The sequence below is a fragment of the Pinus tabuliformis genome, chromosome 5_2, assembly GCF_031772625.1.
Source record: "Pinus tabuliformis cultivar Carrire ecotype Pingquan chromosome 5_2, CPIR1, whole genome shotgun sequence".
NCBI classification, from domain to species: domain Eukaryota; kingdom Viridiplantae; phylum Streptophyta; class Pinopsida; order Pinales; family Pinaceae; genus Pinus; species Pinus tabuliformis.
This window is the reverse complement of record NC_142306.1, coordinates 526429888-526718245: the sequence shown is the minus strand read 5'-3', so window position 1 is coordinate 526718245 and position 288358 is coordinate 526429888. Positions and strand designations below refer to the sequence as shown.

Below are 288358 nucleotides of genomic sequence, written 5' to 3'. Positions count from 1 at the left end.
GGTATGGTAGAAGTAGTTTCTTTCATAGTGTACATGTAACCTAAAGGAACTAAGGAGGACGTCATAGACCATGGTGACAACTAATGACTCGCATGAGAGGAGAACAAATGTTTTGGTGCATGCCTCCTAATATATATGCCCGACAACCTGCCCCAATACCAATGGCGTAGAGTGTAGGGATGGGAGTAAAGAGGATCAAATCTCATGCCTTCCCCTCTGGTTCAGACCTCAAGGGCCCAATTTTTGGTTTTCTTTAATCATGGCATTTGATCGATGACTTAAAGGGAGAAGATTGGCTTTCTTCTTCACCCTGACAACACTCAATTTACTTGAAGATAATAGTTCATGGTTTATGAGTGGAGAGAGTGAGATCCGAAAATCAAATAAGGATCTAGTAGTGCTTCCTTCATTCAAGGTTCGGACAATGGAACAAGGTGAAAATAAACTATTTTCTTTCCCATGCTTACAATTGATTAAAGTAATATATAAAAGCCCGTGTAAATATTTGATATGCACTGAGATATTTCTAGGGTTGAGTAGTTTAGGGATCAATTGATATTTTGGTGGGTATAATTTTTAGATTCCCCTTTTTCTCATCTTTTTCCTCTACCTTTTCAAACAATTTTATCTAACTGGATCCCTCATGAAAACTCGTTTTCTTCGAGATCTTCTACCTTTTTTTTCTTATGGAACAAAGTATCTCCCTACCTTATGTCATTTGGAAGGTGGATCTTTTACATTCACATTAGCATTGAAAATGGACCATATTTGAAAAATTCCTTTCTCAGCTACAGGTAAACCAAGTTTGTGATATGAACAGTTGGGTTGATGTGCTCCAACTACAAGGTACTCACAACGAATTTGGTTTCCAGCACCTTGATTTCCTTTAGGGCACCAATCCAATGCCCAGAGAGATCCACCCACATTTAGCACAAATTCATTCTGAGCTATGTGAATTGTTTCCTTGGTTTCCCACTCCTAGACTCTTGTAAACAAATATAACCTGAAAAACTCCAATTTTGTTTGAAGTGTGAGAAAATATATTTTGAATGCAAGATGATTTTGTGTTTTATTTGTATTATTTTCCTTATCGTGGCTAGGTTATCCTAGTGATGATATTCTTTGTGTAACATTAGCATATCATCTTAATGAGAAAGGTTTATTTGGGAGAGAGCTTGGTTGAGTTGAATCTCGTATATGTTATTCAATGAAAGTTGAAGGTTAGGTTGTCTTGTTATCTAGAAAGTACGATGTCAAGCCATTAATTGGAAGCATATCTCTAAGAGCGAGTATGTGTTTTCTTTCGTGTGGGAGTATGGATATTAGGAACAAATTGAATACTTTCAAATAGTTCCTACTCACATCGCTTTTGAGCGTTTACAAAGGTCATATGGATCGCTAAAGAAAGGACATGAGAGATCTCATCGAATTTTAGAGTAGATGAAACTTGGCCATAAGTATAGACAATTACCTTTAATGTATTAGAGGTTATAAACTAGTATACTTAGTGAATAGTTATAGCAATAAGATTTAGTTCTAGAGTCAACAATGAAAATCTTCTAACTAATTGAAATTTCTACTTGGCATTCCAATAGCTAGTCCTTAGACTGACCACTCAAATTGTAGGTTGAGTTGCAAGCACTGATTCACTTTTACAGAAAATGGCCAAATACATGCTTCTTGCGTGGGCTTCTCTCTTAATTGAATGACATGGCACATTAAAGTACAAGAAGGTGTTTCTCCTACAAATGTTTTCCAATTCATTAGTTTGCAATTGTTGCTTCAGGGAGGCCCTTCTTATGTTTGGTTAGAAACAATATCAATGGAACCATGTCTGACTTTACTTCTTCTACAACTTCTAACGCTGGAATTTCCAATAGAAAAGTACTCTTTCCTCAAATTTCCTGGAATTATCCCTGGATATTGTTTTGACTAATATGCATTGTAGCTTCTCCAACTTCCAAAAACCTCATTCCATGAGCTATGCGAAGATGTTCTCAATGCAACATTGTCATTTAGCATATCAGCACAAACAACTTTGTAGGGATTTTCAAGAGATTTCAGGACATGGTGCATAGCTGGCCTCTTAAATGGTTAAGAACTGAGACAAACATTGGTTATTACATCCACACCCCATACTTTCTTTAGCAGGACCTCATCTACAATGAGATAAAGATCAATGATTTGGGGAAGATTATCCTTTTCATAAATGTCGAAGAGTGGCAAGGCATGGTCTAGCTATAAAGACTCACCCACCCACATGTTATTACATTCAATGGTGGTAATTTTCCCTAAAATGATCTGCAGTGGGACTTTTCCAAAATAGTAAACATCATGTGCACATGCAGTGGGTGATGAACCTAAGTCTCCTTGGTCCCATGAATTGAATTTGTGCACCTCAAAAACATTATATAATTATTAAAACCCCAATTCCTATATCTACAACACAATGAAATTTGTGTATTCTCTAATTAGAAACCAATATTATAGAAATATCAAAGCTTATATACCTTGAATTCTTCATAGATATAAAGTAAATTCAACCAAACATTGCAAAACAAATAAAGAAATCATTGGACATGGATAAAATATGATGCTAGAGTTTGTGCTACAAGGGATATGAAGCCATAACTAACATTTTTTGAATGGATTTGACAAAGAAAAAAATTCACATGAAAATTCTGAATATATTATACCAGAGGCCATGGGATACATACTGGGAAATGGCTAAGAGCCATGCAACCAAACCAAGTTGACAATCTCCATCTTCACTACCTACAAAACTTAAAATACTAAGCCTTACTTCAAATTTATCATCCAGTAAAATGTTTCTTGACTTAATGTCCCTAATAAACAACAACATAATGCACTTATTTTCTCTCAAATTCAAAAAATGAATTTCTTTTAAGATTATTACTTTTAACTAAATGTTTTAGCTTCAATATATTCTCTACACTGTCTGGCTTGACATTGTTTTTAGCCTTCATACACTCATGGGATATCAAGGCAAGGACTCAATACCATTGATTACACTCCAGGATCATCAAGAAAAAAAATAACTTGATCTACTTACATCTACCTACATAAACATATTTATGAGAGAATGTTCATCAATATTTTATGATTTCATTTCTCACTTATTTCAACAAAAAAGTACAAGCCATCAATCAATAAAAGGAACAATATTGAAATTCACTTATGGAGCACATGGAATTAGAATTACAAAATAGTTTCCATGCAATCAATTTTCATAGGTGTGTGTGTTTGTTTATTCTTTGTTCCAGGCACATGCACGAATAGATATGCATCAATATGTCTACAAGCTAAGCTCCATGCATAAAAGAGACATAATCTATCAATTGAGGCTCAACTCTTCTCATCTAATAGTGAAAACAGGGAAAATAAAAAACATAAATCAAGATAGGCATCTATTCTTTCTTTGCAAGCAAGGATAAGTCCAGGATGAAATGCATGTGATGTATTCTATAACAACAAGGTATAAACAATTCATAAAACATTAAGATTTCATACTTCACATAGTTTATTGATTATGCACTCTTAAAAAGTAGTCAATGAATGATGTTTTACAAGTTCAAAACATGTGTATTGATATCTAAGTTGCATAAATTTTCTGCACAAACTCTATGATAACTTTCTACTCAGTGCCATAGATTCTACTAGGTCTTCCTACTCCTTAAAGATACTTTAATTATATTCTATAATTTTTATTTTTTTTGAAACTAGGAAGACATGAATGTTAAATGTAAGATAGCTACATACCTGTTATTAGATTTCATCAGAGGATTATAAGTCAAATTTAACTTAAGAAAACATAGGAGAAAGGATAAGTACCAGTGTATGATTGGAGGAGAACACTCATGATGCACATAAGCCAGAGCTTTGGCAATTCCTATAGCAATCTTGAGCCTGGCTATCCAATCTAGAGGATTGAAAAGAAAATCCTTAGCATTATTTGGACCAATTTTCTTGAGCATAACAGATTCAAGATCGCCATTAGGCATATACTTATACACAAGAAACTTCTCATCTTTCATTTCTAAGCATTTCCCTAGCAGAGGAACCAGTCCTGTATGTGATGCCTTGCCGAAGACCTCAAGCTCCGGAACATAGATCCTTCTTCACTCTATTAAAGTCAATTCTCTTCACCACCACTTGTGCTACACCACTCTACATGAGCACCCCATTGTAAAAATCTCTCAAGTGACCAACCTTGATCATGGAAGAAGGATCCAATTTGTTGGTTGCTTCAAGCAACTGGGAATATGAAAAATTTTCTCCAAGCCTACTCATGTTGGAAAATCCTCCTCCAATCTTCTATGTCCTTTGTCCTAACTCATTTCTCTTTTAATTTCTTGTTTCACATATTTGAATACAAAGTACTACTTATCCCAATACAAGAACAAGGAGTACTCCTCCCACTAAACCACCAATAATGGCTGCAAAATTATTTACCCATTTCTTCTCATTCATTTTTCTTACTATATTATTATTATGAACAGAGGGACTCCATAAAATATCAGTATCTCTATATAATATTACACAAGATCTTTCCATGTGTTATTCCTGAACAAATTTAAACAATGCCTTGAGATTTTCACTTTGGGCATCATCATTCTAGATATAGAACCATTCAAGAAATTTCTTATAACATCGAAGAGTAGCAAGGACTTCATATTCTTATTGATTTCTTTTAGTTATTTTCTTTGGTCTCCATAGTGACATAATTCTTTATTATTCTCTTTTGTCTGTATAACGACATAACACTTTTCTTTTCTTACCACTGAAATGCAATTTTATTCCAGGGCATTTCATTTCCCATTCCTTTCCTTACTTTTTTGTTAGTGATAAAATGAAATATAGTTTGGTGCCAAGATGGGGTTTCCATTTCCCATTCCATGGGCTCCTAAAATTCCCCCAATGGGTACGCAACCAAGGCATTTCCATAGTTTCCTCGAGTGCCACCAATGGATGGACAGTTGGGGCATTTCCCATTCCATAATTTCCTCCAGTGCCATCAATGGGTGCATGTCTGAGGCATTTACCATGCACAATTTCTATGTCCCTATGAAGCATGGGTGGTGTCATATTTTATCATTTAGAGTTTTTTTCTATGATCCAAATTTGTTGGTGCCATGTAACGCAATAGATGGATTTGTTTTTGTGATCATGCTTTCCTCCCATACTCAAAAAGTAAGGCCACAACTAATGGCTTGCATGAGAGGAGAAGAAATTTGTTGGCACACCTCCTAATATATTTGCTAGACATTGAGAAACTAGATCATAGTCAAAGTTTCAAAGAGAAAACATTGGCACTTCCATTACCACATAATTTGAAATTAAGGTTGGCAAGGGTCAAATACATATGTTGAAACAGTGACCATTGCAAAATTTGAATTCATGGATGACATCCTTTCTTAATTTATGAGTTGATCTTGGGAAATGACTTTGTATTTCCTCTTAGAGGAATTTCTACACTCTGATTGCCCATGATGGCAATGATGAGGGCTTGATGTAGTGAATGGAAGAAAAATACTTTACTAACTACCTATAATAGAAATAAAATTTGGTTACTCTACCTGTAGTATGTTTTAAGTGAATGAGATCAAGCATTTAAGCTGTTTTCTTTTGTGTCTCAACTAGGAATAGCATGCCTTGGTCAAAAAGTTATTATTGCAGCTTTTATTCTAGAAATCGAAAGGAGTAAAATAACCTAGGTGGAAGGGTACCTTAGTGTTACTGGGAAGAGTGTCTATTTAGAACTGCTCTATCCCACTAAGGTGTGACAGCTGCCTTAGAAACAAACAGAGAAAAACTACTTTTGTATTTCCTTTATGAACTATAGATAGAGAGGAACAGAAAGAACCAACCTGTGTCTTGTGCTAATCCTTTGATCCAATCCCTCTCTTCTTTGATAGCTTCCAGCTACCTGCTCCCTTACTTGCCTAGCTTCACCAAGTACCTGTAAGATCACAGAAGAAGAACACTATACAAAGACATGGATCTATATTCATAAACAACTTAGGATCATATTTAAGTTAACCATACAAATGTAACAAGCATCAATGATACAAAAGCATGGAGGAAAAACTCAAATAGTTTTTATTGATAAACAAGAAAATATCCAGGAGGAGTTACAACCGATGGTTCTTGACCCAGCATCAACCTCCCAGCAAAGAAGCCCCTCTTCACCTCCAACAAAGCATAGATCACCCAATACTCTGATGTTTGTCTCAAAACCAATAGCAATTCCTTACAATGTGCAAAATTCCAGCCTCTGGATCTCTGGGATCACGGATCCATATATAGATATGTGTAAGGAGGATGAGTCAGCTTGTGATTTGATTAGTGTCTTCTCTCTATCAGTTCTTGCTTCCACTTGGAGACTGAAGGCCTCTTACTCATCCTTGGTCAAATTCAGTGAGGCAAGTGTCATAGGAGAAGATTCTGGAAGCTTCCATTTTCTCTCCACCTCACGGAATGACATTGCCATTTGTCATTTCTCGCCCAACGCACCCTCATAGTGCATTTAGGTGTGTTGCAATGCACCTAGCCAGTGTATTTAGGTGCAATGCAACGCACCTAGCTAGTGGAGCAACTGAAATGATCCTGTTTTGACTTACTCTTAGCAGTTTATGGTGGAGAACTTCTGGGAGAAGCTGTAATTTGTTGACCTTGTTCCTTTAGGGGTTAGAACAACAGTTTTAGGGACTTAGGAGCCCTTGGTTTATGGAAATTCCATGCTTGGAGTTGTAAGGCACAAAAATGTCTATAACAGTTGCCCCCTAAAGTATGAGGCCGTTAACCTTTTGGTGTCGAGTGAAATGCTTTATTATGAGGATCCGAAGTTCTTTCAATGCTAGGAGGAGACCTGTAATAAGATACAATACAATACATTATCTTCATACTGTTTTTCATGATCTAGCTGAGGCGGGCATTCCCATGCTCAGCTTTATAAATTCATTTTCATGTACATAGGACAGACAATCGTCTGATTGTAGACTGATGATTCTGATAGAGCCACCATCCTTTTGGTAGGATGATTATCTGTGCTGCAATGCTGTACATTTAATGTCTTTATTTCCCTGAATATATATCACAGCCCGGATGGATGAAACTAGATCCGGGGTCTTCAATCTCATCCGATCTTCACTCGAAGTACAAGTCGATCCATGTGAGAAATGTTCTGAAGTCGAACATGGAAAGACATCGCTTGATTACCAGTCAATGATGTAAACTGTTAACAAGCGCGAGAGGAATCACCGATAATGATAATGATCCTCAAGGTACTGCAGTACAATTCACGTGGTGTGAATAAAGGACTTGGCATCGAACACCACACAAAATATTTCGGTCGAAGGTCATTGATGTAAATCTGTCGCCGGAAGTGAGAAACTTGCCATTGAGGCATGCAAGCTTCAAAGTACTGAATGGGGTGTTCCTAGACCAACTTCTTGGATAATGAGCTGATGTCGACAAGAAGTGATCCGTCACAGGAGGGCCTTAATGAATCCCACATCAATGACACGGAACGGAGCAAATGATTTTGATGGAGGTGAAAACGATCTGATGATATACGGTTCAGGGTGGGGGTCATGAAAAAATGGAGTATAATGTATTGTAGTGGTTGGGACACAGGTGGCTTCTCTGGATGACTTCTCTTGAACATGTCGGCGACACTGATGTGATGGATTGGTAGCTTTAACCCCAAATGTGGATGGTATGGTGTGACCATGGCGATGTGACCGGTGAATGAAACAACCCAACCCGACTCGGGCACGGAGTGGAAGTGTCATGTTCAAGAGCGACTTGCTACCAATAAAGATTCTTTGAGTTTTCTTCCCAATTTTTCCCCAGTCATTGCTGACCAGTACCTCTTTATTTTTCTCAAGCTTGAGGACGATAACATGTGCTTGTTCTATAATTTTCCCTTCGGGCAAACCCATCGCTATGTTTTAACGAGCCTAGCGATAGTGAAACTCGTTCTCGTCTAAAGACAAGTTTGTCGCTATTAATCTTTTTAACAAGTTTAACGACAAGGATAACTCGGTCCTTTTCAATTTTAGAGAGTCTGAAAAGGTACGTAAAGGTAACTCCAAAATTCCTTTTTCGTCATCTACTCCCTTAAGTCCAAAAAAGTATAAAACATTACAGAAGGGATGAATTTTCGATAGTTTTAACGAGCCGAAGAAAACAAGCGCTCAATCTTTTTGTGCAATAATCCCTCAGGTCCAAAAAGATTAAAATCTAGATGAGGGATAGCACTTCCTGTCCCTTTAACGAGCTGGAAGGCCAAGGACTCGGAAATCTTTTCATATTTTACAAGTCAGTTGAAAAGAGCTTAAAGAAGACTTGTCTTTTGAGGAACGAGTGATAAAATGGGTAGCAGCTGATTCCAGGTAAGGTTTGGAATTTTCCAATCACGGCAGTGTCACAAGGATGGCTAGTGAAATCACTCTTCGCAGCTGTTCCTCAAAATGGGTAAACAATCAAGTGGAGGTGAATGATCGGCCAATGAGAAAGTGGAGGTGACAGTGCAAACACGACGAAGGCTTTAATGGCTGAAGTACTACATTCACGGTGGTTATTTACCGGGGAATAGTTCATTTTTTAACGAGCTTAAATGCGGGTGGAAACATTTGCTCATGTCTTATGTTTATTTTTTAACGAGCTTGAACTATCTGCTAAAACTGCTCGATTAATCCAGTCGTATGATAAGAATGTCTCATATAAAACGGCAACTTTTAGAGTTTTTCCCCACATCCTTTCTTTATGCAAGTTAGGAAACGACTAATCCAAAAAACAGATAAATAATCTCTCTTTGCTTGCACTCCAAAAGGTTTGCATGCCCCCAGGTATAAAATAGAGTTTCAAGGTTACCTCTACTTCTCTCCGCCAAAACATTTGTTTTACCGAGAGAGGCCTACCTCTTACAGGTTACCCAAAGATTGTTCTATTCACAACGCAAACAAAACACTTCTTTGGCAATGTCTACCAAAATAAACAAAGGTGAACGGATGGTATAGTGTGACCATCCCTGACATAACTTTGACAAGAGGATCTTGTTCCAGTCCAACTCCCTCTTCCAATCACGGACGAGAGTACGGAGGTCATATTCTCTCGTTGAAACCTACCTTATACCCGAAGTTTTCCTGCCGAAGCAGACCAGGATGCATGCCCCCTGGGTTTCAGTCATATCCTTCCGAATTACTCACGCTCATCGGGAGGACGGACTGGAGATTGAGAGATTTCTTGCGTGAAAAGACCATTCAGGGATGGTATATGACTATTTGCTATGCGTGATCTGGGAAATGAAAGTTGGTCTACGAGCTTAACCACTCTTCCTTCGTGTGGAAAACACATTACTCTAAAGAGTGAGGAGACAATGGCTCCCATGCAATAAATGTAGTCTCGTCCAAGGAGTAGATTGTAATCCAGGGGTCCTTGAACTAGCATTACGTTCATGCGAACTGTTTTCCTTCTCAATGTTATGGGCACATCGGGAAGGATCCCTAAAGGTCGACTGGTTCCTTTATCAAAACCTGTCAGATTTCTCATCTCAGGCAAAAGCGATGGTGAACCAAGCGCTTTCCAAGCAGTTGAGGAAAGGATACTCACAGAAGCCCCCTCATCTATGATGGTACCAACCATAACCATTCTATATATTTGAATGATAATTCGGAATGGTACGCTTGCTGGTAAACAGGGTATGCCTAGTTGATTCCAGTCGAAGGAGACAACTAGTTTGCTTGGAGGTGGGACCGAATAGACGGCCGGGTACGGCTCTGACGAACTTCCTTCCTGCGGTAAAGGAACGGGTAAATTGCCTCCTTGTTCGTCGGAGTCTGTGTTTATGAAGAGAATTTGGACAGTGTCATCCTTGTTCTCTTCAGTGACTGTATCATCTGAAGATGAAACCTCTGAAGGCAAGACCGGGTCAATTGCCGCCTCGACCTTTTGACTTTCGTCTGGTATGGATCCAGATGGTTTATCTTCAATGATAGGTGCTTTAGCCGACCACCTGAGTGGGCCAGCCAGATTCTCAACTAGTGACAGACTCAGCAAGAGTTTTTTATATCCAGGAGGAAGTCGTAACGGTGAAACCAGACGATCATCCAAAACTCTTTTAGCTTCGTCTAAGAAGGGACAATGGTGGATGGCATGATCACCTTCACACAGTTTACAAGGAAATCTATATTTCCCTTTTTGTCCTGGGGCTTCACTTTCACTAGTTGATGGTGTGCTTTCAACATGATCATCAGAGATTGACGACACCGGGTTGTGCAAATGAGGAGACCAGTCCCTTAATATTCGAGGGATGCAAGGACAATCTCTGTGAAAGTGGTCTCCTTTGCAAATGACAGATGGCGATTTAGGCCTGGTCAGTGCAGTGTGTGGATTTTCATTAGATGACACTCGTTTTCCCCCATTCGCCTTTGGCTCCTTCTTCTTCTTCTCTTTCTTCTTCTTTTCCTTCTCCTTAGGAACTTGACTTTTGGCTTTACCAGCCCCATCAAGCGAAGAGGAAGGAGGAGATGAAGAATTAGAGGAAGTAGAAGGCTGGTGGGCAACTCTAGACTCGTCTAATTTCTGATTCGATTGTTCAAGAATAGTGGTGTTCTGAAGGACATAGGTTGAGAAGAGCCATACAGGCCAACCAATTGTCAGCCTTGGAAGCGACAATGTGGCCATATGGGGCGCACCAACATCTCCCCAAGAGGAGAAGCAACTAGGATTTCCTCCAAGGGGAATTCCTTGGTTGGTAGACTCCATTTTCTCAACCCAAGATCAACGTAGGAAAGGGTAATGAATATTCCGCTTAAAATAAATTTTATATGCTTTGACACAAATTGTTTTTTCAGTTTTTAAGAGTCGAGAAAAAACAAAAGATGACTCTAGTCTCCTTCGATTTTTAATGAGCCTAAAGTGACAAGTGCTCAGATGGACCTTTTCTGTTAAGGAGTCTGAAAAGGAATGAAAGGGACTTCTCTAGAGGTCTAGGTAGAGGGAGTACCAAACCAATCACAAAACTGCAGAATACTTTCTACGGTACGACAGTCAATCTTCCCGAATGTTGTGTTCAGTGCATTGCGATCGATAGGGCGGCAGACACGGCTTCCTAAGGATAAAGGATTTAAGCCTATAGGGGTCTCCCAAAATATACTCGATGGTACGTGGGAGCACAAGTCTGTACTGGCACTTATCGTCTCAAAGTGGAGGAATCACCCAACCATCAGTGAGGACAACAGTTAGCAGGTTTTACGATGCCGGAATACGTCTCTAGCCTAGACCTCTAAGTGTTGTGCGTTAAGTTCCAAAGCGTTGTTAGATTCATTGAATTTATTTTAAGTTGATCTTGCTTATGAAGTTTTCCTTTTGGGTTCACCTCGAGATGTAGAGGTAATTCCTAAAATGCAATCTAAAGATGATAAACAAACTTTTATCTCTTTTGTGCAATGAAAATCCTAGCTCCTAGAGGAAAAGAAAGACACAATCTTTTCACAAAGAGCAAAGAGCACACTGTAAATGCACTTTCCTAAATCAAGCCAAATAGACTGTCTATATGCAAATGCACATGCATGTATTTGTTTTTGACTTTCTTAGTATTGATGCTAAAAAGAAAGTTGATGTACAAATCTGAATTTCTTTTCAAGCGACAAATATAAACAAGCTCTTTTTCGAAATAAAAAACAGAGATGATTACGACACCTTGCGATTTTGCAATGAACGCTTGTACTTGACACTAGAAAACCACAAACTCATACCAAAGGCAATAGTAAAAGTATAATTGACCATCAACAGCAATCAAAATTTCTCCTATGATCGAAATCGACACTTGCGACAGATCTAAATCAAAGGACGACAGTACGACTATTCTACTTTTGCAATGGAAAACTGTAAATGACTCAACAAACACACAAAAACATCTACAGTTCTTTTGTACAAAGGAGGCAGAATAAAAGCAAGGAAAAGGGGTTTTAAATAGACATATACTGATCACAGGCAGCAAAATTCAGAGATAGAACTGGAGAGAATGAAGCACAAGAACCTCAATTGCACAAGGCTAGTCTGATTAGCGCACCTGTAACACAGAGAAACTGCATTGCAGCACAGGTTGCCCTTTCGGGAAGTGTGCTGAAATTCAGGATCTCTTAACAGTACCTGCGCTGGGCCAGAAACGAGAATCTGTCCGGGTTCTGGGTCACAGTTTGCAGTTCAGTCTTTGGTTTTTGGCCGAGTAAAAGCAATCAATAATGCACAATCAGGCGTAGATCTAAGGAGGGTTTAAGAGCTATCACAAGGGCAATCATATAGTTTATGAATAAACTGTTCAAATCATAAACAGATCCAGTGAACGGATTGAAGCAACAGATGTCTACTTTGCATTTGTTATGGCAAATGCAGTTCGAATGCTACTTATAAGTTTATGAAATAAACACCAAGAGATACACAAACAAACTAATTAGATGTTCTCCCCAGCGGAGTCGCCATTTTGTTACTGGAAAAGTGTCTATTTAGAACTGCTCTATCCCACTAAGGTGTGACAGCTGCCTTAGAAACAAACAGAGAAAAACTACTTTTGTATTTCCTTTATGAAGTATAGATAGAGAGGAACAGAAAGAACCAACCTGTGTCTTGCGCTAATCCTTTGATCCAATCCCTCTCTTCTTTAACAGCTTCCCGCTACCGGCTCCCTTACTTGCCCATTTTCACCAAGTACCTGTAAGATCACAGAAGAAGAACACTATACAAAGACATGGATCTATATTCATAAACAACTTAGGATCAGATTTAAGTTGACCATACAAATGTAACAAGCATCAATGATACAAAAGCATGGAGGAAAAACTCAAATAGCTTTTATTGATAAACAAGAAAAGATCCAAGAGGAGTTACAACCGATGGTTCTTGACCCAGCATCAATCTCCCAGCAAAGAAGCCCCTCTTCACCTCCAATAAAGCATAGATCACCCAATGCTCTGATGTTTGTCTCAAAACCAAAAGCAATTCCTTACAATGTGCAAAATTCCTACCTCTGGAACTCTGGGATGAGGGATCCATATATAGATATGTTTAAGGAGGATGAGTCAGCTTATGGTTTGATTAGTGTCTTCTCTCTGTCAGTTCTTTCTTCCACTTGGAGACTGAAGGCCTCTTACTCATCCTTGGTCGAATTCAGTGAGGCAAGTGTCATAGGAGAAGATTCTGGAAGCTTCCATTGTCTCTCCACCTCGCAGAATGACACTGCCATTTGTCATTTCTCGCCCAACACACCCTCATAGTGCATTTAGGTGCGTTGCAACGCACCTAGCTAGTGTATTTAGGTGCAATGCAACGCACCTAGCCAATGGAGCAGCTGAAATGATCCTGTTTTGACTTATTCTTAGCAGTTTCTGGTGGAGAACTTCTGGGAGAAGCTGTAATTTGTTGACCTTGTCCCTTTAGGGGTTAGAACAACACTTTTAGGGACTTAGGAGCCCTTGGTTTATGGACATTTGATGCTTGGATTTGTAAGGCACAAAAATGTCTATAACACTTAAGTTGAGTGCACCGTTCCTAGAGATAAGGAGCTTTAACCTCATATGTAGGTTTTAGGGTGCCACATTAAAATTATCAAGGATCGATGAAGGGAAGAATAAGCTACCATCTAGAGGTTATTTTATGATAACTATGTATGGTAACTACTTAGTGCACATTCCTAAAGAAATGAAACCTTAGCCTTATATGTAGGTTTTAGGGTGTGGTTACGACTAAAGACTGGCATAACTGCATGTGATATATTTTATGTCTCTCTTACTGGGGAAAATACATCTATGTTTGATTTAATTTATGTTATCACTACAAGAAAAAGGGACATTGGTGAGGGTCAAAAACTATCACCATAAGCTCATTGGTGATAGTTAGAAGAGCCTTTGTCACCAAATACTTAATTTCATGAAAGGTGGTGTCGTAAAACATATAGGTGTTTTGGTGATATTCAAGGTCCATCACCAATAATGATTTATAATGATGGATAGTGACTGTCACCATTTCATATGAGAAATGGTGACACATCTTAGCCTCTATCACCAAAAAATTAAATGTCACCAAAGGTGGGGTCACCAAAAGTATAGGTATTGTGGTGAAATTCAAGGCTCATTACGAATAACGATTATAATGGCATATAGTGATCGTCACCATTTCATATGAACAACAATGATTTTTGGTGATGGACCTCTCATGGTCACCACTATTGATGTATATATATGGTGGTGTTCGTTGTCCATCACCATTTCATATTTTTGTGAGGGTCGAAAAATTTCACTATAAGCTCATTAGTGATGGTTAAAAAACCTCTATCACCAAAAATAATTGTCGCCATTCCATTTGAATGTTAGGGCGCATGGAATCGGACCACCAACCTCCTACTTGTAAAGAAAGCATTCTTACATTGATCTAGCACCTGTTAAAGAATTAGAATTTAAAAAACTAGACCTTCAAAAAAAATAAATTTTAAATTCTACAACCTTTAACAAATTATATAACATTGTAATGTCTTGGCAAATATTCTACTCAAAAAGAAAAATAGCATCTAAGTTACAGGTCCCTACCTAATGATTATGAAAGTTACGAAAAGTGCGTCGAGGGAAAAATAGTTACGTATAAGATACTCAATATGTTCAATTGAATAGAAGTGAAAATTTAAAGACACTTATAACCTATAAATGACCTACAATTATCAAAAACAAAATATACAATCACACCAAATATTAATTTCTCACCCTGTGAATCGTGTAAATATGTTGTGACAACATACAAATATGTCTCTAAAGACAAATTTGCATCACAAAGAGCAAAAGGTATATATTATGAAATTATGAATAATGAGCTACATGATTGAATCCTACTAGCTATGGGGTCTAGAAACAAGGTCCCAAGAAAGCGATGCCAAAATTGATCTTTAGTTTCAAGTTTTAATGCATGCATGCACTAGCTTTCTCATCTTCAGATGGGCACATTATCCTTGGTAGCAGTTTCAATGCATGAAGGGGCACTACCATACGAGTTTAGGGTTAGTGTTTTCATGTTATTTTCAGGGCACATAAATGGTTGTCTAGATTCATTGTAATTCCTTGTCTTCCTCATTCTATGAAGGAAAACTAGGTTGCACCATTGTGTCAGTTACCAAATTTTTTTTTAGACCTTATGCATTATTGTTTTCTCCTTTATAGCTCACAGATAGAATATAGATGAAATTTCGAGTAGTTTTTTTCATTTTCTTTTAGTTTTAATAAAATCCAACAATATGACTTTGAAGTTTGTAAATTAACATAGCTCAAATTTGTTGTCATAATTGGAAATTTGTTTTCAGCCACCTGGGCTTAGGATATATTATGTCTAAGTCCAGAATTTTCTTCACATGGTCAGAAATTTAACACTTAACAACTTAACCAGCCTTAATAGTAATTATTATCAACTTTAATGTCATGTTATATTACTCATATGTTACATTCTCACCTTAATACATAATGCATTACTATTGTCAGTAAATTGAAGCTTCTTGTTTGCACCTCTAATGTCCCTCATCATGTGAGATTTAATAAAGAATTTAAACTATTAATCACATTAAATTTCCAACGTAGGTTTTTGAATCATATTGCCCCAAATCAATTATGATGGGTTTTAGACTATATTACCCTTAACTGCCAACCATGGGTTCCAATTTACTTTCCACATAGATTCCTACAACTTAGTCTACAATATGACATATAAGCAAAAAACGATTGAACAAACAAGAGTGTGTATTCATTTCCTAATGCTAAGGCCATCATTATCACCACCAAAACTTGGAGCCACTATTAAGCTCAATTTCATAGTAAATACTTAATGAACATTGTCACCAAAATCAACACATTCTTAAGATTTTCCAAAATTCATGTGCACCAAAAATTTAATGCGTACCTCTCTTTTCCCACCTGGTAAATATTCTTAATGAAAATAACTCTGTAGTAATACTTGCTCTGCCTTGATGTTCCATGTGATTTCTATGTTCTTTCTTTTTTCCACAATTTTTTTTATCCATCAATGTGCCTACTTTTCGCCACAATTTTGCATCTACATCACTTTTCTTGTATTTACCTCAATCATGCCATGCCACAACCTTTTTAACGCTTTCTCTTATCACAATTTATGTGTTCCCATTGTGTGCCAACCCTAGCCTTTGTCATGCAATGTCATAGCCTTATAGAAACTTACCTGTATGACCAATGTCTTCATGTTTTCAAAAACATAAATGCTACTCCCTTCCAAACAGTCACATATCTGCTCTCATGTTGATCTGCAAAAAGACTCAAAATGTCTGTGGCTGATCCAAATTCTATTAAGAATAACAAATGATAAGGAATGAAATTTTCTTAACAATTTAATTGAGAGAAAAGACAGAAATAGATAAAAATATTCAACTATAATTTATTAAACTTGGAAGAGAGACGACATCTTGAAGATACAAATGCCATAAATTCTAGTCTTGTGAAACAACACAATATTTAACTAAAGAAAAATAATGATTCCATTCTAAATTTTAATCAAATTTCCTTCAAATTCATTAGAATATATAGATTTGGAATCATTGACGTTGAAAAAATTTGAAAAGAGGTAGGGCTCAGAATAATATCACCACTTCGTTCAGTAGTTTCCAACCTATAAATTACAGTAATTTTTTAGTAAAATGCTATTTAAATCTATAAATCAAAACTTTTATGACTATATCAAAACAAAAAATATAATTATCTTTCTTATAAATCCATTTCTAGGCTGACCACAGGTTGATAAATATTTACATCATATAGCCCTAGTTTTTCTTAGTTCAATGACATAAGCCATGCGACATAATAAGACACAATTTTTAATCACTATAGATTTGGAATATCAGTAGTTATTTCTATCTGAACTCATGAATTATTTACTAGAGAACTTTCATAGACGTTGTTAAAAAATTTCAAACTTTGCTCCTTCATCTTCATGAATGGAATACATTCAATAAAGTGCATGTCATTCCCAAGGAATTATTTTGATCTGTGTGATCTCTACACTCTTCTTTTCTAATTCAAAAGTAATGTGCCTCTATTTATCACCATGAAACAAAAGTAACAAAGTTTTGAAGTTTCTTTTCATGTATAATACAAAGTTCCCTAATAACACTGTCAAGCATCCTAATGTTCCATGAGATTTATATGTTCTAAGTTCTAACAAAAGCTAAATGAGATTTTTATTTTTGGCAAAGCCCTGACAATCTACCTTGAAAAATAATCAATTATCCACACATTTAAAAAACTAAAAAGAAATGTCTATCTGCAATCTATGGTTACCTGTTTTATTTAGCTATCATGGAAATATAATTATATTTAAATAGTATAATCAAGTGTAGAGATGAAAAGAACCATAATTTAGTCAAGATGAGGTGAAGTATCACAGTTACGAAAAACATTTCCACTGAAATGATTGGTCGCAACTGGGTATAAGAATGTCTCAATGGGAAGCAAGGTCTCATTAGAAATCTTGCCAAAATAGCTGGGTTAAAGACTTGACAAACATTAAGTTACCTTGGAGTAGTGTCAAATAGGGCATCAAACATCAATACCTCGTGTGCTACAAAATACTGCTATAAGAATCCTATTTGTGTTTAGTACACAAATTCAAATTGTACTGTAAAATACCTAAGGATTATATTTTTGATCTATCTCACACCCATCCAGTAAGAAACCATAAATGTACTTCCAGCCAAAATCATCATAGTCCAGATCAACATTCAACAGTGTGTCCCAGAAATACTTCATGCCCCATCTCTAAGGAAGTTGGGGAACCTTAACAAAGAAACTACACTATATATCACCTCCCAGATTCGATCATCCAACCATCCTATTACCCAAAGTTCCCACATCCTAGCATCAACTAAAGGATAGCCAGTCCTAACTTACCTCCAAGATTTAAGCTTTAAATAAATACTTTTCAACCCTCCATGGGAAATAATTAAGATATGAAATAAGTGGCCTCTCATAGTTGCAAGGGAAATTGAAACTCAAATAACTTGAATATTCTCGGAGACCATTTGACTTCAGAAAGATATTCCCACTATGTTCTGAAGTATTTCCCTCACTAGCCCACAAATCTTGTCTAATGTGAACAAGGTGGAACACCTTTATAACAGTCAACTCCCAAAAGTGTAGATGAGGTGACGAAAAATAAGTTATTGCACTATCTTCTTTCTGATAGTTTACATCATAGTCAAGCAAAGGTCGATTGATAAATGTAGGTAGAGCCCTTTTAGAACTTCTCCAACTAGGTGACCATGCCCTTGAAAAATGTACATTTTTGGCCTTTTCAAATTCATCCTCGAGGTTTAGATCATCTGATGGGTCGTTAGACACTTAACCTGAATATATATGACCATGCATTTAATAAGCGTATCAATAAGCAACTAACACATGTAGAGCTAGAAACACAAAAAAGTAGGAAACTATGTAGCCCAATATTTAGTGTTTCGAGCCTTTGGAATGTGTTAGTGTTGAGCTCTAGTGAGGTGTTTTACCCTTTATCTTAGTACAATTTGATAGTGATCAACCATCACTGTCTACAGTTATGTTATGCCACACTAATTTTTCACTATTTATAACTTAAATCTAAGTAAAAAAGGGTAGTCTGCACACGAAAATACTACAAAACGCCATGCAATAAGATAATAATTGGTGTAATGGCCTTCCATATTTTCGAATGGATGTGAATAATATAGTATTAAATGGATAGGATGAAAACACAGTAAGTCGATATTAGCTTACTGCATGGTGCTTAGAATTTTCCATCTGCAAGTCATCAATTTCTTACAATAGTACTTTCTACGTCATTGTTCCAATTCTTGTTAGACCATGAATGTCAAATTGTAGGATACATATTTGGACCAAGGCTTGTGATGCAAATGTTTGTTGATCCCCAAAAAGATATTTAATTGAAATTTTGATTTGCGTATGTTTCAAAAATAAGTTAATGCATGAATTATTAGAACACCACTTAATCACATAAATTGTAAAGCATGGAGAACTAAATAATAATGTTGCATCAAAATAATAGAACAACAAACATGAGCGAAATAAAATGACACATGAAATTAATAAAGGAGTTCAGCTATCTCAAAGCCTACATCTTCGGACTCAGTCTTCAACAAGGAGGTCTTTATATTAAAATGTCAAAGACAAAAGACTACATCAAGGTTACATCAAAAAGATCACTGGTTAGTCCAGTTGTGTTATGCTCGACCTCAGAATTCTGACACAACTTATGGCTCAGAAAAATACCTCTTACAACTCTTGTAATAAGCCTACAAAGTTTCGCCTCCAAATCTCCAAAACTGCTCTACAACTCTTATGTTGCATAGAAAGTTACAATTCCTCTCAAGGAACCAAGCTCAACTATTCTCCTATATCTCTCTACTCCTTTCATAGCATAACATTACATGTATATATAGTGTTTGTGGCTAACCAAAATATAGAAAATGAATTAAATTACATATTGCATTGCTATAACCATATAAAAATATGGTTGTATGGTTACAAACCCACTCTAAAATTAACATATTCGAAATGTTTGTTTTAACTACATATACCATATATAAATTATATGGTTGCTAACCATATCCACAATGCATACAAATCTGATAACCATATCGGCGCCTAACAAATATCATATGTAATAGGTGGTCAATAGAGCCATATACCCATGGCATGTGAACACAGTCGAGCGGTGGAACTCATGGCTTGGAGCAGCGGTGTTGTTAAGAGAGAAACTATAGCATGTTTTGTAACCAAAAATCTGATGGTTTCAGATTGTTCACTCTGCACCATGTTATAACTTAAACTATGTTTATTACATAGTGTTAACATTATCCATTTTCGTGCTTAAACTTAGGTTGATGACCCATATCTATTTGTGCCATTCCATAACATAGGTTTTTGGTTAATAAATGAAATGTGCACTATACATGTTTAATACATGTTATGTGACTTAAATCATTTTTTTGCATCACATATATTTTAATATATGGTGTTTGTAAACTATGAAATTTATATGCCATCATATATAATAATAAAATCACCTTTTAATCCATTCAACCCATTATTTCACCTTGCAACCAAACTGAAGATGTTGCACCTACAACTGAAACTGGGCTTTGGCTATGCTGACTGTGAATGCCATGTGTCGAGTAGTAAAAATGCAGTGTGCATTGATTCGTCACAAACTTCAACAAGAAATTTTTCATTCATCTGGAGGCCAAATGTGCCCATTCAAGTTTCGTTGGAGTCATTTTTGTGAGCTCTACACAATGGTGCTACTTCCACTTGAATCTAGTGACTTTGAATTTTAGGCTTTTTCTAGATCCTTGATCATACATTGATTAATTTTGGATCATTTCCTCCCCGCTTATACCTTTTGGACCACCAAAAGGATTAAGTTCCATAAGAAAAATGTGGGTTCCATTTTCCCACTTGACCAGTATCTGTCCACTCTATTTTGAACCTGTACACTTTACTCATCCATGAAATCATCAACAATACACACAATCTACAAAATATATCAAGTACTTTACCACCCACATATACATTCATATTTTCCGCTAATATCCAGGCATCACTAAACAATAATAAACCTATTAACAACATTGAAAGTATTGACATCACTGAAACCATATCCTCCTTTCCTTTCATAGCTGAAACAAAACTCCACTTATCATGCTGCAACTCTTGTTGATGTACAATTTTAGGTTCCTTAAGCATATCTATCTACTTGTGATTAACTTTACTGATCTCTTGCTTAGGTTCTTTAGATTGTACCACAACATCTTTACTAGCATAAGCTACTTGTTTTAACTGTTCAACTATAAAAAGAGATTTATATGCTTTTATGTGATGAGAATGAACAACATATTCAATTTCTTTTTTGGACAAGTGATATTGATTATGTTCCCTATAAAAGATTGCTTTTCTATCATATAAATACAGGCTACCCCAGACCATTCCACATTTATCTAGTTTTACCACATCACACATCACATTATCCTCAAATTGAGAAGTTATTGAAAAAGATAACATGCATTGCTCAGTTACTCATAATTTATGATTTCTTCTCTTTATGATGCTTTATGGTTTTCAATCCCAAGTGCTTAACCACTTTTTCTAAAATTAGGTTAGCTCGAGATCCATTATCTAACAATGTGTTGATATTTGTATGTTTCATAACAACCCTTATATGAGATAACTTGCCTCTAGAACTATTAGAATAATTACCTTCATCGGATTTACCAGTCATAATCAATGATGTGATCTGCGTCTCATCACCTGAATTTGACCCTAGGTCCATCAGTTTCGTTGTTGCTGTAACCTTTTCCTTCCCTTTTCTGATCCATTTCAGTTTCATTTCGGGATGTAATTGCCAACAATGGTCCTTGTCATGGCCCTCTTTCTTTCAATGCTTACAAGAGAGATTTTAAACCTCCTTCTTGGTGATGTTTACTCTCTTTTCTTTCCCTTTTCCCTTGATCTCCATTCTCATTGTCGATTTTGATGATACCCCAACTCCCAACTTACCTTCTTCAATGTAACTTGCTTGTACTTCCACTTCATCTAGGTTAGTAGGACTAACCATAAATACAATATTTCAGACATACTTAGGTAATCCTCCTATGTATTTCATTAGACTTTCTTGAGTATACAAATGAATATCTAGCATCAATGCCTTTTTATGAAACTCATCTGTATATTCCTACACAGAATGACCTTTCCTAACTTTTAGTCCTTTCCATTCTATTAATTATTTTTCCTTATATCCCAATAGATAGAATTTCTTTCTAAGTGTAGTAATAAAATAAAACCATGATGGATAAATCTTAACGATATACTGATTACCCTTCTGTAACTTACTCTACCACTAGATCAATGATGTGCCTGCTATATGAAGTGATGCTAGTGTGATTTTGACTTCATCTTCAGTTATCTGTTGCATGCTATAATAAACCTCCATTTTCCTGACCCAATTGTCTATCTTCTCAGCATCAACTTCTCCATTGTACATGCGTAACACGAACTTAACATCGAGCTTCAATGGAAGTTTCGAAGTTTCCGATGGATTGAAGAGAGAAGTGATAGGGTCTTTTTTACCGATTTCATCTTCTTTTCCAGCTTTTGATGGTTGTCCTTCTTCGCCTTTAGATTTTTTTGTCTTAAAATCTCAATACATTTCTTCAACCATGGCTCACAAGGTCATGAAAGAATCCACGAATTCTACATAAGCTCCAAATAGATGATCACCACTTCCTTCTTGAGCCATCTCTTCTCCTCAAGTTTTCCTTCTTCTCAAGCCAAATTTTGGATCTCCTTCAAAAATTTCTCCTTCTCCAAGATTTGATTTGGTCCTAGTGATCATGCACACTTCAAATCATAATTCTCAACAACTCGCTCTGATACTAAATTATCCCCACAAAGATCTTTAATTGAAATTGTGATTTTCTTATGTTTTAAAAACAAGTTAATACATGAATTATTAGAATGCCACTTAATCACATAAACTGTAAATCATGGAGAACTGAATAATAATGTTACAGCAAAATAATAGAACAACAAACATGTGTGAAAGAAAATGACACAAGAAATTGATAAAAAAGTTCATTTATCTCAAAGCCTACATCTTCGGGCCCTATCCTCAATGGGGGGGGCTTTATATTAGAACTTTAAAGCCCAAAAACTACGTGAAAGTTACATCAACAAGATATTTGGTTGATCCAGCTATGTTCTGCTTGACCTCATAGTTCCGATGCAACTGATGGCTAAGAAATAGACCTCTTACAAATCCTAGAATAAGCCTACAAAGTTTCACCTCCAAATCTCCAAAGCTGCTCTACAACTCTTTTGTTGTATAGAAGGTTACAATTCCTCTCAAGAAACCAAGCTCACCTCATCTCCTATATCTCTCTGCTCCCGTCATGGCATAACATTACATGTATATACAGTGTTTTTGGCTAACCCAAATATAGAAAATGAATTAAATTACATGTCATATTATTATAACCATATAATAATATGGTTCTATGGTTACAAACCCACCTTAAAATTAACATATTCGAAAGGTTTTTTTTTAACTACATATACCATGTATACATTATATGGTTTCTAAACATATCCACAATGCATACAAATATCATAACCATATCGGCGCATAACAAATCTCATATGTAAAAGGCGGTCAATAGAGCCACAGACCCGTGGCATGTGAACATGGTGGAGTGGTGGATCCCGTTCCTTGGAGTGGAAATTTTGTCAAGACCGAAACTGTATCATGCTTTGTAACCACAAATCCAACAATTTCGGATTGTTAACTCCGCAGCATGTTATACCTTAAACTATGTTTATTACATAGTGTTAACGTTATCCATTGCCATGTTTATACTTAGGTTGATGACCCATATCCATTTGCGCCATTCCATAAAATTGGTTTTTGGTTAATAAATCAAATGTGCACTATACAGGTTTAATAATGTTATGTGACTTAAATCATTTTTATGCATCACATATATTTTAATATATGATTTTTGTAAACTATGAAATTTATATGCCATCATGTATAACAAGAAAATCACCTTTTAATCCATTCAACCCATTATTTCACCTTGCAACCAAACTAAAGATGTTTCACCTGCAACTGAAACTAGGCTTTGGCCCTGCTGACTATGAATGCCATGTTTCGAGCAGTAAAAATGTGACATGCACTGATTCGTCACAAACTTCAACAAGAAATTTATCATTCATCTGGAGGCCAAATGCGCCCGTTCAAGTTGCGTTGGAGTTGTTTCTACGAGCTCTACACAATGGCATTGCTTCCACTTGAATCTAGTGAATTTGAGTTTTAGGCTTTTTCTAGATCCTTGATCATCCATTGATCAATTTCAAGTCATTGAGTTTTATGGCATTGATTTGGATAAGACTGGTGTGATTCCACCAACTGTGAAAAACACTATATAATTTTAGCATATCAGAGAGTACAACTAGATGACCATAAGGGTGCGCCTGAACTTATCTCAAGGCTCATAGGTAGGATTCTATACTAATCATGAATCTAGTATGTGCTTTAGCGTGCTTAATCCTTACTAGTTGTTCACAAGAAGTTTCATTACATTTTCCATATTACAAGCTACTAGTTATATTGTTTGATGGATGTGGGACAAATAGTGATACACCTTTTGATAGAGATCATTGCTGAAGTCCTCACCGGTTATAATTGAACATGACTAGCAACTTATTAGCATTTACTAAAAGGCACCTTAAGTAGTTTGATCACCGGAGAAAATGGAAAGGTAATACTTCCTATCTTAATTTTTAACAAAATTATAGATATATTTTAAAGAAAAACTTATCTATTAGAGAAATGCTTTATAATCAACATTGACACATTTGAATTCAATGGACATACCACTTATTGACCGAAACTTCAAAATATGGAACTTATCGCAACAAAGTTCATTATAACAATACTTTTATAATCGTCTGAAATATAGAAGTCCTATTCTTCAGAGACATTACAGGAACGTTGAAATGTTTCTCATAGATTGTTGTTAGCTATCAACAACTATCAATAAAAGGTCAATTCATACCATTTCTTCCATGCTATTCCATGGCACTTGTATCATTTTCAAATTTTCATACATCCAAAAACTATGTTCTTGGAAAAATGTGAATTCTTGTATATCTTTCTCAATTTTCTCGATTCAGATTGATTCAAAATGGAAAAAAATAAAGAAACACATTGTAGTCAAATGTATGGTATTACACACGAACATCTCAACCCAAGGATGAAGGAAGGCATTAGATTGACTGGTGGACTCCTGGTAGATTTTGTTAACTCCCTCCTATTCAATTGATTAATTGTGTCCAAGAAGAAATCTAGTTATCTAACCTTAATATTGTATATTGGTATTGTCTCATAAGAGGATTCACAATTTTAGCTTGTATAGAATAAAACAAAGGAACGATCCCGAATGGTTCATTGGATTGTTGGTGATGTCAATGGAGTATTAATTTGTCCAAAAGAGTTCCATTATCACTGCGGTCTTTGCAACCCAAATGGCATGTCTCAAAAAAGGACGAAGCTCAGGGCATGTCCCAGGAAATTTTGGCAGAATCATCACCCCTTAGACTTACCATCAAAGCCAAAATAGTCCATGCTATGAAATGTATTCCTTAAAATTTGAAGGAACATCATAAGAGACAAAAGGGAGGGAATCATTTGAGAGAACTAAGTGAAAGAAACTGCTAAAAAACAAAGGTATAATCAAAGTACATTTACAACAAGAGAAGGAATACTAACTGATGAGAAAAAAGGGAAAAACAAGTTACAAACTATCAAAGGTAATAGGAATTGAGCATGCAATCAAATAAGCATGACCACGAATTTTTTTAAATCATTAAAATTATTTGCATTCGCTAGATTTTTCTTATCTCTACAAATTGGATTCCTCATTGAAAAAAAAGAATACCCATCCATTATGGTTGATATCCAAGGTACATCCTTGACATTATAGGTAGGTCAACAATTAAAAAGTATTGATGATATAGTGTGGAATATCTAGTAGTATGATCAGTAAACACACTAAAATTACTTATCAATGCAATTGAGCTCCTAGATCCCTATTGTGGGTACTCAACGAGTGGAAATTAATGTATATTAACCTTGGAAATTATGTGATTCCTTAAGGTTCAATTTTGCACTAGATGTTTTAGCAAGAGTGCAAATCTAATATGTCCAAAATAATATAAGTTAATTAAAGGCTTCTCTTTCTTGACACTTTATGACAATTGACATTAACATTGAAAATCACTATATGGAAAAGACATGATAGCGCCATTTAAGAAGAGTCTAAAGCAGAGTGTGAACATGCAACAATCCTTTTGGGAGGTAGAAGGGGAGCCGATGGATCATATGACATGTTAAGGCACTTATTCCAATAAGCTTGAAAGATAGAAAATGCACATCCTTCCTCATCATTGACCTCCCAGGGATCATAGAGTAAATATGAATTGAATAATCGCATCTGTGTACTTCGATAAGGGAGATCATGATTCAGCTTATGATTACAAACAAGTGACAAAGGATCTAGCTCACCAAAAATGGATAATGTAAAATTAGTTTTTATATCCTGAGCAAGTTAATTACTCACACTAGAAGAAGTTGGGGTTTTAAAACATTATAGAACCTCTATAATTATTTGTAGATCTAATATGCTCTAAAACTGAAGTAATAAGATGAAACAAAACTTGTTCTTGTATTATGGCTCTAACTTTTGAAGAATAAAAACACTTAGAAAGCGGTATTTATAATTTCCATTGTTCCAATGATGAAATTGGCCAGTTGCAACACTCTAAATGTAAGAAATTTATGAGTGGCTATGTTACAAAACTTGCACTAAGTGCAACATATAGTTAGAATTAAACTATGCAATTGATGATGCTCTGAAATAGAATACATTTTATGATAGGGAAATGTTTGTAAAAAAATAAATAATGATAAATGGTGTTCGAAGCTTTCACTTTTATGATGGCTTGAACTGGGTCTTCTTAGGCCCCCAATAGAATAAAATACGAGTAAGGGAACATAGAACCAGGACCCTATATCAAAGAGACCTAATATACTTTATACATGTGAACATTATTACATTTAGGTACAATAAGAAAACATGGAGAGAATATTACCTATTAGTTTATATCACATTATCCACCTCCAACTTGGATTTCTTATCTAGGAATAGAATCCATGGTGTGCCTCCCATAGAAATTACCTTATAGGATCTTAGAAACATTATGGGATCACAATATCCGGTCCTTCTATTCAAGTGACCTAGTATATATTATATAGAGAAACATTATTACATTCACTTCCATCTACAAAACCAAAACACAAAGAGACACAATACTACCAATTAGCTTGTATGACATTACCAACCTCTAGACGATGGAATTTATTAATTAGGAATAGAATCCATTATATAAATCCATGAAAAAGAACTAATAGGATATTGTAAGCATTACAGAATAAAAATTAAAATATTAAAAAAATAAATTAAAAAATAAATAAAAAATAAAAAAATATAAACGAAAATACCTTACATATTTTTTATAGATAAAGTTATGAATAGTATGAGAAACTTCCAAATACTATTTTATAGAAGCTTCTTCTAGTTTGTTTCCAAGCATATCTCTATCTTGATCAATGCAAGACCTCTGCACATGCAATTATTGAATATTATTTCTTCTTTCTTGCCCTCAAGTAATTTAAGGTCTTCCTTTTGCAACATGTTGATTTTTCTCCCTGAAATTGCAAGTGAAGATCTGACATCATCTATCTATTGTTGCAGAATTTCTTTCCTCGATTTCAACTTTCAATTTTTAATTGAAATGTATTCACGTGACCAATTGGTCCCACCCCTAAATTTGCATGGTTTTTTAACAACTCCATCCAACTATCCTTTGCTACACCTTTTTTTCTTTCATCTCCTCATTTCCAGCCTGTCCAATGTGGACTTTCTCCTTCATATTCACCAAGACTGCATGTAAAGCATCTTTCTCATTCTAAAAAAAATAATGCACCATATTTCAAACTCAATTGCTTCTCGAAATATGTGATCTCATTTTCTTTATAAGACAGTTCAACCTATTCCAAGAGTTGTGATCTCATATCTTACCTCTCCATTTTCTTTATAAGACATTTCGACGAGTTTATTTTCTCTAGCAAACGTTGTTTCAATCCCCCCCTCTCTAGTTCTATCATCCATAACCCTCCCACACTCTAGAAAATATTGAATTAATGTCTCAATATTATCATTCAATTAGCTTTGCATCGCCTTGATCTGACTTGATCCTCTAATCCTTGATTTTTTCAATGCTAGAGAAAGTGGGTGTGTTGATTTGAGACATAAACTTGTTTAATATCTCTATGGATAAATTCTATTCTGAAGTTTTCATTAGCTATGCCATGATTTCGAGTTAGAGAAAAGGATTTCTTATTAGTTATGGGTTAATATATTCAATATTAATGTTACTACTCTTAGCAATTTCAGGCTTAAATTATGTGATTTAAATGAGAAATATAAGCGATGGACATTACCAAACCAAAAATGCATTGATAATTGAAAGTGAAATTTGCACCAAGACAGTTTTGGACAACTGCAATCATATATATATATATATATATAGATATAGTTGAAGTACATACTACCAAATTTATATACATTGATTCAACCCTCTAAGCTCTCCAAAACAGTACCCAATGAATAACATGGAAATCCTAGATCCAACATGTATATTTCACAAGCTAGTATCAACATAAAAAAATACCCTTGGGTCCAAATAATATGTATTCTCTTTATTCTTCTTCTCAAACAAGTACAACTCTAGGGTTTATCGTTAAACCCCAACTCCTTCATTAGGAGAATTTTGAGGTCTAAAATGGGCCTCCAAACAAAAATGTACAACCAAAATAAGCTTTATATGAAATAATATGATTCAATATGATGATGTCAACCATGGGGGATGATTCACCATTTTTGCAGTGAAAAAGTAAAAACGTAGAAAAAGGAATAAAATAATAAAACTACTTTTTCAACTAGTATTTTCAACTTATCTTCCTAAGATTTTACTCAAATTTCGAGTGGTAATACTCATTGGATGAAAAATTTAATTCGTCATCCATGGAGTACCCATGTTGCATACTTTTGATGGACCCCGATACATGAAAATGAGAAATACATGAAAAAACGTGATTGCAATTACATTTTTCATGTATTTCTCATTTTTCATGTAGTAGGGTCCACTAAAAGTATGAAACATGGGTACTCCTTGGATGAGGAATCAAATTATATATCCAATGAGTGTTTTTGCTCGAAACTTGAGTTAACCCATAGGGAGATAAGTTGAAAGTACTAGTTGAAAATAGTTTTTTCTTTTTTCCCTCTAAAATTTGATGATGTAATCTAATCTTATTTTATTGTTTCCAATATTATTTTATTATTTCCTTAGGATACCCATTTTAGACCTCAAAATTCCCCTAATTTCATCCTTAACGTATAAACCCTACCTAGACTTCAAGAATGCCCAAGAAACCCTAGCATTCCAAGACAAAAGAGATAATTACAATAAAGAATGAACAAGAGAGATACTAAATCACCCTTCTCCTCACATCTCTAAACACACAATAATGATTATATAAATGAAAGGACTCTCTAATTCCTCCATATACACAAGGGGTGGGGGGGGACAATATGAAAATGGGCCTAACCCTTTACAAGTAAACTACTACAAACAAGTATGCCCACACATGTGAATTGACACATATCAAGCTCCAAGGTGTTGATGATCACCAAGAAAGGTTCGAAGGAGAGAAAACTCCTCATCTAAAAGTCCAATTCTCCTCCACTGACTCTAATAATTCAATGCCCTTCCATGTCAATGTGTTATATCTATTTCCACACATCTACATGCCCACACCTTCAAATCAAGCTAGCATAAGTCAGGTAAAAAGCTCCAGGTAAGAGATATCACTAACCCCATATTATCTAAGGCTCAATTCCCTTCTCTAGAATGCAAGAGGGTACTCCTCCATTGTGTCTAAGATTTTAACTTCGTAGAGGTTTTATAAAAAAATTGTTTGAATTATCATTGTCTAGATGTCAAAAATATATATCTAGATGTATATTTGTTTTCATTTTCTTATAAACTTACAATTTCTCTAGATTTGTAGATTTAAGGATTGTATGTGCCTTCTGGTGTAGATGCCTTTTTTACTTCTTTTGAGACACTAGTTGTGTTGAATATTCTTCCTTTTTGATGGACTTGCTAAATTTCTCTGTTGGTTGTATATGTAATGCCTGTGATTATAGTGCCATTTAATTATGTGTAATATTGTGTTTGTATCCTTTTAAATATTTTTCCAATCCCTAAGAAACCAAACCTAATATATTTTATTTCTTTTTTTTGTGTCTTTTTTATTAATGGCTTATAAGCAGATAACACCTGAAATTGTTTTTTTCTTATCTCCTTGTAACTTTTTTCTTTGGGAATGTACTAATTGGTTTATAATATTTGTAATTTCATTTTTCAGGTGTTAGGGACATATGTAGTGGTGGAAGACAATGAATTCCATACTACACTAAATTAAGGTATAATATTAGGGATAACAGAGAAAAGGAAGTCACTAGGTTTCATAAATGAAGTGTTTGGACAAGTAAAGATGTCATACTACCTTGTTTGTATAATATTGTTGTCGATGTGCTTGATTATGTGAGGGAAAGGGCACATGTTTCATATGTTCCTGAATTTGCAAGGTTTATACTAAAAAAAGACCCAAGTTTGTATAGAAAAGCATATGATTCTTCTAGCAAACATGATTAGGAGCTTTCTGATGAAGTGGAGTTCTTGGATTACAAGAAAGAGGTAGAGTATAAAAAGAAATATCACTGGTGAATAGGGTAGCAAATTTAAGAGAAAATATCCAGGAAATGAATTATGGAAGATGTGAGAGAAAATCAAATTTTATGGATAGAAGGAAGAGAGAAGATCCTCGTAGTTTCTTGCAGTGTAATTTGAACAGTGCAAATGGATTGAGGCATAAATATGAGGTATGTAGAAATATTTCTTCTTGTTTAATAGATTTATAAATTGATCATAGCCACATCCTTTGATTTTTGCTTGTACGTTCTATGAAAATGTGATTTTATTTGAAGAAACCACTTCATTATAGCTCTTTTGGCTGACCACCATCTGAAGTTGTAACCAAACATAAAATTGCAATAGAATTAGAGCCCCAAATCCATCCAAAACCCCACCTGTCCAATCTCAATGCATGCATTAGGGTACTGGAAACAACGTTATACAACAACCTCCTCAACTTTCAAGCTCCACAAGTGGTCCCTCAATACCATCTGCAACTCTATTGGCATACTCTCAAGAACAAATTCAAGGCTTGATTACATTTGCAAGTGAGCCTCATCCTTGGGGAGCATTCCTTACAAAGGTAAATCAAGATGCTATTGAAGGGATGTGTCTTGCCCAACCTCCTATTGTTGGTGAACATGCTCATGATAGTAAATTTATGGCAAACTTAGTAACTATTTTTCATTCTGGACCACTATATGATCGTGTCAAAAGGATCTACTCTGGGAAATAACCTCCTGCTAAGCATTTTCATGATCCATTGGGATAAACTCTGCAACCACAAACTTATTTGAGGCCTCAACATGATCATGTTGGAGGGATTCAACCAGGGAAACCTGATTTTAGGCCACCTTTCTTGGACTCTATTGAAGGTTTTCACCAAGTCCAACCCTTTATTCTTGGCGCACCTATTATTAGTGGGATCTAGATGAATTCCAACCTCAATAATTTTTTTTTATGCCAATGCACCCTTATCTTATGGGAGAGATGACACAATATAATAACATTCATCCTAAATTACCCAATGAATAATGGACTAGTAGTCATTCTGGACAAGTAGCTAGAGGGCCTCAAGTACCATCATTAGACGCAAATCAGGGGGCTATCAACCCTTACTTTTTTACACAAGTGTAAACTTCAAGGAAAATTTTAAGGATGGAAAATTTTCTTGAAGTTTCAAACATTGGCGAATCTCACTAATCCCTAATATGAAAATTATAAATGTTTATTGATATATTTGTAAAATTAATCAAATTTATAATTATTTTATATATAGTCTCTCTATAATGTTGGCGATTTTTAAGGTAAAATAATTTTATATTCTAAAATTTGGGCGAATCGTCTTTTATAAAATTGGAAATTGGCGAATCTTTTTTTTGGAAAAATCATGGAAAATTAGCCCATTGGGCGAACATTAGCCCCTAAAATTTTCCATGGTAAACTTGCATTAGAGTTCTAGTTACATAAAATCTAGGATTGTATGCCAGTCTGAGAATTAATATTTGCGACATTGGAGATCTTCCTCGCCAAAATATTATTCCATGTCTCATGCCATGGTGACAGTTTGCACCAATGTTTCAGGGCAATCCAAATCAACAATATCAGAGTAGAATTGAGGTAGACAATGGGGGTGTTTCTTTCTCTCATCCAAATAATATTTTTGGAAATAATTCCAATGAGAATGTTCCTTTCTCGTAGCCAAATAATATGTCTAGCAATTATTTCAATGGGAATGTTCCTTTTTGCACACAAATAATATGTCTTGAAATATTTCCAGATCAATCCTTCAAAGTGGACACCCACCCTATGCAGCCAATTGTGGACATTCAAGACCAAGTAAAATGGTTCTCAACAAACATTATTTACCTGCTAGTAGCTTGGATTGAATGTAGACTTCCATAGGAACTTTTCATAAGCCAATTTATGCGCAAAACAATGGCTCATCTTGTATCATGATATTTAAGCCAAGTGGATATTTATCTTGTAGCAGAGATCATTTAAAGTTATACTTCTTATTTAAAAAAGAGAATTTGGTGTATCAAAGCATTGTTTTTATGGAATTTATATTTTTGTATTATCTACAAAATGATGCTCCAAACATGATTCACTTTTTTTTGCCTCATGAGGCACCATGTATTGGAACAATATGTTGGCATTATGATATAGATTTGGCACTATGAAACAGGTGTTGTCCTTGATGGAAACTCGCACATATGATAGATCACAATTCAGGCTCACAGAATGAAGAAAGAGAGGTATACGCAGGTTTCCCATTAACCAAGTCGTGTGTACACGCGGGTTCATAGACCAAAAGGCGCGTATAGTGTACACATGCACTTTCATGGAAGGAAAGGCGCATACATGTTGGAAGACTTAGTTTTGGTCCATGGTATTTTGATCCATGGAATTGGTCCAAGGTATCTTGTCCGAAGAGTTGATCCTAGGTATTTGTCCAAGGTATTGATTCTAAGTGGTTTTGGACCATGGTACTGAGTAAGGCCTAAGACTATAAAAGGAGGAGAAGATCATTAGGCAAATGCACTCATGAATTGAATATCTAATGAAGAGAAAGATATAGAATACAGGTTATTGGGTTATGGTGCACAGCTGGATCTAAATCAAGGATGAACCTGAGCGCTTGATGAAGGATAAGCTCTATTGATGGGTCAATATCTTAAGGCTTGAAGAGAATTATGTTTGTGTGGTTTTGATCTTTTATCTGAATAACTGGTGCATGTTGTAATCTAGAAAAATGATGATCTAGGTATAACTGATGTCTGGAATTGTTGTAAAGTTTAAATCATCATTTACAAATCTGTACGCAGGTTCACTTTAGCAGAGGCACATATACACGCTGGTTCTGAATATCAGAACAACATATACGCAGGTTCGCCTTAAGAAAATATCATATGTATGTGGGTTCGACACATTGAAGTAGTGTATACTTAATAAAGTATGCTTTAGCTACTTCTGTTTGTTGTTGCAATGTTCTGGGTTCTTGCTTGGGTTTTGGTTACTGTTACTATATTTTGATTACAGCATTTTGAGAAGTGATTGATTGATTCAGTTTTGGTTGGTGCAAATAAGATTGATTGATGCAGATATATTTGATGTTTGATTGATGTTATTGATAAATCTAGTCTGAAAACTTATGAAACGTGGTCCCTGGAAGAAAATGGAAGGTTGTAGCCTTCTGTAGGGCAGCACCTAGGTAGTAGTAAACACATCAGCTAGTACAAGAGCTATGGGGTTGTATCTCCCTTCCAGGAGAATATAGAGAACGAGAGAAGGTTGTAGCCTTTTGCAGCTAGAAGCTTGTGTACTGGTATAACATTGCACCAGTACAAAAATTGTAAAAAGAAGTTTCTTATTAAAATAAGATAGAGACGACTACAGCAGGTGGTTTTCACCCACATTCGGTTTCCACCTTATATCTTGTGTTCATGTGTGTGATTGTCTGTTCTATTTTTACTACACCTGGTTACTATTTATATGGTTATGATGCAATGGTTAAAGATCAACATATGATGAATTAACTATGTTATAAGTTTGAAGGGTATATGCTAGTTGGCTTAAATATAGTTGTGTATACACGCAAGTTTGATTAACTAAAGTAGTGTATATAAATCTGAAATGAAATATTGTTGACTTGCTAATACTGAATCACCCCCCCACCCCCCATTCCCCCCACTCTCAATATTATTTCCAACAATTGGTATCAAAGCAGGTCCTTCAAAAGAAGCTTGATCGCTTGAAGAAGATCTATCATCATGAGTAACTATGAAAGAGAGGGATACATTAGACCACCAATGTTTGATGGGAGCAACTTCATTTATTGGAAGGTAAGAGCCACAACCTATCTTCAATCTCTTGGAACGGATGTATGGGAAATCATGGAAGGAGGATATACATTTCCATCAGCAATTACTACAGATATGGCAGGTAAAAAGCAATATGAAACCAATGCTAAGGTTGTCAATACATTATTGGGGAGTCTATCACAATCAGAATTTGTCAAAGTTATGCAGCTCAAAACCGCTAAAGAAATATGGGACGAGATCGTTCTAAGCTATGAAGGAGACAATTAGGTAAACACATGAAAAACTGCAATCTCTTAGAATTCAATATGAAACTCTAAAAATGCACAATGATGAAAGTATAGCTAATTACTTCTTATGTATAGATGAGATTGTTAATTCCTTAAAGAAGCTGGGTGAAGAGATAAAATAAGTTACTTTAGTTGAAAAGGTTTTAAGATCCTTGTCTAATAAGTCTGAATCAAAAGTTTTTGCCATAGAAGAAAAGCAGGATCTTCATAGTATCACTATGAAACAGCTGGATGGAATCTTTACTGCTTTCAAATGAGAAAAGGATGTCCATCAGACATGAGAGAAGTCGCATTCAAAGCTTCAGGAAGAGAAGAACTCAGTGAATCAGGACATATTTCAGAAGAAGAGGAAGAAGAAAACTTTGTCAAGAACCTTCAATGGGGTTCTGAAAGATTCAGAGGTAAACTACCTTTCAAATGTTTTGCTTGTGGAAGAGTCGGTCACTATGCTACCAAATTTCCTCATAAAGATAAGCTTGATAAAGGTAAGGAATCAACAAAATGGAATAGAAAACAAAGTGTAAGTAAGAAGAGCTACTATACGCATGAAGATAGCAATGGTTTATCAAATAGTCATGAAGATAATAATGACTATAGACTTCTGATGGCTTTTGAAGATGATGATTTCTTGGATGCTTTAGATGAAGATAATCTTTATGAAGAAATCTCTAAACTCAAAATCTATTTAGAAGAAAAGAATATGATTATAGATACTCTAACATTCCAACTTGCTAAAAGAGAAAATCACAATGAAAAACTAGAATGTGAAATTGTGGGTCTAAGGAAAGATATTGAGAAAACAAAAGCTCTCAATCCCAGATTTACTAAAGGATTAGAAACTTTAGATGAAATTATCAAAGTGTAGCATTCTCCTCTGATAAATATGGGTCTTGGATATACTGAAGAAGCATCTCAAGCATAGAATCCGTCAACCTCCACTAAAAGCTACCTTGATGTACCAAAGAGCAGTGAACAGTTTGACAATCGTCAACAAAGGAATAAAGTTGTTCACCAAGTAAATCGGGTTCAATCTACTTCAAGGATGAATAGAAGTTACAACCAACCTCAGGTAAATCATACTCAATTTGCTTCAAGAATGAATGTCAATTGTAACTACAATCACCAGGTTAGTAGATTCGATAATCGCTGGAACTTCTTCAATGGCCAATGTTTTTCATGTCATAAATTTGGACAAAAAGTTGCTCAATGTGTTGCCTACAAGACCATCATGACTAGAGAAGCACGAAATGAAGGAATATGACAGGGATCATGAAAAGGACCTACAATAACTTTTTTCTTCTTGAAAATTAAATAGAATGCTCTATCTATAACAACTTCGGTCATGAAGATTATGAGTGCGGGAGTAAATTTCGGGAAACATCTTAGAAGGAGCAAACTTCATTGAGTCCCAAAATATGGAGAAAGAAAGAATCACAAACATAAAGATGTGGTATAGCCTTGTATGCAAAAGGACAAGAAAATCAATGGTACATTGATAGTGGATGCTCGAAACACACGATGGGTGATAAAGAAAAACTTCAGGCATACAATGCCTTAGAAAAGGAAAAGAAGGTCTCATTTGAAGGTGACACTCCTGCTGTTGTAATAGGTAAAGGTTTTGTTCTCTTAAAAGAAAAGGTTAAAGCTGGGAATGTTATGTATGTTGATGGTATAAAGATAACCTATTGAGTGTCAGTCAAATGTGTGATCAAGGAAATGAAGTAGTATTTCGATCAAATGGATGTGTTGTTCGTGAGCTTGATATAGGAGAAACCGTGATTAAAGGCATAAGAACTCCAAACAACCTCCAGGGGCTTGTTATTATTGTCTTGACAAATACCTCCATCAACAAGGTTTCTCAAAAGGATCAGCTGATAGCAATCTATAAACAAATATTGATAATGATAAATTGCTAATACTTGTAGTGTATGTTGATGATATCATTTTTGTTAGCAATGAAGAAGCCATGAGTCAAAACTTTTCTTTGGTATTGCAGCAAGAATTTGAAAAGTCCCTGCTTGGTGAGCTCACATATTTTCTTGGCCTACAAGTTCAACAAAATAAAGATGGTATTTTTCTATCACAAACCAAGTATCTCAATCAGATCTTGAAAAAATATGGCATGGAAGATTCTAAACTAGTATGTACCCCCATGGTAACAAGATCCAGTCTTAGCTCAAATGATGAATCAACAACAGTACATCAACCAACCTACAGATCCATGATTGGCAGTTTGCTTTATCTAACAGGTACCCCACCAGACATCATGCATATAGTGGGAATAGTTGGAAGATTCCAAGCAAATCCAAAGGAATCACACCTTCAAGCAGTCAAAAGGATCTTCAAATATCTTCAAGGAACTCAGAATTTTGGTTTATGGTATCCTAGGGATACAGATCTTAGACTTCATGAATATAGAGATGTAGATTGGGCAGGAAGCGTGGATGACAGAAAAAGCACTAATGGTGGTGCATTCTATATGGGTTCGAGATTAGTGTCTTGGTTCAGCAAGAAACAAAGTTCAATTTCATTATCTATAGCTGAAGCAGAACATGTGGCTGTTGCATCTTGCTACACACAACTCCTTTGGATGACGCAAACATTGCAAGACATTCAGATCACATGTACTCCACCCATCTCCATTCTATGTGATAATACAAGTGCAATTAGTATTTCAAAGAATCCAATCATGCATTCCAAAACCAAGAACATACCCATCAAATATCATTTTCTACGTGAACACGTGCTTGAACAAAAGGTCAAATTGGACTATGTTCCCTCAAAAGAATAGGTTGCTGATATATTCACCAAACCATTGCCCAAAGAGACATTTGAATATCTCAGACAGAAGCTTGGAGTAGTTGATGCATCATCTTGTTGTTAAAACTTATCTATTTTAGAGAAAACTAGTTGTACATGAGTTTCATGAAGTTTATCGGGTACATACGCCGGCTGTTGTTGATACAATAGCGTATATGTTGGTTTGAAGAAAAACAGGGGATGAAAGGTGTCTGATATGGGTCTGACAGTGATCATCTGGCACAGGTTCAGGGGGAGCATGTACTTATAGTAATGCATTTTTGGCATTATCTTAGAAGATCTTGGTACAAATTCACAGTTTTTTTTATTCAGGTGGAAAATGTTCAAGGGGAGATCATGGTTGCTGGTCTGGATGGTGATTGATAGATGCTGCTGATAACTATAATCGTCTTGTTTTAGATATTTGGTCTCTATGTCATGTATATCTTTTATTGTCAACGTCATGAAACTAGCTATTTTGTTTCCCCACTATGCATGGGATGGATGATGTAATGTTCTTGTTCTAACATGTATAAAAATTTGGTATATACCCACTTGGTTGGGTGGATGAGTCAAACTTGGTATATCCCCACTTGGTTGAGAGATGGATGTATGTATGAGTCATTAGTGATAGGAAGGTCATTTATGATGTATTCATAGAGTCATATTTTTGCAGACCTTGCTTATATTATGAAGGAGCATGGATAGCACACTTTAGCATATCAGAGAATTTAGCATGTACTCAGGGGGAGCACAACCCTTTGCCCTTGATGACAAAGGGGGAGAGTGACTTGGGGTCGCCATCAAGTCCAAAGGGGGAGATTGTTGGCATTATGATAAAGATTTTACACTATGATACAGGTGTTGTCCTTGATGGCAACTCACACAGATGACAAATCACAGTTCAGGCTCATAGAATGAAGAAAGAGAGGTATACACAGGTTCCCCATTGACCAAGTCATGTACAGTGTACACATGCACTTTCACAGAAGGAAAGGTGTGTACATGTTGCAAAACATAGTTTTGGTCTATGGTATTTGGTCCATGGTATTTTGATCCATGGTATTGGTCCAAGGTATCTTGTCCGAAGTGTTGACCCAAGGTATTTGGTCCAAGGTATTGATTCTAAATAGTTTTGGACCATGGTATTGAGTAAGGCCTAAGATTATAAAAGGAGGAGAAGATCATTAGGAAAATGCACTCATGAATTGAATATCTAATGAAGAGCAGGATCTAGAATATAGGTTATTGGGTTATGGTGCACAACTGGATCTGAATGAAGGATGAACCTGAGTGCTTGATGAATGATAAGTTCTATTGATGGGTCAAGATATTAATGCTTGAAGAGAAGTATGTTTGTGTGGTTTTGATCTTTTAGCTGAATAATTGGCACATGTTGTAATATGTAAATATGATGATCTGGGTATAACTGATGTCTGGAATTGTTGTACAGTTTAAATCATCATTTACAGATCTGTACACAGGTTCGCTTTAGCAGAGGCACATATACACGCCGGTTCTACATATCAAAACAATGTATACGCAAGTTCACCTTGAGAAAACGGCGTATGAACACAAGTTCGACACATTCAAGTAACGTATACCTAATAAAATATGCTTTAGCTACTTCTGTTTGTTGTTGCAGTGCTCTGGGTTCTAGCTTGGGTTGTAGTTACTGTTACTGTATTCTGGTTACAGCATTATGAGAAGTGATTGATTGATTCGGTTTTGGTTGGTGCAAAGGAGATTGATTGATGCATATATATTTGATGTTTGATTGATGTTATTGATGGATCCCGTCTAAAAATTTATGAAACATGGTGCTTGGAAGAAAAGAGAAGGTTGTAGCCTTCTGTAGGCTAGCGCCTACGTACTAGTACACACATTAGCTAGTACAAGAGCTAGGGGGTTGTAGCTCCCTTCCAGGATAAGATGGAGAATGAGAGAAGGTTGTAGCCTTCCGCAGGTAGAACCCTGCATACTGGTATAAGGCTACACCAGTACAAAATTTGTAAAAATAAGATTCTTATTAAAAGAAGATAGAGATGATTGCAGCAGGTGGTTTTCACCCACATTGGGTTTCCACCTTATATCTTGCGTTCATGTGTGTGATTGTATGTTCTATTTTTACTGCACCTGGTTACATTTTATATGGTTCTGATGCACAGATTAAAGATCAACATATGATGAAATAACTAAGTTATAAATTTGAAGGGTATACACTAGTTTCCTTAAATACAGTTGCGTATACACACAAGTTTGATTAACTGAAGTAGCGTATATAAATCTCAAATGAAATATTGTTGACTTGCTAATACTGATCCCTCCCCCCCACCTCTCAGTATTATTTCCAACACAATATAACTACAACACATTTCGGGAGAGTGAGGTATTACCAATTAAGTCTACTAATAATGAAGATAATATATATCAGAGCACAAAAAATGTGTGATGTATGCATTATGTGCTTTAGGACCTTTAATATATCTTATTTTAATATTTTCTTACGTATGCGACTAGTGGAAAGGTTTGGCATGGATTTTGATATGATTACTCTACATGGAATATCAATACAACAAAAAATAGTTTTCTTAAAATTATACCTAATTTTTCTCGTAAGTGTTAAGTACCCTAAACAATATTAAATTCCAACTAATACCTTCCCACTTCAGTAGCAATTATTGAACTATTAACCTCTGACATGCATTGTGCAACATAAAATGAAAAATGGCAAAAGGATGTTCAAAATATCATATTAAGCCTAACAATCACGGTTTCAAATGACTCCCACATGAAAGTAGAATCCATTTCTCTATTTTTTTTATAATTTAGATGAAATGGAGCTTTAAAAAGTACCATTGTGCACTTCTATCTTTCATCTTTCCAATGAGATTTTGAGCTTGATATCCCTCACATATCTCTGATTTTTTCACTTCTCAGTATCATTTCTACAATCTGGTATTGGTTCACTCAAGCAGTTGGAGGAGCTTGATTTATCCTTTAATAAACTAAATACTTTACCATATAATATTTCCAATTTAATGGATTTCAAAATTTTCAAGGTGGCTAGCAACAAACTAGTGAACTTGTGACTTGGGCTATCACGTCTACCAAACCCACAAACTATTAATGTTTTGAATAATAGATTGACATATTTTGAATCTATGAAGTGTTTTCCATGATGAAAATAATGTAAATTAATGTAGAGGAAGAAATATTATTTTCTAAATTAATGGCTTAATGTGCATTGTATATTGCCAATTGTTTTTAGGAGCATAATAAACTCTACGAAAACTGGAAAATTATTGTTTGGATAATCTACAATTTGGAAGGAAATGATGCATCAAAACATCAGGGTGTTCAGTGTGAGCCAATAAACTCTTCTTTTGAGGAATAGGTATATGAGTCCAATTTACGTAAGGAAAAAATAAAAAATCCATATGAAGGCAATTGTAAAATGTCTTTTTCAAGTCTTTCTTCTAAGAAGATGCCAACTATTCGATAATTTCTCACATTCATACCATTCTTCTAAGAACATGTCAGCTATAAGATATTCTATTACATTCAAACAAAGAAAAGTTTGGAAGTGAAAGAACCATGATAATCAACAATACAAGGCTTGTTAATAACGATTGAACAATAGTATGGAGCTTTGTGTTGAAGGTCATAAAGAAAGAGAGAACACGAGAACCATAATGGAGTCACTTCCTGTGTCAAATGGGAAATTATATCATGGAAAGGAGAGTGATGAGGCACAAATAAGACAAATTATTGCATTGAAAAATTATTGTATCCTAATATATAGGATGTGGTAACAAGAGGCAAAGATATAGATAACGATAGATAAATTAATGCAAAAGAAATTGATTCCATATCTCTAGTGGAAAAATCAACATTAAAAGGAATATTTTGTTTGGATGATCTTAATTATAATTTTTTATATTGTACCGATTCCATTAGTAGTAATTTTGGAAAAGTCATTTGCAATGCCATGTTGATTATAGATTAGAGTGTAAGAAACCTTTCTCTTGTGAAGGAAGTGGACAATTAGATGGTTTCTTTGAGGCCAGTAATGATGAATTTCCCATACCAAGTAAGAGCCATGGTATTTTTATAAAAAAAATATAAGCCGAACAAAAATAGAAGATCCATGGAAGAATTCTCCTGGGCATCTAGAAAATATGGCATTCAGTCTTTTTGTGGCATCAATGATTAATTACCTAATGGATTTTATGATGTTGGGTGAGATCACCAATTTAAGGCATTGTTAAACTTTGAAAAGGAGAACATTTTATTATATTCTCAGGATATTATTTTGGTTTATAGAAGAAAATATGGGGAGTTGGATGTAATAGCTTTTTCCACTTAAAAAAAACTTCCTTCTTTGAAGTAATATATAAAATGGAATGAAGAGGAAATCAAGTTTATAATTTGTGAACTTCATATAATGTTACTACTTGATCTCTTCGTGTCAAAATTCTTTGGTGGAAGTGATAAATATTTGAATATATCATCCATGCAAAGAGTTGTTATCCAAGATTTTGATCACAATACATCCAATACTAACCTATAGTGGTGCAGGAATAAATTCAAAATTTTAATTACAATATATCCAATTCTAACCTCTCCAATTCTCAATATGACTTTTTGTTAGATGTGGTTTGATCTCTCTGGCCATTGGATTGGTGCCCTAAAGAAAATCAAGGTGCTAGAACCTATATTAACTGTAAGTGCCTTGCAGTTGGAGCACTTCCACCTACCTGTTCATATCAAAAACTTGGTTTACCTACAGCTAAGAAAGGTATTCTTCAAATTTGGTCCATTTTCAATGTATTATTCATATTATAGACTTGGTTTACATATAGATGAGAAAGGGCTTATTCAAATTCGTTCCTTTTTCAACGTTGTGTTTAAAGGATTCACTTTCCAAATGACAGAAGCTAAGACAAGATAAAAAGAAAATGGATAAAAGTGAACCTTATTATGAAGAAGACAAAGTATCTATAGTTCTTGTCCTATTTATGGAGCTTATGGTAAGGAAATGCTATGTCCGAGAACTAGTAGATGTTCCAAAAAAAAAGATCATGAGGGATCTAGTCGCATAAAACTAGTTGAAAGGACAAAGTAAAAAGATGACCATAATATAAAATATATACCCACCACTCTATTAATTATTCCATAAAACGCTCAACCCTAGCAATCTCTCAATGCATATCAACTCCAACTTCACATGGGCTTGTTTCTCATCTGAAGCACTTATTTTTAACAAAGTATTGAAAATGCAATGAATCACAACATGATTTCAGACCATTCTTGAAACAATAGGAATTCAAATAAGAATTCAAATAACTTACGTTCTATGCCTAATTGTTGTGGTTTTTACAAGAATTACCCCTGATCATCGATAAATAGTATGTCCATACCCAATATAAGTCATGATGTTCATGAATATTGATCTCGTTTGTGCATGCATTGTAGTCATTATATGTATAGAATTTTTGAAAAAAATGTTCAAACTTTGATGAATCTAAATGGAGTAACTGACTTAGAAGGTTCAATTGAGTATGTTGTCTAGATTAGTATATACCAACTTTTATCTCTTCAATAATCCTTACAAATACTTAGCAAGGCAGTTGCGAGGAAGTTGTGAGGTATTAATCTGAATAGAGGAAGGGAAATGGAGGATTTAAAGAACTACCATCCAACAAGTTCTAAATAACAAGGAGACCAACTAATATCCACTAGAAAGAGTAATATGAAATAAAAAAGGAAATCAAGAATTTCAACCTTAACTATAACTTTCAAAAATGACAAATAAAGTACTTTAAGCTTATGATATCACTGCAATTCTTACCTGAAATAGCTTGCAAAGCATGCACAGAACAATCTAAGAGCCCATGGACTTGTAGTTGAGCATTTGTGAAACATTATTTCAGGTTGACAATAACAATATTTCTTGAAAAGTTTTTCTCACTAAATTCATATTTTTATTCAGTTCATGCATCTTCTGTTTGTGTTCCAAGAGTTGAAGGTTTTCCAAGAAATTACTTCAATCAATTATAAATACGAGAAACTTACTAATAATTAAAATGGCTTGATTCAAGAAAATTGGGCACTTAAGGTGTAAACTAGAGGGGAAGGCCTGAGATTTGATGATCCTCAACACTCCCAGGGAAAATTCATCTATTTTTTCCCTCTGCAGCAAGAGGAAACACAAAATTAAAACATAAGCAAGAAATCAATAGAAAGTAGGCTGACATCTAGATTCCAAACTACAATATATAAACCTAAAAGTTGATAACTTATTACCATACCTCTAACACTTTCCACCATACCTATAACCCTTGCAACCCTATGGATGATGGATGTCGATGATGGTGATGTCGAAATTGTTTACTTTGGGAAGGTCAGTGATGACATCTCCTATCTATATTTAGATCATTTAATTGGCCACTTGACCTAGTCCTAATTTAGCACAGACATCTCACTTATAGAAATATAGATGCCTCAAGAGCTAGGAATGCAGACACCATCAAACCCTTTAAGAGAGTTGGAGCTAGATAGTTTTAAAACAATAGTCGAGTCAGCTAAACCTACAAAACCTACCAATATGCACATGAATTTTAATATCAACACTTACAAACAAACTGTGATGGAGGACTAACCCTACCATCAAGTCCACAATGATAGCCAATGATTGTGGATGAAAAAAAATTACCTTCTTAACTAATCCAAAACTCAAATCTGATCCTCAAACCCTTGGTTCTAGATTAATACAATGGTCAATTTCTCTCCTAGATGCATGGTGAAACTACACATGAGTTACATACTTCATTAGTCTCCATGGTTGTCATGGTTTTTTATCTTTAGACCTGTTTTTCCTCATCCATCATAATGGGATTCAATGGAGCCCTTTTGGAATTTAGGACTTGGTCATTTTCCTTTTTTGTATTGTTTTATTTTTTTGTGTCATTTTTCATTGTAATCTTGGTTTTGAAATATTCTCGAAAAATGTCAAATGGTTTCTCCATCACACTCAATTTATGAAAAACAACTTGACACTAGGTACCTTTCTCCAACACCACCTAGGTAGTGGATATTTTACAAATCATACAAGTTAAATATCTTTTTTCATGAGTTATCAAGTGCCTCATGTCATATATGAAAAATTTAAACTCTTCTTCCTAATATTCTTTGGAAAAATTTTCCTTCTTCTATGGATAGCTTTCTCCATGCTTGCCATCTCTTTTCTTTTCTAATAAGTGACTATGAAAGTCCTTTATTTCCCTCATAGCATTTGTTTGGGTTCTTCTTGTGCATTGAGGTGTTTGAAATGGTAGAGGATGTTTGCTAGTAGTTTTTGGTGCCTTTAGCAAGCCCTTGATTTATTACATTCAGGCATTGAAGTATTTCCTCTATGTTTCATGTTTTTTTTTACACCAAAAATGATAAATTCAGGGTCATATGAGGTAGGAGGGACATTCAAATTGGGGTTGGTGTTTTCCAAACGAAATAGTGAGTGTGATTTTAATCAAGGAGTGGGATTTACCACAAACAAAGAGGGAGTGCAAAACCTAGAAGAATATTATGGTTATAAGAGTAATATCTCTATCCAAAATGGTTTTGATAAATTATAAGACTATCACCAACATTTACAAAGAAAAATTTCACCATGAACTAGAATCACAAGAAACCCAAGTGAGAAAACCAGAATTCCCTTTTGAGAGGATTGGTTAAGGAATGTTCACAAAGCAAGTGTAGCCAAAATGAATAGGGTAATGGGATCCATCGCTACCTATCCTGTCTTAAAGCTCAACTCAAATTTGAGTTTACCTCATTCCTTCTATACCACCTAATTCTAATAGTGGTATCATAGAGAAAACTAATAGTAGATTTCCAAGAGGAAAGATAACTCAAAATACTAACAAGCTATGTTTGAGATAGACCAAGCATATTGTGCCTACACCCAAATCCAATGTCATTTCATTGTCCCTAGTATCTTTCCAAAGACATGAGGTTCCCAGCTTAAAGAATGAACCTAGATTTAAATGGCTGCAACCTCATGTTTTCCGTAATTATGGATACCCTTATTAGACTACCCAAATAATGTTTTAAACTCATATCAAAAGGAGGTATCCTAATATGAATTCCTTTCATCCATTCACCATAAACTTTCATAACTTGATCCCTTGATATTTTTTTGCACTACGTCCAAACATATGGGAGATGTCCTAAAACTATGAACAAAAAAATCAAAAAACTTATATCATTATATCTATTAAATTACATCATCAAATAGGTAAACAACGGATTCAATTTTAAATGTTTAAAAAAACACTTAAACATTTTATGTTTAAAAATGGATGATGAGGTTTCTCCTTGGCCTAGCCTAGTGAGGTGCTAGGTGTCTATGTGAATTGACAATTTCATAATAGTGTATACATTACCAATTCACTATTTCATGGTAATTTATGCTCATGATTCAACGATCAAGGTGATCATTTAACTACTACAAGTTTAAGCTCTACACACAAAAAAATTTCCATCACCAACTTCTAATCTCAACACTTTAATATTAGCTATTCAAGATCACTATATTTCCACTAGAGACCTCTAAACACTATGAGGTATAAATAATATTGGCTGCCACATTATATGCGTCATTCCTAGATTTTGATATGTACTTCATTTGTTATTGGGTATTTCTTGTTAAATATTTAGTGTGATTCATTTTGAAAAAAATCTTATTTATTTGCCAAGGTGGAAGTAGTTACTTATGAGGATGGAAGACACCCTCGCATTTTGGATATATTCTCCCATATTCCAGGTTAACTTGAAAGAATATTAATTCCAATGCCGATGCATTTTTAAATGTCAATTTTTTATTTCCTTCTCACCTTTCTTTACTAGTTAATTATTGTGCATTTTTTTTGTAATTATAGCCTCCATTGAATATTAATTATTAGGGATTTTTACTATTTATATCCTTTCAGTAGTAACTGAACATGACCTGTGAACCATTATATTTTGGAAATATTGAGATGAAAAATGAAGTTTTGACAATGGCCTTCTAACTATACTTTGAAATCTTTATTGAATGAAACCAAATTCACAAGTGCCTTATGGACGTGGAATATTTCCAATAGTTTCTTGAGTGAAAAATACATTTATGTCCAACAAACTTGCAAGATTAAGTCATGGAAGATAAACCAACAACTAACAATGAAAGAAGCAGATCGCAACAACTTTGAAATGGAATTTGAATACCTTATTTTTAAGTTGGAAATTACACAACATCAAGTTCTATGCTTCTTCATTTTCATGATTTTCGCATCCCACAACAATTAATAGCCCTAACCTTTTCGATTGAATTTAATCCAAAACCAGTGTTTTCCACTGCACACATGGAAAGAAACAAAATAATTTTGTCAATTTTCACAAGTGACCAAAACAGATCAATCAGAATGCTATCAAAAAATCTAGTACCTTAGTGCAAAGCCTTCATAAGGTGATAAGGCTAGTGGAATAGGGAAATGTTACCATTATCGTCAAGGAAAAATATTTCATCATTTTAGTCATGGATGGCTCCTACACAAGGTGGTGTTCCTTAGTAGACTCTATGGTCCCTCAAAGAAATAAAATGAAGTCTGAGGGAACCTATGCAGTTACCAAACTTACCACTAATAGAATATAATAATCAAGGTATGATCAAGGTTATTATTGAATGTCATTTCTAGGTTTGGATGGATGATTATATGGGGAAATTTGGAAGGCTTGGTAAGTCATGCGTTAGTAGAAGAGGATCCCAAAACAATACAAAAGCAGAAAAATATATTGGTTTTTTAAAACTCGCATAAAAGGTGATAAATCGTAGTAGTAGAACACATTAGATTCAGCCCTTGAAACAAATAATCATCAAGAAAAAATAGGGATAAACAGTGAGTTAAACTAGGATTTATTGACCTACAAGTATTTGAATATTAAGATGCATATATCATTCCTATGTATTAGGATGTCTATCCCTAATAGGGTTGTAAACAAAATTAGCAAGACAAACTATGGGGACAAGAGTAATTTTATGTCAAATAGATGCACATTCACCAAGACATATAGCTTATCTATGGCTGAGAACTTACCTAAATTTGTTGTAAACCCTAACCTAACCCCAAAACATAAAATAAGAAATAAATTTTAGGTTTTAGGAAGAAATTAGTGCCTACTATATTTTTTTGGGCATATTAAGTCAACTAAAGACTCCCTTGAGAGGATGTAAGTATATCTAGGTTGATTTATATCGTTTTCTACTACAAACTCTATAAAATCCATCTAGTAAGTTACAAGATTTCAAGACAATTCAAGGGAAGATTCTCCACTATAAGTATTCCAAAGAAAAGAAAAAATAAAAACAAAGGTGGAATTTTACCCCTTTCTCATAACTACGCCTTCAGTCTTAGGTTAGCATAGTAACTACCTTTATTTAGGTAAGGGGGTTTGTTATGGGTTACGAGTCTATGGATTAATGGATTATTGCTTGTGATTAAAGGGATAGGGAATTTAGTGGTCACCGGTTAAGTGCTTATGGGTTGTGATAATGGGGCGGCTAATCCCCTTATCACTGCTATTGAGGTTCCCTTTTCAATTTCTTTTGTTGACTTCCCTCTAGGACCCTTAGCCCATTTGACATTAGGTCCTAAGTTGCCTTATCATTCTCTAATGATAATATTATAGATCTTACTATAACATGATTGGACCTCCCATTGCCCCATTCAATACACAACAACATACCCCTCCCGCCATTTTGGTCATACCATTAAACTTCTCTTAATGTTATCAACCCAAAAATTTGGTCCCAATGCCCCTTGAACTACACCCTTGGGCCCCCTTGGCTATGAGATTAAACTCATTAAGGTCTATGAGTTGTGATAAGGGAGCCACTAATGCCCTTATCACAACTATTGGGGGTTCCCCAATCAACCTCAATTGCATGATACAAAAGAGAAATTGAGAGTAAAAGACAACGAACTTGAAAAATTGAAATAAATTGTTGAATAATTAATTTAATGAAAATATACAATGGAGGCGGGGAAATAAAATGGTGGAGTTAATCCAAAACCATCCAAAAATGTAAGAATTACATGTGTAGACTATTTAATTTTTTATATATGTTTGAACTGTGTTTGACAATAAGCTTGAGTTTGACCTATGTGTTTCTCCTCTTAATGTATCTTCTATCCCAACATATGTTGAGAGTATTAGTTGTTGGGTCGTGTTATGTTCTATCCATGACTACCCCATGTGCGAGGGGCTAGCTCCCCTGTACGTTGCGTCGGGCACTATCGGTGGATCACAGGGGGGCGGACCTACCTATGGTTTTGAGCATGGACTTTACACATGGTTTTGGGCGTGATGGTTTTTTGTCCATGGTATTTTGTTGATCGGTCAAGGGAACTATGGTTATGTTATAACCTAGGATTAATGGATTGGGGTTGATGGATGCTTCAACATGTATATATATGTATAATAACAATGAAAGGAACATAATGAAAAATCAATCTGGTAGTCCCAGTTTTGGGATAAAAGGGAAAATATCTATGTATATTTTTTTTATGTTTTATTCTCTCACCATTGTTTATTTTATGTTCTTAAAATTTGTATGCAGGTAATTTTTGTATGGGTTTAAAACCTACATTAGTGTAGTTCTATTTAGAAGCAATCCAATTATAAAGAATGAGGCGATATTCTCACGAGATGAAAAAGGGAGATCCAGTTGTAAGATGACCTTGGTCATCTTTGTATTGAAGCCACAAAAAAGGGGGTCAAAAGGGGATGAACCTAGATATGGATAGCTTGAATATTGCACCATTCATGTAGTTAAGGACTGCATGTTTCAATTTTGAATAGACTTGGAGAAAACTAAGGGAATTTCAATGTAATTTTAAGCATGTCATGGAAAAAACCTTTGAGAATATTGTAGACTTGTATGGGATTGTTACCCATACATGTGGTGAGATAATGTACAAGTGTCAAAGGATGATGAAAGTTAAAGGGAAACACTTATATCCCCCTTTTTCTTTTGAGTGGACATGAGTTGCGTTTGGGTCATGCATGGAGATCAACCTTAATTTATTCCTATGAAGTAGGATGCATTTGTGGACATTAGAAGACCATATTGTTTCCATTTTAAAGCAAATACATGGAGGATATTTGGGGAAATGTGATTGTCCATAAAATGTAGATCATATTTTGGGACATTGTGGCTCTTTTTCTTGGACCCCAGTAGTGTTTGGAGGTTTTATTTAGAGGGGTTAGTAGACAAAAACCTGAGAAGATCAGTGTTGGAGCACCCATGGTTTGGGAGAAAGGATTAGGGGTTCTAGGAGTTAAGGGGTCTCGAGTTAGGGGTTAAGGGTAAATGGTAAAAATATTACCAAGAAGATTAGTGTTGGAGTACCCATGGTTTGAGAGAAATGCTTAGGGTTTCTAGGAGTTAAGGGTTTTAGGAGTCAGGGGTTAAGGGTAAAGGATTAGGGATTAGGGGTTTTACGGGTTATGGGGTTGAGGGCCAAGGGGTTGAGGTCTAAGGTGTTTAGGGGTTAGAGGTTAATGTCTTAGTGGTTAAGGAATTTAGGGTTTATGGTTGGCACCAAGGGGTTAGGGGTCATGGGATTTATGGGTTAAGTTCTTAAGGGTTATGGAATTTAGGTGTTATTGGGTTAAGGGGTTAGGGGTCAGGGGTTAAGGGTCAGGGTTTAAAACGATGAGGGTTTAGTGCTTAGGTGGTTCAAAAATTCTATGGTAGGGGTTATGGGTTAAGGGGTTAGTGGCTTAGGGTTTAATGGATCAAGGGGTTAATGGGTTATGAGTTATGAGTGTAGCTTTTAAGGAGTTAAGGTATTATGTCTTTGGCGATAAAGGGATATGAAATTTAATGGTTATGGGTTAAGGGCTTATTATTTATGATAATGGGGCCCCTAATCTCGTTATGAAAACCATTTGGGGTTCCCCTATATGTTAATCTTATTTCCTTCCCTATAGCCCCCCTACCCCCTATGCCATGAGTTCCTAAGGCCCCTTCTCATTATCTAATGATACAATAATAAATTTGAATAAACTAGGCTAAAACTTCTCACTTCTACCCATTCATGCTATGCTTATGTCTCCTTGTGCCTTTCAATACACCAAAATATCCCCCTCCCCAAAAATTTATGAGAACTAAAGATTTGGAGGCAATCATTTAACAACCGCCTCTAGAAGTTTAATTCTAATGACTATTTTTGTGTGGGGGTGAGGGGGTTGTCGAAAACTACCTCCCAAAGTTACATTATTGTGAATTTTAAGGGTGGTTAACATTATAAGATATAGGTTAGGGTTTAAATAGTTAGTGGCTTAGGTTTTAAGGGATTAAGGGGTTAATGGGTTATGAGTTACGAGTGTAGGGGTTAAGGGATTATGGCTTGGAGCTTAAGGGGATAGGGAATTTAGTGGTTATGGGTTCTGATAATGGGTCCCCTAATCACCTTATCACAACTATTGGGGGTTCCCTCATCAATTTCTCTTATTTCCTTCCCTCTAGTCCCCCTAGCCCCTATGTCACGATGTCCTAAGGCCCCTTCTCATTGTCTAATGGTAGGATTATAAATCTCAATAAACCATGCTTGAACCTCTCACTTCTATCCAGCCATTCTATGATTATGTCTCCTGATGCCTTTAAATACACCAAAATGTCCCCTCCCCCAAAACTCATGAGAACTGAACATTCGGAGGCAATCATTTAACAACCGTCTCTAAAAGTTTAATTCTAATGACTTTTCTTTTTGGCGGGGGGAGGGGAGTTGTCTAAAACCACATCCAAAATTACATTATTGTGACTTTAAAGGGTGGTTAAAATATTCTAAGATGGGGCTTAGGGGTTAACAGGTTAGTGTCTTAGGTTTTAAGGGATCGAAGGGGTCAATGGGTTATTAATTACGAGTGTACGGGTTAAGGGATTATGACTTGGGGCTTAAGGGGATAAGCAATTTAGTCATTATGGGTTCTGATAATGGGGACGCTAATCACCTTATCACAACTATTTGGGCTTCCCTTATCAATTTCTCTCTTTTACTTCCCTATAGCCCCCCTAGCCTTATGTCATGAGGTCCTACGGCCCTTATGTCATGAGGATTATAGATCTCAGTAAACGATGCTCCAACCTCTCGCTTCTACTGATCCATGATACCCTTATGTCACCATGCCCCATTCAATGTACCAAAAAATCCCCCTCCATGAAAATGCATGAGAATTGAACATTTCAAGGTGGTTGTTTAACAACCACCTCTAAAATTTTAATTCTAATGACTTTTTTTTGGGGGGGAGGGGCAGGGGTAGGGGGAGATTGTCCAAAACTGCCTCCAAAAGTTACATTGTCATGAATTTTAAGGGGGGTTTTTTTGAAACCCCTCTTAAAACTCACAAGAATTGAACTTTGGATCTGGTTTTGGAAACTCCCACCCCAAAAAACATGGGAATTGAAATTTTAGAGGCAGTTGTTAAATGATTACCTCCTAATGTTCAATTCTCATGAATTTTTTTTTATTTTTGGGGAGGGGAGGGTGGCATGGTGTTTGAAAATCAACTTACAAAAGTTTAATTCTCATGAATTTTAGGGGGGCTTTCAAAAAACTACCATGAAAATTGTATTTTGGAGCAATCATTTAAACCCACCACCCCCCCCTACGCTCCACAAAAGTCACGAGAAAACACCTTTAGAGGCATTTGCTGAATTTTCATGAACCTTATGGGGGTAAAAACTACCATGAAAAATATATTTAGGGGAATTCATTTAAACCCCACCCCCCATCCCCCCAAAACAAAAAAATAGCCATGAGAAAACACTTTTATAGGAGGTCGTTGGAACCCACCCACCTTCCCCCCCCCCCGCCCCCAAAGTTCAATTTTCATGACTTTTAGGGGGGTTTCAAAAAATCACCATGAAAAATATATTTAGGAGAAATAATTTTAAAACCCCCTCCAAAAGTCACGAGAAAACACTTTTAGAGGCTACTTTTAGAAACCCTGGAAAAAGTTCAAATTTTCATGACTTTCAATGGAATTTTCAAAAACATCCCATAAATACCTAAAAGCACTTTTAGAGATGGTTTTCAAAAAACCACCATAAGCCAAATCACCCCTAAAATCATTTTTGTAGTAGTGTAGGTACCAATACGTGCCAAGTGTTAGTGCATTTTAAGTTTCAAATCTTCCTCTATTACTTATATCTTTCTTTCCAATAATTGACCACAAATAAATTTAATATTAAACCATGCCAAACCATTTTGACACATGCTAAAGCATACCAAGGCATCTCAATTCATGTCAGGCATGCTAAGGATTTATCAACTGCCAACACGTACTAAGTGTCAATGTGTTTCAAGGAGTTTTACGAGTGATATGAAGTGGCAGGGCATGTTCAAGACTACTAAGGTGTGCCAGAGAATGCCAGTGCATACCAAGGAGTGTTAGCAGGTACTAGGGAGACACAAGGGAACACTAGGTAAAAATGCATGCAAATGAATGAATATGGGGTGTGCTAGGAAGTGTAAATGAGTGCTAGGTGTGCCAAGGAGGGAGTGACAAGGTATGCTAAGTAGTGGTAAGGCATGCCAAGGAATACAATAGCATGTCAAGAAGTGCCAAAGAGTGCTAGGGAGTTATGAGGTGTGCTAACATGTGTCAAATAGTTTTGAGGCATTCCATGATGTGTAGGGTTCTAAGGTGTGCCAACATGTGTCAAGGAAACAAAAGGGACAACCAAGCTAAAATGAAAATAAATTAACACTTAAGACGATTAATAATTCAACACTTTACCTTTTTCAAAAGGGTCATACTAGGCACACTAATAATATGTTCCAATACATGCCAAGTGCCAATGTATGCCAAGTTCTAATGTATGTCAATCCATTCCAAGGTGTTCCAAAGCATGTTAGGGACTATAGGGCATGCCAACACATGCTAGTGGAGTGCTATGTTGTTCTAGGGCATGGCAACATGTGCTTGGGACAACTAGTCATGACAATATGTTCTAGGTATAAATATGTTCCAAGACATGTGAGGTGCCAAGGGATGTTAGTGTGTGACAAAGCATATCAATGTGTGCCAAGAGTGTTGAGGAGGGATAGGTCTTTCTCATTAATAGAATTCAATGAGCTTGATTATGTATTAAATAATATGGTTCCTACACACACCAATGGAACTTCATATAAAGGGAATTTGCTAGATAAAAAACCTAACAAACATGAAACATGTGTTGATTCATAGGGAAAGTATATTCTCATAACTTGAGGGAAATGATACAAACTAGCTACTTCTTAACAAATTTATTGACTCTAATCACTATGGGCTTGGGCACATAATGAAAAAGATTCCATAACAATGGTCTTAAATCATTACCTTTTGACAAAAAATATAGCAACAGTCACATAATGTCATCAAAAACGCATCGTAATGATCAATGGTGACAAGAATTCTTTTACCGTCACTAAAAGTGACCAAAAAGGGACATGGTGAGGGCCAATAAAAGATCTTCAGTAGAAGTGTCACCAAAGAGAGAAATAGTGATGATCCTTTAACAACCATCACCAAAAGTGTCATTGAAAATGGGTTTGATGGGAAACCGTAAAGGATCATTAATATATGCACTTACAACAATGTTCTTTTAAGGAAAGACACCATATGCAACATTGGTGACGAACCTTAAAGGTCCTTCATAGGCATGACCCTAATCAATGACCTTTTTCCTTGTAGTGTATATATCTCTCTTGTTTGATGTTTTGGGAACAAATATGACTCTGATTTGAAATTGCTACAACATAAACCTTATAGTTTTATGGTACTTCTCTTGATTTTAAATGTGGCTTTCTCCTTGTTTAACTCATTAATTTATTATTGAACAATATGGAAAGTATAAAGTAAAATAGATATTTTGAGGAGAAATATCAGAGGTGAAATCTCTCCTGTCATTCGCAATCCGAAAAGTCCAGAATCAATGTATGTGAATCCATAGGTCTAATGTCTATATGTTTTTAACTATTTGGGTTGTCATTTAAGTTGATTATTGCAATGCCAATTATATGGAGCAATTCTTCATAAGCTTATGTTGTTATTATTTTATTTATTATGTTCTGTATGAAGTGACCTCAAAATAAATGGTCGCTATGGCAAAATTCTCGACGATATTGGCTATTACTCTTCTTGGAAAATCCTAGGAGTTTTTCTTTCTGATCTTGCGATGGTATGCTGGGTTTGTCTTCTTTCTTAATGAAGTGGATTGATTCTTCTAGGAAGGCCTTATTTCAAACGTTTATAAATCCAAGCAAAACTAATACTCAACTGCAACTTAGTTTAAGTAGATTTGATCATATCGCAACACTCAGGATTTGGTTTAAGGTTAATATATTCTTATTTATATAAATAAATGGGTCGCAATCAAGTATTATTCTAAAAAAAGAATGTAATTTCATGAGGTAGAATATGACCGACTAATCTATTATGTTCCACTGAACATCTATCTAGTGAAATTAAATAGTCATTAATCTAATAGTTTCATAAAATGCCTTGAGTTTATTTCCTCTTAAATGTTCTTCTAGAGATGTCTTTTATAATTATTTATATGAAGACATTCCTTTTTCAATATCGAAGTTGAAACAACTTGAAAAACTGTAAGTATTGTAACATCTTGTGATTATTAGATCTTGTAGAGTGTTTTGTTCAATTTGTAATTGTTTATTTATTTTGACTTGTATTAGAAAATAATGGTAGTTTCCATAACACATGGACCAAATTTACAGGATTTTTAATAATAGCAAGTTAATGACACCTATTGCTTAGACATTGTCTCAAGTTCTAAACTTGAAGATCATGTATGTTGGGAGTGCTACTTTGGGTTCTACTCTCTTTTCAGTTCTTTACTTAATGAAAAAGTTTATAGGATATGGAAAATATGGAGTCTGGAGATCCCATGATTAAATTATATGATTTTGCATTTTTCTAGGGACTTGGCACATAATCAATTAGTGCAATGATGAATTAGTATCTTTGTTCCATGGATTTAAGTGATAATCATCCTACTAGAACAATTCCTCCTATGTTAGGAAACTTGAATTACACTAGAATGTTGTACGTCAGTTGCATACTTAAATACCTGAATTATATCATCCAGTTCCTTTCATTTTGACTATTACTTTCATTATTTTTCAAATTTATTTTGTTACTCTTTCCTTTATAATTCTCAAGTATTTTCACAGTAATAATCTCACGAGATCTATTCCACCAAAATTGGGGAACATGACAAAGTTGAGCTATTGGTAAGAGCTCTAAATCACGCCTATCATCATCTCTAAAATGCAAAAATTACAGATTGGATTTGAATTATAAGAGAATCCCCATTGGTAGTGACCAGTACATGAATATGCAAGCAGGTAAATGAAAATCGACTTACAGGGAAAATTCTTCCTATGCTGGGAATGTTGGAACAATTGTTTGAATTGTAACTTTATGTTTGCATGTAGAATAATATTCAAATCTAATTATACAATACACATCAATCATTAACTTTTGTGGATTTTTTCTACAAGTATTTAACAATACTAGGTTGTATTTTGTTGGGATAGGAACCTTACTAGAAATCATCTTGAAGGTTTAATTTTAGCAAAAATTAGTTCATGCATTGCTCTTAATTACTTGTAAGTGTTGTAATATTCAGGTTTACTAGATAAATTGTGGGATAATATTTCTATTTATCTAACAATATTGAGGCCATGTCTTTTCTTGACTTTTGTTGTGTAGTAATGTACATGGAAATCATTTGAATGGAATAGTTCCTTTGGAATTTCATAAAATTGACAACCTCACATATTTGTAAATGTCTCTAACAATGTGATCAATTTATATAACATAATGAACCATTGAATTTAATAGAAGTACATTCAAAGTTATTAACATTTTTTGTTGTGGGTTTTACAAAAAATTATCCTCCAACAACATCAAGGGAGAAATTCTGTGGAGCTCAAACATATTATAAATGTAGACACATTGTGAATTATTTTTATTTGATTGTCTTGATTAAGTTTCCTAGGCTCCCCATTAAAATATTATCTAGAAACGTAATTACTCTAAGGGGCCAAAGGTAGAATATTCTTTTTGATTGATCTCTTATCCGATGTGAATAGGGCCTCTCTAAAAATGATATTTCTAGACCTATTCAGGGATTTGTTGGGCATTTGGAACATATTTTATAATTTTAAGCTTCACATGTACTGTTTTTTTTTTTTTAAATAGTTTCTATGGGTAGATATTATATTAATCCTTGTGATCTCTATTGGATTGTGAATTCAAGGAATTTGAGTGGAAATAAACTCATTGGTTTTCTCCCAGCATAATTTTGAAATGTGAGAGGCATTAGGGATATGTAAGACTTCTATACTTGATTTTTCTAGCCTACAAAAGTGTTCTATAGTTGTGTTTCTTCCACATCCCTAATTATTGTACCTATTACCACTTTAATGGCACAGTAACATGGTGTGATATATCTTCAATGCAAAAACCTTTTTGCTAATCGATTATCAGGTCACATTCCTCAAGAACTTGAATACCTACATAATTTGGTCTCACTACAAGTTCCTCATAATGAATTATACAATATAATTTATTTAATAGGTTCACAATTATTCTAAAAATAACTCTGTAGTTGGATCATTTCACGATCTTGAATACAAACAGTTTATTAGGGGAGGTGTTGTACCAATTGACCATTTTTTTCATCTTTTCTACACTATAAGAATTCATCTAAATCCCATCACCTATTCTAAGTTCATTTTGTTGTGAAATTACAAAGGAAATAATATTCACATTTATAGTATGTGTACTAATTTATACCACAAATGATTTCAACCATTTCACATAAATCTCTCCTACAACAATTTATCTAGAAATATTCCTGTAATAAATAATTTTATAAGATTTACCTCAGAAATGTGTAGATACAATGTAAACATTTTTTCTGGATTAAATTTGGTATTCTTTCTGGTTATTAATGGGTTTGTGCATCTTATCTGATAGGATTGATTATTGCAACACAATTTTATGGAATCCATGTCTCTTTGGTGATTGGATTAGATCAGCTTGTGGGATATACTCTATATAGTAAAAGGGTGAAAAATTAACTAAATTTTAGATTTCATTGATTAGTTACATTTTGTGATACAAGTTTCTATTAAATTATATTTTTAACAGAATTAAGTTGATTTTGAAAATGAATGGCTTGAATCTCAACAACATCTCTTGTTTACATATCATTTGGTTTAGTTTTATTAGTATGGTTGATTATTATAGCTCTCCACCATTAAAATCATCCAAAACAATTTACCAAAGGGTTAGCAAACAAAATGGTACAAGGTATTATTTCTCTGGATTATATCATGGACGTAAGAATTATATCAACATCAATATGTGTCCCTTATTTAAAAAATTATTTGATTTTTTGAACAGGTTCTCCAAGGCTAGTAATATTTCACATGGACATGGCCCTCCACATGTATGATGACATAATGCAAATCAAAGAAAATTTGAATGAGAGATATGTAATTGGTTATTGTGCTAGAAGATTAGTTTATAAATGTGTTCTAAATAGTTTGAATCCAATTTCTCTTAAAATATTATAGACGCCATATCCACAAAGTTTGCACCAATTTGAAACTAAGTTTAAGAGTATTGGAAACATCAAGAATTAGAATCTTCTAAGTTTGTATGATTATTCTCTTTCTCCACATGGCAATTTGTTGTTCTACAACTAGATGGTGAATGGAAATATATGGAACATCTTACATGGTGAGTGAAATGGATGGAAAAACCTCTCTAGAAATTTACATGCATAATAGTCATATAGGCTTTAGCAGAAGATTCTAACCAACCTTTCATATATAGTGAATGTTTGCTATTGTCCTACTTGGAAAATCCAAGCAATGCATCTTGTATGTAGGATCTTCAAAGAAGATTAAGATAGACTAGAACACATGTCTAAGGATTGCTTTGCCAGTTGAATAACATCTAACATATCTCCATGATGATTGTAACCCATGTATTATTTACAGAGATGTTAAAACTTTCACAATTGTCTTAGATAACAACTTGAAGCACATTTTCGGACTTCGGCAATCCCAAGTGTATCCCTTCAGCAAAAACCCACACCTCTACCTATGTTATGGGTACTATTAGTTATATTGACCATGAATATGGAAGGACATCTAGGCTTAACGAGAAATATGATGTGTACAACTATGACATTGTTCTTTTAGAGTTACTCATAGGGAGGAAAGTTGTGGATAAGGACTCTAATTTGCTTCAGTTGGTAAGATGATAATGACTCTAAATTTTCTTTAGTTGGGATTGTATTTTTGTCAATTGTGAAGCTTGTTTGTCTTGGGATGTTGCATGGATGAAGAAAATAAAGAAATAACATTGGTTTCTTTGACATGGGAATTTGAATGCAAATTCTATCAAAAGAATACAATGATATAGTAATGGAAATTGTAGATGAAGAAGTAGCAACAACATACACAGATCTTGGGGTTGTAAGAAAGATCTTATAGATTTCACAGGGTTTTCACAATGAGACAACCTTTTGACCCGCCCACAATGCATGAGGTTCCCATAGTTTTTTAGTCATTAGTACCAACTTCTAAATAATCTCCAATTATCTCTGTAAACCAACCATGCCCCAACAATAATTACAATAGATATTTGGATATTATGTGGAAGGCAATCATAAAGATGTTATAAGAAGCATGAATAGCACTTTTGATGGACATTTATTTATGAGATTTGGCAAGGTTATTTCACAAAACACTATTTGACTATTATGAATACTTGAAAAAGCTTTAGATGGAGCTCACAATCGAAAATGTATCAAATCGTCCATTCTACCATATTACTATTAGTGGAAAACAAATCAAGCCTCTTGCATCCAAAGTTCCTATTTTGAAATTTTGTTAATGGAATAGAGTGTAATAGAAAATTCAAAGCTTGGTAGCTAGAACAAATGAGAGTTCCCAATGTTATGGGCAAATGATTTGTGCATGGTTTTATAGAGAGGCCAATTATAATCTTTGTAACATTTTTGTTGCTCGAGCGCTTTTCTAATTAAATTTTAGCAACCTATAAATGGCATGCAATAGTATATTGTGTAGTACCCAAACATGAACCTGAATATTGTTTCTTTAAGGTGGGAAGCATTGTTGAAAGAAGATATAAATCATGTTACAAGACAATACTAAGTAGATGTTTTCTTCCCTCTTCGCTCAGATACAACGTCCTAATATGGTTTACATTAGGGGAATTGTGAGGTCTAACATGGGCCTTCTAAGAAAATTATAAAATAATAGTAGAAATAATAAAATAATATTAGATTACATCATCAAATTTTAGAGGGAAAAAATAAAAAACTATTTTTTCAACTCATATTTTCAACTTATCTCCCTATGGGTTTACTCAAATTTCGAACAAAAACACTTGTTGGATGAAAAAATTGAATCCTGATCCAAGGAGTACCTATGTTGCATGCATTCAATGGACACTACTACACAAAAACTGAGAAATGGATGAAAAATGTAATTGCAATTAGGTTTTTTCATGTATTTCTCATTTTTCATGTAGAAGGGTCCATCGAAAGTATGCAACATGGGTAATCCTTGGGTGATGAATGAAATTTTTCATCCAACGAGTACTCCAGCTTGAAATTTGAGTAAAACCTTAGGGAGATAAGTTGAAAATACGAGTTGATTTATTATATTATTAGTTTTTACACTTTTTACCCTTTTACTAAAAAAATGGTGAATCATACGCCATGGTTGAAATCATCATCTTGAATGTATTGTTTCTTATAAATTTTATTTTGGCTGTACATTTTTCTTATGAGGCCCATTTTAGACGTCAAATTTCTCATAATGAAATGAAGTCCTCTTTCCTTCATAGCATGACAACAATATATACACTTAATATTGTTAATGGTGGATATATGTTTACAAGATTAATATTATATGTTTATTTATTAAATAGCAGCCCTTCAATGTAGTTTTTCTTGCAAGAAGTGAGTATTTTTTTCATCTTTCTTATTTGATGATTTTTCCCCTACCAAGATTTGGGGTTCAAATAATCTCCATAGGCAAAACCATGTTCTCAAATCGAGTCTCAATGGTCATTAGACAACTATGCTCTTTAGGTGGGTCTTCACATACTATTTAGAAGAGAAACTATTGATATTCTTCTTTGTTAGATTAAATTACCAACATGATAGAATGGAGAATCCTCTCGATTATTTTTCTTTTTTAATTTTGAGGTGAATTGTCTACTAGGTGAAATTTAATAATGGAAATAATGTGCATCATGTGTGTGCTTAGGTTATCCTCTTCAACTATTTGTGTGTGAGGGATGGGGTGTATTGGATTGACATTGAGAGTAGATGGCAGGATGTCAGATGTTATTTTTTCATCAAAATAGGCATTGTCCTATGAAAAATGAATAGGTTATCCACCTGATATGATGCAAATACTCTTTTAGTTTTGTTTACAAACACATGGTTTTTGATTTTCTGAGGAAAATGGCACTTATTTATGAAAAGCACTTAATTATACGATGAATAAATACTTGGGTTTTGCAGACATTACAAATAATAATACCAAAAAAGGGATTTTGTAAAACATTCATGGTAGATGGTGCAATAATGTTGTCAAACTTATTATAGAATGACCAGAGATACTTGTGGTCTTAGTGTTACGTGACAAACCCAATACTCATTCAAGTTTTTTGTGTTCATTTTAGGAGTTAGTACATAATTTTATGCAGGTAATTGAAGTGAACATGTACTCTGGGTCATGGACTAATTGTATTGTTTTCTTCTTGTGCTAAGAACCTTCAATGGGCTTAAGACAGGGTGAAAATTAGATACCATAAGTGCTCACATAATTCTTTAAAAGGTGTTATCTCAATGGAGCACCTGACTTGTAAGCAAAAGGTTGTTGGTTCGATTCCATTGTGCCTTAATTTGAATTAAGTTATGATATTGTAGTTTATTTTTAATTAAATACTTTTTATGTTGATTTATTTAAATGGTGAAATATTTTTCCAGATTCGTTGTTTTATATTGTCTAAAGAGACAAAAGTGATGTTGTATTATCCTTAAATATATTTTTAATTGTCTCTAGGGAGACAATAGCTAGGATGAAGAACATATTGTCTCTATAAATACAATGTCTTTAATCCCAACTATTGTCTCTAAAGAGACAAAAATGAAATTATCTTCTAATAAACAATAATGCTTGTCTTATATATTGTCTTTATAGAGACAATTTTTTAGGACAATAATTTGAGACATTCGCCTCAAGGCAATATCTAAGACAACACAGAGGGTTTTTTCCGTCTAAACTTAAGACAATTTACCTGAAATTTGTCTCAAATATTGTCCTAAAACCCCCTTGTGTGTATTAGTGGTATCATCCTCTCAACCATCATATGACAAATCATATCCTCATGTCACTCGTATTCCCACTTCTGCATCAATTAAACAAATCAAAATAAATTATTTCATCCAAAGAGAATATCTACATGGAACAAAATGCAAGAACTTGTTTCATCCAAAGAGAATATCTGCAAGAATAGTAGTAGACCTCACTTGCAACATTTTTATTTTTTTACATGCAACCCTTCAACTATTGAAATTTCATTTTTTTTATTGTGCAAATATTTATGCATGATCAAATTCTCAAATTATAGGTTATCTTTATCTTTCCAACTCTTTCATATTTCTTTTGTAGGGTTTATCAAAAGTTCGACGAGGATGTAAGGGAGGCCCATGTTTTTTTGGTTGCAAATATTCATGCTTCATGCATCAACAACAAGCTTTTACAAGGGCTTTACCATTTCTTTTTTATGTTTACACTTCCCCATTTTCTCCTAGATTATGTGTCTATAGTAGTCGAACTAAAGTATTGAAGACATGGATTTAACACATAGTTAACAAGTCTAGACTGCATTGCAACATAAACACAAGAACACACAAATAAAATCAAAGAGATAAATATTTTGGAAGGTTAACCAACCATATCTTTATTTATTCTTCATAATTACTTTTAAAGATGATATATGATTGGATTGGTTGTACTTCCAACTAAATATTCATTACATTTACTTCATATATGTATCCTTTATTAAACAAATTTACTCAATGTATAATATGCTATGTAGAGAATTACATTAGTCTATGAGGCCCCTGAACACCATCCTTCTTCTTCTTATTTTTTGGGTTCCTCTCTTGATGCAGCTTCCAACACCTTTCCACAATGTGACCATCAATGTTGTATTTTTTGCAATAATTGTTATAATAATTGCACTAAAGTGTAGTGGTAGTTATATTCTTATAATTCCTTCAATTTTACTTCTTCTTCCCCTCCTTGGAAGCTTCTTGATGTTCTTCCTATCTCAAAACACTTGACTATGGTTTCTTCTAGCATATGTTTTCTAGATATTGTGCCTGTATAGAAGCCTCATGCAACGTTTTTGGTTTAAATATTTCCAACCACAATCATAGATGGTTAAGTAGGCCTTCTACATCAGGGCTCTTCAAAGGGATGATCAACATGATGGTCCTCTTCCTAATTTCAGTGGTGTACTCCTATACACACTACCACTACCTCTTTTTGATGTAGTTCCATTATATCCATTAGTCCTCTACATACGAATGGGGTAGAATTTAGACTTTACTAGGGTTATAAACTCCTCCAGCTTTATTACTAGTTGATCATCCTCCAGCCTAAGAGTCTTTGTATGGATTTCTAAATAGGCCGTGAAATATCCCTCTAACCTCAATATAGAAAATGATATTTTCTACTCATCATATATATGGTAAATGATAAAATGTAGTTCTAGTTACTGCAATGAATGATTCAATTTTAAGGCATCATCATGTTAGTATAACTTTGTGTCAAAATTCACTTCTATATTGAAAAAAGAATGTGAATGGATAATAAGGCTCAAACTCAACTGCTCTTTTTTGGGTTCTTTACCTGACTCCTTTTTTGGGTTTTCATTATCCCATAATTTTTCCTTTTATCTGACCTTTGAGTTAGAACCTCCATATTTTTCAATTCTAATATTGTTTTCTAGAGCTACCATAAGGAAGTTCATGATGTAGCTAATATGAGTGACTTGTACTTCCACCCATATGAATATCTATTTTTCCATATTAGGGTTACTATGAAGAGATGCGTTGACATGCCTATGATTCTACAACATTCTACTTAAATTTCTTCCTAACTCCTTGTGTAACATCTCATAGGTATTCTTAATTAAACCATTTATGATACCAATATGATTTATAAACTATCTATTGTAGTGGCTACAACCACCCTCCAAAATTTTGGCCTACAAATAATTTCGGAGCCTTCCTTTAGAGTTTCACTTGATCACTGCACACACTCAGGTTCACACCATGAACTCGTGTGAGTCTTAGCATTTCCCTTGCCTGTTCATTTCACCAAGTCTTGCATGTTGATGTCAAAGTCATTCTTGCAACCATGTTCTAGTTATTCCCAAAGTCCTCGCTTCGTGTTTACTTGTTGTGTTCGCTATGAAAGCATATGTCGTACTCACACACAGAGTCACATCAACTGTCGCACAAGCGTTGTCATGGTTGATCGACGGTCAATAAAGAGTGTCACGCTTGTCGCTTGTACCTTCGGTCAATCATGTTGAACATGTGTGTCGGGTTGGTTTGAGTCGTCTCATCATGAAGTTGTGTTGGTGTGTGTTTGTAAGATCACATTTGCATCTTTCACTCGTTCACACACTTAGTGATTTTGCTAAAGTTCTGACAACCAGACTTCCCTCTAATAGCAAGACCATCACCTCATCATCGACTCGATCGACTGTCACCCAGAACAGTGCATAAGCACCAAGAAAGTCTTTTCAATTTGTGCTTCCTGCAAGAAATTCAATCAACCTACATGCTGGCCACCCGGAGAATTGGACACACCAGCCACCCGGGGACTAACTCCCCTCAAAAATTCCGTAGAGGCTGCTAACCTTACCCACTCTGCTGACTAAGGAAAATGTACAAATAGGCCAAATAGACACCTAGTGCCTTTCCATGTCTCCCTTAGAAAATTTCACAGTTTTCCTAGTCAGTCCTCCTTACAATCAACTAGTTGCTCATCCATAAAATTGTGCAGTTTTCATGAGCATGCCTTCTGCTACCCAGTAGTCGGCTCAACTAAAAAATTCCACAGAGATGATTAACAAGATGACCTCTTGACCTTAGTGTAGTTTCTCTCGCCAGCAGCTCCCAGCAACAAGTTGACAGTTCCCTCCAGGAATTGCGCACTTTCTGTTACCAAGCTCCCACTAGCCAACTGCTAGTTCCCCTTGGAAACTGTGCAGTTTCTGCTGCCATTAACCTGAAAACCAACTTCTAGTTCCCTTCAGGAATTGTGTAATTTTGGCTGCCAGGCTCCCGACCAATTCCTTAAAAGACTGCACAATTTCTACCTACTAATCCTCCATGCAGCTCAGCCTGTTCCTCCATAAACTTGTGCAAATTTTGTTGTCAAGCCCTTGCTACCCGCTTGTTCCAACAAATGTGCAGATTATGTCTACCTTTCCTTCTTGTAGCTTGGACAGTCCCTCCCAAAATTTGCAGTTTTTTTCCTTCCAGCCAAGACAGACCTCGTGGATAGTCACTGTCGATTTGGAATTCCCATCTCCATCACCCAGTGACTATTGCACAGTTTTCATCAGTAGTGACCAGAGCCATCATCCTTCCTCACAACCTTACTACATCTCCTATTCACCTGCATCCAAAATGATCATGTGTCATGGTAGACTAGGAGGTTTTTTGATTTGATGTCGTCTCGTCACAGATGAATGCAGGTATAGACACACTAACAAACATGGCATGATGACGAATGGGATGAATGAAGAGAGCACATGCAGAAGGACAGATTCACCAACACACGAACAAACGATGCATGCGAAGATATGTGCTCGCGAACAGATGATCATGCAAACATGTGTTCATGGATGGACGAATGAGAAAACATGCAAGGTGTGCTCAGAGATGGACGAATAAGCGAACATGGACCTTTCGCAAACAGATGATCATATCAAGCCCTCCAACATACAAGCAAGGAGCAACATGTGAAAGCAATGTCAAGTGAACAAATGACCATCGAAGACTACACACACCTTGCCATGCGGAGGTGAAGCTGTGACACACCATGAAGACATCCATCACCCAGCAGCACTGCAGCTCGACCTGCACTCCAGCAGCAGTACAAATGTACCAGCATTGTCATGTCAAGTCATGTCATGAGTCATGTCATCCACATCTCTATTGTGGGCCATGTTGTCAATCAATGGAATGTAACGTGGAAGTCCAAGAGACCCACTTGTTGTACAAAGAGTCATTTAAAGTTGAAAATTCATGGAAGTCAAAAAGTCGTGAGGGTAGTCGAACACCCACAAGGGTTCACTTCACCCTTGGCTATAAATACCCCCTCATTTGTACATGCAAAGGAATTTTCACCTTAGCTCCTCCCACATAGCCAAGAGAGTCTGTAATATTTCCTTTGAGGAGTAAGTAGTGGCTCCAACGCCCCTCACACGGGGTTAGTGATGTATGGTGTAACGATGTGTCTTGGAACTTTCGCTTAATTTAGAAGCCTGCTAACAGGCCAACACATTTTCACACATGTATTGTAACTGTTGTAAGACTAATATTTAACACTTGTGATGCATGTTGCTTTAACTTGTGTTCTACATTTGAACTATTTTAATTGTTGTAATACATAATCTATTAATGGGAATGTGTTGTATATGTTGTTAAAATTGTCTCGCCTATGTAGACTACTCTCCGGGACATCAGATAGACCCTTCACATAAAACTTGATGTAAACAACCATTGCACTCATGTGGAGTAATTCGCTGAGTGTTATATGTTATCTTCGCTTGTGTGTTGTGACTATTGCATCCATGTGGACTACTCCGCCAGAAGTTGTGTATGTCCTATTGTGTTGTGTGTTCCTAGCAGCATTGGGACTACTTCCAATTGACTTGGAAGTCACTCTCACCCTCTCCCTTGATAGTGAAAGAACCATCGACACAAGTGACACTTACACTCACCAGTCACGCGAACCTCACTTCTCGAAGACAAAGAAGACCACTATCCTGTGATGACAAGCAAGAGTTGAGGCAAATCCTTAAGCTAATGGTAACTGGGTCATCGTACTGGATGGGACTCCCACACCAAACATTGTGAGGTCTATTTGGTACTTCATACCTAGGTGATCCCTTGAATGTTGTCAAATCCAACACCACCAAAACTTCTGGCGCTAGGAGGTCTAGATGACAAGCTCTGTCCTCTCATCATGTTTCAAACCTTTGCATATCTATCATGGATTCTTTCACTCTTCTCCCTCCGTGATGTTTTTTGAATCATGAAGATGTCACCATCATGAGGGAGTTTTTCGATCACTTGCCCACTTACACATATGATGATGAAGTCATAGTGGTTTGGCCTCAGTTCTTATATGACTTTGCTTCCATGCTTCATGAGGAAGATGGATGTTCTGACGAACAAGCCAGCTTGATGCTTGCATACACACTTCATGAATTTCCACATTGATGACTGTGCAGCGTACCAACTGACAACATGCACTCACTTGAGCACTTATGTGATCTCATTGAAGAAACTTTCTATAATTCTGATCCAGAACATCTTGATCAAATACTATAGCAACAACGGAAGGCTCCGCATAATTCACCTATGGATTTTTGGCAGTGCTTCTGTGATTTGTATTTTCAAGCTCTGAAGAGCCAGAAGAAATTTTTCTATCTTTGGGACTGATTCGAGTACTGTCCTAAGAAATTTTCTCATCCCAAGAAGAAGTTCAAGCTCAAACCTCGCTCAACATTCTTCAGTGATGGAGTTGTGTAATCATAGATGGATTCGGTCCCTGTGACAAGTGAATGTCTGCCATCCTCCCATCAAACAGCTCCACCATTGCAGAATGATTTTGGAGAGCATGAACACACATTTGTTGAACCGTCACGTCCTCTTGACATCGCTCCTTCCAATTTTCACGTAGACTTGGTTGTGAGTCCCATACCTCGTCACATGTATTTTGTACCTCAACCTCCATCTTCATATTCTGATCATCCTCCGGATGACACTGCCTTGTGTTCTTCCATTCCAGACTCTACACTTATTTTGAATGAGGATCGATCTATCGACAGAGTTGGTGTTGCACAACCAACATGCGCTAGAATTCATGAAGAGCATGACGGGGAGCTTGAACATCCACCAAAAGCAGGGGACCATCCATGTTTATCCATACCTCCTCCTTTTCTTCCTGGCATCCTTGTTGATCCTGCCATCCCTGATTTTTCATGTGTATCTCCATCCACGAATGCACCCATTGTTAATATTTTGTAGGACACACTGTATGTCATCCCACCATCCAAGAATGGAGAGGAACAATCATTCATTGAAAATCCACTTGATCTTTCATCTGTTCTTTCTGAAAACATAGAGGGTGAACATCCTTCTTTCTCATCTACCCCTCTGTGTGATTCATCAAACCATGAGGACGCCGACCAACATCCTAAATTTTATGATCTTGGTTGTCATGATCTCTTCACCTCATCATTTGATCACAATGTTTATTCACTCATTGTTAATCCACCTAAGTCATAGGTCTACGAAGATCCATCTGTCAACAAAGTTGAAACCGCACAGACTGTCGAGGCACTTCAGCCCAAGCTGATGGTTATGTCAAGCCCTCGCTGTCTTGAGATTGGTTTCGCTTCTGATTAGGAAATTGTTCAAACACTCAAGGCTCCTCATCACTCATTTGTATGCACTCAATATCAATCTAACACTCAGATTTTACTTCCTCCACTCGAACTACACGATTCCATCACTCATGCATTGGATGAATCTTACACAGCAAGCACACTTGTGCAACGTAAGTGGTCTACCTTTCTCAAATTTGTTTTCATATCATGGTTAATGGAATTCTTACAGTCAACATCTGCATGTAGTGTAGTAAAGAACCATGGCAAGTCTACATAGTACATGTCATGTTCTTTCAATCGTTTTTGTTCCGTGGATGTTTGTAAGCTTGGAGTGTGTCTATTTTCATTGTTGTATCTTTCACATTTGCTGGTTCACACAATTAGGTTTCTCACAGACAAAGCCTTCACCAACATGGGTCAACTAATGCACTGGTGGCTGCATTGGAAATATCACTTCACGTGATCAGGCCCATGCACTGTTAGCTTAGGATTAGGAGTAGTGTTTGATTTTGAGTTTGCTTGCTTGCATGCTTGTTTGCTTTCTTGCTTTGCATGTTTATTTGTTTGCTTGCTTGTGTGTTTGCTTACTCACTTTTCTTTCGCTTTTATTTCTGCTTCTATTTTTTATTTGGTTGCTTCACTTAGTATTTTTATTTTCATTTGATTGATTTTCTTAATACCTTACTATTTTTATTTCCAGAAATAAGTGTTGCCAACTACTGCATTCTAGTTTCTCAATAGAGTATGTGGTTGAGATTCGAAGAAAATCATGACATCACAACACTTGGCTAGTCTTGTATCTGTCATCGCTATTCTTGGTTATAACCTTCGGCCGATGAAGTCTCAATGGAAAGCATGAATCATGTGCGAGGAATTTTTGGTTGAACCATGATCCTGTGTTCACACTGGGAAGCCCCATGCTTGAACTCAGCCTTCTTCTCTATGTGTTTAAGCTCATCCAACTACTAGAAAAGGAGAAGGGGGAAATCTAAATGAGGAAACCTATGTCAAAGGTCTTACATGCTTCTATGTAGGAACAACCTCTTATGCTCTCAATAAGCCGGGATCCCACTTCCACCCCAAGAATAAATAAGTTTCGATGCACGGTCCTCTTTAAAAAATAAAAAGGCGAAAGAAGAGAAAGGCTTCTTGCGCAGAGAGGTGAAGCATGCAACTCCACTCGGGTACTAACTAGGCTCACTGGAAGTGGAGAAATGTGCGTGTCCCTATGTGACTCCGTTGAGGTACTGTCCAGGCCTGTTGGTAGCGGAGGAACACCAAAGATGAAAACTTATACTCTAAAAATATTCAACTCGCGAGATAAACTACCCTTCCCAGATTAGAAACACTCTGACCAAGCTAAAATTTTGATTGTGTTTGACTGAGCTGGAAAAAGGTGAACTATGTATTTCCATGGGGTAAGTGGAGAATATAAAGTACATCCCACACAATGATTCAATACTCCATGAAAGGCCAAGGCCCTATGCTAGCAATGAACCAAAACAGAGAAGCTAGAGTTATACCAATGTGTCACCAGGTGTTGTAGCGGGTACAACCACCATCCATAATTTTGACCTGCACCCAATTTCAGAGCCTCCCTTGAGAGTTTTGCTTCATGAATGCACACACATGGGTTGAATCCATGAACTCATGTGAGTCTTAGCATTCACCTTGCTTGTTCATTTCACCAAGTCTTACATGTTGATGTCAAAGTCATGCTTGCGACCATGTTCTAGTTATGCCCAAAGTCCTCACTTCATGTGTACTTGTTGTGTTCACTATCAAAGAATCTATTGCAATCACACATAGAGTCAAATCCACTGTTGCACAAGCATCTTCATGGTCGATCAACAATCAATCACGAGTGTCATGCTTGTCACTTGCGTCTTCGGTCAGTCATGTTGAACATGTGTGTCGGGTTGGTTGGAGTCGTCTCGTCGTCAAGTCATGTTGTTGTGTGTTTGTAAGATCACATTTGCATCTTTCACTCATTCACACACATAGTCATTTTGCTGAAGTTCTGATGACCAAAATTTCCTCTGACTTCCAGACCATCACCCTGCCATCAACTCAATTGACTGTCACCCAAAACGGTGCAAAAGCACCAAGCAAGTCTTTTCAAGTTGTGCTGCCTACAAGAAATTCCATTAACCTTCATGCTAGCCACCCAGAGAGTTGGACCTGAAAGCCCGAGGACTGACTCCCCTCAAAAATTGCATAGAGGCTGTTGACCTATCCCACTCTGATGACTGAGGAAATTGCGCATACAGGCCGGATAGACACCCAGTGCCTGTCCCTATCTCCCTCAGAAAATTACGCAGCTTCCCCAATCAGTCCTCTCGACAGTCAACCAACTGCTCATCCAAAAAAAATTGTAGTTGTCATGAGCATGCCATTTGCTATCCACCAATCTGCTCCGCTCATAAATTTCCTAGAGATGATCAGCAGGTAGACCTCCCAGCCTCAGTGACATTTCTCTCGCCAACAGCTCCCAGCAACAGATTGATAGTTCCTTCCAGGAATTACGCAATTTCTGCTTCTAAGCTCCCGACAGCTGACTAATAGTTCCCCTTGGAAATTATGCAGTTTATGCTGCAATAACCCAACATGCAGTTGTTAGTTCCCTCCAGGAATTGTGCAGTTTTGGCTACCAGACTCTCGGTCAGATCCTCTAAAAAGTTGTGCAATTTCTTCCTGCTAATTCTCCATGTAGCCTGACATATTCCTCTAGAAATTATGCAAATTTTTCTTTCAAGCCCTTACTACCTGCTCATTCTAGAAAATGCATAGATTCTATCTGCCTTGCCTTCCTATAGCCCAGACAGTCCCTCCCAAAATTTGTGCATTTTTTCCTTCCAGCCGAGCCAGACCTTCCGGACAGTCACTGTCACCTCAAATTTCCCATCTCCATCACCTAGTGACTAGTGTGCAGTTTTCATCAGCAGTGCCCACAGCCATCATCTTGCCTCACAATCTTGTTACCCCTCTCGGTCACCCGCATCCAAAATGATCATGTGTCATGGTAGACTAGGAGGTTTTTGGATTTGATGTCATCTCATCATGAATGAATGTAGGTATAGGTACACTAATAAACATGGCATGATGATGAATGGCATGAACGAAGGGAGCACATGCAGAAGGACAGGTTTACCAACGGATGAACAAATGATGCATGTGAAGAGATGTGCTCGCAAATGGGTGATCATGCAAATATGTGTTCGCAGATGGAAAAACAAGAAAACATGCAAGATGTGCTCATAGACAAAAGAATGAATGAACATGAAACTTTGGCAAACAGATGATCCTATCAAGCCTTCCAGCATACAAGAAAGGAGCAACGTGCCAAAGAAACATCAAGCAAACCAACGTCCATCAAAGACTCTATGCACCTTGCCATGCAGAGGTGAAGCTGTGACACACCATGAAGACATCCATCACCCAGCAGCCCTGCAGCTCGACATGCACTCCAACAATAGCTCGAATGTACTAGCACTGTCATGTTGAGTCATGTCATCCACATCTCTATTGTGGGCCATGTTGTGAATCAATGGAATGTAATGTGGAAGTACAAGAGATGCACTTTTTGTACAAAGAGTCATGTAAAGTCGAAAATTCATGGAAGTTAAAAAGTTATGAGGGTAGTTGAACAACCACAAGGGTCAGTTTCACCCTTGGCTATAAATACCCCCTCATTTGCACATGCAAAGGACTTTTCACCTCAGCTCTTCCCACATAGCCAAGAAAGTCTGTAATCTTTCCTTTAAGGAGTAAGTAGTGGCTCCAATGACCCTCACCGGGGTTAATGATGTATCTTGGAACTTTCACTTGGTTCAAAAGCCTGCTAACATGCCAACACGTTTTCACACATGTACTGTAACAGTTGTAAAGCTAATATTTAACGCTTGTGATGCATGTTACATTAACCTATGTTCTACATTTGAACTATTTCACTTGTTGTAATACATAATCTATTAATGGAACTGTGTTGTATATACTGTTAATGATGTCTCACCATGCATACTACTCTTTGGGACGTCAGACACACCTTTGACATGAAACTTGTTGTAAACAACCATTGCACTCATGTGGACTAGTCCACTGAGTGTTATACATGTTATCTTCCCTTGTGCATTGTCACTGTCGCATCCGTGTGGACTACTCCACCAGAAGCTGCGTACGCGTTGTTGTGTGTATGTGTTCCTAGCAGCATTGGGGCTACTTCCAATTGACCTGGAACTCACTCTCACCCTCTCCCTCAACAGCGAAAGAACCATTAACACAAATCGCACTTACACTCACGAGGCATGCAAACCTCACTTCTCGAAGACAAAGCATACCACTCTCTTGTGTTGACAAGCAAGAGTTGAGGAAAATCCTCAAGATAATGGAAACCGGGCCATAATATCGGATGGGACTTCCACACCAAATGGTCTGAGGCCTAGTTGGGACTTCAATAGTACCATTGAATTTTCAATAAATAGTTTATCACAATAGACTTGATAAAATAAACTGAAATTTATAGTATGAGTGTTAAATTCCTTTAGATTTCGTAGTTGTTAATTACTATTTTTTTGTTTACGCATGAAATAAGTAAAAATGCATAAAAGAGATAAAAAGAATAGAATCACACACCAACCGTAATGAACACAAAGATATCATCTTGGAAACCATTACATGTAAAAACCCAGCTAGAAGGTGAGATGTTGTACTCCCTTTTGTTTGATATGGAAATACTGTGAGTACAAAGGAGAAGTAACTCTCCATGGAGTTACCTAATACTTGTGGCCTATTAGGATACTACAAAAAACTTTTGAATTTTATTATGCTCAATAACTCCCACTCCCGATTACTCTACTCAATTTTGGAATCAGATACAACAGAATGAAGTGGAAACTTGTATTCCTCCTAGTGGTTTAGTTATAACATATCTTTCTAGAAAAGTAGGGATAATGTTTGACTCCTTTAACTCTCAAATAAAGCTATAAATTTGACCCTTCTATATTCTTCTTCATACTCCAAATTTGGCTAGCCCATTTTCATGAGTAATAAAAGATAGCATGGAATACTCATGAATCATGATGGTTCAATTCACGGGATGAATTACTTTTTCTTATGAAATTTGATTGACATTATTCTTATATTATTGAAAATCTATATCGGTCTTGGATAGAATCATAAGGTTTGGAATTTAATTGGATATTTTTGGCCCCAATAAATGTCATTTAATTGCTCAAAAGGATCCCAAAAGGTTTCACACCCTAATTCTACAAATTACGATGCACCGATAAAAATGAACCCATAAGCTAATTCTTCCAATATTCCACTCTACTATAATTAAGATGGATGACAAATAATGTAAATATCTAAATAGTGGGATATGATAATTATCCTGCAATAAACCTTTTTTAAATCCTTATAATCATCAAAGACCCTAATGGTTCCTTGTTTCATGGCGATTAGAAATAGATTATATATCGACCCAATCAAGGGATAATATTTAGATGAAGTCATCATGATGAATCTTTTCAACCTCCATCTTCATTGCAATTAATCTGTTACCGTTAAAAAGCTAGATCTTTCACTAAATATAGTTGGATCTGTCATGCACTTTTATCTCATACATGACAATTAAGGGATTAAAATTAGGCATCCCCTGATAAATCTAAGAAAAACCACAGTGAAATAACTTGAATAACATAATGTGCCTTATAAAATATCTCAAAGCAGAAAGTATGAGCCTATTAAAGTGTTTTATATTACACCTAATTTAATTGAAATGTTCATGCATATGATCCTTGGAATGTTTTCCAAGTTCTCTTTCGACATACTTTCATGTGTTACAAATAGTAATTTGTGCCACTTAAAATTGTGGGGAGGAATAATTTTGTCAACATCAATGTCTATTGTTTCTCGAGGCATATCAACTAGATCCATGGCATCCATGACAGAATCATATGAAGACAACTCACTAGGTAAGACATCATGTGAAGTGAGTTGAGTAATTTACTATGTGGGAAGAGGATACTAACAATGTTCCACATTATGCTATAGGGATTTAATCACCTGGTGTAAATTGATTACTTTTTAATCTTACAATCCTTCCCAAGGAGAGGACCTATAGCTTCCAAATCCAACATGTTCATGGCCTTTCAGGTTTCTAGGATGAAGTTTCTCAGAGTTCAACAGTCTACCATTATATAAACTATGTTTACACATTGTTCTCCGATCACCTCAGGTTACTATGGCACATGTTAATTGGTAAATTAAATATCCTCTCTATGTATTTGGAATATCTTCATACTACTTGTTTTTGTAGACGGGTAGCTTTGCAAGAGGAATTGAAACTAGGGCCCCAAATGGCCAACTCAAAAGATATAGAAATTTAACTTTTCTAGGAACGTGTAAACCAACTTCATGAGGAAATTTACTCTTTGAAATTCAACCACAACAAATCCACCCCAAAGATTAAAAAAAAAAAAAAATGCATATCTTAGTAGAACCAAATAATAGTATCCAAAGGAATGAGAGGATGGATTGGTTTTTCTATGTCAATTAGTACAAAATATCTAGTTTCCAATGGATATAGGTCCATGCGAACCAACATATTCTAGAATTGAGTAATGCACAATTACTCAATAGGTTGGAGACTTCAATGCCATAAAATCATCTTACTAGGAAGCAATCAGGGAAGGAGGTGGCCCTTCTATTTAGATCTCATGCATGTATCTTTGTAAATATTGTTTAATTCTAAAAAATATTGACATTATATATTCTTATAGGCATACTAAAATATATGGGAAAAACTTCCAGATTTTTTGGATAAGGGTCCTCTAAATTTGATGGCCTCAATGATTCTATCTAGCTAATAACTCATTTTTTTCCTAATTCTCCTTATATAACAACTACACTTCTTATGAATATTTGAACTAATAAAAATGTTATTCATGTTCTTATTAAGAAAAATATGAAACTTAAGTAATAATTGATATTCATCACCCTTGGTAAGGGGTGTAAAAACATACCTAATTTGTGATTTTTAATGAATCATCCAATTCAAAATTATAATTATTAATAATCATCTCTCCTCATACCATATTTATGAATGTATATTATTTTTAACAACCTTAAACTTCTATGCAATGAAGAATGACTCTAAATTATATTTAACTACCATAGAATTATGTAGATTTGAATATGTAGATTTTATTAATAATGATACTTATCAACGTAGATTACTCTTAACCATCGATACCATGAAGAATCACTCTAAATTATATTATATTTAGATTAGAGTATTTAAATTATGTTAATAATAATTTCCCCTCATTATCATAGAAATAAACTATTTTCTAGTTTACTACCTATGTTTTTGTAAATTCCAAATATAAAACTCAACCAAAGCTATAAATGAACATGACTCTAAATTATATTTGACTACCACATAATTATGTAGATTAGAATATGTAGAGTTTATTAGTTATGATATCTATCAATGTAAATTATTTTTAACCATGTATACCATGAAGAATCACTCTAAATTATATCCTATGTAGATTAAAGTATCTAAATTCTGTTAATAACAATTTCCCCTCGTTATCATAGACTATTTTCTAGTTTACTACCTATGTTTTTGTAAGTTCCAAATATAAAATGTAACCAAAGCTATAAATGAACATCACTATATCTGTCCTTCAAAGATAGTGAAAATGTGCCAGTCGATATTCCCAACCAAAGCAATATATGGCCCTCAACAATTAGCCACGATTTTTATGGACTACATGACATGTCTATCGTGGTCTCCTCTAAGTGTGAAATATTTTATGGTGATGTTCTCTCCTTATCACCATAAATATTCAATCGCATGATTCTCCATACAAAACTCTGGATGGTTTGAATGCAATAGTGTCTTTTGTTGGCCATTACCGAAACCACCACACTTCCTGGGAATGATCCATGTGTTATGACAGAAACTATTTTAACACATGACAAATACCATTTAATTGATTACCACAAAAACAACATGTTAAGCTTCAATGTTTTGGTTGGAATTAAGTCAATATTCTATCTAATCTTTTTTTGTACTGTTTAAAATGGGTTTTTTATTTTATATATAAATTTAATATATTGAAATTTTTTTGGAACACTAGACTTATGGAGAGTTTACAACTCAAATTTGTAATTTCAAAAAATCCCTAATAAATTAATCAATTTAAACCAAAAAAAATTAAAACTCCTCTAAAACATAAAACATTTACATAAATTCCTCCTCTGTCCCGCACTTCATACCTCTTATTTAGTGCAATCGCAATAATTCAGCAATGAATATTCTTCCTAAACAAAGTTAATCTTGAAAAGTTCAATTTCAATTAAAAATGAATATTTAGTGAAGTTGCAATAATCTAATAATGAATATTCTTCAAATTCCACGTTAATCATGAAAAAATCAATCTCATTTAAAAGTAGATAAATTGCTAATGCAAAAATAATTTTTAAAAGGATCAAGAAGTAATAGAAAACATGTTACAAGTAGGTCAATAGAAGGCAAACAATGCTACTAGTCCTTAAGATTGGATTGCCCCGATTTACTACAAAAAGGTGACAGGGTTCTTCTATTTCCATATGATACACGATTCATACCAAAGTTTTCACCTTAAACAATAAGCACGCGTACTTTACTTTTAAATGTTTTGGATATGAACTTAAATAATGCATATCTGAATGGCTCATTTTACGTGTTTTACACATTAATGTTGATAGTCACACTATAAGATGCCCAATTTTATATTCAAAGAGTTAGTTGGAATCTTATATCTAAAAATATTAATATATTATTATTTTTTCCCATCTTCTTATCTAAGTTTTATAATTTCTCATGTGACAGTCACAATATAAGATGCCCAATTTTAAATTCAAAGAGAGTCAGAATCTTATATTTAAAAATGTTAATATATTATCATTTTTTCCCATCTTCTAATCTAAGTTTTATAATTTCTCAAATTAAATATTTTAACTAGCGCACAGATAGAATCACTTTCCTGTGACAGTGACAATTATGAGTGGACAACATGATGTTATTCCTAGAAAATAGTTTATGCGTCCAATAGTCAAACTCATATATTCCTGTCAGCTTTAAAACTTTACTTATTAAGTAGGGTTAACACGTGCAAGTATGCCATTCCTTTGTCGATTCCCTATGGACTAAACATTGAACACATTACTCTTTCTATTCCTTTTGCGGCTGAGCATTGAACACATTCTTCTTCCTATTCCTTTAGCGGCTAAGCGTTAAACACGTTCATCCCTCATTTCCTTTTGTCTTACCAGGGTCACAGATTTCCCGAGTTCCATCAGATTTGAATGGAAAGAACAGTCCCCTCCTCCTTGCAAGCGAGACACCTAGCTATATTAGGGACTTGAAGGTTCCGATTTTCCTTGTATTTCCATATGATACACGATTCATACCGAAATTTTCACCTTAAACAATAAGCACGCGTATTTTTCTTTTAAATGTTTTCACCTTAAACAATAAGCACGCGTATTTTTCTTTTAAATGTTTTGGATATGAACTTAAATAATGCATATCTGAATGGCTCATTTTACGTGTTTTACACATTGATGTTGATAGTCACAATATAAGATGCCCAATTTTATATTCAAAGAGTTCGTTGGAATCTTATATTTAAAAATATTAATATATTATCATTTTTTCCCATCTTCTTCTCTAAGTTTTATAATTTCTCAAATTAAATATTTGATAGACACAATATAAGATGCCCAATTTTAAATTCAAAGAGAGTCAGAATCTTATATTTAAAAATGTTAATATATTATCATTTTTTCGCATCTTCTTATCTAAGTTTTTATAATTTCTCAAATTAAATATATTAGCTAGCGCACAGATAGAATCACTTTACTAATGACAATGACAATTATGAGTGGAGAACATGATGTTATTCCTAGAAAATAATTTATGCGTCCAATTAGCAAACTCATATATTCCTGTCAGCTTTAAAAATTTACTTTACTTATTAAGTAGGGTTAACACGTGCAAGTATGCCATTCCTTTGTTGATTCCCTATGGACTAACCATTGAACACATTTCTCTTTCTATTCCTTTTGCTGCTGAGCATTGAACACATTCTTCTTTCTATTCGTTTAGCGGCTGAGCATTGAACACATTCTTCTTTCTATTCCTTTAGCGGCTGAGCGTTAAACACGTTCATCCTTCATTTCCTTTTGTCTTACCAGAGTCACAGAGTTCCATCAGATTTGAATGGAAAGAACAGTCCCCTCCTCCTTGCAAGCGAGACACCTGGCTATATTAGAGACTTGAAGGTTCCCATTTTCCTTTTAAGGGGTCGTTGGCAATCTTCATTAATCAGGCATAATCAGGCAGCAGGCGGTAGAGTTCAAAAGGGAAGATTTAAGGAGGAAAACCTATGCTTCGTACTCTGATTCTTAGGCACCATGGTGTCCTCATTATCATGGTAATATTGATACCAATCAAAGTAATCAGATACAACCACCAACCAAATCAGTGATGTTTGCGGAAACCGGACTTTGTATAGATGATGATGCCGCGCGCTGGTGTAATATTTTGTGACCTCTCCACCAAAAGGCCACATGCTTACGGTCTGCTCGGAACAGCTTCTTTAGGGCCGGCCGTGCAGATTGACCAGATTGCTAAGGAGGATTTATCAAGAGCGGTTACGCAATGTTGGAAGAAATTGGTAGCCAACAATGGCAATCCAGCTCAACCAGTATATTCTTTGCCCAGTTCCAGAAACCCTTTTTTGCCACCGACGCGGAGGGTCGAACGAAGAAAACGGCAGCAGGAGGATGTCATGATCACGAGGCCGGCGAGGAATGTATTGGGAATGCTCGTCTACACAATCTGGTGGAGTGACAGAGGCGGATTAACATGAAAGCTGTTTCCTTACTCTGTTATCGCTTTTAATATGGTAAGGTGAGGCTTTCTATATCTCAGGCATTTCAATAAAAGTATTAAAAATATAAGTAGAGGGGCAATAGTTTTACTTCTGTTTGACATTTTTGTAGATAAAACATTGAAAAGAAGAATTACAAACGAAAGGAAAAGAGTAATTGTTGTACTTCTGTTTATAATTTTGAAGACAAAATGCACATTATCTGACAAACTGCGAGAAGCCATTCAATAGATTCGTCATTTACAAAAAGCTAATAGAGGTCGAAAAGAAAAGACGTACTAAATTTTTTGCCCCCTCTTAAACCCTTTTCCAACACTTTCGGTATCTATAAAAGCCTGCAAGCTTCCCAGGTTTAAACCTCCAATGTCCGGGATAAATTTCAGACCATAAGGGTTAGCAAATTTGGTCTACGTGTTCAAGTCACTCTAAATATTGTAAAGAATTATATCGACTTAGGCTACGGTTTCTGCTACAAAGGACAGGGTCTTTTATAGGATTCACACGAAAGTAATCTCTTATTGACCGTCGGGCTGCAACGTTTGTCTGGAATTCCTTTTTCCAAATACTTTAACGACTGTATTTTAACCCTGTAGTTCTTAGATTATCGCCACTTTGATAACGTTTTCCTACACGGGAGAATTGACATGAATGGCATCATTCCAAAATGTTCAATGACAAAATAATATATAGTTTACTTTTCTTCGGTTAGCTATTTATGTTAAATGTATCTTGACTTTGCAACGAAGCTCCCTGAGACTATGTGTAAATTCAAAACAGGCTGGACTGAAAGTTCTATTTATTAAACTTAAAACAAAAAGTTTAAGCACTTTTTCCTCGATATAGTTTAAGCAGTTTTTCATCTATATAGGAGCAAAAACATTTGTGTAACGTGAGTTCGGGTTGTAATTTTCTTTTCAGTTTTCAGTGTTATCGTGTTTGTACATATGGAACTTCTAAACAGAAATAATGAAAAAGAAAACGATTGGAAGCTGAGTTGTAATTTTTATGGGACACAATATTTATCTTGGAGACTAATCACACTCACTCATATCGACCAAGCCAGCAATCAAGTATCTATATATAGAGAGTGTACGCGAGAGCGTGTTCGAATATCAAAGTGAGTTCAGTTTATCAATGAGTTTGACGATTGGAAGCTGAGTTGTAATTTTTATGGGACACAATATTTATCTTGGACACTAATCACACTCACTCATATCGACCAAGCCAGCAATCAAGTATCTATATATAGAGAGTGTACGCGAGAGCGTGTTCGAATATCAAACGTGAGTTCAGTTTATCAATGAGTTTGACTTGGGTTTGTCTCCTATCCAAAAGAATCTCTCGAACGAGTAGCTTGACATGCTAGTACAAGTCCATTATAAGAAGATAATGATTTTGGCAATTTCTAGAGTTACTAGTGTCAAGACCCCAAGAGTTATTGCTTGCCACAATCTCCAAGTCTAATGTGACTTGTCTTTCACATCAAATTTCCACCTCTACAAATTAAATTTCCTCCTAGATGGCTCGAGGACTGTTTTCATGAAATATGTGAGTTAGGGAATTAACACACAACCTCACAATAGAGCATCATAAAGCACCATGACCTCCACCTCCCTGATAGCCTTGAGCTCACTAGTGAGCCATTTCTAATAAAGGAAATAAGACGTCACTGAGACGAGGTTGGAGCTAGGTGAGAAGCTATAGGATCCTATTATGAAATAAGTTAATCATAATGTCATTCCAAGTGGGTTTCATCAACAATGGCCTCAATGCAAGTCCCACTCCATCTCAACAATTCACCAAGCTAGGGTAAGCTTGATGAGATGGAGAGGTGCCCCACACTCAAACAACCAAATGGTAATCAAAATTAATGGTGAACACATAGAGCATCAAGAGGAGGTGTTAAATGAGCCACAAGAATTCAAATAGGTTACCTAGGAGAAGGAACATGACAGAGCATGCAACCCTCGCTCGAGTGTTGAAACATAAGAGATGTCAGGGAGCCTTTGCAACCCTCCTTGGGACATAAGGCCCCATCACTATGCCATGATATGGTGGCATGTTCAGAGGATGCGAAATAGGAGAGGATGTCATTTTAATACCAATAATCATTACCATCACATTAACACCTCCATTGGGGCTCTAGTATTCTGGGTGGTGATTTCCTAGCATTCTTCCTTTAAGGTGACGGCGAAGAAGACTAGGATAAGTGGCTTGGAAAAAGATGATTATCACATCCTTCACTTTTGACCCTATTGACCATCTTATTAGAAGATCCTCTAATATGCAAGGGAATGGAAGATGAAATATGGCGAGGGGATTGTTCAATGTGAAGTAGAAATCCTTCCATTATCGAAGTTTTTGCAATTTGTAATAAAGAAGACCCTTTGACAAGCATGGTGATACAAGAGATTATAATCTCCTCCAACCCACCGCTAGTGTATTCCAGTATCTAACTAAGGCCCAATTATGTATCTGGTATGATAGGAAACCTATAACCAATTATTTTTCTCTTTTCTTCTAGGAAATTTTGCATAGTACAATGCATGTCTAAATGTATATTAAGATTCACTACTTATGCATAGGCATATTCTACATTAATATCCTAAGTGAAATTCAAGAAACAAATCACATAAACATGTAAACCATTGTAGTAGAAATACTTATAGAAATTGAATACTTATCTTCCAATTTATTTCCAATTTGCTATAGATCCTCAACATTCTACCTAGTTGTAGACCATATTGTTCATTTTATCTCAACAATGAAGCACCTCCAAGATAGGGCCTTGATTCCATAAGAAACAACTTTTCCAAATTTTGGTACATGCTCAATGTCATCAAACAACCAAGGTACTAAATCAAGTAACCTCTATCAAGCAAGCTCACGTTCCCTATCAACCCCTATCTTGGATGACCAGGGATGATCCAAAGTCATGCAACGTCCAGAAGTTCCAATCCTTCATACAACTAAGGTTTTGAACCCAACAATATCTAACCAGCACACTTGCATTCCACATCAGCCAATTCCCAAGTGGTGCACACCTTTCTCTTCACTTGAAGTGCCTTCGGCTATGCCACTAGTTACTAGCGCATATTAGTTACCCAAAAATGAATTTTTTTGGCCATCTATTTATAGATAGTATGTTTTGATGAAATTTAAACCAATCAAAAATCCATCAAATAATCACGTCCAAAAATTGGATATAAACTTGGGATCTCTATCTAAAATAATTTCGTTGGGCACACCATGCATCTTGGAAATTTCCCTCATGTAATTATCAGTAACATTGGTTACCTTATGTTTTAACCTCATTGGAATGAAGTGGGAAGCCTTTTGTGTTGACTTCATTGTAATGAAGCTAGACGCCTTGTGAGTTTACCCACTACCACCATCATGGAAGCATGTTCCTCCACTATTCTAGGTAGATTTGTAATTAAATTAATGGAAACAATTTCCCATTTCAACTTAGGAATGGGTATTGGCTATACCAACTATTCTAGGCTCCTATGCTTAGTTTTAACATTTTTTCACTCCAAGTGCTCATCTATATAATCAAAAACTTCTTTATTCATGCATGGTCAAAAGTATTGCTTCTTGATTGTTGATATTTCCTTTTAATACTCTTGGTGTCGAGCATACCAGAACTCTATGTTTTTCACTCAACTATAAATTATTTAGCCTTCATGATTTCGACACATAAATCCTACCTTTATACGATAAGACTCCATTTTATTTTGTTTCCTAATCCTTGTACTTGGGCTACACTTTATCTTGGTGCAAGCTACTTTTGTTTCCATGTGTCACTCATCTAAATTTCTAGCTTCTAAAATTATAAGTTTTAAATCATCTTTACATGCAATTACGGCTCAAACATGCATCACATGTACCCTTCTATTGAGAACATTAACCACTTTATTCTCCTTACCCCTTATGTGATTAATTTAAAGTCATAATTAGCTGGAAATTGTAACCATATTATTTTCCTGAATTTTAAATTTGGTTTTCTAAAAAAATTCATTAACCCATTGTGGTTGGTTCTTAACTCAAAACTCTTTCCTATAAGGTAATTCTCCCACATCTTCAAGGAATGTATAATTGTTTCCAACTCCAAATCATAATGGTATAAATCTTTCCATGATCCTTGAGCTTCCTAAATTGATAACAAATCACATGCCCATTCTATATGGGAACTCCTCCAAGTCCTTCTTTACATGCATTTATGCACATAAGAAAGTGTTCATCTAGGTATTTTATATTCAATATAGGCGCACTTAACAAACTTTTTAAATTAGAAGGCCTCTTCACATTTATGAAACTAGTCAAATTTTGCAAGGACATAATGGAATAAGTTTTCCTAGAGAAACCTTCCATAAATATTTTATAATAGCTTGTTAAACCCATTAAATACCATACCCCTATCACATTTTTGGGTGTTTTACATTCTTTAATTGCTAATATATTGAGGGTCTAACGCTATCCCTTCGTCTAAAATAATAGGACCTAGATAATGAAGTTTTCTCTGATAAAATGAGAACTTACTTAGCTTGGAATCTAACTAATTCTCTTTATGTGCGTATAGGACCATCATTAAATATTGTTCATTCTCTTTATTAGATTTGGAATACATGAGGATATCATCCAAAACCACAATAAAAACGTTATCTAAATAATTTTGGAAGATGGCATTCATGACGCACATGAAAAAATTTGGTACATTAAATAACCTGAGTGGCACCACTATGAACTCATAATACCCATATTTTGTTTGAAATTTTGTCTTAACGATGTCCTCTTCCTTAATCGTTATTTTATTCGAAGCTAGAATGTGATGTGCAATCCTAATTTTCCTTCCTTCTGTGGGAAATCCCTATACATGTGCTCTCAATTACAACCTCAACACCTAATGGGAAGAAATATTGATTTCTTGCTTAATGAATCATCCACCTTTATTTCACTGTGAGCTAGTTGTCTTTATTTTTTTCCTGAGATTTATTTTCAAAAGTTGAGGTTTTGAGCCCCTTCTTCCTTTCTTCCATCTTGCCTATTTTCTTGTCATCCTAAGTCATTTGCAAATATGGCTCATCTTTTGGTTATTCATAAGGGTCCTTTATCTTCATCATAGCTTCATCAAAAGGATATGTTTCATCAAATTTAATAATGTCACCATAGAATGGTGGAAATCCACTCGCAAATCTTTGTATCTTCTAATTCTAATCTTTAATAGAGTCCTCATACTTCATTGGCATCTTCTCCAATTTAAGTTTAAAAAAACCAGCATTTTTCTCTCCTAGTAATGTCAAAATAAGTACTTACTTTTAAAACATTTTCTAAATCTCCTTAATGCAATGTCTTTTTTTTAATCTAGAAGAATTGGTAACATGTTGAATCTCATACTCACGTGACACAGGGTCGATTCCCGACGACTGCCACTATAACTCGTGACCTACACATCGACACGAATGCCTCATTAGTGCATTTCTTGGCGAACAAGTCGCACCCCTATGGGCTCTTCTTAATGAAATCATATTTTCATCCAAATGTTTTACTTATTTGAGTTGCTCCCAGCATAAATTTTCCCCTGCCAAGCTTTGGGGTCGAAATAATCTCCATAGGCAAAACCATGTTCTCAAGTCGGGTCTCAATGGTTGTTAGAAAACTATGATATTTAGGTGGGTTGACACATACTGTTTATGAGAGAATATATGCATATTATTCTTTCTTAGATTAAATCACCAACAAGATAGAATGGAAAACCCTCTCAATTTTTTTTATTTATTTTTTTAATTTTATTGTGAATTGTCTGCTAGGTGAAATTGAAATATGGAAATAAGGTGTATCATGTGTGTGCTTATTAGGTACTCTTCTTCAAAAAATTGTGTTTGAGGGAAAGGGTGGATTGGATTGACACTAACAATATATGGAAAGCTAACACATATTATTTCTTCAACCAAATAGGTGTTGTCCTATGAAAAATGAATAGGTTATCCACCTGATATGATGCAAATGCTCTTTTATCTTTGTTTTCAAACATCTGGTTGTTGATTTGCTGAGGAAAATGACACTTCTTTATGAAAAGAACTTAATTATATGATGAATCAATACTTGGGTTTTGTAGACATTACAAATAATAATACCAAGCAAGGGATTTTGTAAAACATTCATGGCACATGGTACAATAATGCTGCCAAAATTATTCTAGAATGATCAAAGATACTTGTGGTCTTAGTGTTGGGTGAAAAACTTGTTACTCATTCAAGGTTGTTGTGTTCATTGTAGCAATTAGTATGTACTCTTGTGCAATTAATTGAAGCAAACATGTACTCTGGGTCATGGAATAATTGTACTGTTTGCTCCTTGTGCTAAGAACCTTCCATGGGGTTAAGGTTAGGTGCAAATTAGGTACCATAAGTGCTCACATAATTCTTTAAAGGGTGTTATCTCAATGGAGGAGCACCTTCCTTGTAAGCAGGAGGTTGGTGGTTCGATTCCACTGTGCCTTAATTTCAATTAATTTATGATATTGTAGTTTATTTTTAATTAAATATTTTTTATGTTGATTTATTTCAATGGTGAAATATTTTTCTGGATTCATTATTTTATATTCTCTAAAGAGACAAAAGTGATGTTGTATTATCCTTAAATATATTTTTAATTGTCTCTAGGGATACAATAACAAGGATTAAAGACATATTATCTCTATAAAGGCTATGTCTCTAATCCCAACTATTTTCGCTTTAGAGACAAAAAAGAAATTGTCTTCTAAGAGACAATAATGCTTGTGTTATATATTGTCTTTATAGAGACAGTTTTTTAAAACAATAATTTGAGACATTAGCTTCAAGACAATGCAAAAGTTTTTTTTCTCTAAACATAAGAATATTTACCCCAAATTGTCTCAAATATTGCCTTAATACCCCCTTGTGTCTAGTAGTGATATCATCCTGTCAATTGTCTTATGACAAATCATATCATCATGTCAACCATATTCCTACTTTTGCAACAATGAAGCGAAGAGGAATAACTTGTTTCATCTGAAGAGAATATCTATATGGAACAAAACACAAGAACTTATTTCATCCAGAGTGAATATCTACAAGAATAGTAGTAGATCTCACATGCAACATTATTTTATTTTTTAGAAACCCTTCAACTATTGAAACTTCATTTCTTTTGCTTGTGCAAATCTTTATGCATGATCATATTCTGAAATTGTAGGTTATCTTTCTCATTCCAACTCTTTCATCATTTTTTGGTAAGGTTTATCAAAATTTTGATGAGCATGTAAGGGAGCCCCTTTTCTTGGTTACAAAAAGTCATTCTTCATGGGTCAACAAAAAGCTTTTACAAGGGCTTTGCCATTTTGATTTTATGTTTACACTTCCCCATTTGCTCCTACATTATGTGTTTGTAATAGTGGAACCAAAGTATTGAGGACATGGGTTTAACACATAATTAACAAGTCTAGGCTGCATTGCATCATAAACAAAAGAACACACACATATAATTAAAGAGATAAATATTTGGAAAGGTTAACCAACCATATCTTTATTTCTTCTACATAAGTATTTATAAATATGATATATGGTTGGAGTAGTTGTACTTCCAACTAAAGATTCATTACATTTACTTCATATATATATATATCTATATATATATATATATATATATATATATATATATATATATATATATATATATATATACTGTTTATCAAATAAATTTACTCAATGTATAATATGCTATTTACAACATTACATTAGTGTCTGAGGCCCCTAAACACCATCCTTCTTCTTAATTTTTGGGCTCATCTCTTGATGCAACTTCCAACACCTTTCCACAATGTTACCATCAATGTTGTAGTTGTTGCAATAACTGTTATGATCATTGCACTGAAGTGTAGTGGTTGTTATCTTGTAATTCCCTCAATTCCACTTCTTCTTCCCCTCCTTGGAAGCTTCCTATTGTTCTTCATATCTCGAAACACTTGACTATGCTTTCTTCTAGCATATGTTTTCTAGATATTATGACTGTATAAAAGCCTCATCCATTGTTCTTGGCTTAAATATTGTCTCCCACCTTCGTAGATGGTTATGTAGGCCTCCTACATCTGGTCTCTTGTAATGGATAATCAAGACGATGGTACTCTTCCTAATTTCGGTGGTGTAGTTCCATCATATCCATTAGTCCTCTACATACCAATGGGGTAAAATTTGGACTTTACTAGGATTTTAAACTCCTCCAGCTTCATTACTAGTGGATCATCCTTAAACCTAAGTGTCTTTTTATGGCTTTCCAACCAGGTTGTAAAATAGCCCTTTAATGTCAATCTAGAACATGATATTTTCCACTTATCATCTATATGGTAAATGATAAAATATACTTCTATTACTGCAATGGATGATTCAATTTTAGGGAATTGATATCATTTCAATATAACTTTATGTCAACATTCACTTGTATATTCAAAAAGGAATGTGAATGGACAATAAGGTTGAAACTCAATTTCTCCTTTTTGGGTTCTTTACCTAACTCCATTTTTGGGTTTTCATTATCCCCTACTTTTTCCTTTGATTTGACCTTTGAATTAGAACCTCCAACTTCTTAATTTCTAATCTTGTTTGCTAGAGCTATTATAAGGAAGTTCATGTTGTAGCTAATATGAGTGACTTTTACATCCACCCCTATGAATCTCTCTTTTCCCATGTTAGGGTTACTATGAAGAGACCCATTAACATGGATAAGTTTTTGCAACATTCTACTTAAATTGCTTCCTAAATCCCTGTGTAACATCTCATAGGTATACTTAATTAAAACATTTATGATACCAATATGATTTATAAACTACCATGCATTTTCTAATAAATAGTTTATCGCAATAGATTTGATAAAATAAACTGAAATTTATAGTATGAGGGTTAAATTATTTTAGGTTCCATAGTTGTTAATTACTAATTTTTTGCTTATGCATGAAATAAGTAAAATTCATAAAAGAGATAAAAAGAATAGAATCACACACAATCGTAATGAACACAAAGATATGATCTTGGAAACCATTATATGTAAAAACTGATCTAGAAGGTGAGGTGTTGTACTCTCTTCTGTTTGATATGGAAATAATGTGAGTACAAAGGAGAAGGAACTCTCCATGGAGTTACCATATACTTGTGGCCTATTAGGATACTGCAAAAAACTAAGGAATTATGTTATGCTCAATAACTCCCACTCCCTATTACTCTACTCAACCTTGGATAGAATGGAGTGGAAAACCGTATTCCTCCTAGTGGCTTAGTTATAACATATCTTGATAGACAACTAGGGATAATGTTTGACTCATTTAACTCTCAAATAAAGCTATATATTTGACCATTCTAGACTCTTCTTCATACTCCACATTTTGCTAGCCCATTTTCATGAGTAATAAAATATAACATGGAATACTCATGAATCATGATAGGTCAATTCATGAGATGAATTACTTTTTCATATGAACTTTGATTGACATTATTCTAAAGAAGAATCACAAAGCCATATAACCATATGCACAACAAATTAACACACAAAAATTAAACTGGCAAAAAAGGCAGAGAGCCATCATGTGGTCTCTCATGCTCATGTAATTCACATTCCCATTATTCAAAAAATTTAATAATACATTTAAATACATGAGAAAGTGGTCTTAAGATAGTGCGTCTATCTTAGACTCACTTGGTTGAGACAATTTCTGAACTTACACACTAATTTAGGAGAGCTAGTTGGAGAGAATCTCTCATCCAAACTAGACTCCTTAGTTTGAGGAATTCTCATGATTTTATTTATTTAATTTAATAATTGCATTAATTATTGATTTTTAAGAGAGTGAGGCTAACATTCGCCCCCTAAATGATAAATCCAAAAATGAACAAGGAACCATCTTCCAAGTTCTCAAGTTGATCCTCAAAAAACATTTGCCTGAAAAACCGCCAAAGCTCGATGTTGAAGAAACTACAATATGAAGAGACCATGAGTTAGCTGCATGACCGATTCATCTCTGACTGTTGCTTGACAACTCCATCATGTGCCAAGTCACAAAAGAATCCAACTGTACTTTTCTTGAAAACAACATCCGGTGTCCATTGACACAATTTGATGAATGCCCACTGGCGTATTTACTGATGATGATCACCCACTGGCTGATGAAGATGCCCGCTGACTGCTTCGCCGATGTTGTTGAGACTTTCAATTTGACAACCACTTGTCAATTTCATTGACATTTTCCCCCCTTTATCAGCTGAAAGGAGAGGCAATCTTCTCAAAATTATATCTAAACTCCCCCCTGTAGGTGGATGAGTATTTCACTGGTGTACTCCCCCATTAAACTGCATGAAAGTACCATCTTCATTTGACTATTGGCTGCAATAAGTGTGAGTGAATATGATTGTAAAACTTGTACAATCTTCTAGTTGTGGATGACCATTCTCAGGGATCAATCCATGATTAATTTATCTTCAACCTGGCTGACTGTCGTTGGTTGCATCATTTCTCTGATGTATGATTTGACTTTTCGTAATGGCTACAAGGATGGAGATCAAAACACTGATCTGCCAGATGACTGGTTCTTTGACAATGAGAACATTTTAGTTTGTCTACAACTTGAGTTTGTGTGCATTTCTATTTATCTGCAACTTCAGTTTGTGTGCATTGACATCAGTCCGCAGGTTGCTGAGAACTTGCTGAGGTGATTTTTTCAAGTAATCCAGCACTGACGAACTGAATGGGCTTTGAATAATCAGGGATATGTAAGTTATAGAGTTCAGGCTTCTGTGATCCATATCTTTGAATAATCAGGGATATGTAAGTTATAGAGTTCAGGCTTCTGTGATCCATATCAAGTTTGTGAGAGATTTTTCGGCGAAAATAACATGGGATACCATTTATCGACGCGTTTCGAACCAACTAGTGTGGTTCATCGTCAGGACAAGTTGAAGAAACAGATCCAGCTTAGCAAGTTAAATAGTATGAGCAGAGCCTCCAACGTCTAGTTTGACTCTAGGATCGGGGTCAAAATTATTTTATTAATTAAATTAGTAATATTTAAGACCAATCCCTTATATATATATATATATATATTAATGGGTTTTAGTTCAAAAAATATTATTAAAATTATAAGTTAAATAGTATTTAAAAGGAAATTTAGTGAAATAAAGGACCTTATAATATATGAATAAATTAAATGCCTAAATACAAATATATAAAGTAAAAAATTATGGCTAAAAATTATAAGTTAATTAATAATTAAATGGAAAATTAGTTATATAAAGGACCTTATAATAAAATAAAGTAAAATCATAAGGGTGTTAGGTTAGTTAGAGAATTAGCTAAAAATATAAGTGATTAGAATTTAAATGGAAAATTAGTTATATAAGGGACCTTATAATAAATTATATGCAGGAATATATGAAGTGATATAATATATATATATATATATATATATATATATATATATATATATATATATATATATATATATATATATATATATATATATATATATATATAATTGAAATGGGTGTTTATTCAGAAGTATTATTAAAATTATAAGCTAATTAGAAATCACATGGAAAATTAAAGGACTATAAGAATGAAAAAATAATGAAGAGAAAATATATATATATATATATATATATATATATAAAATTAAATTAAAAAAAAAATTAAATAAATAAATACAAAAAAAATAAAACAAATAAAAATAAATAAATAAAAATAAAAATAAATAATAAATAATAAATAATAATAATAAATTAATTAATTAATTAATTAAAAAAAAAACATTAAGAAGAGGGCGGAAAAGCGACTAGGAAGAGAGTGCTAGGACCCAACACCTACTGATTTTCCAGCCATCCTCTCTATTGAGATTTCTTGGCCTCTTTTCAATCTCAACCGCTTCCCTAAATTTTCGATGATGGAAATGCAAAACCCTAGCAATAACAATAGCCTCCTCAATACAAACGAATTCCAGGTGTCCATCTTCCGTATGTTCTGGGGACCACTGATAGAATTGGAAGGATTCTCAGGAAGCATAGTATCCCTGGGACCTTTAGGCCCCTGAACACCATTCGTATGTCCCTCAGATCAGTGAAGGATCCTATCGACCCTAAGGATATGAAAGGTGTTTATATGATCCCTTGTTCCTGTGGGATCCCCTATATTGGGGAGACTGGTCGCTCCATTAATCAAAGGATTAGCAAGCACGCAGCGGACCTTAAGCATAGGAGAGCTAAGTCTTCCGCTTTAGCTGAACATGCTGAGAAAACCAATCATCATGTTTATATTGAGGAGGCTAGTGTTATTGCTAGGGTTTCGCATTTCCATCATCGAAAATTTAGGGAAGCGCTTGAGATTGAAAAGAGGCCAAGCAATCTCAATAGAGAGGATGGCTGGAAAATCAGTAGGTGTTGGGTCCCAGCACTCTCTTCCTAGTCGTTTTTCCGCCATCTTCTTAAGGTTTTTTTTTTAATTTATTTATTATTATAATTATTATTATTATTATTATTATTATTATTATTATATATATGTTTTCTCTTCATTATTTTTTCATTCTTATAGTCCTTTAATTTTCCATGTGATTTCTAATTAGCTTATAATTTTAATAATACTTCTAAATAAACACCCATTTCAAATATATATATATATATATATATATATATATATATATTACTTCATATATTCCTGCATATAATTTATTATAAGGTCCCTTATATAACTAATTTTCCATTTAAATTCTAATCACTTATATTTTTAGCTAATTTTCTAACTAACCTAACATCCTTATGATTTTACTTTATTTTATTATAAGGTCCTTTCTGTAACTAATTTTCCATTTAATTATTAATTAACTTATAATTTTTAGTCATACTTTTTTACTTTATATATTTGTATTTAGGCATTTAATTTATTTGTATATTATAAGGTCCTTTATCTAACTAAATTTCCTTTTAAATACTATTTAACTAATAATTTTAATAATATTTTTTGAACTAAAACCCATTACTATATATATATATATATATATATATATATATATTTAAGGGATTGGTCCTAAATATTACTAATTAAATTAATAAAATAATTTTGACCCCGGTCCTAGAGTCAAACTAGCCATTGGAGGCTCTGCTCAGACTATTTAACTTGCTAAGCTGGATCTGTTTCTTCAACTTGTCCTGACAATGAACCACACTAGTTGGTTCGAAACACGTCGACAAATGGTATCCCATGTGATTTTCGTCAAAAAATCTCTCACAAACTAGATATGTAAGTTGTTTTTATCTTTGACATATCCTAAGTCGCGTCGATTTCAATTACTTTGAATTTCTTCCCATGGCTTGATGATGGGTTTGGAAGAAAGTTGAACTGGAACAACTTCAACACTTGAAGCTGGTTGGATGAATGAAGTTGAATGATCAGCTGTCTCTAGATTGGTCAAAGACTTGGAAGCAACACACTTCTCTTGCAACTCATTTCTTTGCAGTTGCAACTCAAGTTGATGGAACTCAATCATTTCATGTGCATGTTGAATATGCACTTGAATGTTAGCAAGATTTTTTTTGCTAATGTTCACCATGTCGCCAGCTAATGAAAAAATCAAATTGGTAAGAATTTGGGACAGTTGAATATGTGTCACCATGTTAGCTTGCTCACTTTGAATTTAGGCTCGCTGGTACTGTTGCTTATTGCTGATGTTGTAAACACTTGCTAGAGTTTTATAACTTGTTTGCTTGAACTCTTGATTTCATGCTCACTTGATGACGATTGCTTTGCTTGAATGCTTCACTGACACTTTGTGAATGCTTCAATCAACTTCACACTGGCTCGTTTGTTGTAGATGTCGTGCTTTGAACTTTTGCACTTGATTTTGACACACTCGCTTGCTTGGTTGTTTGAATGACATGCTCGCTTGCTTTGTTGTTTGAATGACACACTCACTTTAAACACTGGCTTGATTTGATGCTCACTTGAACTTGCTTGATTAATTACTAACACTTGTGATTTCTTGAATGTACTCACTGAATGTGATGATTTGTAAAAAATGGGAAGGATGTCAAACATTGTCGAAAATGCACCCAAGATACAAATGACAAGTTCAATCTTGATGAATAAGTTGAAGACTTACTGGACTTAATGTATTCACCAGGTTTAATTGATTCCCTATCAATTCAAAGAATGGGTGTCGGTTTCAACCGAGAATTCACCTATACAATTTAGTTAAAAAATGTGTATTTGCAAGTGATACAAAAAGTGTTGATGATGTTGATGTCATCTTGGCTTGAAATGATTGATTTTGTAGCATCCTTAACTTGATGGTGTGAATTAGCTGTTGTGAAATGTTGTTGCAGAATATTACTTTTATCAAGTCGATGATGTGACGCTTTGTGCTTATGAACTTAATTGATTATGGGAGCTTTGATTTCAAGAGCTTGATCGATGACTTGTATATGTAAACTTTCTTATGTGAATGTAGTTGTTTTCTTTAAGCATAATAAAGAGAGTGTTTTACAAATTCGACTCAAATCATGCAAGCACATTCACGACATAGAGTGTACCTATGATCCCCTTATTCAATTTCAGGTGAATCTAGTACACGATCACCACAAGAAGATATGTTTTTATTAATCCTTCAAAATACATCATCATGACAATGTCTTTAGTGAGGCATCTCAAGCACATACTGGGAACTCCTTGGCATCAAATTGTCTTCAAAAAACTGCCTGTAGTGACTCAATCACTCTCAAAGTAAAAGATTACTTTGGACTACAATAATGTCTTTCACCTAAACAAGTTCACTTATCACTCCAAATTTACAAACTATGCACCTTATGACTCCACGAAATCACTTATGACTCCATTACTCAAAAAAAATACAAATACTCCTTATCTCTCCAATAATAAAATTTAATGCACCTCTCTTAAAAACTACCCTATTTCTCCAAAACACTCCTTATTACTCCATTAACTTTATTAATGCAAATATTACAAACCTTAAATATATTTATATATTCGACTTTTACTCGAGAAGACTCCTTATCATTATTAGAAATCTTTTTTTTTTTTAATTAAATAACCTTTATGTAGTCACTTGAAAAAATGAACGGATTTCCTTTAAAAAATAAAATCAAAGCATACTTTAAACAAATGCATTTGGAGAAGTTACGCCAAGAATTAATTTCGGTGTATTCGTTGAACCTTTGGAACCAGAATACAGCCACCTCAGGGCCAACCTCTAGCCACCCTGTAGGACCAACGTCTAATAATCCTGCTGGGCCATATGAAGCTATGCGACAATCAGTTTCGAACTCAAGCACACCTCTTAGTGAAATGGCCTCACCATCACCAAATTTTGTGTCAATTCCAGTAGATGTTGATGCTAAGCTAGCAACATTGAGGCTAGGTGTGATAAATCCACCTCATTTGTCAGATTCTGTGCCCACAAATTTCAAAAATGATATCAAACATTCTTTATCCAGAATACCTTCTGTTAGAGGTACATCTCCCAACACCAACACCTCTGAAGAGACTCCAAGTGGTATGATAAACTCATCTCTTAGTGTACCTTTGGGAGGAGGTGTAAATGTTATGGCTTCAGCTCCTTCAACTCCACCACAACAATATTCAAATCTTGAAGATTTTACTAGCAATCAATTCATGTGTCAGAATAATGGCTGGACAACTCAAAGAAGGGAATAAATGAATGGTGCGCAAGACAATGGACTGGGAAAAATTGAAGATTCTACTAGTAGTCCTTTGGTTTCAAACAATCAAAGGGAACACCAGATTTCTAATGGTCCACCCTCCAACTTGGCAAATGGATGTGCAAGTACAATTGCAAAAACAAAAAGGAAGATTTCAAATCTCATTTCATCGATGAGCTAGAATCACCGAAGAGACGGGCATTGGAAACTGTTAATGGATCTGCTAATGATGATCATTTGAATATTCAGTCTATGTCAGATGATGTAGAAATAGGAAGCATTCCTATGACTGAATAGCCAAACCTATCTAAGGACAAATCTATGAACTGTCAAGAGGTAGAAGAATTTCTAGAAGAAAATAGGAAGCTTCAGTCACAGTGCGTTGGGTATGAGATCAAGGAAAGAGAACTTGAAGAGAAGGTTAGGGAACTGGAGAATGAACTACTAGAGATTCAGCGCTGCTGTGTTAATGTTATGAAACCAGCTCAAGAAAAGATAGAAAAGATAGATCAACGCCTTAGAATTCAGCCTCTTCGAGGGGGCAACCTCCTTTACATTAAATAAATGAACAATTCTTGGATGATACAAATGACAAAACCTCCTTTCTATATATAGGAGTCTAAGGAGTCACAATATAATCCAGCCGACCTAACAATAATAATATAAAGCCAAAAAAATAACAATAGAGGGATTCTATGGGGCACAGAAATAACAATATGGGGGTAATAGGGGCACAACAATATAAATAAGGGGTATAACTACAATAGTAATGGGGTAATCACTAGTATTATAGGGACCCAACATGCCCCTCTCCTTCAAAAAAGTGTTGTCCTCAACGCTTGAGTAGTTCTGGATACTTCTGTATAAAATTCTCATCCTCCCATGTGGAATCTTCAGCGGATAAGTTCTTCCACTTGATAAGATACTTTGAAATTGATCGATTTCGTAGCTGTCGAGTTCTTGTTTCTGTGACTGCTTTTGGTTCCAATATAATTTTTCCTTCCTCATCAAGTTCTGGCAATATTGTTTGAATTGGGAGCTTGTCACCTATAACCTTCTTTGAACATGAAACATGGAAAACTAGGTGCAATCGAGAAGCTGCACGAAGCTCCAATTTGTATGCCATAGTACCAATCTTTTACAACACCTTGTACGGACCATAATACTTTGGTGATAGTTTATTATCCTTCTTAGACTGCTTTACAGACATTTGCTTATATGGTTGTAGCTGTAGGAATACCCAATCACCTACATCAAAACTTCTTTCACTGCGATGTTGATCTGCCTGTTGTTTCATTCTATTTTGTGCCAACACGAGGTTATCCTTTAAGAGTTGGAGGACTTGTTGTTGATGTTCTATGTGATGTTCCACTGCCTGAACCTTAGAATTTTCTCTTAAATATGATGTGATGGATGGTGGTTGATACCCATAAAGTGTCGTAAATGGGGTCATTTTTGTTGCTGTATGGAAGGAAGTGTTATACCACCATTCAGTCGGAGGCAACCATTTGACCCATTGTGTTTGTTTATCAGATACAAAGCAACGAAGATATCCTTCCAAACATTTGTTTACTATCTCAGTTTGCCCATCAGGTTGAGGATGATAAGATGAGCTATGAGCTAACTGAGTACCAAGACAAGAAAATAATTTTGTCCAAAAATTTCCAGTGAAAATGGGATCTCTGTCACTTACAATAATCTTTGGGTTTCCATGTAGCTTTTGAATTGTTTCCATAAATGCAGTAGAAACTGTACTGGCTTTAAATGGATGTGATAATGCACAAAAGTGTGCATACTTAGTAAGTCTGTCAACTACCACCATGATGACACTCTTTCCCTCAGACTTGGGTAAACCTGTGATAAAATCCATTGAAACCTCCTCCCAACGTTGGCTTGGAATGGATAAAGGTTGTAATAGACCCGGTGTCTTAATTGTTTCAACTTTATTTTGCTGGCAAACCAAACATTACGCCACAAACTTTTGAATATCTGATTTAAGGCCATCCCAAAAAAATTCCTTCTTAACCCTGTGGTACGTTTTTAAAAATCTTGAGTGCCCTCCTAAGGGAGAAGTGCGCAATTCCATAAGAATCTTTTGTTTTAGCTGGGAATTCTTATAGAGGTATAAGCGATCTTTGTACCATAACGAATCATTTTGCCAGCTAAATGTATCAGAAGTACTGGAATCTTGTTGTAGCTTTCGAATAAGTGCCCACACTTCTTCGTCATTCTTCCATTCCTCCCTTGCTTTGTTTATCCAATATGGTTGGATAATAGAAATGGCACACAACAATGCTTCCACATCCTCATCCTTTCTTGAGAGTGCATCTGCCACCACATTTTGCTTCCATTTTTTTGTAGATGATTTCAAAGTCATAACCTAACATCTTTGTGACCCACTTTTGTTGCTCTTCAGAGGATAATCTTTGTTCTAAAAAGTATTTAAGGCTATCATGATTCGTTTTTACCTTGAAGTGTCTTCCCATTAAGTAGGGTCGCCATTTCTTAAGTGAATGGAGTATTGCCAACATTTCATTCTCATAAATAGCTTTGCTTAAAAAATTTCCCTTGATTGGACGACTTTCAAAAGTAATGGGTCTTTCATCTTGCATTAGAACAGCACCAATTCCATTTCCTGAAGCATCACATTCCACAATAAAGGTTTTTGTGAAGTCCGGTGTAGCTAAGACCAGTGCTTGGCACATTGCCTCTTTAAGATGTTCAAATGCCTTTGTTGCTTCCAGTGTCCATTAAAATGAATCTTTCTTCAATAATGTTGTTAGAGGTGCTGCTATTCTCCCATAATTCTTAACAAACTTGCGATAATACCCTATCAACCCAAGAAATCCTCGCAGATGCTTTATGGATGTGGGGATTTTCCATTCCTTAATGGCTTTAAATTTGCTAGGGTCTACCTTAACTCCTTCATGAGATATAATATGACCCAAATATTCCACCTCCTGGACTCCAAAGAAACATTTGGATCTTTTTGCATATAATTGTTTCTCCTCCAATGGTTGTAGCACCCTGTCAACATGTTCAACATGATCCTTCCAAGGCTTGCTGTAGATTAGTATATCATCAAAAAATACTAACACAAATTTTCTATGGAATGGTTTGAAAATTGAATTCATCAAACCTTGAAATGTTGAAGGTGCATTGGTAAGAACAAAAGGGGTGACCAAAAATTCATAATGACCCTCGTGAGTTCTAAATGCCATTTTTGGAATGTCTTCAATCTCCATTCTAATTTGATGATATCCCGAACGAAGATCCAACTTGGTGAAGTAAATTTATCCATGCAATTCATCCAGTAATTCATCAATAACAGGAATGGGGAACTTATCTTTAGTAGTGAGCTTGTTGAGCTCCCTATAATCCGGACACATGCGCCATGATCCATCCTTCTTGTGCACCAATACTACTGGAGCTGAGAAAGAACTTTGAATTGGTTGAATTATACCAGCCTCTAGCATTTCTACAACCATACGTTCAATTTCACTTTTTTGGACATAGGGATATTTGTACGGCCTGATGTTTGGAGGAACACTTCCTGGAATCAGATGAATAGCATGATCATGATCACGCATAGGTGGGATACCTTTTGGAGTCTCAAATACCTTGGAATGATTGTCCAGGACTTTTTGGGGATCTGGAGAAATAGATGATTCCAATGTGGAAACATCTAGCGAACATAATTATGTGGAAACATCTAGATGATTGTAATGCTCCTTTTTTAGAAGCTTTGTCATGCCATTAGAGTTGATTATCTTTCCTAGTTTCCCTACAATACCCCTTAATTCAACTTCCTTTCCTTCCGTAGAAAATTTGATGAAAAGTTCTTGAAAATTAAACGCTATTGTACCCAAAGATTGTAGCCATTGGACTCCTAGTACAACATCAGCACCTCCCATTGGAATGGAAAGCATTAGGCTAGTCAATACATATTCTCCCATGGATAGCTTGATATTATGGCACTTTCCAGAGCAATTTATTGTTCCTCCATTTGCAATCATCACTTCACACTCTGGTGCTAGATATAGGAAGCAATTCAATTCTTTTTCTACCCTACAATGAACAAAATTGTGGGTGCTTCCTGAATCAATCAACACTATTACCTTTTTCTTCTTGATTTGTCCTTCTATCTTGATGGTTTGATGAGTGGTAATTCCTGCAAATGCATTACAAGATATGGTAGAATTCATTTGTTCCTCATCTAGGCTTTGTTCCTGGAGTATATCTTCTTCTTTTGACCTTTCTTGCTGCTTTTCTTCTTCCTCTTCACAATCTATGTAGAATAATTTCTTCTTAGCACACTTATGACCTTTAGTGTATTTGCTATCATAACTGTAACAAAACCCTTTTGCTATTTTTTCTTCCAATTGTTGTGGTGTCAACCTTATAGGTTGTGGAAGACTAGGGGCAACAACACTTCCGTCTTTATAGTTGTGAGTGGTATGCTTCCTGGTTGCCATAATTTTGCTTTCCATTTTTCTTTCTAACCTGAATGCCTTCTCTAATGAATCAGGTTCCCAAAGGTGAACATCATGTTGGATATTATCCTTTAAAGAACCTATGAACACGTCAATCCTATGCTCCTCTGGAATATCTTTTACCCTTATGTTCAATTTTTGGAACTCCTCAATGTGCTCCATTACTGAACCCTTTTGTTTGAGACTTATCAATTGGCTAAAAAAAGTGTTTCTTTTGGTATCTTCATAATGTGCTATCAATTCTTCCGTAAAAATTGCCCAAGTGATAAATTGTTTACGAGAGCAAAGCCATTGATACCATACAAACTGATTTGGTTCCAAATATACAGTTGCCATAAGTACCTTTTGTGCATTTTGCACATTATTGATATCGAAGAATTGCTCCATCTGTAATATCCATGTGGTGGGATCCTTGCCATCACACTTCCTCATATCGATTTTTGGAATATGGTGATTCTTCAATCCAACATTACCGTCTATGGAATCATGATTAACATTTCCTTTGTTCTCATCATGACTTTCCTTTACTACCTTTTCACCATTAGTGACCCTTTCTTGTAGCAACTTCTTCAATTCTTCCATGTCTGTCTTCAAATCTATCTTCAAATCTGCCATGTCTCTCTTCAAATCTGTCTTCGAATCATCCATCTTAGCTTCCATGCCCTTTATATTAGATTCCACGCCATTTATCTTAGATTCCACGCCACTTATCTTAGCTTCTGTTAGCTTTTGTGAGCGTGATATTTGTTGCACTTGTTCTTGTAATTTTGATATATCATGTAGCATTGCTTCCTCTTCTTCATGAGTCATGCTAGAGCTTTTAGGTTTCTTACTAGGTGTTTGCATTTTATTTCCTCGGGGCATCAGTTACCGATAATAATGCTTTACTATGCCCTTTGAATTCCGTTAAACCAAGCTTACACAAAAATTTAAAAAAAACTACACACCTTTTTTTCACTTTATAGAAGCCTGATATTGAATTTGATGTATCTCTGTAATTTCAGATCATCCAGTTTTGAAATTGCTAGCTGTAGTAGCCTTCTACGCCCTCTTTCCAATGCCACAAGTCTGAGCCAAATTGGATTCTCCAAGGAAGCCTTATGTGAAATCTCCCACAGTGACTTTCTTTTAGACTGGTTCAGTAGAGCTAACTTGTATGACATGCCACGAGTCACTGTTTCAACCTTTGAATCTGAAGCACACACACAAGAAACTACAGTCCCTCCGCTTTCTGTACCTTCTTACGAAATTTCAATCCGATCCCCAGAGAGGGAGTTATGACGATTTTCCCCAGGTCACCTGTTTACAATGTAATTCAGGAGTCTGCAAAAGGACCAACTTCCTTAGATCATATCTCTGCAAATATCGTGCGCAAAACTCTGAAATTCGGACCCAACGTTCAGCGCGATTGCTTCTCAATTGGGTTTTTTTTGCGACTTCTGAACCGTCACAGAAAAAGAGTTATAGCGAAAATGCCACGATGACCTGTTTGGAGCAGCGAAACCCTAGAATCCAAAGCTCTGATACCAAATGTTATCAAACCAGCTCAAGAAAAGATAGAAAAGATAGATCAACGCCTTAGAATTCAACCTCTTCGAGGGGGCAACCTCCTTTACATTACATAAATGAACAATTCTTAGATGATACAAATGACAAAACCTCCTTTCTATATATAGGAGTCTAAGGAGTCACAATATAATCCAGCCGACCTAACAATAATAATATGAAGCCACAAAAATAACAATATAGGGATTCTATGGGGCACAGAAATAACAATATGGGGGTAATAGGGGCACAACAATATAAATAAGGGGTATAACTACAATAGTAATGGGGTAATCACTAGTATTATAGGGACCCAACAGTTAATGCACATAGCTGGTCTGACTAGCAACACAGCCTCCCAATAATACAATTTGGTTTCCCCCTTTAATTTTCGGCCTCAATTCGTCTTTATTGCACCCAAGCAGCAAATATGGCTCCTTGTGCTGAGCTCCTACTAGATAGTTATCATAACACTGATGGAGATAATGCAGTATTTCTCCGTGTTGAATGAAATTGTGTCACTGCTCACCGATTGTGAAGGCTGACCGCCTAGTGGCTGTAAATTTTAAATGTGGTTGTCCTCTCTCCCCGTACTGCACATTATGATCACTCTCTTAGTGCAAATCCATACTGGCTAATGCTGCCACAATACACAATTATATACAATGCACTCATTAAATTCTCATATCGCTATTTTTCTCTACACACAGGAGAGGATTCTCTAGCTCTGATACCACATGAAGAAGAATCACAAAGCCATATAGCCATATGCATAGAAAATTAACACACAAAAATTAAACTGGCGGAAAAGGTAGAGAGCCATCGTGTGGTCTCTCATGCTCATGTAATTCACATTCCCATTATTCAAAAAATTTCATAATACATTTAAATACATGAACAAGTGGTCTTAAGATAGTGCGTCTCTCTTAGATCCACTTGGCTGAGACAATTTCTCAACTTACACACTAATTTAGGAGATCTAGTTGGAGAGAATCTCTCATCCAAACTAGACTCCTGAGTTTGAGGAATTCTCGTGATTTTATTTTTTTAATTTAATAATTGGATTTATTATTGATTTTTAAGAGAGTGAGGCTAACATATTCTTGTGTTGTTGAAAATCTACCTCAGTCATAAATAGAATCATATGGTTTGGAAGTTAATTATATAGTTTTGGCCCCAATAAATGTCATTTAATTCCTCAAAAGGAATAGAGAAGGTTTCACACCCTAATTCTACAAATTGTGACCCACTGATAGAAATGACTCCATAAACTAATTCTTCCAATTTTTCACTCTAAATCATTGATATGGATGGAAAATAATATAAATAGCTAAATAATGGGATAGGATAATTATCCTTCAATAAAACCTTTTTAAATCCTTATAATCATCATAGACCCTAATGGTTCCTTATTTCATGGTGATTAGAAAGAGATTATATACCAACCCAATCAAGGGATAATATCTAGATGAAGTCATCATGATGAATATTTTCAACCTCCATCTTCACCGCAATAAATCTCTTATGATTAAAAAGCTAGATCTTTCAGTAAATAAAGTTGGATCTGTCATGCACTTTTATCTCATGCATGATAATCAAGGGATTAAAATTAGGCATCCACTGATGAATCTAAGAAAAACCATAGTGAAATCCCTTGAATAGAATAATGTAGCTTATAAAATTTGTGAGAGGAGAAACTATGATCCTATTAAACTATTTTCCATGACACATAATTTAATTGAAATGTTGATGAGTATGATCCTTTAAATGTTTTCCAAGTTCTCTTTCGACATAGATTCATGTGTTATAAATTGAAATTGGTGCCACTTAATATTGTCAGTAGGATTAATTTTTTCAACACCAATGTCCATTGTTTCTCAAGGCATATCAACTAGATCCATGACATCCATAATGGAATCATATGAAGACAACTCATCATGTAAGACATCATGTGAGGTGAGTGGACTAATTTACCATGTGGGAAGAGGATACTAATAATGTTACACATTTTGCTATAGGGATTTCGTCACCTGGCATAAATGGATTGCTTCTTCAATCTTATAATCCTTCCCAAGGAGAGGAACTATACCTTCAAAATCCAACAAGTTCATGGCCTTTCAGGTTTCTAGGATGAAATTTCTTGGAGTTCAGTAGTTTGTCATTAGATAAATATGTTTACAAAGTGTTCTCTGGTCGTCTTAGGCTACTGTGGCACATGTTAATTGGTAAATTAAATATCCTCTTTTTGTATTTGTAATATTTTCATACTACTTGGTTTTGTAGAGGGATCATTTTTCAAGAGGAATTGAATTTGGGGCCCCAAATGGCCAATTCAAAAGATATAAAAATTCAAATTCTCTAGGAAAGTGTAAACCAACTGCAAAAGGAAATTTATTCTTTGAAATTCAACCATAACAAATCCACCCTAATGATAACAACAATAATGGATATCTTAGGAGAACAAAATAACATTATCCAAAGAAATGAGGACGGGTTGGTTTTCCTACATCAATAAGTAGAAAATATCTAGTTTCCAATGGATATAGGTCCACGCGAACCAACATATTCTAGCAGTGAACAATGTACAATTACTTAATAGGTTGGAGACTTCAATGCCATAAAATCATCTTACGAGGAAGCGATGAGGGAAGAAGGTGGCCCTTCCATTTAGATCTCATGCATGTATCTTTGTAAATATTTTTTAATTATGATTTTTTTTGTATTATATATGCATATAGACATACTAGAATATATCGGAAAAAACTTCCAAATTTTTGGTATAAGGGTCCTGAAAATTTGATGGTCTCAATGATTCTATCTAGCTCATAAGTCAATTTTTTTATAATTCTCTTTATGTAACAAATACACTTCTTATGCATACTTGACATAATAAAAATTATATTTCTGTTATTGTTTAAAAAAAATATGAGACTTAAGTAATAATTGATAATCATCACCATTGACAAGTGGTGCAAAAGTATGCCTAATTTGTGATTTTTAATAAATCAACCAAACCATAATCATAATTATTAATAATCATCTCTCCTCATACCATACTTATCAATGTAGATTATTTTTAACCATCTATATTATAAAGAATCACTCTAAATTATATCTAATTATCCTAAGCTTATGTAGATTAAAGTATAAAGAATCACTCTAAAATTATATCTAATTATGCTAAGCTTATGTAGATTAAAATATGTTGATTATGTTAATAATAATTGCCCCTTATTATCATAGACTATTTTCTAGTCTACTAAGTATGTTTTTGTAAGTTCCAAATACAAAATGTTAACAAAGATATAAATTAACATCACTATATCTATCCTTCAAAGAGAGTGAAAATGTGTGAGTACATATTCCCAACCAAAGAAAAGTATGTATGACAGTGGCCCTCAACAATTTTCCATGATTTATTTGGACTGCATGAAATGTCTATCATGGTCTCCTCGAAGTGTGAAACATTTTCGGTGATGTTCTCTCATTATCACCATAAATATTCAATGGCAAGATTCTCCATACAAAACCCCAGATGGTTTGAATGCAATGGTGTCTTTTGTTGGCCATTACCGAAACCACCACACTTCTAAAGAAAAGCTTTGGGAGAAGCTTTGGGAATGATACCTGTGTTATGACAAAAACTATTTTAACATATCACATACACCATTTTAATGATTACCACACAAAAACATATGAATTGTAAATATGTATGGTCTAAATATGTTACACTTTAATGTTTTTACTTGGAATTAAGTGAATTTATTTTTTATTTAAATTTAAATTTTTGTTGTTTAAAATGGGTTTTTGATTTTATATATAAATTTAATATCTTAAAAACTTTTTGGGACACTAAAATTGTGCAAAATTTATAACTCAAACTTATGATTTCAAGAAATTCGTAACAAATTAATCAATTTAAACCAAAAAAATATTAAAATCCCTATAAAACATAAAACACATAACATATACATAAAATTTCTCCTCTCACCTATACTTCATACCTCTTATTTAATGCAGTTGCAATAATTCATTAATGAATATTCTTCATAAACAAGGTTGATCATTAAAAGTTCAATTTCAATTGAAAATGGATATTTAGTGAAGTTGCGATAATCTAATAATGAATATTCTTGAGATTCAAGGTTAATGATGAAAAATTCAATTTCAATTAAAACTAAATAATTGCTGATGCAAATTTAATTTTTAAAAGAAGACCAAAGAAATAATACAAAACATGTTACAAGTAGGTCAATAGAAGGCAACCGATGCTACTAGTCCTCAAGATTGGATTCCCTCGATTTATTTCAAAACTGTGACATGGTTCTTTTATTTCCATATGACACACGATTCATACCGAAGTTTTCACCTTAAACATAAGCACGCGTATATATTTTTTTAAATGTTTTGGATATGAACTTAAATAATGCATATATCAATGGCTCATTTTACGTGTTTTACACGTTGATGTTGATACTCACAATATAAGATACCCAAATTTAAAATGAAAGAGTCAGCTTGAATCTTATATTTAAAAATAATAAATATATTTTCATTTTTTTCCCATCTTCTTATCTAATTTTTGAAAATTTCAAAAATTAAATATTTTAAGTGGCCCGCAAATATAATCTACTTTACTAATGTCAATGACAATTTTGAGTGGACAGCATTACATTATTCCAAAAAAATATTATGCACCCAATGAGTCATACTCATAATTTCCTTTCAGATCTAAAAATTATTTACTTATTAAGTAGGGTTAACACGTGAAAGGATGTGATTCCTTTGTCCATTCCCTATGGACTAAGCATTGAACACATTCCTCTTTCTATTCCTTTTGCTGCTGGTCATTGAACACATTCCTCTTTCTATTCCTTTTGCTGCTGAGCACTAAACACATTCCTTTTTCTATTTCTTTTGCGGCTGAGCATTGAACAAAATTTTCTTTCTATTCCTTTAGCGGCTAAGCGTTTAACACGTTCCATCTCCATTTCCTTTGTCTTACCAGAGTCACAGAGCTCCACTTTACCATTCCATTGGATCTGAATGGAAATAACAGTCCCCTCCGCCTTGCAAGCGAGAAACCTTGCTATATTAGAGACTTCAAGATTCTGATTTTCCTTCAAGTGGTTGTTGGCAATCTTCAATAATCAGGCAGCAGGCGGGAGAGTTCGAAATGGAAAACCTATGCTTCGTCCTCTGATTCTTAGGCCCCATGGTGTTCTCATTATCACGGTAATATTGATACCAATGAAAGTATCCAGATACAAACAGCAACCAAATCAGTGATGTTTGCGGAAACCGGACTTTGTATTGATGATGACACCGCCTGCTCGGAACAGCTTCTTTAGGGCCAGCGGTGCAGATTGATCTGATTGCTAAGGAGGATTCATCACTAGCGGTTACGCAATGTTGGAAGAAATTGGTAGCCAACAATGGCAATCCAGTTCAAACCCTAACCCGCCCAGTTCCAGAAACCCTTTTTTCCCACAGACGCGGAGCGTCGAACGAAGAAAACGGCAGCAGGGGGACGTCATGATCATCAGGCCAGCGAGGAATGTATTGGGAATGCTCGTCTACACAATCTGGTGGAGTGACAGAGGCAGACTAACATGAAAGCTGTTTCTTTGACTCTGTTATCGCTTCTAATATGGCAAGGTGAGGCTTTCTATATCTCAGGAATTTGAATAAAGCTATTAAAAAGATAAGTAGAGGTGCAATAGTTTTACTTTTGTTTGACATTTTTGTAGATAAAACATACGAAAAGAAGAATTAAAAACGAAAGGAAAAGAGTGATTGTTCTACAAAATGCACATTATCTGACAAACCGCTAGAAGCCATTCAATAGATTCGTCATTTACAAAGTAAGCTGATAGTGGTCGAAAAGAATAGACGTACTAAAAAATTTTCCCCCACTTAAACCCTTTGCCAACACTTTCGGATCTTTAAAAGCCCGCAAGCTTCCCAGGTTCAAGCCTCCAATGTACGGGATAAATTTCAGACGATAAGAGTTAGCAAATTTGGTCTACGTGTTCAAGTCACTCTAAATATTGTCAACAATCAGATCGACTTAGGCTACGGTTTCTGCTACAAACGATAGGGTCTTTTATAGGATTCACACGAAGCTAATCTCTTATTGACCCTCATGCTGCAACATTTGTCTGGAATTCCTTTTTCCAAATACTTTAACGACTGTATTTTAACCCTGTAGTTCTTAGATTATCGCCACTTTGATAGCGTTTTCCTACACGGGAGAATTGACCAACTGATGAATGGCATCATTCCAAAATGTTCAGTGACAAAATAATATATAGTTTACTTTTCTTCGGGCTAGCTATTTCTGTTAAATGTATCTTGACTTTGCAACAAAGCTCCCTAAGACTAGGTGTAAATTCAAAACAGGCTGGACTCAAAGTTCTATTTATTAAACTTGAAACAAAAAGCTTTAGCACTTTTTCCTCGATATAGTTTAACCAGTTTTTCCTCGATATAGTTTAAGCAAAAACATTTGTGTAACGTGAGTTCAGGTTGTAGTTTTCTTTTCAGTTTTCAGTGTTATCGTGTTTGTACAAATGGAACTTCTAAACAGAAATAATGAAAAACAAAATGATTGGAAGCTGAGTTGTAAGTTTTATGGGACACAATATCTATCTTGGAGACTAATCACACTCACCCACGTTGACGAAGCTAACAATCAAGTATCTACATATAGAGAGCTCACGCGAGAGAGTGTGTTACAATATAGTTGAACATGATTTATGAATCATTTCCTATTTTAGAGGTAAATATTTTCAATATTCACAATAAATCATAACTGATAAGGAAAGGAAACTAGTCATATACTATGAGAATAAGTTGTTAGCAACCCAAAAAGGAGAATGAGAAATAAGGACTAAAAGCATGAAATATAAGAACCTTAAGCATCAACAAGACAATGAGGTGTTGAGGCTAAAGTGTTGTTCTTCAACCTTGCATGATAGTGGAATTAGAGAGTTATATGGTGATCCCATCTCTAGCCTAGTAAGCCTCCCTTCCATATCAAACGTGAGATCCTTGAGCTTGTCCAGTCTATGCATGAGGTTCACTTGAGTTTGTCCTCTATCCAAAAGAATCTCTCCAAGGAGTAGCTTGACATGCTAGTACAAGTCCCCTATAAGACGATAATGATTTTGGTAACCTCTAGAGTTACCACTATCAAGAGCCCAAGAGGCAGTGCTTGCCATAACCTTCGAGTCTAATGTGACTCATATTTCCCATCAAAATTCCACTTCTATAATTCAAATTTCCTCCTTGATGTCCTGAGGAGTGTTTTCATGAAATATGTGACTTAAGGAATTAACTCGACAGACTCACTTTGGAGCACCGTAAAGCATCATGACTTCCACCTCCCTGCTAGCCTTCGGCTCACTCGCGAGCCATTGCTACTAGAGGCAACAAGACTTCACTAAGACAAGGTTGGAGGTAGGTCAGACGATATAGGATCATATTATGAAATATTTTAATCATAATGTCATGTCAGGTGGGTTTCACCAACAATGGCCTCAATGCAAGTCCCACTCCATCTCAAAAATTCACCAAGTGAGGAGAAGCCTCAGGGGATGGAGAGGAGCCCCACACTCAAACAACCAAATGCTAATCAAAAATAATGGTGAACATATAGAACATCAAGAGGAGGCATTAAATGAGCAACAAGAATTCAAATAGGTTACCTGAGAGAAGGAACATGAAAGAACGTGCAACCCTCGCTTGAGAGTTGAAACTTAAGACGTGCCATGGAGCGTTTCCAACCCTCTTTGGGAGGCAAGGCCCCATTACTATGTCATGATACGATGGCATGTGCAGAGGATGTGAAGGCATTTCATTTCAATACTAATAATCATTACCATCACATTAACAACCCCCATTGGGGCTATAGTATTATGGGTGGTGATTTCCTATCATTCTTTCTCTAAAGTGGTGGGGAAAGAAGACTAGGATAAGTGGCTTGGCGAAAGATGATTATTACATCCTTTATTTGATAGGCTATTCACCATATTATTTGAAGATCCTCTAATATGCAAGGGAATGAAAGATGAGATATGGGGGGGAGGGAGAGGGGTTGAATTGTTCAATGTGAGGAAGAGGTCCTTCCATTATCGAACTTTTTACAATTTGTAATAAAGAAGACCCCTTGAGAAGCATGGTGATAAAAGAGATTATAATCTCCCCCAACCCACTTCCAGTGTATTCCAGCATGTAACTAAGGCCCAATTATGTATCTAATATGATTGGTAACCTATAACCAATTTTTTTTTCTCTTTTCTTCTAGGAAATTTTGCATAGTACAACACATGTCTAAATACCTGTTAATATTCACTACTTATGCATAGGCATATTCTACATGAATTTCCTAATTGAAATTAAAGGAAGAATTCACTTAAACATGTAAAGCATTGTAGAAATACTTATAGAAGTTAAATACTTATCTTCCAATTTGTTTCCAATTGGCTAAAGATCCTCAACATTCTATCTGGTCGTAGACCATGTTGTTCATTTTCTCTCATCAATGATTCATCTCCAAGGTGGGGCCTTGACTCAATAGGAAACAAATTTTCCAAATTTTGGTACATGCGCAATGTCGTTAAACAACCAAGGTACTAAATCAAGTAGCCTCTAACTAGAAATCTCACATTCCCTATCAACTACTATCTCGGCTTACTGGTGATTATCCAAAGTCATGCAACGTCGAGGAGTTCTAGTCCTTCATAAAACTAAGGTTCTGAACTCGACAATCTCTAAACAACATGCATGTATTCCCCATTTGCCTATGCCCAAGTGGTGCATATTAGTTAGCCAGAAAGGAAATTTATTTGATCATCTAGTTCTAGATGACATGTTGTGCTAAAATATAAATCAGTTGCAAATCCATTAAATAATCATGTCCAAAAATTAGATGTAAACTTGGGATCTCTATCTAAAATAGTTTTCTTGGCCACACCATGCATCCTAGAAATTTCCCTCATGTAAATATTAGTAACATTGGTTACCTCATGTTTTAACCTCATTGGAATAAATTGGGAAGCCTTATGTGTTGACTTCATTGGAATGAAGCAGGATTCCTTGTGATTTTACCCATCATGGAATCATGTTCCTCCACTATTCTTGGTAGATTTATAATTAAATCAATGGAAACAATTTCCCATTTCCACATAGGAATGGGTATTGGTCATAACAAATATTTTAGGTTCCTATGCTTAGTTTTAACATATTTTCACTCGAACTGCTCATCTATATAATCAACCACTTCTTTATTCATCCATGGTCAAAAGTATTGCTTCTTTATTGTTGATATTTCCTTTTAATACTCTTGGGGCCGAGCATAAGGAACTCTATGTATTTCACTCAAAACTAAATTATTTAGCCTTCAAGAATTCAAAGCATAAATCCCACCTTTATGAAAGAAGACTCCTTTTTATTTTGTTTGATAATCCTTGTACTTGGGCTACACTTTATCTTGGTGCAAGCTACTTTTTTTTCCATGTCTCACTCATCTAAATGCCCAACTTCTAAAATTATGAGTTTTAAATCATCTTTACATGCACTTAGGGCTCCAACATGCATCACATGCACCCTTCTATTCAGCACATCAACCACTTTATTCTTCTTACCCCTTATGTGATTAATTTAAAGTCATAATTAGCTGAAAATTATAACCATATTATTTTCTTCTCTTTTAAATTTGGTTTTCTAAACAAATTCTTTAATCCATTGTGGTTAGTTCCTAATGCAAAGGTCTTTCCTATAAAATAATTCTTCCACATCTTCAAGGAATGTATAATGGATTCCAACTCTAAATCATAATGGTATAAATCTTTTCATGCTCGTTGAGCTTCCTAAATTCATAACATATCACATGCTCATTCTACATGGGAACTCCTCCAAGTCCTTCTTTACATGCATCTATGCACACAAGAAAGTGTTCATCTAGGCTGTCTATATTCAATATAGGTGGACTTGTTAACAACCTCTTTAAATGCTAGAAGGCCTCTTCACATTTATGAAACTAATCAAATTTTGCAAGGGCGTAATGGGATAAGTTGTCCTAGAGGGCCCTTCAATAAATATTTTATAATAGCTTGTTAAACCCATTAAAGACCTTACCTCTATCACATTTTTCGGTGTTGAAGATTCTTTAATTTCTAATCTATTATGGGTCTAACGATATCCCTTCTTCTAAAATAATAGGACCTAAGTAATGATTTTTTCTCTGATAAAATGAGAACTTACATAGCTTGGAATCTAATACTCTCTAAGTACCTATAGAACCATCATTAAATATTTTTCATGCACTTCCTTAGATTCAGAATACATGAGGATATCATCCAAAACCATAATAACAAACTTCACTAAATAATTTTGGAAGATGTCATTCATGAGGCACATGAAAACATTTGGTACATTAAATAACCCGAGTGGCACCAATATGAAATCGCAATGCCCATATTGTATTTGAATTTTGTCTTTATGATGTCCTATTCCTTAATCCTTACTTGATGATGTCTTGATCTTAGATAAATTTTTGAAAATACTTAGCTCTCCTAAGTTTGTCAAAAAAATCATCTATTCTACAAAATGGGTACTTATTATTCACTATGACCTTCTTTAGTTGATGAATGTCAATGCACAACCTCAATGTACCATCCTTCTTTTTAATAATTATGACGGGGGAACCCTAGAGTGATACACTTGGGCATATGTACCTTTTTCTTAAGAAGTCCTATAGTTTTATTTCTAATTCTTTTAGTTATGGTGTGCTCATTGAGTATGATGTTTTGGACACTAGTGTAGCTCCAAATACAAAGTATATTAGAATTCAATATCTCTTTTAGGAGGTAACCCTAGAATTTTTGAAAACACATCTGCAAATTCCTTAAGTATTGGGTGGTCCTTAAGACTTAGTGCTTGATACACAGCCATCACCTACATGTCAGTTGCATACATTTGGCACCCATTTCTGAAATTCCTCTTCACTTTCATAGATAATATCTCCATACAAGAAACTGGTCTTCGTATTCCCTCCACTTTCATTTCCTTCCCTTCTTCATCAGGAAAATAAATATTTTAGTGGAACATTCTAGTATTGTATGATGCTTTACCATCCAATCCATGCCAATTAGGAAATCATATGATGTAAATGGTATTATTTTTAAATATGAAACTGTATCTAAGCAATTCATATTGATGGGAAATTTCTTTACCAATTTCGTATTCTTCTTTTAGCTCTTGTAGCTAACAGAACTAACCAAGCCCCACGATGCTTGGTTTAATTTAAGTTATATTTTTCAAGAAACATCGGATCATGACAATTATGACTAGATCCATAATAAATTAAATAGAATTGGGATGATTATTTAACTTACCTTCCACGTTGACCATATGTGCTTGATTTTTATCCTTCATGTTATCCAATCTTGTATAAAATTTGGGCATGCTTCTATCTGTTCCTCCATTGTATCAAATCCTTGGATGTGATGTACAATCCTAATTTTCCTTCCTTGTGTGGGAAATCCCTATACTTGTGCTCTCAATCAAAACCCCAACACGTAATGAGATGAAATATTGATTTCTTTCTTAATGAATCATCCACCTTTTTTTCACTATGAGCTAGTTGCATTTACTATTTTTCCTAAGATTTATTTTTGAAAGATGAGGTTTTGAACCCATTCTTCCTTTCTTCCATCTTGCTTATTTTCTTGTCATCCTAATTCATTTGGAAATGTGGCTCATCTTTTTTGTTATTCCTAGATCATCATAAAATGATCCTAGATGACTTTTTACTCAAAAAAGAAAGTCAAAGGTGGCTTCTAAAAATAGTCCCATTGCATAGATCTTGTCAATCTGAATCTAATGCAATTTGAATGGGATAAATTGGACTTCAGATGAAGAAGTTATTGTAAAAAGAAGATTGCCCATTATCCTTAGAAAAGGAGGCATTTCTTATAAAAATGGACTTAAGGGCTCCTTAACGAAATCGCATCGGAAGAGGTGCAAAGGGCGGACTTAGACCAAAGGCCAGATGGACCCTCGATCAATGATCTCTGATATATCGCATCAGAGGTAGGCTACCATGCGATATTAGAACTCGAGTGAGACGATGAAGTGATTGTGATGATCAGATCGACAATATATATATATATATATATATATATATATATATATATATATATATATATATATATATATATATATATATATATATATATATATATATATATATATATATATTGATCGAAACAAACCCTTGGGCCATTACCAATGTGATATGTGGATTGCGATATGCGATGGTTGGTGATCGATGATTCGCATAATCAAAGGGAAGACCCCCGCAGCTGTTGCGATTGTGATATGCAATATAGCGATGGGGCTGATAGCGATACGCTGATATCAGCGATTGGCAATCGGCAATCGGTGATCCCAGATACAAAAGGACCAATGCACATTGTGATTGCGACTTGCAATAAAGCACAGACCCGATGGGATTATAGACGCGGTTGCATATTATTTGAAATCCAGAATTTCAGATTTTCAGTGTACTTGGGTTTTTGGACCTTACACAGTGCAACATGCGATATGCGATAAAAGGCACAGACCCGATAAGTTTATGGACGTGATTTCATATTATTTGAAATCCAGTTTATGCGGATTTTCTTTGTATTTCCATGTAATTGGGTTTTGGCATTATGCAATGTGATTTGCGATGAGTGATGAAGAACACGGACCCAATAGGTTTATAGGGGTGATTCTATACTATTTGAAGTCCGGTTAAATGCTCAATCATGTGTTTTCGCCAGTTTTTCCTGTGTATTACCATTATGTGTTCGAATTCGGGATTTCTACAGGAGGAAGCCAAAACGATTGGGTTACCCCGTGTTGTCATGCCTTTCAATTGGAAAACGAATTCTTTGATCAAACGATCGGTCTTCCATGCTTTTGGGAGGCGAAAACAAATGTGTTAAAAAAAAACAGAGAACACAATTAGCAGGCATTGCGCAGAGTCCGAGAGATAATTCAAAGAGCACAATTGGGCTGAGGATCTCTTGGAGGTCGAGTGAAGCACTGATAACAGAGAGCCAAGAGCTAGAGCCAAAGAGCCAAGAGCCAAAGCTCAGAGCTAGAGCCAAGAGCCAGAGCCGAGAGCAGAGGCATAGCCACCAGAGGTTGGAGGCAGAGCCTCAGAGCTGGAGAGCTCAAAGTAGACTTCTAAGAGCCATGATGTTGTAGTGAAGTTGCAGAATGGAAAAGAGATCAAATGATTAAGCTGCTGCTAGTTTCCAAAGTGTGCTGAAGACAGAAAAAGGAATTCCATAGACAGGTAAAATAATTCTGAGGGAGTTGGTGCAAGCTAGAGCTCAAGATAGCTCAGAGCGCTGATTGAAGGAGTCTAGTCCAGAAAAGCCTAGATCTGTCTGTAGAGTATGGATAGCCAGCAGGATAAAATGGTATTCTAAGCCCAATGATATTCTAAGCCCAATGGAACTTGTAAAAGAATTTAGCCATAATCCCAAAGAGTCTAATCGAGTTGATTAGAGCTCAAGGAGACGTAGCCCAAGAGGTTTGGGTGAACTCCATATTAAGCTTGTTGTCTTATGGTTTCTTTACTTGTTTCATCTTGTTGCTATGTGTTTGATGTTTATTTGTTGCACTATTTCACTGTTATATGCTACATATCAGTCTTAAGAAAATAAACAGTTAAAGTACAAACACAAGCATACACCTATTTCAAGTTATTTATTTCGCAATTATCAATCATAAGTCTAGATCTTGGGAATATACAAGCTTTGGAGTGGGAGAGGTTCTTGTAAGCTTGACAAGAAGCCTTTAGGTCATCATTTCAGATTAGGTGGTATCAGAGCCATATATCAGAGCATCGGGTTGATTAACCCCACCTTCAAAGAAGGTGATATCAAAGCTGTTTATATCAGAGTTAAGTTATACTAGAATAGATGGTATAATGATGTAGGTGGTATCAGATTAGGATGCTTGATTGACAGAGCAAACTATTTTCTTGTATAACTTGAAAGGTGTTCAAACAGTAGAAAGAATTTGGCTGTTTGATTGTTTGTAAACTGACTGTTGTTTGAGTTTGGAGAGGTGAAAGCTATAGTTAGCTAAGTCTAGGACAGGACAAGAAGGAAGAAGGGCTGAAGGCATTCTTCTTATCCCAAAGGACCTCGAGGCAATTCTTGAAGCACAAGGGGTTTGTTGCAAAAGGTTGCTTGAATAAGCTCTTTGTTAATCTTGTTTGAAGTTCTTTTGTTCGTTTCGATAATGACAACTTCTACAAGTGAGTCCTCAAATTCCTCCTTCATCACAAGATTCTTTGATGGAGACATGAAGCAAGACTTGTTCATCATGATGGACATGGTGAGAGAAATGTATGAGGATGGAAGGAAGAGCATCATACTTCGAGAGCAGTTGAATTCTATGAAGGAAGAGAGGTAGTTGCTTTCTAACAAATTGCAGGAAATGGAGAGGCAAATTCATATTGCAAATATGAACCTGGAAAGGATGCATGAGTTGGAGACACAACTCTTTGTTGCCAAAGAAGCCTTAGTCAAGTATCAACTTGAAAAAGAGTAAGAAATTCCTATTTTTCTTCAAATTCTTCTAAGAATGATTATATTGGTTCTTTTGAAAAACATACCAGAGGCATAGGTTCCAAGTTAATGTCCAAATGGGCTATGAAGGAAAAGGCTTGGGAAAACATGCACAAGGTATTGTTGAGCCAAGAATTTTTGAGGAAATGCCTAAGTATTTGGGTGTTGGCTATAGGCAGCCTTATGGAGAAAGTTCCAAAGCTGCCATGAAGACAATTGAAACAATTCCAAGAAGGAGTTTCATTCTAGGTCTTCTACTTCAAGAGTGTGAAGATTGTCTTCTTGGAGAATCCAATAGCTTGAAACATCATTTGCAAGATGCAGGTGTTCATAAGGATGCACTTGAACCAAGGAATTTTGGCAACTCTAACAACCTTGAAGAGATTGTTGGTTTTCCAAAGGCACCTACTTCCTCATTCAATTCACCTCCTCATGAAGGAAATAAAGGTGAAAAAGAAAGGTATAAATCTGGTTCTAATCATATTTCTTTTGATTATGTTCAACATGATAAATTTTCATATAAGCATGGGAAAATAATTGCATGTTCCTTTTGTGGTTTGGATAACCATAATGTTTCTAGATGTTGGAAGAGAATGGCCACATACAGGAAACTTTTGAAGGAAAGGATGTAACAAGCCAAAGATCCACTGGACAAGGCAAATCATGCTGTCAACAGGATGCACATGTATTGCACTTACTGCCATAAGCAAGGACATGTTGCTGCAAAATGTTGGACTCTGAATCCAACAATGCTTCCACAAAAGTTGAAGAAGGTGGAAAGAGAAAATGGCAGAAATGGAAAGGAAGATTCCATGATTGATGTGTTTCAAGATGATTCACATGTTGGTGCTGATGTGCAGACAAAGGTCCTACCTTTGAAATGGATTGGTAAGAAATTGTTAGAATTCTTATCCAATTAAAATTGCATGTCTATTGATATAATTCATCTATTTGCATTTCTTTGATAATGGAATTGCTGCAACATTATATTTATTTCAGCTTCGAAAGTGCAATGTTCTTAAGAAAAAGTTGAAGGATGAAATGCATGAATAAGAATGATACGCATGAACACAGGGATGTTGATGATTTCCTTGTATTTGAACATGTATGTGTAATGAACTTGAAGGGTTCATTGCTTTGTTTTTAAACATGCATGTAATGTTAATATTGACTTGAGAAAAGTTGATTTGGTCTCGAAGATGGAGATAATGATGAAGTGTTTCATCTTTGAAAAGGCGCGTATAAAATGATGTAAATACATGCTTGACTTGAAGGGTCAATTGTTTTAAAGGAATTTTTTGTGGGCTTGTTATCTACTCCATCATTTGTATGCATATGTAAGACATGGAGGTGTTCACAAGATGTGAAAATATGTTTATTTTGTTGAAGGAGGAGTTTAGGCCATCCAGTTGTTGTCTATATTTATGTTGTTGTTGACAGTATGTCAAACAGGTACAAATGAAAAAATTGTGAAGCACAGGCAACTTCACATTGGTTTCAACCACCTTGGAGCAATGATCAAGGCAGAGAATTTTAAACTACCTTCTGTGATCTTCTCAACAGAAATTCTGCAAGAAGTCAACGAGGAAGACAATTATTCCCAGGAGGACAAGCACATCCAGGAAGGGAGTGTTCAAAGGTTTTGGTTTAGAGGCACTAGCCATGCAGGCAAGTGTATGGAGGCTTAAAGAAGAGGGTGTTGTTACTCTCATTTACGGTTCAGATCAGTATATGAGACTTTTGGAGACCAAAATCTTTTTAGTGGGAAGGCATGATCAGAAAATGATCCTAGATGACTTTTTACTCAAAAATGAAAGTCAAAGGATGCTTCTAAAGATAGTCCCATTGGATAGATCTTGTCAATCTGAATCTAATGCAATTTGAATGGGATAAATTGGACTTCGGATGAAGAAGTTATTGTAAAAAGGAGATTGCCCATTATCCTTAGAAAATGAGGCATTTCTTATAAAAATGGACTTAAGGGCTCCTTAAGGAAATCGCATCGGAAGAGGTACAAAGGGCAGACTTAGACCAAAGGCCAGATAGACCCCCAATCAGCGATCTTCGATATATCACATCGGAGGTAGGCTTCCATGCGATATCGGAACTCGGGCAAGCCGATGAAGCGATTGTGATGACTGGATCGGCGATATATATATTGGTTGGAAAATACCCCCAAGTCATTACAGGTGTGATATGCTAATTGCGATATGCGATGGTCCGCGATCGGTGATCGACATAATCAAAGTGAAGACCCCCGGGGCCGTTGCGATTGTGATATGAGATATAGCAATGGGGTCGATAATGATACGCCGATATCAGCGATCGGTGATCGACGATCGGTTATCCTCGATAGAAAAGGGCCAATGCACATTGCGATTGCGACTTGTGATAAAGTGTAGACCTGATGGGTTTATAGACGTGGTTGGATATTATCTGAAATCTGAAATTTCAGATTTTCAGTGTATTTTCGTGTATTTGGGTTTTTGGACCTTACACAACGCGACATGCGATATGCGATAAAAGGCATGAACCCGATAAGTTTATGGACGGGTGATTTCATATTATTTGAAATGTGGTTTATGCGGATTTTCTTTGTATTTCCGTGTAATTGGGTTTTGGCTTTATGCAATGCGATTTTCGATGAGCGATGAAGAACACAGACCCGATAGGTTTATAGTGGCGATTCTATACTATTTGAAGTCTGGTTAAATGCTCAATAATGTGCTTTCGTTACTTTTTCCTGTGTATTTCCATTACATGTTAGAATTCAGGATTTCTACAAGAGGAAGGCAAAACAATTGGGTTACCCCATGTTTCCATGCCTTTCAATTGGAAAATAGATTCTTTGATCAAATGACCAGTCTTCCATGCTTTTGGGAGGCGAAAACAAATGTGTTATAAAAACACAGAGAACACAATTAGCAGGAATTGCGGAGAGGTCGATAGATAACATAGAGAGCACAATTGGGCTAAGGATCACTTGGAGGGCGAGCAAAGCACTGATAACAGAGAGCGAAGAGCTAGAGCCAAAGAGCCAAAAGCCAGAGCCGAGAGCCAGAGCCAAGAGCCAGAGCCGAGAGTAGAGGCATAGCCACCAGAGGTTGGAGGCAGAGCCTCAGAGCCAGAGAGCTAAAAGTAGACTTCTAAGAGCCATGATGCTATAGTGAAGTTGCAGATCAATAAAGAGATCAAATGATCAAGTTGTTGCTAGTGTTCGAAGTGTGTTAAAGATAGAAGAAGGAATTCCAGAGATAGGTAAAATAATTCTGAGGGAGTTGGTGCAAGCTAGAGCTCAAGATAGCTTAGAGCACTGATTGAAGGAGTTTAGTCCAGAGAAGCTTAGATATGTCTGCAGAGTAAGGATAGCCAACAGGATAAAATAGTATTCTAAGCCCAATGGTTCAGTCGTAACCTATTGGAGTTGAGCGTGGAACTTGTAAAAGAATTCAACCATAATCCCAAAGAGTCTAATTGAGTTGATTAGAGCTCAAAGAGACATAGCCCAAGAGGTTTGGGTGAACTCCATATTAAGCTTTTTGTCTTATTCTTTGTTTACTTGCTACATCTTGTTGCTATATGTATGATGTTTAATTGCTGCATTGTTTCACTGTTATATGCTACATATCAGTCTTAAGCAAATAAACATAAAGAAAATAAACACTTAAAGTACAAACACAAGCATACACCTATTTCAAGTTATTTATTCCGCAATTATCAATCATAAGTCTAGATATTCGGAATATATAAGTTTTGGAGTGGGAGAGGTTCTTGTAAGCTTGACAAGAAGCCTTTAGGTCCCCATTTCAGATCAGTAGAGGTCATTTGTATTCCTCATTGCTTCATCAAAAGGCATTGGCTCGTCAAATTTAATAATGTCACCATAGAATGGTGGAAATCCACTCACATATCTTTGTATCTTTAAATTCTCATCTTTAATAAAGTCCACATACCTTAACAAAATATGGCCATATTCCTTCATTGTCATCTTCCCCGATTTAAGTTAAAACACAACTTTATTTTTCTCTCCTATTAATGTCAAAATAAGTACTTCATTTGGAAACATTTTTTAGATCTCCTTAATGGAATGTTTTTTTATCTTGCAAAATCGGTAACATATCCATTCTCATACTCACGTGAGAGAGGGTCGATCCCTGATGACTTCCACTATAACCTTTGACCTGCACCGTGACACGAATGCCTTATCAATGCATTTATTAGCAAACAAGACACACCTGTATGAGCTCTCCTTAATTAGATAATATTTTCATCCAAATGTTTTACTTATGTGAGCTTCTCCCAACATAGATTTTCGTTCCCCTTCAAGTGATAGATGGAAATTTGTTCCTCTAAATAAGAGGAATAAACATGTAACTGAAGGTACTTTCTCATTTCCAATAACCAAGATTCAACCTCATATCCCTTCTTATGCTCACCAATAAATGAAGGTCGCGTAATGTTTCTGATTTCCCCATGTGAACTATCTAGGTTTGGTCTCCATCTTGGCCTCCATACTAGTGACAAGCTTGAACTACTTTCTTATCCCAAGCAAACATGGAATTTGTTAGTGGATTTCCATAATGTGTGATGAGGTTGCCCATAAGCACTTCTAGATATTTTTAAACCTCCATCATCTATTTCTTTAACTCTTGAGTCATGCTCATCTATCATTTTGCAATCATACCTCTAGTTTCTTCTCATTTGCAAATTTTTTTTTAGGATCTGTAAAATATGAGTATTGATTTTTTTTTGTCCTATTGTAAGTCTCTTATTATTAGCATCATATATGAGTACTTCCATTTGGAGACTCCTCATGGTCTCTTCTAGGCCGTTGTCCTCTAGCATATCCCTTCTATGACCATCTGACTTAGTTTTAGCATTACCTATTCTAATGTTCATGGATTTGGCCTCTTTTTCATGGTTGTAGAATCTTTAAGTATCCCCCATAGTCATGTTTCTCATATTGGTCCTACCTTATAGGACACCTATTACATTATTTTTAAATTTTTAGGAAATTTGTTACCTTCTTCCCAAATCCTACGTTGATAGTTGTATTCCCTTTCTTGATAGCTTTCTATCACCTCTCTTTTTTCCCAAATACAAGCCCCAAACTAAAATTTATAGCCTTAAAAAAATTTAGACTATTTACACCAATTTCCCTTCTTATGTCAGAACACCCTATTTCCATGTTTTTGACCAATGGTGTATTCAATTTTTCAAATCTAGTTCCATGGTTGGATTCTATAATCTCCTATATCTCCATTGATTGCTTTGGCATCCCAATCTAAGCTCTAGTTGCTATGTTATGCCTTGTTTAAGTGATTATATTTCTTATTTTTCCTTCATACTGTTCCATTTGTAACTTCTTCCCATTAACACCATTTTGTGATTATATTATTTCAATGGAAAAATCCAAATCTATTTTATGGTGTGATAAGTTGTCATAGTTTTTAAATACCCAAAAATATTATTTAAGTCCTCAAAAATTTCCTACAAGCGGATGACCTGTAAATTTAGCAAAAAATAAGAAAATATTTGTTATTTTTTTGTTAATTTTCTCCCCTAGAATAGTCATATTTTCTTGTCATTGTATTGTGTAATTATTTCATACGTACCGACACGTCTATGTGGTTCCTATTTCCTTGATAATATAACTAGCTGTCCATTTTTTGGGTTTTCCTATTACCATTTGCATTTAATTTCCATGTGTCGTCTCCCTTGACACTTTGCATGCATGCGGCCTGTAACAACCTCCTCCCACACTTACCCAAGCTAACCGGTCCACTGGGGTAAATATATCACAAAGAGTTAGTATGATATGATTCAACTCCCTAAGTATAGTTAAGGAAGTGGAACCGATGAAATAAAATTTTATAGACCTCCCTCGGGTGTTACAAGACCCCTAGGTGCTAACCAACCATCTCAGTTGCCCAACCCCTAAGTTAACTTTCTATTCAAAAAAACTAAACCCCTATTTTCTCCCATGAATAGCCCTCCATGTGATTGTAACCCTCGAATCCCTCCCACAACAAGGTATCCATGTGACTGCAGACTTTTTCAACTAGTTTTGTGCTAGTGACTGCGTGATTTAAGCCAATTTTTTAGGCTAGTCTCTAGACCACTGTCGAGAAATTCATGAAACTTTCTAGAATAATGAATGACACTGGGACAAAGCTTTTCACATGAAAACTAGACAAGAACATGACCTAACAAGGCCTAGCCATGACATCCATTTTGTTAAACACATCATGAACATGTAATGTACAGGTCATAAATACACATCTGAACATAGGGAGCTCATACTTATCTGAGATTCACCAATAAGGTCTGATTGCATCTCACAATTGTTGCATTATTACCTATTAGTTCATTCAGTCAATAAAATTTCATTTATTAACTAGAACATGATGAGAGCCACAACTAAAATTTTCCATTAACCACGCTTGTAACCATCATATAACCAGATAAACAACAATAATAGAGCAACCATCATAGCCACATAATAAAAGGTACTTTCATAAATAGAGCACACAAGGGGAAGCGCTCTTATTAACATATTCAAATCCAACCAAGTGAGGGACTTCGAAGTACCACCTAACCATAGATTGAGTTGAACCAAATGTTTCTTTTAGCCAATCATCCTCATGCCATATTCCAAGCATGAATGTGGGATCTCATGCAATCAACCAAGAAAACGAAACTAGGGCTTCCAGAGGCCAAACCGCCTCAAGCCTCAACAAGTGATTCCACCTCACGGTCAAACGTAACTAACCATAACTATATGAGCCTCTATCCAAGATGTCTAGGGCTCCAGAGAGTTTGTTCCAACCTGACTTCCAGGATTAGTAACTCAACCCATTGTTGTCATTGGGATCTAGAGAGTTTGTTCAACAAAGGCTTCCAGGACCAGTAACTCAACCCACCAAGGCCACTAGAGCATTTGTCCAACCAAGGCTCTAAGAACTAATAACTCAACCCACAACCATCAGGAACATGATCACGAACCAAAGAAAAAGGTAAAACCCACAACACAATGGCTATATAGGAAATGGAAATCCTAGAAAAAACACTATCAATCTAGGCAATCCTCCATACCAATGACATATCATAACCAAATAACCACACACATATGCCACGCATGTCAAAAATAACAAGGAAATCGCACATGCAACTCGGTACTTGCAGAGTAAACCCATTGTAGTTATTGATCCCATTGTTCCCTTGAGCTTTCCAGCCTTCCCCTTACCTTCTTGCTCCAAATCCAAAGTATGCCCAAAATCCTCCAAGAGTGCTCCAAGAACTCTATGTGTACAAGAGTATGAGAGAGAGAATAGAGAGAGAGCTTGAAGCTAAAACTAACAAAATTTTATGAACTGATTCTCAGAAGCCCTTTTATCACTGAGGCCTTTATTTTCTTCAATTTCCATTATCTTCCTTTTTTTTCTTCCTCACATGCTACGTGTGACCTTTCACCTTCCTTTTATCATATTTTCCATTATTTCATAACTAAAATGACAAGAAATGCTCATGTCTTTCCAAATTATTTTCCATTTCATTTTCCAAATTTCATAGCCATTAATTAATCACAAGTGATCCCCGTCACTATGATTTTTCACAACATTCATCTTGGTATACATGTCCCATGACGTTCGTCTTAATTTTCCTTTATTAACATTATTACATGGATTTTTAACTTGGGATTGTTATAAAACCCTCCCCCTTAGGGGAACACCATCCTCAATGTTTAATGACACCTATAACCAGCATGACCACTGAAAAGCAAAATGTACTACCCATGGATATTTATAACCTAGCTCGTTGTAGTATTTACAATGAACAACCTACTGAGAGTAAACCAACATGAAAAACATAGAAACATGACAATCATGCCACTTATTTGAGCTTTATAACACACTTATTATGGTATTTATAATGACAACCATATATAAATATGTACATATACCAAAACTAATTTTCCTCCATCAAAAAATAATGAAGGATACATAGCTTACATTTGATCAACCATCTCCCATGTAGCTTCATCGGGCCCAAATTGCTTCCATTGCACTTTAACCTGCTTGATTGCTTAGTTCCATAGCATAAGCATATTTCTCTATAAAAGGCACTGAAGTTCCGACTGGAATTTTCCCTTTGGTTCCACCTGTAATACAAACCAGTCAATCACATGATCAGAATTTTTTACATACTTCTTAAGTAATGACACATGGAAAACATCATGGACTTTCAGTATCGAAGGCAGTGAAATTATGTAGGCCACTGGTCTAATCCTCTCAAGGATCTCGAAAGGTCCATAATACTGAGGTGCCAACTTCACATGTGACCCAATCCTCAAGGATATTTTCTTGGGCATGATCCACAAACACACGTGTTTCCCAACTTGAAACTACTTAAACACCCTATGTTAATATGCATAACTTTTCTACTTATCCCATGTTGCCTTTAAATTCTTCTTGATAACATGCATTTCATGTTTCATCTCTGCTAACATGTCTGGTCCTATCAATACCCTTTTCACTAGATCACTCCAACTAATAGGACTATTAAACTCTACCCATAAAGCACCTCAAATGGACTCATCCCAAGTGACTCCTGTTAACCATTGTTGTAAGTAAACTCAACCAGTGGATGATACTCTTCCCACTTTCCTTGCTGATGAATAACATACATTCTCAATATGTCCTCTAAAATCCTATTGACCCTCTCTAGCTATCCATCTGTCTGTGGATGCTAAGATGTACGGAAGGCCAACTATATACCCAAACTTGAAAATAACTCCGAAAATTTTGAGGTGAACATGGCATCTCTGTCTGACATAGTCTTCTTCATAACACCATGGATCCTCACTATGTCCCTGATGAAGACCCATGCAACATCATTAGCTGAATACATAGAATCATTAGATGAAGTGTGCTACCTTTATCAACATGTAAACCACAACAGTTGAAAAAAATTAATATTATTTTGTATTAATGGAGAAAATGGTTACAGAGTTGTAACGTTCTCCCTAGTTTAGGATTAGTTCCTAGAGTTTAGGGGTTTCGTTGCAACTTCCTAATTCCTAGTATTGTGTTTAATGATGTAATCTTTCATTGATGAGTAATAGAGTGTACGAGAGTGATCTCTCTATTCTGAGTGTAGTCTCCAGGTGCAGGCCTCACCTGTGAGCTACATCTCCTTCTTTTTCAATTCTGTTCACATTTTATCTTGGTATCAGAGCTCAGATTGGGTGAGCCTAACCTTGTATCACCTCTTGTGACTGAAGTGCCTTTGTGGCCAGCTTGCCCTTGTGGCAGAATTTCCTGTGTGGTGTGAGGTGCCTCTGTGGCCGCTTGTACACAAAGAGCTGTGTGCTCAATTGAGCAGGTGGACTGCAGAACACCTGGCTCGGACTGGATGCTTTTTTTTTCTTTTTTTTTTCTGAGTAGAAAGGAGATTGGCGCACCTTTCGTGCTGACAAGAGCACCAGGAGCGGAATTGGTGCGGTTGTTCATCTGTTAATCGCACCAGAGCACCAAATTACCCGATTGGCACAAAATTTCACGGAAAAATCACGCCAGCAAATTTTACTCTAACCGATTTTTCCTTGGCACGGATTTTTCGCTCGGGAACGCGCCAATACGCTCGGGGACGTGCCAATCCACCTTCAAGGAGATCTGCGGGAAGCCTCATCTTCATTTGGCGGTTTGCAAAGGGATCACATCGGAGAAGTTGTAGATCTATCCGGGAGAGGAGGATCAGATCAGTTTTTGATCAGATCGACTTTTTGGATGTCTTCAAAAATAGTGGATTTGCTCATCATAGCATGACTGGTTTCGCTAAGTTATCAGATATTAGCGGATCTGAATCGGTGACAGATCGATTTGAAAGGTATCGATGTTTTGTTACTTTTGGGTAGATTCATTTTTTGTAGACCTGATCAAAATGAGTAATACGATGGAATCTTACCTCCACGAGTCTGGCAAACTTGATGGATCTAACTTCACGAACTGGAAGTTTAAGATCCAAACCTTGCTTGAAGGTGCAAATGCGTGTTCCATAGTTATAGCTGATGAGCAGAGGGTGAATGCATTGGTGCAGGAGTAAGACTGGGATAAGCGAGAGAACAAGGCGAAAGTTTTGCTGAAAATGTCCATGAAGGACAACGTTATCTCGCACATCAGAGACTGTAAAATGTCCGTAGAGATCTGGACGACCATCAAAAGTCTGTATTAGACCCAGAACACAAGCTGAGTTATGGCACTTAAAAGCAAGCTATTTTTGATGAGGATGAACGAAAATGAGACTGCTACCGCATTTGTTGCATGAATCAAAGATGTGAAAGATGCATTGGGGAACATCGGAGAGGCGGTGTCTGACTTTGATCTTGTCTCAATCACACTGAACGGGATGCGAGATTAATTTCAAATGTTCATCACTGGCTTGGCGGTAAGGGAGAAAGCTCCCACATTTGATGATCTAACAGGGATCTTGTGCAAGAGGAGGAGCGGCGGCAGAACTTGAACCCCCAAAGTGATGATCTTGCACTGATGTCGAAATGACGACCATTCAGAGGGAAGCAACCACAGCAGCAATCACAGCAGAAAGGAGGAACATCGCAGAAGCGTCCACATAAAGGTATGATTGCAAATAATTTCGTAAAGAAATGTTATTATTGTGGGAAGAACGGCCATATACAGAGTGTATGCTTTAAGAAGCAGGCTGATGATGCAAATAGGAAGTAGGCAAAGCACAAAGGATACTTTGTTCAAGATGATGTTGAAGAAGATAAATATTTCAGTCATGAATTTCGACTGTTCATAGTCGACCATGCCCTTTCAGCATCTGATGAGGACGATATATGGTATGTTGATTCCGGATCATCCTCTCACATGACAGGTTAAAAAGAATTTTTTGATAGTCTTGAAGAAAGTACATAAGGATCAAAAATCTATTTAGGAGATGATAGTGGATATGAGATTAAAGGTTATGGGGTTATTCCAGTCAAGTTACCAAATGGAAAAATTAGTCATCTTCAGAATGTTTTATATGTACCTGGAATTAACAAAAATGTGATATCTATATCCATGATAACTGATCAAGATATGCAAGTCGAGTTCTTCAAGACTCTTTGTGTGATAAAGGATAGCAGGAAAGAAATAATTGCAATAGGCATGTGTGTTGGAAGCCTATACAGACTAGATGTAAAGAGTATATCAAAGCGAGCCATCGTTGCAGGAGGATCGACAGCCAAACAACTCTGGCATCAGAGATTTGATCACTTGAATTTGCAGGACCTCATGTTATTGCAGAGAAAAGGTATGGTTGAGGGGCTCCCTATCTTTCATAATATTCAGTTAAATTGTGATGGATGTGCCTTAGGTAAAATGCATAGATAACAGTTTCCTATGCATGATAGGAGGAAGGAAACGAATATTTTAGAACTAGTGCACACTGATATATGCAGACCTTTGCAGACAAGGTCGCTAGGTGAAGCATACTATTTTTTGTTATTTACTGATGATTACGCTAGATATTCAAGGGTTTATTTTCTGAGTAAGAAAAGTCAGACTTTCAAGTGCTTTAGAGAATTTAAAACCATGGTTGAAAAACAATTTGGTAAAAGTATAAAAATTCTCCGTTCTGATCAAGGGGGAGAATACAAGCTAGGGGAATTCATGAAATTATGCAAATCTCACGGGATTGTTCAGCAGTTTACAGTGCCACACACACCACAACAGAATGGAGTTGCAGAACGCAAAAACAGAACCTTAGTGGAGTGCGCAAGGAGCATGTTACAAGGTAAGGATCTATCTAAAAGCTTTTGGGCAGAGGCTATTAACACTGCTGTATATTTGAAGAACAGAAGTCCTACCAAGTATCATAGCTTCAAAACCCCTTTTGAAGATCTATATGGATTCAAACCAACAGTAAATCATCTAAGAGTATTTGGGTCAAAAGCATTTGCCCATATACCCAAAGTTGATAGGAAGAAATTAGATCCCAAAGCAGTTAAATGCATCTTTGTTGGTTATGGTACAGAATTTAAAGCATATAAATTGTTCAATCCTCAGACTCATAAGATATTTGCAAGCAGGGATGTAGTGTTTCATGAACAGGTACAGGAAGGGAAAGATGACGTTGGTGATGATTGGCACATTCCATTGTTGATGGATGAAAGTAGCGAGGATGAAAGAGAGCAAGAGCAGAAAGAAGAACAGGAAAAAGGTGATAAAGCAAGCCCATTTAGAGCTGAAGAAAACAAATTTGAGGTAAGTCCCCTACCAAGGAGATCTGGTAGGAAGACTCAAAAGCCATTAAAATTGAGAGACTATGCTTTGATGTCAAATGTTTGGAACATTGTAGAGCCCTCTAATTACAAAGAAGCTAGTCAAATTAAGGAGTGGAGAGCTACAATGAATGAAGAGATGGAATCAATTCTTAGAAATGACACTTCGGATTTAGTTGAACTGCCTAAGAATAAAACACCCATAGGATGTAAATGGTTGTTTAAACCAAAAATGAATTCATATGGAAGTATAGAAAAATTAAAAGCTATGCTGGTTGCAAAAGGATATTCACAGCAAGAAGGTATAGATTTTGATGATATTTTTGCACCTGTAGCAAAGTTAAATACAATCAGAATGCTTATAGCTTTAGCTACTAAATATAATTGGGAATAACACCAGCTTGATGTCAAATCTTCATTTTTAAATGGTGCATTACAAGAGGAAATTTACTTAGTACAGCCAGACGGGTTTGTAAAGCAGGGGTGGGAACATCTTGTTTGTAGATTGAAAAAGGCTTTACATGGTTTAAAACAAGCACCTAGGTCTTGGTATGAAAAGGTTGATTCTTTCTTTTTAGAGTATGGCTTTCATAGAAGTTTGAATGACCCAAATTTGTATACAAAGTACAATAAGCAGGGGCAGATTATTCTAACTTCTTTGTATGTAGATGACATGATTATAACAGGGGATGCAGATGATTTAATCAGAGGAATCAAAAGTCTTATGGCACAAGTTTTTGAGATGAAAGACCTTGGAATACTTCATTACTGTTTTGGATTAGAAGTATGCAGAGATACTGGGAAAACTTTTCTTACCCAAGGGAAGTATGCCAGAAATCTGTTAGAAACGTTTCATATGGATCAGTGTAGATCAGCAGCGACACCTTTACAGCAGAATCTGAAGTTGAGCAGTGACGATGGCACTAAAGAGGTTGATGCTACAATGTATAGACAGCTGGTTGGCAGCTTGATATATCTTACAACAACTAGACCTGACTTAGCATACTCTGTTAGTGTGTTAAGCCAACCAGACCTGACTTAGCATACTCTGTTAGTGTGTTAAGCCAACCAGACCTGGCTTAACATACTCTGTTAGTGTGTTAAGCCAATTCATGTCAAAACTGCTTGAAAGTCACTGGGTAGCAGCAAAAAGTGTGTTGAGGCATCTTTGTGGTACTGTTAATTATGGCATTTCATACACTGACGCATCTGATGTTATTCTAGCAGGTTTTTCAGATTCAGATTGGGCAGGTAACTTGGATGATCGAAGATCCATCACAGGTTACGCATTCATCATAGGATCTAGGGTCATAGCATGGAGCAGTAAGAAGTAGAGTACTGTAGCCTTGTCATCGTGTGAAGTTGAGTATCAAGCATTGTGTGCAGTGACGTGTGAAGCGATCTGGTTGAGAAGGTTTCTCAATGATGCGGGAAAAGAACAGAGGAATTCCACTTCCATCAAAAGCAACAACCAGAGCACCATTAAATTGGCATACAATCTAGTGTTTCAAAAAAACACCAAACATATAGACACTGAATTCCATTTTGTCAGAGAGAAAATACATTCAAAAGAAATTACTGTTGAATATTGTAAAACTCGTGACAATATGGCTGATATTTTTACAAAGCCACTTGCACGTGTGAAGTTTGAATTGTTTAGAAGGATGCTAAGAGTCCAAGAGAACCCTTTCTCCATTAAGGGGGGAGTTGAAAATAACTAATATTATTTTGTATTAATGGAGAAAATGGTTACATAGTTGTAACGTTCTCCCTAGTTTAGGATTAATTCGTAGAGTTTAGGGGTTTGGTTGCAACTTCCTAATTCCTAGTATTGTATTTAATGATGTAATCTTTCATTGATGAGTAATAGAGTGTACGAGAGTGATCTCTCTGTTCTGAGTGTAGTCTCCAGGTGCAGGCCTCACCTGTGAGCTACATCTCCTTCTTTTTCAGTTCTATTGACATTTTATCTACAAACATAATAGGATCATGTTGTGTATATGTCCTTGGAAAACCTGTAATGAAATCCATGGAAATGACCTCCCATTTCGACTTTGGAATTGGAATTGATTGTAGTAAACCACCTAGATGCTTACACTCTACTTTTACCTGTTGACAATCTAGACATCTAGCCACAAACTCTACCACTTCTTTCATTAGATTCAGACAATATTAGACCTTATTCACTGAAATCAATGTCTTCTGATATCCTAGGTGACCTAAATATGATATTGCACGTCGTAATCACTTGCATTTTGTTCTAACCTATGCCTAAGCTCGCTACACCTATCATCATGTTATCTAGCCTTTAAGATCTGATCCTATAGAACTGTCTCATATGAACTCATAGCCGCTATGTGATTTACATGTACTCTTTGTGTAAGAGCATATGCGACCCTGTTCTCTTTTTCTCTAATGTATGTGATCTCGAAGTCAAACTCACTAATTGTAGCCAACCATATAGCTTTCCTGGAATTTATATTTGATTGGTCAAATAGGTACCTCATCCCACTTTGATCGCTCATCAATACAAAACCTCTTGGCAAGAATATACTGTCTCCACATCTTCAATGCATCGATGATCGATGCCAACTCAAGATCATGTTTCACATAATTCTCCTCGTGCTCATTGTGTTTCCTTGATTCATAGCACACTACATGTCCTTCCTACATCAGGACTCCACCAAGTCCTTTGCTGCAAGAATCTACACACACCACAAACTCTTTATCCAGATCTACAATTTTTAGGAGGGGATTATTTTTCAATAACTGCTTCAATTTCTTGAAACTTGTTGCACATTCCTCATTCCTTCAAATTTATCACCTTTCCTTTCCAATGATGTAATAGGATAACCAATCTGTGAGAATTTCCTGATAAACCTCCTATAATAACCTAATAACCCCATGAATGATCTGACCTCATCCAAATTCCTAGGAGTTTCCCATTCCATGATAGTTCTTCTCCTTTTTTGATGCATTATTATGCCTTCCTTGGAAACTACATGCCCCATGTAATGTACCTTTGTCTGAAAGAAACTACATTTACTAAGCTCGGCATACAACTGATGCTTTCTTAGTAGTCTTAACATTGTTTCCAAGTGTTCAACATGTTCTTCCTCATTCTTAGAATATATCAATATAACATCAATGAATACTATAACACACATGTGCAGATAAGGATGCAATACACTATTCATCAAGAACATAAAAGTAGTTGGAGCATTAGTTAAACCAAAAGGAATTTCAAAAAACTTGTAACCTCATACTTGGTCTGGAAAGAAATCTTGTATATTCCCTCTTCTTTAATTCATACATGATGATAACCTGATCTGAAATCACTCTTTGAGAATGCCTTTGCTTCCTTCAACTGATCAAACAAGTCATCAATCCTTGGAAATAGATACAAGTTCTTGATGGTCACCTTCTTTAAGTGCCTATAATCAATGTATAACTTGAGAGTACCATCCTTCTTGTTCACAAACAACACTAGTGCACCCCAAGGTGACACGCTTGGCCTAATGCATCCATTGTCAAACATTTCCTTCAATTGCAACTTCAATTCCACTAACTCTAATGTGCTCATCTTGTAAGGTTCCTTTGATGCTGGTGCTTCCCTTGGTACCAACTCAATAAAAATGTCCACTTCTTGATGAATTACGCATCCTGAACATCCTTACCTTTATCACTAGAAACCTTTCTTACCGGAAATATGTACTACAAATAATACACAAACTTTCCTACGAATGCGCTTTTCGTGCATATCTTTAACCATTCTAATTGATTTTGTCGTTTTCTTACCCTATAAAATTCTTTGTTCTCCATTGTCATCCAAGCATTCAATAGCCTTATCATAACATTCCACCTTAGTCCTGTGAAGATACAACCAATCCATATCTAATAACATAGTGTAAGAACACAATAGAAGCACATTTAGATGTGTTGGTGAAGGCATACCATTCAACTCAAACACACAAGCTCTTACCCAATGCTGAACTCTTTTCTTTGTACTTTTAGCAAACTTCACTAACCAAGATTCTACATGTACTTCTTTATTCAAACCACACTTATACACCAGGTCAAGGTTAACATAACTATATTTAGATCTAGGGTTAATAAAAATGGAGACAACTTGATGACAGAGCTTACCATCCATCTCGATAATAGATTCCTGGTGATCTGCATAAATCTGAGGATTAATTTTTCCAACATCCTCCACTTTTTATGCCTATTGAGCACTATGGATCTATGGTCTTCCACCCTGATGTTGTAGACAATCTCTCCAAAAATGATCCTTGCCATAAGTCCAACATTGTAAAGGCTTCCTGCCATCAACCTTGTTCTTCTCCTCAGATTGAAATCGATGTCCTATGTCAGATGCATTGAACTTCTTAGGTGGTGTTGCATTCTCTTTATTACATGTGTCCTGAGGTCTAGTTTGCTCCTTGTCCTATTTTCCTTATTCTTCTTGTTACCTTTCTAATATTGCTTAGTATCATATCTGCATTTCGATTCCTCATAACAATGCTTTAGCTTTCTGATGGATTCCTCCAATGGTCTAGGTTCATCAAACTTGATTATATCTTTGAATGCTACCAGCAACCCACTGATGAATATTTGAATCTTTGCTTTCTCCTCCTTAAGATAAGGCACATACCTCAATAACACCAATAATCTACTAGTGTACTCCTCAGTGGTCATGGATCCCATCTTCAGCTCATAGAATTATTTTCCCATTTCATCATAGTATCTCTCTCATAGATACTTATTCTTTAAAAGTCTCTCGAACTCACTCCAAGTCAAATCCTCCTCTTGGATGCTCGTAACATTATTTACATATTCACACCAAATATATGTTTTACCTTTAATACTAGATGTACCTATTATGGCCTTCATGTTCTCTAAGTAATCATGTAACCGGAAGAACTTATTCATCCCAAGTAACCATGCTTCTGCCTCTTGTGACTTCTTCATTTCTCCATCAAATGTAAGTGGCTTTTCCTTCTCGAAATCATCTGAAAAATATGCCCTGTCACTCCTCCTGTAAGGATGACGATGGCTATGATACTTATCTAAACCAGAACTATAGTAAATCCCATGTCCACTACCTTGTCTATCCAGTGTATCTAGAAACCTGCCATCTCTAATGGTATCATCTTTGTTTGACTTATGCCCACCATGAGACCTACTACCATATGATCCATTAGGTTTTTCCTCTTATCCATGACTCATATTAAGTGGTCCCTATCTCTGCAAGTATGACAAACTCTGAAAGATAAGTGCATTGGCCTCTGCTTGTTTCTCCTGTGGCCTAGAAAGTCTCTCTTGTGACTGAATGATTTGGTGATTATCTATTTTACAACTTATTACTTCTTCCTTCTAAATTCTCAAAGTTTATGCTATGTTAGGAGAGTACCCATAACCATGTTGCTCATATTATCTATAGGGAGAGTTTCATGAACTGTAGTCTACCATTTTCGTATCCATATTTGATCTTCTACCTGTAATGATATCATGTCAAATAAATTAAACATAAACATAACAAAATACCTTATTGTCAGTGAAGGGAGTATATCTCATCTACAGGATCAACTTGGTTAGCACTATATATATATATATATATATATAACCACATGAATAAACTGACATCATCTCAGTCATTATCCTAGTTACCATACATGATGTCACAACTATAACACTGACTAGGTACAATGCATGGATTATAAACATATAGACAACATGCATGCATAAAAAATACATATACAACTGAGATGCATTCATGAAAATACAACTTAAATGATGATCAATACCATGCATACATAACAAACACATATACCACATGCATAATTAACACATATGCAACCAACATTTATGCATGACAAACACATTCCTCCCATCCAGTCCAAGGGTTGAACCATATTCTAATACCACTATGTAACACCCTCCTCCCCACTTACCCAAGCTAATCGGTCCACCGGGGTAAATATGTGACAAAGCATTAATATGATATGAGTCAACTCCCTAAGTACATTTAAGGAAGTGGAATCGACCAAACAAAACTTTACAAATTTTCCTCAAGTGCTATATGACCCCCATGAGCTAACCAACCATCTCAACTACCTAACCGCTGAGTTATCTTGCTATTTAACTGAACTAAACCCCCAGTCGCTCCCATGAAAAGCCCTCCATGTGACTGTAACCCTCTAGTCTCTCCCACAACAAGGCCTCCATATGACTGTAGATGTTTTAACCGAGTTCTGTGATAGTAACTACAAGATTTAAGCCATTTTTCAGACTAGTCTCGAGACCACTGCCGAGAACTTCGTGAAACTTTCCAGAATAATGAATGACACCAGGATACATCCTTTCACAAAAAATTTAGACAAGAACTTTACCTAACACGACATAGCCATGATAGTCATTCCGTGAAACAGATCATGAACATGTAATGTACAGGTCATATATACACATCTGGACATAGGCATCTCATACTAATATGAGAATCGTCAATAAGTTCTGATGCCCTCTCACAATAGCTGCATTGTCATCGATTAATTCATTCATTCATTAAAATTTCATCTACTAACCAAAACATGATTAGATCCATAACTCAAAGTAATCAGAAACCATGCTTGTAACCAACATATACCCAGATAAACAACAATAATAGAACACCCACCATAGCCACATAATAACAAGCACATCCACACATAGAACACAAGAGGAAAAGAGATCTTATTAACATATGCAAATCGAACCAAGTGAGGGACTTATATGTTCCACCTGACCATATATTGGGCTAAAGAAAATGTTTCTTTTAACCAATCACTTCCATGACATATTCAACATGAATGTGGGATCTCATGGAATAAACTAGGAAAACCAAACCAGGGCTTCCAGAGGCCAATCTACCTGAACCCTCAAGCAATGATTCCATCCCACAATTGGACATCACTAACCATTACCATATCATTCTCTATACAAGTTTTACAAGGCTCTAGAGCATTCGCTCCATCCTGACTTTCAGGACTAGTAACTCAACCCTAATTATCGTCAAGCTCTAAAGCATTTGTCCAACCAAGGCTTCTGAGACTAGTAAATAAACCCACCATGGGCTCTAGATTGGTTGTCCAACTAGGGATTCTAGGACTAGTAACTCAACCCAAGCTGTTACAGGGATTTCATAGTGTTTGACCAGTCGAGGCTCTAGGAACCAATAACTCGGTACACATCCATAAGGAACATGAGCACAACCAGAAAAAAAGAAAAGAAGGTAAAACCCACAACATCATGACTATCCAGGAAATAACAAGGCTAGGAAAAACCGTTGTTAATCCAGGCAATCCTCCATCTCAATGACAGACCATAACCAAATAACCACATGCATGTCAAAACTAGCAAGGAAATCATACATGCAATTACCTGTAAGGAAAACACATTGTAGCTATTGATCTCATTGTTCCCTTGTGCCTTCCTTGTTTTCTTTTTCCTTCTTGATCGAAATCCAAAGTATTCCTGAAATCCTCCAAGGGTTCTCCAAGAACTCCTAGTGTACAAGAGTATGAGAGAGAGAATAGAGAGAGAGCTCCAAGCTAAAACTGGCAAAAGGTTGTGAACTGATCCTCAGAAGGATTTTTATCACCGAGGCCTCTATTTTCTTCAATTTCCATTATTTTCCTTCATTTTCCTCCCTCACATGCAACCTGTGACCTTTCACCTTTTCTCCTATTTTCCATTATTTTCATAAATAAAAGGCCAATAAATGCCTCATGTATTTCCAAAGCCTTTTCCATTGCCTTTGCCAATTTCCATAGCCATTAATTAATGACAAGTGATGCTTTGAATTGACAATGTGCCACATCCTTTGATACTTAGAATGCATCCCATTTTTAATTTCACATTTCTTAAGTTCCTTTGTCTCTTTTGACCACAACTCTTAGAATGATCATTTAAATTAAAATTGATCATCTTCTTACACTACCTTAATTTTATTTTATCCAATTTTTTTTAACAAGTATGTTGTTTTATTCTATTAGATTATAATTGTATAGATTTAACACAAATAAAAAGACTTTAGCGCTAGTGTATTTAAAGGAAACCGGACGAGCTAAAATTAATGTGAGACGAGTTTAGAAATCCTTTTAGCTCGGAGAGCCCACAAAAAAGTTAAGAGACAAAATAAACTCTCCAAAGGGCTGAGCATCATCTATGTAGGAAAGTTTCATCACAACTTATAAGGTTGATTGGTCTATCCATAAGGAAGTCGATGTCAAGACAAAGTAATATATAATGCAAGGAGGACTATGGAAAACCAAATACAATAGAAGCCATGGCTTGAAGAATGTGGAACATATCGATCAGTAAGATCTTTAGTGAAATAAACTATGAGAGCGATATCCAAAGGAGCTATTATTGGTGTTGTCTAAAGGTTTTCTCCATGCTTGTGAACTAGTGGGAAGCTAAATGTGACCACGGGGCCATTTTTTCTTTCCAAGGTATCTTCTTAGTGAGAAATTTCGTAACCATCAATGCCCTTGTTTAGCACAACTTGTACAACAAAAATTTTGGTATCCTACTTATCTAAAATTTGGGTATCGTACTTACCTATCTATAATGTGCTAGAGTCAATTTTTTTAGTCACCTACTCTATCATTCCATTTTCAGTGTAAGCTTGTTCAACCATAATATCATTTTAATTTACTTCAATCATTTAATTTAATTTGTTATAACATTATAATTTAGTAAAATATATTTCATATTTAATATAATGAATTCCAAAATTATAAATTATAAAATACTTTTAATTATTTTATTTTTTGTTTAAAAATATTCCAAATCCAATTCACAATTATATAACCAACCTGAATGTTCATAGTTATAAAGAAGAGTTTCTTATTAAAACTTACCATTCTTTTAAGTTTATAATAAATTTTTCATTTTCTTTCTTTTTCCAATGCTAAATTTACAATTGAGTTTGTGACCAAATAAATAAATATTTCTTACATATAAAATATCTGAGAATTTGTTTCTCACCATAACGACAATATTAACCATATATGATCACCATGTTCATCAAAGTTAAAGTTGACAGAAGGGATTTCTTCCGAAAGCCTCCGTAAATTCTCGAAGTATACGTAAAAGATTAAAAAAATAAAAATTATATATAAATAATTTCATTTTCTAAAACCAATAATGATTTTATATTTTAAAAAAATTGAATAATTTATACATTAAATAATAGCTGAACAGAGTCACTTTGTTAAAACTCACTCAATTAATTGGTATAAATCGTTATTTAAATATTTTTAGTGAGTTTTTCTGATAGATTTTCTGTGAAATCGCAAGTTTGATGGGTAACTCCTGCGTAATTCAAGTGCTCATGCTAAATCTATATATAAAACAAAAAATCAAGTTTAAATAACACAAATCAAAATTTCACCTCAAATTTTTGTAGAGTTAGAATTTAAAATTCCAACCCTAAAAAGTAAACAATAAATAACACTAATCAACTTTAAACACATTATATAATATATAAAATAAATCGTACGGGTCTGTTTTGGGATTCGGAAGGATCGTGGTTGGCACCCTCGGGACTTTCCTGTCCTTAGAATGGTAAATAGGTCGTATGCTGAGGCAGCAGATAGCGTCATATGAACTTTCCGTGAAATCTGAAGGGAAATCGATGCCGTGCTTCTCTATTAACCTAGACTTTCCCGTTCTTGAAAGGAGAAACAGGTTAACTGCCTCACTTCAGCTTTTCCTCAAACCTGAACGGAAACCGATTAGTTTATTGTCTTTGAACTTCTTGCTGTATTCGAGAGTCAAAGACTGATTTCGCGTTCAGTAATTGGTCCTCACTCCTTTTCATCGGTCGGGCGGTGGAGTATTGAAAAGATATCCTTATTTATATTCATCATAGTTAGCTAAGTTTGAATTCAATTTTCATGGAAAATTTTCAATGAAATATCTTTTATTTTATTTTATATTATACATTTTAAATTTTAATATATATATATATATATATATATATATATATATATAATCAAAATTAATATATATTTTAATATATATATTAAAATTATCAAAATTATCAAAATTATTAAAATTATCAAGTATGAAACATTTTGTATAATTTGAGTCCATAAAGTCTTTTTTATCGGAACTGGGCCGATGGATTACAAATATAGATTCCGTAAATTGCTCTAGAGTTAGTTGGAAATTTAAATAGTTTTTATAATTTTTATTAATATAATAATTTAAAAACTTGGTCTACTTAACAAAGGTTTTCTTAATATGAAAATCAAGGTTTGTAGTATTTATCTTACAATTTATATGTCTTGGGTTTATTATGCCTTTTGGTTTATAATATGATATCTTGGGTTTATTATGACCTTTGGTTTATAATATGAGTAGGCTTGTGTTTATCCATACAAAAGTTCATATTACTAAGGTATAATATTATTAATAAATTTTATAACATTAATCATTCGGTTTAATATAAATCCCTTTATATTTTTAATAAATAAATATAATAATTTATTATTTATGGTTAATTACTTAATGAATTAATTTTTATTGATAAATTATTATCAATTGTTGAATTGTTGAATTTAGGCTTCTAACCTACTAGAAAAATCTATATTCTTTCTCATTAGTTCTTTAATGATTTTAGTTTAATTTCCATGTTGTTTTAATTTGGAGAAGTTTACTACATATTCAATACGGTTAGCATAAGGTCAATTATTTAAGTAACTGAATAGGTTATCTCTTTAATAAACTTTTATTAATTTTTTTAATATTATTTCATATAATTTTAATGATATAAGTTTTATTTATTTAGTTTAATAATAATAAATGCATCTATTAATAGGTTATTGATTTTGGTAGTTAAATACAAATATTTACTTTTTTGGGTAATGAATATAAAGGGGGTGGTAAAAAGACACGAGGGCTTGGTTAAAAATATTGTTACTTCTAAGTTTAAAGAAAAAATGTGGTATGAGAAAGATTTAGCAGCTAAAAGAAAATTAAGTTATTATAAGAAGGCCATCAACCCCACCCTAGAAGATCAAATGTACCTCTTTGTTTTAGCTAGCTCAAAGAAGAAAATAATATAGCAAAGATTAGAAGAAACTCTCATGAGCTCCATAGTGAAACAGGTGGTTGGAGAGTTCCTGAAACAACATGGATGGAAAATATCTACCATCTCTGTGAGAATAGGAACATCGAGGACGAAAACCACTTCCTCTTAGAGTGCCCCACGTACAACCACATTAGATCTCAGTTTCATAATCTTTGTCGCAATACTGACTTCCCTAGCCTTTTAAGATGTCAAAATTATAGTGAGCTTGGGAGGCTTCTCTCCAAACTTTTTGAGAATAGGAATAAAATATTAAATCAAACTAAATAATTTGTTTCTTTAGGTCCCATAGACCAAAGTTTAGTATTAGTGCACGTTAACCACCACCATCATCATCATCATAACAAAACTAACTCTTAAATTAATTAACTAATTATTTACCTTTTTAGTTTTGATAAGAAAAAAGGCCTATTAATACCTAATTGATTCATACTCTTAATAATTAAATATAAGCATTTCCTTTATTCAAATATGATAATAATTATAACAAAACTAACATACAAATTAATTTACTAATTATTTTTTCCTTTCCCTATCCCCTTGTCCAGTCTAGTTTCCCAGTCAAATATAGTCGTTTCATAGTCAAATATTGTCGTTGACCCAGTGTAGTTGCTCAGTTAAATATAGTTGTTTACTAGTCAAATACAATCGTTGGATGACTTGCTCTCTCTATTTAACATGCAACCATGCTCTAATTCTTCGATAAACCACACTTATTGGTTCCAAACCAGTAGACAAATGAATTATGATGTAATTTTCACTGAAAACTCTTCTCAATAAATTATTATCAAATTAACAAAATTATTGTTAATAACAATACTATTAAAAATAATTAATATAAATTATAAAAAAATTATTTATATCTTTTAATAAATAATAATATTAATTAATTAATTAAATGAATGAATATTACTTGTTTTTAATTAAATGAATGAATTAATTTAATAATTATATGAATTATATAATTATTAATGATATCCCATTTAAATAATGATATCATTAATTATAAGTTATTTATTATGATACTATTATTTAATTAATAATGATATTATTAATTAATATTAATAATAATAACTAATAATTAGTTACAATAATTATTTTAAATTAATTATAATAATAATTAACAATATGATTAACCATTATTAATATAAATTTTAATTTTTAATAATAATAATAATTATTATTATTATTATTTTACTATAATATTTATTTTTTTAATATTGTTATTATTTTATTATTATATATTCATTTATACAAATATTAATATTCTATTTATATTATCAATTATGGGTATTTTTTAATAATATTTATTAATGTAGTTGTATTAGTAATATTTTTTTTCGACTTTTCTTTGTCAATTTAAATAATTTTAAAACTACATGTTACTAAAAAAAAAACTACATATTTCCCTCTAAAATTTTCCTTTTTACAAAACTCAAAACTTTAATAGCAAATCTTTCTTTATAATTTCTTTTTGATACATAGTTAAAAACTAAATATTAAAAAGTTATTTATGTAAAGTTCATCTATGATATAAACATATTTAAATTGATGTTGCTAACATACTTAAATTGAAGTCGCTAACTTTCATTGTTCAACGTATGAGCCTTTTAAACAAATCATTGCAACACTGAAATTGACAAATAGGAATTTCCTGACTCAATTAATTGCTATTTGCTACACTCAACTTTGAAACGATTGGCTAATTATTAGTCCCTGCCATCTGGCAATGGCATGGAACTATAGTAATCGAAATTTCGATGTTAGTATTAGTTCAACTGTTTTTAGGCAAAGTTTTTAGGTTGACACTACATAGTTTACGTATTTTACATATTTTACACTGTATTCTATTTCGCAGTCTTATTTGGACTCTTCTCAAGGTGGAAAGGCAACACCATATCATATATTTATCTGTTTTCTCGACATTTTGAAACTGGTGAACTAATGTACACATTAGTTGATAACATTAAATGCTAGCTCATAAACAACTGTTATTGGGGTATTAGTATAAGTTGAAATTCACATTACAGTCTTGAGAGAGGTCCTCCCTGTTGTGTCAAACCATGCCTGCATGCCTACCCTGCCGTGTTAAAATTGACTTTCGCTGCCATGTCAAAATTATAGTTTGCACGAAAGCAACCGAATTTACTTTCCTACCTTAAAATGAAAGAAAACTCACTAGAACACGTCTCTTGTCACTCCTCTCTTTCTGGAATGCCTCTCTTCTCTCTCCTCGCTCCTCTCTATAACAACATACGATGGTTCTTTTGCAACCTATGAGAAAAGATAGGTATGCATATTGATAGTATAAAGCTGCATAAACCAACCATTTATAGAACCTTGAAGATACACATAACTGCATATAAGCCATAGAGAAGAGAGGAGCTAATGCGAAAGTGGACTATCAACCGGACCATAGAGAGATAATTAGGATACGAATTAGCCACAGTGAATAGGGAGAAACAACGCAAAAGGGAAGGAATGGGTGATTCAAGTGATTTTGTTTATCCAGCCGTTGTTTCTTACGATTCAATTGCATATCTTTAAGTTGGTTCAACGGATTCCAACACTTTCCATAAATTTACAAATTTATTTGAAAAATTTCATTCAATTTTTACTTTATAGCTTAGCTAATGCAAATTTGATTTGATTATTTTCAAAAGAAACAAATTCTAAAAAAACAGACATAAGACTAGCTAACTGGTGGTTTTTTTTCTAAGCAAATGGCTTCAGCCAACAACAACTGGGTATAACTCTAGCATAGGATATTTACCTCTGTTAATGAAGCTTTCACATCATTTAAGGAAGAAAACTAGATATCAATTGAGCGGATGATGAGGATAACTCTCCTCAGTCTCCAGGACACGCAAGCATCACAGAAAATGAAGAAATTATAATAAGAGAGAGAGGCTGTCAAAATGTCACAGAAAGTTTTCTCCATTCACACCCTCCTCTGCTGATATGAGGTTGTCATAATGTCACATAAATTTTTCTCCATTCACAACCTCCTTTGCTGATATGATTGCCATCAACACCACTAATATAAGTAGAGACATCACCCGCGGAGCCCCAGACAGCAGCACCACCAGGAGCTCCAATCGAAAACCATATATATCCGATATGTTGTTCCTGGTTGCTTACTATTTTGCATTCCTCCCAATATTCCTCACGAAAGATTGAATCCCAGAGTAAGCCGCAAAAACTCTATTCATTTCTTTTGCTAATCAAGAATTGAGCAACAAATGTGATGTTGCATCTGCTAGAGCCCACGACCTGCTCGCTTTAAAAAACTGTGCAATGAAATCAGTTAAGGGGCTCCACACAGCTCATAATGAACTGTATGCTCATGTAAATGATCCATGGAGAAGCTTCATCATTGTTGTCTTATCTCTTTCTATCAGAGGCTTATGATCATATTTATTTAAGACTGTCTGTTCAGAGAATGCGTGCTTTAGTAAATAGACACACTGTATCTAAGGTTCAGGTGGTCCTTTCAACAAGATTAACGGTGGAAGTGATGTCTAGAATTGAAAACATGGGTGGAAACCAAATTCCAAGCACATAACCTTCAATCTAGAGTGTGGCTCCTCTTTTGGACGACTGTCTGAATAGGTGGGATTGGCCTGTGAGGTTTTGCATGTGAACCTACAACTATCTCTGCATGAAGCCAAGTTGCTTACTTACCTTACAAATCTCGGTAGCTAACTTATATAATCTTAGCTATACTAACATATGACCCATAACATAGAGTGACTCGAGAAATCGCATCCAACTTTTCAATTCTTGGTGTAATAATGACCTACTCGTAGCCCATCCTCGGTATAGAATATATTCTTTGTTAAATACTACAATCCTCACCCAAAAGGGACTGATGATTAAGTTATCTTCTCACTGGCCTCCTTCCTTTTCATAGATTGATTGTGATTGGATCATATAACTAAGACAATCTGGCTCTTCTCCACAATTATTTCCTTGTGTAAGCAAGGGATATATTTCTCGATCTATATAACATTGTCTCAATCTAAATAGGTTTAAAACATTGTCCCAAGAGCAGTCTTGAACGATTATTGATTAATTGCAGTCGTTCCCCTGAAACACGTAAATGAATTAAATGGATCAATATCTGATCACCTATTTGAAATGTCAAAGATCCTAGATATCATCCTTCTTCTATGCATGACAAATTAACGGGCTTCAACCCAAACATTGAATTGAGTCGTACATTTCCATCTGGTCAGTGTCTCAATCTAGTGTCTCACTCTAGTATCCAAATCTCTTGAAATGATAATTTCAACTGCAACACTATTTTTTCTTTTCGATGCGATCTTATCACATATCGCAATTTGCATACACGTCCTGTTTCCCTTCGCTACATCCTGTGATTTCTGCCGATTGCGATGTTGCGATCCGATCTGATGGAAAATCGCAAATCGCACCCATATGATAGTGCTCCACTTTTTCTCTTCTGCAGATTGCGATTCTGCGATGCAATCCGATCGCAAATCGCATATCTCATTTTTAAACCGATATCGACTGAAAGCCATCTGATTGAAGTCAATAGTTGTGTATAGGCCTACACCATATGGACTTGACGTGAATTAAAGGTTTCATTTACCACTAGTTTTGTCAATAAAACAGTAAATGTAATTTACTGCGGGTTGGTAAACGCTGGTAAGATTTTAATTTTATTGTTTTTTATTTTCATGGGAGTATGGCAAGTAAAAACATATATGTCCTATTTTGTTTTGAGTAAAAATATATATATGTAATGTAAAGGGAGCACGCAACAGCATATAGGTGAAGAGATTTTTACACACGGCAATGTAAAAAAAAAAAAAAAAACTCGCAAGGAGAGACAGAGTAATTTTTGTGGAACTGAAGCGTTCCCGTTGTAATCCCTTTGGAAGAGGAAGATCTGTTGTATCAGTTTTTTTTTTAATGAATACAAACCTTTTGTGTGCATGTGTCAAAATCTGTTCTCCCAAACAATTTTAGTTTCTGCTGTGAAAAGAAACAAAGCATTATTCTCTGTTCGTTTTGTTTTGGAATTATCAGAATTTGTTAACTGGGTATCAGAGCTTGTCCAAGCTCTTTGAAGGTGTCAAAGAAGCTGAAGGAAGGTTTTCTTGCTGCAACAACTTCTCCAGCAGAGTGAAGACTCAGTCAAAGAATCCAAGGTATTTCTCAAGTTAATTTTTTGTTTTACTGCAGAAGACAGTCAACTATTTTAACACACAGTCAAGTATTTGAAGCATAGTTAAGAATTGCAAGAATGTCTGGAGCCAGCACTAGCATGGGTATATTTAATACTCAGCTCCCACAGTTTAATGGGAAAAACTATGACTATTGGGCCATAACTATGAGAGCTTTTCTTGCTTCCCAAGACTTATGGTAATTTGTTGAGGATGGTTTTGAAGAACCAGAAGATGAGAATGAGTTTAAGAATTTAACTCAGGAAGAGGAAGAAATGTTGAAGAGTAATAAGAAGAAGGATTCTAAAGCCCTCTACCTTTTGTATGAAACAGTGCGTGAGAGTGTGTTTCCAAGGATAGCAGCAGCTAAGAGATCCAAAGAAGCATGGAAAAATCTCAGGATAGCATATCAGGGCATGAAGAAAGTGAAGACAACAAAACTACAGTTGCTGAGGAGATATTTTGAGAACCTCTGCATGAAGGAGTCAGATAATATTGACTCATTCTTCGCACATGTGATTGGTTTGGTCACACAGATAAGGTTTCATGCAGAAATTCTTAAAGAAAGGAGGATTGTGGAGAAACTATTGAGGATCTTACCCTCAAGGTTCGATGTGATTTTCAACAGCATAGAAGAGACAAAGGATCTCACAAACTTCTAATTTGATGAACTACATGCATCACTGATAACACATGAGCAGAGATTGAGTAGAAATGAAAACTCATCTCTAGAACATGCCTTCAAGACCTAGATGTCCTTTGGAAGAGGAAAAAGCCGAAACAAAGGTGGAAGAAACAGTCCAGCAAATGCTCAAGGAAGAGGCAGCAATCCAAATCTGAACCAAGGCCAAGGCAGTAGCCAACAAAGTGAACAAAATCATACTCAAGGACAAAGGTATGATAAATCCAATCTCCAATGTCACTATTGTAAAAAATATGGGCATTATGCAAATGAATGTAGGAAGAAACAACATGATATGAATAATAGAACTAGTGCAAATTTCACTAGAGAGAATATCAGCCAAGATAATTTCTTTTTAGCTTGTAATATGGCTAAAACAAAGAGTGAAGATATATGGTTTCTAGACTCCGGTTGCAGTAACCGTATGACAAGAAACATAGCCTTGTTTTCTAAGTTAGATCAAAGTGTGAAGTCATAAGTCACAATTGGGACTGATAGTAAAATTTATGTTATGGGAAAAGGAGAAGTAAAAGTCTTAACAAGGAAAGGTGAAAAGAAAACCATAGCAGATGTCTAATATGTTCCTGGAATGTAATGTAGCCTCTTAAGTATTGGACAACTTGTTCAAAAGGGGTACAATTTTTTCTTTCAGAATGATGTATGCACCATCATGGATAGAGCACCCAGCAAATGATGTATTGCTGAAGTGAAGATGACAAGGAACAAGATGTTCCCTCTCAGATTGAAGGCAGATTTGAAAGATGGAGTAGAAATAGTAGCAGTTACACAAGAGGCTTTCCAAAGCGAACCAAAAGATGAAAATTGGTTGTGGCACTTGAGATTTGGATATCTCAACTTTGGAGGTCTTAACTTGTTGAATAGAAAAGGAATGGTAAGATTACCATTGATAGAGAAACCAAACAGCCTTTGTGAAGGTTGTATCTTAGGGAAACAACACAGAGAAAGTTTTCCATCTGGAAAAAGCACCATTAGAGATTGTCCACTCAGATTTATGTGGACCGATGCAAACTCCATCATTTGCAGGAAGCCAATATTTTCTAACAATCATTGATGATTTTACTAGAAAAACTTGGGTCTATTCCCTGAAGAACAAAAGTGAAGTGTTTGAAAAATTTCACAATTTCAAAGCACTTGTAGAAAACCAAAGTGGGCTGCATATCAAAGTTTTAAGAACTGATAGAGGAGGTGAGTATATCTCCAAAAAATCTCTACGTTTCTGTAGAGAAAATGGAATTCATTAGTTTACCACTAGGTACACTCCGTAGCAAAATGGAGTTGCCGAAAGGAAGAATATGACAATCATGGATATGGTGAGGAGTATGTTAAAGGCAAAGCATTTTCAAAACTATTATTGGGTGGAAGTTGTACACTGTGCAGTGTACATTTTGAATAGATGTCCTACAAAAGCAGTCAAGAACTAAGTGCCGAAAGAAGCATGGAGTGGGAGAAAGCAAGGTGTCACCCACATGAAAATTTTTGGATGTGTGGCTTATGCACACATTCCAGATCAGCTAAGGAAAACGTTGGACAACAAAGGGGAGAAATGTACTTTCATTAGATACAGTGAGGAATCCAAAGCTTACAGGTTGTATAACCCATCCACCAAGAAGTTTTTTGTGAGTAGAGATGTTCAGTTCATTGAGGAGGAAGCTTGGGATGGAAGCATAGAGAAAACAGTGAATGTTAAAAACTCTATGTCTCATGATGAAGATGATGAGGATATGGCTAAAATACATCCCCAAATAGCAGCACCAACACAAGGACAACAAGGGACACCCTTAAGGAAAAATGAAAGTGATTCTACAAGAACACCACGAGGAGGAAATTCAAGTGCTTCTTCAAGCACTTGTATACCAAATGAAAGAGGTAAGAAGTTCAGAAATTTAAGTGATATTTATGAGAAAGAGGTAGCAAATGAAGGTATGAATTCTTTATTTCTTTATATTGTCATGTTGATGATCCCGTTCATTTCGAAGAGGCAATTAAGGATAAGAAATGAATAGAAGCTATGGATGAGGAGATCAATGGCATAGAAAGAAACAAGACATGGGATATAGTTGAACTACCAAAAGGAAAAGAAGTCATTGGAGTTAAATGGGTCTACAAGACCAAGAGTAATGCTGAAGGCAAAATAGAAAGACACAAGGCAATGCTTGTTGTCAAAGGATATAAGCAGCAGTTTGGGAGAGACTATGATGAAACTTTTGCACCGGTTGTTAGAATGGAAAACGTGATAGTAGTGATGTCCATAGCATCACAAAACAAGTGGAAAGTTTAGCAAATGGATGTGAAGTCAACATTCCTAAATGGAGTGTTAATGGAAGAGGTTTACATTGAACAACCTCCAGGCTATGAAAAGAAAGGCCAAGAGCACAAAGTGTGCAGATTGAAGAAAGCTCTTTATGGGCTGAAGCAGGCACAAAGAGCGTGGTACAGTAGGATAGATTCCTATATACTAGAAAATGGATTTGATAAGTGTGAGGGAGAACCCACCCTCTACATCGAAGAAAAGGATGGTAAATTACCAATTGTTGTGTTATATGTTGATGATGTTATTTTCACAGGTAATGATGATTATCTTATTGAAAATTTCAAAGAAGTCATGAAAGAAGAATTTGAAATGATTGACATGGGTTTGCTGAGATACTTCTTAGGAATAGAAGTAGAACAAAATGGAAATGGGATCTTTATCTCACAAGCAAAATATGTTAAGGAAGTGTTGGAAAGATTTAATATGCAAGAGAGCAAGGCAGTAATCACTCCCACAGTGATGGGATTAAAACTCAGCAAAGAGGACAACAACAAGGATTTTGATCCTAGTTTGTACAAGAGCATAGTTCGCAACCTCATTTATTTGACTGCAACTAGGCCAGACATAATGTATGTTGTTAGTTTAATTTCTCGATTCATGGAGTGGCCAAAAGAAGCACATTGGCAGGCAGAAATAAGGATTCTGAGGTATGTTAAACGTACTAAAAGGTTTCATATTTTATATACTGTCTCAGGATGTTCAGATTTAATTGGATACACTGATAGTGATTGGGCTGCAAGTGTAGATGATCGGAAAAGCACATCCGGTTATGTTTTTCACATGGGTTCAGGAGCTATTTCATGGGCTTCTAAAAAACAACCTATTGTAGCATTGTCTACAACAGAAGCAGAATATGTGGAAGCTACAGTAACAACATGTCAAGCAGTTTGGATGAGAAGGATGTTAAGGAGTTTCTGCCAAGAGCAAACAAGTGCAACTGCGATCTTTTGTGACAATAGCTTAGCTATTACATTATCCAAGAATGTTGTGTTTCATAAGAGAATGAAACACATTGACACAAAGTTTCACTACATCCGGGAATTGGTGAGAAATGGAGAAACCATTTTAAAACATTGCAGAACCCAGGAGCAGGTTGTGGATATTCTGACTAAACCATTAGGGCAAAAAAGTTTTGAGTTTTTGAGGAAATATCTGGGTATGATTGATAACCCAACAGCTGAAATTAAAGGCGAGTGTTGAAATGATAATTTCAACTGCAGCACTATTTTTTCTTTACGATGTGATCTTATCGCATATCGCAAATTGCATACACGTCATGTTGCCCTTCGCTACGTCCTATGATTTCTGTCGATTGTGATGTTGCGATGCGATCCGATCGCAAATCGCAAATCACACCCATATGATAGTGCTCCATTTTTTCTCTTCCGCAGATTGTGATTCTGCGATGCGATCCGATTGCAAATCGCATATCTCATTTTTAAACCGATATCGACTGACAGTTGTCCGATTGAAGTCAATGGTTGTGTACAGGCCTGCACCATATGGACTTGACGTGAATTAAAAGTTTCATTTACCGCCAGTTTTGTCAGTAAAACAGTAAATGTAATTTACTGTGGGTTGGTAAACGTTGGTAAGATTTTAATTTTATTGTTTTTTATTTTCACGGGAGTATGGCAAGTAAAAACATACAAGTCTTGTTTTGTTTTGAGTAAAAAATATATATATGTAATGTAAAAGAAGCACACAGTAGCATATAGGTGAACAGATTTTTACACAGAACAATGTAAAAAAAAAAAAACTCGCAAGGAGAGACAGAGTAATTTTTGTGGAATTGAAGCGTTCCTGTTCTAATCCCTCTGTAAGAGGAAGATCTATTGTATCAGTTTTTTTTTTAATGAATAAAAACCTTTTGTGTGCGTGTGTCAAACTCTGTTCTCCCAAACAATTTTAATTTCCGCTGTGAAAAGAAACATAGCATTATTCTCTATTCGTTTTGTTCTAGAATTATCAGAAATCCCTAACAAAATTGAATCTCCTGGGAAGCTTCAAACAAATTTAATAAATAATGGAGTTGGAGGGTTCAGGGTTCTCTTATTGCGGAGCTTCCTCACTATCAGGCTCACTAGCTAAGTAGGAAGGGCATTTTATTCTGGAATGATTTGTGGTATTCTATTATCGCTCCTAGAAGGAGTGGTATTCTCTTCCTTAGGAGCCTCTAACTTGAACCTGGAAGAAAGGATTGATCAAAGTAGCAGGATGATATGGATTCTTCCAACTGGGGGTCTTCTGTGTTCTCAATCTACAATTGCATCTACTACTAGCTCAACTGCCTCTTATTGAACAAACGATACAAGGGGCATGTCTCCTCTCTATTCATCAGACTGCTCCCCTTTACCTTGCTTCTTTACTGCTTTCTACTACAAAGACTAGCGGCAATGATGGTTGTGGTGGCTATGACCTTCTGTCAATGGACCCGCTGCTATCAATGACCTATTGGTGATGATCTTGACTATTGGCTGACTGATATGGAGTAAAAGTGTCACCTCTTGGATCGCCTCTTGTATGACTATTGGTTTACAATTACTGAAATGACGGTTTTTTCTCCTGCCTACCAAGACTGGCTATGAAAGGAAAATCATGTGAGATAGTTCAGTTCACTCTGATGCCTTTACTTATGCCTTAGCTACTTTAGGCTCTGCTTCTGGAAGGTTTGGATTCAAATGTTCGGAACAGGGCAGGTCGGTCAACATCTTCATAACCAACAAGTTAATCTACTGAGCCAACGACTGCCTCTTATACTTATTGTGGATCTAGAACTAGGTAAACATGACCCAACTGCTACTCCATTAACTTCTGGATCTACCACAGAAACAACTGTTGCTGCATTAATGGCTAAATCTACTACTGCAGCTATTGTTTCTAATGCCCGTACCACGACTGCTGCTGATGACCCATATGCTGAAGCAATAGGCTCTGAACCTCATTTTTGAAACTTCAAATCTTCATATCGATCTCGAAAAGAATAAACTGGATCACGAGCATCAAAACCTTAAGATCGCTTACGAAGCTTAGAATCTAGACCTCACTCTCGACATCGAAAACCTGGATCTCGCTCTGGTGGAACTAGCACTACGATTGGCTTTGGAACTGATGAATCGACTGCTCTTAATACAAGTAAAATATGTTACCAACTCACAATATTATCACTTCTTCAGGGTTGTGACTACTTTGAATCTCAAGCCTTACTTCCTGCTCAAGGCAGGGATTGGCTACCATCCAACATCCCTTGTTCCACATGCGAATCGTGTTGTCGAATAAAATTATAGTTGATTTTGAAAGGTAATTGAATTTGATGACAAATATGTTGGATTTCTCCATCTTCATTGGCAAGGATTTGGTTAGTGATTCTTACCTTCAATCACTTATTTTAATTAGTAAAAAATAAGAATTTTGGAACATGCAAATCAAAACTAGATTATAAAGATATATTTGATGTAATATTGTTTCTAATGAGTTTGAGAAATCTTAAGTTGTCTATTATTTTATGATATAAGGTCAAAAGAACCAACTCTTTGTGAATAGAACGGATGATATAGTGATATTGGTTTTTATTTAATATTTTTTTGATGGTTTTAGAAAATCGCAAAGGTAGAAAGATTTTCTTATATGTGATAATTACTTATCAAATTTTTGTATTTTTATTAATTTTTTTATCTTACTCTTTTATCTTGGCTTATTAAGAAATTGCCAAAACAATATCATGAAGATCAAGAACACCATATGTAGGTGGACAATTAGGGAAAAACTTCAATCTTAGGAAAAACCCAGTCAACAACTCTTCCTTCTATCGGTTTTCCTGAGATAATCCATGACTCTTGACATCAACATAGACTCCATCCACACCAAGTCAACCCTTTACTTTTTCAACCGATGATCACTTTCCAGTAATGTCTACGACCTAGATGCAGTTGTAGCAAGAATAACACTTAGATGCAGTAGTATCTTTGACCTAGCAACTCCAATCTTAATGCAATAAATTCGGCCTTGAAGCAACTCTTCTACCTTGGAGCATCACTTTGATGTTTATGTCGTACTTCGACCTTGATGTCGTAATAGAACTTCTTGATATCATAACAGAACTTCGACCTTGATGTTTTAGCCCAGAAAATCACATGTTTCAGAGAGAGAGAGAGATAACCCAAAACATTTTATCCTTCAATTCTCCTTCTTCCATTGCAACTTCGCACTTTTTCACGGCTTCGTCTAGGAGATCAAACTTGTGTGAGTGATTCTCCTCAAAATGAATCGAACTGCTTCAATATATAGGCTTCTGTGAGATCAAATTACCTTTCTTGAGGCCGACTTGAATCTTAAGGAAAAATTTAAGGATGGAAATTTATCTTAATGTTTAGAGACATTGTGAATCCTACTAGTCCATAATATGCAATCTGTAAAATGTTTGATATTTTTATATAAAAAAATGAATTTATAATAATTTTATATAGTCTCTATATTATTTTATGGTGATTTTTAGGGTAAAATAATTTCATACTTTAATATGCAATCTGTAAAATGTTTGATATTTTTATAAAAAAATATTTGAATTTATAATAATTTTATATAGTCTCTAAATAAGTTTTGCCGATTTTTAGGGTAAAATAATTTCATACTATAAAATTTGGGTGATTCATATTTAGAAAAAAATGGAAATTATCAAATCTTTTTTTTTTGGAAAAGGTATATAAAATTAGCCCACCTACAAATATTAACCCCTAAAATTTCTCGAGGACTTTATCTTCTTGAGGCCAACATGGTGTGGAGGTGACATAAATCATTTTTTACTGAAAAATAATTCTTTTCACATAATTCAAAATCCCAAGAAGGGTCTCTTTCAAATGAAAATGACTCTATTGACTTAGAATAAATCCTAGAAGTCCTCAATGGGAAATTTTGCCTAAAACATGATGATCTTAGCATGAAACCCACACATTAATAAGTAATAATAATAATAATAATAATAATAATTTTCGTTATTTTTCATAAGTACATTTCACTATGACTCAAATACAATTATCAAGACCAAACATAGTTACATTTTTCAACAATCCCTCTTAACTATGGAGGTATTCATCACATACAATTACAAGGAAAACCTCCAACTATGTGAACTATGAAGAGTTTAGGCACTCCAATCCCATGGACTAGATTCCTAACGAGTGCAATCTATCCAAGGTCTCTAAACAATGTAGGCATCGCAATGCCATGGCCTAGATTCCTGACTAGGGCAATCTATCTGAGTGGGACTAGTATGGACTAAAGCTTTTATCCTCTATAGGTAACATCAGACTTTTTTTCTAACAACCAACCCAGGGATCTAGGTGTGTATCTGAGGTCAGAGCTCTATGACCAACACCACCCTCCCTACTTCGGGATCTAGACATCAACACATAATTTCGGCCTATTATCCTCCCAAGTAATGCTTCACTCAAAAATCCTCAACAAATCTGATTTTTACAATCAGTAGCAAATCCTTCCTGATCAAATAGATCGGTAGCAACAAATCTCTCCCGATCAATCTGATCAATAACAACAAGCATGTAAAACATGTTATCAAAACTTCCAAGAGATTTACCTGTATAAACAAAACCCCAATTCTCCAATTTTCTTATTTCAAGGTGTCTATCATGACTATAATATGCCCTCCCTCTTAAATAGGGACATTTTTTCCATGAAGACAAGAGTGACGTGTCCTTCTCTCACTCATGGCCTTCACTAAGACTTAACCATTCCCTCTTAACTAGGGAGGATCTAATCATTCCTATACAAGGAATATACCCAAGCTCCTTCTTAACCTAGGGAGATCAACTTATTTTCTACGACATCTGAGAATCTTTCATGGCTTCCATCATTTTCATTAGAGTTAACATGGCCATCATCATCCATATAACTTTCTTCATCATGCTTATCATATCAAATTTACTTACAAACATCTTCACCATCTTGAATATTATTACATGTACAACTTAGATAACAAGTAAAACCAAATCTATAGAAGCATGAAGTTAACCTCATCAAAATCATATTATAATGGAATCAATAGACTTTATAAACATAATCACCAAGAGACTTTACTTCCATACTTCAACTTCTTGCCCAAGTTTTGTTACAAACCCTAAATGACATCAACAACTTAAGATATCAATCTCATTATATCTAGGGCTTCAATATTTATTTAAGAGATGCAAACTCATTTATAACATATAACAAACCCTAGAGACCAATGTAAAAATGCATCTAACAAGTTTTAGAATCCATATGAGAGACTTCCTAGTAGGATTTCATACAAACCCTAGATTTCATACATGAGACTCAACAATCAAAACCAATCATAGCTTAATCAACAACATGACTAGCTTCTACTAGGGTTTTATCTAAACCCTAGATTGTCATTTACTAATTCTCAACAATGAAACTGATCACAATAAAATTTCATGCTTTTATCAACCTTTCATATATCCCAAATTTGTCAAATCATATACTAGAGTATTTAACTTCTACTAAGGTTTAGCTACAAAACCCTATAGTTCACAAACATTATCATCCTAGAATATCAAACTTTGATTAGGGCTTAGTTATAAACCCTAGGACTTATGACTATCAATAATTAGGTTAGCAAATATGCATATCTACGATTTCATCATCATGCATAAGCATATCATAAAAACATATGTCAAGCAAACCTAATGACACAAACACATTAATGTCAGACATATAACTAACTTGATCAAAAGAACAAACATATACTTAGGGATTCACTCCTAGGTCATAAGGGCCTTGCTCATAAAACCTAAAGATCTAAGATTTCAATACATAACATAACAAACCCTAAATTACCAAAAATTCAAAGGTTTGAGATTTCATATATCATCTTTCGACCCTAACAAGTTAGGGTTTTCATAACCATACCAAAACCCCAAACATGACATCATCAAAGGATCAAACATTTTCTTTAGACTTCACCAATAATGCTAATTAGGCTAGGGTTTCACACATTATCATCAACATACCATTAAGTTAAGGTTTTACAGAGAACCTCTTCAGGGTTCCATTAGAATAATCAAATATGCGAGGAGGGTAGATTTATCTAGCAATGAATCACCCAACCAAGGATCCTTACAATTCAAGAGCGCTAGACACAACAATGTTAGTAATGTAGAATAGATAAACAAAAGAAATGAATATAACTTTATCATGAAGAGAACAAAGCTTTTGGTGTAAGGAATACCGTTCTTTCTTAACAAACCTTGTAATCCCAATGTTTTTTCTCATGAGGCCTTCTTTCATAATCCTTGAATATTCAGTAAGCCTCTCCTAAAAAGGAAAATATGAATAGAAATGTGATTAGTATTTAATATAAACAAACTTATATAAGTAAAGGAGACAAAATATAAAATATAATACAAGGAGTAAGATACTTATCTTTGGAAAGGGGTGAGGTCTCCTTCTTAGTCTAAACTTGAGGGATACGTAAAGGATATAGTCCCTAACAAATAGGTATTTGACTTCATATACTTACATATTGTTCTTCTTTGCTGAAACTTCTTCAACAAAGTTTTCTTGATCGTTGTTCCTTCTTTTATTCCCTAGACTCCTAGGACAATCCATTTTATAGTGACCCATCCTGTGACAGCTATAGAATTGGCCCTTTGGACTTCTTGAAGGTTTGTTTCTTCTCGTGATGAGCGAAACAGTCATTCGATATTTTCTCTCTTTTACTCTCCCTATTGATTAGTAAAGATATTTTGACTCCTTCTTGGTTTCATGCATTCCATCCACTATTAGGCTCATGGACAAAATATTTGTTTCTCTAAACTTTTCTTTCTTTGCTGCATTTGATTCATCTGTATACTAGATCCAAAAATTTATTCTTTTCGAGGATTAGATCTATTCTCCTATTTCATGACCTGTAATTTGATGCTCCTTCTAATTTGTTCCCTCCCTTTGTGGATTTAGATATTGTCCTTGAAGTCACAAAATTCATTTTCTTGTAAGGTATTCTTATACGATCCCTTGCTCAACTTCTTGAGATTCATTATTCTTATTCCAATAGATCTTCAACGTGTCTTTTTCTTCCTTCTTCACCTTAGCTCTGATACAATGTTATAAAATAGGAAATGCAGAAACATTTTATTATACTTGATAATTACCTCTGAGATTCTTATGTTCTTATTAAATTCATTTTGTTCTTCTTTTATCTTAGTTCATCAATCAATTACCAAAAAATAGCATGAAGATCAAGGACACCAAATATAGGTGGAAATCTAGGGAAAAACTCCAGCCTTAGTGAAAACCCAGTCAACATCTCTTCCTTCAATAGATTTTCCTAAGATAATCCAAGACTCTTGACATAGACAGAGACTTCCTCCACACCAATTCATCCCTTTCATTTTTTAGCAGATGATCACTTTCCAGTACTATCTTTGACCTAGATGCAACAGTAGCAGCAACAACACTTCGATACAGTAGTATCTTCAACCTAGAGACTTCAATCTTAATACAAAAACTTTGACCTTGAAGAAACACTTCTACCTTGGAGCAGCACTTTGACCTTGATGTCACACTTCAACCATGATGTTGTACTTTTACCTTCATCCCATAACAAAAATTCTTGATGATGTAACAAAACTTCAACCTTGATGTTGTATCCTAGAAAATCACATGTTTGAGAGAAAGAGATATCCAAAAACCTTTCATCCTTCAATTCTCCTTCTTCCACTAGAAATTCACACTTGTTCATGGCTTCTTCTAGGAGATCAAACTTTTGTGATTGATTCTCCTCCAGATGAATCAAACTGCTTCAATATATAGGCTTCTGGTGAGGTCGCATTACCTTTCTTGAGGCTGACTTGATCCTCTTGAGTTCAACTTGGCATGGATGTGACATAATTCATTTTTGACCCAAAAATAATTATTCTTACTTGATTCAAAAGCTCAAGAAGGGTCTCTTTAAAAGTACAATGACACTATTAACTTGGAATAAATTGTAGAAGTCCTCAATGGCAACTTTGACTTAACACATGATGACCCAATAATGAAACCCATTATTTAATAAGTCATAATAATAATAATAAAATTTATTTCATTCTTTTTCACAAGTACATTTTATTATGACTCAAATATAATTATGAAGACTGAACCTAGTTAGATTTTTCAATATATGGTAATATTCCTAAGCTTGGAATATTATGGAAGTGACATGTACTGATAGGGGGAGCAACACCTATTAACATTTAGTTGAGTCTTAACACTTTAGAGAACTTAGCTCTTCAACCTTGAAGCAACGCTTCTACCTTGGAGAAACACTTTTACCTTGATGTTGTACTTCAAAAATGATGTCCTACTTCCACCTTGATGTCCTAAGAAAACTTCTTGATGATGTAATAAAACTTCGACCTTGTGTTGTATGGAGAGAGATAACCAAAAACCTTTGATCCTTCAATTCTACTTCTTCCACTCCAGCTTCAAACCTTTTCACGACTTATTCTATGAGCTCGAACTTGTGTCAGTGATTCTCCTCCAAAAGAATCAAGCTTCTTTAATATATATGCTTCTAGTTTGGTCCAATTACCTTTCTTGACACGGACTTGATCGTATTGAGCCCAAGTTGGTGTGGAGGTGACATAATTCATTTTTGACTAAAAAATAATTATTTTTACATGGTTCAAGAGTGGTCTCTTTGAAAGTACAATGACTCTATTGAGTTAAGATAAATCGTAGAAGTCCTCAATGAGAACTTTTACCTAAAACATGATGACCCAAGCATGAAACCCATGCTTTAATAAGTCATAATAATAATACTATTTTTTTCTTTTATTCTTTTTCATATGTACATTTTATTATGACTCAAATAAAATTATGAAGACTGAACCTATTTACATTTTTCAACATATGGTAGTATTCTTAAGCTTGGAATATTATGGAAATGACATGTAGTGATAGAGGGAGCAACAACTATTAACATTTAGTTGTTTCTAAACACTTTAGAGTTATTAATGAAGTTCCCATTGGAATGGGATAAGTAAGATATTTTGGCATTACAAAAGTAACATGAGAAGGGTTGGAAGAGTCCCTTGCAGTAGAAGAAGGTATACAACACATAGCGGCTAGAATTTTATTGAACAATATAGTTTACAAAATTGCAAAAGAAAAATGTGATCTTTGCAATACCCAATGCATGAACATAATAAAAAAAGTGAATTTGAGTGCGTAGATACACATGTCAAGGATTAAATTAAAATTTTCTTTGCATCAATAACAGTAAGTGAGGATAACTCAGTAGTGAAAAATGAATTTAATTATGAAGCTGAAATAGCTTTTGTTCAAGTGTATCTTTCAAAGCCTAAGTATGATAAAGACTAAAGTGGTTATTGAAAAGCTACAGTAACTACAACAAAAAAATTGGTACAAGAAATCAAAGAAACCATTAGAGTTCTTGAGAACTCTATGGTAATGGAAAAGAAGATGAAAGAAAACTTATATGCTTTTTTTCATGTTACAAAGGTTGACAACAAAAACTCAATGCACAATATCTAAGGTACAAGAAAATGCATAAAAAAAGTAGATGAAGATGACAATGAAGGAAAGGAAATATTGAAGAAAAAAAAGATATGAAGAGTATAGAGGTAGGAGCAAAAAGGAAAAAAAAAATAATGTACATTCTAAGTACAACATGTGCTAACATGAAAATGTAAAACAAAATTTTCAATTGATCTATGTGTTGGAAGGCTAGCTACACAAACAATGGTGATAATTAAATGGAAGTTGTTAGTACTAGTGATTGTAATAGTTGAGATTAAGGGGTAGTGTTAAACAATAATATCTCGTTAATTGAAGTAGTAGGATAATTAATTGTTAATCGAGTTATTTGTAAAAAAATATTTCTCTCATATTAATTTAATTTGTTGTGGTAGGACAATTAATTGTTAGTTGGAGTCATTTTACAAAAACTACTTTTTAGACACTCTCAATTGATTTTTTTAAGAAAATTTATGCAAATCCTAGATATTAGTTAATATTTAACAAATCTATATTATTTCTCATCTATGTGAAATATATTTGCATGACCAAGATTCTACTAATAATTTTTCCTCATTCCCTCTCTACTTTAATATAAAACTTTTCATGGGACCCGACTAAAACTCAGACCTGTAACTCGTCAAGAATTTCTTTACTGAGTTCCACCAATCCAAACCTGTAACATGCCATAAATTTGTTTACTGAATACCACGAATCTTGTTCTTCTATCGATGTTGAAAATAACTACGAGTAGTAGGTGATCATTATCATGTGTTGGGAAGGATGTGAACTAGGAGCAATCATTTTCATGAAACTGGGGGAAAGATAAAGATGGAAGAAGTTATAAGACCTTGTTCAAAGCAGGTATCTTTACTACGAGAACAATATGCTAGGTGAGGTTTTCATGAATAATTTTTGCTATAAATTAAATTTTTGGAAATATATTATTTTTATGTAGAGTGTAAGAGTCTTTAGATGACTGTAAGAGGTTTTATCTCCAGCCCTTTTCATGGGGCAAGTAGGAGAAGTTCTAATAAATTCAAACAAGTTGGATATTGTCCTCTTTGTTAGCTAAATTTTTTTAGTAGGAATAACTGATGACGATTTTCACGTTGCAAAATACAATTTCCCACGATGTTACTTACTCTTGGGTCTTCAATTCTGCATTAAATTACAATATGGATTAACTTGTTAGAAAGGAAGAGGATCTTAAATGCAAAATACACGAGCTACAAATATTCTATTGATCACATAAAAAATTATTCTTATAATAAACTTGGTGAAGGGTATTTAAACCTTTTCTACTAGCGACTCACCTAAAATATCTTGACATGCAACCACACACTAAAATTTATCTATCACTTAACTCGACTTGACTCAACACTCAGCTAACTGACTCTTTAATTTTAGGAAACTCCTCATGTGAAGTAGTTAACTTTTTTTAATAATATTATTAAATAATAATATCCATTTTTAACGTCAAAGCCAGGCCAGACACCAAACTAGTGTAGGAGACCCCCTTGTTTGTGGGACAAGGGACCCACCTCCACGTAGCGATGTGACTGCTAAGTCTATGAAGGCATACATATTCTACCTCCCTCTGGTTTTGAACCTATGACCTCTTAGGAGGGAACACATGCTCTTAACCATTAGGCCCACTCAAGTTGTATTACAATTGCTAAACTAAGACTGACTCATAAAAACTCAAACATGCATGCGGTCTATGTCTTAGCTAGTCTTACAACACCCAAGTTTCTTCTATGAAACTCAAACACATCTTTTGCTAATGACTTAGTAAATATATCATCCAATTGATAACTAGATTTACAAGGCTTCAAGTGAACTTCTCCATTACTCACAAGTTCTCTAATAAAGTGATATCTAGTATCAATATGCTTGCTCTTCTAATGAAACACAATATTCTTGCATAGTGCAATCATTGAGGTGTTGTCACAATATATTTATATTGATCCTTGTTATTTCTTCTTGAGTCCATCAAATACTCTTCTTAACCAGTCTGTTTACATGTTGCTGATGTTGTTGCTACACATTCTGCTTCTGTTGATGAAAGTGTCACAATGGGATGCTTCTTAGATGCCCATTAAATCACACCTAAACCAAGATGGAACATGTTAGAGTCTATCTGGTCATCCCTCCATCACAGATCAAATTTCTTTTTGCATTTCATGTTTAGGTGTCCCATCGCTTTCGATTAGTTGCATTTCGTTAGGAGCATGCCATAAATCTGACGAAAGGGCTTTTGTCATTCATCCCCCTCATGCTTTGCACTGCTGGCTCAGGTTTATCGATCAAAATCGAATTTTGAAATTCATTTGTACTCCTGTTGCAGTTTTTAGGTCATAACAATCATTTTAATCATTAGGTCTAGGGTTAGTCAATTTGGTCTTCGACGAAGTCTAATAAAGCCAGCAGGCCAGAGGGAGGTCCTTGATAAGTTGTTAACTTAGGAGATTCTTATCGTCATATGGATGGATTATGACTTCTCTTCAAAACTCTGTTTTGAAGATAAGTCGACATTTCACTTTTTGTAACAATTTTTCAAAATTTTCAGTTCTTGAATTCTCCAGGGACAGCCCTGGTCTCCTTTTCCAAATTCCATGTCAGCTATCCTTGCAAAAAAAATTACCAAGAAATTCATTATTTCAACCAAAAATCAAGGAGGAAACAAAAAGGTTAGAGTTCTATTAATTGTGAAAAAAGTGTCAGTTGCAAAACATTACAAAGTGGGTTTCTGGAGAGACAAAAATCAAATTGATGTCTATATAAAGTTTTTCCAATGAAGATGAAGGTCATTTTTGACGCCAAGGTTGGAGAAAAATGTTTCAAGGTGAATTTGTGAGAGCAGTATGTGTTTTGGAGAGAACTGGCCCACAGCTAATCGGCGCAGCGCATATAACAGGCGGCGCGACGCACATAGAGCGTGCGACGCACACAGAGAACGCGACGCACTGGGTTTTGAGTGTGACGCATATAGCCACAAGCTCGAAAATTGCTCGAAACTTCACCGAATTGCTAATGCTTTGCCTAGATTTTCCAGGTAGGCCTGCTATCTTGCTTTTGCATCAAGTTTTATGGTAAAGGACGGTGGTTTATGGGTGATAGTGGTTGCAACAAAAAGTCTCAAAACTTCCTTCTATAGATCCTCAAGCCAATTGCATCCAGGTGTACAATTCACTATTTTGCCACCAAGATTTTGTCTCCCTCCCATTTGTTCCCTTATCTTCACTAATCCTTAATTCCCTATCACCTAAATCCATTACTCCCTTCTCCTACATACTTTATCCCAAATTCCCCAACCCCACACATCAAAACCTATACAACTAATCCCAAACCCTAAACCCTATTCCCATTCATCAATCCCTCAAACCCTATCCCATATTTCTCTACTAAATTTCTCCCAATCATTCCCATTCCTCAATATTGTTTCCCCTTCCTAACAATCCCTAATAGTCCCTGTTGCATTCGTTTTTTCCCTTGGTGGCAGAATTTGAATACAACATCCAAAAGAGCAATTCAGGCATAGTTTATACACAGCAGTCATTTTGCCTTTGAGGTATTTTGTCCAGCAGTCATGGCATCTGAGCATTCGTCGGACTATGAGGTAGAAACCAAAAGTGACTCTCCCTTGGAAGAACAAGCACCCTAGAGACCGCATAAAAGTGGTAGACATTTTAGGGAAAAGTCAATCACCCTCATAGAATTGCAGGCCTACTATCTTGCTATGCAGTGTTTTCAGCATCAGTCATGCTATGAGTTTTGTCAAGAGGTGCCTAGTGTCCAATTTCATCATGAGTTGGCTCGTCTTTTTGTGCTACACTTGCATGGAGATCAAGCTATCTTCGCTGGCGTCACTTTCACACTTACACCAGAATCTGTCTCATTAGCAACTGGTATACCAAACATTGGGGAACCATGGAACAAGAAGAAAAATATTGAGTGGTAGCATTATGAGCCATACATTAAAACCAATTGCTTGAGGCAGCTCAAGAGAGTGTTCCCATTCCGATATCTGAAAGATGAATATGCTCCATTAATGAGATTGATCATGAAATATTTCAGCTGTGAGGGACGGTTCTCTCGTCTTTATGCTTATCATATCAGGTTGCTCATGCATTTCACCAGGGTACGGATGATGAACAGTCCATATTTCATTTGCAGGAACATTGAGAGGATGACCACCTTTATACAGCATAAAACCCCTCAGCAGCAACTTAACAGTGTATATCATTTTGCTCTTATAAAGATTTTGGTTGTTCATCAGCTTAGATTGTAGGGTATCACTTGGGATGATTTCATCTCTCGTGACTTCTTCAGGGCTTCACAGGGAGTATCAAAGGTTAGCATGAGGGCGCACCTTCTCATCAGTATGAGCGCCATGAGACTGCTAGTGTGCCGATTTTTATCACATATCAGAGAGCCACCAGACATTTGTTTGTAGCGGTAAAGCGAGTGTTATCTCCACCCGGGGTGGAAGGGGCCTCGCTTCCTCCATCAGCATCATAGGTACAGGACAAAGGCAAGGAGCCAATGTGGGATGAGAGGCCTTCAGGTGAGCCATCAAGTGAACGAGAGACCGAGTTCATTCTCCTCCATGATGATGATAAGATATGGTTCCATAAAGCACCAAACTTAGAGAAATCATCGAGGAGCAGCAATCAGAGGTCCAGGGCTTATCCCTTGACTTGGAGAGGGCTAAGTGGACCATGAAATACTTGGACCAGAGGAACAAGCGGCTTGAGGATTAGCAAGCGATCATGGAGCTACAAAACATTCGTGAGCATCGCCAAGCTACATAAAGGCGAAGACTTGAGCTCACATCATTGGAGCAAGAAATTAATGAGGATCGGGAGGCCAATCTTTAGAGAGAGAACATGCACTTAGAGAGGCTGTTGGACAAGGGCGACAAAGACCATGCACTACTGAGACACATGGCTTGTCATTACATGGCGTGCAACAAAGTGTGCAGGGCCCAAATCAGGAATTTGAAGGTGAAATTGAGGAAGGCAATCAAGAAACAAAAGAGGCAAAGGGATCTCGATCATCTTCAGATATTGGTGAAGGCCTCTTTAGCCCAACATAACACTTGATAAGGAAGCTCCAGCCCAAATTTCAAGAAATTTGGGGAATTTTTGGTCTTTTTGGAAATTTTTGTGCAAAAAACAGGGTTTTTCTCCTTGTGCGCCGCGCCACGTGGTGCGCGCTTACAATAGGAGGCTCCAAATGAAAAAAAGTTTAAAATTTTAGATTTTTCATGGAAAATCATGACTATTGGTGCTCAGAAAAGAAATTTGGGCAAGTTTTGAGTTCTTGGCATTATGAGACAAGTGTTGTCCTTGATGGCAAATCATCTCAGATGATAAATTATAGTGCAACAAAGTTCACAAACTTTCATGAAGATAAAAGTTTCTTTCATGTAGAGAAAATTTCATGCACTTTCATGAAGATAAAAGTTTCTTTCATGTAGAGAAAAGTTCACACACTTTCATGAAGATAAAAGTTTCTTTCATGTAGAGAAAAGTTCATGCACTTTCATGAAGATAAAAGTTTCTTTCATGTAGAGAAAAGTTCACGCACTTTCATGCAGAGAAAAGTTTTTTTCATGTAGAGAAAAGTTCACGCACTTTCATATCAGAGAAAAGTTTCTTTCATGTAGAGAAAAGTTCATGCACTTTCATGCAAAGAAAAGTTCCCTTCATGCAAGAGAAAAGTTCACGCACTTTCATGATTGGTTCATGGTATTAGTCCGACAATTTTTGATCCTATGGTTTTGGTCAGTGGTATTAGTGTTGATCTCACACACTTTCATGGTTGGTTCATGGTATTAGTCCGACAATTTTTGATCCTATGGTTTTGGTCCGTGGTATTGCATCCAAAAGTGTTGATCCCAGGTATTGGGTCCGTGGTATTATGTTATTATGGTTTTGGACCGTGGTATTGTGAAAGGCCTAAGACTATAAAAGAGGAAGGAGATCATTTGGCAAAGCATCATCTAAATTATTGAATATCTGATAAAGTGCTAGATCTGGAATACTGTGATTGGGTTATGGTGCAGATCTGGATCTGAGCTAAAGAGGGATCTCACGGGTTGATGGAGAACAAGATCTAAGGATAGATCAGGATCAAATGGTTTGAAATGAACTGTCTCTATATACTTGATTATGCTTATTGTAGATCTGTATACTGATGCTTGTAATGATCTGAACTGGGTATAACTTAAGTTTGAAATCGCTGCAAGTCATGATTGAATATTTATAGATCTGTACATGGGTTGGCTTTGGTGAAAGTTCATATGTACGCAGGTTTGGTTCATTGTAGTAGCGTATACCATTTGAGCTATGATGTTTAAGGTTACAGGTGGTTCAAGTTGTTTATGTGTTCTCATGACTATTTAATGGTGTCAGTATTCTACATGTTCAGTTTGATTGTTTGTGTTGATGGATGAGATCTAATAATGGATCAAGATCATAATGACTCATATTTATGTGATCTAATGGACTAGATCGGGTTTCTAACTCACATATTATACTTGTATATGTATTGATCTGGTGATTGGGTGATTCAAAAGATTGATTGATTATGTGCTTCAATGATATTAATGGGTCCAGTATGAAAATTGGATGGAACGTGGTCTTTGAGATTATGTGTTGTGCTTCAGGAGTATCCAGTATGAAAATGTATGAAACTTGGTACCTGGAGGAGAGAATATTGTAGGCCAGTGCCTACGTACTAGTATCTTAGCTAGTACAAGAGCTAGGGGGGTGATAGCTCCCTTCCAGTAGCAGTTGAAAACTTTGGAGCATTGTAGCAGGTAGCAGCCTGCGTACTAGTAAATGGATCGACTAGTACAAGAACTATGGGGGTTGTAGCTCCCTTCCAGGAGAGATTGGAGAATGAGAGAGGGTTGTAGCTCTCTGCAGGTAGTAGCCTGCGTACTGGTAAAGGACTGCACTCGTACAGAACTTTTGTAAAAGGATTTTCTTATTAAGAAGAAGATTGAGATGATTTGCAACAGGTGGTTTTCTCCCACATTGGGTTTCCACCTTATATCATGGTGTTCATGTGTGTGGCTTATGTGTGATGATCTGTGCTATTTTACTACACCTGTTTACCATTAATATGGTTAATAATGTTCTAATGCACTCATTGAAGATCAATTAACTGAATCATAAGTTTACTGAATATACACGGGTATTCTTAATTGAAACATCATATATGAATCAGAGTATGGAAATAAAAAAGTTTTATTGACCTAATAATACTAATTCACCCCCCCTCTCAGTATTATTTCCAACAATTGGTATCAGAGCATGTCCTTTGGTAGAAGCTTTATCGCTTGAAGGAGATCTGTGGAACAATGGGAAAGAAGCTTAAGAAGAAAGCGCCTAAGCAGAAGAAGACATCTCAGAAGAATTATGACAGTGGGAGAATCGATTGGGGATTATGTGGAAGAAGCACTTTAGATTCAAAATCATTTTAGAATGAAGATGAACTGTCAGCTATGAATTTTTTATCCTCTGATGTTCCAGCTATCTATCCATTTGGAAAAGATGAAAGTGATAGCGAAACAACTGAATTTTCTTTTATGGGTGAGCAAGAAAGATATCAAAAAGAGGCAGAATTTAAAAGGCTTACAGACAAAATTAGAGATCAACAAGATCTATTGAACAAAAGGGAATGTGTCTTCAAAGAAGAAGCTACCAAACTAAAAGCTCAACTAGAGGAAGGAAACAAGGTAAGGAATTTATTCAAGGACAAATATCAAAAGTTGTAGGATGAAGTAACATCACTAAGAGGTGAAGTCAATGAAAGAAGCACAACCATCAAGAAACTTAGAGATAGATCCAGTTACTATGGAAGTCTTGAAGCCACGATCCGCTCACTAAAAGAAGACCTTGAAGAATCAAAGAAGCAGAATAAAGAACTACTCCAAGCTCATGAAAATGAAGTTATTGAACTAAGACGTCAGTTGGAAGAAGAAAGAAATGCTGAAGAGAACGTGAAGAAAAAGTATCTTGAAAAGGAAGAGCAACATCAAGTTGAGGTAAATATTCTAAAAGATAAATTAGAAGAAAAGGATAAAATGTTATGATTTCAAGATAGTAATAAAGTCTTAGATGATATTCTTAATAGTCAAAGGTCTCCTGCTATCAAAACTGGTCTTGGTTTTCATGAATCTATTGAAGGTGAATCTAGTTCACAAAGTAAGACAAGGGACTCTACTGCAAAGTCTGAAATGCTCAATAAGGAGATGAAAGGTCAATCTCATCATCAACCAAGGAAATAAATTCTTCAAAGAAAATCCTTTACTCCTCCTATGAATAATGTCAAATGTTATATATGTCATATTCTTGGACATGTTGCAGCCAGATGTAGAAGAAGAAGGGTTCAATTCCATCATGCAGAAAGATCATCACATTCAAGGTACTTTAATGGATATTGCTTTTCTTGCAATATGTTTGGTCACAGAGCTGTTGATTGCTATAGAATAAATATGAGACATGTAAGATGTTACACATGTAACAAGCTTGGATATATAGCTAAGGAATGTAGGAACAAAGTATGGGCACCATGCCAAGAGGAGAAAACATCATCATCACACTTGAAGATGTGGAAGAAGAAAGAAGTACAGTGAGAAAGAGGCGGCACAGCACAACATACAGACATAACAGAATCAGAGGGAGTTGGAAGTGTAAAACTTTAGTGTCCTAAATCTCATACGCATGTTTCTTAAAGAGAAGTCACATATATACGCGAGTTGGTTATGGCATAGTCGCGTATATGATTGTTTGAGGAAAGCCAGTAGGGACATGTTTAGGAAAAGGATCAGTTATGATTCGGTTTATTATTTGCGTTGTTCGATAATGGTTACAATTTGTTGATGATGTGTGGAAATGAATTGATGGTTAGAAGTGTTTTGTTTCTAACTTGATCATGATGATGTCTTGATAATTCTTGTTGATATGCATGATCAGATCTGACAGTAACCAAGATGGCACAGGTTTAGGGGGAGCATATGCTAATAATGCATTGTTGGCATTATGGTTAATAGTCCTTGGTGATGATGCTTATATGGATAAATGATTCATCTTGTTATGATATGGTTATGAGTTGTTCAAATGATTCTTGGGGTTACATAGTTGATATTTAGATCGGATTTGTGGTTGATTCCCTTATGGTTCTTACATGGTGATATTCATAAGGATAAGGAGAAGTACATAACTTTAATTCACATCCTCTTTACTTGATGATGAGTCACTCATATGCTGTTGTCATCATATGCATAAAGATCATATATTACAGTTATGATGCAAGGTTCCTATTGTTCTTGGCACATATATGGATGAGGATTGTTGGTTGGATACATGGATGATTATTCAAAGTTGCATTGTTGGAGACATGATGATGATGAGTTCTTACCTATATGATGATAGGTTGTTTCGTACATTTGTTTATTGATGCAAATATTCCCAATTGATGATACTTGGTTCATGCAAATCTGGATGGCTATGGTGCTTCTCACATATGATAGAATGTCAATGATTCTGTATATACAGAATTATGTTCAAAAGGATGAGTTGATACGGACATACCTTGATGATTCATGCACTAATACAAGTTGTTGGTCTAGTTGCTATTGACAGATGCTATGGAGTAGATCATACAGTGTTGTTGCTGATGTTTATAATGATCTTATTTAGGTGTTTGGTCTCTGTTATAAATGTCATGTAAAGGTCATATCAAGACTCATGATGTAATAATGTGTCTCTATCTATTGTAGTCATTTGTTGAGATCTCTTCAGGTCATGTAACAACCTATGTTGGTTTCCCCACTATGCCTGGGATGAATGATGTTATTCCCTTATGTTATCATATGTAAACTTTTGGTATATCACCATTGTGATGGGAGATATATGTATGTATGAGCCTTTGGTGATAGGAAGGTCATTTACGATGTATAGAGTCATGCTCTTCTTGTAGAACATCTTTTTGCAGACCTTGCTTACAGTCAGTGGGAGCATGAACAAGCATATTTCAGCAGAGCAGAGATTTTAGCATGTTCTGAGAAAGAGCATGGACAGATTGGTGCACCATGGCATATACAAAGGGGGAGCTCATTCAAAGATTTCAGCAGGTACTCAGGGGGAGTATGGACAACAAAGGAAGAGATTATCTTGGTCCACCCTTTTCCCTTGATGTCAAAGGGGGAGAGTGATTTGGTATTGTTGCCATTAAGTCCAAAGGGGGAGATTGTTGAGATTATGATGCATGTGTTGTACGTGATGGAAATCAACTCATAGAAGATCAACTCACTTATATATATCTAGATGAATCTACATAAGAGATATTAGATGTGATAGAGTGCATAGGATGTCAGACAACTCAAAGGAATTAGATGACAGTTCTCAGGTTAGCTTTTCCATCAAGTCCAAAGGGGGAGATTGTTGGCATTATGAGACAAGTGTTGTCCTTGATGGGAAATCATCTCAGATGATAAATTATAGTGCAACAAAGTTCACGCACTTTCATGAAAATAAAATTTTCTTTCATGTAGAGAAAAGTTCACGCACTTTCATGAAGATAAAAGTTTCTTTCATGTAGAGAAAAGTTCACGCACTTTCATGAAGGTAAAAATTTCTTTCATGTATAGAAAAGTTCGCGCACTTTCATGAAGATAAAAGTTTCTTTCATGTAGAGAAAATTTCATGCACTTTCATGCAGAGAAAAGTTTCTTTCATGTAGAGAAAATTTCACGCACTTTCATGCAGAGAAAAGTTTCTTTCATGTAGAGAAAAGTTCATGCACTTTCATGCAGAGAAAAGTTCCCTTGATGCAAGAGAAATGTTCACGCACTTTCATGATTGGTTCATGGTATTAGTCCAATAGTTTTTGGTCCTATGGTTTTGGTCCGTGGTATTAGTGTTGATCTCACGCACTTTCATGGTTGGTTCATGGTATTAGTCCGACAGTTTTTGATCCTATGGTTTTGGTCCATGGTATTGCATCCAAAAGTGTTGATCCCAAGTATTGGGTCCATGGTATTGTGCTATTATGGTTTTGGACCGTGGTATTGTGAAAGGCCTAAGACTATAAAAGAGGAAGGAGATCATTTGGCAAAGCATCATCTAAATTATTGAATATCTGATAAATTGATAGATTTGGAATACTGTGATTGGGTTATGGTGTAGATCTAGATCTGAGCTAAAGAGGGATCTCACTGGTTGATGGAGAACAAGATCTAAGGATAGATCGGGATCAAATGGTTTGAAATGAACTATCTCCAAATAGTTGATTATGCGTATTCTAGATCTGTATACTGACGCTTGTAATGATCTGAACTGGGTATAACTTAAGTTTGAAATTTTTGCAAGTCATGATTGAATATTTATAGATCTGTACACGAGTTGGCTTTGGTGAAAGTGCGTATGTACACAGGTTTGGTTCATTGTAGTAGCGTATACCATTGAGCTATGATGTTTAAAGTTATAGGTGGTTCAGGTTGTTGATGTGTTTTGATGACTATTTAATGGTGTCAGTATTCTACATATTCAGTTTGATTGATTGTGTTGATGGATGATATCTAATAATGGATCAAGATCATAATGAATCATATTTATGTGATCTAATGGACTATATTGGGTTTTTAACTCACATATTATCCTTGTATATGTATTGATCTGGTGATTGGGTAATGCAGAAGATTGATTGATTATGTGCTTCAATGATATTAATGGGTCCAGTATGAAAATGTATGAAACGTTGTACTTGGAGGAGAGAAGATTGTAGGCCATCACCTACATACTCGTATCTTAGCTAGTACAAGAGCTAAGGGGGTGATAGCTCCCTTCCAATAGCAGTTGAAAACTTTGGAGCATTGTAGCAGGTAGCAGCCTGCGTACTAGTAAATGGATCGACTAGTACAAGAACTAGAGGGGTTGTAGCTCCCTTCCAGGAGAGACTGGAGAATGAGAGAGGGTTGTAGCTCTCTGCAAGTAGTAGCCTGTGTACTGGTAAAGGACTGCACTAGTACATAACTTTTGCAAAAGAATTTTCTTATTAGGAAGAAGATTGAGATGACTTGCAGCAGGTGGTTTTCTCCCACATTGGGTTTCCACCTTATATCATGGTGATCATGTGTGTGGCTTTTGTGTGATGATCTGTTCTATTTCAATGCACCTGTTTACTATTAATATGGTTAATAATGTTCTAATGAACTCATTGAAGATCAATTAACTGAATCATAAGTTTACTGAATATATGCGGGAATTCTTAATTGAAGCAGCATATATGAATCAGAGTATGGATATGAAAATGTTTTATTGACTTAATAATACTGATTCACCCCCCCTCTTAGTATTATTTCCAACATCAGGAGGTCAAAAACACCCTAAAAATGACCTTTCTACCCCTAATTTCACACACAGGAAGCAGTCTTGGGAGATTGAGGTTTTGGAGGGTCAAATTGGCACCAAATTCAGAAATTCCACTTGGGTTGGAAAGTAGACAGGCAGGGATTTCCAACAAGCACACTTGGGCTCAATTTGGACTTCAGAAAGTGCCTCAGAATCAGCAGAAAATTATCATGACGCAAACAGAAATTGGCGCGGCGCACAAAGGCTTTTGGCCCAATTTTTCACCTTCCAGCTTAGAAATTCGACCAGTTTGACTAGTTTTGCTTTCTGATGTAATTTTTGACTTATCTTGATGTAATTGAGTGAACATGATGTAATTTTGAAACTTAGTTACTTTTTCTAGAGGATTCATTCACCAAAGAGTGAAAATTTAATGAATGAATCAATAGCCTACCTTATAGAGGCAAGTTGTTTTGATTGATGAGATTTTAGTGCTTTGTTTAGAATTTGTTGAAACAGCTCGTAGAAGGATGAGCTCGACCCCTAGAGGCAAGGGAGGAGGTTGGCTTGTCTATGTTATGTAATTTATAAGTCATTTTCAGGGTTGGACTCTTGGGAAAAGCTTGGCACTCTATTGTACATTGTATCTCTGGATTTTTGGCTAAGGAAAGACTAGGGTTTTGTAGCACTGTTTGCGATCCATGTGGCTTTATGTTTTGATGGTGTACTTCTCTGAGTAACTGCAAGTTTATATAGTGTTTTGTGTATCATCTTCATGCTTCTCCTTCTGAATTTGAAACAAATGAGTGATTAAGGTGGAATCCATAACTGTTATGCTCTGCCTTTGAATTTGTTTAAATTTTCATGTTTTCTTCAGTTTAAGGTGAATGCTTGAGTCTCTCGTGCTCTCCTTAGCTCCTCACATGTCGGATCTACCCATATCATCTGATTTAAAGCATCAAAATGATTGACTTCCTTGCCCCAATTAGACCTCTGCAGAAACTGTGCCTCATTCCCCAGCCCAAAATTTCCTTTCCCATTTTTTCAACAAAGCCCTCAAAAAACCAAATCAAATCCCTGCACTTAATACCTAGCCTAATATCAGTTGCAAATTTAGTCATATCAAGCTTCATTGATTACCTTTTGCCAATATTGACCCGGAGAGAGCCCTCTCCTGTCCTCGTAGGGCTAGCTATGAGGTTGAGCGTGGTTTGATGTGGACCTAGAACCTTGTCTTTTCAGCCTGAGACAAATCTAGGCTCTAACAGAACAAAAAACCAAAATTTCTCTTCCTATCATCCAAACAACCTGCAAAATCACCATCCATGTATCTAATAAAATTCTTCTTTTTTGTTCTTGCATACATTATGGCACAATCTCTATTTCCTGCTATGTATCTCAAAATTATTTTTCCTACACTCCAATGTGTTTCTTCTGGAGTCGACATAAATCCAGAAATCAAAATCACTCCTTACATGATATCCAGTATTATAGGTGTGAGATACATTGGGCTTCCAACCACTCTTTTGAATAGAAACAATGTAAACTTTGAAATGAGAACTGATATTGTTACCTGTTTCATAGAGATAGCAAAAAAGTGAGCTGATTTTTTTAAGGGGTGATGCAAAACACACATGTTTTTTTTAGAGCATATTTTTCAGCACTTTAATTTTTTTATGTAAATTGTGTTTTAGAATGGTAGTGATTTTCATGCTGACTTAAAAAACTAGATCAAACCCTTTTTCTAAAAGGCCTATTTTCTGACATTAAGTTTTCTAGTGTATGAAAAGTAAATAATTATTTTCTAAATTTAATAATTTTTGAAGTGGTATTCTTCTTTATATTTTCTTGTTTTTTTCTTTGTAGTGAAGTTTTTATTGTTTTGCATATTTAAAGAAGAAGGTCAATATTTTGAATTTTCAATATTCTACATATTTATATATCGTTAATTAATTTTTCAATCCAAATGAAATAATTGTCTCTAAAAAAAAAAAAAAAATTAACAATTGACATAAAAATAACCATTTTTAGCATAAATATAACTAGAAACTACACATTTTGATCACTTTTTGTAATTTTTTGCTAGAAATGACATGTCAGAATCACAATTTTTATAGGAAAATTTTAACTAAAAATGGTTAAATAATAGTTTTTCCTTAAGAATTTCATGTCAAAAAAAAATAATAATGATTGTTTTTTTTCAAAAAATAATGATTAACATAAAAATTAATTTGAAAATCACATAATACAAATATTGAACGCATAACAACCTTAATTGAGTGTTTATTCTTCTCATAAAATGTCAAAGTCAAAACATTAGAAGTATAACTAATTAATAGTTACAAAAAATGAGCTTGTTTTCCAAGAATAGCTTAAATTTAATCAACAATGTCACATAATCCAAACTCTTCTTCCTCTGGAGTTTCATCGTTGTCTTCTTCTACAATATTTTCTGCTTCATTTTGCTCATTTTCCTCTTGTAATGGATCTTTGATGTCTGCAAATCTCCCAATGTATGCCTTTCCAATCATTTCATGTAATGGTGGCTAGGGTTTCTTTGCCTTCTTTTCCACACATGATTCACTAAACTCCCATTTCTTCAACCCAATTTCTTGCATTGCATCCAGAATAAATTGAAGAGCATTAATTCTTTGTTGAATGAAATTGCACTATATTGGATCTTTTTCAATGGCAATGCAATTTCTTCATTTTTGAAGGCAACATGCTAGTGTTGTACGTAATTACCAAGCATAAAAGAAATAATGAAGTAAATTAGTACAATGACATATAAATTAGGAAATAACATATTGAAATTCAATTCCATTTAGTAAAACTTACCTGAGCCAAAAAATAAATCCAGAACCTAATCTCCTTCATTTGAACATATGCTTATAAGATAGTTAATCAATAACTGTGGTTTTTTATAAATGTTAACTATCTCTCATTTTGCTTCTTAGTCTTCATATGTTAGTTTTCTCACAACAACATCTTGTCATTATTTGGCTGTGACTCTTTCCATCTACCTGATTAAAAATCATAGACATATCGCTATCATCTTTTGCCCAACTATCAATATGGATGAACTCACAATCATTTATAAATATTTGATCTTCACAATTAAATAGATTTGACTTTTGCCTATAATATTAAATAGTAAAAGTTCTATTAACTTGTACATAAATGAATTTTTTAACATTAATCAAATATACATTTTAAACATCTTACCATGTAAGCTGCATCCTTGAATTTGTTTTCCCCTTGAAGCTTGATAATAACATTGCCAATTGTGTATCCGAATGAAATGTTGCAAATCTCCATAATGGTGATGACATGACTTCTAGAAATCTCGCAACCACTTTACTAAGAGCATGATAAGTATAAGGGTTAGTATCATAGTCAATGTTTGGAATATTGAAACCATGGGGAATATCTTGATGAATTAGGGCATAATCCCTTTTAGGTATGAGTTTAGCAATGTCTTCACAGTCACCTTGTATTACTTGATACTGAATAGTGTCAATCCCATTCCAAATGAAATGAGTAAGATTTGGATTAAGTTCAACATTCTTAAGACGTTGCTTCTTCAGTCTTTTGATCTTAATTTTTTCAATAAAGGTTCTAAAACTATGTGGTTCTCCATTTGCATCCTTCTTCATCTTTTATAAAATAAATCAATATATGTGTAAGTTATAAATTAAAAATAGTATACAGATGAATAAAAATGAATATATAAATCAACATACCTTTTTAAATGCAAGATAAAAAAGATTTAATGTTGATGTAGAACTTGAATCTAGATAGTTGCGTACAACATCATCCCAACTATATTCATTCAACAATTTAACCATTTTTTCTTGAATTTTCATGTAAACTTTCTGACTGCATAGATAAAGTAAAGAAAGTTAATATAATTATATGTATAACAAATACTACCAAGAACAATATGTTATATTTACAAGAATATTATAATCTAGAAATAAATAAAAATAATTTAACAAACTTACTTTTCAAATTCCTCAGACATTCCCTCCAATGATAATTCCCCTGACCTCACAACGAGATAATATTGCTTTGACAAGTTTTTCATCCTTCAGTCCTTGCAATGCTCTCCAACATGTGCTAGTCATATCTTCTGGAAGCTACTTCATTTCAGGTCTTGATTTATTTTTGCTATATATCAATGGTTTAGACCTTTTAACCTTCTTGTTTTTAATGCCAATGTTCTCCCACATGCTAAAAATCTCATTAATCAACTCCCATATCTCTCTAGTTATAAATGCCAACTCGAAAATGTTATCAACACCTCTGAATAAATCGCTAAATTTGTTGCCTTTTGAATTGATTTTATCTTCAATTTGATAGCCTATTTCCATACAACATTCCTTTCATAAATTTACAGTAACATTTATATTATCCCCACCACATTTTTCTTTAAGTTCACTATGAATAAATCTAACCCTTTGGATGAAATTCATAGACATCCTATATTCATTATCTGAATTATGATCCCATGCCACTAACTTTTCTTTTGTATCTGATAAACCAACATAAATGATACATTTCATTGTTTCAAAATGTGGGTTATTGGGATATTCCTCCATCAATTGTCTTTGAGATTCTATAGAATGGTTCTCCCCAAGCACAAAATAATTGTATTCAAAACATTTTGACTTATCAAATGCTTCTTTATTGGGAACTTGAACTCGATCAACAAGAAGCACAAAATTAACCACATAAGCATATGGATTGTACCTCATAAATGTCTTCAAGTTGTGAACATGCAAATGGTGTGGCTTTTTGATTTGATATTTACATTTTCCTTCACTTGCCTTATAGATTTGTCTGACATTAAGCTGAAATGTATGACCACCCTTAATTATGTTTCTCTTTGTCAAGTTTTTTCGAATGACATTTTATTTTGTTTTGATAATGCCATCCTCTAAATCAGCTCCTGGTGTAATGATTTCTCTGATTCGTTTTGAAGTTTCACTAGGTTCTTGACTGATGATAATGTCTACTTCAAAATGTTCAACTTTACTTTTCTTGATCATAACATTCTCATCCTTAAATGGAACAGATTTATTCTTGGGCATCGTTACTTTTGGTCTTTTATGGATCTTCTCAGTTCTAATGTCATCCTCAATAATGACAACATATTCTTCACTACCAGTTTCAACTTCCTCGTTTTCAAAAGTAACTTGTCTACCTTTGCTAGGTTTATCCACTAGAGACTTTTTTTATGATCCCTTGGATGCAGTTTTGTAGCACCATGAATTACTACATTTTTCTTGTTTGCCATATCTTATTTTGACACTGAGTAGAAACTACTGAGAACTTTCATAATATCATGCTACATGAAATGAATGCCTCCCAACCTAATTGAACAACTTTCAACAAAATTCTGCCAAATAAAATATCATATGTCAATAAAAACAAAGTTATAAAAATATAGTGAGATAGTTACAAGAACGCAAAACACAAATATAAATAACAATACTTATGATATTTTGTGTCATCACATTTACAGTTTGTTTAAAAAACTTTGTAGATACATGTCTTGTGTCATACAATGAATATGATAACTGATATTTAATCCTTTCATGTGACTTGGGCAGTTTTGTAAGTATGTAAAAAACTTCACTGTCTGGTATTGAACACATGTCTATGACCTTTCCCATCACCTCATAAATTCCATTACCATTAGGTATATCAACATATAGATATATCTGCACATTTTGGCTTTCTCTTTCTTTCACATACCAGACATTTGATGGAAGTTTCACTTCTTTTGATTTCTTCTAGTATGAAATCATCTTCTTCTCGTTTGAGGCACTTGAAAGATTTGTAGCCATCAACTCAGGTGGGGTTCGTTCACTAATGTTTTTTGAAGATCCACCTTTAAGATTCTTTGGTCTAGAAAAATTCACATAAATCTTCTTTGATGCCATTTTCCTGAAAAAAGACACATATAAATCAGTAAATCACAAAAAAAGAATAACTTAAATTAACAATGAAAATGATAAAAGATAATTAATTTTATAAACCTGAAAATCGGCCAGCCAACCGAGTCAGTCGTTGGGTCTAACCCACCTAGCGGCCCAACAAATGCCCAGCCTTCTCAAACCACAGCCCCACCCCAACCCAATGGCCAAACGGCTTGCGAGGGTAGCGAGGTGATTTTGGGAATCGCCACGCCACCCCCGTGGGGTTGTTGGGCCCCCGGGGTGGGGTGGACAATCCCCTCCCCACCCGGCAGCCCAACGGCCCGCGGCGGTGGCAGGGTGATTCCCAGAATCACCCTGCCACCCTCGTTGGCCATTGGACCGACGGGATGGGGTGACAGCTATCCGCAACCCTCTACCCTACCCTGGCAGCCCATCGACCCATGAGGGTGGCGAGGCGCTCCCAGAATTGCCCCGCCACCCCTGTAGGCCATTTTTTGTTTCTCGGTAAAAACTAATTCTATTAAGAGGAAATATGGTACAATAAGCAGTTTCAGCCAAGAGAAGCAAGAGAACGGGCAGCCGGAAAGGATTGACTATCCACCTTGGCCCTTGAGAGAAACTAGGAAGAGAACATTGCTAAACAATAAGTAACAAGAGGAACAGAGAAACAGGCGCAAAAACAGAGGATTCTACCCAACGTGGGTAGGATCAACTATTCAACATTTTTTCCCTTTCTTTTTACCAACTTTGACCCAATCAAGATGACTCTGCTGAACTGGCATGATTTGCAAAATAAGCTGGGTTGACGGAGAGGACTCCTTGTCTAAATCCGAGGGAGAGGACTCATGAGTTCTTTTCTGTGAGTTTGGAGGAACAGAAGATTCCTCATGACCAGTCCAAGGCGGATCCTGTGCCTCATTTGTTTCCATTCCTTCTGCATCCCCTGCCTCTTCATCTAAGCTAGAATCAAAATCATCCATAGGAGGAGGATCATGAGGCTTCCAGCTTTTGGATTTCGGCTTAGGATTGGCTTTCTTGTTTTGGGCAGCCCGCGAGGGACAAGAGTTCTGAAGGTGCCCTGTGTGATGGCAATTTCGGCAGTGAAAGGCTGTGTTCTCGTAGTCTAGGGACTGGGTCCAATGGAAGTCTCCAATTTTGAGATTAATTTGATCCGGTAGACCTTTTCTCATGTCTATTTCTGCACAAATTCTAGCATAGGTGTATATGCATTTTTCCCCCCTAGAGGTTTCTATTGCTAGAAAGCGGCCTAGAGAGTCACCGATTCCTTGGAATACAAAAAAGTGCCATAGATGCGCCGGGAGGTTAGGAAGTTCGACCCAGATGGGGAGCTTGGTGATGATCGTTGAAGAAGGATCAGAATCTGGGAACCAAGGGGTGAGAAATAGTCCTGCTGAGCCCCAAAACCATGGGCCTTTAGTTAATGCTTTTTGGTAATCTTCGCTGAAAGAAAAAACTACAATGAAGAAACCTTTTGAGAAAAGAAGAACCTTGCAGTTGTTGGTCCAGTGAGAGTGGATCCATTGGTAGAGATCCGCTGTGCGAGGCCATAGTCCATTGAACCTGCAAATAATGGCATGCTCTGCATACTTTTGGATTTGCTCATCCAACGAAGGATGCATTATTTCAATGGAGGGGGTTTCCTCCAGTTTGTCCACCAAAAATGGTTTAGGAGCCTGAGCTGGTGGAGCAGCTTTCTTGGGCTTCTGAGCATGGACTGCATCTTTGTAAGAAAAAGCCGCAGCTGAAGATGTCTGTCCAACAGCTCCCCCTTTCAAACGGAGGGTAAGAATGATGGAGGCATTTCTTCTAATGCTGTAAAAAGAAAGGGGATAAAGATCCTCAAGTTGTTTACCTTCATGGAGGAGTCGTTGAAAAGCGGAGGGAATCCTCAGCCTAAATTCCAGATTTTGCTTGAGGTTCTAAACTAGATCTGAAGCGCTTACCCATTGTAGCAGAGTTTTTCCAAAAAAGAGCCCGATCTAGATCTGGAACGGGGTTAAGAGATCCAACTGCTGCTTTCCATCGCTTATTTTCTCCACTGGAAAGTGGGCTGTCTCGATTTCTTGCTCTGGAGCTGCTAAGTTGGCATAGGTCGGGGGCATACTGGGGTATGTCCTCGTGACTGGCTTCACACCAGCTGCCTGCATTTGGATAAAGATCTTCATTGCCTCTGCAGCTTGCCTATTCTATGCAGATCCTGTAATCATTGCCTCCTCGGCATGCCCATTCTGCATGAACCCCGAAATCATTGCGTTCCACGAATCCATTTTCTTGACATCTCGATCAGGCATTTCATCAAACAGTCCACGTGCAATCTTTACCCTTCCACATTTTGTATACAAATCTAGGAGGGTATTCTCCACAACCGCATGGAGCTTACACCCTCTTCTGCTGATTCGGCCATGGATCTCCATGCTAAGATGCAGAGATGACCAGGCAATACAAGTCGGAAGAACATTGGCTAAAGTGAAGAGATTCTGCAAGACTTCTGTTTCTGTCATCTGGTGGAATAGATACAGGATCTCGTCGGCAGGGCCAATCTTTGCGGAAGATCCATTCATCAATGTCCTAAGACACCCATTGCATTTGGGCTTTTGGTCAAAAACCCTACAAGCTCCCACCATGCTACCGCCCGTCTCAATTCTCTGCTGCTGCGGGTCTTGTGGGAGCGACGCGAGGATTTTGTTGCAATAGTCGCAGTGAGCGTAGCCGAGGTGATTCGACCCGACTTCGAATCCACTGGTGGACATGTCTCTTGCCATTCGAAACTCGCAGAACCCATCAATCGCCTGAAAACAAAATGTTATACGCATTCCCTGCTTCAATTCCCAACCTCCCAGTGCTGGATCTGACCCAGATGCTGACAAAATATGGCCCCATTGTGTGCAATGTAGAAGTCTGAAGCTCAAACTTTGCTTGTAGATACTGGTGAACGACGAGGGTTCGAAACCTTTGCACACCATCATGCTCTCGGTCTTCACTTGCGTTTTTCCGCCAATATTGAGCCCTCAATTCCCCCTGTAGGCCATTTAACTACAAGGGTGGGGCGGGGATTGTCTGTAGCGGTCTTCCCTACCACGGTGGCCCAATGGCCCGCAGGGGTGGCAAGGTGATTCCCAGAATCCCCGTGCCACCCCCATGGTCTGTTGAGTCGCCGGAGTGGGCCGGAGGGCTATAGGCACCCGTCTGCCCCACCTCAATGACTCAACGGCCCACGAGGGTGGTAGGGTGATTCCGAGAATCACCACACAACTCTTGCATGTTGTTGGGTCATCGGGGTGGGGCGGAGGATGTTTGCAACCTCTCACCCCACCCTAGTGGCCCAACGGCCTGTGAGGGTGGTGGGGCGATTCCAGGAATCACTTCACCACCCCCATGGGCCATTGGGCTGCCCCAGTGGGGTGAGGTGCTGGGTAGCCAGACCCACCTCCCCTAACTTGCAGGCCCGTTTGGCTGTTGTGATCATTACCGGGCCCACCATGCCCACTTTGGACATAGCGGGTAAATTTTGCCCACAATATTTTTATTAAAAAAAAAATAACTTCAGTAAACTTATTTAATTTTAAAATTTGCAAAGCAGAAAAATTAACTAACTTTTCAAATGTGAGAATCCTCCATTGAATATGTTGTTGATAACAATGTAGTTTCTCCACAAATTCACTCTAAGTCTTTTAACAAACCTCGGAAAACCTTGATGTGATGTGAGTAATAGTGATAATGAAATTTATTATATAGATGAAATTGCGGAAATGTTTTACTGTATGGTTAATGTGGGATTAATCTGTTGATAAAGAAATTTAACATGTAAATTTTGTTATGGCAATATAGGAAATTATGATAAAGTGAATATCATGGAATTGTTTTATAGCACGATGAATGTGAAATTAATTTGTTTTAGAAGGTATTATAAAAATAAAAAAAAACATTCAATTGTCTAGTAAATATTATATAGTTTAACTATTAAATTAATTTAGGTAAAAGATTTAGTTTACAATTTTAAATTTAAAGATGTATTTCATAAAAATAAATTACTTGAAATTTTTCAACAAATTGTAGAATAAAATAATCGAGGGAAATACATGAAACGAAATTTTTGGAGGGAAAAACTTTAGCGAAAATTTTTGGAGGGAAAATTTCATTCTTTAAGCTATATAATATCATTAGGAGAGTCCGCATTTGTATCATTCAACCTCTTCTATTTGAAAGTGATGGATTCTTCTGATAATGAAGTTTCGCTTTGTGAAGCATCAACATCTTCGTTGTGTAACAAATCTATTCATATTGATGAATATAATGAAAATTCTTCCACTATGAATAGAAAGTCGATTCTTCCACTTAGTCCTGATCCTAAGGACTATGACAGTAGCACTGATGAAAGAGGGGATGAAGAATTTCAAATAAATAAAGTGTCACGGTTTCCACTTAGTCCTAATCCCAAGGGTTATGAGAGCAATAGTGATGAAGAGCATGATGACGAATTTCAAAAGAATGGACTGTCACAGTGTCCACTTAGTCCTAATCCTATGGACTATGAGAGCAGCAGCGATGATGAGCATGATGCAGTATTTCAAAATAATGGAGTGTCATAGTGTCCACTTAGTCCTAATCCTAAGGACTATGACAGAAACAATGATGAAGAGCATCATGAAAAATTTCAAAAGAATGGAGTGTCATTGTGTCCTCTTAGTCCTAATCCTATGGACTATGAGAGCAATAGTGGTGATGAGCATGATGATGAATTTCAAAAGAATGGAGTGTCACAGTTTCCACTTAGTCCTAATGCTATGGAATATGAGAGTAGCTATGATGAAGGGAATGATGAAACATTTCAAAATAATGGAGTGTCACGATGTCCACTTAGTCCTAATCCTATGGACTATGAGAGAAATATTGATGAATAATTTCAACTGAATAGCATGTCACAGTGTCCACTAAGTCCTAATCCTATGGACTATGAAAGCAGCGGTGATGAAGAACATGATGAAGAATTTCAAAAGAATGAAGTGTCACGGTGTCCACTTGGTCCTAATCCTATGGACTATGAGAGTAGCAGTGATGAAAAATTTCAAAAGAATGGAGTGTTAGTCCTAATCCAATGGACTATGAGAGCAGTAGTGAAGAAGAGTATGATGACGAATTTCAAAATAATGGAGTACCACAGTGTCCACTTAGTCCTAATCCTATCGACTATGAGAGCAGCAATGATGAAGAGCATGATAAAAAATTTCCAAAGAATGGAGTGTCACAGTCTCCTCTTAGTCATAATCCTATGGACTATAAGAGTAGTAGTGATGAAGGACAAGATGAAGCACTTAGTCCTAATCCTAAGGACTATGAGAGTAGTAGTGACTAGGGATAGGATGTAGCATTTTAGTAAATAAACAATCACATTTTCGACATAGTCCTAATTCTATGGACTACGAGAGCAGCAATGATGAAGAGTATGATGGCAAATTTCAAAATAATGGAGTGCCACAGTGCCCACTTAGTCCTAATCCTATGGACTATGAGAGCAGTAGTGATGAAGACCATGACGAAAAATTTCTAAAGAATGGAGTGTCACAGTCTCCTCTTAGTCATAATCCTATGGACTATGAGAGTAGTAGTGATGAAGGACAGGATGAAGCACTTAGTCCTAATCCTAAGGACTATGACAGTAGCAGTGACAAAGGATAGGATGTAGCATTTTCAGTGAATAAACAATCACATTTTTGACGTCGTCCTAATTCTATGGACTATGAGAGCAGCACTGACAATGCACATGAGGAAGAATATCCAATAAACCTCGAGTAAAATTTTCTATTTTGTCCAAATTCTAAGGACAATGACAGTAACATTGAAGAAGGGGAAGATGAAGAATATCCTTCAAGTCAGTATTTGAAAAGCAAAACTGATCATAGTGTGGATAATGTTCCTCAGAATGATGATGAAAATTATTATGCAAATGATGATCCAATGATGGAGATGTTGCCAAGAAATATCGTATCGAGGAGTAGGAGCAGACCTTTTCGTATCAATGCAATATGTTCTAGTTATAAAAGGGGTAGAGTAGAATATCTTACGAGAAGAAGTTCTATCCGCACTCTCATTTCAAGTGAATGTTGTCAAAAAGATTGCTTCAAACATATGGATTTCAAATTTTCATTAGAGAAAGGGAAGAGATATTTGGCAATGAATAAAAGCATGAAAAATTCATATTTACTTGGGTGCATGCAATTTAAATTGTCAGGTTATGATTATCATATTGGGTCTTTATTTATTCATAGAAAGTCTTTCAAAATGTTTCATTCGATGGGTAATTTTTGTCTCTCGAGAATCTAAGAAAAATTAGAAAAGGATCCCACATTTTATTCAGAAGTACATCATAGATGATAGTTTGGGCCATTATCAAATACTGCAATCTCACGGAGAGTGTATGACAAATAGACAGACAATACATATTCCAGATAATTTTTCAAGACGAGAAATCTACAACTTATACAAAGAATATGCAGAAGGTTCTGAGGGACATGGTCGGTTTATTACATATCAATATTTTGTGAAGGTATGGAAGAAATAATTCAACAATGTTTGTATTCCAAAGAAGAAAAGGATAGGGATTTGTAGTACATGTGCTTCTCTTAAATAAGAAAGGGATAAATGGAAGGGTCAGAAAGAGGTAAGCATTCATAACTTTAACTTTTAAAACTGTATAGTCATCAGCTATGAAAACTTATTTCTTACTGGCTTTCTTTTATGTTTTGTAGATTCAATTGTCAAAGAAATTCAGGGTCATCTCAAACAACAAACAAGTGAAAGGAAAAAGTTGTACAAGCATCGAAAGAAGTGTTATGATAATCTGAATAAATATTTGGGTTTGATAATTGATGGTACGGACTAGAAGAAAATACTTTTACCACATTTTTTTCGCACACCCAAAAATTTACGAGAGGAATATTTTATTCAGTATCACTTGGTCAGTTGTATGGTCTTCAATGGGAAAATGTTGCCAAGGGTGTACTTCATAGCTCCAAATATTAATAATGATCCAAATCTTACAATAACCATAATTCATGATGTGTTTTCTCATTGGTATGGTAATCTTCCTGAATTTTTTTATCTATAATTGGACAACACTTTCCGCGAAAGCAAAAATCAGGTTGTTTTTGGATATCTAAACATGCTTGTTGAATTGAGAATTTTTCAGAAGGTAAAGGTTGGTTTCCTTCTTGTTGGGAGCACTGATGACCAAATTGATCAGATGTTCAGTCGTTTTTCAGTCACATTGAGGAGGAAGAAAGTTGGGAGCTTGCCATCATTAATTGAATGTATTGAGAAATCATACATGTGAGAGCCTACTTTTGATGTGTTGGAAGAAACTTTTGACATGCGAAGGTTTATTTTGGGGTCGCATGGTGAGGAGAAATGCGTTGAACAACTTAATGACATTAGCTTCCAACATCAATTTCGTATCAAAAAAATTGATGCGAAAACACTAATATGGGGCAAGAAGTATTGAACTACTACAGAATGGGCATTGTCATCAAGTTTGGAATTTTTGAAGTTCATTCCAGATCATCCAATATTTGCATCAAAAATATTTTTATTACAATCAGTTGGTGAAGTTCATAATGCATGCAGACAGAATAGAGATATAAATTATTCTGATTTCTTAGAAGAAATTAAAAAATGTATTAGATATACATATGAGTACTTTGACATTGTTGATTCTGTTTGGTGGGAGTAATTCTTCAATAATCAAAGTGATATCATCTCAACAACAACAAATGAAGATATACCTTTGAAAAATCCATTATTTGGCCACAAAATGTGTCAAATGAACATGAGTAAATAAACATTGTTGAACAACAACAATCTCAAGGTATTATTAATTCTTCACAAGTAGAGGAAAGAGAGATGTATATTGGTTCTGGAAGATCTCGTGCACAACGTGAAGCCATAGAATACCTTTACAGGGGTTCAGTACATGATATTAAGGAGGGTTGCATGATCGTAGTGCTACCAGATAAAGATCCCAATGGCTATCCATTCTGGGTTGCTAAGGTTATAAAGGTCTTTACAGAAAATCAGGATGTTATAGGTGTTGAAGTACGTTGGTATGCCACAAATACACACCCATTCAATGGTGTGTATAAGCCAGAGATGGTAGTTGACAAGAAAAATGCCAGAAAGAGAAAAATAAAGGGTACAAATATAAATCGTTACTGCACAGACCTCTTAAAATTGGAGGATGTTAACATACTTGTTTATGACTTTAATTTAACAAAGAGAGGAACTCTTCGCTTCAAGATGAGAGAGATTCTGAAAAGGTTGTTACCAGAAGGAACAATGTTGAGATGGGAGTCTGCTAAAACTAGTCATAGATCCAGAAGAATTTTGAAACTTGAAATGGTGAGCATGCATCTAGACTCAGATGGGGCACTAGGTGATGAAAGAGAAGAATATGGAACATCTTCATCTGCATCCAGTCATTCATATGAAGATGTGAATTCTGATGGTGTGCAAGAAAATATGAGTGATTTTGAATAGTTGTCTAAGTTAGTTTATATAATTGATGTTTGCATCATATTTTGAAATAAAATTTTTGATTTCCATATGGTGTTAAATCAGATGTTATGAGTCATTTTTATGTTGTTGGATTATATGTCTTAATTGTGATGATTTTTACTGTTTAGAATATCTAAAATGAAACATTAAATTAGAGATATAATGCATGTTTCATTCAATATACAAATAATGACATTAATTTAGTCATGTAATTTTTTCATAATGTCATGGTTTTTTTATTTTATGGTTGAAAAAATTCCATTTTTTTGTATCTTTAATGTTTGGTTGATAAAAATTAGAATTTTAGCAATCTTTAGTGTGATGTTATTATATGTTTAACAAGATGGATGAAAACTAATAGAATTTTAATGTATTTCAGATCCCATTATTTTATCTTTATGGTCATTACTAAAACATGTTGAATTTATACTTAGAAAGAAAAACGTTATTCTACCAAAAACATTAGTGTGCTTTTTTCCTCATAAACAACTGTTTTTTTACACATAAAAATTCAGTCTTACTAGCATTTTTTTAAAATGTTGAAAATTGACCCTAACACAAAAAACATCATTCCAGTATCAACGCTTTTCGTTTTCATGGTGTTTTTTGCACGAAATTTTGGTTTTCACTGCCATTTTTAAAACATGTTCAAAATTGACCCTAAAAAAAAGAAACCATCGTTCGAGTATACACACTTTTCGTTTTTAGCACTGTTTTTTATGTTTTTTCAGGGTTTTGTTGTCAGAGTTCCCATTTTGAGTTTATAGTTCTTGTTTCAAAGTTTACATTGTCTAGAGTTGGATTGAAATCTGATCCTTCATCATCCTTGTTATCTGTGTACCTATTGCAACTTATGTAGGAACAGGTTTGCAATTTTCCATCCTAAATCTTTTCAACAAATCTTTGGCATATTTATTTTGATAAATAAAAATTCTTTTCAAGATTACTCAACTTCTATGCCAAGAAAATATTTCTTGAGACTAAGATCTGTCATCTCAAATTCTCTCATCATGGCTGCTTTAAATTCATCTAACTCAAAATCACTTGTAAAAATCATGTGATCAACATATAAGCAAACAATAAAAATATGTCCATGCTCATTTAACTTGGTGTACAAGGTAGTCCCAATGTTGCTTCTGCAAAATCCATTCTTAATTATGTAGTTTTTGATTCTGCTATACCAAGCTCTATGTGATTGCTTCAATCTATAGATTGCATTCTTCAACCTGTAAACTTTATCTTTCTTGCCTTCAACTTCATAACCTAGAGGCTGCTGCACATAAAGTTATTCTTCTAGAATTCCATTCAAGAAGGTTGATTTCACATCCATCTGATATACTTTCCACTTGTTTTGAGTTGTTGTGGTTAGAATTGCTCTTACAGTATCCAATCTGGCTACTGGAGCAAACGTTTCGCCAAAATCTATTATGGGCTGTTGCGATAATCCCTTTGCTACAAGTCTTGCTTTAAATCTATCAATTTCACCTTTCTCATTCAACTTTGTCTTGTACATCCACTTTAGACCAATGAAATTTTTATCATTTGGTAAATCAACCAAATCCCATGTATCATTCTTTTCAATAGCTTCAATTTATTCATCTATGGCTTGCTCCCAATTTTCATCTCTGATTTCTTCCTCAAAAGAATAAGGTTGGAATGAAAATAACACAAAATTTGAACTAACATCCAAATCATCATAATTATCTTTCATACTTCTCATCTTTCTCTTACCATTGCTTTATTCGTCTCCTAATTGACTGTTGGGAGAATCTCGATCACTTGATCTGCTTGAAGATCCATGCTGCTCTAGAAATCTTAGAGTCCTTGTTGGTGTCTCTCTTTTTAGTGTCTTCAGTTGTGATACTTGCTGCTCTTTTTCTACTACATCATCTTCTTCCATTAGTGGCACTTGTGCATCAACCGTTTTGTCTACAGTTCCATTCCATCACACTTGTTCTTTGAACACAACATCTCTGCTAATTATTGTCTTCTTGGTGACAGGGTTATATAATTTGTAAGCTTTTGATTGCTCAATATAACCAATAAATATGCATTTTTCACTTTTATCATCCAATTTGTCTCTTCACTCCCTACGCACATGTGCATAAGCTACACATCAAAATATTCTGAGATGAGATACACTGCAAGACATACTTGGCCATGCTTGTTTTGGTACTCTATTCATCACACTCTTTGTAGTATATTTGTTGATCACATAAATAGCACATGCAATTTCTTTTGCCCAATAGTCATTAGACAAGTTTTTGCCTTTCAACATGTTTCTTTCCATGTTCATAATTTTCCTATTCTTTCTCTCTCTTACACCATTCTATTGTGGTGTGCACCTGTTTGTAAAATGTCCTCTAATTCCATGTTGTCTGGAGTAATAATAGAATGCCTTTGAATCATATTCTCCACCACGAATTGACCTCAGTACCTTGATCTGTCAATCACTTTGGTTCTTTGGTAAGGCTTTGAATTCTCTAAACTTTGCAAAAGTTTTAGAATTCTTCTTCAAGAAGTAAACCCAAGTCCTTCTACTATAGTCATCAATGAAAGTGAGGAAGTAACAAGTTCCACCAATCGACTGTGTCCTCATAGGTCAACATAAGTCTGTATTGACTAGCTCAAGAGGTTTCTTTTCTTTGTTTGAAAGTCCCTTTGGAAAATTTTCATGGTTTTGCTTTCCCAAGATGCAAAACTCACAAGTACTAGCAAGTTCTTTGATGGGAGGTAATCCTTAACCATCTATTTCTGCTGCAACAATCCTAAACCAGAAAAGTGCAAGTGTCCAAATCGAAAGTTCCATAAGCAATAATCATTAGAACATGTAACTATAAAAAAACTGACCTAATCACTGCAATTCATAATTAGAGGAATGAGTGTGTTCCTCCTCATCTGCACCTTCACTATCAACTGCGTTCTTGGGGGCTTGCCATATATAACACATTCTTGACCTTGAAAGATAACTCTGTATCCTTTCTGTCTCAATTGACTAACACTTATTAAATTATGTTTGAGACTAGGAACATAATATACTTTTGAGATTGTCTTCAGCTCTCCCTACTTGGTCAGAATGTTGACCACTCCTTTTCCATATACATCCACAGTGTTGTCAGTCCCCAACTTTACCTCTGCCTTCACAGATTGATCTAAATTTGCAACTAAATTCCTGTTGCATGTCATGTGGTTACTGCAACCACTGTCCCATAGCCAGACATTATCAGAAGGTTTATGCATGGTATGGTAAACTAGGAACATGGAGTTAGTACTTTATGTAGTGACATTAGCTCTCTAGTTCCCTTTATCAGCTATGCTCTTCTTGCAATAACGGGCATAGTGACCAAATTTATTGCAATAACAACATCTCACCTTTGATTTCTCAACTCTTTGATTATTGTTGAAGCTTTTGCAATTGCTTCCACTTTCATTTTCATGCTCTTCTCGCCCATCTCTTTGACCACCATGTCTTCCTCCTCTTACTCTGCATCTCAATATACTTCTGCCTCAACCTATGTCTCTTGATATAGAAACCTAGATTTTGAAAGCGGTTTCTAAAGTAGACTCCTTATTTTTGTCTATCTTTGCCTTATGTGATAGAAGTGATCCCATCAACTCATCAGCTGTCAATGATGAAAAATCCTTGGCTTCTTTTATGGCTACTACCACAACATCAAATTTTATAGACAAAGATCTAAGGACCTTCTCAACCACTGTTTGATATTTAATTTCTTCACCATAAATTTTTAACTTATTTATGACAATTATGACACGATTCATGAAAAAATTGATGTCCTCTGTCTTCTTCATCTGTAGACCTCAAAATCTCTCCTAGTATTTTGCAACTTAACAATATTGACTTTGACCATACCTTTATAGTTTTTCGCCAAAGTATCTCATGATTCCTTTTTTGAAGACGTCATCATAATCTTCTGGAACATTGCTCGGTCCACTCCTGATTGGATACGCTACAACGCTTGTGCATTCTTTTTTTTTCTTTTCTCAATAGATCCCTCTCTACATTAGTGAGATCTCATTCTCCGTCTTTAGTTTGAGGTTCTCAAAACCCAAACTTGACATAATCCCAAACATCATAAGCGTGCAACGCGATTGCCATCTTAATGCCCCATACATCATAATCTTTCCCTGTAAACAATGGAAATTGGGGCTAGAAATTTAAGAAAACCATCTTTCTTTAAAAAAAATTCTCTTCCAAAACCTCAATATTTTTTTATAAACTTTGCTATAAATAAAAACATTATTATTTTTTATATAAAAATCTTAAAACATATATATATTATATAAACTTTATATTAAACCACACACCTTTATAGACCTTCCACCAAACCTTAAATTCTTAAAATATCCTTTAATAAGCTCCACTCCACTCCTTTTAAAGTCCTTTAAAAAAATATTATAAAATATTTTTTTTTTTATAAAAGACTAGTATAAGGTACTTTATGAGCTTCTTTGCTTATACGTATGGTTCCAAAATGAAAACCATCATAATTGGTGTCTCGTGCAAGCTTCCATAAAAAAGACAACCCACGTGACCGTTCAAATACAACTTGCTGACTCTCGTATTTCCCCACGAAATTTTGAATTTTTTGCTGAGTGATGTGCGCATTTCCCTCCAAACATAATCTTTGCAATTAAGCAACGAAGTGCGAAATTTGAGTGGTTTTTAAAAGTGGTTTAAATTGTTGAATTGAGGCTTCTGTGATCCATATCAGGTTTATTGGCTCTGCATGTAACACTGATTTTGTGATTTTTCTCAGATTTGATACTAATTTGTTGGAAAGGCAGAGGAGTTTAAGCATAAATTCACACAAAAAACACATGAGTTGTGGCTTTTTTTATTGATCTACATATCTTGAAAGGCAAAGGAGTTTAAGCATAAATTCACACACAAAAAGCATGAGTTGTGGCTTTTTTTATTGATCTACATATCTTTATTCTTACAGTGAACCCGTGGAAGATATTTAAATATTTTTGACTAGAAACTCATTTAAAATATCTTCACAATCAAGCACACACTAAAAATAGTCTATTACTTAACTCGACTTAACTCAACACTTAAGTCATTAATAATTAACTTATTTTAACATAACTCAAAATAATTGTACCGTTCTCTACTTAAATGTGCATATTATTTATTATTAAAATTTCTAGACTTGTAACTGTGCCTTGACGCATGAACCACCTTCCTCTTTCAGCCTCATCTCTTAAATGATACAAGTATCAAAGGCTACACTCAACGTGGCTTGCAAGATACAAGTGTCTATTCATTTGGACAAGATTATCGAAAGGCGTTCATACATTTCCTTCTGGATGAATCTCCACCATATCACAATACCACGATTTTACATAGAGGCAACGACTACCTTTCAGCTCTCGCACAGGTGGGTCCTCTGCTCCATTTACAATATTCAGAAACTTTTACTCAGGGCCAAATGTATTTCTAAATTGCTAGTGTATCCACGGTTTTCAAAAGTTTCTTGCACCTAGATGTCTTTATTCCCGTATTTTTTGGGAGTCACATCCCCACTAATTGACCTTCAGAGCTCAAATAAACACCAAAATTCTCCTCTTCACGTAGAGTTTCCAGATCTTGAGTGCATAGTTTCCGTAGTGATCCGTCCTTACCTAGTCCGCGATCCAAGCTGGTTGTATTCACTTCCTTGGCCTGGGTGGATCTCCTTCAAATCACTCTAATTCAAGGTCCAATTGGATGTTTTCCTTCCTGGTCATTCAAGTTTGCAGGAAAAGACGATTTCCCTTCTAACGCACATCTAAATTTCTAATTGGTAGTTGCCACCGTCCAATGCTTAACAAAAGTTGATGACCCCAATGCAACTTAATTCAATTGTCAACTCTAACATTTAACAACCACAATATCAAAATCCCTTCAACGCACCATCAATAGCGACTTCTTCCAACGGAATTCAGTTTGTATGCAACGTCCTAGCTACACCAGATCCTTGTTTGGCCATCAATTTTCTATGAGATTTCGAAATAGAAAACAAAGCCATGTCCACTTGTTCAAAGTGATTTAAACCCTGAGATCCAATTTCCTTCAACTCGAGTCCACCATTTGTTTTAAATAACACGATCCAGAAAACTGTTTTGATATACGATACCAATCTCCAACACATTCTTGGGCAATCTTCTACAATTCTAATTCACAATTCGACAAGTGTTTGAAACCTGTTTACCAAAATCATATTCCTGTTATGTTTTGTGGAAACCAGTCCACTATCGAACCCCTTCATTCATATTTCCATCACAGGAATTATGTGTGATTTTCTTGCTGGGGTTTCTCTCAGAAAATCCCAAAAAAAAACAAAATAAACTCCATAGAGGCAATGCTCCACAGGATCTTTTGTGCATAGGGAAGCTTTTTTTTTTTTAAAATGACTAAAGAACAGAGTATTAAATCACCATAAAAACATTTCTATTCATTAAAACAAAATGTCTGATACAAACTTCATCCTCTTTGCTGAGAGGGATTCACCAAAAATACATTTAACAAAACTCTGTCTCCACCTGAGAATTTACTGTGGTGGGTTTACTGCTTTAAAACCCCTTTTTATTTTACTGCTTTAAAACTATTTTACTCATATTGCTGTAAAAATAAATTTACATATGCAGTAAACTTTTCATTACATTCACAATTTCAAACAAAATACCTGTGCCTTCTTTTATTTTGCATTTCAATGCATATCTAATACATTCATAAAAAAAGGATCAACACTGATCTATGCACTGTTGTGCATCTCTATTGGTTTTTCCTCTGTTGCCAGCTTCACCACCAGTCAACAAAAAACATCCCAATACAATTTGCGCTCCCTTGTTTTTTTTTTATGCACTGCTGTGCAAAATTAATACATTCTCACACAATGGTCAATATGCATTAAAAAAAACTTACATAGTGTACATATGCCCATACCTCCGATATATATAAAAAAACATTAAAATTAAAATTTCTTACCAAAACTTCTACGGGTAGATTTAATTCATTAAATTATTTTAACGACGGTCAACCCAAAACATGAATTTTACTCCACGCATAATTTTAATGCACCTTTGGTTGATGGACGACGGAGAACAATCAGGCAGATCGGACGACGGAGGAGAATATCGGGAGGCCTCTTCCAGCTGAATGATAGCACCCGAGAAGTGACTTCTGCTTACGTATGCTGAGAGCAACGTGTCTGCACTATATTGTATCGGGCTCTTGTGTACGGAAACTGCCTTGTGACCAAAGGCAGTCCGATATGCATCAAGGTGGTTTGCGGTTTTGCTGCGGTGGTTTTGGGGTGCGCAGTTGAAATTAGATTTCAACACTCCCCTTTAATTTCAACTGCTGGGCATTCAGTCATACCCAGACACTTCCTCAAAAATTCAAAGCTTTTCTGATCCAATGGCTTTGTCAAGATGTCTGCTACCTATTCTTGAGTCCTGCAATGTTCTAGGACAACTTCTCCATTGCTCACCAATTCTTTGATGTAGTGAAACCTTGTATCAATGTGTTTCGTTCTCTTATCAAACACTGAATTCTTTGACAATGCAATAGCTGAGCTATTGTCACAAAAAATTACTGTTGCTTTTGCCTGCTCTTGGCCTAAGCTCCTCAACATTCTTCTCATCCAAACTGCTTGACATGCTGCTGCTGTAGCTGCCACATATTCAGCCTCTATTGTAGACAATGCTACAATGGACTGCTTCTTAGAAGCCCATGAAAAGGCTCCTGAACCCATATGAAAAACATAACCGAAAGTACTTTTCCGATCATCTACACTTCCAGCCCAATCACTATCACTGTATCCAATTAAATCTGAATGTTCTGGGACATTATATAAAATTCCAAACATTTTGGTACCTTTGACATACCTTAAAATTCTTTTTGTTGTCTGCCAATGTGCCTCCTTTGGCCTCTCCATGAATCTGGAAATTAAACTAACAACATACATAATGTTAGGCCTAGTTGTTGTTAAATACATAAGGCTGCCAACAATACTCTTGTACAAACTAGGATCAAAATCCTTGTTGTTGTCCTCTCTGCTGAGTTTTAATCCCATTACCGTGGGAGTGATTGCTGCCTTGCATTCTTGCATCTTAAATCTGCCCAACACTTGATTTACATATCTAGTTTGTGAGATAAAAATTCCTTTTTCATTTTGATCTAGTTCTATGCCTAAGAAGTATCTCAACAAACCCATGTTAGTCATTTCAAATTCCTCCTTCATGACTGATTTGAAATTCTCAATAAGATAAACATCATTGCCTGTGAAAATAACATCATCAACATATAAGACAACAATTAAAATTTTACCATCTTTTTCTTTGATGTAGACGGTGGGTTCTCCTTCACACTTGTCAAATTCATTATCCAATAGATATGAATCTATTCTGCTGTACCATGCTCTTGGCGCTTGCTTCAGCCCATAAAGAGCCTTCTTCAATCTGCACACTTTGTGCTCTTCACTTTTCTTCTCATAGCCTAGAGGCTGTTCAACATAAACCTCTTCCTTTAACACTCCATTGAGGAATGCTGACTTCACGTCCATTTGGTAGACTTTCCATTTGTTTTGAGCTGCTATGGACAGCACTGCTCTCACGGTTTCCATTCTTGCAATCGGTGCGAAAGTCTCCTCATAATCTCTCCCATATTACTGCTTGTACCCTTTGACAACCAGCCTTGCCTTGTGTCTTTCTATTTTACCTTCAGCATTGCTTTTGGTCTTGTAAACCCATTTGACTCCAATGACTTCTTTACTTTTTGGTAGCTCAACCAAATCCCATGTTTTGTTTCTCTCTATGGCAGTCATCTCCTCATCCATAGCTTCTATCCATTTCCTATCTTTAATTGCATCCTCGAAATGAATAGGATCATCAACATGACAATACAAGGCAAATAAGGAATTCATTCCTTCATCATAAATATCACTTAGATTTCTAAATTTCTTACCTCTTTCATTTGGTGTGCAAGTGCTTGAAGACGCACTTGAATTTCCTCCTTGTGGTGTGCTTGGAGAAGCACTCTCATTTATCCTCAATGGTGTCCCTTGATGTCCTTGTGTTGGCGATGTTGTTTGGGGATGCATTTTAGCCACCTCCTCATCGTCTTCATCATGAGACAAACAATTTTTAACATTCACTGTTTTCTCTATGCTTCCATCCCAATCTTCCTCTTCAATGAACTGAACATATCTGCTCACAAAAAACTTCTTGGTGGATGGGATATACAACCTATAGGCTTTGGATTCCTCACTGTATCCAATGAAAAGACATTTCTCCCCTTTGCTGTCCAACTTCCTCCTTAGCTGATCTGGTATGTGTGCATAGGCCACACATCCAAAAACTTTCATGTGGGTGACTCCTTGGTTTCTCCCACTCCATGCTTCTTCCGGCACTTTGTTCAACACTGCTTTTGTAGGACACCTGTTCAAAATATACACTGCACAATTTACAACTTCAGTCGAATAATCATTTGGCAAATGCTTTGCCTTCAGCATGCTCCTTGCCATATCCATGATGGTCCTATTCTTCCTTTCAGCAACTCCATTTTGCTGCGGAGTGTACCTAGCTGTAAATTATTTGTGAATTCCATTTTCTCTGCAAAATCTTAGGAATTCCTTGGAGATATACTCACCTCCTCTGTCAGTTCTCAAAACTTTAATATGCAGCCCGCTTTGGTTTTCCACAAGTGCCTTGAAATTTCGGAATTTCTCAAACACTTCACTTTTGTTTTTAAGGAAATATACCCAAGTTTTTCTTGTAAAATCATCAAAAAATGTTAGGAAATAGTGGCTGCCTGCTAATGATGGAGCTTGCATCGGTCCACATAAATCTGAGTGGATGATCTCTAACGGTGCCTTTGCCCTTATGCTCTTCCCTGATGGAAAACTTTCTCTGTGTTGTTTTCCCAAAATGCAACCTTCACAAAGGTTGTCCGGTTTCTCTATCAATGGTAATCCTCTTACCATTCCTTTCCTACTCAACAAGTTAAGACCTCCAAAGTTGAGATGTCCAAATCTCAAGTGCCACAACCAATTTTCATCCTTTAGCACGCTTTGGAAAGCCCTTGGGTGACTGCCGCAATTTCATTTTTGTTTTTCAAATCTGCCATGATCCTGAGAGGGAACATCCTGTTCCTTGTCATCTTCACTTCAACAATGCATCTTTTGTTGGGTGCTATATCCATGATGGTGCACACATCATTCACAAAGAAAACATTGTAACCCTTTTGAACAAGTTGTCCAATACTCAAGAGGTTACATCTCATTTCGGGGACATAGTAGACATTTGTTATGGTTTTCTTCTCACTCTTCTTTGTAAATATTTTTACCTCTCCTTTTCCCATAACAGAGACTTTGCTATCAGTTCCTAGTGTGACTTCTGATTTCACATTTTTATCTAGGGCAGAAAAGAGGGCTATGTTTCCTGTCATATGGTTGCTGCAACCTGAGTCTAAAAACCATATGTCTTCACTGTTTGTTTCAGCCATGTTACAAGCTAACAACACATTATCTTGACTGCTGTTTTCTCTAGTAATATTTGCATTTGATCTATTGTTCATATCATGCTGCTTCTTCCTACATTCACTGGCATAATGCCCATATTTTTTACAATAATAGCATTGGACATTGGATTTTTCATACCTTTGTCCTTGAGCATGATGTTGTCCTCTTTGTTGGCTGCTGCCTTGGCCTTGGTTCTGATTTGGATTGCTGCCTCTTCCTTGAGCATTTGCTGGGTTGTTCCTTCCACCTCTGTTCTGGCTTCTGCCTCTTCCTCTCTTGTTTCCTCTGCCTTGACCTCTTCCTCTTCCAAAAGACATCTCGGTCTCGAAGGCTTGCTCTAGAGATGAGTTTTCATTTCTACTCAACCTCTGCTCATGTGTTATCAGTGATGCATGAAGCTCATCAACTGAAAAGTTTGAGAGATCCTTTGTCTCCTCTATGGTGGTGACAATTGCATCAAACTTTGAGGGTAAGACCCTCAATATTTTCTCCACAATCCTCCTTTCTTCAATGGTTTCTCCATGAGTCCTCATCTATGTGACCAAACCAATCACATGTGTGAAGAATGAGTCAATATTATCTGACTCCTTCATGCTCAGATTCTCAAAATCTTTTCTCAGCAATTGTAGTTTTGCTGTCTTCATTCTCTCCATGCCTTGATAGGCTGTCTTGAAGGTTTGCCATGCTTCATTTGATGTCTTAGCTGCTACTAACCTTGGAAACGCACTCTGGTCTACTGCTAGATACAACAACACACGGGCTTTTGAATCCTTCTTCCTATTTCTTCAGTAGATCCTTCTCTGCTGGAGTTAATCTATTAAACTCATTTTCATCTGCTGGTTCTTCAAAACCATCTTCAACTATTTCCCATAAATCTTGAGAGGCAAACATGGCTCTCATATTTATTGCCCAATAGTCATAGTTTTTCCCATTGAACTGTGTGAGCTGGGTATTAAACATACCCATGCTAGTGCTTGTGCTAGCCATTCCTTGACTGTGTATTTAAAAACACTGACTGTTTCAGCAGTAACAAAAATAAAACCTTGAGGAATACCTGAATCTTTTGCCTGAGACTTCACTTTGCTGTAGAAGATTTACTGCTGCAACAAAAGACTCCTCCTTTCAGCTTCTTGAACACTTTCAAAGAGCCTAAGCCTGCTCTGATACCACTGTTGGGGATTTCTCTGAGAAAATCCCAAAAACAAACAAAATAAACTCCACAGAGGCAATGCTATATTTCCTCTCCACAGGATCTTTTGTGCACAGGGAAGCTTTTTTTTTTTTAAATGACTGAAGAACAAAGTATTACATCACCATAAAAACATTTCTATTCATTAAAACAAAATGCCTGATATAATCTTCATCCTCTTTGCTGAGAGGGATTCACCAAAAATACATTTAACAAAACTCTATCTCCACCCGAGAATTTACTGTGCTGGGTTTACTCCTGTAAAACCCCTTTTTACTTTACTACTGTAAAACTATTTTACTCATACTGCTGTAAAAATAAATTTACATATGCAGTAAACTTTCATTACATTCACAATTTCAAACAAAATACCTGTGCGTTCTTTTCTTTTGCATTTCAATGCATATCTAATACATTCATAAAAAAAGGATCAACATTGATCTATGCACTGATGTGCATCTCTCTTGGTTTTTCCTCTGCTGCGAGCTTCACCACCAGTCAACAAAAAACATCCCAATACAATTTGCGCTCCCTCGTTTTTTTTTATGCACTACTGTGCAAAATTAATACATTCTAACACAATGGTCAATACGCATTAAAATAAACTTACATAGTGTACATATGCCCATACCTCCGATATATATAAAAAAACATTAAAATTTAAATTTCTTACCAAAACTTCTACGGGCACATTTAATTCATTAAATTATTTTAACGGCGGTCAACCCAAAACTTGAATTTTACTCCATGCATAATTTTAATGCACCTTTGGTTGATGGACGGCGGAGAACAATCAGGCAGATCGGACGGTGGAGGAGAATATCGGGAGTCCTCTTCCGGCTGAACGATAGCACCCGATAAGTGACTTCTGCTTACGTATGCTGAGAGCCACGCGTCTACACTATATTGTATCGGGCTCTTGTGTATGGAAACTGCCTTGTGACCAAAGGCGGTCCGATATGCATGAAGGTGGTTTGCGGTTTTTCTGCGGTGGTTTTGGGGTGCGCAGTTGAAATTAGATTTCAAAATTTCTTGTTATACAAAAATTACCTTACTTAGTTTAACCATACACTCGCACAAACATTCATTAACATCAACACAGATAGAGGTATTACATCCATATAGAAGCATGTAAATATGTTTTCCTATTTAATCAAGTTTAGACATACAAAGCTTCATGATCCGATACAAAATATGGGCATGAACAACCCTGGTCTCTCTTCCTCCTCTCACACTCGTTCGCTATCTCTATGCCCCTCTTCCAAGCTCTTTGAGCTCTATTGTCCTGTCTAGCTACTTTCAAAATTTTACACAGATATTTACACCTAGCTACTGGAAAAAATATCTTCTGGTAAAATGAAGATTCTTTTAGGCATCTATCCCTATTCCTAAACTATCTAAAAACTTAGCTAGGAACTTGTTCTGGTTACAAAGGTCCACTTAGTAAAATACCATCTCATCAAAATAATCTAATAGCCTAATTTCCCACATTCACTCTAAAATGAGGACAAATGTATTTACAAATATATTGTAGAATCAAAGTCACTAGGTAGAAAGGTTTCATGGCTTCTTCGTCACGTGCCTTCAATCGCTCAAAATCCTCTAGGATCCCAAAATTTATGTTGTTGTTATTTTCCAACATATCTCCATTATTTCCCCATTGCTACCTTCAACTTTCCAGGATCCCGTGCTCTTCTTTGTTGGGCAATTATCTTGTCGACAAAGTCATTTTCAGCCAATTTTACTTTTCTACTAAATCCATGCTTCATTTCACTGCACCTCTCCCTAAACATCTTCGTCATAAGTTTCGATAATTTGTCAATCTTAATATGTAGCTCTCTCCTTCACTGGTTTATATCGTTGTTTCCCATCTCTTGCTTTATTTCTGCATGCAGAATTTGTATTATTTTTACCATTTCTTCCCCATACACATTATTCAATATTTTTGTTCCATCGTAACTTTTTTTGTGCTCGTATCCTCGATGATATCCTTCACTCATCAAAATATATCCTTTTTTATGCATAATTGAAAAACACTCTTTCTACATTTCCTTACACCTATAGGATGTTACCACTTATCACCAGCCAATCATATCTTCTAGTTATCGAGCAATCTAAAGGCACTGTTTCAAATTAATAACGAGTTCTGCGATTATCATGATTTTATAATCATTTTCCATAATTTTATGACAACTTCCCTCACATAGTCATTTTCCATAATTTTATGACAACTTCCCTCATACTTTAGTAAGGTATATAATTACCTCACAATCTCATCACAAGATCCTACTTGTTTCTTGAAATATGTCCTACTCCTTAGTTGCAAATTGTTCACTTTTTATAACTTCCTCTTATCCTTTTGCAACCTTTTGGGCCGAGTTCTTCTTTTCAGCTTCCATTTCATCCTTTGGAGTATGAAACTCCTCATTGGATCTATATTGTTGAATTTCTGGGCTTTTTTCTAAGCCTTTGTCTCCCTTAGACAACTTTGCATCCTATAAGTGTCTCAGATCTTGTTCATCTACTTCCTTCATTGTGGGAGTTTCTTTAACAACTATATCATGTTCAACACTTGTAAACACATAAATAAACAATTATTTTGGAAAAATTGAGACTTCTTTATCTCATTTCGGTAATCCATGATATTTTCATATCTTTAATTCTTCCTTTGACCATCTTGACAAGCTTGATCTTTTCACTGGGTACAGTTGCCTCCTTGATTGATTCTATAAGAAAGTTTTGTTGCTCACATATTTATGGCATACTTCTAGTTCTATTTTCCATTCTCTTCTGAATTCCTCTTTCCCCCACTTCTTGTAAGATCTTTTGTATTGTCCTCTTTATTTATGACAGTCTTCAATGATTTCCCATCTTTATTACTTGAAAAACCTACATTCATACACAATATGTTAGTTTAAAAAACATAACGCTCTCTAGCCTCGTTCTCTATGAGTAATATTTTCTGGTGTTCTGAATTGTCCCCACAGTTCATAAAGCTCTCGATTAGGTCTCCCCACCATAACAATTCCATCTTCGCATTCATCTTCTCCAAGAGGTTTCCCTTACTTTAGTTCACAATAGTGAACTCTTTTTACCTCATCATACATAACAAACTTGAGCTCTTTACCTCTAAACGAAACCCTCATGAGGTGCCTCAGCTTCTTCCTCCACTGCTTTCTTACCTCATCATACACAACAAACCTGAGCTCTTTACCTCTAAACAAAATCCTCATCAAGCGTCTCAGCTTCTTCCTCAACTGCTTGGAATGGACTTTCCTAATAGACCACCTAAACTTTTTGTTAGGATTCCATCCAATTCTCTGGTCTCCATTCTCCATTTTTTGTAGTAGCATACTTACCATAGTGCATCCTTCCTTTAACTCATCCATTTCTTGATCAAATTCTTCATCACTCATCTTCCTCTTTATGTCATTGGCTTTGACATATTCCTTTATTATGTTGTGGCTTACATCTAAACATTTATAATGACTATCATTGGTCATCTTCCCTAGTTCTTTGTGAGATTCATTTTGCCCTCTATGAGCTACAATCAAGCCCTAGTGACAAGTTTTCTCCATTAACCTGTCACCCCAATACCTCACCAAACCATTTGTATAGCTTAGCCCTTTCGTGTTTCTTTGGTTCTCTTCTATAAAACCTCTTGAACACTCCTTGCTCTTCCAGGCTTCTATACTCTATTCTCCTCTTACTTGAGAATTTATGTTGTTCTCCTGACTTCTATTTCAGAACTTCCTCAATCCTCTTCTCCTTTCCAACCTTAATTATAATTCTTCTGATGTACCTTGATGTACCTTGTTTAGTGCAAAGGCTCTTTTCCACAATTTTGCTTCCTCTTGCTACTACCTGCGAACATCATCTCTTTTAAAATAAAACTTTTAAGGAACTTATTGGCTAGGTCTCCTTAACACTGGAATCTTCTTCTAATTTACGAACATCATTAATTCTTTGTGACAGTCACCTATTTTTAAATTGCTATCAAAGTATCTTCGTCTACTATTTCAAACAACAAAATTTTGGTAAATAATTAACTGAAAATACAAAGATGAAAAAATAAGTTTACTTACCATCTGTTATTTAGATCCACACTGTTGTAATTCTTCCACTTTTTCTAATGTCTCCTACTAAATTGCTATCTACAAAGCATCTATTCCAAATTCTTATACTTCTTTCACACAAAAAAACTTCTTACTCTGATTTCCTTTTCCTCAAGGGCATCTATTTGCTACGATACCACTTGGCATCTATTTGCTATGATATCACTTGACACAAGAAAATACAATTTTCCTGTAACATTACTTACTCTCGGTTCTTCAATTATGTATTCAATCAGAATAGGGCATAATTAAATGTGCATATTATTTAAATTTCTAGAAAAGCTCTTCTACTAATTCTTTTCTCTTATTGTCAAATCCTGTAACCACCATTACTCCTCAGTACCTTTACCTCCCTTTCTTGTAAATGTGCATTGATGCTTTAAGAACTTTCTACTTTCAACCTCATCTCTTAAAAACAACAAGTATCACAGTCTGTATTAATTGTAGCATGGAAGCTATAGGTATCTATTCATTTGGAGAAGTTTATAGAAAGAAATTCACAACTTTCCGGGAATACACAGAAATACATAGAAAAACGCTTATTATGAGACTTCAAATTTTATACAGCCTCATCTATAGTTCCTTTCAGGTCCACCATTCTATCGCAATATTGCAATATCACATTGTATGTGGCCAAACATCAATAGATGGGGAAATACAAAGAAATCCATAAAAACCGGACTTCAAATATATTTAAATCCAACCTACAATCGTTATCGGGTCTAGGTCTATCGCATGTCACATATCGTGGGTCTTCGTATTGTTTCGAGTCCACTCATCGATCACCGATATCAGCGTACCGCATATCGACCCTTCACAATACCACAGGCCATGGTCCACTCCCATATATTGTTGTGATGCAATAATCACAAATCACATATCTCATGTTCCATTGTCCATTGTCATCACCCCTTTGTATTTTGCGATGCGATATTGCGATGTGATAAGTCGCAATCGCATATCTCTGAGTGTTAGGGCCTATAGTTTTGGCCTTTCCCCGTTGGAATCTGCGATGTGATAATGTAATCTCCATCGTTGATCTGTGCGCTTGATCAACGGTCCGTATTGTGTCGCTGGATCGCGATGCAATTCCCACAAGGTTGCCTCTGATACACTTTGCTGGCCTACTTCAATGTGATATCTTGATTTAATCTGGGTTGTTGATCTGTCTAATCCGACATCTCTTGTTCAATGAGACTTCATTCTTTGTTTCTCTATTTTCTGCCATTCCTTAGTGTTTTTGCATGCCATAGTGTTTTCCGATATTTGAAGACTTAGAGGTTTAGAGGGTTTAAAACCCATTTTGGATCACGCCTTCCCACTGAAAAGCTTTTGGATGACCAAAATTTCGTTTTAGGCATCGATTAAGTGAGGATACAACTCCCTCACTTGTTTAACTTCTATCCATCGTGATTTGCTTGGATTTGAACCTTTGAGTCCCACTCTCAAGTACTCAAGATCCCCTTGACACGTAGTTCTTACCTTCCTGTCTAGAACTTTGTCCTCCTGTAGCACATTAAGATACTCAGGAAAAAAATCCCCAATAGAATGCAACTTACTTTGCTCTTCGGATCTTCAATCAATGAAGGTTCATACAATCTCAAGTTTTCTACATCAACGATTGAGTAGATCTGCATATAAGCTGGCAAATCAAGACAAAAAGCATTTTCACCAATTTTATCAAGTATCTTGAAAGGTCCATACCTTATTGGTTTTAGCTTCTTACATTGATCCTACATCATGTCTTTGCTGATGTACAGCCATACTTGAACACCAACTTGAAAACTATAGTTAGTTGGATGCTTGTCATGTACTCCCTTGTACTTGGCTTGACTTCTTTCGAGTTGTTCCTGTACTACCTGGTGAATTTCTTGGATTTGTTGAATGATCTTGGTTGCTTTGTCCACATCCTTGTGTCCATCAACTGCTATGTCTTCACCAAAGACAAAGTCCAAGGGAAACTTTCGTTTAAAACTAAAACAAGTCTCAAAACGAGATCATTGATTAAAAGAGTGCTTGGCATGGTTGTAAGCATGCTGCATATAACACAAATGCTCATCCCAAAGCTTAGGATGCTTGCTGTAATAGCCTCTGAGCAACTGGATCACTGTCCTATTGACCACTTCTGTCCGACCATCTGTTTGTGGATGAAATGTTGTGCTTGTCCTCAACCTGGTGTCCATCAACTCCCATAGATTTGAGCAAAGCTTCCAAACAAAACGAGAATCTTAATGAGATACAATAGAAGTGGGTAACCCAAAATGAACCCATACATTCTGAAAGAACAACTTTGTTGTTTGTTCAGCTGTAACTTGCTTGTTACATGGTATCAAAATACACATTTTACTAAACCTATCCACAACAACATAAAAATAATCATGACCTTTCCTATATTTTGGTAATCCCCCAACAAAATACAAGGAAACACATTCCCAAGGACAAGAAGGAATTGGAAGTGGAGTGTACAAGCCTAATTTTATATTACTAGGCTTGCTTGTAGCACAGATAGTACACCCTTTGATATATCTAGAAACTATCTCATGCATTCTTGGCCAATAACAGAACCTTTGCAATTATGCAATTGTTTTGCTTAGACCAAAATGACCTGATATAAGAGAAGTATGTGATTCTCGAATTATGTTAACTATTTTAGTTTGTGGAATGCATAACTTTCCCAAATGATATAAGACATGGTCCTTTACATAATAATCCAATTCTTCTACTTTCTTGCCATGACTTAAAGTTGCATATACATATTTAAAATCTACATCTTGAGCATATTGTTCAATGTAACTTTCATGCATTACCATGTTATGCTTAAGTATAGTATATGCATTTATGATTGGTCTTGATAACATTTCTACAACCTTATTGTGTATGCCCTTCTTATATCTAATGACAAGATGAAATTTCTGTAGAAAATCCATCCACCTATAATGTCTTGATTGTTGCAATTTAGTTTGTGAGTGCAAATATTGAAGTGGCTGATGATCTGTATGTATTATTGTTTCTTTACCCATTAGATAATGTTTCCACTTTTTCACACTTTCTACTAATGCATACAATTCCTTATCATATGTGGGATAAATAACTACTACAGAAGTAAATGTCTCAGAATGATAGGATATGGGTTTTCTGTGTTGCATCGACACTGCTCCCATGGCATAGTCATTGGCATCTGTCTCAATCTCAAATGGATGTTGAAGATCTAGCAGTGCTAGTACTAGTGCTGTACTGATTTTCTCTTTTAAGGTGTCGAAGGTTTTCTGTTGTTTGCCTCCCCACTGAAACACCTGTTTCAATCCTATTAAAGCATGTAATGGAGTTGCAATCAATGAAAAGTTAGCAATAAAATTTCTCCAGTATTGTGCTGCCCCTAGGAAACTCCTATCCTTTATATCAGATTTAGGTTTAGGCCTGTTCACAATGACTCCAACCTTAGAGGGATCTACCTTCAATTCACCAACCCCTATAATATGACCGAAATAATTTAAAGATGTTTTGCCAAATTCACATTTTGACAGTTTTACATAGAGATTTTCCCTTTTTAAAACATCTAAAGTCTGCTTTACATGCTTTACATGGTCTTCCCATGTCTTACTAAAAACAAGAATGTCATCTAAATAAACAATTACAAATTCATAAATAAATGTGGTAGGAGCATTACTTAAGCCAAAAGGCATAACCAGCCATTCATAAAGTCCTTTCATTGTCTTGAAAGTAGTCTTCCATGCATCCTTTTCTACAACCATGACCTGATGATAACCACTTCACAAGTCTAACTTAGAAAAGTAAACTGCTTCTTTCAATTGATCTAATAAATCATTAATACGAGGAAGAGGATAACAATTCTTGATCGTTATTTTATTTAGTGCTCTATAATCAATGCACATTCTCCATGAACCATCTTTCTTTCTCACCAACATGATTGGAGATCCACATGGTGATGTGCTTGGTCATATAAACCCTTTATCAAGCAACTCCTGTACCTACTTCCTTATCTCTGCATTCTCTAAATCTGACAACTTGTACATTACAATGTTAGATAATGGATCATCTTGCTGTAAATAAATATCACGTACTATTTTCCTTTTGGGTGGCAGACCTTTTGGTTCTTGAAATAGAACATCATACTCTGAAACAACTTTAACTAAATCAGGTTTCTGTTTAGAATCACATTCTTCAAATCCATTGAATTCTTTGCCTTTACAACCATTAGTAAAAATTGATTACTTGAATTCGCAATGCTTTTCATCTATCCTGAGTCTAAGAGAATAGTTATCTTTGAGCTCTTACAATGTATTCTGTTCCATTTTTAGTGAGTTGATACTTATTTTTAGCTCTATTGAAATGCCTATCATACAAGTATGGACTTCCCAAAACAATACCACATATATCCAATGGAACTATATCTAACTCAACCTCATCTACAGGTGATCCAATAAGAAACCTAAGTTTACATTGTCTCGTTACTTGTAGCTTTGTTTTATCTCAAACCCAACCTAACAAATATGGCTTCTCATGAGGTTTTGTTTGTAATCCCAACTTCTTTGCAATTGCTTCAGAAAACAAATTTACTTGTGATCCACTATCAAATAAAGTATCAATCTTATCATGCTTGGAAATTACTCTAATAGGAAAAAGCTCAGTTCTTTTTCTCCCATTGCTTTCATTATCAACAAATTGTGCAAAATTACTTGTGGATGCTTCAGAATATTTACCTTTAATACCTGTGGTTGTAACTATTGTTTCAACGCCTGAATCTGATCCCAAATCCTACTGAATAGCTGCAACATTCTTTTTCTTCTTTCCACCGTACTTCCTAGGTCTCTGTTCTAGATGCAAAAACCAACAGTGTGCCTCATCATGTCCTTGTTTCTTGCAACGAGTCCATGAAGGTTTATCCTTCTTTACAGTGTTTGATTTCCTCTCCTTCCATTTCATTTTTTTCTTTTCCTTGCACTTGTTTACAGAATATTTAGATGATCCCCCAAACATTGGGTTTACATTCTTACCTCTATCTTCTAGATGTGTGGCTTGAACTGATACATCATCTAAGCTAGTTGGATTAAACATGAGAATAGTATGCTTTAAATAGCTATGAAGACCACCTATATACTTCAAGAAAGTCTCAGGTGAGTCTGATGATATACCTAGAGTTAAAGCTCTCTTTCTGAATTTCTGAGTATAACTTTGTACACTTTGAACCTTCAACTGACGAAGACTTTGCAAACTCATCATTGCCTGCTGCATGTAAGCTAAAGGATAGAATTTATTTTTGAAAGCAGAAACAAATTCATTCCAAGTAGAAATGATTTTACCATGTTTTTGCAGATCATCTTGTGTCTTTCCTTCCCACCATACTAGTGCAGTTCCTCCAAGTCAAAGGCTAGCCAACTAAATCTTCTTCCTTTATGAATCAATGTTCTGTACCCTACAATATACATCAACTTGTCTTATCCAATTATCTAGCTTTCCTGCATTAAGTTCCCCATCATAAATTGGCAAATCAAACTTCAAATCTAATTTGATTAAGGAAGTTTTCTTCTTATTCTTAGAAGAGCTAGAAGATGATGAGGATGATGAAGGTGATGATGGAGGAGATGGTGGAGGAGTCATTCCTCCTTTTCCTTTGGCTTCTGGATGGAAAACTATAAAAGGTTCCTCTACTCCATTGTCTGGTTTGGGTGTTGAAGTGCTTTAACCTCGACCCTTCCTAAATTCCAGATACATCTCTTCCACCATGGCTTGGAGTGCATTAAAAAGTTGTATAAATTGAGATTCTAATCCCAATGGAGTTTCTTCTACCATTCTCCTCTGATAATAGACTCTTCCAATCTCTGGATTAGCCTCAACAAGTTCCCCTTCTCCTAGTCTGAGCTTTAATCTAGTTAGCATTCAAAATCTAGTACAAGCTTGTCTAACCTTAACAAAACCTTAAGCTTTGATACCAATTGATCTAAAAATTCTATCTTAAATCAATATTAAGGTATTACAGACTCATGTGTAGGAATTCCTATATTATTTAGTGCAATGGATCGAAAAGATTGCAAATAATATTGACAATGAATAATTATCTAACATAATAAACACACACATCAACACAGAAAAATAATCAAGGAGCTCACCAGACTTCCTGGCCACGTCTCTTGGTCTAGCTTTCAGTGTCGACCTCTATATTATGTCTTCAAGAGTATAATATTACAAGTGTGAGCTCAAATAGAGTCTCAACACAACAGTGACAAAACAACAGGGATTTACTCGAAATCCATGAGTCTAAAAGAGTGCACAGACTCTCCCTCTTGCTCTCTATCTTCTGCTTTCTCTTTCTCTCTTCTTTGTCTGTCCCCCTCTGTTCTGCCACACAGTGGTTCTTAAGCCTCTCGACCCTATCTATTCACCTCCCTTTCTCGGGCTCTCTGACTCTCGGCGTTGCCCCTTCATCTCCCTGTCGAGCGTTAAACACTCATTGCAAAATGATTAAAGCACATAGGCAGTCATTTACAAATGGAAGGATCTTGGGTGCAGGTGAAAATCCCTTGAAATTACACTTCTCTGTTTACACAGAGAAATGCCAGGAAAACACTAAAAATGTAGGAAATCCCGACCAAAATGCCAAAGCTGGACTCAAACGATACGAAGTCCACCCCATATTCCTTTTGGGTCCACGCTTGATCACTATCGCAAGTCACAACGTTGCGGTCATAATCCCTTTCTATTTGGACCATAGCGAGAATACACATAAATACATAGAAAAACACTTATTATTGGACCTCAAATTTTATACAGCTGCATCTATAATTCCTTTCGGGTGCACCACTCTATTGAAATATCTCAATATCGCATTTTATGTGGCCAAACATCAATACACGAGGAAATACAAAGAAATCCATAAAAGCCAGACTTCAAATATATTTAAATCCAACCTATAATCCTTATTAGTTTTGGGTCTATCGCATGTTGCATATCGCAGGTCTTCGTATTGTTTCTAGTCCACTCACTGATCACTGATCGCTGATATCGGCGTATTGCATATTGGCCCTTCGCAATGCCACAGGCCATGGTCCATTCCCACATATTGTTGTGATGTGATATTGCGATGCGATAATCGCAAATTGCATATCACATGATCCGCAGTGTATTGGCATCACCCCTTTGTATGTTGCGATGTGATATTGCGATGTGATAAGTAGAAATTCCATATCACTGAGTCTTACGACCTACGGTTTGGGCCTTTTCCCGTTGGAATCTGTGATGCAATAACATAATCTCCGTTGTTGATCTACGCGCTTGATCAATGATCCGCGTTGTGTTGCTAGATCGCGATCGCAATTCCCACAAGGCTGCCTCCGATACACTCCGTTGGCCTGTTTTGATGCGATATCCCTATCTAATCTGGGTCGTTGATTTGTCTGATCAAACGACTCTTGTTCAACGAGACTTCATTCTTTGTTTAACTCTATTTTCCGCCATTCCTTAGTGTTTTTCCATGCAATAATGTTTTCCGATATTTGAAGACTTAGAGGTTTAGAGGGTTTAAGACCCATTTTGGATCATTTGAAGAAGAGTTAATATTTTTTGGGGCATGGCTTGCAACACCATTTTTTGATGAAGTATGCATATAAGTTGCAACATTGAATATTGAAGACAACATGGATGTTGTAAAAAATAAATGTTAATGAAATTTTCATATATTGAAGTCCTGAAGAGATAATTTTTTATTCTCAACTTATGTTGCATAAAATTGATAATAGAACTATTATTGATGAAGAGGACACAATTAAGATGATCTGTGGTATCAATCCACATATAAGCATATGTTTGAAGAAATAGATGACATGCATGGACAACATGAAGAAACAATGGAAGAGTTACACAAAAAATGATGAAACAAAGTTTGAAGCCTACAATGAAAAGAAAAAACTGAAGCAATTCAAACAGTACATGAACTAGAAGAAAATTAAAGGAAAAATAAATATATCCCAAGGACTAACGCCAATTTTTTTAATATTGTAAGCCTAGGTAAGACTTTGACCAATAGTTATCTTAGGCTTTTTTTTTAATAGTTGCAAGCGATATTATATTCAATTGTGGGCTTGTAATCTTTGAAATGAGTTGTAGTAATTAAGAGGGGGTGTTGGAAGAAGTAATTCTAGCCTCCATTTAGTTTTCTACTAAGATTCATAGACAATTTTAGTTTAGTCCAGTTCAGTTGAGTTCTAGTTCAGTTATTGATTACTATTGTCTCGTATGTAACCTATCTAGCTATTTGAAAATATTGAGAAGGGCAATTCACTCCACATTTTTAGTCATTAACACCATTGATCTTCCATGTGATTTCAACATAGAAAACAAAACCATATCCACGTCTTGAAAGTGATTTCAACTCTGAGATCTAATATCCTAAAGCTAGAGTTCACTCTCCATTTAGAGTTTTAAACAACACAATCTAGAATACTAGTTTGCATATGATCCCATTCTCTAATGCATTTTCAAACAATATTCTACCAATTGAATTCAGGTTTTGAATCCTCTTTACTACAATACTACATGTAGGGCGGTTTTAAGACAATAACTAAGACAATATTTGAGTCAATTGTCTTAACTTAAGACAAAAAGAAACTTGTGTATTGTCTTAAATATTGTCTTTAAGCGAGTGTCTCAAATTTAATATCTTAAAAATTTGACTCTATAAAGACAATATAGAACAAATATTATTATTGTCTCTATAAGGACAAGAATTATTTTCTATTAAGAGACAATTTCATTTGTCTCTCTAGAGACAATTTCATTTGTCTTTGTAGAGACACTTTCATTTTTGTCTCTTTAGAGACAATTAAACTTTTGCATTTTCAGAGACAATAGTTGAGATTAAAAGCATATTGTCTCTATAGAGACTATATGTTCATAATTCAAACTATTATCTCTCTAGAGACAATATAATAAACTATTAAAAAAAAACATTTTAAATGTTATTTTAAGGTGGTTTCAACATCCAGAGTTCCCAAATAGTGATTTTAATTATCTTAAATATTTTTTGTTTATGGAAACCAATAGAATAAAAAATAAATAAATCCATTATTTTTAAAGCTAACAACAAAGTCATTTTAAATCTAAATGAAGCAAAATTGAAAATAATAAAGCAACATACTTATATTTGCTGAAAATACATTCATGTCATTTGAGCATGCGGGATCCTTAGATGAAACTTGATTTCAAGACATATTATGAGGCAAAAGAAAAATGTTCTAGATTTCTCCATCCTACAAGAGGGTTTACTCTCTAACATGTAAATTCAAAGCTCGAATCACATTAAATGGTGGAAATTAAATTCATATCCAGTTGTTAAACCACAATTTCAAGACCCTTGCATAATTAGAATTGGCTTCCTTGATAACAAATAATTGTAATAATGTATATGCATTTGAATCTACAATTGATTGGAAATTTTGTCTTCATGAAGGTTTTGCAAAAGACAGAAAATTGACACAGGTCCTGGCAACATGAGATAGGCCAATTCTCAATCTGTTGGTGACCTACAAAGTTATCTTCTCCACTACTGGCTTTCACAATTCAGGTCGGCTCCATCTCCCATTTGAAACCTGAGAATTGCTATAATTGGTATCCAAATTGGTGGTGATATAGTTCCTAAGGAAGCTTCATATCCAATGAATCTAATTCAGGTAATGAACTATTATGATCAGCTTCATAGCAAGCTAAAGTTGTAGAGAAGTCTCTATCAGTAGCTTTTTTTGGGCAGTTAATCATTTCTTAGAGGCACACCAAACTGCCCATCCTACTTGTTGTTAAGAATAAAATAAAATAAAAATTATAAGGCAAGTTTTATAACATTTGTCAACCATTTCCAAGAGAGCTACTTACTGAAATAAAATAAAATAAATGTAGTGCATACCTGAAATAGAAATGTGTGCACTCTTACTATTTCTTCCTTATCACTTGCCTTGCCTTGCCTGATTCCCCGGAGAACCTGCAAATGCAATAGTAGAGTCATTTTACTATCTTTCTAATATAAACCCCTACCATCTTTATAATAATTATTAATTAAAATTAAATTAAAATTCTACATACTTATAAACTCTCAATATAAAAATGGCTCGAAAACAAAATCAATCTATTCTTTAATATAAACATAATTTTTAATGATGATACCATCTCTATTTTTGGTTGGTAGCACTATTTGTTCCCATTCACTTGAAATCATTTCTTTAGAAAAGTATTTAACTCGTTATTTTAAGAATTAGAATAAAGACCTGATCCAAATAACTTCCCTCAGATACAATCTCTAAAATGAAATGTCACTCTCAGATTCAATCTCTAAAATGAAACATCACTTTTAATGTGCTTTTGAGTTTTTATAACATTTATGTTTAATGTGATTTTACTAAGTTTCTATAACACTCTTGTTTATGTTATTAAAGTGACGAGTGACATATTTTTCTATTAGTTGTGTTTATGTTCTAGAGCTTATAAATTTGCAGGGACAAACAACATGATCAAAGGCACAATTTGGGAGAGCAGTTGTTATGGAGTCGTTAAGCTCGCCTATTATATTATCGCTAAACCTAAAAAAAATTAGGTGAAGTCCCATGTGTTGCCAAGAAAATATAGAAATAAGTAGCATAGAATATCTTGAACCTAAACCTAATCATGTTGTACAACTACCCATTCGAGGTAGCATTCCAGAGTGTCTCTTCACGTTGAGTTGGTTGTATCACTTTCATGGATGATCAACTCTACAAATTTTGGCATTACAAACTTGGGGAGAAAAAGAACGCAAAACCAACCCTCCTCCATTAACACCATCATCATGACATGGGTGAGAAGGAAGGAAAATAATTTATGGTATGTCTTCTACTCTGATTGGACCGACATGGAATGACTTTCCCCATCCAAAATCTACATCATTAAGAGGAAAGTGACACCACGTTGAAGCATTGAGCATGCCAACTCCTTCATTTTCTAATCTTGGAGGTTTCTTCACTTCCAAATAATCAATGGAAAATTTCACAAACTTATGAGTGATTGAGTTCTTGGCGTCCCTTATCAACCTTGCAACGTAACAAAGTGGGTATTTGACAAGATCCCTAGCTTTTGAAGCTGCACATGCATCTGTGAAAGCATTTCCATAATATGAAGATGGCAGTTGGGGGTTGATCCTAACACGTATGTGCACAACAAAAATAAATTTGACAGACCTTGAGGACCCAGAAAAACCAAGGGCCCTAGTCCTACATCTCCATACATGGGCCCCCACGGCTTCAAATGTTGTTATGAAATGAAGAGAAGAGTCTTCTGTTAGTATTTTAGGTTTTCCATATTTGTTCTTAAGTTGATCATCTTAAAATAAAATTCATCGGGGTTTCTAGATGCTTCTTTCTCTCGAAGCCTCTACATTATCAATAACAGTCTAAACCATCAGAAGGAAAGAAAGTGAAGAAAAGCATACAAACAAAGTAACATATGAACATGCATAAGAAAATGCACACCGATATATATAAATTGCACATACAACTATATCATAAATGAGAGATGCCACTATTGATCCATGCCATTTCACAAAAAGAAGATTATGGGTGATTATATGCAAATTTTCCTATTTGCAAACATTATGAGAAAGAATTTCAACCCAAAAATAATTTATCGAAAAAATAATATATAAAAAAATGTTGCATGGCATACCTAAATGTTTTCCTTCTTCTTGTGATAATCACGATCCCTAAGTACATAGTCCTTTTTTCCTCTAGTAACCCAAATTTATTCCTTTCAGCCCTGCATGGACAAAATGCTAATAGTCTAATGTTTTCTTCATAATTTATATTTCTAGGTTTCCAAAGTTTACAAACAAATATGCCAAAAATCATATTATTGTATTACCTTTTACAAAATAAATCACTCACTAAAAATTATAAGGAAGAAGAAATGCATTTGACAGGTGTGTTCCTTGTGAGTCTGTCACTTTACAACATTTCTTAACAACAACATAATTGAAAACTAGATAACGTAAATCTGCAAAGACAAAACAATTTAAAAATAGAAATAAAAACTTCTTTAGTGTACTCCTCATCATTATTGAGTGTCAGACACACAAGCTAGATACCATGATTACTGCCTAATGGGCCAATAAAGCAATAAGACTATATGTTTCTAATTAGTAACAAGTTAAACACAAACTTCATATAGTTCAAACCTCAAGTTGTCGAGTCGAGAGTTCAAACTTCGAGTTGTTGAGTTGATGTTGTTCAAAATTCAATTTAGGCTCTAAAGACCTTTGCTTCAGCTTCAACCTTCAGTCAATAAACATACATATTTCATGAAGTTTAGCCTGATAGGTGCAAAAGAAAAATGGATATTTTTTCTATCAATTTGTATCTCGAGTTTGGATTGCAAGCACGAAACTAATGGGGATTTTCAAAGCCCAAAAATGTCATGAATACTACTGAAAATCTAGCTATTTCTATTCTAATCCATACTGAAATATGGTTGAAGGAATAACAAGGAAAATTTGCAGCTAGTCCCTACCTTCAGACAATAATCCACAACTTTTTAAAAACTTTTAGAAGAAACAAAACAAAAAATGTGTCACAATTTGTTCAATCTATTCAAAACTAAAGGTATATATGTTCAAAAAATATAGTATAAACAAAACCAACAAATTTATTGAGCTAGAATGCAATAAATTTTCCAAAAACACAAACCTCAAGTTTCCAAAAGCATATTACATGAGAACTGTAATATAGCTACAAATGACCCATTTTTATATTCGGGATTAATTTGGCAAATTATAAACTTATTCTAAATGGAAAATGTATAAGGCAGAAAACCATTTCTATTAAAAAAAACTTATAAACAAGTCAAATTGCAACCAATGAAGTTTGAGCGTTAGGAATCACTCTTAAATGGAATATAAAATATAGAAAGGCTGACAGGTTGGTTTTCTTTGCTCCAATAGTCACATTTTTGAAATTTATTGTAAACATTTTCAATATGATTGTAATTCTTAAAATATCTTGAGAAATATGTTATATGAGATCGATTGGTTAGATGCTTGTGCTTTCGTTGTGCATTGGAGATCTTAATCAGAAGCGGTGAAGTTTTTGTAAGCGCCATAGTTTTTACATTGCATGGTCCATCAATTAGCATGTCCATTAGAATGAATTCACTTGGAATATTAAGGGAACGTCAAAATCATTACTTTATTTGGATCAAGCAAACTTTATAATGTGTATCTCCAAGCGAACGTCAAAATCATTACTTTATTTGGATTAAGCAAACTTTATAATGTGTATCGGGTGATATTGGTGATAAAATATATTTTTAATTTAAGAGAATTTTGAAAAACTAAAAAAGGGTTTATAAAGAAAAAAATGAGGTAATTGAATTTTATGAGAAATATTATAATGGATTTCTTTATTTCTATGTGCATGGATTTAGTTAGTGATTCTTACTTTCATGATCTATTGAAAAATTATGAATTTTGTACTATGCCCAAGAGAACCATATTAGAAATATATATATATATTTTATGGAACCTTGTGTTTAATGGGTTACAAGAGTTTTAAGTAGCATATGGTATTATGAGATAAAATTAAAAGGCTGAATTCTTTGTGAATAAGAAGGATGGTGCAATAATATTGCTTCTTATTTAAAAAAAATTAGTGGTATTATTCTTAAGCTTGGAATATTATGGAAATGAGATATAGTTATAGGGGAGAAATAATGATTAATGTTTAGTTGAGTCTAAACGTTTCAAAGTTATTAATGAAACTCCTATTGTAATGAGGAAAGTAGGAATTTTGGTATTACAGAAGTAACATGAGGAGTTATGGAAGAATATATTGAAGTAGAAGAAGCTATACAATGTTGGAAAATACAACGTGGCAACTTATTAAATAAATTTTCCTTAACTTTAATATTGATTTTTAAACTTTTTTAGTCTTCTTAGGTTATTTATTTAGATCTTTTCATCGAACAAATATCAAGAACAAAAAATAGTATCAACAGAGAACACAAAAATTAGGCACTCGACCAAGGAAAAACCTCTCCAAGCAGTAAACCTAAAAAACTCTTCTTCTCTTACAGAATCCACTTTCACTGCGATAAAAAAGACTGAAACCCTAGACCAAGTCCTCCTAGTACCATGTAATCTTTTTAAATATCAAAGCTTAATCCTGCATCAACCAACTTCCAGTTGCAACTTCGACCGCAACTTTTATCGCTGCAACTTCGACTTGCAATTTCATCTAATCATTTTGATTTGCAAATTCACCTTGTAGTTGTTGCAAAAACACTAATTTGTCTTCTTCAAAAGATCCTACATAGAGAAAGACAAGTGCTCCCAAGGTCAATGTCAAGCGAGGTCAAGGCAGAGTATTCCCTCTTTGAACAACTAGAGATTACACTTTGCTCTCCTGCAATTTGGATTTGCAATTTCAACCCTCTTTGTAGTTGTATAAACCCTGGAATTTCACATGTGTGAGAGAGAGATACAACCGAAAAAACAAGTTTTCATTAACTTCTTATTTCTAGACCTTCGCTCCACCCTCCTTATCTCTTCTAGCCTTAGTTCGAACCTTTTCAGAGAGATCAAACTTGTGAGTGAGTAAGTCCAAATGAGGTCAAGTTGTTCCTTTATATAGTCTTTCGAAGGGGTTGAACTCCATCCTTTAGGATGACTGGAAGTTGTCATGGCTAACTTGTACTTTTGGAGTATCCAGTACTTTCTAGACTTAAAAATAATTCTTTGTCGAATTACATTTTTCCCAAAAGGGTCTTATAAACATGATATTGACTCCTTTGACTCAAGACAATAAAGGTTGAGACCTAACAAACACTAGAAGCATGAAGAACATTCTTTTACCTAGATGACCATCAAAAGCATGAAACCCATGCTTTAATAATAATCAAATTTTCTTTTCTTCTTTTGTTTGTTACATACAATACATATTAAAATGTGTAAAATAACTATGATGAAGATTGAAACTAGTTACATTTCCAACATACAATATACACATACTAGAATTGTCCCTTTTTCATGGTGGTTCATGGACACTGAGTGGCCGTTACATCCACGAGAAAATTTCGGCAGATCAACATCGAAAGGAATCAAATTTCGTTGTCCAAATTAGCAGCGCCTAACCTTAAGGGTGTCGAAGATAATTGACCCTATGACCTCCCAATGAGTTAGGTACCAAGGCTATCATTGTCCTAATGAGTTTGGTAGCAAGACTAGAATTGTCCTAAACAATATAGTTTAAGAAATTACAAAAGAAAAATGTTCTCTGTGCAAGATGCAGTGCATGAACATAATAAAAATAGTGAAGTTTAGTGCATAGATACATTTGTCGAGGATAAAATTAGAAATTTATTTGCATTAATAACAACAAGTGAAGATAACTGCGTAGTGAAAGTTGAATTTAAATACGAAGTTGAATTAGCTTTTTTTGAAAAGTATATTTCAAAGCCTAAGTACGATAAAGATGAAAGTAGTTATGGATAAACTACAATCACTACAAAAATAAAATTTAGTAGAAAAAATCACGAAAATCATTAGAGTTCTTGAAAACTCTATGACAATTGAAAAAAAAGATGAAAGAAAACAAATATATTATTTTTTGTCTTACAAAGGTCGACAAAACAAATAATTCAATAAGAGATATCTGACGGAGGGTTACCCCTGCTTACACCCACAATATGCATATAAAAATGCATCCACACTTTTGTCCTAGGTATTTATCTCTCAAAGGAGTCAAATATTCAACTATCAAATGGTTAAGGCCCTCTTTATCCGTTCCTTTATATTGGAACTCAATCACCCTACTTAAACCTCCTATCGAAACTTTATGAACCCTCTAGCCTTCTTATAAGACTTTTATTAAAGCCTTTCATTAATCCTTGCTATCGGGATCTTTAAACCTTCACAACCTTCATTATCCCTTTAATGTCCGGATATATGTAACCTTCCCCTTTAATGCATTGGTTACATATGTTTTATCACATGCAATACTCTATCAGCACTCTTTCCCTTTATACACCTTTTAGAAAGGAAAACTACACAAACATACCCTTTTCCACCTCTGTACAGATTTTGCACAATTCTCAATGCTACCTCTATTACAATCGCTTGCGGCTCTTCCGTGGGTCATACATACATGTATGCCTCACCACTTTTCCAACTCTGATATGCAACTTTCAGAATAGTTAACATATGTTCTAGCCTGAAAAGGCTCTGCACCACACTTTCACAAATATAAAGGAAAACCCTGCCCGAACCCTTTGTTCAGACTTCAAGAACAATTCACCTGGATCTATATATCCATCGGCCCCACTCTTTTCTCTGACCCTTTCCATAGCTCCGATCTCTGAAACCTCCGATCACCGATCAACACTTTATCACTATCAACGTATTGACATTACAATAATCGCTAACCTTAACTCCTCCGTTTGCGAATTAATGATCAAATCACGACCGTCGATCTAGTTCGCAATCTGACACTTATGATTAACTCAGGCTATCGCATTTCACTCAACCTCAAGGGCATACCCCTTCCAATTCCATGCGCTGATCCGATATCCTTACGGATCCGATATGGATATAGGCCACTCTTTATCGGATTTCAAGTTTGGATTTCAAATCCGTCTATGTTTTATGTCGATTCTTAGTGTAAGTTGGTTTTTTCACTTGCAGGACTTAAACTGTATAATAAACTCTGCTAATGCGATATTTTGCTTTGCTCCTCAGCAACATCATTTGGACTGTTGATATTCCAAATCCAATGGCTACTGAGAACTGACACTTTACTCCTTCGCTCGTCCTTTTTTTCTTAGTTTTTACACTAAGTCTTTAGTTCTTCTGTGGTTTTCTCTTTTTCAAAGGTTTCAACCTTTCTACTATTTTACTACATGATTTGTCCTGAGCTTGGCTTTAATCCCTCTAATGGATTCAACGGCCCATTATGGTCCTCTGAATCGCTATTCTCTTACGTAGTTCTTCAGAACTCCGCCTTCTCCTTCCGCTACCCAGCTACCTCTGAGCTTTACTCTTCTCTGAAATCCCACTTCACTATTTCACCCCAGAGCTTCCCTCTGTTTCCTCAATTGGATTCAAGGATCCATTCATGATTCCTCTAAATCATTAGGTTCCTCTCCATCCTTTAGAATTTTGTCTGCAACCTATTACAATGCCTACGAATTCACAAGTAGTTCATTCATGAAATACTCTTCAACACATTGACAGAGTCAGGAATAAGCATCTATATATATGAATATAAAAAATCAATTACATATCCGAGACTTTGTGTCTCGCACAGGCCTATTCTTCAATATCGTGGCCTCCCTTTTTTGCTCTGCCAATAAGCTTACATTTATGCCAGAAATTTTTGTTGAACTAATCCTGGTTTGACTCCTAAATCTACTGAACTGACTCCTAAATCCTCTATCCTCTACGTCCACTTCTAATCTCCATTTAATTCCTAAGAGCTTTCCTTAGTTCCTCAAATCATCGAACTTCTCAAAGAGTCCTAATTGACTTTAGACTCTTTTGTCATTATTTCCCACTCATGTTCTCATTTATTCAAGAGCATTTACAAACATCTCACATTTTCTAATTAAATCACTTAAAAGACTAAATATTACATTAACTTGAGACTTAGGAAACTAACTTCTGTAAAACAAATTAACCTGTATGTCTACCTAATCACAATGATTTTCTCTTGGGTTGAATGCTCATGCATTAGAATCCCATAGTAGAATATATTCATTTTCTCTTGATCATGTATCTTCTGATCTTTCTCTTCTTGGATCCCATACTTTGTTTCGTAATTGCCCAAATGTCTTCTTCCTTTGTTGTTGCTGCACTTCTACTACCTTTTGCTCCATCTTATTCTTCTTTTCAATCAGGTTCAAACTTTGATTGATCATGCATCCTGATATTACCATTTTCCTCCATTTGGACTGCTTCATCATCAGTTGCCACATTTCTTCAATTTCTTTTTCCATCACATCTTTGGGCTGGTCCATACTCTACCACTTACTTCTTTGTTTCAGGTTGTTGTTGTTGTCTCCTAGTTATTCAATCTGTTGTTCTTCTTCTTGCTCTATTATTCTTGTTGCCTCCCTATAACCCTTACCCTCTTGCAATGAATAATGATTTTCCAGCATTCTCACCAGCAATTTAGCATTTTTTTCTCCATGGATTAAATACTTCCACAAAACCTTCTTCTTTCATCTTTATTTGGCTACTCATATGTGCCAATTTTCCTTCAGTATCTGCAACAAAACTTGCATTCACAAAACAATTGTTAAAATAAAAAACATAAGGCTTCAGTGTCTTATCTTCCTTTGGCAACAATACAGTTTGTTGCTCTGTTTCTTTCCCCTCTATCAATACATCAATATGCTGATTTGAATTCTCAAAAGAACTCATGAGACTGTTAACTAATCTCTGTTCAACACCATCTGTCTTAATGATGTCTTCCTTCTCTTGTCCACCATATTGAACTCCTTCCTTTGTAGTGTCAATCTGCTGAACTTTCATATCCATCTCCTTTTCTTATGATTGTCATTCAATCTCTCTTGAACATATATTCTCTATTTTTCCAACTCCCTTCTTTGAAAGTCTAATCTTCTATATAATTCAATAATTTCAATTGGAGTACAATTTGGAAATTTCACACAGTTTTCCAAACGTTCCTTTGTTATTGATAAATCATCACATGTCCTTTCTCCCTTTGCTAAGTCTTTTGCATAGACTTTTTCTTCCTTAACATCTTTCAGTAGATGTCCTTCTCCTTTTCTGACTGTATCAACAGTTTCCATGGTTTTTCCCAATGTGCTTATCATCATGGTGAATTGATCATCCTTTACTATGTTTTAAACTAACATAGTCTCTTCTTCAAGTTTGCCTTCAATCTCTTGTTGTTTATCTTCCCCAAGAGCTATCCTTGTCTCACCATCTACATTATCATTCTCCTCTATGTTAGCTTCTATAGACTCATCCATAGACTTTTCCTTCTGTGTGCAGTCAAATTCTTCTTTTTCTAAGAAGTTTTCTTTGTCACCTTTCACTTCTAGATCTTCATCTACTCTGAAGATATCTTCAAAAGACTACTTTTCTCCTGCAATATCTGCCATCATACACAAACTATCAGTTTTAATAATATAAGAATTTGTGGTCTCACTTGATGGTTCAACCATCATATCCCCTTATTGTTCTAAATCCTTCATATGATTCAGAAATTCTTCGATGGTCTGTTCTTAAATCTCCTCAAGCCCTTCACTTGATTGCTTGATAACTTTCTCCAATTATATATGAGACCTATCTATCTCATCTTCTTCCAAAGAAGAATTTAGATTTTGCTTGTGTTCTTCCTTCTTGATGACACTATTAGAAAATTGTCCTTCTTTACATGTTTCACCTGCAAACATACACAAATTGTAAGATTTAAAACCATGTGACCCTTTGCCCTCACTTGAAGTTTCAATCTTCAAATCCTCATCTCCACTTTTTCCTAGAATTTCTCCCTGTTCTGGTTCACAAATGGACTCTTCCATTTCTAACTCAACTTCCTTGAGTTTTCCCTTCAGCCACTTTACTTGATTTTGCTGTAGCTTTCTTTGTGTTTCATGCCAATTTAGTGGCTTCTTCCTTAAGACCCAACCTTGCCTCCGGTTTTCCTCTAGCATTCTTCTTAATGCATCAAGTTGTTATTTTAACTCGGAAACCTCTTTGTCAATTTCCTATTGACTCATCCTCTTGCCATTTTCCTTCGCATCCCCTTTCCTCATCTTTCTTCTATTGTGGCTTCTCTCTGAACCTCTACTATGACTATCAGTAGCCATATTCTCCTCCTCTTTCTTCATGAGCTCCTCACTCATCTTCGATAAGCCTCTGCAACAACTAGTCCTCCTCACTACAATCTTACCTCACTAAGCTCTCCTCACTTAGTCTTTTGGTAAGTATGGGTCCTCTATCTGGAACCTACTCCTGAGCAACACCATTCCTCCTTCTAGGCTTTTGCAATCTCTCACTCTCTCTTGAGAACACTTCAGCTGCCCTGTCTGTCTAATCTCTTGTTGTACTCTTCAGGTTCACTGCCACTTTTCCTTCAGAGTGTTTTCCTTACTCTGTCTTCAAGAACACATATGGTTCTCCTCTCACAGCTTCTCTTGCTGCCCTTTGTTCAGATGCTTCATCTGCAACCACAATCTTCGATTTCAGTTTGAAACAAAACACATTATCTTACCTCCAAGATCTATGTATGATCTTGTTCTCCCATTCTTCTTTACTTTGAATGGATTGTCCTCTGTTTGGTCTCCAAGTCCTCTTTCCTTCATAACTTGTACTAAGAAATCTTGCTCTCACTTTTCTTCAAGGAATCCTCTATTCCTGTCTACTCCAAGCCTCTGCTAGAACTGCTACAATCTCCCAAGAACTCCAAAAGTTCTCTCACAATGTTTTGTTGTAGCCTCTATCATTCATCAATTAACTTATGCACATTACCTTCTTCTTTGTGCAATCTCCTTTTCATAGGAAACCTTTCCCCGCGCTGATTACAATTCTACTCCGATAACAAATGATACAGGGTTACCCCCACTTACACCCATAGTATGCATATAAAAATTCATCTACACTTTTGTCCTAGGTATTCAATTCTCAGAGGAGTCAAATCTTCAACCATCAAATGGTTAAGGCCCTCTTTATCTGTTCCTTTATATTTGAAGTCAATCACCCTACTTAAACTTCCTATCGAAACTTTATCAACCATCGATCATTCTTATACGACTTTGATTAAAGCCTTTCATTAATCCTTCCTATTAGGACCTTTAAACCTTCATAACGTTCATTATCCCTTTAATGCCCACATATATGTAACCTTACCCTTTAATGCATTGGTTACATATGTTTTATCACATGAAATACTCTATCAGCACTGTTTTCCTTTATACACCTTTTACAAAGGAAAACTACGCAAACATACCCTTTTTCACCTCTGTACGACTTCTGTACATTTCCCGAGGCTACCTCTATTGCAATCGCTATCGACTTTTCCACGGGTCATACATACATGTATGCCTCACCACTTCTCTGACTCTAATATGCGACTATTGGAATAGTTAACATATGTTCTAGCCTTAAAAGGCTCGACACAACACTTTCACGAATACGAAGGAAAACCCCGCCTGAACCCTTTGTTCAGACTTGAAAAGCAATTAACCCGGATCTATATATCCGTCGACCTCGGTCTTCGCTCCGACCCTTTCCACGGCTCCGACCTTAGAAACCTCCAATAGCCAATCAATGCTTTATCGCTTTCAGCACATCGACATTCCAATAACCAGTAACCTTAACTCCTCCGATTGCGAATTAGCGATCAAATCACGACCATCGATGTGGTTCACGATCCGACAGTTGTGATTAACTCGCACTATCACATTTTTCTCAACCTAAAAGCTAGACCCCTCCCACTTCCATGCACCGATCCGCTATCCTTACGGATCTGATATGGATATAGGCTACTCTTTATAGGATTTCAAGTTTGGATTTCAAATTCGACAATGTTTTACACTGATTCTTAGTGTAAGTTTGGTTAAATAGTTAAAAAATTTCCACAACCCATTATGGTCCTCTGAATCACTCTTCTCTTGCATAGTTCTTCAGAACTCTGCCTTCTGCTTTCATTGCTCAGCTACCTCTGAGCTTTACTCTTCTATGAAATCTAACTTTGCTATTTCACCCCAAAGCTTCCCTCTGTTTTCTCAATTGGATTCAAGGATCCATTCATGATTCCTGAATCATTCTATTCCTCTATGTCCTTTATAATTCTAACTGTGACCTGTTATCGAGCCTACAAATTCACAAGTAGTTCATTCATGAAATAATTTGTCACACGCTCACATAGTCAAGAATAAACATCTATATATATAAATATAAATAGTCAATTACATATACGAGACTCTGTGTCTCGCACAGGCATGTTCTTCAATATCATGGCCTCCCTTTGATCCTTTGCTATAACTATCAGTAGCCATCTTCTTCTCCTCTTTCTTCATGAGCTTCTCACTCATCTGGAATAAGACTCTACAATTGCTAGTCCTCCTCACTCCAATATTACCTCACTAAGCTCTCCTCACTCAGTATTTTGGTAAGTACGGGTCCGCTGTTTGGAACCCCCTCCTGAGAAACATCTTTTCTCCTTCTAGGCTTTTTCAATCTCTCACTCTCTCTTGAGAACACTTCAATTTTCCTCTCTGTCCAATCTCTTGTTAGATTCTTCAGGTTCACTGCCACTTTTCCTTCAGAGTGTTTTCCTTACTCTATCTTCAAGAACACATCTGGTTCTCCTCTCACAACTTCTCTTGTTGTCCTTTGCTGAGATGCTTCATCTGCAACCACAATATTTGATTTCAATTTGAAACAAAACACACTATCCTACCTCCAAGATCTATGTATGATCTTGTTCTACCATTATTTGTACTTTGAATGGATTGTCCTCTGTTTGGTCTCCAAGTCCACTTTCCTTCAGAACTTGTACTAAGTAATATTGCTCTCACCATCTGCATTAACATTCTCCTGCATTCTTTTTGGTTGAAAAATGTACTCTTCCATTTCCAATTCAGCTTCCTTGAGTTTTCCCCTCAGCCGATTTACTTGCTTTTGTTGTAGCCTTCTCTATATCTCATGCCATTCCACTATCTTCTTCCTCAAGACCCAACCTTGTCTCTGGTTTTCCTCTAGTATTCTTCTTAATGCATCAAGTTGTTCTTTTAACTCGGTAATATCTTTGTCAATTTCCTCTTGACTCATCCTCTTTCCATTTTCCAAGCTCAGGGGGAATCATGCAGTAAAACAACAGAAAGGCTGAAACCTTTGAAGAATAGCAAAACCACAAAAGAACTGAAGACTTAGTGTAAAAACTAAGTAAAAAGGACGAACATAGAAGTGAAGTGTTAGTACACGACAACAGTTGGATCTTATGGATCAATGGTCCAGATGATGTCACTGAGGAGCAATGGAATATCGCATCGGCAAGGTTATTTATGTAATTTTGGCCCACAAGCAAAAATCTCGACTTACACTAAAGACAAGTGCAAAACATAATCAGATTTGAAATTCGGACTTGAAATCCTATACAGAGTGACCTATATCCATATCAGGTCCATAAGGACATTGGATCGATGCATGGAAGTGGAAAGGGTCTAGCCTTGAAGAACAGGCCTGTGCGAGACACAAAGTCTTGGATATGTAATTGACTGTTTATATTTATATATATAGATGTTTATTCCTGACTGTGTCAATGTGTTGAAGAGTATTTCATGAATGAACTACTTGTGAATTCATAGGCTCTGTAACAGGTGGCAGACATAATTCTGAAGGATGTAGAGGAACATAATGGTTCAGAGGAATCATGAATGGATCCTTGAATCCAATTGAGAAAATAGAGGGAATATTTGAGGTGAAATAGCGAAGTAAGATTTTGTAGAAGAGTAAAGCTCAGAGGTAGTTGAGTAGCGGAAGTAGAAGGTGGAGTTCTGAAGAACTACCCAAGAGAAGAGCGATTTGGAGGACCATAATGGGTCGTTGAATCCATTAGAGGGATTAAATCCAAGCTCAGGAGGAATTGCATAGTAAAACAACAGAAAGGTTGAAACCTTTGAAGGAAAGCAAAAGCATAAAAGAACTGAAGACTTAGCATAAAAACTAAGTAAAAAGGAGGAGCGAAGGAGTAAAGTGTCAGTGCTTAGCAGCCGCTGGATTTGGAAGATCAACGACGGTTGTGATTAACTCATGCGATCACGTTTCGCTCAGCCTCAAGGCTAGACCCCTTCCACTTCCATGCGCCAATCCGATATCCTTACAGATCCGATATGGATATAGGCCACTTGTTATAGGATTTCAAGTCCGGATTTCAAATCTAACTATGTTTTATGCCAATTCTTAGTGTAAGTTGGGTTTTTCACTTGTGGGACTTAAATTGTGTAATAAACTCTATCGTGCGATATTTTGCTTTGCTCCTCAGCAACATCATCTAGACTGTTGATCTTTCAAATCCAATGGCTGCTGAGCACTCACACTTTACTCCTTTGCTCCTCCTCTTTTACTTAGTTTTTAGGCTAAGTCTTTAGTTGTTCTGTGGTTTTGCTCTTCTTCAAAGGTTTCGGCCTTTCTGTTATTTTACTGCGTGATTATTCCTGAGCTTGGATTTAATACCTTTATTGGATTCAATGACCCATTATCGTCCTTCGCATCACTCTTCTCTTGCGTACTTTTTCAGAACTCTGCCTTCTACTTCCGCTGCTCAGCTACCTCTGAGCTTTACTCTTCTGCGAAATCTCACTTGCTATTTCACCCCAGAGCTTCCCACTGTTTCCTTAATTGGATTCAAGGATCCATTCATGATTCCTTTAAATCATCCCATTCCTCTGCGTCCTTCAGAATTATGTTTGCAACCATTACAGAGCCTATGAACTCACAAGTAGTTCATTCATGAAATACTCTTCAACACACTGACACAATCAGGAAAAAACATCTATATATATAAATATAAACAGTCAATTACATATCCAAGACTGTGTGTTTCGCACAAGCTTGTTCTTCAATATCGTGGCCTCCCCTTTGTACTTTGCCTGTAGGCTTACATTTATGCCATAATGTTCTATTGAACTAATCCTCATTTGAATCCTAAATCTACCTAACTAACTCCTAAATCCTCTATCCTCTACGTCCACTTTTAATATCTAGTTAATTCCTAAGAGCTCTCCTTAGTTCCTCGAATCATGGAACTACTTAAAGAGTCTTAACTGACTTTAGACTCTTTTGTCATTATTGCCCAGTCATGTTCTTATTTATTCGAGAGCATTTACAAACATCTCACATTATCTAATTAAATCACTTAAAAGACTAAATATTACATTAACTTGAGACTTAGGAAACTAACTTCCCTAAAACACATTACCCCCCTATGTCTACTTAATTACAATGATTTTCTCTTGGGTTGAATGCTCCTGCATCAATATCTAAGGTACAATGAGATGGAGAGAAAAACTAGATGAAGATGACAATGAAATTAAGTAAATATTGAAGAAGAATATATATTGACAATGAAAGTAAGTAAATATTGAAGAAAAAATATATATGTTGAGTGCATGTGTTGGAGTAAACGGGAAAAAAAGATGTACCTATAGAGCTAAGAACAATACACAAGAAAAAATAACATTTAATTGATCTAAGTGTAGCAAGGCTAGCTAGACCAACAATGGTCATTACCAAGTGGAAGTTGTTACTACTAGTGATTGTAATAGTTCAGATAAAGCGGGAGCGTTAAACTATAATCTCTCTCATTAATTAAAATAGTAGGATAATTAATTGTTAGTTTCAGTCATTTTTAAAAAGATATTGTATTGAGCTTAGAGCTTAAGTATGTTCGTTTTTCTTAAAATAAAAATAACATATTTTTTAAAGAAAACTATTTTAAAATAAAAATAAAATATTCTCTAAATAGAAAATTAATATCCAATAATGCTATGCATATTTAATTAGTTATCCATATGACCTAATATAATTTCATGTAAAGTAATTAGAAGTAAAAAAAATATATATGAATAAGATTTAACATGTGATTTAACATGTGATATGAGCTTGATATATATCTATATATAAGAAAACAAATGTTAAAAACATATTTTAATATTGTATAGAATAGAATTTGAAATATGGGTTATGCATAAAATATTTTAATATGAATTAATATGGACTTAATATATTAATAAAAAAAGAACAATTTAATGTGTGTTGTTAAAATCGCTTAATGTACATGTTATGTAATTTCTATAACATTCAAAACTACAATTTAAACAATAAAAAATTACACATTGTCTTGATCCCTCTATCATATTAAATCTTTATTTAAGATAGATCTATATTGGTTTCTTGTTAATCGAAGTAATACGATAATTAATTATTAATTTGAGCCTTCTAAACATTTTTAATTAATTTTCTTTTAGAAAATTCATGGAAATCCTTCATATTTTTAGAAGTGGTTAATATTTTACTAGTCTAAATTATTCCTCATTCCTCATCTAGGTAAAATATCTTTGCATTACCTATTTGCATTACCAAGAGTATACTGAGCATTTTTCCTCATTCCCTCTCTGCTTCGCTATAAAATCTTTTCAGGGGGATCTGGCTCAAACTCGGACCTGTACTCGTGGGCAATTTCTTTTCTGAGTTCCACCAACCGAAACCTGTAACTCACCGATGATTTCGTTACTGAGTACCACCAATTCTGTTCTATCGACGTAGAAAAGCACTACGAGTAGTAGGTGATCATGATCGTGTGTTGGGAAGGACGTGAACCACGAGCAATCATGTTCACCAAACTGGGGGGAAGATACAGATCTAAGAAGTTATAACACCTTGTTCAACGCAGGAATCTTTACTACGTGAAGAATATGGTAGGTGAGGTTTTCAGGAATTATTTTTCCAATAAATAAAAGTTTTGGAAAGACATTATTTTATGTAGAGCATAAAAGTGTTTAAATCAATGTAACAGATTTTATCTCCAATCCTTTTCAATGGGCAAGTATGATAAATCCTAGTAAATTTAAGCAAGTTGGATCTTCTCCTCTCTGTTAGCTATCCTCTATGTTAGCTAAATTTGCTTAGTAGTAATAACTAATTAGGATTTTGACTTAGCAAAATACAATTTTCCCGCGATATTACTTACTCTCGGGTCTTCAATTCTGTATTAAACTAGAATATGGATTAACTAAAAGTAGTTGTGCCCTTCTATGCTTAAATGTGCATTTTATTCAAATCTCTAGAATAGCTCCTCTACTATTTCTTTCCTTCAGATGCCAAATATGTAAGCACGATTACTCCCAAGCACCTTTACCTCCATTGCCTGTAACTGTGTTGGTGAATTAAGCACTTCCTTCTTTCAGCCACATCTCTTAAATGATACAGGTATCAAACTCTGCACTTAACGTCCCTTGCAAGATGCAAGTATCTACTCATTTGGACAAGATTATCGAAAGGCGTTCATACCTTTCGATTTGGATGAATCTCCACCAAATCACAATACCACGATTTTACATAGAGGCAACGACTCCTTTTCAGCTTTCGCACAGGTGGGTTTCTTCCTCTCGCACTTGTTCTCTATCTCTATTCTTTCTCTGTCCCTCTCCTGAGCCCTTTGAGCTCTATTTCTTACTTTTAAAATTTTGCACACAATATTGGACAAAATATTTTCTAGTAAAATGAAGATTTTTTTTTGGGCATTTGTCTCTATTCCTAAAGTATCTAACAATTCATCTAGACACTTGTTATTGTTACAAAAACCTACTTGGAAAAATACCAGCATAGTCCATCTTAAATACGGATCTAACATGACCCTAGAGGGATCCAATTTCTTCACCTGCAAATTTTTTTAGGAGCCGACATTATTTAAATGGTTTGTATAGTTTTTCTTTAAGGTTTTTTATTTTATTTTTTTATTTTGGCAGACATGAGCAAAATTTCAACTTTGATGATGGACGAACAATGTTACACATCATAACGGACTATAGAATAAGCCTGTCAGCTCAACTAGCTCACCAAAACAGTCTATGAGCATAACGTCCCATATTCATTCTAGAATCAGGTCATATTTATTCACATGAGAAAATCACTATTTTTAAGTTGTACAAAATCAAAGCAAGTGAAAAGCCATTTTTCCTCCCAAAATTTTATGGCCCTCTTGGGTCTAGGCAAAGTTTGTTGACCTGTGTTTTGATTCTCTTCCAGCAAACTCCCTAGATAGAAAGATTTCATGGCATCCTCGTCACGTGTTTCCAATCAGTTGAAATTCTCTAGGATCCCAAAATGTATGTTGTTGCTATCTTCTAACATGTTTCCATTGTTGCCCTATTTGATGCAGAAGCATCCAACTCAGGGAGGTCATTGCTGGAGTGTTTTTCTTTGCAAACAGATATGTTTCAGTTAGTTTTTATTTTCATTTAAAATTTCTAGTAATGGTTGTCTCAGCCACTCTTAGTTTTTGTTTACGTTCTCTTTTATCTTTTTTATTTTAAAATTTACTTTTAGATTACAGTTAAGAAAGGACAGTTGTCAAAGAATAACCAAATGTAACTACTGACAGTTTGATAACTGTGCAATGATCTTTACAAAACAGAGAAAGGAAACAGTTATTGTAATGTTTTTGACCATCATAGCATTGAATAGAAACAAGCGAGAAATTGTTTTGACCATCTGAATCCATACACTACAGCCTGAATATTTTCTTTCTAACTTAACAAAAGACCATTGAATTATTTCATAACGAAGATAGGGAAATGAATAGTTAATACATTAGCAAACAGAGTACATGGACAAATTCAGACAAACAGAGGCATGAGCTTGCAGACAAATCAAATAAATCACTATCGAAGGAATGAACACATAGTTACAGGTACCAAACAGAACTCATATAAATTCCTCTATTCTATTTAATTGTTAACAGAAATCATTGTATATACATATATATCAAAAATTGAATATCAACAGTCTAACATACAGTTTCCAGTTACAAACAAACCATGAGGATAGAGTTGACGGTGGCAAGAACAACTGTGAGGTCACCATAGGACCATAATCTTAAAGTTCATAATTTAAATAGCCGGAAGCATAAATATACAGTGAGGCCGAAGCCACAGTAAGGCTAGGATACACCTAGGCCGAAGCCATACCCTTAACTACAGACCCATAAAACACCACTAGCAGTTAATACCTCGGACAAACAGACAAAGAAATAATAAAGAGCGACCCTACTGGTGAGCACCAGTATTGCAACAATAATATTGCAACTCCTGGGGCTTCTTTATTTACATTTATTAACTCGGTAGTTCGTAAAAAACTTGGAAGTGATGGTGTTGTATGCACAAGTACTAACTCTTACAACAGCTTGTCACTTGGTCAGCTGGCGCAAGTTCGCTATGAGCTTAAGCCAACTTCTATGAATTCTCAGAAGAACCTTTTAACTGTGATAAAAGAAATCTAACTCTACATGGGCTATTCTATTTGCACAAAGAGAAAGAAAACTGAAATGTAACGCAAACACTAGCAAACCCTAATTTACCTATTAACCCTACTTTTGCAGGAAAAGAGGTGAAAACTGCTGAAATGAGTGCCATTGACTACTGAAAATGTAAATTTCATTTATTCAAGCTACTTCTGAAAATAAATGAGAAGAAAACATATTTTTGTGCTTTTGAGTGTTTTTATGTGAAATTATTATTCTTGTGATTTATCTGGTTGTGATTGTGTAGAGGTTTGGTGGCAAAGGAAGAGGGAGTTGTCTTTGTCAGAGAGTGAGGGAGGTGTGGAGAGGTCCTAAGAAGCCCCTAGTACCCTTCTGAAGACTTCCATAGTGATCGTACTTCGAAAAATCACTCACAGGAAATTCTACAGGAGGCTGTAGGAGATCTACAAGAGGAGCTACAAGAGGAGGCTGAGAGCTATTTTTGGAGTTTTGAAGGTGGAAAAATGATGGAAAATGGGAAGTGAAGGCCAGATGAAGGTGTTGTTGTGTCTAGAACTTGTCAAGGAGGATTAAGAATGAAAGTGATGGTTGGATTCGTTCAAGTGGTAAGAAAGCAGCTTTATGGAGAAAAACACAGAACTTAGGGCAGTGTGGTGAAATGCTACAAATGACTTGGGAAATCTATGAGAAGTGAGCTGGTGCTGGCTCGTTTATGGATGTATGGTGAGTTGAGGTATCCTACAGGCGATCTGCACATTTACTTACAAAAATTGTTCAAAGAAAGGACTAAAAACTGAAATTTCTCTAGTTTGACCTAATTTCTGACCTAAAACCAAAAAATGCTGAATAATAACCTGTGAACAGAAAAGCATGTAGAGAGATCTATGGTAAAATAACATGAAATGACCTATGCAACTGAATCTGAACCAATATCAATCTTTCCAAATCAAGTTATCACACTAGCAGTTGCATGGAAGAGAAAAAACTGTGTTTTCGGTGGAAGCAGTAGTGCTTTGACCTCAAATCATAGTCACAGGAAGGGAGAAAGGAGATCAGGGCCTGCTATTGGCCTTTCTGAATCTTTTTCGGTCACTGCAATAACCTACTTGATCAACTGAACCAAGAACAACTATACTAGCCATCAAAATCAACCTAATCTAACAAAGTAAAATGAATCTATGCAAGAGAAATTAACTCATGAACTGAAGCAAAAACATATAAGTACAGAGTAGGAGGTGTTGGGCAGCTTGGGTTGGGCCTTAACCCAAGTGCTTTAGCCCTCTGAAAGAGATCAGTGCTGGCTTAAAAACCGTTTCATCTTCATTATCGAAAATAACAGTCACATTACATAAACTATTCCAAAAAAGGAACTCAAAAATGAGTTGAACACAATGCTGCAAAAAAGTGCGAAAATCTACTAATAACTAGCTAACCTACTGAGGCTCTAAGCCCCCCTATTTATACAAATGGAATCCTTTAACAACGCTCCTAAAATCAAGGAGCTTAGCTTCTCAAAACTGGAGATAATCAACAATCCTTCTTTACTTGCTCGGCTGCCCCTTGGATGCACTAATGTGGCTACTTGTGCTCCATGTTTTTTATGGAGAATTCGAGGTAAGGGTTCATAAGTGAAGGGGAAACTTCCATACAAATCCTCTTCCCTATTTCCGTTGAATATTGGCTGCCAAATGCTCATTAATCCTTTGAATTTGTCCAAAAATTGACCAAAAATCTGCATAAAGCACACATTAAACTTCATGGCATAATGACTAACCCAATTCACTCTATTATCATAAATATAATAAAAAACATGCAATAAACTAATGAGAATGGTGGATTAAGTCAAATTAAGAGGAAAAATGAGCCCATATAATTACCCATTTCTAAGGCTCATCATTACCCCCTTACTGAAGGTGTTGCTCATCCTCTGAGCAACTAATCCATCTCCTTGTCCTTGATGGCCTCCCTGACATTCCATGGCTTAGATATGAGATCCTCTTCCCTATCATGGAATCCAGATTTTGCATCCAACTTTTTCCACTGCTATTTTTCTTCTTCTTCATTTGTGCCCTCTAGTAGTCCTAGCAGCAGTGGATGACTCAGCTTTAGACAAATCCAATGGACCTTCAGACTTTGCATAGAGTGCTTATACAGGGACACTCTCCTTAGTGATTCTCTCATTCTTTTTGGGGAGTGGTACTCCTTGATCTGTAGGTTGTGGGGTAGTGTGTTCCACCTTCTCATACAGTCATGGATGCAATCTTCCCTAAATAATCTTTCCATGTCTTCAAAATGTGCAACAGCCTGAGTTTGCTCATTGATGTACTTAGGGGAACTTTGAGGATCAGCTACAAGATGCTGGTGGGTGCTAGTGAGAGCCATAGGGTCTGATGGTTCTGCTCTAATCATCAGAGGTTCATTCTACTCTTTTGCCATCATTTTCTGGATTTTTGTTGCTCTCTTGTCCTCATGACTCCTCTAGGATGCCATGGCCATCAACTGTAAATCACCCAACTTTGCATTAGCCTCCCATAGGTTCATATCATAAAGGGCCATGTTATGTAGATAAAACTCTACCAACTTTGCTTTGTCCTCTACTGAGCTTTGTTCAAACAAGTCTACGAACTACCCATAATTCTGGAAAGGTATTGTGCCCCTTTAGGCCAGGGTCTTGATCTGAAATTGGAGCCACTGATCCTTGAAGTACACTACATATGATTTAACTGGCTCCCTACACTATAGTGCCTCCATAGCTCAACTGACTATGCAGGCTAACTGGGGTTCTCTTTCCTGTAATTGTCTTCGTAAGATTAATATCTCATTTTCTTCCTGGGGTTCCCTATGTTTCTTCATCTGTGGTCTTTACTCTCTCTGTTGGCTTTGTTTCTTATATCTCTATTTTGGTTTGTTCCTCTTCCTGCGTAGTTTCTGCCTTCTCTGTGGTAGCCTTTTTCTGTACTGTCTTGGGATTTTTCCTTTCTGTCCTAGGCCTCTTATTTTTCTCTACTATGGCCTTGTTCTTCTCTGTTCTTAGTTCCTTGTTTTCTTCTATTTTAGCCTTATCTTCCTTGGTGTCATGTTTCTCCTTCCTAAAATTGCATTACTCCTTTGTATATGTGAGTATGAAGGTGGTGAAGGAGACAATATCTCATAACAGAGATCAGATGAAACTGTGTTTTTTTCTTCTTTTTTTTAAAGAAATAGGCAGAATTTAGAATTCCATTTCCTCTTTTACAGGTTTAATTTCTCTATAGTTGCATCACTCCTCTTCGTAGATGTGAATAGATAGTGGATAAGGGGATAATACTTCATCACAGAGAGCAGATACAAATACTATGTTTTTTTTAAAGAAACAGGTAGAATTTCGATTTCAATTCTCCTTCCTTTTCAACTAAATACTTGCTAGAAATCACATCACCCTTTGTATATATGGAAATGCAAAGTGGGCTTTCACCAAGGCTACCTTTTTCAGCCCAAATTTGAAAGAAAATTCCAGTTTTTCTTCTACAATGCTGCTCACTAGCCCTCCTGTAGAAAGGTTCTTGTAGAACTCTGTTTCTACTCCTGTAGAATCTGATAATGCTCCTATAGAGCCCGATAAGTGGCTAGATCCTGAAAATGACAGATTTCAATTGTTTCGAGGCTCTGGAGGTCATAGGTAGGTTGCTACAGTCGAGATCTCGTCAACACAAATGAGAACAAAGGTGGTGAAGGCGGTCGAGTACAACGTATTTAAGCTTACGGGAGAGTTCTGTGGTGATGAGGTGAGGTGGTAGGAAAGGTACGTTACCCTCATCCAGACCGTTGGTCCATACTTTAGTGTCATTATGAAACTTTTATAATGTCAGCCGTAATTATTTCCATCATTCCCATTGGATTCTGCCACTACCTGTTCTGAGACTTTTTTCGAGTTGACTGAATGCACGTGTTGAGTGCACCCACTGAGCGCTGTTTGATCTGGACGAGGGTGGCCAGTTAGCTCGCCACCTATCTAGTTAACCACTACCATCTCATTTGTCCATGTAGTTTTTAGATCATATAGATGCAACAGAGGAATGGGTTTAGTCACTTACCAAAGATCCAAATGCATTAGCTGTGAGGTGCTATGGCTCCTTTGAGTGCTATATGCTTGTATTTCCCTTGTTACATGCTTTTCTCTTTCTGATGTGTGGCTATTTTTCTTGTGCAGGTATCCTCTGGTTGGATCTAAGCTGCAGGAGTCTTCTTCAACCTTCAGATTTGCACCCTCATGTTGCTGATGCTAGATTTTAATGGGACAGTGACTTGTTTTGTCCATATCTCCCAAACAGTAGAGTAGATTGACCTAAAAGTTTATGAGCATGTTGTCGTCATCATTATGTACCTCCCATAGAAAAATTGTGGTCAATGAATGCATGGATTTTGAGAAAAATTAAAAATTTCTGAAGGTGATGGAGTTCGATTTCTTGGAAACTGTGCAGTGGAATTGGCTAAAATTGGTTGGACATGTTATTATCACCCATATGCATCTCCCCATGAAACAGGTTTTTAAATGGATGCACGGTTATGGAGAAAATGTAAAAATGGTAGAAGGTGATGGAGGCTGATTTCTGGGAAACTATGCACTGAAATTAAAAGAAATTGCTTGGGCATGTTGCAATCATCCCTATGCAACTCCCCATGAAACAATTTTTTAAATGGATAAATGGTTTTCAAGTTAGGGAAAAAACAAATTTCTGCTTTGTGTATTTTTGTATCAGAGCATCCTGCAGTTTTTTGACAGTAAGAAAAATGAGTTTGCGGTGTGATGCAAGCTTGGAGATGATTGGAAAATAGGTTTGAAGACAGCAGGAGAATTTATAAACCCTTTATGAAGCTTCTGTGTTCCCCAAACTTCTTTTAAAATCCATTTCTAGCTCTCTATAGTTTCTACAGGAGTCTCTTGTAGAAAACACAATTTTCAGAAAAGAAGCATAGTGAGGTGGAAAGAATGTAAAGAATGATGGAGAAGGGTGAGGGAAGGTAGGATAGGTGCTGTTATTGGCTTCAGAGATTCTTGGCACCTGCTGCTGCTTCCTAAAGTTCTCCTGCAGACCTGCAATACAACTAGAAATTCATTTTTCTTTTTATTTTTCTCTTTTTTTTTTGAAAACAACAAGGGTGCCTCAAGGAGGTTTTCACTATAATTGCCTGCACTGGGTGCCTCCAAGGGATGTTTTCACCCAGGGATCTTATTCTCCTTTTCTTTTCTCTTCTTTCCAACCCATTGACTGCCTCATGGATATTTTCAATCAATGAGCCAATCTGAGGCGCCTCCTAGGAGGTTTTCACCTTAGATTTTTTTTTTTCCTCTTATTTTTCATTTTTTCCTTTTCTTTTTTTTCTCTACCGTACCATATTTCAAAAAAAAAATCATTTTCAAGTATAAGAATACTTCCAATGGAGCCATGTGCACATTGAGATGATAGAAAAAATGATGTGGAGGCTTGAAATGTATGCTTTGACATGTATCCGGATTTCAGAGACCAAATGATTTGAGTTTGAATAGATCAAGCATAGTTGAGGAAGAGAGTATTGATGCAACTTAATGACTTTCTGGAACATATTTGAATATAGTTGTGATGTCCTTGGTCCTTTTGTTGATCCGAATCATTCTTCATGTCTTCTTCTATCATGACCTTCACATCTTCCACTTTTTGCTGATCTTTCTCTTGAATACATGGAGGATTTGATGGTAACCATGAGGGAGCTCTCTCGACCTCTGATTTTGATCTTTTGTCTTCATCAAATGAATCCCATGGTTCTATGATCTCTTATTTTGCATCTACTTATGTAGGATGTGGTCCTTCAATAATATCAATATAATCTCTTTTTTGCCATACTCTTCCTGAGCTATAGTGAATATCATTGAGCCCAAGAGGAGTTGTTTGGAAGTGTTGTACCTCAACATTGTAATTGAGTTGAGCTACTCCAATGTGCGGGTTTGGAAATGGTGGTTCCCCAGTATATACTTGCTGGGTCTGTCTGTTGGTCAGGTTCAGGTTCAGCTGGGCTGGCATTTGGGGTTGCCTTGGTGGAGCAAGAGGCAATGGTTGTGGTTGAACAGGTGGTGGAGGAAAAAGAGTAGGACAAGAGTTATACTAGGTCCTCCACCACTGATGAGATGCATTCCACTGAGGTGGTGTTTGATCATAGGATTGAAATGAATGGTTGGTTGGTTGGGCATGATATGGATATGTGAAGGACCAAGGAAGAGGTGTGGACCAGGAAGGATGAGCAAGGGGACCCCAAGAAGGTACGGATGTGACTTGGTTGGGGTTGTAGTATGTCTAAGATGTCCCTTACATCCACTGCTGATATGGTCTAGGTCTATGCAGCCTCCTTTGGTCTATGTAATAGATCTGTTCAGTGACTTTTGTGGCCCCCTGGTATATAGCTTTAAGTGCGGGCAAGGAAGGGCACTTCTCTGTAGAATGATTTTCTTCACAGACTGAACAAACCTCTATAGAGTTCAATGGACAGTCATTCTGAGGATGCCTCCTGGTGCATCTAGGGCAAAAAATGGCCAAAGCCTTCTCCGCTTCCTCTTGTTTTTCTTTCAATATGCATGGAAAGTATATGTAGCATCTCATTCTTGAAGTCTTCCCACATGTTTCCAATTTCACCTTTAATGGATGAGTTGGAAGAAAAGGTACTGCTCCCAACATTTCTATTTTTAGCCATTGGCTCGAGAGAAATGTTTTCTTCTTCTTCTTCTCATATAGGTTCTTCAAATATGTCAAGCTGATACCTAAGGGATTTTCTTGATTGCAGCCACCGAAGAAGAGAAAAAGTTGGCTGTGTGAAGTAGTGGGGGTGTTGGGCAAACATTTTCTTGAATTATATCTATTCCTATGAAGCATGAAAGGAAATATTTTTGGTTGTTTTTTGTTTTCTCACTACTTGTACCTGCAAAACTGAAATTGATTGAACAAACAAATTGCAACTACTGAAATGAACTTGCTGAAATGAAATGGCAAAATTCAAATGAAAGAAAGGGGGTGACTAATGTACGTGTGCTGGAATAGAAATTGAAAAATTGAAATGAGAGTGAATAAATGACTAATCTACTTTGCTGAAATAGAAATTGCAGAATTGAAATGAAAGCAAGGAAATGACTAATCTACTTTTGCTGAAATGGAACTTGCAGAATTGAAATAAAAGCAGGGAAATGACTAATCTACTTTTGCTGAAATGGAAATTGTAGAATTGAAATGAAAGCAGGGAAATGTAGAAATTGAAAGGAACAACTACTTAACTTTTGCTGAAATAAACTACTTAGAAGAATGCTGCAGTAGAATGTAGAAGAAGACACTAATCACAAAATACTCTGACGCTTCCGCGGCAACGACGCCAAAAAGAATGGTGAGCACCAGTATTACAGCAATGAAGCTGTAACTCCTTGGTCTTCCTTCTTTACTTTTATCAACCGAGTAGTTCGTAACAAACTTGGAAGTGACAGTCCTGTATGCACAAGTACCAGCTCTTACTGCAGGCTGTCACTTGGTCAGCTGGCGCAAGTTCGCTAGGAGCTTAAGCCAATTTCTATGTATTCTTAGAAGAATCTTTTAATTGTGATGAAAGAAAGCTAACTCTACATAGGCTATTCTATTTGCAGAAAGAGAAGGAAAGCTGAAGTGCAATGCAAACCCTAGAAAACCCTAATTTACCTATTAACCCTACTTTTGCAGGAAAGGAGGTGAATGCTGATGAAATGAGTGCCATTGACTACTGAAAAGGTAAATTGCATTTATTCATGCCACTTCTGAAAAGAAATGAGAAGAAAACATCTTTTTGTGCTTTTGAATGTTTTTAGGTGAAATTACTATGCTTGTGATTGTGTAGAGTTTTTGTGGCAAAGGAAGATAGAGTTGGCTTTGGCAGAGGGTGAGAGAGGTGTGGAGAGGTCCTAAGAATCCCCTAGTACCCTTTGAGGACTTCCATAGTGATCAAACTTCAAAAAATCACTCGCAGAAAATTCTACAGGAGGCTGCAGGGGATCTATATGAGGATCTACAAGAGAATTTACAAGAGGAGGCTGAGAGCTATTTTTGGAGTTTTGAAGGTGGAAAAATGATGGAAAAGGGGAACTGAATGCTAGATGAAGGTGTTGAGGTGTTTATAACTTGTCAAGGAGGATCAGGAATGAATGTGATGGTTGGATTTTTTCAAGTGGCAAGAAAGCAGCTTTATGGAGAAAAGTGCAAAAATTTGGGCAGTTTGTCAAAATGTTGCAAATGACTTGGGAAATCTATGAGAAGTGAGCTGGTGCTGGCTGGTTTATGAATGCATAGTGAGCTGAGGTGTCCTGCAAGAGGTCTACACATCCACTTACAAAAATTGTTGAAAGAAAGGACTAAAAATTGAAATTTCTCTAGCTTGACCTAATTTCTGACCTAAAACTAGAAAATGTTGAACAATAATATGTGAACAGAAAAGAATGCAGAGAGATCTATGGTAAAATAATAGGAAGTGACCTAAGCAACTGAATCTGAACCAATATCAATCTTTCCAAATGAATTTATCACACTAGTAGTTGCATGGAAGAGCAAAAACTGTGTTTTTGGTGGCAGCAGTAGTGCGTTGACCTCAAATCATAGTCCCAGGAAGGGAGAAAGGAGATCAAGGCCTACTGTTGGCCATTTTGAATCTTTTTCTATCAATGTAGTAACCTGCTTGATCAACTGAAACAGGAACAACTATTCTAAACTTCAAAAGCAACCTAATCTAACAAAGTAAAATGAATCTATGCAATAGAAATTAACTCATGAACTAAAGCAAAAACATATAAGTAGATAGTAGGAGGTGCTAGGTAGCTTAGGTTGGGCCTTAACTCAAGAGATTTAGCCCTCTGAAAGAGATCAGTGCTGGCTCAAAAACTGTTTCATTTTCATTACCAAAAATAGCAGTCACATTACATAAACTGTTCAAAAAAAGGAACTCGAAAATGAGTTGAACATAATGCTACACAAAAGTGAAAAAATATACTAATGACTGGCTAACCTACTGAGGCTCTAAGCCCCCCTATTTATACAAATGGAATCCTTTAATATCCCTCCTAAAATCAAGGAGCTCAGCTTCCCAAAACTATAGATAAACAATAGTCGTTCTTTACTTGCTCGGCTGCCCCTTGGACGCACTAATGTGGCTACTTGTGCTCCAAGTTTCTGATGGAGAATTAGAGGTAAGGGTTCATAAATGAAGGGGACACCCCCTACAAATTCTCTTCCATGTTTCCCTCGAATATTGGCTATGAAATGCTCACTAATCCTTTGAATTTGTCCAAAAATTGACCAAAAATCTGCATAAAGCACACATTAAACTTCATGGCATAATGACTAACCCAATTCACTCTATTAGCATAAATATAATAAAAAACATGCAATAAACTAATGAAAATGGTGGATTAAGTGGAATTGAGAGGCAAAATGAGCCCATATAATTACCCATTTCTAAGGTTCATCATTACCCCCGTACAGAAGGTGTTGCTCTTTCTCTGAGCAACCAATCCATCTCCTCATCCTTGACAGCCTTGATGGCCTCCCTGACATTCTGTGGCTCAGATATGAGATCCTTTTCCATATCATTGAATCCAGCTTTTGCATCCAGCTTTTTCCACTGTTGTTTTTATTATTTTTCCTTTGTGCCTTCTAGTAGTCCTAGTAGCAGTGGAGGACTCAGCTTCAGACCAATCCGATGGACCTTCAGACTTTGCATAGAGTTGTTATACAGGGTCACTCTCCTTAGTCATTCTCTTATTCTGTTTGGGGAGTGGCACTCCCTGATCTATAGGTTGTGGGGTAGTGTGTTCCACCTTCTCATCCAGGCATGGATGCAATCTTCCACAAACAATATTTCCATGTCTTCAAAATGTGCAATAGCCTGAGCTTGCTCATTGATGTACTTAGGGGAACTTTGAGGATCAACTACAAGTTATTGGTGGGTGCTAATGAGAGCCATAGGGTCTGATGGTTCTGCTCTAATCATCAGAGGTTCATTATGCTCTTTTGCCATCATTTTCTGGATTTATGCTTCTCTCTTGTCCTCATGACTCCTCGAGGATGCCATGGCCATCAACTGTAAGTCACCAAAATTTGCGTTAGGGTCCCATAGGTTCATATCAGAAAGGGCCATGTTATGTAAGTAAAACTCTGCCAACCTCGCCTTGTCCTCTGTTGAACTTTGTTCACACAAGTCTACAAATTGCCCATAATTATGGAAAGGTATTTACCCCTCTGGACCAGGGTATTGATTTGAAATTAGAGCCACTGATCCTTGAGGTACACTGCATATGATTTAGCTGGCTGCCTACAGTGCTTCCATAGCCCAACTGGCCATGCAGGTTAACTGGGCTTCTCTTTCTTGTAGCTGTCTTTTTAAGATTTCTATCTCATTTTCTGGTTGGGGTTCCTTTCATTTCTTCGTCTGTGGTATTTCCTATCTCTACTGGATTTGTTTCTTCTATACTTGTTCTGGTTTGTTCCTCTTCCTACTTAGTTTCTTCCTTCTCTATGGGAGCCTTTTTCTGTACTGTCTTAGGCTTTTTCCTTTTTGTCTCAAGCCTCTTATTTTTCTCTGTTGTGGTCTTGTTCTTCTCTGTTCTTGGTTCCTTCTTCTTTTCTGTTTTAGCCTTATCTTCCTTGGTGTCATGTTTCTCCTTCCTAAAATTGTGTTACTCCTTTGTATATGTGAGGATGAAGGTGGTGAAGGAGACAATATCTCATAATAGAGAGCAGATGAAACTGTGTTTTTTTTCTTCTTTTTTTAAAGAAACAGGCAGAATTTTGAATGCAATTTCCTCTTTTACAGGCTTAATTTTTCTATATTTCCATCACTCCTATTCGTAGATGTGAATACACAGTGGAGAAGGGGATAATACTTCAGCATAGAGAGCAGATAAAAAGACTGTGGTTTTTTTCATTTTATTTTTTTAAAGAAACAAGCAGAATTTCGATTTCAATTCTCCTTCCTTTTCAACTCAATACCTATTGGAAATCGCATCACTCTTTGTATATATGGAGATACAAAGTGGGTGTTCACCGAGCCTACCTTTCTCAGTCCGAATTCGAAAGAAAATTGTGGTTTTTCTTCTGCAATGCTGCTCACTGTCCCTCATGTAGAAATGCTCTTGTAGAACTCTGTTTCTGCTCCTGTAGAATCCGATAATGCTCCTGTAGAGCGTGATAAGTGGCCGAGTCCTGAAGGTCCAAGGAGAAGGTGTGGACCAAGAAGGATGAGCAGGGGGCCCCAAGAAGCTATGTATGTGACTTGGTTGGGGTTGTAGTATGGCCGAGATATCCCTTGCATTCCCTACTGATATGGTCTACGTCCATGTGGCCTCCATTGGTCTATGTAATAGATCTATTCAGTGACTTTTGTGGCCCCTTGGTATATACCTTTAAGTCCGATCAAGGAAGGGCACTTGTCTATAGAATGATTTTCTTCACAGATTGAACAAATCTCTGTAGAGTTCAATGGGTAGTCATTCCTAGGATGCCTCCTCATGCATCTAGGGAAAAAAATGGCCAAAGCCCACTCTGCTTCCTCTCATTTTCTTTTGATATGCATGGCAAGAATTTGCAGCATCTCACTCTTGATGTCTTCCCACATGTTTCCAATTTCACCTTTAATGGATGAGTTGGACGAAAAGGTAATGCTCCCAACATTTCTGTTTTCAGCCATTGGCTCCAAAGGAATGTTTTCTTCTTCTTCTTCCCATATAGGTTCTTCAAATATTTCCGGTTGTGTGAAGTAGTGGGGGTGTTGGGCAAACATTTTCTTGAATTATATCTATTCCTATGAGGCATGAAAGGAAATATTTATGGTTGGTTTTTGTTTTTTCACTACTTGTACCTGCAAAACTGAAATTGATTGAACAAACAAATTGCAACTATTGAAATGAACTTGCTGAAATGAAATGGAAGAATTGAAATGAAAGCAAGGGAATGACTAATCTACTTGTGCTGGAATAGAAATTGCAGAATTGAAATAAAAGCGAGGAAATGACTAATCTACTTTTGTTGAAATGGAAATTGTAGAATTGAAATGAAAGTAGGGAAATGACTAATCTACTTTTCCCGAAAAGGAAATTGTAGAAATGAAATGAAAGAAGGGAAATGACTAATCTATTTTTGCTGAAATATAAATTGTAGAATTGAAATGAAAGCAGGGAAATGCAGAAATTGAAGGGAAAAACTACTCAACTTTTGCTGAAATAAACTACTTAGAAGAATGTTGCAGTAGAAAGTAGAAGAAGGCAGTAATCACAAAATACTCTGACACTTCCCTGACAATGGTGCCAAAAGGAATGGCGAGCACTAGTATTGCAGCAATAATGCTGCAATTCCTGGGGCTTCCTTCTTTACTTTTATCAACCCTCTAGTTCGTAACAAACATGGAAGCGACGATGTTGTATGCACAAGTACTAGCTCTTATTGCAGGATATCACTTGGTCAGTTGGCGCAATTTAGCTAGGAGCTTAAGCCAACTTCTATGAACTTAGCAAAAGCTTCTAACTGTGGTAAAAGAAAGCTAACTCTACAGAGGCTATTATATTTGTAGAAAGAGAAGGAAAAATTAAATGTAACACAAACCCTAGCAAACTCTAGCAAACTCTAATTTACCTATTAACCATACTTTTGCAGGAAAAGAGGTGAAAACTAATGAAATGAGTGCTATTGACTACTAAAAAGGTAAATTGCATTTATTCAAGCTACTTCTAAAAAGAAATGAGAAGAAAAGATCTTTTTGTGCTTTAGAGTGTTTCTATGTAAAATTATTATGCTTGTGATTTATCTAGTTGTGATTGTGTAGAGGTTTGATGGGAAAGGAAGATGGATTTAGCTTTGGCAAAGGGTAAGGGAGTTGTACAGAGGTCATAAGAAGCCCCTAGTACCCTTTTCAAGACTTCTACAATGATCGAACTTCGAAAAATCACTCACAGGAAATTCTACAGGAGGCTACAAGGGATCTACAAGAGGATCTACAAGAGGAGGCTGAGAGCTATTTTTAGAGTTTTGAAGGTGGAAAAATGATGGAAAAGGGGAAATGGATGCTAGATGAAGGTGTTGATGTGTCTAGAACTTGTCAAGGAGGACCGGGAATGAACGTGATGGTTGGATTTGTTCAAGTGGCAAGAAAGAAATTTTATGGAGAGGAACGCAAAAATTAGGGAAGTTTGGCAAAATTTTGCAAATGACTTGGGAAATCTATGAGAAGTGAGATGGTGTTGGCTAGTTTATGGATGTATGGTGAGTTGAGGTGTCCTACAAGAGATCTGCACATCTACTTACAAAAACTGTTCAAAGAAAGGACTAAAAACTAAAATTTCTCTAGCTTGACCTAATTTCTTATCTAAAAACATAAAATGTTGAACAATAACTTGTGAATAGAAAAGCATGCAAAGATATATATGGTAAAAGAATAGGAAATGACTTAAACAACTGAATTTGAACCAATATCAATCTTTCCAAATCAAGTTATCACACTAGCAGTTGCATGGAAGAGCAAATACTGTGTTTTTGGTGGCAGCAGTAGTGCCTTGACCTCAAATCATAGTCCCATGAAGGGAGAAAGGAGATCAGGGCCTCTTGCTGGACTTTTTGAATATTTTTTCTGTCACTGCAATAACCTACTTGTGCAACTAAAACAAGAACAACTATACTAACCATCAAAATCAACCTAATCTGACAAAGTAAAATGAATCTATGCAACAGAAATTAACTCATGAACGGAAGCAAAAACATATAAGTACATAGTAGGGGTGTTGGGCAGCTTGGGTTGGGCCCTAACCCAAGAGCTTTAGCCCTCTGAAAGAGATTAGTGCTGGCTCAAAAACTGTTTCATCTTCATTATCAAAAATAGCAGCCACATTACATAAACTGTTCTAAAAAAGGAACTCGAAAATGAGCTGAACAAAATGCTTCACAAAAGTGCAAAAATCTACTAATAACTGGCTAACCTACTGAGGCTCTAAGCCCCCCTATTTATATAAATGGAATCCTTTAACAGCCCTCCTAAAATCAAGGAGCTCAGCTTCCCAAAACTGCAGCTAAACAGTAGTCCTTCTTTACTTGCTCGGCTACCCCTTGGATGCACAAATGTGGCTACTTGTGCTCTGATTTTTTGATGGAGAAATCAAGGTAAGGGTTCATAAATGAAGGGGACACCCCCTACAAATCCTCCTCCCTGTTTCCCTCGAATATTGGTTGCCAAATGCTCATTAATCCTTTGAATTTGTCCAAAAATTGACCAAAAATCTGGATAAAGCACACATTAAACTTCATGGCATAATGATTAACCCAATTCACTCTATTAGCATAAATATAATAAAAAAAATACAATAAACTAATGAGAATGGTGGATTAAGTCGAATTAAGAGGCAAAATGAGCCCATATAATTACCCATTTCTGGGGCTCATCACCTACCCATTAAGAGCATAGGAGTCATGGTACGATGCTAGGGAAAGGAGAGCCTAGCCACATACCTGCATGCCCGACCAACGGACCATTAGGGCCAGAAAATAACACCACAAATACGAAACCTGCAAACAAAAGTAAGGGTTTCCGAAGAGACTTACCATAGGAGCCGAACCCATGCGCACCAGGGAGGAATCGACGCTCCAAGGTCACATCCGCAGAGTGCTCACTGCCCACAAGGAGCACACATAGTTAGTGACAGAAGAAAACGAGGCAGAAAAAAATAGCAAAGAAGGCAAACTTAGCTCGGGTTGAACGTTGGAAGAGAGTTGAGAGGCGAGCAACCCTTCAGCCATGACCTGTGACAAATGCCAAGTAGATAGTTATAGAATGGAGCAAGAAAAGTGAGAACAATAGCATAAACGAAGCCAGCAAACAACAAAAGCCCACAACCAAAATCATAACCAGGGCTGAACAGGACTGAGACCATAAACCAAAACCAGGGGTTCCAGACCCAGAACCTCGACATCGCACTTAGAACAGGAAGCAACGTGAATTGATGCAGGTGGAAACCCTCACAATGTTCATGCCCAGAACCGGTGAAATGAAACCCTTGCAAAACAACCCAAAACAGAACCAGAGACCTCACCTCACTGAGCAGCAAAGTGAAACAGTGCCGAAATGACCAAGTTTAGGGTTTCGTGGGCATAGTAAGAGACGGGAGGAGCGATCCCCAATACCAGGACACTTGTCCTCAGAACAATTAAAACACAGTACCACGCCATTAAATGAACCAACCACACCACCATAAAAAATACAATCAACATTTAATAATTAAACTATAGGTGTTTAGGGCTAGCCCAATCAAATTTTGGTATCAGAGCAGGTTAGAGTTCATTATTTTTTTTTATAAAATGGAAGTCAGAAGAAGAGGTCATGGCAGAGACATTCGAAGGGTAATAGATGAAGGATTGAGGGAAGAGATTAGGATCCTGAATGTCCGTTTTGCAACATTAGAAGGAGGAAGGAGAAGGGATCCTGAAGGAGGAGATGATAGTGATGAAGAAGCTGTAGTTATGACAGATGGATCAGATGAGGAAGGACCTAAAATTAGATTATTAAGGTCAGTTTTGTTGGCTAGTAGTAAGCCAAAGCCTGAGATTTCAAACTATGATGGTAGTTTGTCCACAAAAGTGTTTTTGGACTCGATTAGTGAGTTAGACAAATAATTTGAGTGTGAGGAGATCAGTGAAGATAGGAAATTTAAATTCACTGCCACTAAGTTAAAAGGACACGCAACCTTCTGGTGGGATAGTGTCTAAGTAAAGAGGAGAAGATCAAATAAGTTACCTATTAAAAAGTGGACCATAATGGTCGCCAAGATGAAGGGTAAGTTTTTGCCCAAACATTACCAGATTCCTCTATATCGACAGGTGCAGAATTTGAAGCAGAGAGGAATGACGGTGAAAGAATATACCGAAGAATTTTATCGGGTGAATTTGAGAGCTGGTTACATTGAAGACACCCCAAAAAAGACAACAAGGTTTGTGAATGGCCTAAAGTTGGAGATATTAGATGAGATAAGTATTCTTTCTCCAAAAACAATAAAGGAAGCATACTAGAGTGACTTAAAGGCAAAATAAAAGATCAAAAGGAAGTAGAATGCTAGAAGAGGATGTGGAACTGGCAAAGGGAAAGGACAATCCTTTAGCAAAAAAAGCATTGCCAACAATAGTGAAGAAGGTAGTAGTTCAAAGGCCTCAGGGATAGCAGAAAAGGAAGGTAGCACTAGGGGAGGAAGGCCATACAAGAGAGGAAGGGGTAATGGCAGAGGTAGAGGGACATCCTACCAGTGCTACAAGTACCACAAGTGAGGGCACAGGTCCTTTGAGTGCCCTGAAAGTGAACATGCTGGACAAAGAGGAGCATATGTTTCTCAAACAGAGGAAGCGGAGGTACCACCCCAAGAGGTAGACAATGCATCAAAGATAGGAGAGGCCTTAGTCTTGAATAATGTACTGTTGAAACTGGCAAAGGAAACAACTGAACAAACCTAGAGAAAGGAATTATTCCGGACTGTGTGCAAGTCACACGGAAAATGCTACAAACTGATTATAGATAGTGGGAGAACTAATCATCTGGTCCCAACATAGATGGTAGAAAAATTCGGTTTGAAAAGGTTGAAGCACCCAACTCCCTATAAGGCGTCTTGGTTACAGAAAGGTCACCAACTGCTAGTTGATGAGCAGTGTGAGGTGGAGTTCCATATTGGCAAGTATAGGGACAAGGTGATTTGTGACATCATGCCCATGGAAATGTGTCATAATTTGCTAGGTAGACCATGGCAGTATGACCAAAAATTTGTTCATGACAGAAAAACAAACTATTACAAGTTTGTCAAGGATGGGATTAAGCATACACTAGTACCCATCAAAGAAGAAGAAACAACAGAAACTAGTGGGACAAAAGTGCTGCTGGTGGGTGGAAAGGAATTTCTGAAACAACTTGAAGATGGCGAGGTAAAGTATGTTGTTGTAAGTAGACCGAGAGCAGTGCTGTTGCACACTAAATTTCTGACTTACCTAAAGAAATCTAGGATTTATTGCAGGAATTCAGTGACATTGTGGTGGATGATTCACTGGATAAGCTACCACCAAAGCAGAGTATCAGTCATCACATAGATTTCATCCCTGGAGCTAGTTTACCAAACAAAGGTACTTATCGGATGAGTCCTAAGGACAATGAGGAGATCAGGAAGCAGGTACAGGAATTGTTGGATAAAGGGTTGATACAGGAGTGTTTAAGTTCCTATGCAGTTCCGATAGTTTTAGCTCCCAAGAAAGGAGGTGAGTAGTGGATGTGTACAGATTCAAGAGCAATAAATAAAATTACTATCAGGTACAAGTTTCCATTGCCATGAACGGATGACATGATGGACTGCTTGAGTGGAGCAGCATATTTTTTGAAGATAGACCTGAAGAGTGGATACCACCAAATTAGGATAAGAGAAGGGGAAGAGTGGAAAAAAACTTTCAAAACCAATGAAGGGCTGTGTGAATGGCTGGTGATGCCATTTGGGTTAAGTAACGCCCCTAATACTTTCATGCGCTTAATGAACGAGATGTTAAAGGAGTTCAATGGGAAATTTATGATTGTGTATCTTGACGATATACTGATTTTTAGCAAGACCAAGGAAGAACATTTTCGACACGTTAGATATGTTCTAGAGAAGTTGCAGCAAAACAAGTTGTTGATAAATTTGAAAAAGTGTTTTTTCTTTCAAAAGGAGTTAGTCTATTTGGGTTTTGTGATTGCAGAAAATGAGTTGAAGATGGACCCAGAAAAAGTTGTAGCTATACTTAGCTAGCCATCTCCTAAGAGTTTATTCGAAGTTCGAAGTTTTCACGGGTTGTCAAGTTTCTATCACAAGTTTATCAAGAATTTTAGTGGAATATGTGCACCCATGTTGGATACCATCAAAAAGGAAAGTCAGCCTTTCCATTGGACTGAAGCTGGAGAGAAGAGCTTCTAGATATTGAAGAAGAAGATCACTGAAAGGCTAATTTTGAGGTTGCTTGATTTTAAAAAACATTTCCAAGTTCATTGTGATGCTAGTGGTAAATCCAATGGAGCTGTACCCAGCCAGGAAGACAAACCAGTACCTTATTTCAATGAAAAATTAAATGAAAGCAGGCAAAAGTACACGTCTTATGACAAGGAGTTTTATGTCGTAGTCCAAGCCTTGAAGCATTGGAGACATTATCTGTTGGGTAATGAGTTTGTCTTGTTTTTTGATAATTCTGCATTACAGTATGTTATGCAGCAACATAAGCTAAATCAAAAACACGCAAAATGGGTAGAGTACTTGCAGAGTTTTACATTCGTATTGAAGCATATTAGTGGTCAAACCAGCAAGGTAGTAGATGCATTAAGCAAAAGAGTCTTACTCCTGTAGGAAAGCACGATATAAGTGTTGGGTTTTGAACACCTAAAGGACTTGTATCAAACAGATGCAGATTTCATGGAGGCTTATGAGGTCTGCCAAAATCCTTTGTTGGGGAACAATAGTCCATGGCTAGACTATAACTTGCAGGAGGAGTTTCTATTCAAGGGAGGACAACTATGTGTTCCAGAGTGTTCGATGAGGGAGAACATCATTTGGGAAAAACATAGTGGACGACTCGCTGGACATTTTTGCATTGATAGGACCTTGGATCAGTTCAGTCATTTCTATTACTGGCCGAATATGCGAAGAGACATGCAACGATATGTGACCAGGTGTAAGATAAGTCAGTTGGCAAAAGGGCACAATCAGAACACGGGGTTGTATACACCCTTGCCTATTCCAAACAGACCATGGAACTCAGTCAGTCTAGGCTTTGTCCTAGGTCTGCCCAAAACACAATAGGGTTTTGAATCCATCATGGTGGTGGTGGACCGCTTCTCGAAGATGGAACACTTCATCCTTTGTAGGAAAACCATTGACGCTACCAATGTAGCACAATTTTTTTTCAATGAAGTCACCGGACTGCATGGTTTACCCAAGTCCATTATTTTTGACAGGGATGTGAAGTTCATAGGACATTTCTCATGCACCTTGTGGAGAAAGCTGGACACAAAGTTAAATTTCAGCTCCGCTTATCGCCCACAGACCGATGGGCAGATGGAGGTGGTGAACAAAAGCTTAAGAAACCTGCTACGAAGTCTAGTTGGGGAAATTCACGAATGTAGGATCGTGTACTTATTCAAGCGGAATTCGCTTACAATGATTCACCAAATAGAAGCACATGAAGTAGTGCTTTCTAGATCTTGTATGGAATGCATCCCTGCGGAGTGCATGAGTTACGAGATTTGGGACAATTAGAGAGAAGAAGTGCTAATGGGGAAGATATCGCAAAAGAAATTAATGACCTACATGAGCATATGAAGTCAAAATTACAGGATAACAATCAAAGGTACAAATAGAAAGGATACTTGAAATGATGGGAGGTACAATTTAATGTAGGGGACCAAGTTCTAGCGCATCTGCGCAAAGAAAGATTCCTTAAGGGAGAATACAATAAGCTGAAATTCAAAAAAATTGGACCTTGCAAAATTCTGTGTAAGTTTTCTGCAAATGCCTGTGAGCTGTAATTACCTCTAGGTATAGGAATATCGCCCATCTTTAATGTGGCGTATTTATTCCCATACGTTGCCAGTATGGGAGAGGACAGTTCGGTGCAACCAAAGCAGGATACGTAGGAACAGAGTAGTTCGTGGATGATACAAATGCCTTCAGCTCAGCCACTTGAAATCAAAGGAATCCTTGATACACAAGTGGCCAAGCAGACTCAGAGAAAGGAGGACCTATAGTACCTCATCAAGTGGAAGAACTGCCCTATTGAGGACAGTTCGTGGCTTGATGTAGGACATATACAATGTGCAGGGTATTATATTGAGGGGCTCATGGACCAGAGCCATGAATTTTCATCTACCCCGGGAGCTTGATGCAAGACCATCCACCTCAAGGAGGTCATGGCTGGAGTGTTTGTCTTTGTAAATAGATATGTTTCAATTAGTTTTTTTTTTCATTTAAAATTTACAGGAATGGTTGTCTCAGCCATTGTTAGTTTTTATTTACATTCTCTTTTATCTTTTTTATTTTAAAATTTACATTTTGATTACAGTTAAGAAAGGACAGTTGTCAAAAAATAACCAAATGTAACTACTGATAGTTTGATAACTATCTAGTGATCTTTACAAAATGGAGAAAGGAAACAATTATTGTAATATTTTTTATCATCATAGCATTGAATAGAAACAAGTGAGAAATTTCTTTGATCATCTGAATCCATACACTATAGCCTGTATATTTTCTTTCTAACTTGACAAAGGACCATTGAACTATTTCATAACGAAGGAAGGGAAATGAATAGTTAATACAGGATCAAACAAAGTACGTGGACAAATTCAGACAAGCAGAGGCCCGAGCTTGCAGACAAAACAAATAAATCACTATCGAAGGAATGAACGCATAGTTATAAGTACCAAACAGAAATCATATAAATTACTCTATACTATTTAATTGTTAACGAAAATCACTATATATACATATATATCAAAAATTGAATATCAACAGTCCAAGATACAGTCGTCAGTTATAAACAAACCATGAGGAGAGAGTTGACAGTGCTAAGAACAACTGCGAGGTCACCATAGGACCATAACCTTATGGTTCATAAGTTAAATAGCTAGAAGCATAAATATATATTGAGGCCGAAGCCACACTAAGGCCAGGATACACCTAGGCCGAAGCCAGACCCTTAAATATAGACCCATAGAACACCACCAACAGCTAATACCTCGGATAGACAGACAGAGGAATAATAAGGAGTGACCCTACCCGTTAAGAGCGTAGGAGTCATGGTACGAGGCCAGCAAAAGGAGAGCCCAGTCATATACCTACAAGGCCAACTTAGAGGCCATTCGAGCCAGCAAAGAAGACCACAAATACAAGACCTGCAAACAGAAGTAAGGGTTTCTGGAGAGACTTACCCTAGGAGCCGAGCCTGTGAGCACCAGGGAGGAAGCCATGCTCCAAGGTCACGACTGCAAAGTGCTCACTGCCCACAAGGAGCACGCACAGTTAGTGACAGAAGAAAACGAGGCAGAAACAAATAGCAAAGAAGGCAAACTTACCTCAGGTTGAACGCTGGAAGAGAGCTAAGAGCCGAGCCACCCTGCAACAATGACCTGTGACAAATGCCAAGCATATAGTTAGACAACAGAGCAAGCATAGTGAGAACAACAACATAAATGAAGCCATCAAACAACAAAATCCCACAACCGAAATCATAACCAAGGCCGAACAAGACTGAGACTAGAAATTGAAACTAGGGGTTCCAGACCTAGAACCTCGACATCGCACTCAGAACAGGAAGCAACGCCAATGCATGCAGGTGGAAACCCTCACGGGAGTTCATGCCCAGAACTGGCGAAGTGAAACCCTTGCGAAACAACCTGAAACAGAACCAGAGACCTCACCTCGTGGAGCAGCAGAGTGAAACAGTGTCGAAATGACCAAGTTTAGGGTTTTGTGGGCATAGTAAGAAGCGGAAGGAGCAAGCCCCAAGACTAGGACACTTGTCCTCAGAACAATTAAAACACAGTACCGCGCCATTAAGTCAACCAACCACACCGCCATAAAAAATACAATCAAGCTTTAATAATTAAACCATAGGTGTTCAGGGCTGGTCCCATCACTATTGCTACCTTCAACCTTCGAGGATCACATGCTCTTCTTTGCTATCCAATTATCTTGTCTGTAAAATAATCTTCAGCCAACTGTACTTTTGTACTTTTCTACTAAATTCTCGCTTCATTCCACTGCACCTCTTCGTAAGAATCTTCTCCATAAGTTTCCATAACTTGTCAATCTTAATATCTAGCTCTCTCCTTTGCTAGTTTATATCATTGTTGCCCATATCTTTCCTTATTTTTGCATGTAGAATTTTTATTATCTTTACCATTTCTTCACCATATTACATTATTCAATACCTTGGTTCCACCATAACTTTTATTGTCCTCATATCCTTGAGGATACCCTTCACTTATCAAAATATATCATTTTTCATGCATAGTTGAAAAAAACCCTTTCTCCATACCCTTCTTCACAAATTTGTAAGGCATATAATGACCTTTTCCAACCAAGTTTCCTACATATTGCTTGAAATTTTACTTATACCTATAGGATGCTACGACTTAAAACTGGTCACTCAAGTCTTCTAGTTATCCATAAATTTAAAGACATAGTTTCAAATTAATAGCTTGTTCGTTGATTATCATGATTTTATAGTCATTTTCCATAACTTTATGACAAATTTCCTCATACTTTAGTAAGGCATGTAATTGCCTCACAATCTCATCACAAGATCCTACTTGTTTCTTGAAATATGTCTTACTCACCTGCAAATTGTTCATTCTTTGATAACTTCCTTTCGTACTTTTGCAACACATTGGGTCGAGTTCTTCTCTTCATCTTCCATTTCATCCTTTGGAGTATGAAACTCCTCCTTGGCTCTATCTTGTTAAATTTCTTGGCTTTTTTCTAAGCCTTTGTCTCCGTTAGACAACTTTGCATCCTATAATTGTCATCGATCTTGTTGATCTACTCCCTTCATTGTGGGAGTTTCTTTGCCAACTCTACCATGTTCAACACTTGTAAACACATACTTAAGTATACAACTAGTTTGCAAAATTAGAGAATTCTTTATCTCATTTGAGTAATCCATGAGATTCTCATCTCCTTAATTCTTCCTTTGTCTATCTTGACAAGCTTGATCTTTTGACTGGGCACAACTATCTCATTGATTCATTCTCTAAGCAAATTTTGTTTTTCCCTTATTTATGACATACTTCTAGTTCTATTGTCCATCCTCTTCTCAATTCTTCCTGCCACCGCTTCTCGGAAGAATTTTTGTATTTTCCTCCTTATTTATGACAACCTTAAAGGATTGTCCATCTTTATTACCAAAAAAACTTGCATTCATACACAATCTGTTAGTTTAAAAAACATAAGTCTCTCTAGCCTCATTCCCTATCATTAGGATTTTTTGGTGTTATAAATTGTCCCCACAGTTCATGAAGCTCTCCATTAGTCCTCTCCACCATAACAACTCCATCTTCATATTCATCTTCTCCAAGAGGTGTCCCTTACTCTAGTTCACAATAATGAGCTCTTTTTGCCTCAACATAATTAGAAAACCTAAGCTCTTTACCTCTCAATAGAACCCTCATTAGGTGCCTCAACTTCTTGGAATGGAGTTTCCTAATATGCCACCTAATTTTTTTCTTATGATTCCATCCGATTCTCTCGTCTCCATTCTCCATTTTTTTTAGTAGCTTACTTACCATACTGAGTCCTTCCTTTAGCTCATCCATTTCTTGATCAAATTCTTCATCACTCATCTTCCTCTTTACATCATTGGCTTTCATATCTTCGGTTTTTATGCTATGGCTTACATCTAAACATTTGTAATGATTATCACTAGTCATCTTCCCTCCTTTGTGAGATTCCTCTTGCCTTCTATGAGATGCAATCAAGCCCTCGTGACGATTTTTCTGCATTAACTTGTCACCCCAATACCTCACCCGTATCACTTAGCCTTTTTGTATTTGTTTGGTTCTCTCCTCTACAACATCCTTAACACTCCTTGCTCTTGCAGGCTTCTACACTCTACTCACTTCTTACTTGAGAAATTATGTTGTTCTCTTGACTTTTCTGTCATGACTTCCTCTGTCCTCTTCTCCTTTCGAGCCTTAATTATAATTCTTTTGATGCACATTGTTTAATGCAAAGGCTTTTTTCCACAGTTTTACTTCCTCTTCCTACTACCTGCAATTGTCATCTCTTTCAAAATAAAACTTTTAAAGACCAGATTATCTGATAGGTCTCCTTAATCTTCTTCTAATTAAAGAACATCATTTGTACTTTGTTACAGTCCACCTATTTGTAAGACTACCAATGTATATTCCTATACTATTTCCAAACAACAAATTTTTGGTAAATAATTAACTGAAAATACAAAGACGAAAATACAGGTTTACTTACTCTCCCTTATTCAGATCCACACTGTTGTAATTCTTCCACTTTTTCTAATATCTTCTGGTAAACTCATATACAAAGCAACTATGGCAAAATCTATTACTTCTTTCATTGAAAAAAACTTCTTACTCTGATTTCCTTTTCGTCAAGGGCATCTATGTGCTACGATACCACTTGGTGCAAGAAAATACAATTTTCCTGCAATATTACTTACTCTCGGCTCTTCAATTATGTATTCAATGAGAATAGGGCTTAACTAAGACTAGTTATGCCCTTCTATGCTTAAATGTGCATATTATTTAAATTTCTAGAATAGTTCTTCTGCTAATTATTTTATCTCATGACATGATATGTGCTCATGAGCTATTTACAATGTACTTATGAGATGTGCGTAAGTTTTAAAAAAAAATGTTCTTATGTTTTATTTTAAAGGGGCATTTATCATTTTTTTTTTTTTCTACATATGGTATCATATGTGCTCATGAGCTATTTACAATGTATTTATGGGATATGTGCTCATGAGCTATTTACAATGTATTTATGAGATATGTGCTCATGAGCTATTTACAATTTAGTTATGAGATGTGATTAAGTTAAAAATATTAGTTTTTATCTTTTTATATTTTAAAGAGATATTTATTATTTTTGTTGAAGGTGTTATTAAAATTATATAAGGGTATTTTTGAAATTTTTTTGGCTCTTCAAAGTTTTTCTCGAAAAGAAAGGTAATTTTGAATGGTCATTTCCTTTAATTTTTTTTTTAATTTATTTGAATGGTGTGTTTGGGTGATAAAGGTGAATCTATTTGGGATTCTTGAACCACCCTTATTGCATGCCACCACTATGAGCCATAATCGTAGCCATTGTTGGTAGAGCTAAAGTTGAAAGCTAAATTTGTTTATAGTTGTGCAACATGGAAGCCATAATGTATTAAGAGAATTGTTGAAGGGTTTACTAATTGCAGGCAGTGACTAGGTTTTCATGTCGATATGTTTGTTGAGTTACCATGAGTCAACACTCAAAAAATGGAAAAATACAAGAGGCTAAGAAAGTCAAAGAAATAAAAAGAATTGTTTGGGTCTATTTGAAATATTTGTAAGCCAAAATGAAAAATAATGACTTTGCATTAAAATGCATAAAGGAATGTGTAGATGACAACATTCTTCCCCTCAATGTAGATACAATGAAAATGTAAGAGACCTAGAATAACTATATGAAGAGTTCTTTTTAAAGGGAAAGTAATCAAGTTGTAGATGAAAAGGAAGGTGGATCTATAGCAACAAATTTACAAAGATGAAGATTTGGTGAATCCCACTTAAAAGTGGATGAAAATGATGATGGTGTGTTACAGGGAAATAGAGAAAGAAAACACAGATTCTCATTTATCCCACTATGCTCAACCTCAAGCGAATGATGTATTAGTGAATCGAGCATGAGAGCTTGTTGATGAAAATGAGGCTTTGGTTGATGCAGTAAATGGTTTGGTCAATCCAATAATTAAAGTTGTTGATGCTAACTTTGATGAAGAACAATTAGCCAATGATTATTGGTTGCACATGATGCAAAAAAAACTTTGATTTGTATAATGTTATTTTCTGAGAAAATGCCACTTCCTTTCTAGAATCCAAGTGGAAGACAACCTGTTTTCTGCAGTCGAACTTAGTAAAAATATGGAAACCATAGAGGCACAGAAGGAAGTGCAAGAGGAACAAGCTCCCATTACAGAGCAGAAAGAACAAAATGGATATGGTTCTACAGAGTTTTTCAAACTTAGCATTGATTTTGAGTGTGAAGGTAAATAGGACGATCATGAAGAAGCAACAAAATTTCAAGAAGAGTTAAATTTCTTTGAAGCATGACTTGCAACACCATTTTTTGATGAAGTATGCATATAAGCTGCAACAATGAATGTTGAAGACAACATGGATGTTGTAAAAGATGAAATGTTAATGAAATGTTCATGTATTGAAGTCCTCAAGTGATAAATTTTTATTTTCGTCTTATGTTGCATAAAATTGATAATACAAATATTATTGATTAAGAGGATACAATTAAGATGATCTGTGGCAGCAATCCACATACAAGCATATGTTCGAAGAAATAGATGACATGCATAGACAACTTGAAGAAACAATGGAAGAGCTACACCAACAAATGATGAAACAGAAGTTTGAAGCCTACAATGAAAAGAAAAAATTAAAGCAATTCAAAAAATACATGATCTAGAAGAAAATAAAAAGAAAAATAAATATATCCCAAGAATTTACACCAATTTTTTTAAATTGTAAGCGATATTTAGTTGTAAGCCATATTCTATTTAACTGTGGGCTTGTAATCTTTGAAATGAGTGGTGGTAATTAAAAGGGAGTGTTGAAAGAAGTAATTCCAACCACCATTTAGTTCTTGTAGTTTAAATAGGTGAATGAGTTACTGATAAAGAAAGAAAGAAGGCATTTATAGTTATAGATTAACCAAGAAAGAAGACAACTCACAGGAAAATTGAACGCAAACACACAAGTAATAACAGAGGAGTTACGTGGTAAAACCTTGATAGGGTGTCAAGGAAACATCCACGGGGCAAGGGATTGGAATCTCTATTCAATCAATAAATGATTCTCCATACAATAGTTCAGGCATTCATCAGTTTTATGTGAGCATCCTCAGTTACATAACCGATGTTCCAGTATAAAACTAACTTGTTAATAATTAATACATTTTACCCAAATTTACATAATTAGTTGTCAAACTTCCAACAAACTCCACCTTGACAATGATTTTCAAAATCCCTTGCCCATTCCCATTCATCATCTTTGCTGCAAGACAAGAGAAGCTAAACACCATCTCATCTTCTCTACTGTAACTCAGTTTGTGAATATGTCTGCACAATTCTCTCGCGTATGGAGCTTTTGAAGAGCTACCTTTCCGCCATCGATCACATGTCTCAGAAAATGATACCTTACATCAATGTGCTTAGTTCTACTATGATAAGAAGGATTTGTAGACAAATTAATAGCACTTTCACTGTCACAAAGTACATTCACTTTCTCCTATGTCCTTCCAATCTCATCAAGTAAACCCTTTAACCAGATTGCTTCTTTACTGGCATCTGAAGCAGCTATATATTCTGCTTCGGTAGTGGACAATGCAACTATTTCTTGAAGCTTTGACATCTAACTAATTGCTCCACCTGCAAGAGTAAAGACGTAACCTGTAGTAGATCTTCTATTGTCCAAATCACTTACATAACTAGCATCTAAATATCCGTATATTGATCCTTCACTACCATTAAAGATGATGCAATGGTCACTTGTGCCTCTTAGATATTGAAGCACCCATTTCACTGCTCACCAATGTTCTTCACCTGGATTTGCCATGAACTTGCTTACAACTCCAACTGCATGTGAAATGTCAGGTCTTGTAGATACCATCGCATACATTAAGTTTCCTACAGCGTTTGCATATGGTATATGAACATATACGGCTTTTCTTCATCAGTTCTAGGACTCAAAACTGAAGAAAGATTAAAATTGGAAGCTAATGGAACATTAACAGGTTTCACATTGTTCATACAAAACTTTTCAAGTACTTTCTCCACATACTTGTGCTATGATAACCAAAGCTTACCATTTTTCCTATCTTTGTGTATCTCCATGCCCAAGATATGTTTTTCTGCTCCAAGATCCTTCATATCAAACGTCCTAGAGAGCTGAGCCTTTAACCTGTTGGTCTCTTCGATGCTTTTGCTTGCAATAAGCATATCGTCAACATACAAAGCTAAGATAATGAATATGCCATTGAAACTTTTGAAGTATACACAATGATCTTACTCACTTCTAATAAAGTTCTAGCTCTCCATGAAGGAGTCAAACTTCTTGTACCATTGTTTGGGAGACTGCCTCAGACCATACAATGATTTCCTGAGCTTGCAAACTAATCTTTTTCTATGACCTTGTACAAACCCTTCTTGTTGTTCCTTATATAACTCTTCATTCAAATCACCATGTAGAAATGTTGTTTTAACATCTAACTATTCTAACTAAAGGTTAAGTAATGTAGTTAGTGCCAACAAAGTATGAATAGAAACAAGTTTTACAACTGCTGAAAATATCTCATGAAAGTCGATACCTTCAACCTGAGAATACCCTTTTGCTACCAGTCTTGCCTTATACCTTTCGATACTTTCATCAAATTTCCATTTTAGTTTGAAAACCCACTTGCATCCAACGACACTTCTCCCTTCAAGAAGTTCTGCAAGATCCCAAGTATTGTTATTGGCTAAGGAATCCATTTCTTCTTCCATAGTTGTTTTCTATTTTTCCCTATCTGTATCATCTACTGCTTCCTGATAACAAGAATGTTCCCCGTCTTTAGTAATCAAAGAAAAAGATGAAGCAAAATCTTCATACCTTTTGGGAGTTTTTCTTTCACTTGTAGAACTTCTTAGAGTGAACGGTTGCTGAACTAGTTCAGAAACTTGAACTAGTTCAGAAACTTCAACAACTTCCTTTGTATCTTCAACACCTTTCTCTCTAGAAGTCTCTTCCTCCTTTTGACTGTCACCGAAAGGTCTAGCCTCCAACTGAACTTGTTGATTTGGCGATACATGTTCCTGTTCAAATCTTTCAACATTTGATTTTAAAAGAGAAGATTCATCAAATGTTACATCTCTACTAATGACTATCTTTTGTGATGTAGGATCCCACAACCTGTATCCTTTCACTACATAGTCATGCCCAACAAAGACATAACATTTCGCTTCTGGATCTAATTTTGAATGCTTTTTTAGGAATAAGATAATAAGAATCACAGCCAAATATCATTAAATGTGAATAATCACAAGACAGACCTGTCCAAATCTCTTCAGGAATTTTACAATTAATTGCTACTGAAGGTGATCTGTTAACTAAATAACAAGCAGTGAATACTGCTTTTGCCCACAACTCCTTTTGCAAGTTAGCATTGTTGATCATGCTTCTAGCTCTTTCCATAAGAGTTTGATTCATATGTTCAGCAACACCATTTTGTTGAGGAGTATAAATAACAGTCTTGTGTCTAATAATTCCCTCATCCTTACAGTATTGTTCAAATTATATTGAAGTGAATTCACCACCATTGTGAGTTCTTAAACATTTAATTGATTTTCCTATTCTTTTCTCTACCATTCCTTTAAATTGTTTAAAGACATTGAATACATCAACTTTCTTTTTTATCATAAAGACCCAAACTTTATGGGAGAAATCATCAATAAATGTTAAAAAATATAGAGCACCTCCATATGATAGAACAGGAGATGGTCCCCACAGATCATAATGAATATATTCTAAAATATCTTTACTATTACGATTTCTAGTTTTAAATCTTTGTTTACACTGTTTTCCATACACACAATGCTTACAGAAATCTAACTTCCAAGATTTGAGATCAGGAAGAGATTTACATTTCATCAATATCTGAAGACCTTTCTTGCTCATGCGACCCAAATGCTGATGCCATAGACGAGTACATGCTTCTTCTTTTTTATGGCGCAATCGTTGCTTCACTGACCTAGGTACTTCCTTGAGTCTGTAAAGATTTCCGACCTTTTTTGCTTCCATAACAACTAGGGCTCCTTTAAAGACTTTCACCACACCATTCTGACCTGTAAACTTATAACCATCTGAATCCATCACTCCCAAAGAAGTCAACTTTTTCTTCAAATCAAGTACATTTCTAACACTATTTAATGTTCTAACTGTGTTATCATACATTTTAATCCTGATATTTCCCATCCCAACAGTCTGCCATGATAGATTATTACCCATAAACACAGAACTACCATTTACATTTTCATACAAAGTAAACCAATCTCTGTGTGGACACATGTGATGAGATGCACCAGAGTCTAATAGCCAGCTTTCTAAACCCTGGGAGACATTACATTCAGGTGAATTTTCACCTCTCATAAATAATTCTTCAGCAAATAAAACTTCATCTATCATATCTGAATCGACATGATTTGCTTCCTTCTTCGGGTTATCAGATTCTTTTCGTTTCCAACAGTCTTTCTTCAATTGTCCAATTTTATTGCAGTGCCAACATTTTGCCTTACACTTCTTTCCCTTCGTTTTAGATGTGGAAGTCCCCCTTGTTTTTTTTCCTCTTTTCTTTGATTGTCCTCTAGCTATCATGGCTTCTAATGCAGCTGTTTCAGTATTGAATTTCCTTCGTACTTCGTTAGACAAGAGAGCTCCCACAACTTATTCAAATTTCAAAGAATCAGTGGTGCTAAAGCTGATTGAAGTTACGAAGTGATCCCATGATTCGGGCAGAGAACACAACAAGGTTATAGCTTTATCTTCTTCCTGAATTTTAGCTTCTATATCTGTTAATTAGCATATAAGTGTATTAAAAACGTTTATATTTTCTGCAACTTTTGAACCCTCCTTCATTCGAAGACTGTATACTTGTATTCTGAGATAAATTCTATTGGTTAATGACTTTGTCATATATAGTTTTTCCAGTTTTTCCCATGAACCTCAAGCTATACTCTCTTCCACAATGTTGAAGAGAACTTCATCTGCCAGGCATAACCTGATGGTACTGAGAGCTCGGGCATCCAAGTCCTCCGAGTTCAAATTAGTCATGTTTGCAGGTTTCTTAGTTGCCTTGTCCAATGCCTTGTGCAACCCTTGTTGCACCAGCAGATCCCTAACTTTCAGTTTCCAAAGAGAAAAAAAGCTCTTGCTCGTGAATTTCTCCACCTCGAATTTTTCATTTGACATCTTCGCCATTTTTTCTCTTAGGGTTTCAGTCTTTCAACTAGGGTTTATATTTTTTTTTTTTCCCTTTCTTCAAAAAAATCTTTGTATTCAAAAAAAAATAATTCCCCTTTTTTCAAAAAATAAAAAACAACCCTTCAACAAATTTTTCTTTCAAATTAATGAAAATCCTTTGTTTTTCATTCCTTCAATTTTAATAAAAAAAACCTTTCTTTCCTTCAATTTTAATGAAAGAAACCCTTTGATTTTCTTTCCTCCAAATTTGAACAAATCCACCCCTTTAAGGAAAAATTTGATTTTGATTTCAATTTCCTATTGTTGTTTTTCTGAGAAAGAAACTAATTTCTGAAAAAAGGATTCCACTGATTTTTGCCCAAATTAAAAAAAAAAATTGGAAACACTAATTTTTTTTTTCAAATACCTGGATTTAGATATACCCGTAATACTTCAGTAATCTCCTTGCGGCAACATTAAATGACAGCTCTTCCACACAAAATGTAGGTCTATGGCCACTAACACGCAAAAGGCAAAGTGATAATCTCTGGTTTGATGGTTCCAGGCAGAACGCAGAGACCACTATGGCAACATGGTCAATGAGGGGTTCAGACGCAGGGACATAGAGTCTTCAACTTCACCAGTCAACGATTTGATCAAAGCCACGAGTCGGTAGGCCTTGAAGTTTTCCAAACGAGCAACCCAACCTTTTTTTTTCACAAACATGAACCTTCAGCAATATTCCACGCTCCTCTCCTCAGCCTTTGGCAATATTTAACACACAGCAACTCAACTAACCTCCCTGTGATACCATTTGTAGTTTAAATAGGTGAATGACTTACCGATAAAGAAAGAAAGAAGGAATTTATAGTTATAGATTAACCAAGAAAGAAAACAACTAACAAAAAACTGAATGCAAACACACAAGTAATAACATAGGATTTACGTGGTAAAACCTTGACACGGTGTCAAAGAAACATCCACGGGCAAGGGATTGGAATCTCTATTCAATCAATAAATGATTCTCCATACAATAGTTCCGTCATTCATGAGTTTTATATGAGTCTATTCATTTACATAACCTATGTTCCAGTATAAAACTAGCTTGTTAGTAATTAATACATTTTACCCAAATTTACATAATTAGTTGTCAAACTTCCAATAGTCCTCTGATAAGATTCATAGACATTTTTAATTTAGTCTAGTTTAATTGAGTTCTAGTTAAGTTATTAATTACTATTGTATCCTATGTAATCTATTGAGCTAATTGAAAATATCTAGAAAAACACTTAGCTCCACATTTTTTAACCTTTAACACCATCGATTTTCCATGTGATTTCAACATAGAAGACAAAACCATATCCACCTCTTCGAAGTGATTTCAACTCTAAGATCTGATTTCCTTAAGCTCGAGTTCACTGTCCATTTAGAGTTTTAAACAACCCAATCTAGAATACTGATTTGGCATATGATCCCACTCTCCAACGGATTCTCAGACAGTCTTCTACCAATTGAATTCACAATTCGACAAGTTTTTGAATCCTCTTTACTACAGTCATATTCCTACTATTATTGATTTCTAGAAATCAATCCACTATCAACCCATGCATTCATATTTCCATCACAGGAATCATGTGTAATTTGTAGATTACATGAACATAGCTAAATAAATTTAACCATACAGTCGTATAGATGTTCATTAACATCAACACATTGAAAAAGGTACACATTGAAGAAGGTAATAGGTATTACATTGGTATACAAGCGCGTAAATATGTTTTCCTATTTAATCAAATTTACACATATCAATCTTCATGACCTCATACAAAATATGGGTGCCTCTCTTCCTCCTCTCGCACTCGTTCTTTGTCTCTATTGTCTCTATGCTCCTCTATTTTAGTTGACTTGTATTAATTGCATAATATGTATATACACACCACATCTCATATATATATATATATATATACTCTCTTTGGATAGGTAAGAAATGAACGAATCCATTAACAGTACGCTAATGTTATAGCTTTTTGGGAGTGACAAACCGTGTGAACTCATACTATACGTAAATGCTTATTTTGTATCTTCTTTCCTGGAAAATATTTCATTCTTGAATGTATTATTATGTTTTCTATAAGATGAACGATTACATTATATATATACACACCATATCATATATATATCTATATACCCTTTCTAAGAAATGAACGAATCCATTAAGAGTAAGCTAATGTTTGTGACAAACCGTGTGAACTGATACTATACGTAAACGCTTATTTTGTATCTTCTTTCCTGGAAAAATTTTCATTCTTAAATGTACTCTATTATCTCTTCTATGAGATTAACGATTACATTAGATCGATTTTGAAACCTTTAATCAGTGAAGATGTATATCGTTTTCCCCGTTATTGTAAAGTTGTTTTTTAACTTAGATCTATTGGGAAAATGGCTACTTAATCTTTGTTTGCATGTTTCTGGTTATCCGTATGCTTGTAAAGTTGTTTTTGAGCTGAGATCAATTTTATTTGTATTCTTTGCGGATTTTGCTTCTTTGAAAGAAAACTGAAGTTGTTTGTTGCTGGCAAGATTCAAACGTTAGTTTCGTCAATTAGATATGGGAAAATGGCTACGAACCTATCTCTGATGAAGTCAACTTCATTTCTACATTTCAAGCTTTGCTTATCTTAACATGGTATCTTTGTTAACGTGTAAGATTTCTCATGAATTTTGGTTTCCATTGTTGGATGTCAGAATGTATATATACGGCCGTTATTTTTAAAATAAAGACATGTACTATGTGCCGAGGGTACTCCTTCAAAGCTCCATGATGCACGCTTCCAACCCTCCTCATGTTAAGTTAAAAATGTCGCTCCCAAAACGACTTTCGCTTTAGGTGTGTTTCGAATCAAATCTTGCAATATGAAGCTATTTTTATCATTAATTGCTTTACCTTTTAATTATTTTTCCCAATCAACAAATTATTTCATCTATGGCACTCTTATTTACTAAAAAAATATTTATCAAAGGTTGTTGTTATACAAGCAGCACTTATCAAAGGTTGTTGTTATACAAGCAGCACATATGGTTGTTATGAAACGTTTTCTTTGATGAATCATGTTATATATTTGACTATTAAAACTTTTATGACCTCAAGTCCTCGTGTTTGGAATTGATTTGCAAGTAGTCCCACTTGTGTTCAAATCTCTAGACACGTTATATATTTGAGTATTGAAACCATTATGGCCTCAAGTTTTGGTGTCTCGAATCGATTTGCAAGTAGTCCCACTTGTGTTAAAATCTCTAGATGCGTCAGCCATATACTCGTAGTGTAGGAGAATACAAGCAATATGAAATCAAGTCTCGTAACCAACTCTGGAATGGAGTTTAGGTGTTTGGAATCAATTTGCAAGTAGACCCACCCTTCTTGTATTATTACTTTAATGTATTTGATCTTCATTATATCACAGTTTTAAACATTGCATCTTTGCTATTTAAACATTCTCATTGACTATTTTTTTCACCTTTGTCATGAGGATGAACTACATTAGATTGTTTGAAACATCGACCAACAACTTTCACAAGTCTAAAATCAAGTTTTATAGTGTTTTGCACTTTCAATTTAATTTTTTATTCTTATGAAATGTTAAAAAATATAATAAGTTAATGTTAACTTGGTTAGAATGAGAATATTATTATTAACTATCCATATTTTAAACAAAGAATTTGATTCATAATTTTTTAGGAATTAGCCTATTAGTTCTTATTACCATTTTAATATTGCTTTTTTTTTGCAAACATATTTTTTTTATATTGAAAAAATTACAATCCCTTTAGGGTTATCAAACACGTGATATGTTCTCTCAATTTTTGTTTATTTTTAGCAGCAAAAGATTTAGAAAGGGCCTTAAAGGCTGTTGTATCAACTCGTAGGATCAAGGGTCTTCATCATCTTGGTGTTGATATTTTGGTCTCTTATTAGCAATTTGTTGACGATACTATGTTAACCGATATCCTATTTGTTTGTGAATATTTGTCCTTCTCTCAGGCATTGGAATATTTCATGTCCACTTCAAGCACCCGGCTTAACTACCCAAAGTACAAAATTTTCTTCTTTACTATGCCCCTTCTATCCAATGCTACATCTCTTTTCCAATAGCCTTCTAGTGATGTTCCTTACCCACAAAATTTCTAAGTCTCTTGTTGTTAATTCCTTAAACATGAAGTATTAGACTACAACACTAAACAATATGTCTAGTAGGTTTGATATTTTGATATTTTCTTCTATTAACATCACAAGCCGCTTAATGGTTCTTAAACTAATCTTTCAAGCTATGCCTATCTATAATTTGTCTATTCGTGCTTCTCCAAAGGCTACTCTTTAATGCATTTGCAACATTTGTTTCTTTTTTCAACGGGGGGGATTTTTTTGGGAAAGAAAGTCATCCTTAGTAGCTTCGGATAAGATGAACCTTCTAAAACTTCAAGGCAATCTTGAGATTAGAGGTACGGAAAATCATAATAAAAGTGGTGGAAGATAAATTGTGGTGGCATTAAATATAGGAGGGAAGTGAACTATGCCACCAAATATGGATTAGAAAATATAGCTAAGACAACAACTTCTAGCAGAGAGTAAGAGCTCAACAACATGTCCAACTTTCTTCAATATGGAATGGTGAAAACAATAATGGTCTCCTTATTCAACAACATAAGATCTAAGCAGTGAAAAATGTGAAGAATGTGCCTTTCTGGTGTGATTCTTGAAACTATCTCCCCAAGTTAAATTCTCGATCACACATTTTAGTACTGTAAACCAATATGGTCAACAATAATTACCTTATAATGGAATAATAATAATAATAATAAATATTATATAACTCTTATTGGTGTTAATCGGTTCCAAAGGATGCTTCACTCCCCCTGTTATTCTCAATTGTCTAGTCATCCTTTTGAGACTCTTTGCAACAAAAACACACTGCAATTACAGTGGATCATGATAAAACTCATTGGTTATACCTCCCCAAAGGATCCTTCTTAGTTTATGAAACTTATAATTTGGTTGCAAGGTGCACTCTTCTCCCCACTAGGGAAGTTGGAATAAAGTATGGCTGAAGAACCTTTAGAATAAAGTCTCACACTTTCTTTCTCTTCTCTTATGCAAGAGAAACTCAACATGGGATGAGATAATCGAGTGGGGATTGAAGGGTCCCTTTATATTCCTCCTCTAATGACATAGGCCAAAGGATGTTAAGGACCTCTTCAATTCTTTCCCATTTTTAAATTAATTATGGAATCAATTGGAAATCATTTTATAACTAACAAATAAAATTCATGGAAGCATATGGGACACAATTAATAATTGGAGATCCAATACCTTTCACAATTCTATTCTAAACAATATTGGAACCTTATCCATAGATTTACCCTTTTGCAAGTTTGCAAAAACAATAATTAGGGAATATTTAACAATATTAGCTGTTTGACCAACTTGAACTAGAATTAAATTCTACATTGTATCATGGATATTATTTCAATTCATCCCTAGTCCATCAAGGAGTAGGAATATTCACCATAGAAATCAACCATTCCCCATATTTTGTAATTGGCTCCCCCTTCCTCTTCTTCTTGGTTCCCTCCCATTAATTCTCCCATCCCCTCACTATATTCTTGGTTGCCTCCTAAATTTTGGTTCATTAAGCTCAACTTTGATGGATTCTTGAAAGGTAATCTAGGTACTGTTAATTTGATGGAGTATTAATGGATTCTAAGTAGAGAATCTTATTTCTTTATGTTGGACCTTTGTCTTATAATACCAAAAATGTCATAAAGCTCCAAGCATTAGAAGTGTAGAAAACTAACTTCTTCAAACTCCTTATAGAGGGAGATTTAAAATTGGTAATATATTCAATTAAAAGAACCATTAAATGATTGGACGCTTGTAAAATATCTTTAAGTTATGGGCTATATAGCTTCCTTATGTGGATTTCTACTATAGTTCCCAACATTTTTGTGATAATAACTTCCCATGTTCAAAGGAAAGGCAATCAAGATTACATTAGCTAGTTAAGGAGGGATGTTTAGGCTCCTCTCATAATCTCAACATTACATGGGCATACCTACCAACCTCCCAATTAAAGGATGATTCTCATATTTTGGCCAAAGATGATCTATCCTTCCTGTATGGTGTGCATAGAGATGCATCCTATCAAGAAGGTGGGAAGGATGTCATCACCTCATTTAATGAATGAGGATAATGTGATTTCCATCCTTTCCATCATGCAAAAACATGGTTTTATTTTGGTAAACAATTTGATTCTTAACATGTTGGTGATATCTACATTCAATCTAGGTCATATCCATGTTGAGATATCCACATGCCTATATTGGTTGTTTGATGAGTGCTAGATCACAATCATAATTTTTATGTCTTCCAAAGAGAAGGCAAACTAAAAATTTCCTTATTTAATTCAGTAAAATATTTTAGGTACAAAAATATTCCAAAAATGGGGATTTATAATACGGAATAAATCGCTAGATTATTTTCCATCCATGCCAATGCTTTGAGAGTGGAAAAAAAATAGAGGAATCAACATGCTGGGTCATTTTTACTGAAGGTCGTGGTTTGGGAAATTGGTGGAAAATACATTAGAAACAAATTTTAGGCCTTAAATGACCACCTTTTGTGGTTACAATCTTAATGTAGACTTAGGTTCCATAATATACACATTGATTCATTTCAAGCAATATAAGAATCACCTTAATTGGAACTCATATGAGAAATTTATGATTCCTTGAAATCGACTTGTTGTAATTGACCACCAAAATTATAGAGGATATTATATCCACCCCTATTAATCATGGAAAGTTCAAGTTCTAACTCATGTTGAGGATTGAATGGGTCAAATTTAATTCCTTGTTGGTGATCAAACTATGTTACAACTATGTTAGTAGGAGGAAGAGGGGTTCCATTTTATTTGCTTGCATTTCATTCCATAGTAGAGTAGAGTATTTAAGTGTGGATAGAGATAGAGAATAATAGAGGGGGTTTCTGTTCAATAGCATCCCACAGGTCATTAGTATGATGCAAGTTTATAGACAGTTCACTTCCCTTTATACTTGCATCATTTTAACTACATACAAGAGAGAGTAGAGCATCCTCACCTCCCAACTAGTTTTTCTCCCATAAGGGTTTCCTAGGATAAAAGAAATTTCATGATATTTTTGTGAATTAAAAAATTACCCCTTTTTTACTTGAATTTCACCTTCATTTCAAGCGCTATTTTATAAGGAAGGCTTAGGAAAAGACATCACAAATGAGGAAGAAACCTGACAGGGGCAATCTAACTTAGTCCTACAGATCAATGAGGTGTTATAGCATTATGTTCATTTCTAATGTAGCACCATAGTAATAGAAAAATTGATAAGGTGGTGATATATTTAAGAAGTGAATAAAATGATCTTAAAATTGACTTTTGTGGCTTGTAGTGTTGAGAAGAATGTTAAGAGAGAAATATATAGTCTAATAGAAGGAGAAAATTTGAAGATATTGTTGTATTAAAGTCTGATAGAACCAAGAAGAGGGTTAAGAGAGCATGACATAAACTAATTGAGGAAGATACATTTATTATATATATGGACCAAAATCTGGTTTAGTACCATAGTAATCGAGTAAAGGTTAGTACAATGTTATAGAGGCTTGTAAAGGCCAAAAGTGAGGAAATTGGTGTAATTTCGACCTTGTAACAATATGAAAAAGGGAAAGGGAGAGCTATAGAGATATGAATATGGTCAAGTGGGAACTATAGTACTATGTTATGGTTTATTTTTATGATATATTACCCTTAATATTTTTAGTATAATTCTATAGCACTTAGAAGAAGAAGAATTTGAAGAAAAGACACCAAAATAAGGCTCTTTTGTAGTTGTGGTGTACTAAGGGTCAATCATGAACTATGGTGCTGCATAATGGATAAGTATTTTGTTAGAAAATTTCCAAAATAGTCAAATTTTATAGTAGAAATCAACTTTTAAATTTCCCTAAGGATTACCTCGATGTAATAGAAGTTGGAGGATATCTTAATCTTGTTGGATTGTCCAAAAACCTAAGTCAAAAACTTATGTTTTCCTCCATCATCTTAAGACATTGGATAGTTTATTATGGATCAAAAATTTTGGGTGGGATAGCCAAGGTTACTTATAGAATCATTTGAAAATATGGGGCCCCTTAATTTCCTCAAGGGATAAGGCACTTAGTCGAATTGAGGAGGGTTGTTGTAGGAGCTACAAAAACTGGTGAGGAATTGTTAAGACGGCCATTAAATCTTTGCATATATTTGATAATATACTCTAAATAATGTGATTAATTTTCTTGCAATATGTATTGTTCCTTCCACGAGGATTCCACTATTTAGAAATTTGGAATACTAAGTTACTTGACATACCTTTTTCTAATTTCGGTTGTAGCTTAGGGAAAGACTAGAAAAGTGAAACTTGTAATGTGGTTTTATTTTTTCACTCTGGGAATAGATGTTACAAAGAGAGTAATATTTAGAAGATGAAGATCTCTATAATTTAATAATGAGTTTATGGTGTTCCCCTACTAGTAATGTGTGTTGATATCCTATACAAAGTTACCAAAAATAACAAGCATCACTTTGTTGCTAGTGTAAAGCATTTATAGCCCTAACACAATTTTTTTCTTTTCCCTACTACTTAGGAAACCTATCCCATGCCTTTACCTTTTATATTCTCTTATAGTTCTCTCTCTCTCTTTGTCTCTCTCTAGGGCTCAATGGCCATAAGGTGGATGATTAGATCTTGAATGATAGTTGGCATGATTCCTTTAGAAACTATAAAATACTCCTTGCTATGGATATGTCTCATTGAAATATTTTTTTATCTTAAGCCTTCATAATAAGGTATGGCCCTAGTTAAGATGTTACAAAATTTTTGACACTTCTCAACTAGATTTTCTATTGGATTATGTCCACTCAAGATTTCCATTATTTGTAGACATCTCCCCACATGGTAGTGTCCCATTTTCCATTGGAGAAATTGTGACTTTGATATTATGTGAAATGGTTCTAGGCATCATGTAGATTCATGAATTGATTAGTTGTATGCTTAAATAAGTATTTGGGTAAACAGATCACTCTTTAGGATACTTCATGGAGTTAATCATATGAATAATGATTTATTATGGACAAGGTAAAAGAAATGACACTAGTTGGAAAGAAAAGAAATTAAAGGAATAAAAGGTAGAAATGGAAATTCAAAATTAGAGAAATGAAGCAAGTTTATTTATATACTGATCATGGAAATTGTAGCGATCATGTGGAATAAAATTTTAGAATAAGATTTCCCTATTAGAGGAGTTCAACCATTGCTCACATTATTCTTATCAACGAAAGTGTTAAACTAAACATAGAGTATTTAACTCAAGAAACTATCTGTACATCCATTAGATTTGTTCGTTCTTTTTGAACCAGTGGATCCAATGTAACGTGAAATTAGAATAGTTTTTTCTAAGAAATCTCACCACCTCTCTTGTCTCAAGTGATGCGGTAGATGATACAAGTTTCAAATAATTTTTTATTGTCATGGAATTTCAACAAAGCAGAGGTGTTGGTTGGGACACATGCTTTGAAAATTCAATCAATAGAAAAATCGTGGTATGGGGAAGGGAGAGTGAAAGTTGTGGTCATGAGAAAATAAAAAACAAGACTCAAGAAACAAGGAATCAAGATAACATTTAGTGTTTTAAAAGATGAAATTTGCATCCATACCTCTTGTTGGTGCCCTTTTGGTTGTAGAGATATATCCTAATGAACATTCAATACTTGGGGTACATTCATCTCCAAATTATTAATAAATTTATTTTTCAATTAGTAGGAAACTGTGATTTTTTTTTTTCTGTTTTTTGATCAAGGTACATCTTCCACCAACCTTCTCCTACATTTCAAAATCATTAGAAAATAATGTACAAGTTTCAATATCAATTTCAAACTGAACAAAATTGTCAAAATTTACATCTAGGTTAGTAAAACCATCACTATTTGCATCTAAAATACAAGATTCATTATCATCAGCCTATAGAAAATGAAGGAAGTTAGTGTAGGTTTTTTATGAAAATGGAGACGGTTGTGCCGATGATAACCAATAATAGTTTCAACCAAAAAATTCCCTATGTTATTTCCTATTAAGTTGATCAATTAATTTAAACCCTTTTTTTTACCATGTATTTCATGTTCAGTTCATTGTTCAACCTTTTCTAATTTTTCTTTCTTTTCTATGATAAGTAAAGTTGTCACTAATCAGTGGTAAAATATCACTATAGTTTCTATGACCAATCTTTTCTTAGCAACAAGCCAAATGCCTCAGGTACACCATGTACTATTATATCAATTACTTGGTGTACACTAGGTTGAGAGGATAATATGATCATTAGATCATTCCATTCACCAAATAATTTAACATCAATCTTGTCTAACTAAATAATCTTGATACTAGTATTTACCAATTCAACATTAATCTTTTGTCATGTATGGCATGATATTTGATATCACTCCAAAATCCACTACACAATCATGAAGATTATAATTGAAAATATCGAAGATCAAGAGGAAATGTTAATTCTATCACTTCAAATGAGATTCAATAGAAGCCACATTCACAATAGATTTGACCACATTTGTACTACTCTAAGTGGAGTGTTTATTTTGTCTGAATTTTAAGAATTTGATGTTTGTTTTCATTAGGATTGAGAAAAACTAAAGGTTTTTATGATGAGTATTTTTAGTTACGGTAAGTTATAGAGGTTGTAAAGGGATACATTATCTCTTGTAATATTCATGTCCTCAATCAAATTGTATTCCATAAAATTTCCATCAATAGAGGTTTTCGGGTGAATCCTCTATCTCAGGTGGATGACTTCGTTTTCTAAGTAGAAGTTATAGGTTTCTTAGTTTTTTGTGAGGTACTAAGATTCACAATTAAAATAGACTTATTAATTTGAATGTAGTCTAAGGGGGTAGAATCCATATATGGAAATACTTGTTTTTGGAAAATAACTAAATATTAGGTATCAAACCTTTATGAAGATTGTAACTTTTTGGGATGATTGGTGTCCTATGTTCTCCTATTAAAATGTACCTAGTTGTTTGGGTATCTTTCTCCACTACCTGATCTAAGAGGAGCACGGTTGACCATTCGCCTGTTCCTTATTTTGTGGTATAAGGTTTATCTTCAGCTTCCTTGGTTGATTCATCAGATAATGGCTACTACTCCAAGATATGATTGATTACTAGAGTCATTGTGTTAACCATTGTGGAAATGTCCTTTTATAAAGGTCGGATTGATGATACAAGTAGAAGTTGTCCATGCAAAATTCATTTAATTTTAGGTTCATTATGTAGATTTTAGTAGGATCTGGTGGCTTATTTATCTTCTCCTAAAAGGTTTTTGAACAATATCTATCACAAGGAGATTTCTCTTGAATTCTTCCTTAGATTGAATGCAAAAGTCTCAAATCCATTAATTTCTTCAAAAGTTGGAGCACTTTGTATAAGTTTTTAACCTCTTTCTCTATTGGTTTCATTAATAAAAAAAGGCGTACTCCCATGGGGTTATGGTTCTTTGGTTGTATTTCTTATTAGGAACAAAATTTCATTTTCCATTTTCAAAAATTCATTGAAGTTGTTGGCAAATATATTATACGCTACTCTCTTCACAAACATGGCTATATAAGAGAGAACATATAAGGTGCAATATTTTATTTCCATGGTGTTAAGAGGTTGTGAATCCATAACAATATTGTTTGACATAGTATTGAAATGTTATTTGAATTCTTTGAACTTATCCTTATTTTCCACTAAGTTTGTAACCAACTCTTTTAAGAGTGTGGATGGGGACTTTTATTCTCCAAATTTACTAAATGAGGCTCTTCTAAAATAATTTCATCCATATACTGAGGAAACTAGAGGATTTCAGTACCAATTTATTTCTTTATTTTCAAATGTATGTGGAAATAACCTACATAACACATCTTCATGTCCCACATCAATTAGGCTAGAATCCAAATAGAAATTATTTATATGATCTTCAGGAGTAGCACCTTTGTTAAGATCAAATTTTGGAAAAGCCATTTTTGGACCCTTGGTGAGAGGATAAAATGGGGATTGTAGATTAGGCGGCCCTTGTGATTACCACCCAAGTTGATGTTGTCCTACCATTATCAAACTGTATGCAAACCATTCTTCAGAATCATAATCTATATCAACATGCTCATTTTAAAAAATATGAGGAGAAGAAAACATAGAAATAAAAGTTTAATCGAAAGTTTCAAAGATGTACTTAAGATATATTTCAATAAGGTATCTAGAAAACTCAACCAAAATACCATATTTAGTGACAATTATTGAAGTACCTTCTACCTTGGGAGTAGAAAAGCTATAGGAAATTGTTCATTACGTTTAGTGTATTAATGGTTATGGATCTAAAGGAAAATATTTTAGATTAAGAAAGAAAGGACAATTATTATTGAGGGTAAGAACCAAATTCTTCTAGTTCAATAGAACATCTTTGTAGCTCATTTTCCTTTTAGTTTTGTTAGAAACGATTAGAGGGGTATGAGGTTGTACAATGGTAATTTTGTCTCCATGAGTATATGACTGGCATGATTGATGGAAACTACCAACCATGCAAATTCAAAAGTTAAATACCTTGTCCTAGTGTTAATTAAATGTTGACATGGGAAATGATTCGTCGGTAGCTAAGGGGTCCTCTAAGGTATGAGGCCCCAATTAGAGCTCATACCATTTGGGATAAGAGACCCATCCATATTTTCAACCAATCACTATTCTTAGTTATGTGTAAGTTTTTTGTGATGTCAGTGATTGTCATGGAAGAGAGATGCAAATATCAAACAAGAAACTATTCTAAATGCAAAGATGTATAACACATATAAAGGGAAATATAAAATAAGAAAGTGAAGGTGATTAGTTGAAAACAACATATATGTATAATGAAGGAAACAATTAGTGGATATCCTAGATAACATTATTCACTTATTAGAAAAAGTTACAAAATAGTCATATATTGAAATAATAAGTACTTAAGATAGAAATAAAAAAATTGAAACCTTAAGTGAGAAATTGCAACCAATTCACAAATTAGTTTAGGAAGTAGGAGTAATACATCTCACAGATACATACATTAACAAATTACTTAGAAGTAGTGAGACACATAGTCACTATGTATGTGAAATGAGGCTTCAAAAATGGCCTTCAACGATTCTCTATATTAATTGGCAAAATAAATATAGAGTTATCAACTTTGAATCTCTAGTCTACTAGTTATATCAACAAAATTAAGCAAATTGCATCCATTTCTACTAATAACTTTACAATATTTATAGATTGAGATAGTAGCTACCTTCAATAACTATTGAGCTTCTTTGAAGATAGTTACACATCTTCATCTCCCAACAATTTAAAAATATAAGGAAAATAGTTTGAAACTCTTAGGGATGAGGTAAACCTTGCTTATGCTTTAATTAGATCTCTATTTAATAAAATCACAATGTCCTAAAGATATGTGACCTAGACATTACAATTTTATGTAATCATTTTGTTCAGGATAGCTTAATTTCCATGACTATGTGGTAGTTCATTGTTCCTTGGGAGAGTATCAACGCGTCCTTCTTCAGTTAGACCGACATTGAGTTCAAGGATATGTGCTACGTAGTAGGATTTATGGTTTCTTCCAACGAAAAAATTTGTAATTTTATTCAATCTTCAATAAGGAATTTTTTTTTTTTTTTTTATGTGGTAAAAGCATTATCTAATATAAGGCTTTCAACTTATGAGTGATAAGAATGGAAAAAAAATAGAAACAATTACATTATGATTTTGAAGTTAAGTGTGATAATAATAACATAACTTCTCCTTTTTTCTTTTGTTTTTCTAAACCTTCTGCCAACCCAATGAATTCGGTTTAGTTAGGCCACTTTCCAATGCATTTCCTCACATCTTTGGTAGTGTGTCTTTCATTGATTCTAAGCACTCAGAAACATGAACTCTCTTTATACCTCATGTCCTATTTTCATTGCATCCTTCCATTCTCGGTTGTTTCGGTGCTTGGATCTCTTTTTATTTGAAGCTCTTTTAAATATGGATCACATCTCCTTTTTGATTTGAAGCATCTCCTTCTGCTTCGTTTTTATGGGTATCATACTACTCGTTTTTGGTCTTCTCGTTTTCCTTTTTTGTTAACTTTTTTCTTGCAAGAATGATTTTTGTAGGTGTCGAGTTTGGTAACAAATGCAACATCTGAATGTCATATTTTCATAATATTACAAATGGCTCCATTGAACACTTCCACGTTTAATTTTTTAGATATTTGATTGAAATTACATAAACTAAAGTTTAACTATTTACAATTTAATCTTTGATTATTTAGAATATTTAATTACATATTACAAACTTTCTAAACTAGCTAGTTGTTATAATATATATGACATCTTTAAAGGTGTTTCTTCTTAGGAATTAATTTAGGAAAATAGCTAGGAGTGTTGTTAGAAGTGCATTAGATTTAAATGGACACTTGTAAATAAAACATATGATCCATAACTAAATTAGTTTAGGAGACAAGCCTATGTAAATCTTGTTTTTGTATTGTCGCAAGAGTCTTGAGTGATTGTGTGTAAGATCTTGCAAATTTTATGTAATTTTCTTTTCCCTATTAACAAAATTTGTGTGTCTAAGGATGCTTATGCTGTTATTATGGTATTAGAGCTTCAATGATGCATGATGTGTGAAGAGGGGATTCCATCTCTATAGGATTTTGGAAAACTCTATCAATTTGATCAAATGTTGATTGGTATGGAAATGTTTCAATTTTACTAAGAAAAAGGAAAATTTCTTGATTAAGTTATGGAATTTTTATCTATTTTTATCTTTAAGTTATAGATCAATCTAGTTTGGCAAGAGAGAAAACTTTGAATGCAATTCCCACTACTCTTTTTGCATTTTCCATGATTTGTTTTTTGTTGTTGGTGTTTATTTAGCTTGAACACAATGTGAAACTTTCTTCTTAAAAATATATATCTTTTGAATTGTCCTCCTCCACAAAGCACAAATAAAATTGCATCTAGTGGATCCTCGGTCATTTCTGGAATTTTTCTATGTGTTTTTGCACCATTGATCATGTAGAGGCACTATATATAATGGATGAGGTGTCATATTGAAAGGGACAAGCTCGATTGATCATTGTTTGAATCTTAGCGTTGCAAAAATCACAAGAGGAAGAAACACCTTAAGGAGACTTTCATGTCCATATGCATGGTACCTCCATTCAAGATTCAAACAAATTTATTGACTTGTCATGGGTACATGTGTATCCATTAATTATCTATCAGATTCATGTACTATGTTATTTTAATAGGTTTTGGAAGCCCCAAATTCTTCCAATATTTATCTCGTTCTCTATCGAGTTTCAAAATCTCATACCGAGACCCATGTCAATTTATCCATGACTCTATAAATTATGATCTTTAGGTGTATAATCTAGCTAATATGTGTAATCTATTCATTGTAATTGAGCCAATGGAGTTAACATCTTTTCAATGTCATTGACCCTCTCGCCAGTGGATCTCATCAGTGTTTGAAGGTCAAGGACAAGTTTTAGATGGGCCAAAGATCCTGGTAAAAAAAAAATCTTAGTAAGTACAACAATGGAGACATTATTGGACATGATATTGACAATATTTAAGATGAACAACAACTAAATCCTAGAGGAGTGAAAGTAGATATATGGCTTAGAATTTGGTGATTGCAACAAAATCCCATTTTACAAGGTTCATTTGAGGTCAAAGGCCAGATTCATGTATTCTTGAATATGTTTTTCGAGGCTTTCTTAGATATATTTGTACATGCATTATTTTTTTATCCATTATTTTGTAAAAACAAAGGAGGAAGATTATATTGTAAGTCATAGACATTTTTTTCAAGGGGGGATAGAGTACAATAAAAGTCAAAATTGCAAGAGCATTGTAAAATTCAAATCTTGTAATTTTCATTCTAAAAATATTCAAAAATGGACTTGAGCCAAGTACAAAGCTCAGTCAATTTTTGTTTTCAAAATTACTATACAAGGGTTAAGGCCAAGCCTCAATAGATCCTTTTTTTGTTATGGCATAGTGTGTGGTGTGTTGACCCATTTTTTTTGGTGTGGTGCATGATCTATCTTCATGCATACATTTATTTTTACAATGTCCAAGATGGTAAATATATTTTTTGAGTCTGACAAAATCGAAGGCTCAAAGAATTATAAGACACGGAAAAGGAACATAGAAAAAACTTTGATCTACAATGAACTTTGGGAAGATGTATATGATGTTCATTTTAAACCAAAAAACCTACACATGCATACTCACTAGCTAAATAGGAGATAAAAATTCAAAGGCATTAGCATTAATTAACATTTTATGGATGGTCCGCTTAGAAAACATTTAAATAATTATTTGATACACAACCAGAATCAAAGAGAGTTTATCTCCAATTGAAGTCGCTTCAATGGAAACTAAGAATAGAGGGATATGCACTTGAGTACATTTCCAAACGTAAGAACACCAAGTAGCAAATAATAAAGGTTGGATTTCAAGGAGTGGATGATAGCTTCATGACTACTATTTTTATTTATGGTTTGCCTTCTCCATATAGATATTTCTTGGAAACTCTACCAGTGACTGGAAAGCTATAGAAATTGAAATTTGATGAATTAATTGAAATGTTAGCTCAACATGACAAAAAAATTTGCAAATAACAAATACTTGGGATAATATTTCTTGTTTACAGAAGCTAGCACAAGTAAATTTCAATTGAAAGTTCCAGAGGACGAGGAAGTCAAATGAATAATAGAGGGTGCAACAATCAAAATCAAGCATCATCTATGGGACAACGAGGTCAAGGCAGAGGGAACCACTTCAATAGACGAAATAGTTATGGCAGAAGAAACAATCGAGGAAGAGGCAATAATTAAGGAAGAGAACAAGGTAAAGTAAGAGGAGAAAATCAAGGTATATGAAAAAACAAAAGAAAAGGACAAAATCAAGGTAGAGGAAAATATGTCAATCAAGTAATTTGTAAATGATTCAATAGAGCTGGTCATTACGATAAAGATTGTCAAACTTCTATTGAAAAAATTCCCAAGTTTCAACAAAATTTGACACAATTTGTTAATGATCAAGATGATGGTTCTTCAGAATATGTCTTCACTACACATAAAAATTCACAATCAATAGAATTATGGATCTCCACATATCTTAAAATTGATTATGAAGATGCTTGGATCTTAGACACACAGACAAGAAAACATAAGATTTCTCAATGTGACTTCTTTTTGGACCTTTCAACAATGTCAACTCAATTCAATATTTCTCACAGATTATACAAGACACACTCCTTGTGGAAAAGGTGTAGTAAAAGTTTCTCTTCTTGGAATTGGAGATAAACTAATTTAAAATGTTTGGTACGTGCCAACATTCAAGAAGAATTTGTTATCATTAGTCACGATTCAAGAAGAAGGACATCAAGTTGTTATGGAGGATGAATTAGTAAAAATCAAATATATCAAACAAAATATGAAGACATTCATTACTGGATATGAAGATGGAAATCTTCTAAGGATGAAAGGAATAGTCATTCCATGAAATTCTGATTTTGTTGGAGCAACAAGTGTAGGTATTTCACCTATAAGATAGTGGCATGTTAGATATGGGAATTTAAACTTTGAAAGTTTCTCTCAACTTCAAAAACATGGAATGGTTAAAGGAATTCCAACCTTTAAGAAAAAAAATCCAAGATGTGACAATGTCAAGATACTTTTCCAACAATTTAATGGCATGCAAAAAGGCATTTCCAGTTGGTTCACAGTGACATTTGTGGCTTTATACAGGCTTCATTACAAGGCTGTAAATATGTGTAGCTCTTCGTCGATGATTTTAGAAAAAAAGCTTAGGCTTATTATTTGAAACAAAAATCAGAAACTTTTGAAAAGTTCAATAATTTTCGCCAACCAGTTAAGAATGAAGTTAAAGAGAGAATTTCCTCTCTCAAGAAAGATAATGGAGGGGAATTCACTTCCAATGAATTTCAAACTTATTGTAGGGACCATGGTATCAAAATAAAATTTACAAATGTATAAACTTCACAAAAAAATGTAGCAGAGAAAATGAATTGCACCTTGTTAGGGATAGCAAGATCCATGCTAAATTTCAAAATTTTAAGTCTTTAAATACTGGGCAAAAGTAATACATTCAACATTATACTTAAGGAATAAGTATCCCATAGCTTCTTTAAATGGAATTACACCATATGAAATATGGTTTAGTTTCAAACCTTGAATCAAACAACTAATAGTTTTTGGTTCTATATGATATGCCTAATTTCCGAAGGAAAATTGAACTAAGCTTAATTCACATACTTTGAAGTGTAAACTGATTGAATATTTAGATGAAAGAAGGGATATAAAATTCTATCCAATGGAAAGTTTATTTTCGACATGGATGTTCTATTTGATGAGAAAAAAGCAAAAGTTCCATAGAGATACGAAGTCTTCTACATAAATTGAAACATAAGGGTGACAAACATAAAAGAAAAATACAAAATGAACCAGGTACAAAATATGTGTCTTTGATTGAATGGTATTCTTCAGAAAATGATTCATCCATCTCACCTACTTCATCATGAACATCTGAATCTTCTGGTAGCGTTTCATCTCACAGTGACTCTCCACCCCTTCAACCTTCATATGATCAAAAAACATGTGTTTATATCAATCCACTTTATACTAATGGTGATTATTGAGATCCACAAAAAATTCAATATCAATTGCTTAAGTGGGCCATTTAACTTTTGAAGAATGTAGGGTCAGATGAACAAGATAAAATAGGAAGTAAAACATGTTGAATAGAAAAATTTTATGGTTGAAGAATACAAACTAGTGATGGAAAGTAACACTTGGAAACTTTTTGATTGTCCTAAAAATGTGAAACCCATCGGATTCAAATGGGTTTTCCAAATTAAGTATCATCCATATGTAGAAATTTACAATTACAAGGAAAGAATTGTTACCAAGTGTTTTTCAAAACAAGAAGGAGTCGACTATGAGGAAACTTTTGCACCTAGAATAGAATAAAACTCTGTCAGATTAGTGCTTGCACTATCAACTCAAAAAGGATGCAAAATACATCATATAGAAGTAAAAAGTTCCTTCCTCAATGGATACTTGCAGGAAGAAGTGTATATGACTCAGCCTCAAGGTTTTGAGATCAAATTAGAAAAACAAAAAATATGCAAATTAATAAAGGATTTACATGGGTTAAAACAAGGTCCATGAGATTGGTATGCAAAAATTGATTATTAAATCACAAGGTTGGATTTAAGAACATTGAATGGGATGATACCTTATAGGTGCACCAACAATGTTAGAATCTGGCGATTTTCATTATATATGTGGATGACTTGATCATTACTAAGAACAATAATGATAATATTGTGTAGGTAAATACGGAGATACAAGTTGGATTTAAGATGGATAATATGGGATCAGTTCACTACTATCTTGGAGTTCAAGTATTCCAACATTTAAATTGTAAGGACACCTCCCACATTTACCCAACTTCACTATCTTGCCAGGGTAAACAAGAGATGAAGAGTTACTATGACATGACTTGAACTCGAAGCTCTAGAAAAGGAAGTGGGGCCTAAAAGCTAACCACAAACTGACAATTGACAACATCCACTAGGACTAAAGGAAACTTAGGGGGGAAAGGACCACACCAACTAACCAAACCCTAAGATTGGCTTATTTTCACTAACTTAGACCCCCAAATTCAAGCATGAAAAGGCCTAGATGTTGTTGAAGGCCTTAAACTACATGTTTACCACTGCCTCCATGCAATTGTGACCTAATTTTCCTAGTTTAGAGGGTTTGGTCCTGAGATTTGAGCCACAATTATAAGGCATCCTCCAAAACACTTCCGAAAACTACTTGAGACATTGCGGAATGATACATGACATGACAACAGGGCTAAACAGTCAAAATCAGAGGCAACACATGACCTAGACTACTTAGAACACACTAGAAATTTCATCAAACATATGGAAAACATGTAAGATACAGGCATATGTGATAATACTAGTATGAGATTCATCCAAGAATCACCAATAAGGTTCGATGCCCTCTTCACATATTTACAACAACACTATTAGTCCATATATTCATCTACCAATAAATAACTAAACAAACTCATGACAAGAGCCATAGACGATACGCATCATATCACTAGCATATAACTAGAAAAAAACGAACATAAGAGCCATGGAATCTGAGTGATAATATCACCAACATAATTTCTACAAATATACATGAATCAAAATACAATAATAACTATTATTAATATATGAAAATACCAACCAAGTTAGGGACTTCCACATACCACTAGACCATAGATTAGGCTGAACCAAATATCTCTTTTGAGTGAATCACTATCGTGCCATATTCCAATAATGAATGTGAGATCTTGTGGAATAAGCCAAGAAAAACCAAACCAGGGCTTCTAGAGGCCAAACCACCTCAACTCTCAACCATAGTGATTCCACCTCCATGGTTGTACATCACTAACGTGAACCAGATCAATCTCTAACTGACTTGTCTAGGGCTCCAGGAACAAGTAACTCAACCCACAACCTTCCAGGGCTTTAGATAATTTTCCCAACCTAGCTCTAGGGACTAGTATCTCAACCCACCAAGTGCTCGAAATAGTTTTTCCCAACCTAGGCTCTAGGACTAGTAACTTAACCAAAGTTGTTCTAGGGCTACCAAAGTCTTTGTTCCAACCCACAACCATATAGAATTATGGGCACCAATAAAAAAAAAAAATCAAATGGAGAAACCCACAAGGCCATGGATATCCAGGAAATGACAAGGCAAGGTTAAAACCACAGTTAATGCAAGAAAATATCCGTGGCATTGACAACACAAAACCAAAAAATCACATGCATACACCATGCATCCATAAATCAACAAGGAAATCACACACACAACCTGTTACCTACAAATAAATCCAGTTATAGCTTCTGATCCACTTGTTCCCTTATTCCTTCCTACTTTTCTTATCCTTATTTCTCTAAATCTAATGTATGCCAAAGTGCTCCAAAAATGCTCGAAGAATACTCTAAGTGTGCAAGAGTATGAGCGAATGAGAGAATGAATGAGGGAGCCAAAGACCAAACTAACAAAAGGATAAACAACAAAATTCGTGAACTAATCCTCAAAATTCTTTTTATCGTTTAGGTCTCTATTTTCCTCATTTTCCTTCATTTTTCCTTCTCATGCAAATTTGTGATGGCTTACCTTCCTTTTCTCGTATTTTCCTTTATTTTATAAATAAAATGCCAATTATTGCCACTTTTCCTTGGCTAATTCCTTTGGCAATTTCCATACTCATTAATTAATCACAAGTGATATTGATCATTATATTTTTCCTAGCATTCATGTTGGAATATGTGTTCCATGACCTTGGTTTTATTTTATTTACATAGAAAATCTACCAGGAGCTATTACAAACCCCTCCCCTCAGGGGAACAGTATCCTCGATCTTCGATGACATCTATGACTAGAAAATTTCTGAAAGAAAAACATAATACCCATGTAGCTTTATAACATAGCTCGATGCAATATTTACAATGAAATCCTATAAACCATGAGAAACATAACAAACATGACAACCATACCGCTTGTTGGATCTTTATAACATAACCCATTGTAGCATCTACAACAACATCCATATATACATATACACATATCACAATTCATTTGCTTGAACCAACAAATAATGAAGGATACATATCCTGCATCTAATTAGCCATATCCCATTTAGCTTAATCAGGCCCAAAGTGCTTCCACTACACCTTATATTGATTTATTGCTATGTTTCAGAGCATGATTTGTTTCCGCTGCAATATGCATTATGGTTCTGGGCAGAATTCTCCCTCTAGCTCCACCTACAATATAGACCAGTTAATCACATGATGAATAGTTTGGACATACTTCTTAAGAAATGAAACATGGAAAACATCATGGACTTTCACTATCAGAGGCAGTGAAAATCAGTAGGTTAGTGGTTGAATCCGCTTAAGGATCTCAAAAGGACCGCAATATTGAGGTGCCATCTTGGCACATGAACTAATCCTCAAGGATATCCTGTTGGGCTTGATTTGCAACTGCACATATTCCAAAATTTGAAATTCCTTAGATACCCCATGTTGATATGCATAAATCTTCTACATATCCCATGTTGTGTTTAGATTCCTTTTAATAACCTTCATTTCTTGTTCCATCTTTGCCAACATATTTGGTCCAATTAGTACACTGTTCACTGGATCACTCCAGCTAATAGGAGTATTAAAAATCCACCCATAAAGTTCCTCAAATAGACTCATCCTCAAAGATTCATGATACCCATTATTATATGCAAACTCTTCTAGTGGAGAATACTCTTCCAAATTTGGTTGTTGATGCATAACGTACATCCTCAACATGTCCTCAAGAATCCCATTAACCCTCTCTGTCTGTCCATATATCTATAGATGATAAGTTTGCTGAAGGAAAACTTTGTCCCCAAACCTACAAACAAATATTTCCAAAACTTGGAAGTGAGATTAGCATCTCCATTTAATATAATAAACACCATGCAACCTCACAATATCCCTGATGAAAATATGAGCTACCTCACTAGTTGAATTCATAGACCTAACTACAATGAAGTACACTACCTTACTTAACCCGCCAGCCATAAATAGGATGGAATCATGCTACTTCAATGTCCTAGGTAAACCTATAATTGTGTCAATGGAAATGACCTCCCATTTCCACCCTAGAATCAGAATTGGCTGCAACAACCCACCAAGATGATTACACTCTACTTTTATCTACTGAAAGTCTAAACATCTCACAACCAAATCAACCACCTCTTTCTTCAATGGTGAATGATAGAATTTGTTAATTGCTATCAATGTCTTCTGATATCCTGGGCTATCTGAATATGGATTAAAATGAAAGTCCCTCATGATAAGCTTCTTGAGCTCACTATCATCCGACACATAAACCATGTTCCTGAAGCTAACAAAGCCATCTGTCATGAGATGATAATATGCATCCTGATCACCTTTACCATGTTGTTATAACATGTGCCTTGAATGCTCATACCTATCATTATAATGTCCTATCTACAAGACCCACTCCTGCATGTTTGTCCCATAAGAACTCACTCCTACAATATGATTAACCCATACTCTTCTATTAATATCATCTGCAACCTTTCTCTCCTTTCCCTTGATTTAGCTGATCTCGAAGTCAAACTCACTAATAGAAGCTACCCATCTATATTTTCTGGCATTCAAATTAGGTTTATCAAATAAGTACATGAACCCACTATGATCACTCACCAAGATGAACCTCCTTCTAAGAAGATAATGTCGCCACATCTCCAAGGCATGAATGATAGATGCCAACTCAAGATCATGAGTCGCATAGTTCTACTCATGCTCATTAAAATTCCTTGATTCATAACATACCACTTGTCCTTCCTGCATCATGACTCCACAAAGTCCTCTCTTACAAGCATCTATACAAACAATAATCCCCTTGCCAAGATTTTAACTCTTCAATACTAGGGAATTTGTAAGAAAATGTTTGAACTACTTAAAGTTGGTTCCACACTCCTCATTCCATTCAAAATTCTTCCATTTTCATTGCAAGGATGTAATAGGATAGACAATCCAAGAGAAGTTCCTAATGAACCTCCTATAGTAACCTACTAATCCTATGAATGCTATGACCTCACCTACAATCCTTGGAGTTTCCCACCCCATGATAGCTCTAATATTTTCAGGTCCACTACTATACCTTCCTTAGAAACAACATGTCCCAAGTAATCAACTTATGTCTGAAAGAAAATGAACTTACTAAGATTAGCATAAAATTGGTGCTCTCTCAACAATTTTAACACTGTTTCTATGTATTTTGCATGCTCTTCCTCATTCCTAGAGTATATCAATATGCCATCAATGAATAATATCAAAACCATGTCCACCTAAGGCCACAACACATTATTCATCAGACACATGAAAGTAGTTGGTGCATTAGTCAAACCAAAAGGAACTACTACAAACTCATAATGCCCATATTTTGTATCGAATGTAGTTTTGTAAATTTCCACTTCTTTTATGTGTAGCTGATGATATCTGGACCTCAAGTTGATATTCAAGAACTATGTTGCTCCCTTCAACTGATCAAATAAATTGTCAATCTGTGACAAAGGATACTTCTTCTTGATAGTCACCTTGTTCAACTTCTTGCAATCAATGCAGAAACTTAAAGTATCATCCTTCTTCTTTACAAACAATATTGGTGCACCTCAAGCCAACCCACTTGGCCTAATGTATATCTTATCGATCATTTCCTTAAGCTACAGCTTGAATTCCACTAACCGTGGAGTGATCATCTTGTAAGATGCCTTAGATGTTGGTGTTGCGCCTGGCATAAACTAAATAGAAATTTCCACTTCCCTATGAGGTGATAACTCTAAAATCTCTATTGAGAATATATCCTGAAACTACTGCAAAACTAGATACCTCTTCAATACTTCAAAATCCTTGAAACCCTTTGCTTTTTCATTGAAAATATGAACTGCAAACAATACACACGCTTTCCCGTGACTATATTTTTCTTGCATAGTTGTATCCATTCTCACTGATGTAGGCTTCTTCTTACCCTCTAAGATTCTCCTTTCTCCATCATGATCCAAGCACCAAATATCCTTATCATAATAATCTACATTAGTTTTGTGAATGTACAACCAATCCATACCCAATAACATATTGTATGATCCCAATGGAATTACATTTATATGCACTTATATAAACATACTGTTAAGCTAAAATGCAAAAGATCTTACCCATTGATGAACTCTTTTCTTAGTTTACTTATAGCCAACTGCACCAACCAATACTCTGCATGCACTTTTTTATTCAAGCAACACATATCCACCAGGTCTGGACTGATATAACATAGTTAGATCTAGGGTGAATCAAAATAGAAACAAAATGATCACCAATATTACCTTCCATCTTGATAATAGATTCTTGATTATAAACCTGCCTATTATCTAATGTTGCATAAATCCAAGGAAAAATTTGTCCAACATCCACAGTTGTTTGTGCCTCCTAACCACTATAAATATTTTGTCTTCCACCTTGGTGCTATGGAAAATCTCACATAAGATGATCCTTACCACAGGTCCAACACTACAAAGTTTTTTTCCATAACCCTTGTTCTTCTGCTCATACTGAAATCCCTATCCTCTATCAATTGCATTGAATTTCTTGTGCAGTGTTCCATTATCCTTGTTACATACATCGTGAGGTCTTCCTTGCTTCTTATCCAATTTTCCTTAGTTTTATCATTGACTTTCCTACCTTGCTTAGGTTCTGAATTACATTTAGACTGCACATAACAATGTTTCAACTTCCCAATGACTTGCTCCAATATCCAAGGCTCATCATACTCAATTTTATCCTTAAAGGCTAATGGAAATCCACTAACAAAATTTTTAAACTTCATTTTCTCATCCTTATAATATGGTACATACCTCAATAACTCGAAAAAAAATTTGATGTACCCTTCATCTATCATATATCAAATATTCAACTCATAGAACTCCTTATCTTTATTGTCATAGTATCTCTCTGAAAAATACTTCTTCCTAAATAGTATTTTAAATCATGCCAACACAATTTATCTGTCTTGATGCCTCTCACATGTTTAACATCTTCCCACCAGATGTAAGCTTTTCTCTTGAGAATAAAAATGGTTATCCTATTCATGCAGCTCGAAGAACTTATTCATCCCAAGGAAGCATGCTCCTCAATACTATGGTTTCTTCAGCTTTCCATCAAAGGTAGGAGGCTTGGCTTTCTTTAACTCATCCAAAAACCACTTCTTCTCACTCTCCCTATAAGGATGATAATGATGATTACCATGTTTTCAATCTGAACTAGAACTATAATAGACCCATAACCACTACCTATCCTATTAGCTGTATCCATCCATTTACCACCTCTGATCGTCATCCCTGTCTAACTTGTGTCATCCACGAGACCTGCTGCAATATGATCCATTTTTCCTTTCCTCATATCCATAATTGATTTGTGGTTTGCTTGTCTTTGTAAATTTGATAAACTCTGAAGGATTACTACATTGACATTTGCTTTCTTTCCTTATTCTCGAGAAATGATTTCCTGTGACTAAATGATCCTATCATTATCCACTTTACAACTCCCGATTTTCGCCCTTATACTTCTCAAGGTGTCTACTATGTCAGGAGAGTACTCTTCTCTGTACTACTCATCTAATCTATTAGGAGATTCACATGAACTGTAATCCACCATTTTTCTTTTCATCTCTGATGTTATTCCTACAAACATACCATGTTAGATAAACCAAATATATACATAATCCACATACCTTAGTGAAGTTCATGGAAGGCCATCTCATCTATGCTGTCAATCCTAATTAGAACAACATATATACATATATATATATATAACTTCATCACATCAATCATCCTTACATACCAACATCATCAACCTATGTATGACGACACAACTACAACAATGACCATCATGAGAAATAACCAACATGCATGCATGACAAACACATAGACCATTAGGCATGCATACATAATGTTCACATCTACCTAGTGGTCCAGTGTTGCGACCTCTCTTTGATACCAATATGTTGTATCAGATACTACCCAAAGAGAACATAACTTGGCCCTAATACCAATCTGTAACCACCCCTAAAAAATTTACCCAACTTCATTGGACTGTGAGGGTAAACATGGGACAAAGTGTTACTATGACATGAACTGACCCCTAAGCTCTAGTTAAGGAAGTAGGTCCTACTAATTGATAACTCACAACATCCTTCAAAGATACAGGACACTCAGCTGCTAGAGGACCACCCTAGGTGACCAAAGCCTAAGATGGGGCTCTTTTCACTAACCTAGACCTCAAACGCAGGCATAAAATTGTGTGGTTGTGGTCAAATGCCTTGAACTTCATCCACAACACTACCTCCATATAGTTGTTACCCAAATTTCCTAGTTTAGAGGGTGCGGTCCTGAGATATGAGCCACCATTCCAGGTCAGTCTATGTACCACTCCCTTGAACTACCTGAGACTTTCTAGAATGATATATGACATGACAACAAGGGTAATCATTCAAATTTGGAGGCAAAACTTGACCTAGACTACCTATAACACACTAGATATTTCATCAAACATATGGAAAATATGTAAGCTACAGGTCATGAATGCATATCTAGGCATAATATTCTAAGAATCATCTAAGAATCACCAAGAAGGGCCTATGCCCTGTCCACATAGCTACAACAAAGATGTTAGGACATATATTCATCAACCAATAAATAACTAAACAAATTGATGAGAAGAGCCACATATGATACAGATCATATGACTAACATATAATTACAAAATAACAAGCATATGAAACATGGAAACTTAGTCATAATATCACCAGCATAATCACTACAAATATACGTGAATCAGAATAGAAGAATAACTCTTATTAATATATGAAAATACCAACCAAATCAAGGACTTCCATGTACCACCCAACCATAGATTGGGCTAAAATAATATCTCTTTCACCTAATCACCCCTGCACCATTTTCCAAGCATGAATGTAGGATCTCATGGAATAAAACAAGACAAAACCAAAGCAGGGTTTCTAGAGGCCAAACCACCTCAACCCTCAACCATAATGATTCCACCTCCGCAGTCGTACATCACTAACACCAACTAGATTGGTCTCTACCCATGTTGTCTAGGCATCCAAGAACTAGTAACTCAGCCCAAATCCTTCCAGGGCTCCAGAGTGTTTGTTCAA

At 35.5% G+C, this 288358-nt stretch overlaps 1 long non-coding RNA gene and 4 pseudogenes across 1 annotated transcript; 3 read left to right on the top strand and 2 right to left on the bottom strand.

The window, feature by feature from the left end:
* Positions 1-1797: 1797 nt before the first annotated feature.
* Positions 1798-4491, bottom strand: LOC149160035 (putative LRR receptor-like serine/threonine-protein kinase At2g16250; annotated as a pseudogene).
* Positions 4492-17714: 13223 nt separating this feature from the next.
* Positions 17715-26125, bottom strand: LOC149160034 (cryptochrome-1 pseudogene; annotated as a pseudogene).
* Positions 26126-55504: 29379 nt separating this feature from the next.
* LOC149160033 (uncharacterized) lies at positions 55505-57134 on the top strand (annotated as a pseudogene).
* A 229-nt stretch (positions 57135-57363) lies between these two features.
* On the top strand, positions 57364-59312 carry LOC149160032 (LRR receptor-like serine/threonine-protein kinase SIK1; annotated as a pseudogene).
* Positions 59313-105883: 46571 nt separating this feature from the next.
* LOC149160031 (uncharacterized) lies at positions 105884-263366 on the top strand. The gene is made up of 3 exons (XR_016261187.1): positions 105884-106671; positions 226720-226997; positions 263081-263366. It is a non-coding gene; the product is annotated as an uncharacterized LOC149160031 (long non-coding RNA).
* Positions 263367-288358: the final 24992 nt, after the last annotated feature.